Source organism: Equus caballus, chromosome 14 (assembly GCF_041296265.1).
Source record: "Equus caballus isolate H_3958 breed thoroughbred chromosome 14, TB-T2T, whole genome shotgun sequence".
Taxonomy (NCBI): domain Eukaryota; kingdom Metazoa; phylum Chordata; class Mammalia; order Perissodactyla; family Equidae; genus Equus; species Equus caballus.
This window is the reverse complement of record NC_091697.1, coordinates 58760007-59018911: the sequence shown is the minus strand read 5'-3', so window position 1 is coordinate 59018911 and position 258905 is coordinate 58760007. Positions and strand designations below refer to the sequence as shown.

Here is a 258905-nt window from a genome sequence, read left to right as displayed (position 1 = left end):
GAAATAGGGCCTCCCAGGTAGTCTGGTTTTACAGCCTGGTGCAGAACCCAGGGGAAGGGAAAGAGAATCTGGCAGAATCCCCAGGAGGCTGCAGGCCCAAACCTGGACAGGGCCAAGTGGGTCCCCAGGGAGTGCCCCCCACAAAATCCCTGAGTCCATTTGGTGCATGCAAAAGATGAGGCAAGCCCCATAGAATGGTTACAAGTTGTCTCCCAGTGGCCTCCCCCCATGGAACCCTGCAGCCCAAGACAGCAGAGCCAGCACAAGCTGGGCTGTCATTACAGGGTGGAGAGAGGCAACCCAGGGTCTTTGGGAGCTGTAATTACCCAGCAGGTGCAAGGCAGGCCCTCATGGTAGAGACAGCAGGCTTAGATTTTGGCTTCTCTCCTCACTGCACCCTCCCTACTTCCATCTTGGGCAAGAAGCTTCCAGACTGATGCAAATGCCCAGAGGGCCAGGAGTTAGCTAGGTAAGGTACTTACAAATCTTGATGTTTTGATGCATACAGTGCAAAGCACACTTCTTTAAATTATTATTATTACAACACAGAAGCTTCCCCCTCCCCCAGGCTTGAGCCCAAATTGGGGCTGGGGGAGGATTAGGGATGGATGAGGATGAGGTAAGGGTTGGGGATAGCTACTGCACATCTGACTTAGCTACTGCTTAAAAGGCTGAAAGTTCGGTGGTTTTAGTATTTTTTTCAGGCCTTGTCAAAATGTTGGGAAGCTAGTAGAGCAGAGGGTAGGGAAGAAATGAGAGGTGAGGCTGCAGAGGTCCCAGAGACCTCAGGGGCCACCAAAAAGGGTTTGGGTGTGATGCTGAAGACAGGTAGCAGCCACCCCCGAGTGAAGGCCAGGGATGTGCAGGATCTGATTTGGGATTTAGGAAAAGCACCCTGTCTGTCTACTGTATGGGAGGCAGGGAAGGAGGAGCAGAGCCTGGAGATGACTGGGGACGGGGCTGGTGCAGAGTCTAGATGACAGCTGATGGTGACCTGAACTGGGGAATGGCAATGCATATAGAGAGAAGTGGCTAGATTTAGGAATTAATAAAGAGGTAAAATAGGAAGGGCTAATTTCATTCACCTATTCATTTATTCAACAAGTATTTATTGAATACTCTGCTCTCCATTCTGAACTCCTCTTCGGGATGAGTCCTACTTTTCTTATCCAGAACAAGGTCTTTTCACCCTTGGCTCCCTCAGCCTGTTGCCCCAGAGCAGGCCCTGCTAAAGGAAATCAGTGTCAGCCCCCAGACAACACAAGAATAGGGAGCGAGTTGGTTACCCACAGAGAACACACAAGCATCCTTTGAGCTTTCAGACTGACATGGAATTCTAATCACAGCGTCTGGTTTCCTCAATCATAAGACTCCTTCCACTATAAGGTAACCACCCATTTAATGATGGTTTCAGCACTAACTCACTAACGCCACCCTTCCTTTCCCTGTGCCTCATTTCCCCCTCCTATTTTTAAATGAATGCACTTTTTTTTTCCTTGAGGAAGATTAGCCCTGAGCTAACTACTGCCAGTCCTCCTCTTTTTGCTGAGGAAGACTGGCCCCGAGCTAACATCCGTGCCCATCTTCCTCTACTTTGTATGTGGGACTCCTACCACAGAATGGCGTGCCAAGTGGTGCCATGTCTGCACCCAGGATCTGAACCGGCAAACCCCAGGCCGCCGAAAAGCTGAACATGCAAACTTAACCGCTGCGCCACCGGGCCGGCCCCTAAATGAATACGCTTCATCTTACTATAGTGATCCAGATTGTAAGGCACCTTATGTCCTTTTTGGAGTAAGAGGGGTGTCAGTCAATCTATCTGTGAGTGACTCTATCCAATCAAGTTATGCAAATTCTTTTCTGTGCAAGCCTGGGGTTCCATTTACATCACAGACAATGTAGATTTGCATATTCATTACAACGACTTTCCAGTGGGTGGAAATAAAGTGAGTTAAAAAAGGGGTATCATCTATGATTTTGTACATTTACCTCCACATGATCACAGGAGCCTGAGTCACCCATGTGGCTGAGGCCTACCTCAAGGACCCCAATCCCTCCTGGGGACTCTCCCCCAGCCTGAACTGTCCGCCCTGTATCAGCTCTGGTTTTGGCTCTGACTCTCCCCCAGTCTCTTGAGTAGACACCATCATCCAAACTTGCTGGTAAGCCCTGTGCTCTGCCCTTGTGAGACACTGCCCAGGACTCTGACCCACCACAGGGAGGCCAGGGCACTCATTCTTCTAGAGGCCCTGACTACTTCACCCCATATCAAACATATGCCAATGTACCCAAATCCCACATAAGCACATTTTATACTTGCCCAATAAGAACATGCCTGAGCTACAATTGACTAGGTTCCATGAAATAATGTTACATTTGCTAGCATTTAGTATTTATATTTTCTTTTTTGTCATTTTCTACATTTGCATGAGCCCGTGAGAAGCTTGATGATTCCTGTGCCTCTAGTGCCTGAAAGACAGAAGTGCTTTGCCACAGCCTTTAGTGGGAGGGTCCTTAGCAACTCGACACACAAACACACACACACATGTACGCAGGGATGTGAGTGCATGCACAAACTTATGAGACTTGACCTCTTACATGAGGAGGAGGCAGTTATGTGCTCTGTATTCTAGCTCTGCCCTTAACCTTGACTCTGACTCAGAACCTGATGTTGACTTTGAACCAGAATCCGACCTTATCCCTGACCCTGTACCAGCCGGTTGAGGCTTGGAATCAGGAAGATGTCCACCCGCATCATCTGCAGGAATAAGAGCCCCCAGGGAAGCAGGGATAGCTTGGCCAGGGAGTCTCTCTGGCTGAAGAGTAAATAATTCAGGTGGTGAAGGTGGACAGGTGGCATTCTTATAGTGGCTGGGCCACTGTAGGACAGTAGTACAGACACTATCATGTGTCAGCAGTTTTGGGAGCAAGCAATGCTCTCTCACCCAACAGTCACCCAACAGCTCTAGGTCAGGCTGACCTCCTGCCCTCATTAAAACCAGAGATTCTCCTACACACTATGCTGGGACAGCAGCAGTTATCATGTCACTGGGTAAAGACCTATGGGGCCTCAGAACCCTCTGGGAGCATTCTGCTGCTTCTGTCCAGCCCAAAGAGCTGCATCTGCAAAAATGAGGATGGCCAGCAGAGGGTGCATGGAGTCTACCACGGAACACCAGTTTAAGACACAGCCCCAGTCTTGCTCAAAAAGCCTCTCAGCCTGAAACCATGCCCTACCCCTCCAACCTTCCAAGGTTTAGCTGGGACCCTTGCCTGGAGCTGTGTCAGCATGAGCAACTGGGGCAGACAGAGATGTTTTCCAGGTCATAGGGAATGACTCCAATGCTGGGACCTCTGGTGGTGGGGAAGTCAGGGAAGATGTTGGGTGGGGTCCCAAACCCCTTACTCAGCCATGGGCGACCAGGACACTTCACAGCTAGCTAAGTTGACTTGCAGCCTTGGGGAGCCTGAGGCCATAGGAGCCAGTAGGCCTAAAGAAAAAACAAAGGCTAGAAGTGCAGTGAAATTAGGTAAGGAGGTGAGAGGCCATTGACAGGACTCACATAAATAAATATCCTGGCTCCTGTTGAGATGAGCCCCTTGAGGAGAGGGGCCAGAAGAGCAGGAATGGGCCATCCTCATCTGGGTTCCTCTGATGCTCTGAACTGCTTCTGTGGTTGGGCAGCTAATATACGGAGCACTCTCCCTCTACCAAGTGTAACCTAACACTTGACAGACATCATCAATGTCAGAAGGTATCTGCTTGCCCCTTCAGAGCCTCTCCTCTCTCTCCCCATTCCCCCTGTTCTGTGCCTCTGGCTGCTGACCTGTATAGATGACATCAACAGGTTTTCCTGCCCTGTGACTTCTGATTGGGTTCAACCAATGGAAAGTACCAAGAAAAGATCAGCCAGAAGGAGGAAATGGACTTTGGGGAGGTTGCCTGCAGCCAACACTTGAGGGCCTGGCTCACCGACCTATCTAGCCTCAGGACTGTCTTTGAGCTGCTCTGGCCATGCTGAGGGGCAGCCAGGCCCATCTGCTCTAGAAGGTCCTCCACACTAGATCATTCAGCCGGAGCCTCAGGAGCCCTCTACACCTTCAGTTGCCCGTGTTCAACCAGTCAATAAACATTCACTGACACCCACTCTGTGCCTAGTCCTGGGTGCCCAGGGACACAGACACAGAGATGAGTCTGACAAAAGCTCCTCCCCCACGGAGCTTATGGGTTTGGTTTGGTTTGAGGGGGAAAAGGGAAGGCAGGGACACAAATGAGGAAACTGACAGTGAATCCCAGGAACTGTGATTCTGCAGAAGGGGCATCTCACTTGCTGAGTAGTCAGGTGAAGAGGATGGGGTGCGGGTCTCCATGAGTAGTCAGCCGGGGGGCGGGTTGGGAGTCTGTGAGACAGAAGGAGCAAAGGCTGGGATGAGGGGATAGCTAATTCACATGGAGGCCTGTGGTAGCCAAGCAAGGCCTCATTCCATCCACTGGAAAGCTAATATCTCCTACTTGAACTTCACAGACCCCCACCAGCAGGGGTGGAATGGCATGAATAGCTAGTGCCATTTTAAACTTTTGTTTAAAAACTTAGTTATTAAGATATAATTAGCATTCAGTAAACTACACATACCCTAATATATAGCTCAATGTGTTCTGCGTACATATAAATTCATGCAACTACTACCTAGATCAAGATATAGACTATTTCCACAATACCAGAAGGCTCCCTTGTGCTCCATCATAGTCAATAAACCTTCCCCAAATTGACCACTATTCTTTCTTCTATCATCTTTGGTTATTTTTGTCAGATTTTTGAACTTTATAAAAGTGGAATTATACAACATTCTTCTGTGTCTTCTTCTTATACTCAACATTGTGGTTGTGATAGCCATCCATCTTGCTGTTTGTGATAGTACATCATTCTACTTTGTGGCTGTATAGTAGTCCATAATTTGAGTATACCACAATTAACCCACACTATTGTTGGTGGACATTTAGGTTGTTCACAGTTTTGAGTTATTTTAAAAATAAAGCTGTGGGCTGCCCCATGGCCGAGTGGTTAAAAGTTCGTGCGCTCCATTTCAGTGGCCCAGGGTTTCGCCAATTTGGATCCTGGGCATGGACATGGCACCACTCATCAGGCCATGTTGAGGCAGCATCCCACATGCTACAACTAGAACGACCCACAACTAAAATATGCAACTATGTGCTGGGGGGCTTTGGGGAGAAGAAGGAAAAATAAAACAAAATAGAATAAAATAAAACAAAATTAAATTAAATTAAATAAAGCTGCTTTGTATATGTTTGCACATGTCTTTTAGTGGAAATAAACATTTATGTAGAGTATAATCCCAGGAGTGGAATTGCTAGATCATAGGATATGCATATATTTAGCTATATTAGTTACTTCCAACCATTTTTCTAGATGGTTGCACAAAATCACACTTCCAGCAGCAGTAGATGAGAGTTCTAATTGCTCTATAACTTTGCCAATATTTGGTATTGTTAGCCTTTTCAGTTTGGGTCATTCTGTTGAGTGTGTAGAGATAGCTCATTGTAGTTTTAAATAATATTTCCCTGATGACTAATTATGTTGAGCACCTTTTCATATGTATATTGGTTATTTCTTATGACATGTCTGTTCAAGTCTTGGTCCATTTTTCTTTCTTTCTTTCTTTTTTTCTTTTTGGAGGAAGACTAGCCCTGAGCTAACATCTGCCAATCTTCCTCTTGTTGCTGAGGAAGACTGGCCCTGAGCTAACATCCATGCCTATCTTCCTCTATTTTACATATGGGATGCCCATCACAGCATGGCGTGCCAAGTGGTGCCATGTTCAAACCCGGTATCCGAACCGGCAAACCCTGGGCCGCCAAGAAGTGGAACATGCGAACTTAACTGCCGCATCACCGAGCCGGCCCCTCTTTGTCCATTTTTCTTTTGAGTTTTCTGCATTTTCTTACTGATTTGCAGGAATCTACATATATTCTGGATACAAGACCTTTGTTGGATATATATATTGCAAATATTCCCTCTCAGTTTGTGACTAGATTTTTCATCCCCTCAGTAGTGTCTTTTGATGAACAAAAGTTCTAAACTTTTATAAATCCAATTTACCAATCTTTTGTTTTTTGGTTAATGCTTTCTGTGTTCCATTTAAGAAATCTTTGCCTATGCAAACGTCATGAAAATATGCTCAAATGTTTTTTTTAGAAGTTAGATTGTTTTAGCTTTCATAGTTAGGTCTATGACCCATCTTGAATTAATTTTTGTGTGTGGTGTAATGAGGAATCAAGGTTCAGGTGGATACCCAATTGACCCAGAGCTATTTATTGGGAAGACCATCCTTACCTCACTGAAATGTAGTGGTGTCTTTGTTTTAAATCAGGGGACTGCATATACATGAGTTTGTTCTGTCATTTTCTCCTCTATTAACTTTTTATTTAGGCATTCTTTTTTATCCATCTAGAAGTTTCCCTAGAGATCTCAATATGTAAAGTTAACTTATTACAGTCTATGTTAAATTAGAACTTTCATAATTGCCTGGACAACGCAAGAAACTTTCCACAGAGAAACTCCACTTAGCCCTCTTCCACCCTTTGTGCTATTGTCTTCATATATTTTAATTCTACATATGCCATAAACTCCTTAATGTATTACTGTAAAATGATACATTGTCATTTTATAAAGTCAATATTCATTTATTTTACCCACATAGTTGCCCTTTCTGATGTTATTCATTTCTTCCTATAATTTCATCTTTCTATATGGGATTATTTTCCTTTAGTATTTCTTATAGTGAAGTTCTACTGGTGACAAATTCAGCCTTGGTTTTGCCAAAAATGCCCTTATTTTCCCTTCATTTGGAAAGATATTTTTACTGGGTAAAGAATTCTGTGTTGGTAGGTTTTTTCTTTCTACAACTTAAAGATGTCATTCCACTGTCCACAAATTCCACCATTTCTGTTGATAAGAGAGTTGACAGTCTTATAACAATTTCATTGAAAGTGCTATGCCTATTTATCCCCTTTTAACTACTTTTAAGCTTTTTTCTTTGTTTTTCAAAAGTTTGACTATGATGTGCCTATGTGTAGCTCTCTTTGTATTTTCCCTACTTGGGATTTTCTTTTTTTTGGCCTTTTGAATCTGTGAGCTGATATCTTTTATTGGTTTTGGAAAATTCTTCGCTATTATGTCTTCTAATATTGCCTTGTTTCTTTGTATCATCTCTTTCTGGGATGCCAATTAAGCATACATTAGTATGTTTGACAACGTCCCACACATGTCTCATTCTCTCCTCTGTTTTTTCTTTTCTTTTGTTTTCCTCTGTGTGCTTCAGTTTGGATATTTTGTAGTTCACTTATCCTATCTTCTGCTATGTCCAGTCTGCTATTAAACCTATATTATGTGCTCTTAATTTCAGATCTTATATTTTTTTCAGTTCTATATGTCCATTTGATTCTTTTTTATGTATTGCAATTCTATTTTTAAGTTCTCCAACTTTTCGTTTACTTTAGCTTTTTCCTCTGTCTTCTTGAATATTTTAATTATAATTATATGAAGTCCCTCATTCCTGAAACACCTGCGGGTCTATTTTCATTGTTTGCTTTTTCTCTTGATTTTCAGTCATTTGGTCCTATTTTTTAGAATGTCTCATAATTTTATATTGGATGAAATGCATTTTGATGAAAATTGGAAAGGCTCTGGGTAATGTTATCTTCATACAGAAAAAGAGGATTAAGTTGTTATCCGGCAAGCAGGATGCTGATAGATCACCTTAATCCTGTCAAGTCTTGGTTTTGTGCTGTGTATTGCCTAGTGTAGTTCACTTTTTTTGTCCTAGTGCAGAATTCTTACTCCTAGGATGTGGCCCTCTCTCCTAAGGCATGACTCTTTTAGGACCTAGCTGAAAACCTGGGTGTCTACCAAGGTGTCTCCACCTCCACAGGACCTGAATTCCTATTTGTGTCCCTAGCACTTTGTAGCTGCTAAAATTTCCACTCCATTCTTTAGCTTCCAAGCTGCTGTTTAGAACTAGGCCAATAAATTCAGAGGAATTTGTATGAACTTATTGGGTTCCTTCTCAGTTTCCTCCTTTCTATAATCCATCCTCCCTCCAAGTTCCAGCCTCTTTGGCATCCCTGAACTCCAACCCCTGTATCTTCTGTCTGGCACGACTGTTGCCTTCTGCTTGGTCCTTTTTGCTCCTTGCAGTGACATGGGAAATGCCCCCAGGGAAAAAGCCACAGTAAATGTGGAACTCGCTACACAGTATTCCCTTTTCTCAAGGATTATAATTCTTCCATTCTTACCTATAGTTGTTGTTCTTCAATACCCTCAAATAGTTGTTTTATATATTTGTCCAATTTTTATAGTTTTTGGCTGAAAGTTTATTGTGATACAACCTACCATCATGGCCAGAACTGGAAGTTTTATTCAGTCCAATCTGATGCCAGATTAAAAAGAACTGGAGAGGGGTAGGAGCCACTGGCCCAGATGTTAAATCTTAGATTTTTAGGCACATGTGGCATCAGATCCACATCCTGCATTAGGGCTCCCTATTTTCCTTTCCTTTCCTTTCTTCTTTTAAACTTTGATTGGATTCCAACCATGACTAAGTAATTGGTAATAAACTTACTTCCCTACTATAAACAACAATAAAACATTTATAGCAACTGATTACAGGCATTGGACATCAAATAGCCTTCATCCTTGAGAGAAGGGAAACACACAAGGTGAATTCCATATTCACTAAAGTTCTTTGCCTGGGGCACTTCCCAAACTAAGGTAGAGAGAAGTGGAGTCCAGACAGAGCAATGGTCTCACCGGGTGGAGGATGCAGAGGTTAGAGACAGAGGATGTTGAGATGGCTGAATTTGTGGGGCAGAGTATCAAAGAGGAGGGAGCTGCATAGAGAAGGAGCTCTAGAAATCTGCATAGATGTCCCCTGAGATTTTGTCTACACTGCACACGTGCAGGGCAAGAATCCATGAGGCCTGTGAACTAAATGGGGATTCCAGAGGTCACACATTGCTGAGACCTGTTCTGGCCAGCCAGAGCGGAAAGAACTTGCTGAACACCATGAGCATTAAAATAAAATCTAAAAAGTCTATACTTTATGAATAGGGCTGCTCTAGCTCTACAGTATGCTCTGCTTTACACCTGCCCTAACAAAGCCTAAAATCAAGCCTCAACAGGATAAAATCAAACCTCTAGTAAATTTATTGCCTAACAAGACAAACTCAACATTCTGTAAAGGAGACAGCATAATCCAAACTCTCAACAATGTGCCCTCCACAATTCCCAACATACAATCAAATATTACCACAAATATGAAGAAGTAGGAAAATAATATTCATAACCAGGAGAAAAAATAATGAATAGAAATAGATTCAGAGATAACACAGATATTGGAATTAGCAGATGAGGACTTTAAAACAGCTATTATAAGTATGTTCAAGAATTTTAATGGTAAGATGGACATAATAAATGTACAGATGAACCACCTCAGCCAAGAAATAACTATAGAAAAGAACTAAATGGAAATTCTAGAACTGAAAAATATAATATACAAAATGAAAATTTTACGTGGTGGACCTAAGAGCAGACACTGCAGAAGAAAAGTTCAGGAACTTGAAGTCAAGTCAATAGAAGCTATCTAAATGGAAACATAGAAAGAAAAAGAACTGAAAAAAACAAACAAAACGAACAGAGCATCAGTGAAGTGACCTTGAAACAATATCAAGCAACCTAATACACATAAGGAGGAAAGAAAGGGGAGAGAGAGATTAAGGCAAGTTTTTTTTAAAAAAATAGAGACTAAAATTCTAAATTTGATTTTTAAAAATTATTAACTCACCATCCCAAGAAACTTAAGATTATAAAACCCCAAGAAAGATAAATACAAAGGAAACCACATCCAGGCACATCACAGTCAAATATTTTAAAATCAAAGAGAACACCTTAAAAACAATGAAAGAACACAAATATGTTACATTAAGAGGAACAATGATAAGAATTACCATTTACCTCTCATCAGACGTAATGCAAGCCAGGAAACACAGAAACACGGAATGATACATTACATATTAAATATCCTATGAGAAAAAATATCAAACTAGAATTCTATATTCAGAGAAATTGCCTTTTAAGAAGGGAATGAGAAATAAAGATATTTTTGGATTAAAAAAAAAAGTTGAGCAAATTCATCACCAGTGGACCTGTGCTACCGGAAATGTTAAAGGAAGTTCTTAAGGCTAAAGGGAAATGATACTTGATGGAAATTCAGCTAAACAAAGGAAGAGAGACTATCAGTAAATTTAATAAGTAAATAGAAAATATGTTTTCTTGCTTCTTAAATTATTTAAAAGACAACTGACTGTTTAAAGCAAAAATCATAACTATTGTTTTGGAGTTTACGACATTTCAAGAAGTAAATGTACAACAACACTAGTACAAAGGAAGGGAGGGGTAGGGGTAAATGGAAGTACGTTATTACAAAGTTCTTATATAAGAAGCAGTATTTATCCTTTTCTTCTGGTCTTTATTTTCCATTTTATTATCTTCTTTTTTCTAGTTCTGAATACAATACAAATTTATTTATATAAAATTAAAATAGTGTAGAAATACATAACCTAGAAAATGTAAAGTTCCCAAAATACTATCACCAGCAATAACAATTATAAACAGTTTACAATACATTTCTCCATTTTTTCTGTATGTAACAGAAAAATATATTTAAAGTATCTTGATGAAAAAGACGTTTATTACAAAAAAATTTTTTTTGGAGGAAGATTAGCCCTGAGCTAACATCTGCTGCCCATCCTCCTCTTTTTTCTGAGGAAAACTGGCCCTGAGCTAACATCTGTGCCCATCTTTCTCTACTTTATACGTGGGACACCTACCACAGCACAGCTTACCAAGAAGTGCCATGTCCACACCCTGGATCCAAACCAGGCTGCTGAAGCAGAACGTGCGAACTTCACCACTGCTCCACCGGGCCAGCCCTCTCTCTCTATATTTTCTACCAGCCCTTTTTTGAGTTTAAGTATATGAATAGTTTATGAAAACACTCACATTGGAAAAACTGAAACAGATCAAGAATCAATTTGGAATTCATTTATAGTGTGGAGTAGTATATGGTATATAGGATTATAACCATATTTTTTTGTATAGATGAGAAATGGCCTCAGCACGATTTATTGAATAATCTGCTCTTTATCCTCTGAATGAAGATATTTCTTTTATCACATGCTACAAACTCTCTTTTGTTCCATTGATATATTTGTCTTTTCCTGTGCTGCCACTACACACTTAATTACTTTAGCTTTATTGCATACTCTGAGGACAATAGGGCAAATCTCACCTTATTAGTCTTTTGATCTGATTTTGGGGTTTTTTTTGTCCTTATTTACTCTTTCCATTGATCCCTAGAATCATCTTGCTGATTCCCCTACCCAAATGAATTTTGACTGAATTGCATTGAATTTATCAATTAATAAATTTAAGATATTGAGTTTTCCAGGAACACGACATATGCCTCTATTTATTTTGGATTATTTTATATGTATCCTAGAGCAAAGTTTATATGCCTTCCATGTGCTGAGTGAGTTTCCAGATATTTCTCATGTGTCACTGTTATTGTGAATGGTAAATTGTTTTCATTACATTTTCTAATTAGTTGTGACAGCACTTTTAAAAGCCATTCAAATCTATATACATATACGTATTTATCTTATTCTGCTCCTTCTAACTGGATCTCCTTACTAGTCATAATAATTTTTCAATTGATTCTTCTGGATTTTATGGAGGCGTGGTCATAATATCATCTGCTAATAATGATCATTTTGACTCTTTCTATTTATTATTTATTTCTTTTACTTATTTTTATTTCTTTTTTTCACCTTATTGTCCTAGTCAGGACTGCCAGAGAAGCCCTGCACAATGGCAGCGAAAGGGACGCTAATGGGAATTTTAGAGTATTAAGTCCAATATTGGCTTTTGGTGAATACATGTTGTTTAAAATGTTAAGAATTTTTCCTTCTCTTCATGTTTTCCAACTTTTTGCTGTGAATGGCTGTTGAATTTTATCAAATGCCTTTTGAGATGACTACAGGGTTCCTTTTTTCCTTTTAATCTTTCAATCAATAGATTTTATAATGTTAAGTCAATCTTGTAATCCTAGAAAAATCCCCGCATTGGTAACTGTTTTAACCTGCTATGGAAGCCAACTTGCTGTATTCACAAATTAGACAGATCTACCACTTTATTTGCAGGGGCTGTCTTGTGTTAGGATAATAAATAGATCTTCACAAGGATTGTGGAAGCTCTCCATCTGTCTCTGGCTCTGGAACACCATGGTTCTCTGAGAGAGAATGCTTATGCTCCTTCTCTGGGCCAACAAAGCTTCATGCTTGAACACCCAATGTCACAGCCCTTTGTGGTCAGCTTGTCTTAATCCTAGACACAGCTACTTCTCAGGGCCTGCTGGTCCCAGAGTTCTGAGCAGGGCCCATTCCAACACTCAGTGCATCTCCAGTCCAGACCCACCATTTTCCTTACCTCTTCCCTGAGACGAGACAGTTCTTGTTTAACTCTCAGCACATGGAAGTTCTCATTATACATTCTCTTGGAACAATCCTAGTTTCTCATGTGGGAGAGACACATCCCCCCTGTTCCATAGCAAGTCTACCTTCCCATAAATATGGTGATCTCACAGGCAGCAAACAATCTAATCAGGCGTCCTCTCAGTGAGGGTCAAGTCACATGTATGCTCTTGCCATTATGGGTGGGTATGAGAGATGGGGGGTGTGAGGAGTTCAGCCCCCACCACTGAGGGCTCTGTCTCCCACTCCCCAGTGTTGAGCCTAGGTATGCATAGCTATGGACCTCACCTTGGGAGGAAAAGCAAGTGGGAAATGGTTTTTGAAGGTTCTTCGGTGCCAGGAAAATAGCCACCCAGGACATGTGGCTGACTCACAGGTCCTGCTCCAGCCCATTCTCCACATGGACCTGAAGCAGGCTCAGCCCAGCTTCATACTCGCAGGCTCTTCTTGCTGGCTCTTCTTGCTCTAATCCCCATGGCCCCCTGCACCTGGACTCCCAGACTCCAGGGCCAGCCTGCAGCAGCTGCACTCTGGTGGCATGGCTCTGCCCCACTCTCCCAGCAACACGGGCGGCCAGGCTCACACCAGGTGGCCACAGCTGGAGTGTTCTATGGCCAGGCCCGGAGGTGAGGTCAGCCTAAACAGTCCCCGCCAGCCTGTGACTCAGCCACAAGAGGCATCACTGGGCAGTGCTGGGCACCATTGGGCAGGGCACTTCACCAAGACCAATCAGTGACCAAAGGAGCTGGCACTGCAGGGGAGAGGACGGCCATAAGAGACAGGAAGGACAGGCTGGAGACCAGCCTATGTTAGCTGGACTCTTGAGGAAGCCTTCACTGCCTCCCCCAATTTCATCGTGGTCTCCAGGGTCCCTGGGAGCAGGGGACAGAGGCTTAATCTATACGAGTGAGAAAATCATGGAGGGTGGGGGCTGTGGAGGTCCACCCTCAGGAGAAGGGCCAGGAAGCCTGGCACTTAAATCTTTGAAGTTATCTCCAGATGAGGCTATCCATTTTGTACGTATGCTACAAACATTTAAGTGTTCAATACTTAGGCCTAAAACAGTGCCTGACACATAGGAGCATCTCAAAAATATTTGTTGAATAAATGAACAAAGCATAAATAACATATGCCATAATTCTTAAAAGACTATTTTCACATTTCTTCCATTTTTATTTTACAGAAAGCCAAGAAATATGGAATTGGCCTGGACCTCTCCAGTACTCCAAGTGGCCCTGGATGTCAGCTCTAGTGGTCAGGAAGAGGAGGAAGCTCCTCAGCCAGGAGACCAGAGTGCCCTGGCCAGGACACTGCCAAATGTGAGTGTCTGTGGATGTGTGGACTGGGGCAGGGCTAAGCTGTGCCAGGGGACCAGGTCCAGGCAGCAAGTCCCAAGTGACAGATGAGTGGCAGTGTGTGTCTGAGGAGCCCCAGTAACTGGATCTCTGAGCTGCATCCCATGCTCGTTTCCTCTTTGTCATCCCTGCACTTTTGGTAGAGCCTTACCTGCACCCGATAGTCATGTCTGTCTCCCTTGGCTGAGAAGGAAAGGGTCCTACACCTCTGCCAGTGGCAGAGCATGGTAATATTGTCAGGCCAAGGCCAAGAGTGTCCAGGGCACAGAATGAGCACACAGTCCAGTTGCTCCCCAATCCCTCTGCTGCTCCACCTGGAGGAGCTGATTTGTAAAAGAGGGCACCTTTTCTGTGCATGGACCCCAGCACGGCTGGTTGACAGAAGTCTTCAACTGTTAGGGGAAGCTGGAAACCTGAGAACCCCTGGGTTGGGCTTCTATTTTGGAGCTACAGGTTGAATTGAGGCTTTTGGTACTAGGGGAGGCTGGGTGATCTAGGGCAGGCTGCCTACACCCTCTGGCCTGAATGAGAAGTGGGAGGGAGGGTAAGGATGGGGGTATCCTTGAAGCAGGAGCAAAATCACAGTGCCTTTGTAAGCTGCCTCTTTGAGGCCCCAGTTGCACAACATTCAATCACATGGGCCTCACCGCTACCTCAGACAGCCTGTTCTGTCACTTTCCTGCCTGGGCTGGGCTGAGCTGCCTCTGGGTCTCCCACCTGTGTCTGCTGCCTCCCTCCTTGTGTGAGATGCCTCTCCTCCCAACACCCTCCACTCCCAGGCCTCAGGGCCAGGCCTCCCTGGGCCCAGCTGGGTAAACCTGCCCCCACCCTGCTGCCTGGCAGCCCCTTTGTTGGATCCCAGAGCAGATGGGTTTTCTCTGTGGAAAGAGAGACAAAGCAGGTCTGACAGGAGTGCTGCTGGGAATTGCAGGTATGACTGAGACGTGTCTAGTCTCTGGTGCAAGGCGCAGGGCATAAAGTCACCAAGGCAGGGTCTAAACCCCAGATCAACTGCTTAGAAGCTATGTGAGCTTGGCGTGGTCACTCACCCTCCCCCAGGCTCAGTTTCCTGACAAGAATTGGTTCTGCTTTTCTGGATGCCCTGGAATCTGGCTCAGGGCCAGGAACTAGGTTCCAATTGTCAGAATCAGCTTTGTCCCTGTTTGGACCCTCAGAGACTGGCTCCTCTAGAGCCTCTAGCCTCTCAGTCCCCAAAGGAGGCGTGGCAGCGTGGGGAGTCCCCACCACACCTCTAGTCTAGTTGATCAGGTCTAGGCTAGACACACAGCAAGCATTCAATAAGTGTTTGTCGAGGGATCGAATGGCACAAAACTAGAGCTGGGAAACTCCCTTTGCCAGAGGCACGTCCTCCCCTTGTGTGCTGCTGCACCAAGCACAGCTCAAAGGCCAGCTTTGTTGCCTCCAGTCCTGTTGTCCCAGGTATGTCGGGGGCATCAACTCTCAACCCGCCTCACAGGCTACACCACTCTAGACTCTTCTTTTGGTTGTTGCCTGATCCCCATGCCCCTGGCTGTCTCCACCTGTTTCAGAGCCCCTCAAACCCTGCCTTGGCTTCCTCTAACTGTAGGGCCAAGTTCTAGCCCTGGAGAGGCCTGCACAGTCCTGCCCCTCCAGCCCTCCCGCAGATTGCTGTTCTCTCCATCCTGTAGACTCACAGGCTCCTAGCCTTGACCAGCAGGCCTCTTGGACAGTAGACCCCTGGGTGGCCAAAGGCATGGGACCTGGAGCTAGTTCAGGCAGGCCACACTGAAATGAAGTCTTCTCATGTTCTTCTTTGGCTGCCCTCTGGAGCCCTGGAGTGGTCAGTACTGTGGACTAGGCATCCCATGAAGAGGGAACACCCCATCAAGGATTCAGATCCCGTTGAAATCCAGGATATTGACTGGGGCGAGGGAGCTGGGCCTTCAAGGAGGGATGTATTGGCCCTCAGGAGCTGAGCCTGAATGGGGCAGACTCTACCCAGAAACCTGTGGCCACTGAGCCAGGGTGAGGCAGGTCAGGGTCTGAGCTCCCTGGCTAGCCCCTAGCACCTCACAGGAAGGTATCCTCAAGGACCGCTCCTTCAGCTTCACTCCACCCCCTACTCAGGGCTGAGTCCACCTCTGGGCAGTACCCTGGGTTGGCCTTGCCCTTAGCCTGAGGTTGTTCCTATCCCAGCCCTCCCCTCCCCCTCCCCCTAGGCTCAGCCCCAAGGGCATCTCCCAAGGGCATCTGCTCCTGCTGGAGCCTGCCAGCCCATTGAGGAAAAAGTACTGTGGTTTCTCCTGACCTTGGACAGACTTGGCTTTACACAGAGGGCCTGGGCATAGTGCCCTGATCAACTTGGGGCTCCCCTGAAGGACAGGGCCACTGGGTGTGGCCTCCAACGCAGCAGGAGCAGAAGTCTTCCCCCTCCTAGGCTCCCTCATGCCCTTTCTGCTTCTCTCTGGGCCGTGGCCGAAGGGCAAGCTGAAATAACAATTCCCATAACAGTGATAATGTTGTTAAAAGCAAATGTTTTCAAACATCCTCTGTGTGCCAGGATCTCTGCTGGGTGCTGGAGAAACATAAATAAATAAGATAGACATAGTCCCTGCCCCCATGGATGCCTTGACCCCAGCTCTGGGCAGGCGTAGGCCGTGGCATATGGAAAGCACTCAATACATATTTTTTGAATGAATAAAGAATGCATGAAATGAGCAATCTGGTTATACCCAGCAGCATAGATGCCTGGTGGGGTGTGCAGTGAGCAAGTGAAGGCCACTAAGGCAGAGGTGAGGCATGACCCAACTGCCACCCATCTCCACCTTGGAGAGGACTCCTAGACCCCATGGACATCTTGGTGCTCCAGCATGACAGGAATTCAGCAAGACAGCAATCCCCCAGGAACAAGGCCATTAAGAGTGAAAAGGAAATTCTGAGGGCTTTCTGGAGGAAATATTGGGGACGGGTTGGAAACAGCTTGTCTGACCTGTTGCTCAGGATGCAGGGTACTTCAGGAGTGAGCCCACAGTGTAGCCCCTAAGATGGGCTGCCCCTAGTCTCCAGGAGCACAGCCCCATCCAGGCCTGTGTCCTGTGGAAGGGCACTGTCAAAAGTGGACCTCTGATTTCCTCTCAAGTCAGCGGTGTCATCAAGGACCCACTGTGGGCATGACTGGCATGGACCCTGGAACTGCCCCAGAGACTGCACAATGAAATGGGAAAGTTATGTACCAAATTCTACAGGAGCCACTCCCTACTCCACTCCACCCTCCATCTTCAACCCTGTGAGGAAAGCCTTCAGAGACGGATTACACTGCCCAGATGCTGAAGGGTTAGGAAAGTCATACTCAGGAGGACTACTTCTGGAAGGGAGTAATATGCTCCCCCCAAATGGAAGTAAACAGGAAGGCAATGAAGGGATTTCAGTATTGGGGATGGAGAGGGGATTTTGGCAGTCCCTGGGGGTGTGTAAGTTGGAAGAAGAAAGAAATGTTGAAGGAAGAGCTTCAGGAATCCGCTAAGGGATACCTTTGGTGGGAACCTCCGCACTTTTGAGGCCCCCCTCCTCCCAGCAAAGCTCTGCACCATTTACATTCACTACGGCTCTTGGAGTCCAGATGAAGCATCTCTGAGCCTCCAGCTATGCTGTGCACCTGACTTTCAGACACTCAGCGATAGGCAACGGTTGCCCTCATTCTCTACGCCCCTCAGTGGGGTCCAAGTCCTGGGGAGCTTCTGACCTAAGGGCCTCTGAGAGACCATCCAGAGTCCACTTCTCCTGCTGGCCCTTCCACTCTGTCCATGTAGGGCCTGTCTGTGCGGGGCTGAGCAGAAAACTCCTCCATCTCATAGTATTGAGAGCCCAGTGACTGGCACTCCATGGATATGGACACCCCCCTCCCCACATACACACCACTCATGTTTCTCTGCCAGCTGAACAGACAGCGGCTCTCTGCCTCCCAGAGAGGCACCCATGTTCCACCCTGAGGGCTACTCCCCTTCCTCGGACTACCCTAGGTTTGTGCCTCTCAAGAGGCCCTCTTCCTTGGGGGTGTTAGAGACCCCATGGACACATCTCACCTCATAGCCTTAGCCCTCTGAGGGCAGGGCCCCTACCAGAACTTGGCCAACAGGGCACACAGGGCTGTCAAGAATGGCTAAATCTGGGGCCTCCTCAGGGCTGGTAGAAGCAAACAGTGATGCCCTGATGTAGCCAATCGCAAAGTGTCCAGGAGAGCCAGAGGGTGGTGGGTGGGGCCCTGGCCAAGCCACGGTACCTGCAAAGGTAGTTCAAGGATGATCCTGGAGGACAATTTTGAGAGTGGCGAGAAAACCAGGAAGGGCCCCAAGTGAAGGGCTGCCCGCAGTTCCATCCCCCTCAGGTACGTCACTCCCCTCTAGCTGGCACAGCCACCCTAGCTGCTCCTTTTCCAGGGGACCTGGGGAAACAAAGCTCCTTGCAAAGGAGGAAGGGAGGAGTCTGTGCAGACAGGGAGAAGGCCTGGGAGGAGAGGGCAGCCGGAGAGCGCCTGAGTGTCCTGAAGAAGCAGTGACACCTGGAAGGACAAGACAAGGCACCTTGCTTCTAGATTCAAGTCAGTGGTCACCTCTTCCAGACAGCTTTCCTGGCCTCCCAGAACAAGGCTGGGTATCTTTCTGTTCCTATTCCCATACTTGGTGCTGCCTGCTGTCATTCTGGGTCTGTGTCCCTGGCCCAGGCCTGCTCAGGCCCAGGGCACCCCATCAGTTCTCGCTGTTCACACGACTCCCCGAACCAAGGGGTGGGGCCGCAGGTTTGCCGCCAGGACCTTGAGGAGGTTTCTGAGCAAGGCGCGGCCCCATCCCCCATCTGGACCGCCCCCCCCCCCCTCCCCCGGGCTGGGGCGCCGCCTCGTAGAAGCGACTTCAAAGCGCCTGTGCCAGAGTTTCCGCAGAGCAGAGGCCGGGCAGGATCCGGGCCGTCGGGGCCATCCCAGGCCGGGGGTCTCCGAGAACCCGGTGGGGGTGCCAGGCTGCAGGCGGCGGGGGGCTGAGGGGCGGGTCCTCAGAGCCCCCCGAAGTGGGAGGGTCGGGCCGGCCGCGGGGCCAATCCGGGAGCGCGGGGCGCGGGGGCGGGGGCCGGGCGGAGGGGGGTACGGGGGCGGGCGGCCGGGGGCGGGGCGCGGCGTCCAGGCGGCGGCGGCGGCGACGGCGGCGGCTCCTCAGTGTCCGGCTCAGGCTCCGGCTGCGGCTCCGGCCCGCGATGCCCCACTCCGTGACCCTGCGTGGCCCTTCGCCCTGGGGCTTCCGCCTGGTGGGTGGCCGGGACTTCAGCGCACCCCTCACCATCTCGCGGGTGAGTCCGGCGGCCACGGGGCGGTGGGGAGGTCCTGGATCTGAGACCCAGTCCTCCCGGTCCACCCGGGACCGGGATCCCCGACGTCTCTGAGGTTCAGAGGCCAAGGGTTGGCTTAGGTGACCCACAGGCTGTAGAGGAGGCTTCCAGGCAGGGGAGCGCCGCCCCAGCTCCCTCTCCTCCCTCCCCCTGGGCCTGCCTCCCCTATCTCTTAGAGGATCCCCCAAGAATTCACACACCAGTCTCCCTGCTGGCCTTATTTTGGGGGAGGTCACTGCAGGCCAGAGAAAGACTGCAGTCATGGGCCAGGGGTCTGGACAGATCTACAGAAGCCCAGAAACACCGCTTAGACTGAACCTGTCTGAAGATTTGGGGCAAAATGACTGAGAGCCCCTTCCCCTATCAAGGGTCCCTGCCAGCAGGGCTGAGTGTTCCCAGGGATCAGGTCTGGGGTGTTCTCTGAATCTGAAAAAGAGATCCATACACTTCCCCACTGTAGTTTTGGTCAGTCTCTCATCCATGACCTCAGTCGTCCTAAGGGGAAGTGACTAGGAGGAGTTTTTGGCTTCTAGGGCGAGAGAAGACTTGACTGTGAGGTGGGAGACCCATCCCCACAAGACAACACAAGGCCAGGGGCCAGGATAGCCTAGACCCAGTTTCTCAAGGTTCCAGCACCATACGCTACCCCAGGCTAGGACAGAGGAGGAAGAGGAGGGGGCATAACCCTGGGCCGTGGCTAATGTGAGCGGGACGGGAGCAGAGGAGAGGACTCAGGCCCTGTCAGAGGGGGTATCCAGTCTGGGGGAGACAGGATCCTGGCCAAGCCTTGGGATCCAGAAGAGGAGACTCAGACTCTGCCCCTGGGTGTCCCAGCCTAGGGGACAGAAGAGGAGAGAATCCAGGCCCTGCCATTGGGGGCTCCCAGTTTGGAGGGAAGAGAGGAGGGGTCCTTGGGCCATCTAAGGGCCATCCCTTGCCCCCACACAGACTGCTCTGGTCTTGTGTCAGGGGAACTGAGAACCCCCTTCCCCCACCCTACCATCACCTCTCACCATAGGGGCTGGACCAAGCTGGCTGGGCTTTCAGAGACTTCTTTCCAGTTTTGGGGAGGGGGGTGGGCACCCAGTGGAGCGTGGAATCATGGAATCCTGTTTCTGGGGGCCAGGGTGATAGGCAGGCCCAGCTGTCTTGGGAAGCTTCCCACATCTGCCCTCGTCTCCCAGCCACCAGGTCCCTGGAGCTGAGTGAGGTGGGCCTTCAACACATCCGGCAGCCTTTCATCTCCCACTTCCCTGAGGGAGTCTTGCTGGGTGTGTGTGTGTGAGCATCTGTTTCTGCCTCTGTGTGTCATGCTGTGTGTCCACCCCGGCGGGCTGGTGGGGGTGCTAGGCCAGCCGGCGGGCCAGGCACCCTGGGTGTGAGGCCGCTGACAGGCTCAGTGGCGGCGGCTGGGCTGACGGCCGCAGGCGGCAGGGAGCAGAGACATCTGTTGCCCACGCGGCTGCCTGTACGCGGAGGAAAGGCCTCTACACGTCACAGCGGCAGCAGCAGCAGCCTTGTTTGGAACTGATCGCGACGCAGGCCCCTGGCAGGCAGGCAGGCTGGGAGAGAGTTTGCCAAGAAGAAGCCCCCTTGTCTCCCAAAGTCACACGGCAGCAGCTTAGGCCAGAGGAGCCAGGATGGCTGAGCCAGGGTTTGGGTGGGATCTGGGGAGATTTATGGGACTAGGGAGACACAGGCCACAGCTTGCCCAGCAGGTGCCTCAAGGGTAGGTCTACACTTACTGATAATATGTGGGAGTGTCCTCATCAAGGGGGCTCAAGACCAGCCCCTCCCCTTCTAGGGCCTCCCCTACCCACTGGGGACAGCCCCACTGAGACAGGGAGGAGGCTGACTGCCTGGCAGAGGGGGGCCTTGCAACTTTGGCCCCTGAAGCTCAGGGAGCCCCCCAAAAACATTGTCTAGGGCTCCTTCCACACAAACAATTGTGATTGCTGGCCTTGGCTGAGCATGTGTAGCGTTCCAGGCCCCACCCTAATGGGTGTTGGTACCTGCTCCCCAGCAACTGGTGCCTGGAATAAGCACCACCTCCAGTGGGGGCTTTTTTCCCTGATTGTCTCAGGTAGTCCTCAGAAGTAAGTAAGTAACAGCCCTTAGTAAGAAGTAAGTAAGTAAGTAAGTAACAGCCCTTAGAAGTAAGAACTCCCTCTGGCCTCACTCTATAGGTGAAGACACTGAGGATCAGAAAGGCTAAGGTAATGTATCCAGAGAAGCAGAATGGGGACAGGAATCCAGGCCTGTCTGGAGCTTGCTGTGACTGTACAGGATGATATGGCACCCGACTCTGTGGCTCCTAGTCCACCACAGTGTCTAGGCCGGGCGGTGTGGAGCAGGGGCTGGGAATGTAGTTGCTACAGGTAAGGGGGCTGGTTTATGCCCCAGCCTCCTAGCTGACCTCACTATTTCCCTCTCCCTTCCTTCTGTCTGTTTATCCTGCACTCAGCAGCCAGAGGGATTGGCCTGAATTCAACTCTGTCCTGTGACTTCTCTGCTTAGAATCCTTTATGGTTCCCAACCACCCAGGAGAAATGCCAGCTTCTCACCTGGGCCTACCAGGGCTGCAGGTCTGGTCCCTGCTTCTTCTCTGACTTCATCTTTTGCACTCTCTCCTCGCTAATAATGCTTCAGCCCCAGGAGCCTGCTTTTACTCTCTCTCCCAAATGAGCCATTGTACATGCTGATCCTTCTACGTGGGACACTCTCTCTCCCCTCGCTCCCTTTTGGCAGGAAAGCACACAGTGGTTAAGAGCATAGTACTTGGAACCAGTTATCTTAGATGGAAATCCTAACTCTGCCCTTTGTCAATCGAGTGTCCTTCTGCACTTCTCTGGACCTCGGTTTCCCCCTCTAGGAAATGGGCTTGCCTTGAGGATTAATGAGATAATACATGTAAAAACGGTTGGGAGAGTCACGGTTTCCTGGCCTCATGCCTTCTCTGACCAGAACTCCCGGAGCCAGCAGAGCTGGCAGAGTCCCAGCCACCCCTGCTTTCGAGAACTTCCTCCACCCACCGGGGCCTGAATGCACCCCTTGTGCTGGCTGAGTCATCCTGCAGCTAGCCACTCTCCTGAGGAAGATTTTTCTCCAATTTGGGGACTGGGGCAAGATACCCCTTCCCCCAAGCCTTTTTTTCTTCATTTGTAAATAGGGATGAGAACAACCTCTGTCTCATGGGGTGGTTGAGAGGTCGCCGTGAGCTAGTTATGGGTAAAGTGCTGAGCCAAGGCAGTGTCACAGAGCAGGTTTCCATGAAGGAGAGGGTGCCTGCAGCAGGGCCTTGAGGGGAGGGTGGGATGGTGCTAAGTGGGTGCCTCTCCCAGGAGGGCAGGCAGGTGCCCAGGCCCCATGAGTGAATGTTAGTGGTGGGCTGGTTGGCTGAGGGTGTCATGCTCCAGAAGAACATTCCTTGGGGCAGCCTATTTTAGGACAGGTCAACTCGGGCAGTACCCACACCAGGACTGAAGCCAAGGAGCTGCCAGCACCTTAGCTTTCTCCACTCACTACAGAGAACTGGCTAAGTTGAGCCTGGCCGGGCTTCCAGGAGCCCCCACACCCACCAATAGGAACAAGATCACTGGCAGTTCTTGAGCTGGGTACTGCTGGAGAGGATGAGTAAGAATGAGGGTGCCTAAAGTCTATTTCCAAAGGCTGTGCTGGGACTGGGGAGGGGGTGAAGGGTGCACTGTTGCCTGAATTCCCCTGGGCTGCTTACTCAGGTCTCCCTGTGAGCCTATCCCCAACGTCATGCATGGGACCCTCATTGGGGGACCAGCATTGTAAGAGGCTCCAGATTTGGACATTGGTTGACCCTCTGGGGACAATAGTGGCCGTGTGGTGGCCTGAGTGAGTGCCTGTCCTGCAGAGGAAATACAAGTGAAATTGTGACCCAAGTGTGCAGGCTGGCAGCCGGAAGTAGGTGGCCTTGGACTTGCCTGGGGAGATGCAGACCTAGAATGTTAGGGGAGCAAAGCAGTAAAGAGGATGCACCGGGTGCTGTGAGAGTCCAGAGGAGAGACTCCTAGGGGAAATGGCCTCTCTGCTGAGGCCTGAAGCATGAGGAGGAATAAGCTGGTAATTAGGGTTTGGGGTGAAAGGAAAGAATGTTCCAGGTAGGGGGAACAGCATATGCAGAAGCATGGAGGTGAGAGATTATCTGGTGTCTGTGAGTACCCCCTGGACAGTCATATGGTCTGGATAGAGTGTGGGTGGGTGGAGGTGAATGTGAGGGGTGGGGTTGAGGGGAAACAGGTAGAGAGACCAGGTCACTAAGGGTTTGAAGGCCTTGTCAGGTCAAGACTGCTGTGCAGTCTGGCTGCATGGGGCAATATCAGCAATGTCTATGTAGGGTATTTGTGACATGTCCATGCTTTGTATGTATCTGGAACATATATGTCCCTGTGTGTCCCTTCCATGTCCTTGGGCACATATGTAGGCTGCAAGAGTGACATCCCACTTGTCCCAGCCCAGATGAACCCCCTCTCATATGCCCTCGCATCCCACCAGGCCTCCAGGTACTAGAGTCGGTGGTGTGTAGAGCTGAGGCTGCAACAAGGACACATGGGGACTCAGCCAGTCTCTTGGCTTGCCTACGAACAGGTCACATTGACAGCAGGGCCACACTGGCCAGGTTCTGAGGTTGGAGGGGGTCTAGAGCAAAGCCTGCAGCAGGGCCACACAATGACCAATGCCCAGCCATCTGGCTTGTTCACTCACAGGTCCATGCTGGCAGCAAGGCCGCACTGGCTGCCCTATGCCCTGGAGACCTGATCCAGGCCATCAATGGCGAGAGCACAGAGCTCATGACACACCTGGAGGCGCAGAACCGCATCAAGGGCTGCCACGACCACCTCACGCTCTCCGTGAGCAGGTACGCATAGAGTAGGCTGGGCCAAAACAATGAGGGGGAATGAAGGGGAGGATAAGTTATGGGTAGCCAGCATCTTGGGTAAGCTGGGCCTCGCACAACCTCTCTGCCTGGCATCCCAGTCCTAAGGAGTAGTGGTTTCATGGGGCTTGGCAGGCACTGTTTGGAGATGGGCTTAAGAAGGGAACAAGCCCTCTTCTAACTCAGGTCTGGAAGTGTGTGGGGTGATTTATGGCAGGGGGTAGGCAGCCCCAAATCAGGGCTGAAATAAGACCTTGGGTAGCATCTGGGGAGTGACTTCAGTCCTTTCCCCACCCATGATGACCAGCTTGATGACCATTTCAAAGAAGTTACTTGTCCAACACCTCTTTTAACCCTCATACCAACTTGATAAGGTAAAACTTAATATAGTCCCCACTTTACAGATGAGAAAACTGAGGCTCAGAAAGGTTAGAAGGTGCTTAAAGTCACACAGTTAGGGAGTGGGAAGCAAAATTTGACCTCAGGTCACTCCCGAAGACTCCACTCCTTCTTCTTGGCTGCTGACCACTCCTGCCAGCCCCACAGCTTCCCTGCCTCAGCTGTCCCTACCATGGCCCATGCCTCTGCCCTGGTTAAATCTGGATGCTATGAACTGTGTAATGCTATACAGCCCATCCTGATAGGGAGGATTGGGGGTCACCAAGCCACATCTGTGCTCTATACATGGTCAAGGATAGAAGTCTACCTGGGGCATCCCCGGCCTTGCTCAGGCCCTGGGTCATTGTTCAGCTCTGATGGCAGTTGGCCAGGTCCTGGCTGAGTGGGATCTCCCTGCGCTCTGTGTTGTCTTGATCCAGTGAAGTCAGACATAACTGTTCAGCTCTGCTACATTCACTGCTAACAGGGACTTTCCATGACCCGCTGTGGATGTGTGTGGGCGAAGCTTCCTCAAACCACAATACAGCTAACCATGCCTTAAAGCTAGCAGGGCAGGGGGTGATCCAATGGCTCAGAGCCATTAGATGAGGTGGGAAGGCTTCTGGAGTAGCCCCAGTTTGTGTCTGTTCCAGGTCTGGGTCCAGGTTGGGGTCAGAACTCCTGACTGTGCTCTCGGCACTGAGTGAGCCCAGCTGCAAGTCCAGGGCTTTATACACTCCACCTGGCCCACAATGAGGAGGCCCTGGCCTGGGAGTTCAGTAGAGTTGGTCCTCATCCAGACTCTGTGGGAGCTTAGAAACACCAGATGACCTCTGTGAGCCTGGGTTTCCTTCTCCATGAAGCAGGATCACACTCATCACCCTCTCCCAGACTGAGGTACAGTCTGGCTGGGGGAAACGTCAGCACTGCTCTGCCCATGAGTGGCCTCTGAGGCTACCCTGCTTGGCTGGGTTCCTAGACCCTGACTCACATCTGGCATTGACTCTGCAAGGCTTAACAAGGGAAGCCCTGGTAGTAGTGGGGCAGGGGGCAGGGGAAACTCACAAGGAGCCTGAATCAGGAGGTTCCCAGAGGGAATGATGTCAGGGGAGGGTGGCGGGGTGGGGGCAGGGCAGAGGGCCCCCTTCCTTCCTTCCTTCCTTCCTTCCCTAGTCATTTGTTCCAAGCCAGGCATGGATGGAGCCAGGGGTCCACTGACCTGTTCCACTGTGGGTGTTTCAGCCCCTAAATGCTGCCTGGCCAAGGAGCATATTCTGTACTATCACTGATCTGGGTTCCAGTACCAGCTCTGCACTTGAGAACTGTGTTGTCCTCTGGCAAGTGATTTAATCTCAGAGCCCTTAGCTTCCTCAGCTCTGAGATGGGGATTGTCTTGTGATCTGGGGATTGAGTGATGCTGACGTACCAGGTCTGCTCAGTCAGGGTGAAAACTGGGGGTCCTGTCTTCCAGCCCCCATCCCTTCTCACACATGCAGATTCTGGGGGATGAGGACATGGGGACCACCTTGACCCTCTAGGCCAGCATCTCTCCTCCTGGGTACCTTCTCACCTGCAAGGCCTCTGACCCTGCTCTTTATCCTGCCTGCTATACCAGGACCTATACCTGGGCCCCAAAGACCCTCCAACATGGGCTCTGTGGAGGATCAGCCTTATGAGCTGGCTGGAGGGAGCTACTCTGTCCCCACACCCCCAGAGCTCCATCCAGACCAGCTTCCCTACCTGCCTTATTGTGTCCAGAGGGCTCTAATCTCCACAGACTTCTCCAGAGGATGAAAAGTGAAGTAAAGGCCCAGCTTCCCTGCTATGCTTATTTTGTCTGGAACTCAAAGCCTGGTATCCAGCAATCGCAGCTAACCTACATTTTCTGGGCATTTTCTGTAGGTCCAGGACCTTCCTGGCATCAGCTCCAACCCTGGGGCCTCTGTTGCCATTATGTGTGGTACAAGATGCATTTGCACAGCCCACTCATCGATTGTCATTTTGCGTAAAGATAGCAGATGGAGCCACCTGCCCAGTTTGAAGTGGAGGCCTGGGGATGGAGGTTGACCCATGAATAAGCCGTTCATTCTGATCTGATGTCTTGGGCCACCCTCATGGCTCTGGGTACTTTGTGCCTTCTGACCTTCACATCTCAGGCTTGTACTTCTCTTCTGGGCAGAACTTCAGGGAAGTACAAGGCCAAATGGCCACGCAAGATGTCCTAGCTTAGCCCAGCAGACTTCAGAGTCAGTGGAGGCCTGTTAGAGCTGTGAGTTAAGGCAGTCACTTGGGGACCTGGCTGAGGGGGCTGGATCCAGATGCCAGTAGGGGTGGTGGTGTCCTGGGGCAGCAGAGCCTTGGTGTCACAGGCCTCTGAAGGCTGTGGAGGAGAGGAGGTGGCCTACAGGGGGCCAAGGAGTGGGCGAAGGTGAGGAAGTACAGAGTGAGTGTAAACTACAGGTTTAGACAGATTGTTAAAACCCTCCACTGAGTAAGAGAGAGAGGCAGGGCTGAGCTGCTGGCCCAGTAGTGAGACTTCAAGAAGCCCTAGGAGGGCTTTTGGGGTGAAGTGGGGATGTTATTCCCCTTTGGCCTAACCAGCCTCACTACACACCCGCCTCCCAGCCTAGGGTCCAGCACCCTCTTGGCCTGCCTTCTCACAGGGCTACTGACTGGCAGGACTGGGCCCCAGGTCTGTAGCCTCTCGGCCACGCCTGCCCCGCTTATGGCAGGTTTATGATGTTTTTCTCCCTCCTGAGTGGTGTTTGGCTTTTGGTTTCTATGGCGAAGCAGGAATTTCCTAATGGCCTGTTTCCCATCTGGGCTGGGCAGACACTGGTGATGACTCTGCCGGCAGCAGCAGGCGGGGAGGCGCACCCTTTAGAGCCTCGATTCCACTTCCCCAAGAGCCCATGGATGCCTGACCCCCAGACCCAGCCAGAGGCTGTGGATAGAAGAGAGCTGAGTGGATGGGCTCCCAGCTGATCAGTGTGTGAGGCCTGGCTCACCCTGCTGTGACCTGGCCCTCTTTTTGCTGAGCTACCATAGGCCACAGAGAGGGTGGAAGAGTGAGGAAGCTGCAGGGCTTCTGCTGCATCCTCTCTAGGAACCAGACCAGAGAGGGGTGGAAGAGCTGGTCGGGGAGGGACACATAGCCCCGCCCCAGGCTAGTGGCAGATCTAGAGTTGTGTTTCCTTGCCACAGTGGCCACCATTCTGATGCAAGGGAAACTACTGTGGTGGTATCCTTCTTGGTGCAGGGTGCCAGGCCTGGTCCTGGGTGACTCTGGGCCCAGAGCCCAGCCCCTCTAGGTCCTGGTTCCCAGGCATGGTGGGCATAATAAGTAGACCTATCTGACCATCCTAATTCTTGCCACAGGCCTGAAGGCAGGAACTGGCCCAGTACCCCAGAGGACAGCAGGGCTCAGGCACACAGGATCCACATTGACCCTGAGGCCCAGGTATGTACAGACACTGCCTGGCCTGGGCAGGGGGGAGCCCAGGGTAGAGGGTCCAGGCCTCGTCCACAGGTTTAACTGCACTAGATATCCTCACCATGGCTCTCAGATGCCCAGGCCAGAGACTGAAGCATGCCCGTGCCCCATCCCATGCTTCTCAAGTGATGGGCACCTGCTGGGGGCTCTGTACTCCAGGCAATCCTATATTCTGGGACAGAGGTGCCTGTAGTGGGTAAGGACTGGGCCAGGCCTTGGCTCAGAGCTACCACCTGCCCAACTGAGTTCACTCTGGTGCCCAGTGATACCGGACCAGGAGGAAGTCACCAGGCTTGGGGGTAGAGTAGGGGGCAACCTGAGGCTGTGGAGTGACCTCAGGCTATGGGGCACTCTCATCCTAGCCTTGGGCACCCACCTGGCAGAAGCCAACCTCAGGCCACAGGGCTCACCTTAGAATATAAGGCACTTCCTTGCCCTATCCAAGGCTGAAGTTTTCTCCTGGCCATCCTGTGATTGCACCTAGCAGACCTCAGGCTGCAGACTTGTCTGCTTAGTCACCTTTCCCTATATGACAGGAGTCACAGTTATGGTACTAGCTTCAAGGAGAGCAATGGGGGCCAGGCTGCTTTAGGGGTTCATTTTGCCGTAGGCTTGAGCAGTAGTCAAGTGGGCAGACTGAGATATCCAGAGGGCAGCTTGGCATCTCTGAGTCACAGGGACTGGGCAAGGTGGAGACTGGACTAGTCTGTGATGGATCCAGAATCATGGGACCCAACATGTGGGGCTATGGCCTCCTGGGCCTGCTTGTGTCCACTCTCACCATGGAGCCTTCGCTGTACCAGAGAAAAGGATCTGCTATGGCCTCTCCCTCACCATCTTCCCAGTCAGCATCTTGCTCTGACATTTGTTCCCTACTTAGCCTTTGCTGGCATCCTTGAGGCCAGATGATTACCATATGCTAGGGAGTGCCTGTTCTGGAAGGGGAAAGGGACTTAGCAGTTCTGGAATGGTGGAAGCCAGGGGCCCAGGGAGTCCAGAGTAGCCATATGACCCAAGCAAGAGGTCAGAGAGGGCTTCCTGGAGGAGGGGGTATCGAAGGCAAGACCTGAAGGCCTATGAAGAATAAGGCAGGCAAAGGGGCGTGGAGAGAGGAAGTGTGCTGGGAAGCACATACAAAGGCCCAGAGGTGAGATTGTACACCATAGGTTCAGAGAAAAGTCCCAGCGGGTGGGACGGCAGAGGTGAGGGATGAGGTCATGGGGCAGGGCCACAAAGAGGCTCTTGATTTCCTTTCTCTAGGACCTCAGCTGTTCTTGCAGAGATTCATAGCCACACCTGTGTCTCAGAAGCTTGCTCTGGTAGTCCCATGGACCCAAGGCCCATGGTAGGGGGGAGGTGGCATCGACAAATCGGCCAGACTTGACATGGGCCAGGCAGAAGGGAGCAGTATAGTGCAGGCCCCCAGCTCACATGTGAGGGCCAGCTTTCATGTGTGAGTGCCAGGATAGATAGGACAAGGGGGCCTGAGCTTTGGAATTCAAAGCTCAGCTCTGTTCAGTCCTCCAGGAGAGGCTCAAGGCCAGTAGGCCTGGGGGGCTCGGGCTGGAAAGCAACTCCCCATGCCACCACACTTTCCCTCACTGACCTCCTCAAGGACCAGGCTGCCAGTGGCTCAGGCTGGAGGCAGAGGGATTTTCCACAAGAACAGGGCAGCCCTCAGCTGCTGCCCTCCTTTTGTACTTAAAAGGTCATGAGCTCCATGGGTGGTGACAGAAACACCCCCACCCAGCCCCTGCAGGGCTGTGTCCTCAGTAACACAGACACTGGGCCCATTGTCCCCATACTGTTCCCCCACTCTGCCTACAGTGGGTAGGGGGTGGGCCCAGCTGGAGCCATCAGAGGAGGAGAAAACCACAGCTGGCCTTAAAACTAACACAAGGTACTCTGGCATGCACCCCAAGTGGGATGGGACAGGGCCAACTAGGGCTTCAGGCCCACCTTCCATTTAGGGTCATAGGAGACCCTCCTTCTCAGGCTTCGTATGGGAACACAGAAGGCACTTGGCCCAGCCCAGGATAGAGGAAGGATGGTGGTAAGGAAAGATTTCCTGGAGAGGGTGGCATTTAGGCTGAGAACCAGCTGATGGGTTAAGGCAAGCCAGGTGAAGCAGGCAGCCCTCGCACACCCAGCCTGTCCTCTCCAGACCAGCAGAGAGCTGGAGCTGGGCCTCTGGGAGGTGCCACCTGCTCATCTGGACTCAGCGCCCACCTCCATCCAAGTTGAGTGTCCCAGATTCTGACCACCTCCTGTGGAAGCTGATGAGCAAGCAGGCAGTTACCCCCATTCTGCTGACTAACCCACTGAGGCTTCAACAACCAAATCAGCAGCCAGTGGGTAGTCAGAGAGAGAGGGAGCACATGGTACCAGGTGGACCACCCTACAGAGAGGGGGAATCCAGGAACAAGGGCTCAGGAATGCCCATGACAGCCCTTCATCCAACAAGCATTTGTTGTGTGCCAGGCACTATGCTAAGTGCTTTGTATACAACTGTCTCATTTTATCCCCACAAGGAACTTATGATATAGACACCATCAAATTCTCCATTTCACAGATGAAGAAACTGAGGTTCAGAGGGGTGAAGTGACTTGCTAAGTTAGTGAGTGATAGAGCTGGGACTCAAACCAAGACTGAGGTCACCATGTGTGTCCTAACCACTGAGTTCAAAGCTAGAGAGGTGGCTGCATGGGTGGCCGTGGGAGGGGCAGTGGCTCTGATGACCCTGCAATAGAGTCCCACACCCTGCTGGGTGGGGGTGAGTGAGAGCTTCTTTCCTCCAGGTGCCTCCAACTCCCACTTCCTGTTGCAGCCTCCTCTGTACCAGGCCCAGCCCTGCCCCCACAGCCCATGGCCCATCTGGTCCCCATTAGAGGCCAGGCCAGCCTTGCCTGCCTGCCCTGCAGACACATGTGCAAGAGTGCTCAGGTTTTTTAGGGGCTTTTGTTGAACCCAGTGGGATGAGGTTTTCCTGCTGCTGTTGCCTCGTTGATGGGGGCCCAGCTGGGCAGTGAGAAAGCCTCTCCTTTGTCTGTTGGGGGAGGGATAGTGGGGTGCCTCCCTGACTCAGCTGCGGTCCACCCATTCCCCAAGCTCCTACCCACCTCAGAGCCTGCAGAAAGCAAGGGCAGTCGGGGCAAAGCCCTGCAGGCTCGACTGTGCCCCAGTGCCGGAGGCTGCCTGAGTCCAAGCCAGGCTCTTTCCTTCTAGGGTATGCATCCTTTCCTCCCCACCTGCAGAACAGTCCATACTGTAGAGCAGAGGGGAAATTTGTATGTCACCTCCCAGGCTGAGGCTGAGACACACCTTCATGGCCTGGACTCTTGGGCCCCACCATAATGTCAGGCTGCTCTGGCCACCAACCTCATCCCAGGCATGGAGGCCACCATGGTCATCCCCAGCGTGACCAGCACTGGCTCTGAGTATATGTGATTGTGTATGTGTAATTAGGTATATGTAGGTGGACTGGCTGGTGTGTATGTTGTCTTCGTGCATGTGTATGTCTGTAAACACATTTGTGATAGTGCGCCTGCCTATGTTCACATTGCTGTGGGCATGCCTGTATGTGCCTGCAAGCTGGGGACAGCACAGCCGTGGACTCTGCAGCAACAAAGCTCCCCAGTTCCCATTCAGACCCACACCCACAGAGATACTACCTTCTCATAGGCCAGTGAAATATGTTCAGGGAACTTCTCCAAACGTTACAGCCATGGGCATCAGGCTGGCCATGGAGTAAATAGAGGTGGGAAGCCTTGAGCCCTGGCCCAGCCTCTGCCCCTCATCTGCTATGCCTACAGAAGGTTACCCATTTTAGCCTGGGAAGCAGGAAATGGGGGGAAGATTCAGGCCTGGAGGTGGGTGACCTCATAAGGCACCTGGAACCTCAACCTGCCCTCACCAAAGGGCCTTGGGCACACAGTGATTGATGACCCTTCCTGGCTGCACGACAAGAGTTCCTTTTTGTGTTCTAGCCATGGGCCCATCCAGTACCAAAGTACAGTTCTGGCAGATAGGAAGGTTTGGTACCAGGACCACTTCTGCAAGGAGGCCACACACTTTTCTCCAGCTACTCTGGCCTTAAAAGGCTTCTTGGGATGGTTCTGCCACAACACCATCCCTCATGGGCACTGGTGGTCAGAACCACCATAGCACTCATGAGCCAAGGTTGAGTCCCAGGCACTCAGGTTTTTGTGTCTGACTTTTCCACAGGCATTTCTCATTTCTGCAGGGGCTGAATCAGGCCTGAGGCTCAGCCTTTCCCCCATAGACCCCCTTCCCTGGCTGGGCACCATAGCCCAGAGATGCCAGAGCAGGGGAAACCAGCCAACATCCAAGAAGGTCTGGCATAGTAGGGTAGGGGTGGGGTGTACAAGGAATGGCCAGAGGCCCTACCTCAGGGGGTCTCTCAGTGCCTCAGGCGCCTCTCTCTTGTAGGATGGCAGTCCAGTGACTAGCAGGCGGCCCTCAGCCACCGGGATTGGGCCAGAAGATGGCAAGCCAGGCCTGGGATCTCCTTATGGGCAGCCACCTCGCCTCCCAGTTCCTCACAATGGCAGCAGCAGTGAGGCTGCCATACTGGCCCAGATGAGCACCCTGCAAGTGTCTCCACCCCTCAGGTAGTACAGAGACACCTCTGAAGCCACTCAGATTCCATCCTCATCCCTGATGCCTCAAATCTCACCAGGTCCCATCCTGACCCCTGACACTTGATCCTTGGGTCTCAGCTGGTTGCATTCTAACTCATGAAACCTCACTAGACCCCTGAGCTGGCAGAGCGAAGGCTAGTACTGCAACCCTGTCCCTTCTTGCGTCTCTTTCGCCCAGCACTGACCCAGCCAGAGGCCTGTCGCGGAGCCGCGACTGCGGAGTCGACCTGGGCTCAGAGGTGTACAGGATGCTACGGGAGCCGGCTGAGCCTACGGCTGCGGAGCCCAAGCAGTCAGGCTCCTTCCGCTACTTGCAGGGCATGCTAGAGGCCGGCGAGGGCGGTAAGCCTCCCGCCACCTTACCCCGCCTGCCTTCCCATTCCCTGAGGTGCCGGGAAGCCCGCCATACCCCACCCCCCGCGCCCCTTCTCCCAGTCTGGTCCTTGCAACCCCACGGCCCGCTCCTCCCCTGTCTCCTCCGCGCGGTCCAGACCCCTTGCTGCGCCTGCTGGTTCTGATTCCCACTCCGCTCCATCGCGGTCCCTTGCCCCTGGTCCTCCAACTCCCCTCCCCAGTCTCTGTGCCAGTGGCCCCGGAAGCAGGGCCCAGCCCCACGTCCCACAGAAGTGCAGTTTTTCCCTCTTCTGACCTCCTCACCCGGCTCATGCCACCCGCGCTGCGGCTTTCAGGGGAGCGGCCCGGGCCTGGCGGCCCCCGGAACCTCAAGCCCACGACCAGCAAGCTGGGCGCTCCACTGAGTGGCCTCCAGGGGCTGCCCGAGTGCACGCGCTGCGGCCACGGCATCGTGTGAGTACCCTCCCCTGCCTTCCCGCCCGGACCTCTCCCCTTATCCCCGAGGCCCTGGATGGGGGCGCATTCCGAATCTGTCAGTCTCCCGACGCTGTCCTCTCCCGATCTCCCCATCAGGGGCACCATCGTCAAGGCGCGGGACAAGCTCTACCACCCCGAGTGCTTCATGTGCAGCGACTGCGGCCTCAACCTGAAGCAGCGCGGTTACTTCTTTCTGGACGAGCGGCTCTACTGCGAGAGCCATGCCAAGGCGCGCGTCAAGCCGCCCGAGGGCTACGATGTGGTGGCAGTGTACCCCAATGCCAAGGTGGAACTCGTCTGAGCCGTCCCTGGAACCTCCAGTCCTCTCCTCTGCTTCTTTTAATGTCCCCGCGTGGCCCGTGTAAATATGAGTTTGCCTCCTGCCTCTCTAATAAACTCCCTGTGCTCTGCCTCGACCTTGTCAGTGCCCTGGCTTGCCTGTCTCCAGCGCAGTCCATGGCTCCCGAGGGCTACATCTGTTCAGGTGCCAAGCATGTCTTAGGCACTGTGTGCACTGGTGAGCAAGACAGGTGCTGTGCTGTCCTTAAGGAGGCCACAGCTGGGGTGAATGGCAGACGAATCACAAGGGGCAGTTCTACTAATGGGAAGGCGAGGTCTGGGGTGGTATAAGGTGACGACAGGCCAATGGATCTGACCTAGGTAGAGTCAGGGAAGGTGTCAGCTGAGAACTTAAGGGATGAGGAGGGAAGAGCTCTACAAGGTGAGGAGCTGTGTGTGCAAAGGTATGGCAAAGGTGAGCAGAGACAGAAAAGGCCCCGTCTGGCCACCAGCACGAGCTTGGGCGGCCCCTAGCAGCCGTAGGCGGGATTGCCCCGCGGGGAAATAGGGCTGGGGTGATCACCGGGATGGCTGTGGGCGGTATCCGCCTCTGGGCGTTCTCTGGCATTCTCTCTTCCGAGTTTCTCCCTCTCTCTCCCCTCCTGTCGCCACTTATCCTTTCTGTGACCCCTTTTTCTTTCCCTTTCCCCTCTCTCCCCACCGAGGGGGGTGCTGTGTGCGTGTGTGAGAAGGGGAGGGGCGGAGAGAGAGCGAAGGAAGATTTTAGAAAGAAAGGTACAGTTGTCTAGGGCCGCAGCCTCCACGATGCTCCTATCTCCAAAGCCGAGGATTAAACTCCACGCCTCGGAGGCCAGGCGGTTACAGCATGACGGGGCGGCCCGGAGACTTTCACGGCTTGATTGCACACACCGGTACAGACTCGCAGTTTTTAAAGATATGGATAGTATCAGAGTAGGTGAATTGTGGCTATTCACACCCGACGACGCGTCTTTGGACTCCGGGTCACGTGGATCTACCCTCTCGTTAGCTTGCTGCGGACAAGAAGCAGCTTCCTTTATTTAGTGCCGGTTTATTTAGTGAGCCCCAAGTAATGTACGTTTGTGCTGTTTTCAATTTTGTGCTATCACAAACCACAAAAGACTGCTATCAGTTTACACTCGCACCATCAGCACACGACAGTACCCATTTCCTCAAGCTCTTGCCTACACAGGGTATTGTCCATTTTTTTTTCACTTTTGCCAATCTGATAAGTAAAACGCGATATGGAGTTGATTTAATTTGCATTTCTTTGATTACCAGTGATGACCATTGATTCAACAAGTATTTATTGTTTGCTGTTGGGCGATGAGTGACTAATGGGGAATAGAATGGTCTTCTTCCCCCAAGAGTTGTTCTTGTGTGAATTGCCCTAAACCCTTAACTCATTTTTCCATTTATTTGACTTCTTAATAACAGGCAGAAACTTTTCATATTTTTGTAGGAATCTTTGTTACTGGACTCTGTTCCACTGACTTATTTTCCTATTCCTGTGACAATATCACATTTATTTAATTAGTACCGTTTGAGTTTAATATCCCAGTCTCTCCTCCTTGTTCTTCGTTAACAAATGTCAAGGCTATTCTCACACATTTCCAATTATCACAGGTTTAGACCAAGTATGTCAGGCTCTGGAAAAACTGACAAATCTTCGTGAACCGTGACTTGGGTTGCCCTGAATCTAGAGACTCACTTGACGAGAGATGACGTAGAGTCCTTTCCTCCTGGAGAATACTGTGATCTGTGCTTCCTCTGCGTTTATTCAGGCGTTTTGTACGTATTCTCGTACATTTTTATTTCCGTTTTCTTCTCGAGATCTTGTGTTCCTGCTTTAATTAGTTCCTAGGGATTCCTTCCAAAGGCTCCTTGCGCTGCTCCCTCCCCTCCCTGAGGGGAGCCAGGCCAGGGCAGTGGACAGGTGCTCCGTGAGAAGTGAGGCGAGAAGAGGAGGCTAGAGCCCTGGGCCCTGGTTCTGCGGGTGACCCTGCGCCCTTTGTCCCCTTCTGTTTCGCGAGGGGTCAGACGCTAAGCAGGAAGGCCCCGCCTAGAGCGGACGGAGTGCGTCCGCCGCGGCGCCGCGCTTGCACAAATACTCACTTGCTCGCTCATTCACGCCCCCAGCGGCCGTACCCGAGCAGGGTGCGGCGGTGGACAAGTCTGCCCTTCCCTCCCCGCCCAGCTTGCCGGCAGACAAGGTCCTGGCCCCACCGGGTCACAGGCTGGAGCAGAGAGGATGACGGGCAGCCAGAGAAGCCACGAGGCGTAGGAGTGGGTGGAAAAATACCAGAGCCACGGGCACCAGCCCCACCCTTCTCCCAGACCCACACCGCCAGAGACTCGGCTCCCCCACTCCCATCCCCTCGCTGCAGATCTACCAACTGCAGATGCTCGCTTTAATCCCAGGACACACCATCACCCCTTCTCCCCACAAGGACTACCCACCCAAACTGAGGGGTCCTTGAGCCGCCTTGGCAGCATCAGCGCCCCCCAAGACCAACAGCTCCGCCGTCACAGGGCTGCAGCGACCACAGCAGCCCCTGCCTAGGTAGGCACCCTAGTGGACCGTGGGAGGGACAGGAGCTAAGAAGAGTGATGCCCAGAGCTGCCAGACTGATTTGTCCTCTCCCTGCTTCGAGGCCCAGGCTCTGCCCAGTCCCCCAGCCACCTTCTCTGCCCAGGGGCCCTGAGCGAGCCTAAATGTGATGGATCATGAAAAGGCTAAGATAGGGTCCCTGTGGACAAGGTCTCTGTGGCCCAGGATCCCAGTCCTGAGACAGGGGGCAGCTAAGTCTCTCTCCAAGAGGAGGTGCCAGATTCAGAATCCCCACTCAGAGTCCCCTAGCCAACATGGCCCAGACCAAGCTCTCAGTATTGTCCCCAAACCTGCCTGTCTCTCAGGTCCTCACCTCAGGGGACTTCACACTAGAGACTTGGACATCATCTTCTACACGCTAACCCCAGCCATCCCATTCTACCCAGCACTGTGTCTGGGGTTCTGCCTGCTAAGCATTTCTGGGACCCAGCTCAGGCGGCTGGAGGATTCTCTCACTCCTTTGCTTCCACTACCCCTCCATGGCTCCCAGGACCCTCAGGATGGAGTCCCTGATCCATCCATTGTAGGCCTAGCATTTAAAGCCTCTCTGACCTCAGGTTGCTGACTACTTGGTCTCACTTCCTCTGCTACCCCAGACAGTTCCCCATTCTCTGAACCATCTTGCCTTTTCTTACCCCTCAGACCTTCTTTCAAGCTCAAAATGCTTTTATTCTTTCTTCTCCATCCAGCAAACTCCTACTCACTCTTCAAGGCCCAGCTCCACTGTCCCCTCCCCTAGAGCAAAGTCTTTGCCTGCCCATCCCCAGGCAGAGTCAGTAGTTCCCATCCACATGCCCTCCACCCTGCCCCTTCCATTCCTGCCTGGTGCTTGTAGCATAACTTGTTATCTCCTTGGTCACAGCCTGGCCCAGACCTACCTCCATCCTGCACAGACCCCAGGCCAGGCACAGAGAGGTGCAGGAGCCCTGGGGCCAGCACCCACTCTCTCTCTCTCTCTCTCTCTCTCTCTCTCACACACACACACACACACACCCAGGGCCTCCCTGCCTCCCCACCTTCCTCCTCACATTGCTCTCCTGGTTTCTGTTGGCATAATGCCTAAGCCCTCAAGGAGGGTAAAGCCTGGAGGACAACTGCCTCCATCCTGCATCCGCAGCCTCAACTCATTCATTTAATTAATTATTGATTAAGAATCTACTGTGTTCCACACAGGATGCTGCATACTAGGAAAACATTTTGAGCAAACATATAAAATAGTACAGATTATAAGCAGTGCCATAAAGGAAATAAGTAGGAGATTACAGTAGAGAATAAATGATCCCTTCATATAAAGAATTTTTAAAGACCTCACAGATAAGCTGACATTTGAGCAGAAACTTGAGGGTGAAGGAGCATCTATGTGAGTGTCTAGGGAAATTGCCTTCCAGGCAGCGGGAGCAGGGATCACAAACACCCTGGACGGGGCTGGGGGAAGAGGCGTGTGCTTGCTGAGTTCTTAGAACAGTGAAGAAATGGCTGGAATAGTGTAAGTTTTGTGGCTCAGAGCAGTAGATGAGGTCAGAGAGATGTGGGGGCAGGAAGGCTGCCCATGCTGACCTTGTAAGACACAGGAAGGACTTTGGCTTTTCCTCTGAGATGAGAAGCCAGAGGAGTGGTGTGGCCCAAACTTTAATGGTTTAACCAGGATCACTCTGGCCGCTGCGTGGAGAATAGACGGTAAGGGGCAAAGGTGGAAGCAGGGAGACCAGTTAGTAGGCATGACTGCATTCATCCCTAATTAGTCCCTAACTAGCCCACTGGCCCCTGCGTCCATAGCTGCAGCCCCAGTCGAGACCCCCACATTCTTCTGCCTGTCCTTCCTGTCTCTGCCTGACCCCTCAATCCTTTCTCCACACAACAGCCAAGGGAGCTTTTTAAACTGCAATTCGGATTATGTCAGTCCTGTCTGTTAAAGCTTCCATGGCTCCCCGTTGCTCTTAGGGCAAAGTCTAAACTCCCAACCCCAGTCCACAAGGCCCCATGAGGCGCAGCCCCTGCTGGCCTCTGCTGACAGCCCTGCTCTGTAAGTTCAGCTTCATCAAGCTCTCCTCCAGACTCTTGCAGCCTTCCTTGATCCTCCAAGGAGCTTGAAACGAAAACTGAGTCCTTCCTTCTAGTTGTCTGAGTGACAAGCTTTTTTCCCCCACCTTCCTCCTTGAGAGCCAAGGAAAGGGGTGAGGGCGTGAGAAGCTCAGATGCTGCTTCAGGCCAGCACTCCCTTCCTGGCCCCTCTGTGGGGCACCGTAGCCTGGCTCTGGGCTCACAGCCCATGAACAGCTGAGTTGCGGGGGTGTTATGACCTGCACTGATGACCAGGCTATGGGCCTGGAGAGTCCCTCTGCCCACCTAGGGAGTGTCCTGCCCCCTCCTCCACTCCAGGTCTCCCTGCCCAGCTTGTCTGCACTCTGGTTCCATCCTGGACAGCTCGTGCTTACCCTGGGTAACAGCTTCTTGTTCTTGGGCCTCAGGCCAGCCTCTGACTTGCTCTTCACAACTCTGGGTAATTTCCTGGTCTATCATTTTCCCACACAATATTCAATATTTTCCCACACAACATTCCTCAGCATCTCTGAATGGAGGTGGAAGTCCAAAAAGGATTGAAGGTAATAAAGTAGTCTCTCTAAAAAGCAAGGACTGTCCTCCTGTGCCCCCCCTACCACAAGTGACAAACTCTATTTGGGTCCCCAAAGAAGCCGTATTTTGTCTTTGCTCCTGTCTAACGTGGACCATTTGTGGTTGGAAGCAGAGGCTAGACATCCCAGGAGAGGCTACCAGTGGCCTCACTTGTTCCTACAGGGTCTGAGGTTGGCCCCAGCCATGCAGGCTCAGAAACTCAATTGACCAGCCCTGTGAGTGAGTCTGTCTCCCAGTCAGACCTGGTTAGCTAGGCTCAGAGACTGAAGCACCACACCACACACCAGCTTCTTCACCGACAAAGGCAGCAGTAGGACACTCGGCCACTCTTCAGGGCATTCTTGGCCTAAAGGCACGTCTACATGGGAAGCCAGAGCACAACCACAGACTTAGAGGAAGGGATGCAAGTTAGTAATAACTAGAGCAGGAGATAATGTGTTTCAAGCCTTCATCTCCAAGTCCTCAGTGAATTCATATTAGTCTTCTTTAATCCTTACATCAACTCAAAAGGAAGTACAGTTATTATCCCCATTTTGTGAACAAGCTCAGAAAGGTTGAGAAACTTGCCAATGTCACTTTCTAGCTAGCCAGTCTTGGTGACAAGGGCAGCCAGGGCAACTGCAAGTACTCATCTTCCTTGGGGAACATTGCCTGCCCTACCAATGGTCTGGTGACTCTGACTAGTCCTCTTCTGAAGAGAGCTAACCTGTCTCTGTTTGACAAGGTTCCCAGAACAGCCCAGAGTGCAGGCTACAGACTCACCAACTTCTTGCACAGGGCTGGACTCCCAGTTCTCCATGGGGCATGCAATGGTGGAAGCTGGGCTGAGCCAAGATGACCCCTGAAGCTTTGGATCTGAGTATAGACAAGGCTGGTGCCCACAGCATCTGATCATAAACTCTGGCATGCATGAACCCACCCTCGGGTCTGCTTGACTTGTTTCTGAGGTCAGGTCATGATCCCTGCTAAAAGGCTGTTCTGGCTGCTCACCAGCTCCTCAGTGGTTCCCGGAGCTGCTGAGAGAGCCTGGGGTGACCCCTTCCCAGCCCCCATGGCTTTCTCTCTGATTGCAGGAGTTTGCCTCATCTCTCAGAGAAAGATTCCTGGGTGGGGCAGTCTCTTACCCCTCGGCCCTGTGCTTTCTCATGCTGTGCTTTCTCAGCCCGTGTTTCTGTCTACTCTTCTGCCTGTCACTGAGGCCTCCTCAAGGCTCTGGCCTAGCTTTGCCTTTCTTCTCCAAACACTCATTCGCTAGAGTGGCTTGGGTTGTCTGGGCCATCTAATGGTTAGATCCCTTCCAAACTGCCCCAGCCCTCCTTTTGCAGTCTCACCCAGTCCCACTGGATTTGGTCTTGGAGGACAGAGATCAGAGGCCCTTCTAGCCTAGCCCAGGGGTGGTTCTGCCTCTACAGGCTTGATCTTAAGGAGACCGTCCTGCTAGGACTCTGCTGTGATTTGTCTACTTCTCAGCACCCAGAGCTGCCTCCCCAGCAGATTTCTGCTTATCCCTGCTGGTTGTCCAGCTTTTCCATCAACTCTCTGAGCCTGCTTGCAACTAGAAACTCTGAACTAGTTCTGCTCCCTGATGACCTCATCTATGCCCAAGGCCTCAGGAACTCCGCAGTCGTGACTCCCAAATATATATCTCTAGCCCAGATCTCTAATTGGCTGTATGTCTCTACCTGGATGTCCCAAAGACATCTCAAACTCAAAACATCCCAAACCCACCTCATCATCTTCTTTCCAACCTACTCTTATTCCTATGCTTCTATCTCAGACAGACACCATTATCCACCCACCCATTCAGTCCCTCAAATTAGGTGTCTTCCCTACCTCTTTCCCCTCCATGACACCCACATCCAGTTGGCCATCAAGACCTGTCCTTGCCACTTCCTTAACAGCTCTAGAATTCACTTCTTTCTTGGCCACCCCCAGCATCACTCTCTTGGATGCCTACAACAGTCTCCTACCTGGTGTCTCTGCTTCCACTCTGGCTCCCTTCCTTAAATTCTCAACTTGGCCACCAGAGGGACCTTTCTATCTCATCAGGTTTTGCTGTGACTTCCACTGGCCTCAGAATTCAAACTAAATCCGTGTAACAATTAAGAAGTTTTAGGGTCAATCATGGTCTAGCCTCTGCCAACCTTTCCAACCTCATCCCTCTGCCTTCCCCCACCACTGGTTTAGCGCTAACATGGGCAAGTATCTGGGCTGGATCAGATTGTTCAGGTGCCAGGAGGTGACCTGCACCTGACTTCAGGCCCTCATGGCCAGAAAGAGCAGAGGTAGAAGTTCAACCTATGAATGAGGCTGCCAGGGTCCTGCCTTCCTCGTGCTCCTGGGCAGCATCCAGTGAGGGAAAGCACAGGCCACATCCTCCCCAGTCACATATGAGCAGGATGACTGAATTTGACTCCTTGTTCTCATGGCTTCAGATCCTCCGGGCCTACTGTTTACTCCAGCCACTGATGTTGCAACCAGCTTCTCTGAGGTGGCCCAATCTCAGTGGCACTGCTTAACTCTCACTTTCTGCTCCAGGAATCCTCTGACACTGAGGCATGGAACACATACAGAAACGTGCTCAACACTCACACATGTGTAATCTGGAAATGTGGGGAAGTTAACCCCCAATGGAGCACACTTGAGCCAATAAGGAATAGAAACCTATGGATAAATGTTGCCTACTTCTACTTCTGAACTTTAGACAGACATTTCTGAGACACATTCCCCCAATTTCCCATAACTGTAAACAACTCTACGCTCTACCCTTTCATTTGCTTTTCTTCTCTGTTTCACTCTCCACAGTCCCTTACTCCTGTTCCCTTAGATCCACTGCCAAATAGAAGGCAGTCTAGAAGGCAGATTTACAAGGAAGGGATTCTAGAACTGGAATATTCACCTTTCAAACAGAGATAAGGACCCCATTGCTGTTAGTGAGTAGGATGGTAATAACCCCTGGCATGCAGTAGCATCACTTACCAGAGTTCTTATCCATGGTAGATTAGAATGGGATGCAAGGAGAAAGTGAAACATTGGCTTCCAGTAGTGTTTTTTAGCCAGGGGCAATTTTACCCTCCAGGGGACATTTAGCAATGTCTGGAGACATTTTTTATCACAACTAAGGGAGAATGCTACTGACATCTAGTAGGTCAGGCCAGGGATACTGCTAAACATCCTAAAATGCATAGGACAGCCCTCTACAACAAAGAATTATCTGGCACAAAACTTCAAGAGTGCCAAGGTCGAGAAACTCCCCGTTTTGGCACTTAGAACGTATGAAGACAGTGGTGATTATAAGGACCGTGGAGTTGACTGGCTTTTGTTAAGTGCTTTAGAAGCCTTGAAAAAAGAAAATGATAATCCCAGGTCAGCCAACTATAAACTCAAAGCACACTGTGTAAGCCAGGAGGCCTCCATGGCAGCTTCTGGAGAGACCCTCTTCTCCTGCAGCCACAGGGCAGATTGTGCTGGAAATCAAGCCCAGGACTTAATTGATTTAACCAAAAGGGTAGGAGAGTCACACACACAAAAAGGCTGCATGCCCAGCTTTGTTGGGTCTCCTATGACAAAGTGATAGCCCTGATAGGAAATGTGTAGGACACTGGAACACAGAATAGGGACATTTAGGTAGATTAATGTGAAAATTCCCCTAAAACATCAAGGCCAGCAGCAGCAGCTCTCCTTGCTTGCTACAGTTCTCCTCCCCTTGCTATAGGAGAGCAGCCTCTCCTTGCCTGGAATCCCTGCCTAGGATCCTCCTGAGGCAAGTGGCTCCAAAGACGATGCTTATCCTCCTCAAGATCTTTCCCTACTTCCCCTCATTGCCTCCAGACCAATAACTAGGGTTAGTTCTCAGCAAAGCCTAAGTGGGGAAATTCAGGCCCTGATCCACAAGGGAACAGCATACAAATTAGAAAAATGACACACCCATGTTCTGGTAGGAACAGGGATAACGTGTGGGAATTTATTAACCTGGGAGCACTCTCTCATTATTCTAGGTTTAACATCCAAGCAAGGATACATAAAACCATCTTCATATGCTTCTGGGATGGCTCTTTGAAACTTCAATACAATTAAGGTCTATAGAAATGAGGTGGAAATGCCATAACTTTCTTGACAGAGTATCAAAGGAGTCAGAAGGCTCAGGAGAGTGGGAATGTTACATTTTATTTATCATGCAAGACCAGAGAACCTGTTGCCAGATTACATTCCCCAGACAAGTCCAGAAGACACTCCCTTCACTAAGGCAATACAAAATGCACAGGTGAGGATCCCTAGTGTCAGTGGGGGTGATAGGATTCTAGAATAGCAGATGCCAGTTGGTGGCACTTAATCAACACACAGGCAGGGTAGATGTAATTGCAAGACCAAAACGGTAGCCAGAGGGTTTCCACCCATGGAGGCTATGGAGATGGCTAATAGACTATGGTGTTCCTAGGAGTTAAATAAATGAGCAGATGACTAGGTCTTACCTGACTTGTATAATAACCTCATCTCCCAAATCAGGAGCTAGTGAGCAGAAGGCTGATGACAGTTGCCACAATGGAACATGGTATTTCCTCACAAACTTCCCAAATCCAGGCCAGTTCACAGGCTTAGAGCCTATGGATTGAAAAGGAGGCCAAGTCTCCTTTAGGAAAAACCCTCCTATACTGCCAAAAGTATATGTAATGATTATTTCCCCAAGCTTTTCCCACAAGGGATCTGTGGCTAGCCTGCTCAAGTTAATATAACAAAGTACCACAGACTGGGTGGCTTAAACAACAGAAATTTATTTCTCACAGTTCTGGAAGCTGGAAAGTTCAAGATCAAAGTGCTGGCTGATTCAGTTCTTGGTGACAATCTTCTTCCTGGCTTGTAGATGACCACCTTCTTGTGAGCTTTCTGATGTCTCTTCTTATAAGGGCACTAATCCCATCATGAGGGCCCTCCCTTATGATTTTATCTAAAACTAATTATTTCCTAAAGGCCCCATCTCCAAAGACTTCACATTGAGGATTAGGGCTTCAACATACAAATTTGGAAGAGACACAACTCAGTCCATAGCAATGGCCTTTTACCAGAGTGACTCTGGCTTGGGAAAGGGAAATACCCAGACCTTTCAAGGCCTGTTGGATTCAGCGTATGAGCTGGCACTGATGCCAGAGGATGGGAAACACCATTGTGGTCTTCCAGTTAGATGAGAGGCTCACGAAAGCCAGGTAGTAAATGGAGTTCTCATGCAAGCAGTTCTAACATGTCTAAAGATCAACACTGTAGTTCCCTGGTCCTTAAATGCATAACTGGGATAGATACACCTAGCAGCTAACAAGACCCTAACGGTTATTCCCTGTTCTACTAAATAAGAGCCATGATCGTAGGAAGAGGCAAATGGAAGCCTCTAACACCCCCACATTTTTGACCAACTTATTAAATCAGAAGCGAAACCACATCCTGGGAGGAATTGCAGAGATTAGCAGCAACATCAAAGATTTTCTTCTCAATTTCCTTCAGTAAGGAGGATCAAAAGCTGTTTGCTTTTATGTGGGATGAATAGCAGTACGTATTCACCTCTTGCCCCTGGATTATGTTAATTCTCCTGCTCTCTGTCCCAATATAGTATTTAGTGACTTTGATTGTTTTTGATATTCCAAAGAATGTCATGATGGTCCACTGTACAGTATTGATGACATAATGCTAATTTGACCTAGTGAGCAAAAATAAACACGTACTCTAGATGTCCTAGGAAGACACATGCATGCCAGAAGATGGGATTCCTTCATACTGGTGAAGTTTTTTTCTTACCTTTTTGTTGTGGAATGAGTTAAATGTATATAAAGATAGACAAACTAGTAAAATGAACTTCTAGAAATGCTATCATGGCCAATCTTATTTCATCTGTATCCTCATTCACTTCTTCTATCCCATATTATTTTGAAACAAATCGGTGAAGTGAAGTTAGTAGAGATCTAGTAGTCTGGAGCATACCAGATCATCCCCTGTAGGTTAAAGGCAAGTTGTTGTACCCTGTACTTGCCACCACTAATAAAAAGGCATAGTGCCTAGTGGAAATACTACTCTGACCCATTTATTGGGTGACTTGAAAGGTTCACAATTTTGAGTGAAGCCCGGAGCAAAAGAGAGCTCTACAGTGTGTCCAATTATAGTACAAGGTTCCCTGCCCTATGATCCATACGACCCAGCAGAATAAATGGTGCTAGATGTGTTCATGGTGATAAGGATACTGGGTGGTGTCTCTGATAAACTCTAATAAAAGAGTTTCAGTACAGATCTCTAGAGTTCCAAAGCAAGGTCATGTCTTCTTCAGCAGAGAACAGCTATTTGGCCACAGTAAAAACTGAGTGCCTGGCAATGGGACATCAAGGATCTATGCAACTAGAGATATCTAGTATGAGCTGGGTATTGTCAGAGTCTATCAAGTCATAAGATTAAGCAAGCACATCAGCAATCCATCATATAATAGAAATGGTAGAGGCAGGATCAGGACTGAGCAGGTCCATATGACGTATGTAAGTTAATGAATAAGTGGTTCAGACTCCTATGACACCTACCTTAGCTAACCAACACTTCTCCCTCAACTCAAAGCTATGGTCTTATGGGGGCGGTTCTCTACAACCAACTGATAGAGGGGGAAAAAATATTCCACCCTGACTCACAGATGGGTTAGCTTGATACTAGCCCCAAAATGGATTATTACTGCAACACAGCCCCACTTAGGAGTGCCCCTAAAGGACAGTGGTGAAAGGAAATCCTCCCAACGGGTCCAACTATGAGCAGTGCACTTGGGTATTCATTTTGTACGGAGGGTGGAAGGATGAAATCCATGTTAAGTAAGACAATGACCACATAAAATATTGTTCAAAGGAGGATACTTTTGAAAGTAAAAGGAAGCACTATTAATAATTTCACTGGACTAGTTGGCATAAATTAGAGGTGTCCTGGCACATCAGGATATATGGTCTTATTATAGATAAGGAAACAGGTTCCAAGGGGGTGGAAACAGCCTAAGAGGAGGGGTCAGACTGGAGACTACAAAAAATGGGGCAGAAATGTCCCTCAGCCTCTTATCAGGTCCTGGAGGAGCAAACACACTTGTACTAAATCTCCTGTCAGTCTCGTTGGCCTGCCTCCTGAACCCAGGACTCAGAAGGCACCCTGCCCGACCCACCCCCACCCCGGTAGCTCACACAACAGGGCAGGTGCCTTAGGACTCGGCACTGAGCAGAATGTGGTCCCTGCTCTGGTTACCTGCCAAATCTGGGCGCCAGACTGGGCCTTCTCTTCCTCCCTCCCTCTGTTCTTGGACTGGGGTCAGTCCCTTCTTCTAACCCGAGGCCTTCCTGTCCGAGAAGGCTCTGGCAGCCAGCCCAGGTAAAGAGCGTGGGGAGAATGAAGAGATCAAAATCAGAAGCCAGGAGTGGTGACAGCAGCGCCTCCATTACTGCGCTCCGTGTGGAAGCCTTCTCTAGAGGCCCCAGCAGGATGCTGGGAGGACCTGGTAACTCCTGCCTCCCACCTCCCTTCGTCTGAGCTATCTCTGACGCAGTGTGACCTCGCTCATCCCTTCCGGGCTCTGGACTTATTTCCCCTTTTTCAAGGTGAGACTCCTGGGTGTCCCGAAGACGCTTCTCCGGGCGCCGCCGGCTGGTGACTGAATGCAGCCCTCCCAGGACTGGCGGGGAGTGAGCGCCCTGTCAGCTGGTGCCGGCCACGTGCGCGGCGTGCGTGCCAGAGAAGGGCGCGCCCCGGTGACCCTGCGCCCGCCCGCAGAGGTTTCCCGGAGCAGCAACTCCGCTACCTCGCTGGTCCGCGCCCCGCCCAAGGCCGCAAGAACTCAAACTCGGATTGGAAGGGACAGCAGAGAGACCCCTGCCTCAGGCAAGGCCTGGAGCGACGCCGCTGCAGAGGGCCAGGGCCAACCTCTCAAAGACTTTGCTCTCCGGCCTCGGCTCCTCCCTCTCCCACTCCCCACTGTGGGGCCCAATACCGCGGCCCGGGGTGGGAGCTGAGCACGTCGGGGTCGCGGGGGACGCGGGGTGCGCCGGAGCCGAGCTTCCTTCCCCACAGGCAGGCTGCACCGCTGAGCTCCAAGCTCCTGCGGCGTCTACAGCCAGGTCGCCGGGGGCAACAGGGGCGGAGCACGAGGCGGAGCAGCCCGGGAGCCCCACCCTGGCCGCCCGGCCGCTTTCCCCTCCGCTGCCCCAGCCGGGATGGAGGTGTGGTCTCGAGTTTCTACGGTGACTTCCAGCTTTGCGTCCACCGGAACGTTCCCACCCCTGCGGCCTGTCTCCTGGGAACGGTCCCCGAGTGTGCGACCCAGCTGCCCGCGGCCTGGCTGGTCTCCGAGAACGTTCTGACACCCTCTGGGGGACGCCCTCAACCGCGCGACACTGTCCGGGGAACGTTCTTCTCATCCCTTGTTGCAAGCTAAGAGCAGTGGCGGGAAGCATGCGGGACTACGACGAAGTGACCGCCTTCCTGGGCGAGTGGGGGCCCTTCCAGCGCCTCATTTTTTTCCTGCTCAGCGCCAGCATCATCCCCAACGGCTTCAATGGTATGTCAATCGTGTTCCTGGGGGGGACCCCGGAGCACCGCTGCCGGGTGCCGGACACCGCGAACCTGAGCAGCGCGTGGCGCAACCACAGTATCCCGCTGCGGCTGCAGGACGGCCGCGAGGTGCCGCACAGCTGCCGCCGCTACCGGCTCCAGGCGATCTCCAACTTCTCGGCGCTCGGGCTGGAGCCGGGGCGCGATGTGGACCTGGAGCAGCTGGAGCAGGAGAGCTGCCTGGATGGCTGGGAGTTCAGCCAGGACATCTACCTGTCCACCATCGTGACCGAGGTGGGTGTGTGAGCGACCGCCATCTGCGTCAGTCCTGGGTCTGCGTCCTCCACTCCCGGTCAAACCTGGCTGGCATGCAACTAACTAGGTTATGCTTCTAACACAAGTGTGCAGCCCAGGAGAGCAGGACTCACCTGAGGCTCACTCCTGGCCGTTTCTGTCCAGTATGGAGGGTGTGGAGAAGGGAGTGTTGTTACCAACCGTCTTTTCCTTTCCGAGTTTCACAACAGATGAAAATGTTTCCTAACAGCCTAGAGGCTGCCCAGATGTACAGCCTGAGTCAAGTTCCTGCCACAGGCATGAGGAGGAGTGCAGGGATTACTGCTGAGCCCAAGTGCAAACACAGAGAACAGCCTTTCTGCTGGGCAAGGCATAGGAAGTTCTGCCCTGTTCCCTAGCCACAGACTTCTGGAAGCATCATGGGGTCTGCTGCTCTGCCGTACACCTATGGTGAGGCTTGGGGTCCTGTCCTGAGGCTCCAATTTCTCTGAAAAGGAGCAGAGGGCCTCTTGATGCTGGCTGAGTGTAGGGAACCAGAGGAGGCATATCTCTGGCCTGAAGGTACTCAGGGAGAGACAAACTCACAGAGACTCCTCTGAGCGTAGGGCCCAGCAGTAGACAGTGGCTCCAGCTTATGCCATTCGCCCCTTAGCATCCTAAGTGGTTTGGTAGCAAGTTTTCTAAGTTCCAAGAGTTAGGCCACCCACATACTACTTCACCCACTGCGTTTCCTGCTTCGCATCTGGTAAGAGACAGCAGATGGTGGGTCAGGGCATATCTCCTTCTCAGGAAGGTATCCTCACAGACTAGTTTCCTACTGTTGACCAGGCAGGTAGGATTTCCCAGCTTCTAGCCCTTCCTCTGCTCTATGTTCTTCCCAAGAAAAACTTGAGGGTGGCCTCTGAAAGTCATTAATCCCCTTCCCTCAGCACAACTTGGCAATCATCAGACACCATGTCTGGCCTTGTGCTGGGCACTAGGCTGTAGACATCTGAGGTGTAGGGCCTGCCCTCAAAGCTCAGATGCCCATGGGGCACACTGGCCCTGTTCCAGAGAGGGCTAATATCAACCCTAGTTAGTAATAGGGTTCTGGAGCCTGAATTCAAATCCTGGCTGGCTTGCCGTGTGACCTGGAGCAAATATATTACCCTTTCTGTGGGCATAACAGGGTGAGGAAATACTCCAAGAAGAGTTGATAAAATTTGAGCTGAGTCTAGAAATATGAGTAGGATTTACCCCAGCAAAGAACACAGCAGCTTCTGTAGATGGAATTCCTGTAGATCAGGGCAGCTGGAGCTTGGGATGGCAGATGAGGCTAGAAATGCCTGCAGGGATCAGTTCACAGTGGGCATTGTAGGTGTGTTGAGGAGTTGATTTTATTCTGAGGACAGCGAGGAAATAGCAAGGGTTCTAAGCAGGGGGGAACATGGTCAGATTTGTGTTTTTAGAAAGAGCTCAGTCTAGCTGCTATGAAAAACAAGAAGACCAATGAGGAAGCTGTGGGAGTTGCCTTGGCAAGAGACTGGTGGCCAGCTAGGAGTGGTGGCAGCAGAATCTATAGGACCAGTGGAAAGTGGACTCAGCCCATGTGATTGCCCACCTCTTGCCCACAGCCTGGTCCTGAGGCATCTAAGACTGGGGGTCAGCTCACCCCACCTCAATTCCTGGAAGTGTCATCAGCACCTGAGCTGGAGCTGGCCCCACTAGCTACAGCCCTTCTTGACAGCTGGGTTGACCTGCCTCTTTCTTCTTCCTCTCTGGTTTTGTTTACTTCAGGGTGTGAGGGGTGGGTAGCTGCTGGCCTCCAAGTCCATAGCTACCCCTGTTGGGCCCTATTCACAGGGGCCTGTGGGCACATCTGGGGACGCACATCATCACACGCTCATACACATGCACCAGGATTTGCCTTTTTCAGCAGCCCTTCCCTTCCTTGCTTCCTTTTTGGGCAGTTGGAGTAAAATCAAAGGCAAGTGGTCCTGATGGTTGGGAGGAAGGACGGGAGAAGCACCAGGGTGAGCAGGGTGGGGTGGCTCTCCGCAGAAATGTGTGGCACAAGGAGGAGTTCTGGAGTCAGACTGGAGGGTCAGTTCTGTCCCCATCCCTAACCTCTTGGCTGACTTCAGCAGGTTACATCACTGCTCAAGGCCTCAATTTCCTTATCTTTAAAAGGAGATACAAGCACATGAAAAGGTGCTCAACATCGCTAATCATCAAGGAAATGTAAATCAAAACCACCATGAGATCCCACCTCACACCCACGAGGATGGCCGCTTCAAAAATACAGACAATAACAAGTCTTGGCAAAGATCTGAAGAAATTGCAATCCTTGTGCACTGTTGGTGGGAATGTAAATTGGTACAGCCACTATGAAAAACAGTATGGCAGTTCCTCAAAAAATTAAAAATAAAATTATCATATGATCCAGCAGTATCACTTCTCAATATATACCAAAAATAATTCAAAGCAGGGTCTCAAAGAAATATTTGTGTGCCCATGTTTAGAGCAGCATTATTCACAATAGCCAAAAAGTGAAAGCAACCCAGATGTCCATTAACAGATGAATGGATAAAGGAAATGTGGTTTATACATACAATGGAATATTATTCAGCCTTAAAAAGGAAAGGAATTCTGACACATGCTACAACACAGATGAACCTTGTGGACGTTATGCTAGGTGAAATAAGCCAGTCACAAAAAGACAAAAACTGTATGATTTCATTTATATGAGATAAGAAGAGTAGTCAAACTCATGGAAACAGAAAGCAGAATGGTAGTCTCCAGGGCCTAGGTGGAGGGGGAAATGGGGAGATATTCAATGGGTGTAGAGTTTTAGTTTTTTTAGTTTAGTTCTGGAGACTGATTTTACAACAATGTGAATATATTTAACTCTTCTGAACTGTACACTTAAAAATCGTTAAGATGGTAAATCTTATGTGTATTTTATTACAATTTTTTTAAAATGAGGCTCATAAGAGTGCCCCACTTGTATGAGTTATTGAGAGGACTCAGTGCGATTGTGAGCTGTGCTACATCCCCCAGCACCAGCAAATGGACATCATAGGTGGGGACTGAGGAGAGGTAAGGGCAGGACCTCATCACCTCTGGCTAGGCACCATGGGCATAGTGGGAGCTATCCTAAGGTCCAGGTTGCAGCCAGTATAGTGGGTGATGAGACTTGCTGGAGGATGAGTCCCTTTCCCCATGGTGGAAGTTCGAGGGCCCAAAGAATACAACAGAGGTCCAAACCCACACTGACTTGGCCAGTGCCAGTAGGAGAATGGCCCCAGCTCTCCCACAGGGTCAAGCTCAGGAGCCCTGAGCAGGTTCTCTGCATCCCAGCTGGTACAATACAGGTAGAGGGACTGTCCTCAGATTGTCTCTCGCTTACACTTCTGTGCAGGATCTCCCAATGGGCTTACCCTTTGGGATACCTGAATCGACCCCCTCACCCCTCACAGGGATGATAAGATCAGCCAGAAACCCAAGGACGGCATGTTCTGTTGTGGAAATGCCTTTCATAGAATCCTAGGAGGCAGGAATCTGGTGTCTAAGTTGGGACTTGCATGAGTACATCTGTCTGTATATATATATGCATAAGGTGGTTTCCTTCCTTGGGGGCTTTTTGTGAAGTCCAATTTATTCATCCTGGGCAGTTACTAAGAATCACATTCTTTAAAACTTTATTTTGAAATAATTTTTGATTTAGAGAAAAGTTGTGAAAATAGTACAGAGATTTCACTTATACCCTTCCCCCAGCTTCCCCTAATGTTAACAATTTACATAACCATAATTCATTTGTCAAAACTGGAAATTAATGTTGCTTACAATATTATTAACTAAACAACAGATCTTGTTTGAATTTTGCCAGTTTTTCCACTAAGGTCCTTTTTCTGTTTTCTGGTCCAATCCAGAATTCCACATTGTATTTAGTTGTCATGTCTCCTTAGTCTCTTCCAATCTGTGACAGTTCTTCAGTCTTTCCTCATCTTTCATGACCTTACGCTTTTTATGAGTCTATCAGTTATTTTGATGAATCCTTCAATTTGGGTTTGTGTAATTTCTCTCATGGTAAGATTGAGTTTGTGTAGTTTTTGGTAAGAATCCCATAGAAGCAATGTGTACTCAGGGCATCATACCAGTGGGTACATAATGTCGATGTGGCTTATTATGGTGATGTTAACCTTGATCTCCTGGTTAGGTTGGTGTCTGCTGGGTTTCTCCACCATAGAGTTACTATTCTTTCCCCTTCATAATTAGTATCTTGGGGAAGATACCTTAAGACTATAAAATATCCTATTTCTCCTCCAACTTTTACCCATGATTTTAGCATCCATCACAGGACCTTAACTGAAACAACCATTACGGTGGTATTTGCCTAGTGGTGATTTTGCATCTCCCACATTCCTTATACGTTCCTTTCAATTTCTTAATTGGAATTCTTCTGTAAAGAAGAGCATCCCCTTCACTCCCATTTATTTATGTATGCAATTATTACTTTATATAAGTATAGATTCATGCATATTTATTTTATTCCATGAGTTATAATCTAATACTATCCTTATTTATTTTGTTGCTCCAGTTGTTCCAGTTTGAACCAAGTTATTTTTCACTTTAGGGCTAAAGAATGTAAGGGCCTTCATCTGTCTCTACAGTCAGGGCTGGAGAAGCCTGTGTTCGCCCCTAGGGATGCCAGGAATGCCAGTTACCTCTTAGCTAAGTTGTCCATTGGTGGCAGTGCAAGAACAGGAGCGGGGAGTGGTGTTCTGGCCCAGTGGGTTGGGACTGAAGCTTCTGTTGGGAAGGAAGGGATGCCAAGTATCCCAAACAGTCTGTCTGATGATAGAGTTCTTGTCACTGAGATCTACTGTGGTGGCTCGGCATCGTCCTCCATTTAGCCCATCAGTGCCGTGGCCTCCCACAGAGCAAAGGCCTTATGTATGAGGAAGCTCAGAGACCTCCTGCCCTGAGGCTGTAGGAGCAGGAAGGATAGCAAATGCCCTGCTCTCCATGGAGCCGAGAGTTATCAGCAGGGCCACAGGGCAAGCAGTAGGGGTGAGCCTGGCTCCTGGCCAGGGTCTAAGTATGGGCTGGCCTTGGCCTCAAATATGTCCTCTTTTCCCGTGGAACAACATTAGGTAGACTTGACCCTGTTTAGTCCACGGGCTGGGAAAACTAGGCAGTCATCTCTGAGGTGAGCACTGCTTCTCCTAGGCCCCATGCTCTAGAGGCCCTGAGCGAACCTTGTTTGGTAAGGACCAGCTTTCTGTGGCAGGCCACCAGTGGCCTGAGGTAGGGCTGCTTCTCCACCATATGGACTTCTTTCCTCTCCTACAGCTGACTGCATCCTCTAGGAACCAGTGGGTGAAGTTGCTGGTGGCTGTGCCCTTAAGCATGATAGAGCCTCTAGCAAAGAGCCTGGACCTCTGGAGGCACAAGCCTTGTACTGTCTTTCTTGGGACTTGGGGTCACAACATAGACAATAGGACACACTGATTCTCTACTCACAGCCCAAAGGTATGAAGTAGGAACATGGAAGCCTCATCCTCTGCTCACAGGGCACTTATGGGAGGCATTGGGAGCAGCAAGGGAGGGAACTATGAGACAGAACGAGCCTGGATCTGGCTGGCAGCTACATGGGACTCCATATGGCAGTTCATAGGGATGTGCCTCCTTTGGGGCCTGGGTAGGCTCTGGCAAAGGTGAAGACTTTGGGCAGTAGGTAGGTTTAGGCTGTTTTCTTTCTATCAGGCCTGCAGGCTGCCCTGTAAGTGTGGGAACTGGAAGCTTGGCTGTCAGGACAGCCTGAATATTAACCAAATTCATACTCAGACCTGCCCTCTGGCAGATTCCAAAGGGGCTATGTTGTGGGGACCTCTGCCTCTAGCCAACACCAGGGAGACTTTTATTTCCAGTTAATGCTTCAGGAAGATCTTGCCGCAGAACAAATAAAGGAGACTCGGGGGCCTTTCCTAGCTCTGGCCTGAATCTACTTTCCTGTTTGTTTATCAGCTGCCTCACCCCCAAAACAGTTTGCCTGTTGCCTCTCAGCTATCTTCCTCTGACAATGAGCATCCAGATCTCAGAATGTGCTTTTGTCTAGAGGCTGCTTCACTCGCACCTCCTGCCAAGTTTCTGGATAAACAGACTTTGTCCATCCCTCTGGTAGGCAACAGAACCCTCACACAGAGTCCAAAAGGTAGGGTGGTGTATTAAGAAAAACAAGGCTTTGGCAGGGCTGGTCAGAGGAGCTTTAGGTGCCTCAGGCCTCTGAAAGGACTGTAATTTCTCCCTTGTGACAGGCTAAATTCAATTTGTGTTCAAAGCTAATGCAGGCCTGCCTTGTTATCTGAAACCTTGGTATAATTTGAAGCATGTCTCTGGAGCCCAAAAGAAAAGCACCGATTTCCATTTGGAGCAGAGATGGTGCAGAGAGGATGGAGGCTCTGGGGAAGGGCTGGGTTGACTCACATGCACTAGCAATTGACACAGACAACCCAAGGCTGGCGGCTCCTGCTCTGTGTTCACAGCACTGGAGGGCAGGGTCACAGTGGCACCTTCCAGAGATTCTCCTTGGTGCTAGGTGGCTGGCATCATCCCATTAGCTTACATTCCCAGAGTGGAGCCTGGCAGTGCTGTGGCAGACCCACTACCAGGATGTAAGGGGGGAAAGCCAGGTCCCTGAGCACCCCTTCTCCTTCTCTCAGGCCCCTCCACTCCCATCCCTACCATCCCACTCAAACTCCTTGAGTCTTTTGCTTTGGTTCAGCCTCTGATGATCAGAACTCTTCACTGAGGCCGCTCCACCTGTAGTTGCTTTTTCTTTGCCTATAATACGAAGAAATAAAGATACTGAGAACATTTTAAGAGGACATTAGCCCCATCTCTAGCCCCTGAGCTCCAAATTCCAGAGGCTTAATTCCTGGGGAGTGAGCCAGGAGATTGGGCGATCCCATCCTCCACTCAGCCAGTAGTCATAAGTGGCAGCTCCACCCCAAGTTCCACAGGCCGAGAATATTGGGGCCCTGGTTGCCCTAGTCCCAGCTTGTTTGTAGGATAGAGATTCCATGCCAGGAGAGGCAAGGCAAAAAAGACAGAGGCTACCACACCCATCCAGCGTTCAACTCATAAAGTGGGGATGTCACTCTGAGGGCTGCTTTCCCTGCCTCCAACTCTGGAGCAGGGGCTCAGAGATTTTGCCCAGGAGAAATAGTCCAGAAGAACAGAGAGCTCTGAATATGTACCCACAGGAAATACTTTCATTTGAAACAGAGTATAGAGAAGTTGAAGACTAAGAGTGCTCTTGAAAACAGTGGAGACTGTGGTGGTAAACAATTAAGAGGAGACTGGTAGCTCCATTAGAGCAACAAGCTAACCCATAGGGCAACTACTTCACCAGAAAAAGAGACAATTCAGAGCAGCCCTCCTGGAGTCAGAACAAACCTCAAAGACTTACCTGAAAAACTACTCCAGCAAAGGGCGGCCCCATGGCATAGCGGTTAAGTTCACACATTCCGCTTTGGCGGCCCGGGGTTCACCGGTTCAGATCCTGGGTGCAGACATGGCACCACTTGGCAAAAGCCATGCTGTGGTAGGCATCCCACATACAAAGTAGAGGAAGATGGGCATGGATGTTAGCTCAGGGCCAGTCTTCTTCAGCAAAAAGAGGAGAATTGGCAGTAGTTAGCTAAGGGCTAATCTTCCTCAAAAAAAAAAAAATTTCCTTAATTGAACTAGACTGTAGGATGATTTATGCTCCAGGGCCTTGTTGGGAAATAATAAAGCAACCAGCCAGCAATTAGTGGAGCCTAACAGCTGGGTGTGATATCAGCTGAGGCAGACAAGTTAATAGACGAATCAGGGAAAGACACAATCAAAGAGAGTCCTGCTAAAACCATTGTCCCAGAGTGACCATTCCTGTGCCCAAGGCTGTGCCCTCTAAAGAGTGGCATGAGAAGCTTCACACAGCAGGGGAAATAGACTTCACTAAGAGTCTGGCCAAGTCACTAAACAATAAACAAACAAACAAAAACAAGTCACTTCAGGGTGGGCGGTTGCAATGCTCAGAGTTTCTGCAATATATTTCCTAAAATGTCCAGTTTTTAACAAAAAATTAAAAGACAAGCAGAGAAACAGGATAATATGATTAATATGCAGGGAAAACAGCAGGCAACAGAAACTGCCTGAAAGGACCCAGGTGTCAGATTTAACAAAGACTTCAAGGCAGCCATTCTGAATATGTTCAAAGAACTAAAGGAAGTCATGCTTTAAAAAGTAAAAGAAGGTATGATGACAATGTCTCATCAAATACAGAATATCGATTAAGAGATAAAAATTAAAATTTTATAAAGAAGAATCAAATAGAAGTTCTTGAGTTGAAATGTACAGTAACTGACATAAAAAATTCACTGGAGAGACTTAATAGTAGATTTGAACAGGCAGAAGAAAGAATCAGCAAACTTGAAGATAGAGCAATGGAAATTATGCAATCCAAAAAACAGAGAGAGAAAAGGAATGAAGAAAAATGAACAGGCCTTAAAGAAATGTGGAACACCAGTAAGCACACCAACATATGCATAATGGGAATAGTAGGAGGGGACAGAAAGGAGCAGAAAAAAATAATCAAAGAAATAATGCCTGAAAACTTCCCAAATTTGGTGAAAAACGTTAATCTACACAGCTCAGAAGCTCAATGAGCTCCAAGTAGAAGAAACAAAAAGAGTTCTACACACAGACACATCATGGTAAACTGCTGAAAGCCAGAGACAAAGGGAAGAATTTGGAAATAGCAAGAAGCATATGACTTGCCACATACATGAGAACCCCAATAAGATTTACATTTGATTTCTCATCAAAAACAATGGAGGCCAGGAAGCAGTGGGATAAGATATTCAAAGTGTTGAAAGAACCAAGAATCTTATATCTAGGAAAACTATCTTTCAAAAATGAAATAAAGACATTCCCAGATACAAAAAAACTGAGAGAATTTTTTTGGTAGCAATGCTGCCTTCCAAGAAATACTAAAGGAAGTTCTTAAGGATTATTTTCAAATCTACAAATTATACTCTGAAAACTACAAAACATCATTGAAAGAAATTAAAGAAGGCCTAAATAAATGGAACAACATCTCATGTACTGTTCATGAAGCAAAAGACTTAATTTTGTTAAGACGGCAAAACTTCCCAAATTGATTTACAGATTCAACACAAAAGATGTTCAATATCATTAGTCATTAGGGAAATGCAAATGAAAACCACAATGAGATACTTACCCACTAGGATGGTTAAAATTAAAGACATACAATAACAAGTCTTGGTAGGAATATGGAGAAATTGATACTCTTGTTGATTGTTGTTGGGATTGTAAAATGGTGCAGCCACTTTAGAAAACAGTTTAGGAGTTCCTCAAAAGGTTAAGCATAGATTTACCATACGCCTCAGCAATTCCACTCCTACATATATACCTAAGAGAAATGAAAACATATGTGCAGGCAAAATCTTGTACCCAAAAGTTCATCGCAGCGTTATTTATAACAGCCAAAAAGTGAAAAGAACTCAAATGTCTATCAACTGACAAACGGCTAAGTAAAATGTGGTATACCCATATAATGGTATATTATCCAACCATAAAAAGGAAAGAAGTGTTGATACTTGCTACAACAACGTGGACGAACCTTGAAAACATTATGCTAAGTAAAAAAAGCCAGTCACAGAGACTACACGTTGTACAATTCCACTTACACTAAATATCCAGAATAGGCAAATACATAGAGACAGAAAGTATATTAGTCATTGACAGGGGCTGCGGGAAGAGAATGGGAAGTGACTGCTAATGGGTATGGGGTTTTTTTCAGGGGTGATGAAGATGTTCTAAAATTAGGTGGTGCTGATGATTGCACAATTCTGTGAATATACTGAAAATCACTGAATTGTACACACTAAAAGAGTGAATGTTATGGTATGTAAATTATATCTCAATAAAACTGTTTTAAACAAAAAGAATTAAATTTCCAGCTTTTTTTCCCCCAATGGTCAGAAATTTCCAGCTTTAAGTCACAGTTAAGTTATAAAGCAGAAATCGGGGTGGATGTGTATTCTATTATTAACTATCTACCACATCCTCCCCCCACCCCACCCAGAATGAAAAATAACTATAAAAGGACACAATAGAAACCCATTTTTCATTCTTAAATGGATTATTACTAATTTTTCATTCACAGTCATCTCTGAGATTGAAGTCCATTTATAAAGGGATTTTACACCTTGTGAGAAGCTTTTCTGGTTTTTAGTCATTGAATAGAAAGTTTTTCTTTCTAAGAATCTCTTTTGTCTAGTCAGGCTTAAGTGTAACCTGCTTTGCTTTTTCATTCATGCTGTTTGTTCTAAGTCATGGTTTTACTTAGGACAAAGGCGTGAGGTTAGTAGAAAGGGAACTACCATTTAATGAGGCCTGTAACTGTCAGACACTGTGTCAGATACTCTCCTTACGGTTCCTGTCCAATGCTCACAACCCCAGGAGGGAGTGTTATTGTCACCTCTTTGAAGACGAAAAGCAGGCTGACAGAGGTGAACGAGTGGCCCAAAGTAACAGAGAGATGTGGCACAGAAATGGCAGAACCCAAGAGAGCCCTACTCTTTGCTCAACATCAGGCTGCTTCTGGAGTTCTCAGTTCTGTGCAGATCAGAGGGCTACACTTATCTTTATGATCCTTTATGGCTTTGGTAAAGGCTAAAACTGTTGGACTTTGGCTACTTGGAGAGTTCAAGGTTGAGGGTGATTCTCAAAGGACAGTGTGTGATACCACACATTTTCCAAACTCATTTTCCATTACTCCTAATTGTTCAACATTCATTCATCAACAATTCGCAAGCATCCACCATGTGCCTAGCCTTGTGCAAGCATTAGTTATCTAAAATGATTATACAAATGAGTTCAGGTTTTAGCACTCTGTCCATCTGGAGGAGGATGAGGAGGGGGTGCCTCTTTTCCTCTCTAGCCAGAGAGCAAGGGCACAGTGGCCCAGAACAGAGCCCGCCCTGCCCAGGCCTGCTGGGCTGATGTATGCACATGTGCACACCTGACCTGTCCTGGAAAGTATGCTTGACCTCGAGCTTTGTGGAGGCAGTGCCTATGTCTGTTTTGTGCACCACACAGAGTCTGGCCCAAATCAGGTGCTCAATGACAGTTGAATAAATGACTAAGCAATTCCTTTTATCAATCCACTAGAACTTGGACTGGTTACTTCATTGCTCTATGCCTTCGTTTCCTGATTTGTAAAACAGGGATAAAGAGAGTACCCATTTCACATGGCAACTCTGAGATCTCATGAGACAATACAAGGCATACAGTGAGCACCCAATACACTGTAGTTGTCACTCCTGTTGTTATTACTGTTGGGAAGGATGAGAGGCACATCCTTCTATGCCGAGAGTGACCTCCCGTCCTCTTTTACCTTGTGACCTGGATTTTTGTTTCTTAAAGCAGAGCTGAAATCTAGATGGCCCAGCCACATGGAGCTCTCTCTGCTCTGTTAGAGGACATTGGTCTAAGACCCTGAGGATGAGAAGGACAGAGTAACCCTGGGAGGATACACCCAGTGCCCCTACTCTGCACAGCTTGGGCCATTGGGTTCCCACACTCCATTTTCTGTCCAAGGTGTGTGGGGGGGGGCAGGGGACAGGGGAGTTATGTTTCAGAAGTGTTAGTGTTTGACCTAAAAGCACAGCTCTAGAGCAATGCCAACCAGCTCCTCATCAGGCCATCCACCATTAGCCTCTGAGCTGGCTGTGTGTGTGTATGTTTGTGTGTGCATGGGTGTACACACATGTGCAGAGACCTAAGGGACTGTTCTGTCCCATCAAGAAAAAAACTCTCCCGCTGGGCCTATCATGTCACTGTTAATCACTGGGTCCTGGCTAGTGGGGGTCCAAGACTTACCCCTCAAACCCAAAGGGGCTGGAGGAAGGCAGGGCCCAGCCTCCCCAAGAATAGCCCTGTGAAGAAAAGGGCTTCTCTTCAGGCTGGCCACTGATTTACTAGACTCTAACCCCATGAGCCCCAGCTGGAACTTTGTCTGCCAATCCTATTGTACCATTACCGGGCCCCTGCAGCTTTCCAAAAAGACTCCTTGGGCACAGTAACTTCCCAAGAGAAGGCCCAGCCCTGGAGCCAACCACAGGTGGCTGTGAGACCCAGCTGCTTGCCCTGCTGAATATGAGCAGGAGCTCCAAAGCCAGATGGCAGCCTGCATGGACACTGTGTGCACATGGCCTTTTCCTGTGTTGCATGATGCTGACAGGGCTTCTCGGGCCCCTCTTCAGGAAGAGAAGGGGGACCTAGAGCCTTGGCCAGATGACCCTCAGTAGGAGAGTGATGAGGAGCTGGCCCTCCTCTCACCCTTCCCAGCACCCCAATTCAGGACTCTTTTTCTTGCTTCATTCCCCAAAGAGACCAGGCTTGACCCACTACCAGGGCCAGCTTCATGGGGGCATACGACCTGTGCACTTACACAGCGTCCACACTTGATTTTAATGTTCTGATATTGATGCCTTGAAATTCTTAATCATTTTTGAACAAGGAGTCCTGCATTTTTAGTTTACACTGGGCCTTCAAGTTGGGCAGCCAATCCTGCCCACTACCTTTGCTCATGAAATGCCTGCTCCATGTCTGACAGGCTTCCTCTTTCCTTTCTATCTCTAAGGCCTATGTATCCTCCCCTAAAGCAAAGAAAAATATTTTAGAAACCACAAAGGAGAGCACATTAGCCTTGGAAGAGCTTTTCTGCTCCACAGCATATGAAGTGGTGATGGTTGATAACGGACATGTTAATACCCCTACCAAGCTTAAGATTTTCTTGGCTCTGTCTGAAACTGAAGGCTGTGGTGGAGGCCTTCTACCCCTAATCCTGGTGTCACATTCCTTAAGAAGTGTAGGGGACGATATTTACTAAGCTCCTTTTGTCTGGCCTTTGGAATTCATGTCTAAAGAAGGATATGGGTACAAAGTTGAGTTCTGAGGCCTCAGATGGTATCTAGCATGCCCATTTACCTGCTATGACTTCAGACACACCCGTCTCAGAGCCTCAGTTTACTCTTCTGCAAAATGGGTCACACTCCACTTCAGGAGGCTTTGGGGCCTCAATCGCTAATCTCTTTATGTGTTGGGGAAGATCCAGAGCTCTTTTCTGACACTTTAGCCAGTGGTTTTGGGAAGTGGGTAGCCATTAATTTGGGTACATGTCATATCTATGACCAATGGGCTGGCAGGGCACTTGAATCTGGCCATACAGGTTTGAAGGGTTTCTACCCTTTCCCCTGAAGCCCATTCAGGGACCCCAGGTGAAGCAGCCCTCCTCTGGATATGGGCTCAGATGTATCCTTGGATTGTGCTGAGGGGTAGAGAGCCAAGTTCCTGGCTCACATTTTTCTTTCGCAGAGCTGTGCTTGGGCATTTGCCTGTGGCCAGGCTTATGGACATGGTGAGAAGCAGCCTCATGAATCTTGCTATTGTCTCTAGGACTGGGGACATTATCCTCAACATCATAAAGTACCCCTTTGTGGAGGGAAGTATACAGAAGAGACTTCTCTCAGGTCTCAGTACTCAGAAACTCTGTATTAGGGCCAGCCCAGTGGCTCAGTGGTTAAGTGCGCACATTCTGCTTCGGTGGCCTGGGGTTCGCTGGTTGGGATCCCCGGTGCGGACATGGCACCAATTGGCAAGCCATGCTGTGGTAGGCGTCCCACATATAAAGTAGAGGAAGATGGGCACAGTTGTTAGCTCAGGGCCAGGCTTCCTCAGCAAAAAGAGGAGGATTGGCAGCAGATGTTAGCTCAGGGCTAATCTGCCTCAAAAAAAGAAAGAAAGAAAGAAAGAAACGCTGTACTTCTGCAGAATGAGATATCACTTTGCATACTGTGATCCTGAGAACCGAGCTGCTGGGATGCTCAAAGCCATGTCTGAAGCCCTCTCTGGCAAGCAGGCCTTGGCTTACCCATGACTTGGTTGTTTTGTAACAACTCTCCTCCCCTGTGCTTTCTATTTGCTCTGATTCTCTAGCTTTTTGTTTTACACTTTTCTCTTGTATGTGTCCTCATAAACACCTCTCTCTGCTGCAAAATGAGTTGTGATATAAATATGTGAATTCATTTTTAGATCTACTTCAGGGTAGTTGTGAGGTTTGAGAGCTGCATTGCTTTGTGAGTGTCACGGAAGCAGCAGCGCACCAGTGGAGCTGGGATGGAATGGCAGGCAGGGGGTCTTTCCTTTGGACTGGATCATCTTCTCACACACAGCAACCCCTGACCCACAGCCCCGAAATACTTATTGGCACCTGCTTGTTTCTTAAATAAATGAAAGCTCATTGAACACACTGTGAAATTTTGGCAACCTCCCCTGAGATTTTGCTGAATTGACTAGGTCAAGAGCTGGGGAATGAAACGGAAATCATTTTCTGGATCTACCAGCAGGGACAGCCCACAGACCCTGGGTAATGGGAGGGACCACACTTCTGGGAAGGCTGGGTGGGAAGGAGGGTGGAGGAGTGTACAGGGGAGATAAGGAGCACCAGAGAGGGGTGGCTAACCTCCACCCCCCTCCCCCCTACCCATAGAGTGGGGCCCTGGATCAGGCCCCAAGCTTGGCCTGTAGTGTGAGTGGACCAAGGAGCACAGGGTTCTTTGGAGGAGTTTGCTCAGAAAATATAATCACAGACCCCATGGGACCACTTGCACTTTTCAACAAGGTAGAGGAAACTTATGCCTGGACCAAGTGACCATGCCCCTTGCCCTTCCCCTCAGGGCAAACACCTTTCAAACACCTTCCCTCCATGCTGGGATGCCTTCTGAAGCAGAAATGCAAGCTTTGCTTCATGCCACTTTGCCAGCTTCTTGCTGTGTGATATGAGTAGAGTCTAAGGCATCAACCTCCCTTTCAGAAGAGGAAGGTGAGTCTCAGGGAGACCAGTAACTTGCCCCAGTAAATGATAGAGTCAAGAGTCAACCCCATAGCTGTAAGGTCTATGCCCTTTGCACAAAGGTGACAGCCTGGAACAGAGTAGGAAAACCTGCCTGCCTGCCATGCTGACATTCTCTTCAAGCTGGGCTGGAGCTGGGCCTGCTGGAGGGTTGGGCTCACACCTCATGTTGTCTTCCCTGGCAGTGGAGTCTGGTGTGTGAGGATGACTGGAAGACGCCCCTCACCACCTCCCTGTTCTTCGTAGGCGTGCTCCTCGGCTCGTTTGTGTGTGGGCAGCTATCAGACAGGTAAGGACGCTAGGAGGGAGGAAAGGTGGGATAGGGCTCCTTGTCAATTCATTGTCTGTCTTGGGTTGACTGAACTCAGAGTATTTCCACCAAGAGAAAAGGAGGCCCTCAGGCCACCAAGTCAGTAATAGGAAGAGCCAGGGAGTTTCCTCTTCTTCCTGCCCTCAGTCCCTTGCCAGGAACCACTGGAAAGTAGAGTCCCTGTATCACCAAAACTCAAAAAAAGACACTACTGCCTTATCACTGCCTCCCTAACTGACCTCTATCTTGGTCCACAAACAGCCATCAGCCAGAGTCAGGGCCAGACAGTGAGCACTGAGTTGCTAACGGTACACCCACCTCTGCTTTGGGTCAGGCCCCTGGCCAGGCACTGGGGCCACAGAGCTGACCCAGGCTGGTTCTGGGCCTCCTAGAGGTCACAGTCTGAAGGAGATAGCATCACAGCTCTGGAAGAAGTGCCCCCACTGACCTCTGAATGTTCTGTGGGGACCAGAGCAGGAAGGTAGGAGTGCTAAATGGCAGTGTTGGGGAAGGCTTCCCAGAGGCATGGCTGTCCTTCCCCAGTTACAAAGCCCAGTGGGACCCCAAACCCAACAGCCTGAGACCTGAATTTGGAAAATCGGACAGGAGACTGTTCTGTTTACACCTGTGCTCCACTGTACCCTTTGGGCACTATCAGAATGTGAAATTAACACTTATGCCAACTACAGTGTCACTAACAGACATTGCTAGAAGCTACACTTCCCATAGAGCAGTGGTTCACAATTTTGGTTGCATATTAGACTCACTTGGGAAATTTTTTTAAATCTCAATACCCAAACTGCATCCTATGCATTAAGAATCTCGAGAGGTGGGGTACTGGCACCAGTACTTTCTGAAGCTCTCCTGGTGATTCCAAGTGCAGCCAAGGTTGAAGACCACTGCCATAGAGGGATTCTTGCTTCTAGATTTACAGAATTCCCATGTTGCTGATATTAGATGTATCTTCAATCTGTACTGTACCTGCCTTCCAGAAATGTTGTGGCAGCTTCTAATTGTGGCTTGTTCGAAAGAGCAGATTTCCATGTGGAATTTCCATGTGCATGAACTGCTCTGCTCTTTTGAGATACAGTATCTCCAAAGGAGGCTTAGAATCTTGAAAGGTACCTGCAGGACAGATGCATACCTGAGGCCTCACCAAAGAGGAACTTGGGAGGATGTGACAGGGTGAAAAGTCTGTCATAGCCCTGAAAAAACAAAAATCTGCAGTGATACCTGACTCAGGACTTGCCACATGCCCTGGGTGACAGCACTGCTGCGACTTGCACAGGCCATGTTTTGTGCTGTGCTGCACTCTACAGGTTTGGAAGGAAGAACACCCTTTTTGCAACCATGGCCGTGCAGACTGGCTTCAGCTTCCTGCAGATTTTCTCCGTCAACTGGGAGATGTTCACCGTGTTATTTGTCATCGTCGGCATGGGCCAGATCTCCAACTATGTGGTGGCCTTCATACTAGGTAGGAATGGCTTGTGACTCACAGGGCTTCTCTTTCCAACCCTCTGAGAGACCCAGGAAGGGGGGCCACTGAAGAGGGCACAGGGAGTGCTCTCAGCACAGAAGGAAGCACCACAACCTACAGGCTCTGTTTCCAAAACATGATCAGCCTCGGATATATGTGTGTTGGGGAGAGGGCTGTAGCCATAGGTTCTTTAATCTGGTTGTGGGCAAGGCAGGCACTCACTCTGTGCTGGGCCCTGAAGTGTGGTGGTGAATAAGAGCTGGAGCTGGTGGACACCAGCCACACGGTTATTGAGACACGTTTCAGGAACACAGGGCTTGGGAAAGGCACAGAGAAGGGGTCTTGTGGGGAGGGATGGCCTAGAGATGTCTTTGATTTGCACTGTGAAAGCTTGAGATTTCTGCCTGGGCCAGGGCAAAAGGGTATTCCTGGCAGCTGTGCATGACCCATGGAGGGACTTAGGATAGTTGGTGTGGCCAGTACACAGGTGGAGGAGGCACGTGCCAGACAGGAGTTCAGTGGCAGTCCGTTGGGCAGATCTGGTCTCATCCTGAGTCAGAGTCCAACCCCAGAGCGTATCAGCTGTGTGCAGGACGAGCCTCACTGCACTGATAGCAGTCCTGTCTCCTAGCAGCAGCCTTGCTTCTGGAAGATCAGACTGCATGATGGGGACTCACAAGCTAAAGGTCATGAGGCCTCAGGGCCCTCACCACCTTTTCCTGGGAAGAAGTGAGGTGAGCTGCAGGCAGGTTGATCAGGGTCTTCTGCAGAAGTGAGAGTCCCCAACATGCTCTCTGAGCCCCCTTGCTTTCTGAGCAGGTGAGAGAAGTGGAGATGAGGGGAACCTCTGGAAGAGTACACACGGATGTCCATAATCTCTCGTGTGATAATATATCCCTGTTGGCTCAGCACTGTCCCAGTTATCCCTATTGTCACAGTGTAATTATTAATAGTGCCCCTTTAATGTTAAGTCTAATGATTCTCCTCGTCTCAAAAGTCTGAATCTGGTAAGATAATTCTGATCACTTTTAAGAGTCTGGGTGACTCCTTGGCTTTGGAGATGCTGTGTTCTCTTAGTTGAGGATGTGTACACCCTCTGTCAGGTTGCCAAGATGGAATTGTTCAAATTCCACTCCTTTAATCATTTGTGAAGAGCCCTTGCCCCAGGCCCAGCCTCAGTGTCTGCAGAGAGGAGGAGGGGAGAGCGTGCTGAAGCCACATGGTCCTGATGGTCCTGGGAGGCAGCACCCTCTTCAGCAGTTCCCAGCAGGAGGGTGGCCTCTCTCCTCCCTGTAGGGGGAAGGAGGGAAGCAAAATTTTCTTAAAGAAGGTCATTTGTATAGAGGACGCAGAGAGCTTCAGGCTAGTGGTGCTGGAAACTGGAGACTGGAGGAACTTAGGACAGAAATTGCAACCTCCTGATGCACAATGGCCCCAAGGACACAAGGCTCTTGGGGGTAGCAAAGCCTATTGTTCTCATATTCTAAATCTCCCAGAATCCATCTTCCTTGTGATGACCCTCCCTATACCTGAAAAGCCCAATGTGTGGCTTTGCTTGGGCCAGACACATACTAGAGACTAAACAGGCCTCCCCAAAACAGAGGACACTACCCAAGGCTAGCAGACCCCTTTAGGAAGACCTAAAGGGCCCTCTGAAATGGAAGGGCAAGAAGTTGTGATGAAGCCAAAGAAGCCCTGTCACTGGGATTGGGAGCCAGGTGGGGTTTGTGCCAGACGCAGAATTCCCAGCTTCCACTAAATGACCGGCATTGAGGCCTGCCTTTTCAGTGGCAATGGAGCCTCCTCTGTGTGAGTGTGTGAGGCCTGGAGAGCCCACCCCAGGCCTCCTGTAGCAAAGGCCTTCCCAGTTGGCCCTGACACTATAACCTACTCCCCTTCTTACTTTCCATGCTGAGAAGAGTGAGAGGGCTACAGGGAAAGTAAGATCCTGTAGGATCAGTCAAAGCCTAGATGTATCAAGCCAGCCATCAGTGGGCAGTATGCTGGGTGCAGCGGGCTCCCATCAGCCTAGGTCCAGGGCTGTTGTAAGCTGCTCTGGGAGCCTCCCTGGCTGTAGTTTACTCCACTGTGCTCCACAGGAAATTGCTGACTTTTGTGTCCAGATATAAGACTGTTTGTGTTGGGTTCTCAGATCTGAATGTTTAAGAGTATCATTGAAAACCAACCTGCCCCTTGAGCAGCCAGACTCCCTCCTTGGCGCCTAGGGTGGGGGTGGGAGGGATACAGTTGCAAGGGAGTGGTGGCAGCTGGCCTCCCCCACAGCACAGCAGCGCTCTCTGCTGTTTCAGGGCTAAAACAGTCAAATTTCAGGTTTATTTGACAAGAGGAAACCTAAGCTTGGGATTTGGGCTGAGAAATTCTATCTGGGGCTTCACTTTTGCCCTCTGGCTCTAGAGAAGGGTTGGCAAGACTCTGCAATGATAATCTCCAGTTTTAAGAGTCTTCACATTAATTTGGGAAGTTGAATTACTCCCACTCTCAAAGCAGTCCAGAAATGGATCCTCTTCTTATTCTGGTTTTTAAAAATTATAAAGCCTGTCAAAGTCGTAGGAGACAAGAAAAGGGAAGGAAGGAACAGTGCTACCCAAAGGAACATCAAGTGGATACACCTGGAAATGAGGGTGCTGCCAGATGATGCTGGTTTAGGAGGAAAGGACCACTCAAGACGAAGGACACTGACCCTCCCCACACGCCAGCTCCTCCCTACTGTTTCCCAGAAATAACGGCTTCAGCCTGTTTACAGCCTTCTGGATAAAATGCCAGCAGCATCCTCCTTTATCTCTCTTAATGAGCTGCTTGAATTTATTTTGCACAGTTAACTGCCTCCTGTCTTGACTGATCCATTAATTCAGTATTTTCCCAGTACTCCTAACATCAACCTCCTATGCAATATTTGTTTCAACATGTTGGACTATTTAAAGCTCTACTTTCTCTGATGTCTAGATGTGTTCTTCCTTTTGGTAAGTAATAGATGGCATCTTCCTTTATAACTCTGGCTGCCAGAAAGCACAGGCAAAATTGAAATTAAGTATATCAATTATGTAGCCTTTATCAACCACGTATTTTTAAATTGGGATATAATTTGCATACCATAATATTCACTCTTCGAAAATGTATAATTTAGTGGTTATGAGTATAGTCACAAAGTTGTACAACCATCAACTCTATCTAACTCCAGAGCATATTCATCACTCCCCAAGGAAACCCTGTACTCATGAGCAGTCTCTCCCCATTCCCCTTTCCCCAGCCCCTGGCAACCACTAACCTACTTTGTCTGTGGGGATTAGTTTATTCTGAACATTTCAGATAAATGGAATCATACAACATGTGGCCTTTACGACTGACTTCCTTCACTTACTGTTGTCAAGGTTGATCCACGTTGTAGCATGAATCAGTATTCCCTTGTATGGATGTACCACATCTTGTTCATCCGTTCATCACTTGACTGACATCTGGCTTGTTTCCACTTTATGACCACAAGGAATAATGCTGCTATGAACATTGAGTACAAGTTTTTTATGGATATAGTTTTCAGTTCCCTTGGGTATGTACCTAGGAGTGGAACTGCTGAGTCATGTGGTAATTCTACCTCTAACTGTCTGAGGAACTGCCAGACTGTTTTCCAAAGTGATCAGCTGCATATTTTCATTCTTTTCCCCAAGGCCTAACTTTTTACTTTTCTTTATATTTTACTTTAATGCTACTATTATTTTATTGTATTCAAATTATTAGCTACCTCAAAACCTTCAAGGGATGAGATGGGGTATAAATGCATTAAAAAGATGCAGAAATTTGCTGGCACCACTTGTCTGCACTGCACTGTGAGGGAAGAACTGGGGGGACCCAGGGAGGACTCACTCCTGTCTGTTCTCAGGGAGCTCACATCTGGTTGGCAGAGCCAGCCAAGGCAGTTGTTACTGGGGTCATGGGTTATGGGTGGGGTGGGAGGGGGGAGGGGGCAGATAACTTTTCTGGGTACCTGCAGAGATAGGAAAGATTACTTTTGGCTAGAACCATCTGTGAAGGTTTATTGAGGGGAGAGAGGAAGCCCTGAGGGAGGGAATATCTGTTAATTTCAAGAGAATCCTAAGTATTTTCCAGGGAGCAAAGAGAGGTTCTGCTGTCTTCCATTGGGTTTCTTGGTCAAAGGCGCCATACTTTCCATCATTCCCCCAACATCCAGCACATTTCAACTGTGTGACCAGGATAAAGGAATTAATTATTCCTGAGCACCTACCACATGCCAGACACTCTACTAGGCACTTTATGTACAATATCTCCGTCCTCATCATAATAACTCCATCAAGTAGGACTTATCAAAGTCACTCTAATAGCAAATTAGCATCAAAGAGCCCAGACTCTCTGCAGGTGCCTGATGGAGGACACTCCCAGCCCAGGGGCCCATGGGTCCTACCCTGTATCCTGACAACTGGACCACAGTTTTGTTTCTTGAGCAGGGGTCTGCTGCAGTCCTCTGTTGGTCATTCACGGAGGGGCGTGTCCTGCCTCCATTATGGAATAGATCCAGTGGTTCCTGGGGCTCACTACCACAGAAGGGCCCTGATCAATGTGGAAGTGAGCCTAGCTCTCTCTGCCTCACTCCCTCTTGGAGAGCATGCTCAGATTCAGGTGGTAGTGACAGGTAGTGGGAACACATGCCTGGCTAGGACATGCCCCTTTGGCTTAAATGTCAGAGTTTCACTCCCAAGAGACGCTCAGAGGCCCAACCAGACCAAGACCAACTGAGCTTTGCCCTAGGAACAAAAACCTAGTGGGTAGAGGAGACCGGAACAGGGATCCCCAGTCATCACAGCCAGAAGTCACCACTGTCACTGTCTCACTGCCAGCTGAGCACATGGAAAGTTTGTGGCAGCTGCAGGCCATGAAAAGTCTACAGGAATCAGGACTTCTGTCCTAATGTTCCTCAGAGGGGGCTGGTTCAAAGACCAGCCCAGGCAGGGAAAATATAAATCCTAACATCTGAAAGGGAGATGTGGCCTCACCCATCTCCGATGCATGTCTCCACTAGGATCTCAGTTGAAGGACTACTTGATAGCGCCAAGGCTTTGCCTCAAGGTGACTTTTTTCTGGACAGATCCACAGATCAAAGAGATTAGGCTTAAATCCTGGCTGGCCCACTTATAACATATGTGTGAATTTAGGGAATTTGCTTCAGTTCTTTAAGTTTCAGCTGATTATGTGTAAAATAAAGTAATACTGGTTCTTATATAATTGTTGTGAGGATTCAAAGAGATAATATATGTAAACACTTAGTCTAGAACCTGGCTCAAAGTGCCTACTCAAAAAAAATGCCAGCTATGAAGAAGATGATGATGATGATGTTTAAGGAAGGATGATTGTCTAAAAGTCAGAGAGCAGGAAGTCATGCTAACAAGGAACTATTCAAGTTCTTGACATCCATGTTGCTTCCCCTGTGGGGAAGGAAGAAATTTTTCTCTATCCTTTTAGGTTCTTCTGGCTGGTCTAAGAATTAAATTGACACAGATTAATAGAACAAAATCAAATTTAATTGCAAACCCCACATACATGAGAGGTTCAGAGACAAAAAGGTAAAATGAGGTATATATGCCATCTTGAGCCAAGGAATGGGATAGGGGCCTGAGGCTTCAGAGGGGAGAAGGGTAATTCACAGGACAATAAGAAAAGCAGATGTTCAATAATTAGAGGTTCGCCCTGCCATACAGATAGCTCATAAAAATTTATTTCTGGTAATGACTCTGATTATGGGTAAAGCCCCAATTCAATTCTTTAAAGGAGAGAAAAAAGTTTCTCGAGCCCACAGGGTCTTGATTGCCTTTAGCTCAAAATATTCCACATGTCAAAGTGGCACATCCTGGGGGGGCCTGTCCTGAAGCCCCTCACCCCTATGAGTACTCTGCAAAGTTAGAACAACTCTGTTCTGGTCTGAGACCCAAGCTTAGAGAGGGAGATTATCCAAGAATCCAGTGGTGTAACTTCTCTCTCTTCTCTTATCAGGGTCATGGAAGTATGAGGGAGCTCCCTTGGCCTCACGATTCTACAAGAGTCTTACTTGATCCTGTTCACTTTCTCTTTTCCACAATCAAATCCTCTGCTGCTTCACTTCTGAATCTCTGCTTAGGAATAAAGCACCCCCTATTCATATCATTCCCATTTCATGATAGTCACAGCCAAATTGTTTAGAAACCATGGCATGGTGAGTCTTCCTATGGAGTGGTGGGAAGGTCATTAATGAGGTAAGAAAAGATCTGGAAATAACACTTATGATCCTCAAAGAAATCAGGCCCTATCCTAGGAAATGAGTTTAGAGGCTGAGAAATGCCCTGGTGGTTTGGGCTGTCTTCTGAAGGCTGGGATGTGAGAGGCACACAGTACTGGTCGTTTCTACCAGTCTGGCTTTTACAAATGACTGTTCAAGAGGGAACCACTGAGGCACATCTCTCAGTTATGCTGAGCGAGGAAGAAGTGGGTGGGGATAGGAACAGGTAGGTGCTAAGAATGGGAAACCAGCCAAAGTAGTAATTTTACTGTTTCTTTTGAATTAGCCCTTAATTCCTTAGCCTGTGCTCAGGACTCATAAAACATGATTAAGAAAATCTCCTTGAAAGCCAAGTCTGAACAACCTTTGCATGGTCTGTTTTATGTTTTCTGGGCTACTTCTCTGTAGTGGTAGACAGATCTCAAACAAAAGGCAGAGCCATTGCCATTGGCCAGATCCCTGCCCCTGGGGCAGAGGACCAAGAGTGGACTTTGGAAAGGGCCTGGAGCTCCGTGACAACAGAATGAACTTGTTCTTGGACTCCCTCACCTCAAGCCAAGAGCTCCAAGGGGCAGGCAACGTCCTTGGAAGTACTGGTGCTGAGTGATCCACTATGGTGCTGAACAGAGCAGGAGCCTATAGCCACCTGTGTGTCCTTCCCAAAACAGGGCCCAACACTATGCAGTCTTGGGCCTTTGTGGTGTTCTGGGAAAGCTCCGTGGAGTTCCTTGGGTGTGTGCCAGCTCCAGGGCTGCCACCTACCAGACCAGCAGACCAGCTCCTTCTTTTCTTTCCTTGGTCTGAATGGACTATGTCTGCCTTGGACTGATCTCTGGGCACAATGTGGCTGCAGGGGAATTCAGCCCTGGGTGCTGGGGAGTCTGGTCTGTGTACCTCCAGACCAGTTAGATCTAATTTATCATTTCTCAGGGCCCAAGGGTGGCTAAGGGTGTCCTAACACCACTCAGTAACTGTGAACTCTCCACTGTTTCCCAAGAGGCCAATGTCTGTTTATTTACAGTGGAGGATTGTGGGAAAAGCCAAGTGCACCATGATCTCACACAGCCCCTGAGAAGAGCCCCCATTGCCTCCTGGAACACCCTCTCTGCTCCTCACCCTGGGGCCCTTATTTTGGAAAGGTGGCGTTCTCTTGGGACTGGGCATAGTTCTATGACGTGAAATAAGCTTTCAAAATATAAATCTACGACTCCTTTAAAATCTCATGAAAACTCATCCTTCCATAAGCTTTGGGTGATAAGTCCTGGGTCACTTCCCACCTTCTTCCATCCTGACCACTCCTGCTCTGGGCCAGGAGACAAACAGCTTTTCCCTTTTCCGAGTGGTTATGGTTTGAACTCTCACTGCCGGGTAATGATGTAAACAGTAAATATTAAAGTGAGTTAAAATGCTAACACTCCTCCCTTGTTTTGAACAGGAACAGAAATTCTTGGCAAGTCAGTTCGTATTATATTCTCTACGTTAGGAGTGTGCACATTTTTTGCAGTCGGCTACATGCTGCTGCCACTGTTTGCTTACTTCATCAGAGACTGGCGGATGCTGCTGCTGGCGCTGACGGTGCCGGGGGTGCTGTGCTTCCCGCTGTGGTGGTGAGTGTGGCTGGGTCCCAGACAGCCCCCTGCTGGGGGCCTGCATGCCTGGAGCCGAGAGCCTGGCGCTGACCCGAGTGTGGGCTTGCATGATCTCACTGGAGCTGGCTGAGGCTGGGGCCTAGAAGCCCAGAGAGTGTTTGCCTCATTGTGGGTGGGTCTGTGTGCTGGGGTCTGACGTTCCACTGTCCCACAAAGCACCGTTCTCAGGAAATCCAGCCCCTACCTAGGCTTTCCCCATTCTTGTCTGTTGTTGGTAGTAATAATTGTTTGCAGAGATGATGCTGTTGGGATTTGTTGTTTTTAACTCTATCCCCCTGCTCTTTTGACACTTTTCTCTCTCTGGGAAATCTCTTTCTCCTTATGGATTCAACTAATATAATTTCCTCAGCTTCCCTATCACATAATTAGCATCTAAGGTGTGCCTGTTTGTCTGCTTTGTCTGGAAGGGTGAGAGAATTAATTCTGTTTAATGAGTCGTTAGAGATATGTTCTCTGCTCTCCTCCCACAACCCTCCAACCCAATTTTGATACATCAGAAAGGGAACAAAAATACTCACCCCAGTTTCACCCAACATGATTATGTGAGAGATTTCAAGTGAGAGAACAGATTAAGAATGATGGAATTAAGTCCCAGCCATGCCCTCTATTTGGTATTCCCCATGTCTTTGGTTTTTTCATATTTAAGCAAGCGGAAGGGAGATTTCTTCCGTTGGTGGGTCTGGCACTCTCTCTCTCCTTAATTCTTCTTGGTTTGGTTTCATGATATCAAAATCAAATCTCCTAGCAGTGACTGGTTTTACTAAACTGCAGATCTCTACCTACTTATAGATAACAGAAATTCCTTTGATGATTTTTTGGAACTCACAGTTCAGACTAGCCCTCATGGCTACCCTGTCCTTTGGACACTACCTAGGAAGTTGCCTAGATGGTCCTTTATCTTGCCAGAAAGCCTGACAAGTAGCACATCTTGGCCTTGTTGGACCAGATGACTCAAATTGGACACTCCAAGCTACTGTCTTTTTGTGACCACTGAGACTGCTATGGTTTACCAGTGTAAATTCTGAGCATGGCTATGTATGAGGAGAGAGAGGACTTTTTTTTCTCACTTCCTTGGAATTTGAGAGACAGTCTGTTTAATGTTAGATACTATTCTGTCTTGGAGGTTTCCTCTGGAATCCAGTCTGAGGGTCAGGAAAGCTTATAGTAAATTAGGGCAGGCCATTATCTACACAGCCCTGCCTCTAAGGAAAGCACTGCAGATTTACAAGAGCAGGGTAAGTTTCTGGAATGAGAGTCATTATCATCACCATCATCATCATCATCATATCACCACCATCACACCCTCTGTCCCTCTCTCCACAATCCCCTGATAACTGAATTTATTATAAAAGATGTTGGTGACCAGAGGTCCTCTCAAGACACAAGACAAGATTATTCAAAAGTTATTCTCTGCCTCTTCAGATGAATTATTTTAATAATCTATGTTCCCTGGCTCTAGACATTTTGGCGTAAGAGACCAGCACTTTTAAAATATGTTATAATCAACTTATTACTATATAATTCTATCAGAGAGAGAGAGAGAGAGAATAAAAATAGAAGGGCCCTGATTGACCATAAGAGATTAGTAGGGATTTTAATTTGTGGGGCTTAGATCTTTCCTCAGGACCAAATATCACAACAAGGAGCAGTTCCGGTAGGTCAGCCCCTTTAGTCTCCAGCAGAGAAGGCCTGTCCCACGAGGAGGTGCCTCACTCTTGCCCTAAGGAGAGTTCTTTCTTCTGTTGCCCATGGGCTGATCCAAGAGTGCTCCTGGCTATGGGCACACCTGCTTGTCCTAAAAGGCTAACAACAACAGTCTTATCATTTTCCTATAAAAACAAAATAGCTTTCTTCTGAACATCTTATCCTTGAGGGCGGAACTTCCTGAAGCAATGCTCGTCAGTCCAGGTGGGCTGGGATGATGTGGGCGATGCTTCAGGCGGCTGCGCTCCCTGCTGCCTGCTCGGTGTGTGATGCAGGCTCCCAGCAACATGCCCTGTTCAGTCTGAATGAAATCTACAGAGAGGCTCTCGTGTACACTCTCATTTGGCACTCCACTAACTTTTGAAATGATCAGCTAAGCTTGCTACTTCACGCACAAGAATACCATGGCAGTACAAAAGTAGAGACTGCAGCAACCCTGAGGACAGTGGGCTGGAAATGGGAGGGGAACCTACAGAGAGCCGCTGCTGGTGATTTGGGTATTTCTTACGTCCTAAGTTCTCTTTAAAAGGCTTGGCAGGAAGTGACCACAGGTACGAATGGAGGATATGTGTAGCGGGTGGGGAAGGAGCCCGTGGATGCAACATGGGGAAAGCTTTGCGGTTTCTAGCTGAGGAACCTGAGCCCAATAGTAGCCCTCAGAGCCTGTTTCTAAGAACAACCGGGTTGGGGAAAGATGCTGCTCAGAAGTAGAAGTGCCCATGAAGTATACAGTAGCTGTGTGGTAAGGCCTCTAATCTGCACTAATACAGTAGCCACTAGCCACATGCAGCTGTTTAAATTAAAATTAATTAATAGTAAATAAAATTAAAAATTCATTTCCTCAGTCACATTAGTCACACCAAGCATAGGAGGCACATGTGGTTGGTAGCTACTGTATTGAACAGCACAGTTACAGAACACTGCAGAGAGCTCTGGTATACAGCACAGCTCTAATTACTGAAGCTCAGTGACCTAATGTCATCACAGTTGCTACAGGGACCAACTAAGGGCATATTCCGAAAAATGCAAATGGGGTTCATTTTTCAAACCCTGTGCTGGTAGGCTGGGGAAGGGAGCTGGGGGTTGGCCATTTGATACAATGTGTTTTGTTCTGAGATCATTCCTGCTGAGGCTTTGGAGGAGCCCATTAATTATAAGAGAGCTCTGTATCTGGTACATGTCATTTATTTTCAAGGATAATGAAGTATGACAAATAAGTAAGGAAAACAAGAGCTGGCAGAAGAAGGGCTAAGAAATTCTGAGAAATAAAAATTAGGAAAGAATAGAAGATATAAATAAATATTCATATGATAAAAATAAATATGGTAAATAAGTAGAAAAATAGGAAAATTAGGAAAGAATAGAAGTCAACTGTGTTTGAGCATCAGGTAAAAATGTGAATAGGTTACGTAATAAAAAATTAAGTTTCTAGACATTAAAAAGAAAAAAAGACAGTGTTGGCTGTCACCCAAAAACTGATTTGAATACTCACTGACCTGAGAGTCTGTTGAAACCAACAGGGACAGCCCAGGAGGGTGTCTGTGCACTCACCTTCTCCTCTGACTACAGGAAAAGCTCAAGGAGCACAGATGCCCTGGCCATCCTTTACCTGATAAACTTGGGATCATCACCACCTGGGGCACCAGGAATCCTCCTAGGGGTGGATGCTCTGAAAAGACACTATCCTGTGTTTCTTTTATGAGCCACACTGGCTATTAAGTTTTGCATGGTCTTCTCCAGCTGCCCTGGCTTAAACACACCCACAGCTAATGTTACCCCTTCTAGTCTGGTCCTGGCTTTAAGTATAACTGATGATCGGTCTTGTGATTTGATCAGAACTTTGAAACACCTGAAGGTGTTTTTATTTGTTCCTGTAATTAATGGAAATCTTATGAGACCTCCCTCCTGATTGTCTTTAAAAGGACAAACTAGAATTTTACAGAATTAAAATTATTTGGGAGTAACTTACAGCTAATAGTATCAAACACCGCTATTGTGAAAAATTATAAACCATTAAAAATGAATTCTAGGTTTATTCCTGAATCTCCTCGGTGGCTGATATCCCAGAGAAGATTTAGAGAGGCTGAAGATATCATCCAAAAAGCTGCAAAAATGAACAACGTACCTACCCCAGGGGTGATTTTTGATCCTGTGGAGGTAAGCGTCTGTGGATGTCTCCTCTTGAGATCAGCTATGCAGTCTTGATTTCATGAAATTTAATTTAGTTCAGTAAGTTTTGAGTGTCCACTATGTACCAGGCTCTATACAAGTCCTTAGAGACACATTGATGATTAAGTTCTGAGATCAAACCCACCTCAAAGGGCTGTGTACGAATTAAGTGAAATAATATATGTAAACTGCTTAGCATAGAGCAAGTGTTTATTAACTATTACTTCCCTTCCCTTTTGCAAGTTCATCTACAACTTTTTATCAGTATTGCTCCATATCATTGATGCAGCTACCTACCGGTGATTTTTGAATGACCAGATTAAGTGGAAAAATGTGTTTGAGGGTATTCAAATGAGTTCCCCCACTGTATTCCGAATCTTTCCAAAGCCTTCTGAGGAAGCTGTGCATGTCTTTAGTCTTGCTATGTTGTATCTAGAACCTTAACACCTGAGAGCACAGGCTGGATGATTCATCCCTGAAGGCAGGAAGCCACAAGAAAAAGCTGCTGTTCTCTGTGAGCAGCCACACTCCTGACAGTCATGAGAACTTGCAATGTTCTTGGCCATGCCCTTTGCTGGCTCCTGGAGTAAACAAGAAAAATTAGACACAGTTCCTATGCTTAAGGAGCATAGAATGTGACTAATAGTGTCAAGAAGATTAGATGAAAAATAAATGATGACGTGAGAGAGGAAATGCTAAGTACCCGAGGAGTGGACACTGTGTGCCCGCAGAGAAAGAGAGCAGAGTGACTCAGGGCTGAAGAGGCAGGTCCAAACCAGGGAGGACAATTACATAAATGGAGAGGCTGGGGTAGGGCATTCCTGGCTAGGAGAAGGGTAGGGGACTGCTCAGGACACCCCAGGAAGACTAGTTTGGCTACAGTGACAGTATGCATGCCCCACGCTCAAGTCTGCACGACTGGCTACCCTAGAAAGCAGGACTGTGTGGAGGGTGGTGGGTAGGCGAGTGCTCCACTCCGAGGCCTTCCCCCATCCCTGACCTTTGGGACCTTTGACAGAAGCAGAAACCCTGGCGATGGTGGGAGGATTAATTACAGTGGCTGTGAAGCCAAACTCTCAGATGGCTTCCAGGACAAACATCTCTTAATCCTTTGCTCTTCAGATCAAGAATTCCATTTACAGCCATAGTCAGTTTAACTGAATGCAAAAACGATATTGAGAGTGTCTAACACTTCTGCATTTCGGAGTCGTGCTGGATGTTTATTGATATTTATTGCATACGTGATCTGATTCCTTGCTTTAAGGAATTTACAGCCTTACAGTAGAGATTAGACCTTCATGGATGAAAGCAATCATAAAACATATCAGAGATATAGGGTTATAGACAAATGAGAATAAAGTTCAGTGTCAAAACACATGCTTCTGACAGTGCCTCGTTTCTTCTTGCCATGAGGCACATGCAGCCTGACCCAGACAAGCCCACCAAGGGAAAGGGAACTTGTGCTTTCCCGAGCCCAGTCATCTCCCCTGCTCATCTCTCAGGTAGGGTCCTCTTTAAGAGGATCTGCAGAGTCCTGTGTCGGCAAATGCAACCTACTCAGAATGATAATGGGAGCCCACCAGATGCCAGGCACAATGTTCAGCTCATTTGATGCTCATGCTAGCCTTAGCAAATAGGTACTACTGTAGGCCCATTTTTCAGGAGAGGATACTGAGGTACAGAGAAGTTAAGTAATTTGCCCAAGATGACACAACCAGAAGTGTCACTAGGTCTCTCTTGGTGCCAAAGTGCGTGCTCTTAACAACTGCGCTTTCTTACTTCATGCTAGGGGCGGTAGCATTAATGTGGACAGGAAAAAATATAGAGTAGTATCATTTTGGAAAGTGGTCTTAGGCTTCTCTGGCTTCCCTTCTGAAGCACCTTCAACCTGCTCATGGTGCCTGGTCCAAAGGCATTTTAGTGGCTCCACACAGGCCAGGGACAAAGCACTGGATTCAAGTATGTTGTCCTTGGGTTTCCAAACCTGGCTGCTTATCACATTCATCCAAGGAACTTTAAAAATACAGATTCCCAGGCCACTGGGCCCCAGGAGAGATTCAGAGTAAGCAAGCCCAGGGTGGGACCTGGCAATCTGTATTTTCACAAGGGCCCTGTGGAAGCACCAAGTGTTAGCACGGGCCTGATCCACAGGTCCTATCTGTGCATGGCACCACTCCCAGACCCTCCAGGAGGACTTCTAGTTCCCACTAGTTTATGCAGGGGCTTTGCTTTGTTGTAATAACAGGATTATATTGATGGGACATGTTTTAGAGCTGTACGCTCCAAATAGTGTAAGAAAAAAAGGTAATATGGCTGTGAGCTGTGTGAGGAGGTGTCTGATTATTCTTAGAAAGAAGGATGCTAATATCTGGGACCACCAGCTACAAAGGCAGGGCTGGCACTCTCACTTCATAATAGTATCTGCTTTCTTGGCCTCTCATTGTACACACACCGTAGGGCCACAAAATCCTTGTACTTGATCCCAAAGAGATTCCTCACCTCAGAGCCTTGGAACTTTCTAGTTTCAATTCTAATAAGCTAGGTTATCTAGGTTCCTAACACATGGCAAGTTAACTTCAGTAAAGGAAAAGTAGAGAAACCCTTTGACAGCTGTATGTAGTTGCCACTATCCACTGACAGCTGGCATCTTTTTCTCAATGGTGCAGTAATAATAATAATAGTTAAAATGTATTGGGCACTTACCGTGGTTCAAGTACAATGCTAAGCTTTATATATATAATCTCATTTAATCTTTGCAACTCCCAATTATTATGCCCATTTTACGGAGAAGTAAACTGAGCCTCAGAGAGGATAACAGTAACTTGCTCTAGGTCCCCCAGTTAACCCAAGTCTGTTCTGACACTGAGACAACAACAAGAAAAGTATAAACGCAGACATGGACCTCAAGGCAGTTTGGGGCTATATGGCCTGACCCACTCAACTGGCCCTAAGGATTACAGCTTAGTGTGATTAAGGTCACCCATGGTGACCCTGAGTCAGAAAAGACTATGTTAGCAGTCAGGCTTTATATAAAGAGACGGTGGAGCCAATGTTATATATTTAAAGAGCCTCTGCCTAGGGCCAGCCTTATGGCTTAGTGGTTAAGTCCGGTGCGCTCTGCCTCAGCGGCCCAAGTTCGCATACGCAGATCCTGGGTGCGGACCTACACCACTCATCAAGCCATGTTGTGGCGGCAACCCACATACAAAATAGAGAAAGATTGTCACAGATGTTAGCTCAGGGTTGATCTTCCTCAAGCAAAGAAAGAGGAAGATTGGCAATGGATGTTAGCTCAGAGAAAATCTTCCTCACTGGAAAAAAAAAAAAAAAGCCTCTGTCTAAAATGGGCCACAAACATTTGTTAGACTGTTAGTTCTAAAGTGTTAGAATAAGCATCATGTGTGTAGATGCCCTTATTCCCCACAAATTCTAGACTTCTAAGCATATTCAAGGTGAAGTGAGAGTTAGATGCATAAAGTTTTTCCCATGCTGTCAAGGCCCAAGATACTTCCTCACCACCTCTTAATCTCTTGGTTATTTGCATTATTTTAGCTACTGGAGCTAACATCCCTGAAGCAGCAGAAAGCTATCATTCTGGACCTGTTCAGGACTCAGAATATTGCCACAATAACCATTATGTCTTTGCTGCTATGGTGAGTAATAAGTGATCTGGAAATGCGACATACAGCACATAAGTAACAACTGATTTTCTTTAATTCAGGGAAACATCAGGGCAAGGCCTGGGTCTTCCTGAGAAAAAATTAAAATTATAGAATTCTAAGTTATTTGGAAATGCCTCAATTCAACTCATGGAACTGGATCCTGAAAAGAAAGTCACAGGAACAATATTTAAGTCTGCAGTACGGTGGCTCACAGGGAAAGAGTCCCTCCCCTCCTAAAGTTATTGGGATTAAGATTAATGATGTCCCAGGGCTGGCCCTGTGGCCGAGTGGTTAAGTTTGCGGGCTCCGCTGCAGGTGGCCCAGTGTTTCGTTGGTTCGAATCCTGGGCACGGACACAGCACTGCTCATCAAACCACGCTGAGGCAGCGTCCCACATGCCACAACTAGAAGGACCCACAAAGAAGAATATACAACTATGTACCGGGGGGCTTTGGGGAGAAAAAGGAAAAAAATAAAATCTTAAAAAAAAAAAAAAAAGATTAATGATGTCCCGGGTACCTGAAGCTGAGATGCTAATTCAGCTCCTGCTTCCTGAAGCTGTACTGGCAATTTGAAGAGTGAGGTTAGAATAACCTGAGTCCCCACTGTGTGGACTGGAGTTTTGACAAGCTTTTTACACTTGCTAATAGCAAACTACCAAGTGATTTTAAAGCATTAAAATAATTGACTTTGTAGACAAGATTTAATAATGTTTCTGCCAGGAAATGAGGAAGAAGAAAAAAGGAACACGCCTACCTCATGATGGCAGCACACACACAAAAATGATCATCAGAACTAGTAGGTTCTGACTGCAGCTTGTCTATTTTTAGGGTCACCCTGTTTGCAATTAGAAGAAATCAGTGACAGAGCTTATGCCTCTGAATGAAGCAAGTGTGTCCTAGGCACATGGCTTTCCTTGCTGCAGACCTCCTTTGTTCTTGCATCTCAGCATAAATCATTGATGCACATGTATCTTGAGCAGTAGCGCTACTGAGCCAATAATAAACTAGTCATCAGTTTTTTTCTAAGCTGCTCTTATTACCAAATACAAAAATCATTAAGATTTCTAGGGCAATCAAGTTTCATTTTTCGTTTTGTTTTGGATTAGCCTTTGTGCTACCTAACCTCCTAGACACTGTATAAAAAGATTCAACAGTGTTCCTGAAAACATGTTTCAGATGGCCTCTGCTTTCCAGGCATGATAATAATGAGCAGATGTCTGCACAGGGCAGTCTGCATAGTGCAGTTGTCTTTCCACAGAGAAGCTGGTACGTGGAAGTTAACTGTCATGACGGAATGTGCAGTGTGCGCCCTAGGTGATACTTTGAAGCATTATGGGACTTTCATTCTTTTCCCTAAAGTGAGTTTTACTAAATCAATTGGAATTTACTCTAAGTGGGTCTCACAGTATTAGTTACATATCTTTTCTCTGTTTTTTTTTTTTTGGTGAGAATGAAATCTGGATTTTATGTTCACTGACTGACATTCTTTCTTCAAATAATAGATCTAAGGGAATGAGGATGTACAAACTGTGCCAGAAATATTGAAATTTGAAATTCACTAGACTAGGAGAGGTACTGGTGCATTGGTGTATCGACACTAGTGCTCTCCAACAGAACTTTCTGCAGTGATGAAAATGTTTTATATCTGTGTTGTCCATTATAGTAGCCACTAGCCACATGTGGCTATTAAGCAATTGAAGTGTGACTAGTGCAACTGAGCAACTGAATTTTTTTTTTTTTAAGATTGGCACCTGAGCTAACATCTGTTGCCAATCTTCTTTTGTGTTTTTTTTCCTTCTTCTCCCCAAAGGCCCCCAGCACATAGTTGTATATCCTAGTTGTGAGTGCCTCTGGTTGTGCTATGTGGGACGCCACCTCAGCATGGCCTGATGAGCGGCGCCGTGTCCACACCCAGGATCCGAACTGGCAAAACCCTGGGCCACTGAAGCAGAGCATGCGAACTTAACCACTAGGCCACCAGGCCAGCCCCCTGAATTTTTAATTTTATTTAATTTTAATTTATTTACTCTTAAATAGCCCTATGTGGCTGATGGCTACTTGTAGGACAGCAAGATCTAGACAATTTCTTGACCATCTGGAATTTTAGAGTGATTCAGGCCATCCTTTTGCCATTCTTTTTTCTTTTGTTTTTCAGGATGCTCACCTCGGTGGGTTACTTTGCCCTGTCTCTGAACACCCCTAATTTGCATGGAGATGCTTACCTGAACTGTTTCCTCTCTGCCTTGATTGAGGTTCCGGCTTACATTACAGCCTGGCTGCTCCTGCGAACCCTGCCCAGGCGTTTTATCATAGCTGGAGTACTGTTCCTGGGGGGAGGTGTGCTTCTCTTAATTCAAGGGGTACCTGCAGGTAAGAAGTAAACCAATATTAACAGCTTACCAGAAAAGATCCACATCTTGACTAGGCTAATTCTTTTTTTTTTTTTTTCCTGTTTTATCTCCCCAAACTCCCCGTACACAGTTGTCTATCTTAGTTGCATGTCCTTCTAGTTGTGGGATAGGCTAATTCTTAATCACTGCTCCCTGTTTATGTCACTTTTACATCATAACCCATACATAAGTCAATTAGATTGGTGATTGCTAACTATGCAATTTCCCGTGTTCAGAACAACTCCCTTCAACCAGAAGATCAGCCTTGGAGAATAGGAAATCACTGCCTGGAGAGGGAGAGTCACGCTCCCAGTCATCCCCTTCGTAGAAATATTCACCTAAACCCTTAAACCTCTTTTTCTGAGTCACAACCCTGATTCCCATTTCTTGGTACTTTCACACCTTTTCTCTGAGGTGTGTATTCAAGTGCTAGAGTTGGTAGTATGTACCAGTTCCAGGATAAAGTCAGTGATTTTTATGGTCTGTAATCTTTTCAGTCATTAAAAAGCTCACAAAGGGACAAATGCTTCCTTTTTTGCCTTATGTCTAACTTTCTCATATTATTAAGATGTTAATTCAATAGATTGTTGAGATGTAGTATTATACATAGAAATATAATTTCTTAATAATAATAAACAGGATAGAAAGGAATTGTCCCTCTCTTTGAAGATACCTTAAATATATTAACATGCTAACAACTTACCAGGAAATTGCTGTAACAAATAAAAGTGGACAAAGGTCACTGAGTGCATCAATGATCTAGAATAACAGTAGAGAAAGCACGAAGCAGCCCCTCACTCTCCATCTTTGTCCATGTCTGATTTTTAAGGCATTTGAAGAGAAGATGCTATTTGGGGAATATCTTTATATTATAAATACATTCCCATACAAGCAAAAAGGACAATAAAAGCAACTGAGTTAAGAAAGTATCCCTTCTAGAAGCACCTCTGTTTACACTGGGTCTCTTTTCCAGATTACAACTTCCTGTCGATTGGTCTGGTGATGTTAGGAAAATTCGGGATCACCTCTGCTTTCTCCATGCTGTATGTCTTCACTGCAGAGCTCTATCCAACCCTGGTCAGGAACATGGCTGTGGGGGTCACATCCATGGCCTCCAGAGTGGGCAGCATCATTGCTCCCTACTTTGTTTACCTTGGTGAGATTTTATCAGTGCATTTTATCAGTTTGTTCTTTTTTTAAATATAATTAATAGATTTTCATTGTGAAAAATTCAAACAGCATAGATAGTACTGGAAAAAGTACATGTTTACCTCTTCTCTCTCAGTTCCCCAAATCATAGCTCTAGAAGTAACTAATATTAACAGTTTGGTGAGTAGCCCTTCAGACATTTTGTTTTGCACAACATATAGATTTTTTTTCACACACAAAATCATATTATATACATTGTTTCACAACTTCCTTTAAATGTAGCATAATATCAGAATATCTTTCCATATTGGTATATATAGCTCTTTTACCTTCTTTTTCGTTAGTACATAATCTTCCAATGTACATATCTACATAGTTTATTTAACTCGGCTCAATGGATGAACATTTAGGCCATTTCCAGGTTTTTGTTACTACAGATAACACTGTAATGAACAGTCTCCTACTCCCTACACCCTTTGTTAGTTTATTTACAATATTTGGATTCATGGAAAGAGTTATAGAAGTAAAATTGCTGGAGCAATTTAAAAATTTCATAGATAGTGCCAAATTGACCTCTAAATATTGTGCCAAATTTACAGTCCAGCTGTCAAAATACAAGACTGCCTGTTTCTCTATATCCCCACCAACAAGGGAGATTACCTAATTTTTTTAATCATTGATAATCTCTTATGTGAAAAAATGGATATCATTGTTGCTTTCCTTTCCATTTCTTTAATTATGAATGAGGTTGAGCATTTTTTCATATATTTATTGACATTCTATTTATTTTTCAGTGACCTGACTATTCATGTCTTTTGCCCATCTTTCTTTTTTTTAATTCATTCTTTTTTTAATTTAATATTTTTCAGTTTTATGGAGATATAATTGACATATAACATTGTGTAATTTTAGGGTGTGCATGTGATGATTTGATATACATGTGTACTGGAAAATGATTATTACAATAAGGTTAGTTAACACATTCATCACTTCACATAGCTACAATTTTTTGTGTGTGGTGAAAACTTTTAAGATCTGTTAGCAACTTTCAAACATACAATACAGTATTGTTAACTAGAGTCATCACGCTGTCCATCACATCCCAGACCTTATTCATGTTATAACTGGAAGTTTGTACTCTTCCATCACCTTCACTCATTTCCCACACCCGCCCTCTGTCCCTGGCAACCACTAATCTCCCCTCTGTTTCTATGAGTTTGTTATTTTCAGATTCTCATATAAATGAGATCACATATATTTGTCTTTCTCCATCTGACTCATTTCACTCAGCGTAATGCTCTCCAGGTTCATCTATGTTGTCGCAAATGGGAGGATTTTCTTCTTGCTTATGGCTGAACAATATTCCATTGCGCATATATATACACCATACTTTCTTTCTTCATTCATTCGTGGATGTACACTTAGGTTGTTTCCATGTGTGGGCTATTATAAGTAATGCTGTAATAAACATGGAAGTCCAAGTATCTCTTTGAGATAGTGATTTCATTTCCTTCAGACTTATACCCACAAGTGGGATTGCTGGATCACATGGTAGCTCTATTCTTAATTTTTTAAGGAGCCTCCGTACTGTTTTCCTTAGTGGCTGTACCAATTTACATTCACACCAACAGTGTACAGAGTTCTGTTTTCTCCACACCCTTACCAGCATTTTCCATCTTTTGCTTTTTTTGATAATAGACATTCTAACAGGTATGAGATAATGTCTCATTCTGGTTTCAATTTTCATTTTCTTGATGATTACTGATGTTGAGCACCTTTTCACATAACTGTTGGTTTCGTGTGTCTTTGCCTGTTTTTTAATCAAATTATTTGTGTGTCATTTGGGTTTTTTTTTTTCCTTGCTATTGAGTTTGAGTTCCTTATATATTTGGATTTTAACCATTATCAGATATGTGGTTTGCAAATATTTTTCTCCTATTCCATAGGTTGCCTTTTCATTTTGTTGATGGTTTCTTTTGCTGTGCAGAATCTTTTTAGTTCAAGGTAGTGACACTTTGTATTTATGCTTTATTGCTTTGGGTCTCATATATAAAAAAATATTGCCAAGGCCAATGTCAAGAAGCTTTTTCCCTGTGTTTTCTTCTTCTAGGAGTCTTATAGTTTCACTTAAATCTTTAATCTATTTTGAGTTATGTTTTGTGAGTGAGGTAAGACAGGCATCTAGTTTTGTTTTTTTTTTTAATTTTTATTGAGTTAATGATAGGTTACAAGCTTGTGAAATTTCAGTTGTACATTGTTGTTTGTCAGTCGTGTTGTAGGTGCACCACTTCACCCTTTGTGCCCACGCCCCACCCCATCTTTCCCCTGGTAGCCACTAATCTGTTCTCTTTGTCCACATGTTTAAATTCCTCATATAAGTGGAATCATACAGAGATTGTCCTTCTCTATCTGGCTTATTTCACTTAACATAATGCCCTCAAGGTCCATCCATGTTGTTGCAAATGGGACGATTTTGTTCTGTTTTACAGCTGAGTAGTATTCCATTGTATATATGTACCACATCTTCTTTATCCAATCATCTGTTGATGGGCACTTAGGTTGCTTTCATGTCTTGGCTATTGTAAATAATGCTGCAATAAACATTGGGGTGCATAGGACTTCTGGAATTGCTGACTTCAAGCTGTTTGGATAGATACCCAGTAGTGGGATAGCTGGGTCATATGGTAGTTCTATTTTTAATTTTTTGAGGAATCTCCATACTGTTTTCCATAGTGGCTGCACCAGTTTGCATTCCCATCAGCAGTGTATGAGGGTTCCCTTTTCTCCACAACCTCTCCAACATTTGTTACTATTAGTTTTAGATATTTTTGAATTCTAATGGGTGTAAGGTGATATCTTAGTGTAGTTTTGATTTGCATTTCCCTGATGATCAGCGATGATGAGCATCTTTTCATGTGCCTATTGGCCATCTGTATATCTTCTTTGGAGAAATGTCTGTTCATGTCTCCAGCCCATTTTTTGATTGGGTTGTTTGATGTTTTGTTGTTGAGTTGTGAGAGTTCTTTATATATTACGAATATTAAGCCTTTGTCAGATACATGACTTGCAAATATTTTTTCCCAGTTAGTGGGTTGTTTTTTTGTTTCAATCCTGTTTTCATTTGCCTTGAAGAAGCTCTTTAGTCTGATGAAGTCCCATTTGTTTATTCTTTCTATTGTTTCCCTTCTCTGAGAAGACATGGTGTCCAAAAATATCCTTTTAATACTGATGTCAAAGAGTGTACTGACTACATTTTCTTCTAGAAGCCTTATGGTTTCAGGTCTCAGCTTTAGGTCTTTGATCCATTTTGAGTTTATTTTGGTGAATGGTGAGAAAGAATGGTCAATTTTCATTCTTTTACATGTGGCTTTCCAGTTTTCCCAGCATCGTTTGTTGAAAAGACTTTCTTTTCTCCATTGTATGCCCTCAGCTCCTTTGTCGAAGATAAGCTGTCCATAGATGTGTGGTTTTATTTCTGGGCTTTCAATTTGTTCCATTGATCTGTGCACCTGTTTTTGTACCAGTACCATGCTGTTTTGATTACTGTAGCTTTGTAGTATGTTTTGAAGTCAGGGATTGTGATGCCTCCCGTTTTGTTCTTTTTTCTCAGGATTGCTTTTGTTGCCCCATATGAATTTTAGGATTCTTTGTTCTAATTCTGTAAAGAATGTCATTTGGATTCTGATTGGGATAGCGTTGAATCTGTAGATTGCTTTAGGTAGAATGGACATTTTAACTATGTTTATTCTTCCAATCCATGTGCATGGAATGTCTTTCCATCTCTTTATGTCGTCATCCAATTCTTTCAGAAAGGCCTTGTAATTTTCATTGTATAGGTCTTTCACTTCCTTAGTTAAGTTCACCCCGAGGTATTTTATTCTTTTTGTAGTGATTGTGAATGGTATTGTGTTCTTGAGTTCTTTTTCTGTTAGTTCGTTATTAGAATATAGAAATGCTACTGATTTATGCAAATTGATTTTGTACCCTGCAACTTTGCTGTAGTTGTTGATTATTTCTAGTATTTTCCCAATGGCTTCTTTGGGGTTTTCTATATATAAGATCATGTCATCTGCAAACAGCGAGAGTTTCACTTCTTCCCTCCCTATTTGGATTCCTTTTATTCCTTTTTCTTGCCTGATTGCTCTGGCCAGGACCTCCAGTACTATGTTAAATAAAAGTGGTGATAGAGGGCATCCTTGTCTCGTTCCTGTTTTCAGGGGGATGGTGCTCAGTTTTTGCCCATTGAGTATGATGTTAGCTGTGGGTTTGTCATATATGGCCTTTATTATGTTGAGGTAGTTCCCTCCTATGCCCATTTTGTTCAGAGTTTTTATCATAAATGGCTGTTGGATCTTGTCAAATGCTTTCTCTGCATCTATTGAGATGATTATGTGGTCTTTATTCCTCAGTTTGTTGATGTGGTGTATCATGTTGATTGATTTGCGGATGTTGAACCATGCCCGTGTCCCTGGTATGAATCCCACTTGATCATGATGTATGATCCTTTTATGAATTGCTGAATTCTGGTTGCCAAAATTTTGTTTAGAATTTTTGCATCTATGTTCATCAGTGATATTGGCCTGTAGTTCTCTTTTTTCGTGCTGTCCTTGTCAGGCTTTGGTATCAGCGTGATGTTGGCCTCGTAGAATGTGTTAGGAAGTGTTCCATCCTCCCTAATTTTTTGGAATAGCTTGCAAAGGATAGGTATTAAATCCTCTCTGAAAGTTTGGTAGAATTCCCCAGGATAGCCATCTGGTCCTGGGGTTTTATTCTTTGGGATGTTTTTGATTGCTGTTTCAATCTCTTTCCTTGTGATTGGTGTGTTCAAATTGTCTGCCTCTTCTTGAGTGAGCTTTGGGAGATTGTAGGAGTCCAAGAATTTATCCATTTCCTCTAGGTTGTCCATTTTGTTGGCATATAGTTTTTCATAGTATTCTCTTATAATCCATTGTATTTCTGCAGAGTCTGTTGTTATTTCTCCTCTTTCATTTCTGATTTTGTTTATTTGAGCTTTCTCCCTTTTTTTCTTTGTAAGTCTGGCTAGGGGTTTGTCAATTTTATTTATCTTCCCAAAGAACCAGCTCTTTGTTTCATTGATCCTTTCTACTGCCTTTTTCATTTCAATAACATTTATTTGTGCTCTGATTTTTATTATTTCTCTCCTTCTGCTGACTTTGGGCTTTGTTTGTTCTTCTTTCTCTAATTCGCTTAGGTATAGTTTAAGATAGCTTATTTGGGATTTTTCTTGTTTGTTAAGATGTGCCTGTGTTGCGATGAATTTTCCTCTTAATACAGCTTTTGCTGTATCCCATATGAGTTGGTATGGCATGTTATCATTTTCATTTGTCTCCAGGTATTTTTTTATTTCTTCTTTAATTTCTTCAATGGTCCATTGTTTGTTCAATAGGATATTGTTTAGTCTCCATATCCTTGTGCCTTTCTCAGCTTTTTTCTTGTAATTAATTTCTAGCCTTATAGCATTATGATCGGAGAAGATGCTTGTTATTATTTCAATTTTTTTAAATTTGTAGAGGCTTGCCTTGTTTCCCAACATATCATCTATCCTTGAGAATGTTCCATGCACACTTCAGAAGAATGTATATTTTGCTGTTTTTGGATGAAGTGTTCTATATATGTCTATTAAGTCCAATTGTTTTAGCTTTTCGTTTAGCTCCACTATTCCTTGTTGATTTTCCGTCTGGATCATCTGTCCATTGATGTGAGTGGGGTGTTGAGGTCCCCTACTATTATCATGTTGTTTTTAACATCTTCCTTTAGGTCTGTTAATAGTTGCTTTATGAACTTTGGTGCACCTGTGTTGGGTGCATAGATATTTATAAGCATTATTTCTTCTTGATGAAGTGTCCCTTTGATCATTATATATTGTCCCTCTGTGTCTCTCTTTACCTGCCTTATTTTGAAATCCGTTTTTTCTGATATAAGTATTGCGACACCTGCTTTCTTTTGCTTGCTATTAGCTTGAAGCAATAGCAAGCTTGTCTTCCACCCCTTCACTCTGAGCCTGTGTTTGTCCTTGGGGCTCAGGTGTGTTTCCTGGAGGCAACAAATTGTTGGATCTTGTTCTTTAATCCATTTTGCCACCCTGTGTCTTTTTATTGGAGAGTTCAATCCGTTTACATTGAGGGTGATTATTGATGTATGAGGGCTTAATGCTGTCATTCTGTCACTCATTATCTGGTTTTCCTGAGTTACCTTTGTTTCTCGTCCTGTGTGTTTTAGCCTACCCATTTACTTCTGCAATTTCTTATGCTGGGTTTCTTAGATTTTTCCTTATTATTGTTTTGTGTCTCTGTTCTGTTTTTCAGTTTAGTGGCTACCCTGAAGTTTGTATTTAGAATCTCGTGTATAATATAGTCCATTCTCTGGTGGTCTCTTACTTACTTGGCCTAGACTGATTTAGTCCCTTTCCTCTTCCCCTCCTAAATTATTATTTTCATCTCTTATTCCAACTCGTGTTATGAGTTTGTGGTTAGAGTGATAAGATTGTCTTTGCTTTGGTGGTTTCCTTACCTTTATCCTAATGCTATAGTTGAATATTTGCTATCCTATTCTAGTTCTATCTATTTGTCTCTCTACTGTGTGGTTTGTGACCCCTTTCTCCCTTTTCTTCTTTTTTCAGGTATGAGAGCCTTCTTGAGGATTTCTTGTAGTGGAGGACTTTTGGTTACAAATTCCCTTAACTTTTGTTTGTCTGGAAAATATTTAATTTCTCCCTCATATCTGAAGGATATTTTTGCTGGATAGAGTATTCTTGGCTGAAGATTTTTATCTTTTAAGGGTTTGAATATGTCATTCCATTCTCTCCTAGCTTGTAAGGTTTCTGTAGAGAAATCCGCTGAAAGTCTGATGGGAGTTCCTTTGTAGCTTATTTTCTTCTGTCTTGCTTCCCTGAGTATTCTTTCTTTGTCTTTCATTTTTGCCATTTTTACTACTATATGCCTTGCAGTAGGTCTTTTTACATTCACAATCTAGGAGATCTGAAAGCTTCCTCCACACACATTTCTTCCTCAATCCCTAGATTTGGGAAGTTCTCTTCTATAATTTCAGTAAGCACACTTTCTGCTCTGTTTTCATTTTCCACACCCTCAGGAATTCCAATGATTCTTAAATTGGTTCTCCTCATTGAATCCACTATTTCTCTGAGATTTTCCTCATTCTTTTAAATTCCTAGTTCTCTTTCTTCCTCTGTCTGGAGCCATTCAGCCTGTCTATCTTTGATTATGCTAATTTGCTCCTCTATGGTGTGTACATGGGCATTCAGGGAATCTGTATTCTGTTTTATCTGATCCATTGTATTTTTCATCTCTAGTATTTCTGATTGATTCTTCTTTATAGCTTCAATCTCTTTTGTGAAGTAATTCCAGAATTCATTGACTTGTTTCTCTATATTTCCCTTTACCTCATTGAGTTTTTTGATGATAGCTACTCTGAACTCATTTTCACTTAGTTTACCTATTTCCAAGTCATCAGGACTTAATTCTGTGTTTTTATTGTTTTCCTTCTGGTCTGGAGCTTTTATAAATTGCTGAATGGTAGAGGAGCGGTTTTTGCGCATGATGGTAGTAATCGGTTGCAGTTACAGCCTGTTGCCACTAGATGGGGGTCGAGAGCCATGCGTTCTGAGTCCTCCACCTTCAGCCGCCATGGCAGGCGCACACTGCAGGTTGGGGGAGGTGGGCCACTTTCTCTCCTGCCGACCTGGATTCCAATCAGCTCTTGCTCTTTGGTCTCCTCGGGCCCTGGCTTGATGAAGTCCCTGCATGTGGAAGCTTTCCCCCCGTCAGCGGGTTTCCACTGCACCAGAGGTGGGAGTCCTGGGCGATCCCTGGATGCGTGGCCCCTCCCCCACTCCTTCCCTCACCCGCGGCAGCGATCCCAGTCTCTAGGGGAGGGAGCAAAGTTCTCTCTTACCCGGTTCCAGCTCCTCTGAGGCTGGCTGCAGCCTCTCCATCCTCTGTCGTCTTGCTGCTGTCGGTCTCTGACTATCTCTGTATTAGAGTTATTGGTTGAAATTCAGTTGTTCTGGTTTTTTTGGTTGTAGTTTGAAGGGGAGAGAGTCCCAGGTCAGCTCACCCCACCATTTTGCTGACATCACCCTTTTGCCCATCTTTCTAAAGGCTTATTCAGCTTTTTAGTTTTGAGTTTTGAGAGCTCTTTGCAATTGAAAGAAATTAGCCCTTTGTATATATGTTGTAAATATTATTTCCTAGTTTATCATTTACATTGTGACTTTATGATATTTTTGCAATGCATGAAATTTTAGTTTTTATATAATCAAATTTATCAATGTAGAATAACACCACAGAGGGGCTTCAGTGGGATGTTCAGTGGATATAGGGTCTGGTACTCCAAGCCCAATCCTCATTAGGGGCTCTACTGGTGAGATGTAGACACACTTCCTTATTCTTCCTAGTCATCCATTGGTTACCTACTGGTTCAAACACACACACACGTACACATCCCCAAAGGCTATATGAATTCTCAGAAAAGGTACACTCTAAATCCTTATAGAGAAAGGGAAACATTTTCCTATCTTAAATATACTCTGCACAGCTGTCTTGAACAACACCTGAGAAAACACATTATTAGTGTAGAGTGATGTCATTTCCTCTTTGTTCTTGCCCATACTTTCAAACTATGCTCATATGGTCTAACGGTAGCCCATTGGTACAAAAGAAATGGAGGCATCTGAGACAGAGCTTTCTATTCCACAATAGATACTCTTGTTGGTGACACAGATGCATCAGACAAGCTTCAAGATTAATGTCTTTGTCAAATAAAATTCTTGGGCTTGTTGTTCTGCTATAATCTCTGAATGCAGAAGGGAAGCAACATGAGGATCTATTATTCTCCTGTTGTAACTGTGGGCCCTCCAGGATCAGTTCAACTGACTCCATCTTATCCACAGAGTAATTAAGAAATTGTCTGTCAGAAAATTTGCAAAGTCACATAGCCAGAGCATGTGCAGAAGAAATCTTGACCTGAAATAACCACAGAACCAAAGATTCTCCTCCCCGTGGAACTAAAGGACCAGGACATGACTGGACCTTAAAAGTTGAACTCTTGGAGCTGGCCTGATGGCATAGTTGTTAAGTTCGAACGTTCCACCTCGGTGGCCCAGGGTTCGCTGGTTTGGATCCTGGGCATGGACCTATGCACCACTTATCAAGCCATGCTGTGGTAGGCGTCCCACATATAAAGTAGAGGAAGAGAGGCAAGGATGTTAGTTCAGGGCCAATCTTCCTCAGCAAAAAGAGAAGGGTTGACAGTGGATGTTAGCTCAGGGCTAATCTTCCTCAAAAAAAAAAAAAGTTGGAATCTTATCAGAAGCGAGGGGTCCATCATTCAGGAAGACCTGGTATTAAAATTTCTTCCTCACCTTACCATAAATATTTAGAATCCCATCATAAATGTAAAACCTTACTGTAAATGCTTGAAACCCACCAAGCAAACCCACCAGGGACCTGTCCCCACACGCCAGCCTGTTCTCCCTAACCTCTTAAATTTCACCCCAAATCCTAAATCAGGGAGACAGATCTGAGGGCACATGCCCCCTGTCTCCCTGCAGATCGATTTTGCAGAATAAAGTTGATTTATTTTCCCAAAAGCTGTTGCCGTAATTAATTGGCTTTTTTATGCTCATCAAGCAAGAGAACCCCAATTTTGTGCAGTAATAGTTTTTGGCAACCACAAAGGGACAAGGTCCTGTGACCACCAGCCTGAGGCTCTGGAGCCCCCAGTGGAGTGCAGTGTCTTTTCACTGACCCCAAGTGGCTGCCTAGACAGTTTTTGTCTGGAGGCTTGGCTGATTGGATTCCCATTTCCTGCCATGGTACCCCAGGCCACCTTGACACTCTTTTTCCTTTTGAGAGAAGACACAGCTCCAGGAGCAGACATCTTTTGAGTGAGTGACCTTGTTAAAGCACACCTGTGCCTAAAATTGTCTAATATCTCATGAGGCTCATGGGTTAAGGCTCCCCACTGGTGATATTTTTGCTGGGTTAAAGTCTCAAGGCTAGAATTGTGGGTTCAAAGGGAATAATATAAAAGGGTTACAGTCACTGGGCACTCAAAGGATCGAGTTAAAATTCTGAACTCTAGGGTAGGGTCCCAGAGTGTTGGATTTCTGTGTCTGTTCATGTTTGTCTATGTTTGACTGTTTTATTTGTTAAAATTGGCTCTTTGGGGACTGAGTTTCTTGGTGACTATAATAAACTCTCTTTATAAATTACCTTGTTGTGGCAACCTTGGAAAGAGTCCTCTAAAATGGAAATAACTGTAAACAGCTGGCAAGATAACTCAAGATAATTTGAAATTACAGCAGCCACTTTGGGCTCCTTTTGAGCTTTTGAACTGAGAAACAAAGAAATCTTTAAAGAGTCAAGTGCTCCACCTTCTGGCACAGTTATTGAAAACCTAAAGTTTTCAGAAGTTGTAAATGTTTACAAAGAATTGCAGAATCTTACCAAGAAAGCTTGTTTCATGTCCTGAGGGCTTGGTTTAATAATTGTCAGGTTGGAGGTCCCATAAATATGGTGAGGTAAAAATGCAGTTGCACCCCATTTTTTTGGTCAAAGCTGGTCAAACAGAAATGCAGGTTATATTCCCTTTCTCAGCTAAGTATCCTGCCAAACTGCCATCGGCCTCAGGGGAATTACATTGGTCATTAGAAGGAATGTTTCTATTAGATAAGATTATTTAAAAGTGCACTTAAAATTAAAGACTTCATAGGATCAGCCCAGTGGCATCATGATTAAGTTTGTGCACTCCGTTTCAGCAACCCAGGGTTGGTGAGTTTGGATCCCGGGCATGGACCTACACACCACTCATCAAGCCATGCTGTGCTGTGTCCAACATATAAAACAGAAGAAGATTGGCACACATGTTAACTCAGGGACAATCTTCCTCAAGCAAAAAAAAGAAAAAACAAAAAGCAGACTTCAAAATTCCCAAATAACCCTTTTTTTTTTTTTTTGCAAAAAGCTAAAAGAAAATTAAGTTATAAAAGGTACCCAAAAGAAAAGCCTATTTTAGGTCATTGCTTTACAGAAATCCCATAATCTACTTTCTAAAGAGGGCCCAAAATGAGCCCCTCCCAGAGTTAATGAGACTCAGAGATTTCCTGGAAAACTGCTATGTTAAATATTACTAGAGTTGTTCAATACTGCCAGGTATAATTACTGCTCATCCTGGCTGAAACCTAAAGGATATTTGAAAGGAGTTAGCAACTTACAAACAGAAATTTGGCCAAACTGGAAGCTGATATTCGGAGTCTGATAGGAATTTTTTTCCTGGCCTTCTTCCCTAAATTAAAGATAAAATTAAGCACCCAGGCAGAAAGAAGCAAATTAGGGGATGATGTAGTTGGACAGGTAGATCAACCTATAATATAATTTAGTTACAACCCAATTTCTGAGGAATTAAGAGCAACTGTCCCTAAAAACATCCTGGCAGGGCCAGCCCAGTGGCACAGTGGTTAACTTTGCACGTTCCGCTTCGGTGGCCCAGGGTTCACTGGTTCAGATCCCAGGTGCGGACATGGCACCACTTGGCAAGCCATGCTGTGGTAGGCATCCCACATATAAAAAAAAGTAGAGGAAGATGGGCATGGATGTTAGCTCAGGGCCAGTCTTCCTCAGCAAAAAGAGGAGAATTGGCAGCAGTTAGCTCAGGGCTAATCCTCCTCAAAAAAAAAAAAAATCCTTGCAAGACTGGAAATGTAGCTCTAAAGGTAGTTCAGATTCCACCCATTTCCCTTATCTCAAAAAGCTTGCAAACTCTCCAGGAGCTATCTAGCTCTTTACCAATTCATAAGACTGAAGGGGGAAAAAGGGAAAAAGGGAAAAAGGAAAGAAAAACAGCTAGAAGAGCACTTCACCCAAAATCTAGCATCTTGGGTGTCTTCTCCACAAATACTAGTAAAAAAGCTTGAAACAAAATTTGGATTCAATTATTCTTTCATAACTAGTGACCCTTATGTTACTGTACCTGATTCCTTGCAGTAATTTTTAAACAATAGCTGTGGAATCTCTGTGTATGTGTGCCTATTTGTTTGTTATATATGTGTGATATCTTACCTTCAGATGGTGTAATTTCTAAAGAGTACTATTCAATTGGCTTAAAGTAAACACTTACATAAATTATTTCTAAATGTAATAGAAACTAACCCAAATGTCTTTCAAGTTAACCTGATATAAATTAATCTTTGATACATGAAAGCTTATTTAAGATTGTTGGTTTGATTAAAATGAACATGTCCTTAGAATTATCAGCAGTGGATATGATGCAGCTTTTATTCTACATTTATTGGTCAAATAAGCTGATGGTATCTCTGTTACAAAACTGGTTAGCAAAAATAATAACAGTGATAGCTAATTTTGCCTAATGTCTCATGAAGTTTTGGAAGCAATCTAAATAATTATTGGGAACAATAATTATTGGGAACAAGTAAACTAAATAGATGTGAAAAAGATAAAAGTGTTGGGTGAACTTTTTAACAATAATTCTGTGTTATGGCATGTATGTTTAAAATAACTTCCAAAATCTCTTTGGTAACTTGAAACTCTGAAGTTTTGCTAAGTGAAATTAAATGATGAAAAATTCATTCAATATCTAGGCCACTTTCAAACAAGACAAAAATACTGAAACTATTGCTAAACATGTCTAAGTTTATCTACTTTTGGCTTCTTATTATAGAGAAACTAAAAGATGTTTGGCTGTATTAGTAAATGTGTCTTGTTTTATTAAAAATTGTACTATGAAGTAGCATGTTTCTAGAAATTATGAAAAGTGTTTATAAACTTGTCAAGCCACAGAAGGCTAATGTAAAAGTTCATAATTGCTTACTTCTTAGTTTTCAGTAAAAATAAAGGTCTGTAAGGGTTAAGAATTCTAATTAATATATGGGATTAAAGCTACTAAAATTAATAAGGAAAACATCTTTGTATTCAAGGAAAGTAAGATGTGAGTTCTCAGTAAAGAAGGTATAAAGAATGGAAATATTTTTGTTTGTTTTGTTAAGAAAGATAAATTTGTCCTAAAGAAAGAAAGAAGGCATGGGACAAGTTCTGAATGTAAAAAGAAAGTTATAGAAGGTTTGTTGAAGAGAAACCCTGAGGAAAGAGTTTTATGCATGGTCAAGTTGGCTAAGATCAAAATGAATTTAATTAAGTACATGAGTTTTAATATAAAAGTAAGCTGGTGCAAAAATTAAAATTTAGTTTTCTCTCTTTCTTTTTTTTTTTTCACTGAGGAAGATTAGCCCTGAGATAACATCCATGCCAATCTTCCTCCACTTTATATGTGGGTCCTCACCACAACATGGCTGATGAGTGGCATAGGTCCATACCCAAGATCTGAGCCTGTGAACCCCAGGTCACCAAAGCAGAGCATGCTGAACTTAACCACTCTGCTACAGAGCCAGGTCCTGGTTTTCTCTCTTAAAAGGATAATTTTCTTAAACTTTTAGTCACCTCTTGATAAAGAGATTATGAAAGATATTTGTCTTTGAGTAGTTTACCAGAAGGGTAGGGATTTTATGTTTTATCAAAATTAATTTCCTGTATCGTTTTTTATCAGGACTTTAATCACAGGCACTAAAGTTTTTCTTATACCTATTTAATTTTCTGCATTTGCCTGAAAATCTTTCATTGTTACCATGGTTAAATGGATAACAAAGCATTGTTTCATAGGAACCTATGATATTATGTGAGTAAATGTTATCGATATGAGTGTTTTAAAAATTATATAACATTCCTAAAATTCTGATCTGTCCTGGTTGTCAGCCATAATTCTAGTTATTATCTTAAAGTGTTGTATGTCACAGAAATAACCAAGTTTCTTTGTCAATTGCCATTTTTAAGTCTTTTGTCATTTACAGACTGTTTTGTTTTACTCTGCTTTTACAAATGTCTTATCTTCAGAGAGATTTGTGGAAAGGACTTTGACACATACTCTAGAATACAGATTTCTGATAAACTTTCAGATTATAAAACTGACCTGGGTAAGAAATTACACAACTTTAACAGAGAAACTGATGGCCTCATAAAGCTGCTAACAGAAGATTAAGATCAAGAACTGATTACACAGGACTGAATTAATTGATGAGGATGATTATAATTTTTATGACTTTTCATTTGAGATATTACTGATTTTTAATGTTCTCTTTTTTCAGATTTAAGGAAACCTTTTTCCCTTTTCTTTTAAGCTAACTATGACTTATAGAAATTTGGTAAATTCTAACTTTGTAAGCATAATTGAAACATTTACCTTTTTCTCCCTACCTGATACCTCCAGAATTTGGAAACTCTTGATGAGTGAACATTCTTATTTTTCATGGCAATATTGTTATTTGCATAAGTTCAATAAGAATCTGATCTCCTTATAGCAGGACACAATTGGAAACATTGGTTATATTACCAAGGCCTTGGCTGGAATGTCATATTTGAGACAGCCATGCATGGACTCAGATATGACCAGATGGCTTTTGAGGAACAAAGATTGACTTCATGGAATAAAGCCACTTGGAAATATTGGCCTAGTACCTTGCTTACAGGTTCCCATTAACCTTACCAGGTGAGTAAAGAAGGTCATTTCCCCTGGTGGGTACAAAGAATCTCAGGATATTTTGGGGAACCTCAAAAGAAGAGAGGAATTCACCCAAATCTGTAGGTATTGCAAGCAGAGCCTGATGACAAGTCCTTGGCTTGGTTTTCCTGCCTTGAAAGGCCTTTACAGTTCAGTCTGAGATTTTTAAATGAAAATCAGATATAAAAGAGCCTATATGATCAATTGCTATTCTTGCTGTACTTATGTAAATAATTGGGCCAAGTTTATTGAAACTAGATTTATTTTGCCAACCAATGAGCCCTAGCTTGGCTATCTTTGGTAAAAATGCAGGCAACTTTAGAGAGAAAAACTGTGTTTCAATAGAAACTATAGTACACATTCATGGATATTAGATTCTAGTTCTGATAATCGTCTTTGAGGGTTTTTTTTTTTTAATATCTGTAAACTGAACTGGATCCTGAATTCTAGTCTCCTGAAATATCTGGCTACAAATCTCCAAACTAACATTTTCAGGGTTTTTTCATCATTTTCATTTGGAATCATTGAGAACTGAAACCATCCTTTTTACTGAAGCCCTGCAAACTGAAGCTGAACAACTTGCTATAAACTTAAGAGTGATTCATGCCTATTGCTGTGTAAGCCACTCAGAAAGATACTTGAACACCTGATGACATCATCAGAGACATTTCAAGCTGAAAAAGATGCTTTGATGCTGACATCTAGAAACGTTTTGACTGGCTTCCCCCTGGGCTCAGGAACTGGTTTATAATTTGCTCCAATCATTAACCTTGTTTTTATTTTTGTTTCTCTAGAAATGCTTCTTATTAAATACCTGGTTACTTTACACACTATAGGCTTAACTTTGGGAGCCCACCTGCATTCCTGTCTTACCAAGAGACTGGTTCAATGAGAGGGAACAACTGTCACCCCTTATCAGCAGGAAGAAGCTGAAGCAGTTGTCACCTATAGCCCTCAAGATTTAGGAATGAACAACAAAAAGGGGGGATTTATAACCATGGGCCCTCCAGGATTGGTTCAACTAACCCCATCTTATCAACAGAGGGATTAGGAAATTGTCTTTCAGAAAATTTGCAAAGTCACATAGCCAGAGCATGTGTAGAAGAAATTTTGACCTGAAATGACAACAGAACCAAAGATTCTCCTCACCCTGGAAGCAAAGGACTGGGACATGATCAGAACTTAAAAGCTGGACTTTATCAGAAGTGAGGGAACCATCATTCAGGAAGATCCAGTGTTAAAGTTTCTTCCCTACCTTACCATAAATGTTTAGAACCTTACCATAAATGCTTGAAGCTCACCAATCAAAACCTGCCCCACCAGCATTTCTGTGTGCCAGCCTCTTCTCCCTAACCTCTTAAATTTTGCACCAAATCCTGAATTGGCGAGAGAAATCTAAGAGCACATGCCCCCTGTCTCCCTGCAGATAGATCTTGCACAATAAAGCTGATTTCTTTTCCCAAAAGCTAATTCCGTAATTAATTGGCTTTTTTAATGCACATTGGGCAAGAGAACCCCAGTTTTGTGCAGTAACACTGTCTGAGTAACATCAAATAAAGAAGAGGTGGAGTGTTCTTCCAATCACATATAAAACCAAGACATATAAATGCTGCAAAAAGAAACCAAAGCTAGGCACAGTGCTTTTATGGTGCCCGACATTTATGGATTTAAATTGGATTGAACATATTACTTAGAATTTTTTAAGAGTCTCATGGCTCTGTGGACCTAGCTTTCCACTACGGCCTACTGATTTGGGCAAAAGCAAAGATCACACCAGTCAAAAGAGCCAATACCTGTCCCTGAAACATCCTAGTCAACCTCTTTCCCCTTGATATCCTCCCATCCCCCATCTCCAATTACCTCCACATAAGAGGAGAACTTTAGTAGGCCAAGATTTCTATCAAAGGAACATCTGTCACACGTGATTATGTAGTAGCTTAGAGGATACCAGTTGACATGAAAGACCTTAGGAAAATGCAAAATCAAGTAGACACATGATCTGCCAAAGGCAATGGCATCTGCCAAAAAGAAACTGTGATCTTTTGAATATTTTTCCTTCTGAAAATATTCAGATTTAAAACTTCTTTCAAATACTGTTTGCCATCTTTACAAAATGCTTCTCAAGAGCATCTGGAGAATCCCTATATCTAACTGATGTTTCCATGCCTTACAGGTGCTTACAACAGAGTTCTGCCCTACATCCTCATGGGCAGCCTGACTGTCCTGAACGGAATCATCACACTTTTTTTCCCTGAAAGTTTTGGAATGGCCCTACCAGAGACCTTAGAGCAGATGCAGAAAGTGAAAGGGTAAGTGGAACTTAAAAAAAAATACCAAAATTCCTCAAAAAGAATAAACCTGCAAGAATAGCTAGGAAGTTTCTGAAGAAGTGGAGAGTAGCTCTATCGGATAATAAAGCATATTATTAGGCAGTGGTAATTAAAACAGTGTGATAATGCTATAGGAATAGAAATCAATAGAATAAAGAGAGTTCAGAATTAAACCCAAGAAAATATGAGAGTTCAGTGTATTATAAAAAGAAGCAATTCAAAATAAGTGGGGAGAATTTAGATTATTCAGTAAAAGTTGTTAGAACATTCAGCTAACCTTTTTGGACAAATACAAAAACTTGAATCCTATTTCAAAATACATTAAGATAAATCCCAGAAAGATTAAAAATGTAAAATCACTGGGGCCAGCCCAGTGGCATAGTGGTTAAGTTGACGTGATTCACTTTGGAGGCCCGGGGTTCGCGGGTTCAGATCCCAGGCACAGACATACATACCACTTGTGAAGCCATGCTATGGTGGCATCCCACATACAAAATAGAGGAAGATTGGCAACAGATGTTAGCTCAAAGCCAATCTCCCTCACTAAAAACAAAAAGAAGAAATTGTTGGCACAGCAAAAAGAAACCATAAATAAAGACAAAGGTCAACAAGCTAGAGGAAAAATATTTGCAACACACGATACAGACTTAGGGCTAATACACCTAATATATAGGAAGCTCTTAGCAATCAGTCGGAAAATGACAAACAATAGTAAGGAAACTGACAAAGGACATGAACAAGCAGTTTCAGTGGCAGATGTATACATAAAAAAATATGATCTACATTAATAAAGAAATATAAAATAAAACAATTCAATATCATTTTTTTGGCCTATGAGTTTGTGTGAGGATATTCTTCTCCTGACACCAACTAATTCTAACACCAACTGAGTGTCCCATAATTTAATTCAATTCTAACACTAACTATCTGGAATCTACATCAGACTCCACAGGTTTAAGGGCTCAGTCCCACAAGACTGCCCTCACTTCAGATGCCAGTGTCAAGTAAGAGGTCCCCGGGTTATCCACTCTTCTGTCCAACTTGGCTACAAAATTGGGTGTTTCCACAACCCCCTTCCTCGAGTTCAGTAATTTTCTAGAATGACTCACAGTACTCAGGAATACACTCTCCTTACTATCACAAATTTATTATGAAGGATACAAATGAACAGCCAGATAAAGATGTACACAGGGTGAGATTCAGAGAAGTCCAGAACGTAGGCACTTCTGTCCCTCTGGAGTTGGGGAGCACAAGCATCCTGGCACAGGGATGTGTTCCCCAATTCAGAAGCTCTTTGAACCCCAGTGTTTAGGAGGTTTTATGGAGGTTTCATCACATAGGCATTATATATATTTTTTTCTGTTTTTTGCTGAGGAAGAATCACCCTGAGCTAACATCTGTTGCCAATCTTCCTCTTTTTTCTTTTTTTATGCGAGCCACCACCACAGCATGGCTGCTAACAGCCATGTGGTGTAGGTCCATGCTTGGGATCCAAACCTGGGCCACTGAAGCAGAGAGTGCTGAACTTAACCACTAGGCAACCGGGGCTGGCCTGAGAAATTAGTAATTTGATCTCCAGCTCCTCTCCCGTCTTCAGAGGTTAGGGGTGGGGCTGAAAGTTCCAGGCTTCTAATCAAGGCTTGGCTTTTCTGGCCACCAGTCCCCATCCTGAAGTTATATAGGGGCCCTGCTGAGAGTCTCTTCACTAGAATAAAAGACAAGACACTCCTATTACCCCTGTCACTCAGGAAAGTACACAGGAGTTAGGAGTTCTGTGCCAGGATTGGGGACAAAACAAATATCTTTCTATGATATCACAGATTGGCAAACATTTAAAACATTAGTTGTATGGTGGGAGGAGTTTAGATTCTAAAGTGAAACTGCCGGACTTTAAATCCCAAAACTATTGTATAAATTTGGGCAAATTACTTAATTTTCACTAAACCTCAGTATTCCCATCTATTTTAGTGGAGTAATTCATATGGCTATTGTGAGGTTATATGAGATAACATGTTTTTAGTGCCTGGCCATGATAAAGATAAGCCTATGTGTGAATGGAGTCTGGAGTCTGATCTCTGACAGAACAGGAACAGCAAAGGTGCCCACTTTTGATAAACTGTTTTCTTCTAATGACAGAATGACTTCAGTATCGACTTTAACTTGCCAGGAACTTCACGCTTACCCCTCTTATCTCTTCCTCAGGGAAACTGTGAAAAAATATAAATTCTGGGTTTTGTTTATGTTTAACTAAGATGGCTCCAGGGAGGCAGCCCCATGGCCGCATGGTTAAGTTCGTGCATTCCACTTCGGCAGCTAGGGGTTCGCCAATTTGGATCCTGGGCACAGACCTACACAACACTCATCAAGCCATGCTGTGGAGGCATCCCACAGAGCAGAACTAGAATGACCTACAACCAGGAGAGTTGCGCTATGTGCTGGGGCTTTGGGGGGAAAAAGAAAAAAAAAAGATGAAGATTGGCAACAGATGCTAGCTCAGGGCCAATCTTGGCCAAATTTTTTTTTCTTGGTGAGGAAGATTGGCCCTGAGGTAATACCTGTTGCCAATCTTCCTCACCAAAGGTGGGGGGCGGGGGGGGGGAGGGTACCTCCTTTAAAAAAAAAAAAAGAAAAAAAGAAAATGGCTCCAAATATTCAAAATCAGAAAATATTAGTTCTAGACTCATGAGGTTCTTATTGGAGTTAAAATAATTACTTGTTCATTAACTGGAGAAGTGTTTTCCAGTGTCAGTCTGGCATTTTGAGGAAGAGAATCCCGAATATTTAATTTTGTTTAGCACTATCTTATTTTCAGGTTCAGATCTGGGGGAAAAACAAAAGATTCCATGGACAAAGAAGAAAATCCCAAGATTCTAATAACTTCATTCTGATAAAATTTCCACCCCATTTGGTGAACTGAAAAACAGATACATAAGCCTCTGAAGAAACCAAAGCCTTTCCTGATGAAATGGACTGACTATAACGATTAACGCTAAAACAGACCTTGCTGTTGAGAAATGCTTGTCATATAGCAAACTCTGGACCACTCTTCCAGATAGCCTCCTTATTTTAAAAATGAACCATTTCTAGAGCATTCTCCTTAGTAAGGAATTTGATGAAATGGGTTTGCAAGATTTTTTGAAAATGTGTTGGTCAAGGATTGGTAAATCCATATAAAGATTAACACATTTCTAAACATACAAATACTATCCAAAGAAAAAGAATGTCACTATGTTAACACAACTATCAGGTGGCAACTGTGCATGTGTGTATGTGTAAGTGAACCAGCACATTCAAAATCACAGTAGCTTTTGAATTGAGCTCATTTACTGCCGTAACCAAATGATTATATGCAGCATTCCTATCCAGAAACTTTTATGTACTCCTCTGAGAGGAACTGATGGCAGTTATTAATAGTGTTACTAGTGAAATGCAGCAAGAGATCAAGTAGCCTGGCTCATATGGCATGTTGGCCTTTAAGAGGGGAACCGAGACAGTTCCTAGCTGTAATTCCAACAGCTACAGCTCACAGCCTATTGAATCATGCACAGTTGTTGTGCTCTCTTGGAGCATGTGACTAAGCCTTCTGTTTCCTAGGACTGGTTATTTTGCTGGTGAACAGAGAATCAGGAAAACTGCACAAACCAGTTGGATTGGTAGAGATGGCTTCTGTGCCCCACAGCCTAGAAGGGTCAGCACCCAGGACAAAGGCTGTCCACACCAACAATCTGGAGAGGCTTTTAAAACAGTTCTTTCCATCAATACTTACCTTCTAAGCACACTATGCAGCTGCATTCTCTTCAGCAGTCAGCAACAGTGGAACCTCAGTTCCACGAATGAGCAGCATAAAAGATAAAAGACTAATGGGATAATGTGTTCCTGTAAGCTCAGAAAATAAATGTCAGCTCTGTATCTCGCCATGGTTGAGGCATGCTGAGATGTTAACATAGCAAGAAGTTACTCCTGGAGACTCGGGGCAGCATGCTTTCATTGAAAGTGGCTTCTCTGAGAGCAGCACGGTGACAAGCTACTGACCCTTTAACGTATCCAGTGCCACGGTGCACTCGTAGGAATAGGCAGCCACTAGTTTTTGATGCTGCTTTGTGGCATCATCTCCTAAAAATAACTATCCCCAAATGCAGATTTTCACTATGGAAAAATTTTTCAAAGGAACCTTTGATATAACATCTTGATAAACTGTCCTTATATTAAGATCCTTATCTTGAACTTTCCCGGTTGACTCAGAATTTTTTCTCTATATTGCCATATTTCTTACACGTTTTATACCTGAAGCACTGACACACTGATCCTACCTTTTGATTGTTACTTTAAAATCCACTAGAATGTCTTCGAATAGTTTATGCTTTGTCACTGGGGACGCAGGTGCACAGCTTTAGCCACCCAGTGCTTTTCTCTCCCCCGTTGACGCAACCTTTCTGGAATGTCTTTCCGTCTCCCCCGCAGGGCACTGGGCCGCCTCTCCCACCGAGAGCGAGAGAGTCATGTTCCTTCTCTAGAAGCTCTCCTTGAACTTCCTTCCCACCAACAGTAACTGTGACTCCTCTGTGCTCTTGTGGTACTTGTTACCCTCACTCAATCTGCCTCTTGTCTTGTTGCCAGGGACTTCCTCTTGTTTATCTTTCTATCCTCCGTAGTGCAGCTTAGCATCGTGCTTTCTTGCATGTAACAGGCATTTGATAAATATTCATTTTAATTAAAGTACTTTGTAACTCTAGCTTGGTGAAAATATTATGTTTCGTACCTTGACATTTGAATTTTTAAATACCTAAATATTAAATGCTCTTAAAGCTTTTTCAAAATATAAAAAATAAGGATTGATAATTAACTTTTATTACTGTTTGTACAGGTGTTTTATATTTTGTAGTAGTAAGAGATGACTTTTTAAAAAATCTGTTTATATAAAGGCAACAAGTACACAAATGATTCTCTCTTTCGTAGTTCAAAGACAAAGTAGATGAACACATGCCAAAGTGGTATTTGATTAAATTCAAGATATATTCCTGATTTTTAAAAACTGCTTTTAAAATTAGTTCCACAAGGCAACTTCCTGAGCTTGCTTATGAATATCAATCTCAGACTGACAGCCAATATTACTCTGCATGTTAGAGTGAAATACTAGAGGCATCCCATTAACAGAAACTATATGGATACATGATTTAGCACCTTTTATTTTCAACATTTTTGGGCATATGTTAATAACTATAACCATAGTATATATTATAGATAAGAAGTAAAACTATTAGAAAATAGACAAAATTATCAATATTATGAGGAGCATATAATGATATTCTACTTTGAAAATCCAAGAGAATTAACTGAAAATTCTTACATTTAAGAGGTTCAGTTTAAGTGGAGGTATATAAGAAGTGTCCATAAATCAGCAAATTTTTATGTATTAGAAATAACCACCTGGAAAATACACTGGAAAAAAACAGGATCCATTCATAATAGTCATAAAAACATAAAATACAGAGAAATAATCTTAATAAGAAATGTATAAAACCTAAGTGAAAAAATTATTCCATTTAATTAAGACTTAAATGGAGACATGCCACGTTCCTGAATGAGTAGAATGAATGCTGTGAACCTGCCATTCTTACCAAATTAATTTACTACCATAACGTAATTAAAATTAGTATTTCAATGACATATTTTAGGAACTTAAAAGAGAATTCTAAAAGACATCCGAAAGAATAAGTATGCAAGATTGGCTACAAAATTTTTGAAAAAAAAAAAAAAAGAGTGGTAAGGTTAAATATTCCCTCACAGATTTAAAAACACAAGGAAAGATAAATCAGTGAAATAGGACAGGTAGCCCAGAAACAGACCGAAAATACTGCTAATGCTCCAGACAGCAGGAAGGTTAAGTGCACAGCCTCTGGAGACTAGTGCTCCTGGGCTTGATGCTGGCTCTGTCACTTATCAGCTGTGTGGCCTGGAGCAAGTTATAGTCATCCCAAACCTCAGCTTCTTAATTTGTAAAAAGAGGCTAATAGCAGTTTCATGGGGTGGCTATGGGGATTACATGAGATAATGCACATATTTAGCCCATGCCTGGCAGACTTAGATGTTTTCTCTCTCTCTCATCTCGCTAAATTCCATAGTTAATCATTATAATCAACTTCCTTGACCCTTTCTTAATCCACCTTACCCTTTGGGGCAAACTGCAATGCTGGTTAAATCCAACCCCCTTCCTACTTCCCACCGGCACCTGCACAGCTAAATGTAGCTGGAAAAAATATGCAAACATGCTGCCTGGCTTCACTTTAAATTAATCATCAGCCATTTCAAGAGGAACTTTATTGCTGACTGACAGTCATGCTCCATTTGGTGCATTCTCTGCCCTCAGTGACCTCTCTCTTCAGAACTCCAGCGTCTCCTCCCCATGCCTGCCCTCAGCTATGCCTTCGCTTTATATCTAGCTAGAAAATAGAAGTAATGGGCGAGAACTTCCATAAACTCTTACCACTGTAATCCATCAACCTAACTGCATCTGTACCCACACGGTCTGACTTTTCTCCTGTTACTTGAGATAAACGGTCTCTGCACCTAGCGCAGGCTTTCTCTCTCTCTCTCTTTCTCTCTCTCTCTCTCTCTCTCCTTATGCACTTGGTGCCCCTGCCCCCTTACTACTCAAGAACATTGCTCCAGCATTTCTCCCGACTCTCTGCCCCATCATTCACTCTTTTCCCTTCCTGCTGGATCTTTCTCATTCACCATGCAAATATGCTGTTATTTCTACAATGATGAAAAAGCTCTCTCTTGACCCCACTTCTGCCTTTGACTACTGCCCCATTTCACCTTGTCTCTTTATAGCAAAACTACTCAAAAGATGACTCTATACTTGCTACTTCTAATTTTCTTCTTCCAGTTATCTCTTGAACCCACCACAGTTAAGCTTTAGCCCCCACCTCTCCACCAGAACAGTTTTTCTCAAGGTCCTCAATGATCTGCATGTTTTTTAATCCAATGGTCAATTCATAGTCCTCGTATTACCAGCTCTCTCAAGGCATCAGACAAACTGATTTCTCTTTCCTTGAAATGCTTCCTAGGATACCACATTTGCTTGGTTTTCCTCGTACTTTGTTGGCTGCTTCTTCACAATCTCTTTTGCTGCTTCTTCCTCATCTCTTCCAATGCTCACCACTGGAGTGCCCAGAACTTAGTCTTTGGTCCTCTTCCTTTTTTGGAAAATCCAATGTCACGATTTTTAAATACCATCTCTACATTAACAACTACCAAATACATAGAGAGCTTAACTCCAGGCTCACTCACCAACTGCTTACTCAATATCCTCACTTGGATATCTAATGGCATCTCAAACCTAACATGTCCAAAGTTACTATGTGCTCTTGATTCCTCCCCAAATCTGCTCTTGCTGAAGTCTTCCCTACCTCAGTCAGTGGCGACTCCATTTTTCCAAATGCTCCTTCTCTCATACCCCATATCCAATGTGTCAATAAATCTTTGGCCATAATTTCAGCATACCTAGAATTTAGTTTCTTGACTGGATTCTGTTAGCTTCTTAACCAATCCCTCCTCCTTAATTCTTCTCCTGCCTTCCTTCAGTCTATTCTCAGCATAGCAGTCTGAATTGTCTAAATGAGATCATGTCACTTGTCTGCTCAAAACCTTCCAATAGCTTTCCATCTCAATCAGATTTTTAAAAAGCCAGTCTTAATAATAGTGTATAAATGGGATGATCACATGTCCCAGTTTTCCCAGGACAGTCACAGTTTCTATATATTAGCCTAGTGAAATTATTACTAACCCCTCCACCTTTCATTCTGGTGTCCCAATATGGATGATAAATTATATATGGTCACCCAACTTACAGGGCGCTATTCTATGTGCCTCCACCCTTTAGCTTTCTGACTTTGCCTCCTCACTCTCTCTCCATTGCTTTCTTCATTCAGGCTCCCCAGGCTGTGCTCTTCTTTGAACACTTTGAACTGCTAGACACGCTTCTGCATGTTCCCTCTTCCTGGGAATGCTCTTCCCAGGTATCTGCATGTCTTACTCCCTTATTTCCTTTGTCTTTGCTCAAATGTCACCTGCTTAATAAATACTTACCTGGACACCCTATTTTAAATTGCATCCTGTTCTCTCTCTGTCCTAACCTTACCTGTCCTTGCTTCATTTTTCTCCATAGTTCTTATCATGCTCTGGCATCCTAACTAGTTTACTTCTTTATTTTGTTTATTGTCCTTCTCCTTACTCATGAAGCCTATATTCCATGAAGAGCACTTCTGTATCCTCAGCAGTTAGAACAGTGCTTGGCACATCGTAGTGCTTAATAAATACTTGCCGAAAAAATGAATGAATGTATTATTATCATTATTATAGTTAAATGGGCAAAAGTAATTATTAGTTTTCAAATAAGAAAACATTGGCCAATAAATATAGAAAAAAAAGTGTTCTGCTTCACAAGTAATCAAAAGAATACTAATTGAAATGACAATGTGATGCCATTTTCCAACTAAAACATTGACAAAGATTACAAAATGACAGTAGTCAATATTGATGAGCATGTGATAAGATGCACCTTCAAATTCTTCTGGTGGGAATATAAATTGGTTTATTTTTTCTGGAAAATAAGTTGGCAAAGTGTTTCCATAGCCTTGAAATGCTTGGATTTTGGTGGTTTTTTTGTGTGTTTGTTTGTTTATGTATTAACTCCACAACTAGGAAACAGTCAGAGATATATGAAATATTTATGGAGATAGATATTTATCACAGCATTATTTGCAATCTTAAAAAACTAAATATGAGCTAACAAAGGAGGTGAAAGACTTGTACCCTGAAAATACAAAACATTGCTAAAAGAAATCAAAGATACAAATAAATGGAAGGACATCCTATGCCTATGGATAGGAAAATTCAAATATCATTAAAATGTCCATACTAACCAAAGTGAGCTACAGATTCAATGCAATCTCTATCAAAATCCCAATGGCATTTTGCAGAAGTAGGTAAAAATTCACATGGAATCTCAAGGGACTTCTAATAGCCAAAATAATCTTGAAAAAGAACAGAGTTGAAGGCCTCACACTTCCTGGTTTCAAAACATACTACAAAGCAACGATAATCAAGACAGTGTGGTACTGACATAAAGACAGATATACAGACCAATGGAACAGACTACACAGCCCAGAAATAAACTCTTACATATATGGTCAAATGATTTTCCACAAGAGTGCTAAGACTACACAATGGGGAAAGGATAGTCTCTTCAACCAATGATTTTGATAAAACTGAATAGTCACATGGAAAAGAATGAAGCTGGACCCATACCTTATACCATATACAAGAATTAACTAAAAATAGATTAATGACCTAAATGTAAGATCTAAAACTATAAAACTAAGAAAAAACCTTTGGGACATTGGATTTGGCAATAATTTCTTGGCTATGATACCAAAAGCACCATCAACAAAAGCAAAAATAGACAAATGGGACTACATCAAACTTAAAAACTTGTGAGTGTCAAAGGAAACAACAGAGTGAAAAGGTAACCTATGGAATGAGAGGAAATATTTGCAAATCATATATCTGAGACAGGGTTAATAGCCAGAGTGTAAAAGGAACTTCTACAACTCAACAATGAAAAAACAAATAACCTGTTTTAATAAAGTGGGCAAAGGATTTGAATAGCCATTTCTCCGAAGAGATACAAATAGCCGGCAAGCATATGAAACATGCTCAACATTACTAACCATTAGGGAAATGCAACTCAAAACCACAATGAGGTACCACCTCACAACCATTAGGATGGGTGCTGTCAAAAGAACAGATAACAAATGTTGGCAAAGATGTGGGGAAATTGGAATGCTTGTGCACTATTGGTAGGAATGTAAAATGGTGCATCCACTATAAAAAACACTATGGAATTTCCTCAAAAAATTAAGAATAGAATTGTCATATGATCCAACAATCCCACTTCTAGGTATATATTCAAAATAATTCAAAGCAGGATCTCAAAAAGCTATTTGCACACCTATGTTAATCACAGCATTATTCACAATAGCCAAAGCTGGAAGCAACTCAAATGTCTGTCAACAGATGCTGATGAATGGATAAGGAAAATGTGGTGTATACATACAATGGAATATTACGCAGCCTTAAAAAAAAGAAGGATATCCTGCTGCACACTGTAACACAGATGAAGCTCAAGGACATCATGCTAAGCAAAATAAGCCAGTCACACAAGGAGAAATACCATACGATTCCACTCGTATGAAGTATCTAAAATAGTCAAGATCATAAAAACAGAAAGTAGACAGCCAATTACCAAAGGCAGGGCAGGGAGGAGAGAGAGGAAGGGCAATTAACGTCCAGTAGGTCTCAGTTTTGCAAGATGAAAAAGTTCTAGAGATCTGTGCACAGCAATGTAAATACTCTTACTACTACTGAACTGTACACTTAAAAATGGTTAAGATGGTAAAATTTAATGTGATGTGGTTTCTTTGCCACAATAAAAAAAAACTAAGTATGGAAATAGTTAAATAAATAATGGTGTGTCCTTACAAAAGAATATTATTCGGCTATTATTAAGAATTACTTTTAATAACATGATAAAATGCTTGTGATGTAATGCAAATTTTAAAAAACAGTATACAACAGTATTAACCAAATAATGAATGCATGCATGAATAAATTATGTTTAAAAGGCATGAAAAAAAACTAGAAGGAAATACCTTACGTTATTAACAGTAGGTATGTTTACATGAGAGATTATAGATGACTTCCGTTTTAGTTTGTTTTCTGTAGTTTTCCTTACTTTATAAATGTTTTATAAATAACATATATTACTTTTATATTCATAAAGAAGTTAAAAAATAAAAACTTTTATTGAGTGTCAACTAAGTACGAAGTTTTGGGAAGCAAACATGAAGAACATTAAGAAAGCGAAATTCTTGTTCTCAGTGGGCTCAGTCTAGCCAGATTATGAACTCCTACCTTTGTGGCCTCAGCAACCAGCCGAGTGCCCTGAACTGGGGCTGGGTTCTATGGGGCAGAAACCCAGGTCAAAGTCACTTTCTCCCTTCCAGACGTGGGCATTTTCTTATCTCTCCTCCCACTCTGCTTGAGCAGCAGTCACCTTTACCCTGATTTAGACCAAGCCACACTTGTTCTGCTGAGGCAAATCACCTTATCACCAAAGCTATATTTAACAGATCATTGAATGGGTTGTGAAAAATTATAAGGATTTGAACTCTCACCCACTGCCCTTGTGTTGGCACAGAAGAGTCTGAAACCTGATTGTGAGAACCTTGAGACCTCTTTCTCCAACACTGCAAATTTAATTCTTCTTGTCAAATACTCTCATCCTAACTCCCATCTGTGCTCCCTGCCCCTGCACAGCCCACCATCTCACCCTCCCATGTTGCCTTCCCTGCTACTGCATCCTCTGAAACCCCCATTCCATTGGGGACAAACAACTCTCCTCCTTCAAGTATATCCCTGGTCACTCTCTCCACATCCTCACCTTGGCATAGACCTGCCTTCCCCTCTGAGCACTCCACCTCCCTCGTGGTCTTGTGTCTCAAATGGAGGCTGCTCATTTTCTACTTCCTATGAACTCCAGAGCCACGTAAGAGCTCAGCATCTTCTTCATACCCATTGCCATTTCCAAACTGTAACTCCTTCACCTTCACATATATGAAACGCCTCCTTCAAGGTTTGTGCTGTGTATTTCTGGTTGCTGTTACCAACAACCTGCCCCGTTGCTTATCCACATTCCGTGAGCTCTCTGGAACCCAGCCTGAGGTACTGATGACTTTTGTGCTCAGGAGGATGAGTAACCTTACATCTCAGCTTCATAACACTGACCCTTAACCTGTACTTCAGTCCCTCCCTGCCAAGGACACCTTTGGATCCCATCGTCAGTCACAATAACTCCATCTCATTCCAGGGCCTTTTGTTTTCCTCACAACCTTTCAGCTCTGACCTTGACATCATTTCCTTTCCGTTTTAGTTTATACCTCATGATCCCCTAATTCACTCATGCCACTACCCTGTTCTTTGGTTTACTCATCTTGTAAAATCTAAGCCTGAGATAAGTCAAACCATTTATTCTTTGCTCTCAATCCAAGCTGCTGAATTAAGATACAGGAGAGAAGGGGGATCATTGATGGGTTGGAGGAACATGTGGGTTGGGAGAGTGACAAGTGGGTTGAGGGTCCAGCTGTGACTGGAAATGTAAATTTGTAGAAATACCAATTCACATAGTTGTATGATTTTCTCCTATGTCCGAGGGTAGGAATGAAATGCACAAATGGCTGGATGTGAGGCTTTGCAGTACAGGTGAGCAGAATGACAAGACAATAGAGGAACTGAGATTGGCTGAAGCTAAGGACCATAGTATCTAGATTGAAGAAAAGAGGGAGTGAAAACAATAAAGACAACTTCTGTTGGTCCTAGTATGCTATGTCCATCTACCTTCTTCTTCTTTATTTGGGGTGTATAAGAACCTAGCACAGTGTTAAGATCCAGAGTGTTCAAAAGAAGAGACTGCAGGTCAGCCTAGGAGCACCATCTCTCTGGGACCATTCAACACCACAAAGACCTGACTGTGGTTACGTGAAACCTAAGGAGACCAAATGCTCTCTTTGGTAAGGGCTGAGGGCTAGATTTCATTTTTCAGGATAATGAGAGGTGGCATTAATAATTAAGAGTGTAGGCTTGGAGGCAGATCCACTGTGTTCTCATTTGGACCTGCTACATACTAACTATAACAACTATAAGCAAATTACTTAACTTCTCTTCAGTTTCTCTGAAAGTGAGAATAGAACAATAAAAATACCTATCTCATAGAGCTCTTGTGAGGATTAAATGATGTCATGGGCTATTGTTAGTGTTATTATTGTAATAATACAATAGCAGAGAGGATTGAAACTTGCCCAGAACTTTCTAATTTCCACCCTAACCTGGCATCTAGCTCAGAAAATTAAGATAGCCTATAATTTATATTATCCAAATTTAATTCAGTCAAAACCTCCTGATAGTTTCCAGTGGAATCTTGCTCCAGGATAACTGTATCCCATAAGGAGACCTATGTGTTCCTACATATCTTCTCTCGGGTGATCTCATCCAGACCCGTAGCTTTATACCATCCATATGTGGACAACTCCCTAGTTTATACCTCATTCTGACCTTACCTATGACCTTCAGACTCATATATCCAAAGGTCTCCAAACTTATATTTAAATATAAGTTTAAAATATTTATATATTTAAGGATAAATTTATTTTTATATTAAAAATAAAACCCTTGTACAGGCAAAAAATAGATAAATTAGACTACATCAAAACTTAAAAGTTCTGTGCATAAAAGGACACAATCGACAGAGTAAAAAGGCAACCATTCGGGATAAAATATTTCAAAATCATTTATCTGATAAGAGGTTAATATCCAGAATATATAAAGAACTCCTACAACTCAATAACAACGAAAAACAAACAACCTAATTTAAAAATGGACAAAGGACTTGAATAGACATTTCTCCAAAGAAAATATACAAATGGCCAATAATCACATGAAATGCTGCTCAACATCACTAATCATCAGGGAAATACAAACCAAAGCCACAATGAGATATCACCTCACACCCATTAGGATGGCTGCTATAAAAAAAAAAAAGAAAAGAAAAGAATAAGTGTTGTTGAAGATGCAGAGAAATTGGAACCCTTGTGCACTGTTAGTGGGAATGCAAGTTCGTGCAGTCCCTATGGAAAACAGTACGGTGGATCCTCAAAAATTAAAAATTGAATTACCATTGGATCCAGCAATTCCACTTCTGGGTATATACCCAAGAGAACTGAAAGCAGGGACTTGAAGAGAGATTTGTGCACCCATGTTCATAGCAACGTTATTCAAAATAGCCAAAAGATGGAAGCAACCCAAGTGTCCATTGACAGATGAATGGAAAAAACAAACTGTAGTATACATTGACAATGCAAATAAACAATAAGCAATCTGTACATTAGAAAGATGAGGTGAGATTTATCTGAGCCAAGCTAAGGACTAGCCTGGAAGTGTAATCTCCACCAGGGAAGAAAGCACCCTGGAGAAGTGTGGTTTACAGCATGGCTATACACCATTTCAGAACAAAGAACATACATCAAGCATGACAGGAATACATTTTTTTTTCTCAGTCACAAGGAGATGTTTTGCTGCAGGTTAGCATGCTCACAGCAGGTACTTGACCTTGTTTTTCTGGGGAAAAAAGCTTATCTTCAAAAAGTACTGATATTGGCATCAGAGAAAGGGAGACATTCATCCCTATCTTTAAAGAGTGCATTCTTTGCTTTGGGATAATGCTTGAAGCAGATGTACAATGCACGTTTGGTGGGCCATAAGTCAGACTGCTCTGGGAAAAACAAGTTTTAGGCCAAATCAGGTTTAAACCAGAATGGCTTCTCCATATATCTCAATATGTGAAACTTATTATTCTTATTATTTTCATCAATATATACAGTGGAATATTATTCAGCCTTAAAATGGGATATTATTCAGCCTGTGGCAGAGATGAACTTTGAGGATTTTATGCTTAGCGAAATAGTCAGTCACAAAAGGACAAATACTGTATGATTCCAATCACACGAGGAACCTAAAGTGGTCAAATTCATAGAGAAAGAAAGTAGAAGGGTGGTTGTTAGGGCCTGGGAGGAGGAGGGAATGGGGAGTTAGTTTTTAATGGGTACAGAGTTTCAGTTTTACGAGATGAAAAGAGTTCTAGAGATGGATGGTGGTGCTGGTTGTACAACAATGAGAATATACTTATTGCCACCAAACTGTACGCTTAAACAATGGTTAAGATGATAAATTTTATATTATGTGTATTTTACCACAATAAAATTTTTTTAAAGTAAAACTCTTAATTTCCCAAACTCCCATCCCACCCAATTTCCTCATTCCAAAAACTGGCACCAAGTTGCTCAGGTCAAAAATCCAGGAGTCACCTTTAATTTCCTTCCCTGGTGCCCATATCCAATAGTAAGTCATATTACCTTTTGCTTTTGTTGGGGCCCAAGGCAGGCCACCCCAAAATATCCTACAATAGCATATTGATTATTTTGAATTAAAGTTACTAGAGAAGCAAAAAAGGCATTCTGACCCTCCTGTCTCTGTTCCCCCTGAAAGCAGGAAATACATCTCCCATGTGAAGGGTACTCTGCCTGTGTCCTTATCAGCAGAGCTAGGGATTCAGGGCCGAGAAGCCTGCAGAAACAAACCTTGCTAATTTACCACCTCAAGCCTAAACTCTGCTTCAGTTCCTCCTTAATTAGGGACCTCAAATCTAAGGTTTTTTTGTCCTGTCATTCCTCACAAATTTATTGTTTCTTTGTGTAAAAGATATATGTACTGCCTGCTTTGTTAGCTTTCCAAGCATCATTTCTCTATGATCTCCAATACGTATGTATTAAACTGGGTTTTTCTCCTGTTAGTCTGGTCTTATGTAAATTTTACTATTAGTCCAGCCATAAGAACACAAAAAGGGCAGAAAGGGGTTTTCCCTGCCTGACACTTCCAAAATATATTCTGAATCCATCCATTCCATTTATCTCTTCCACAGATATTAGTCTACTTGCCTGTGATGCTGCAAAAGCTTCCTAACCAGTCGGCCTGTTTTCATGCTTGTTCTCCACAGTCAATTTCCCACAGAGCAGCCAGAGTGCTCTTTTTATGATAGAACTCACACCTTATCCTTTCTCTGCTTAAAAATACTCTGATAGTTTCTCGTTGCACCTAGAGTAAAATCCAAACTCCTTGCCACTGTCTACAAGGCTCTAGATGATCTGGTTTCCGTATATAACCTGGCCTCCGACCAACATCTCTGACCGTATGTCCCACCACTATCCTCCTTGGTCACTATGTTCCAGTCACGCTGGTCTTCCCTCTTGCTCAAACACACCAAGCGCATGCCCTTACCTCAAAGCCTTTGCACTTGCTGCTCCTCTGCTTGGTACACTCCCTTCTCAGATCTTCACATGACGGGTTCCTTCTCATTCCTTGCATTTCAGCTATCACCTTCTCAGAAAAGTATTCACTCACCTTTAAATCTAAAGTAGGCACTCACTGATTGTCACTCTTTATATCACCATCCTCTTTTGTCTCTTCTTGGCATTTACCACTATTTGAAATTCATATTTCTTTTCACAAGGTTATGGTCAGCTTCACCATCCCCCAACTAAAATGTAAGCTCAGTGAGAACAGGTATCTTGTTTCTTTCCCCAACTTCCAAAATCCAGAACAGTTTTGGGCACATAACGGCCATTTCAAATATTTGTTGAATGAATGAAGAAATAACATTAATGATCCAATTTTCCTTCTATGTCATGTATATACATAAAAGCCTTTTGGGGAAACTTGTATTTTTAACGTTAGCCATCACCAATATCTTTTCCATCTATTCTAGAAGGTAGTCACTAGTCTTTAAAATGAAAGTAGCATATTTCACATCTCATTTTATGCAGGTATACCCTGAAGGGAATGAGTTTACATTCCTATTGCTACTCAAGTTTGTGGCAGTACATAATTATACATCTGGACTTTTAAAACTGTCCTGTATCTCTTAAAGCCAAATTGTCAGTTTTCACTTTAGAAATTACACTCATTCAAAGAAAAAGTCTGGACATCCAAGTCCTTAAAAAATTGTTAACAGGATCTGATTATATAATTTTTCTAGTCTGCAGAATGCTTCAAGGCCTGTTCTCTTCATAGTTAGGTACCTATCAGTCCAGCCCAAAATAGACTGGGGTTAAAATGCAGGATCGTATAACAGTACAAATATGATTTCTCTGGCCCTTCCATTTGTGCAGCCCCTATCTCCTTCAAAGTGAAAACTCCAACCACAGTTGGGCTCATGAATGTACACTTCTCTGTCATTTCTTTTGAGATGTGTCTGCAGTGCACACCTGGAGAACAGCACAAAAGTGCTGCATACCCACTGACAACTGAAGTCCTGCTGTGCCAAGCTCAGCTGCAGCTGCTCTACTGTGCCCAAAGTGCTAATGTGCACGGGTGATGACATGCCACTTGGGATGCTGTCTGATGAGGTGGATAGACTCCTGTTCCTCCTCTCTTGCGTCATACTCTGATGTTCTGAGGCCAAGGCAAATATTGTCTCACAGAGATCTTGGCAAAAATAGCTATTTCAGATTTTACTCGAGGTGCTTTTCCCTAAAATCTGTACACAATCTGTGGGAATCAACAGCAGAGGCCGGACAGACCCTCTGAATCATCCTCCACTCTGACACTGAAGCTATTGTGTTGGACTAAGCCTGGACTCTACTCTTTTCCCAAAGGAGGAGCTCTTTCTTTGGAGGCTTCCCCCTCCTCAGGCAAGTCAGTGCTGACTGGTCCAGCCCACATAACCCACAGACATGTCCAAATCTATGGAGAACACAGGTGGTGCTCCCTCTGTATCGATAATCAAAATAAAACTAATAATTATAGCTAATATTTATTTTACACTTAATGTCTGCTAGACACTGAGCTAAGCACTGCCATCTGGGAGATGAAGGTTTGGAAAGCTTTAAATACTTGCCCAAGCTCACAAGCTAGGACTTGAAGGAGTCAGCAATTGAACACCGGTCTTTCCACCCTGACCGGAGGCTATGCTCTTAACCTGTATACTAATTGTCTCTTAGCATGGAAGTAATTATAAAGTTCATCCGTAAAATTCTATCCTGTTGAGTAGGGGTAAAATAAATCAAGGAGTTATAGATGTTTATTCTTCTTTAATTCAACATATTGCTTAATAATCTATGTATTAGTTATTTATTGCTGCATAGCAAGTTACTCCAAAATTTAGCATCTTAAAACAGCAAACATTTATTCTCTCTCACAGTTTGAGGGTCAGGAATCTGGGAGCCAGTTAGCTGGGTGGTTCTGGCTCAGGGTCTCTCACGAGGTTACAGTTAAGCTGTTGGCTGGGGCTGCAGTCCTCTAAACATGCAACTTATGCTAAGTTGCCGCTAAGTTCACTCACATGGCGGTCAGAGGGCCTCAGTTTCTCATTAGCTTTTGGCAGGAGTTTTCATTCCTTGCCACCTGGGCCTCTCAAAGGGCTGCTTACAACATGGTTGCTTGCTTCTCCCAAAGACAGAGAGAGGGAGGATATTCGAGATGGAAATCTTTTAAATGTAATCTCTGAGGTGATGAAACATCACTTCTGCTGTATGCTACTGGTCACACAGACCAATCTTGGTACATAGCAGGAGTGGCCTCCGCCAGGATACGAATACCAGAGGCAGGGATCAGTGGATGCTTTCTTAGAGACCAGCCGCCACATCTGCTAGCATATTAATCCATTTAATCTAGGATTCTATCCCTGAATCTGCTATCTGCCATATAAATCAGTTTTATTTTCTCTATTTATAAAATAGAAACATCCTAATTCAGAATCTTGAGGGTTAAAGGGCTTCAGGTAACTGATTCTCCCAGTTTCTGAGTTCAAGTGCTCTTTCAAAAGGTGCAATTTAAAAAATAGCTAACATTCAGATAGTCATCATTGCCTCACCTAAAACTGGAAGACACTGGCCCAGGTTGTTCTTTGCTTTGTGCACATGGACAAGCCAACTATGACTAAGGGTTTGTTTTCTTAAGATTTACAACTGCTGTGGTAGCCTATTCAAATCGTTCCAGGAGTGTTATCTGATGCCCAACTGATATTTCTTAAATTAAGACTTTTTCCCCTTATTTGGTCTAGACACAAGTCAGTATTCTTCTCATAGAAGCTTTCATTTATTTTGAAATATTAAAACAATTTTGATAATCAATACAAGAAACAAATTTATTTTCAAGAAGCTTGGTTTTCCTTTTCAGTTAGTTCCAGAAAAGGACTGTTACTTTAGAAAAGATGTTAGAGAGGATTAAGTACACTTCTGAAGGCATAGCCAGCCATGTCCAGGAGGCAGGAATATTGAACAGTAAGTATCAACAAAAGACTAATACCTGTGTTAACATTTTTATCTTAATTTTTAAAAAATTTACTGTGCTTTATGGAAACGTTTATATTTCCTGGAGTAAAACATGCTGGCAAGGTTAGCTGTCCCTTCTCTATTTTTATTTTCAATTTAGAATATAATCGCTATTAAATAGTGTTTATCCAACAGATAACATTTAAAAATGTACATGTAGTTCTCTTTCTATCACTAAGCCACTATTATTGTAAAAAGGAATATGCTGCAATGTTAATTTTAGCAGCCCTAATACTTAAAGGCCTTAGAACAGTGCTGTCGAACACCAGCTACATGTGGGTACTGTGTGCTTCAAGTGTGGCTAATCTGAATTGAAATGTGTTATAAAAGACACACTGGATTCTTAAGATTTAGTATGAAAATTTAAAAAGTGTAAGATCAATGCTTTTTCATATAAGAATGTAAAATCTCAATTTCTATATTGATTACATCATGAAATGATAATGATTTGGATACATCGGATTAAATAAACATATTATTATCGCTTCTCGGCCTTTTGGCTAAGATGAAGTGTAGTATCTGTTCTTATCAGTTTAAATAAGCATATTATTAAAATTAATTTCACTCATTTCTTTTTGTTTTTCAATGTTTTTAATATCTTCCTGCCAGATAAAATACAGGATGCCCAGTTACATTTGAATTTCCTATATTCCTGCATATGTTTTAATACTATAAAATTATTCATTGTTTATCTGAAATTCAAATTTTAACTAATTTAACTGGGTGTCCTAGATTTTTATTTGCTATATTTTTATTTTAAAATAGAAAATTTTAAATTACGAATGTAGCTACTTATTCGATACGACAGTGCAGGTTTAGAATCACCTACCTGCTTTTTTTTTTTTTTTACCAGTCAACTCTTGAGTTAAGGCTAAACAGAAATAACTAATCTGAGGGGAACGTTTAATCCGAGGCTGGGATCAACAATAATCTTGAAGTTAAATTTTTACATTTGTTTGAACAAGTTAAAGGACAACAAAAGGGCTTGGTAGAGGCCAAAATATAGAAAGGACATTTGGACTGGAATCAAAAATCATTGCTTTCTGCCTCTGCATTGGGGTAGTTAACGGGTTCCGGTTTCAAAATAATGCCTTCCACTCTTATAAGGGTGGGCGTATCAAGGGCCGCGAACTAGCAGTGAGACCCTGGGCTAGTCACTGTCGCCTGTAGGCCTCAGCAAAAAGCTGGGGGGCGGTATTTTCAGTACCTGAGCCTCGCTGCCCGCTGGCCCTCCCCTCCCGTCCCCTCCCCTCCCCCGGCTCCGCGCTGGGGCTACGAGCTCGGCCTCAGACGCCGAGGCCACGGGCCTCGCTGCCTTTCTAAGCCGCTGCATGGCTCTCTCGGCCGTACCCTCCACGCTGGGGCCGCCCAGCCCGGCACCGGGGCGAGCGGCGGCCCCAGGCCGGCCGCCCCCCGCCGTCACGTGCGGCCCAGCTCCGCCCCCGTCCGCGCCGCACTGCGAGCCGGCGGGGCGGGCCTTGCGGCTCAGGCCCAGAGCCCGTCCCGGCCTCGCGCCCTATGTAAGGCCGGTCGCTGCGGCAGCAGGAGGTCGCGAGCCTGCTCTGTCGGCAGGCCGTCCTCCGGGCCTCCCCTCGCCTGGCCCCTCGGTGGGGCCCGCGCGCACGCGCACTCGTCCGCCGCGCCCCACCCCCGCGCGCCGCCGCGTCCTCCGACCCCTGGCCGCGCGCCGCAGACAGCCGAGGGCGGCATGCGGGACTACGACGAGGTGACCGCCTTCCTGGGCGAGTGGGGGCCCTTCCAGCGCCTCATTTTTTTCCTGCTCAGCGCCAGCATCATCCCCAACGGCTTCAACGGCCTGTCGGCCGTGTTCCTGACGGCGGCCCCGGAGCACCGCTGCCGGGTGCCGGACACCGCGAACCTGAGCAGCGCGTGGCGCAACCACAGTATCCCGCTGCGGCTGCAGGACGGCCGCGAGGTGCCGCACAGCTGCCGCCGCTACCGGCTCCAGGCGATCGCCAACTTCTCGGCGCTCGGGCTGGAGCCGGGGCGCGATGTGGACCTGGAGCAGCTGGAGCAGGAGAGCTGCCTGGATGGCTGGGAGTTCAGCCAGGACATCTACCTGTCCACCATCGTGACCGAGGTGGGTACCAGCCCCGCGCCAGGACCGGGGACCGGGACATGGAGAGGACCTTTGCAGTCTTTGAGCTCGCGCGCTAACCACCCCGCCCCAAGGTGGGCGCTGGATGTTGTCACTCCCTTTCGCCCAACACACTACACACTGGTGATGGGCATCCTCCAGCCAGGTGGCTTGGGAACAGTTTGCAAGGTGACTTCCAGCCAGATCATGCTCCTCATGGCATGAGTGTCAGGCTGGCCGCCTGTCCTATGGCCACCTTGGAGAGGGAGCCAAGAAGACCCTAGCGGCCTCTGGTAGTGCTCTGAGTGGTCCAAGACTTCCACTAGATGGGGGTGGGAGTGTTGAGCAGAGCAAGAGCTTGGGGCAAGGAGCTGTCATCGTTTTTTTCCTGCAGCCTCTTGACATCTGTTCAGAGAGAGGAAACATTCCTCTTCTTTCTTGAATTTTTAAAGTTAAAGGAATCATGTGTATGAAACTGTCTCTTGCTTCTTTCTCCAGTTACTCCTTCCCCACCCACCCATGACAGTCTGGTCATGCCCTGTAAGGAATTGTTTACCTTTTGCTCATGGTCAGTTGTCAGCCTTTTAGGATCTGTGCATCTGAAGATCTGTTCAGGGTAACTTGTTGACCTGGATGTTTTAGAGTAATCTGAGGCAACGTTGTTGGCCAGATTTAGTTAAAGCATACAACCTTGGTTCATAGGGAGTGGCGGGAAAACTTTCTCATTCCCCAACCCCTTGGATTTTCCTTTTGGGTAGCTTTGTCTGTCTCCTGGTGACCCCGCAGTCATTAGGGCTGGATGTGTTACTTGATGTTAATGAATGGATGTGAATGTGCTTTGCAGCTTACTCAGTCCCTGGCACTCTTAACTCGCTGGAGTCTCAGCAGAACTGAGCAAGCAGGGCAATGAAAAGAGCCCTCCTTGATAGGCACCGGGTCACCCAGGTTCACCGAGTGTCAGGATCAGGGATTCGAAGATTAGGGAAGGCTTCCTGGAGGCCTCTCAGTAAGTCTGGAATGTTCATCTCAGCAGAATAGTGCGCTGAAGTTCCAGAGGCAAAGTTGGAATAGCAAGAATCAACGTAGCAGGAGTCCAGAGTTCACTGGGAGGAGGCTGTGGGGGAGGATGCACAGGTCCAGGTACAGCATCAAACCCTGCTGGATCCTCAAAGGGGCTTATGGGGGTTCTGGAAGCCCCGTGTCTGTTGCTTCTGGTGGTTGTCACCTGTCAAGGGAGTCTGAGAGCTGCCCCAAGAGACTCAGGTGTGTGTGTGTTCTCTATGTGTTTGGACATTTGATGTCCCCAGCATCTGCATCTGCACTCCACATATATGTACTAGGAGTGTGACCTGAGCCCCACTGGGATCTCTCAGCTAGTGACATCATTCCAGTGCCCTGAGGCATTGTTACTTGACAAAAGAGGCACTGAATGGAGGTGGCTGACTGTGCTTTGTGGCCCAAGAATCCACGGAGAATCAAAACTTTTAGTCATCACAAGTCCTCGGTCCTAGCTTCACAAGCAAGTCTGGAAGCCAGTGAGAGCTGTGAAAGCAGAGGTTGTCCCTCAGGTTGTAGTCAGAGGCCACAGAGGGGAAGTCATATTCCATGACACAGGAGTCCCTGCAAATTCTGCTTCTGGCTGCTGACAGAAAGGAGAGGCAGTGAAGTCAGAAGAAGCTCGTAGCATCTCTTTGGCTTTTACCTTGACCCCTGGGGTCCCTCGGCTTACTCTCCTCCTTTGCTCTTGCTTCACTGCCCCGACCCTGCCTTCGGCTGAGAGAGGTGGTAGCACTGATGGGCTGCTAAAGGCCGGCTGTGCCAGAAGTGTCCTTGAGCTATGTTGCTGCCAATGTCAGCCTTCCTTTCTTATAGTTAGCCTATTTACTGAGCTGTTTCAGCAGTTTTGTAAGAGTTGTGTGTCCTTTCACCTACTTACCGGTTGTTAGTCTGCCAGGAGGCAAGATTAATACATTACTTAGCCCTTTGTTTTGGGATGCTGGAATGCTTGACTTTAAATTCAAGGCTGCTTATTCCTCTCAGAGGAACAGTCACTGTTGGGAGCTGTTGCATTAACATTCTGATGGCCCCATTTTTCTAAGGCCCATTTTCTTTCAACCCAGACTTGGCTTGCTGACTACTGCAGCTAGTCCTGTGCCTGCTAAATATCTCCAAGCCTGGCTTCTGCCCCAAATCTTACATAGAGGTCTTTGTAAGTATACTGGTATTGAATTCCTATTCATGTTTTCCAGCAGAAGATGAAAACCTCAGGTCTCCTGTTTGATTGTTCTTCGTTGAAGTTAGAGGATGTACGTGCGGTACTAAACTTTGTGGTCGATTTACATCTTTGCCTCTCCTTCAAGTCCTGACATGATGCTGGATATAGAGGGAGATGCTCAGGAAAATTTTTGTTGAATGGATTAATGAATAATTTAAGAAATCTTCTCTAAAGTTTGAGAACTGAAGAAGAAAAGGACAGTTTAATTCATAGAAGGGAAACTTGGGGGTGGTCAAAAAGCATTGACTGAAATATGTTTTTGTTGTTTTTGGGGAAGACTGGCCCTGAGCTAACATCTGTTGCCAATCTTATTCTTTTTGCTGAGGAAGATTGGCCCTGAGCTAACATTCATGCCCATCTTCCTCTATTTTGTATGAGGGATGCCACCACAGTATGGTTTGATGAGTAGTGTGTAGGTCCACGCCCGGGATCCAAACCTGCAAACCCTAGGCTGCCGAAGCAGAGCGCATGAACTTAACCATTATGCCACTGGGCCAGCCCCTGACTGAAATATTTTAAAGAAAATGTAATCCCTCACCCCATGGACTGGAGCTTCCTCTATGTAGATGTGCAACAAGGCATTGGGAGTGGCAGAAAGAAGGGGACACTACGAGGTGAAAGAGGTTGTTCTCTCGTGTTTCAGTAATAGTTGGTGGTCCACATGCTTCTAGGCTGGTCTTTCTCTGGAAACCTGGGTGATTTCTCAGGCTGCCTGGGCCACCTGCTTTTTAGTGTCTCCATAGCCCAGCCTGCAGCCAGAAAGACTCCTTTAGAAATTCCTAGCTCTTCTGACACCCGTGAGTTGGGATCTCTTCAGCTAAGACCTGGCAGCCCTCTGCATCTCCTTGTTCCCTGCCTGTCTCTGCTTCCCAGAAGGCCCTTGCCCCAGCCCTTGGCAGTTCTGACTCACTCCCTGTTGTCCTGGGAAGCTTCTTTCTGTGGACTAGCTTTTCTATCAGCCTTATCTCATGCACAGATAGTCTTGGAAAATAGGAGAGCCCCCACTGTTATCCACGAGCAGAGCCCACTTGAAGGAAAAGCCACATCAGCCTAGGAGGTGGGGCCCCGGCTGACTCTGGAGTGGAGAGACCAGACAGACCTGGAACTTGTGCCTCACTGCTATGCCTTTACTGACTTCTCACACTCAGGGGAAGCTCAGACCTTTATCCCTGCCTTTGCAGCTCATGGCAAGCCAGAGAAGCCACTTGCTGGGGTCCCTGAGGGCGCCTGTGCATGCACAGTCATAGGCGACTCATCTGGCCATGAGTGGTCAGGGTAAGCCCCTCTCTAGCCAGCTGACAACTGACACCTTGGGTCAAAGTTCTGACAGGTGACACAAGGAAGGGGGTGAGAGTGAAGGAAATAGTCATTTCTAGAGACTGAAGTTCAGGGTTCATCTGGGCTTTGGGTGGCCAAGCCCACGGGTTACTGTGGTGGTAAAGGTGAACAGCCCTTTTATTCATCAACTCACTCACCTGTGTACCAAACAGCTGCCGAGCCTCTCTTTTGTAGGGCACTGCCAGCCATCTTAGAGGATTTGGTAGCAAATATTTCTCCTTTTCCTGACAGCCTTGGGGCGAGGATCTGCCAGTAATTGCAACAGGGGACAGGATGAACTGTGTGTAGGAATACATGGCATTCGGTAACAGGTTGTGCTTACCAGAGTGTTTGACCGTTGATGTGGTCAGGCTAGGTACATCTCTGGGAAGAGCTTCTGCCCTAAGGGCACAGACCCTGTCTCTTTTCCTTTCCAGCCAACTCGCAGGTAAGAACATTTAGTGCCAGGGAACCACATCATCTCTCTCCTTCCCATGACTGAGAAGCAGCACCAATTACATGGTGCATACAAGAGACACAATTCTCTCTCTCCTTAAAAATGTTTAGTAGTTTTACTGAGGTGTAAATGACATAAAATAAACTGCACGTAACTAAAGTGTGCAATTTGAAAAGCTTTTATGCATGTGTGTGTGTGTGTGTGTATATCCATGAAACCATCACCACTAGAAAGGCACACCTCTGACCAGGAAGGATGGCAAGTCTAGGCCCCTTGCCAGAGTTGCTCCCAGATTTTTCCAGGTTGCACCTGCTCTCATAGCTCACCCACCTGAGGGGTAATAATGCTGGTCGCATAACCTGAAGCTTAAACACACACATTTAGTTCCAACATTGATACCTGTTATCATCAGGCAGTATAGCCCATCCCACGTACAAAGTGGAGGCATCAGAGAGCTGGTCTGTGGCTGCGTTAGTCATGGCTGGGGAGCCAGGAGCTCAGTATAGGATTCTTTTGTAAACACAGCATGCCTGGGGTACATAGCCTGGACTCTATGGGCTTCTCATCCCACCCCTCCTAAGGAGGATTCAGACCAAGTCTTGGAGCCCACTGCCATCCATCTGGTGGTTGACAGGAAAGTGGATGGGCTGGCTTGGGAGGACCTAATCCGTGCATACCTTTGTGTTCATTTGTTGAGACCTATTACCTTTCCTGAGCCTACTCACAGGCCCTTATGGCCAGTAGGAAGGAAGTGTTAACCTATGTTTGCTTTTGGAGGACCCAGAGCCAGGCCCTGAGAATTGCTAAGAACTGGCAGTGGTGGATAGAAAGCCCAGAGGGAGCTATACACTTGCCCAGGGTAAGGACAGGCTGGATCAAGTGGCGGGGGTGAGGTGGTAGGAGCTAGAGAGACGCTCCAAGGCCTTATTTCAAGATGAGTGTTACAGTTACCTTATCGCCTGCAGAGCATACTCTGACCTGGTTTCAAGTAGCACCTGGCCTTACCAGCCCAGAATTCTCTAGAAGCCTATATTAGGAGAACTGATGGGGGGCGGGGGAGCTACAATCCCAGAACTCACTGCAGACACCCCTATGGATTTCTGGTCTAGCTCAGCTATATCAGTGCCCACCCCTTGAGAAAGACCTGTTGACATACAGCTACTGACCCCTTACTCATTTTTTCATCTCTCTTGTTACAAAAGTAGTGCATGCTAGCTGGGAATAGATCCCATCATATTCAAGAGCAGCAATAGCCATAATCTAGCCTCTGGAGCTCTGCCTAACACGCAGAGGCTGGCACCCCATCACTGAGTCCCTAAGCTGCAATTCCCCTGCCTCTCCCATACTGACTTCAGCAGCCATGTCTGGATTGGGGCTGCCCTGGGAGCACTCAGCCTCCTAGAAGAGAGAAGGTATCTGGATGCTAGCACCACCGAAGCTGCGGAGGTGGGAAGGGTGCTGTAGCCTGAGCTCAGACCTTGGTGCTCCGATATTCTTGCCTCCTGCTAGTCTGGACTTCCTCTAGATTTAGGAGTTAGAGACCCCCAACTCTTCCTTGGAGTGGGGATCATCAACCCATTCTCAGCCCATCCAAGGTGCCATGCTTATTCCAGAGTGGAGAGCCAGCTGTGTGACTGAGTGATCCTTATCAGCTGCAGGGGGGTTGTTCTTTAAGTCCCTCCTGAGGGCTGCCCTCTGACCCCTCTGAGGTGCCTGGAGGCTGTGTGCACACACTGCCTACCAGAGCAGAGAGGCAGACTTGTTTTTCCCTCTGTCACTGGCCTGGAAGAGATGCTTTGTTCTTGGAAGCAACACTCTCCCCCGCCTCTGTTTGTTACTGGGGAACCAGCAGGGCAGGCCAGCAGCCTGTAGCTATGGAGGGCAGGCCAGCAGCCTGGTGCCATGGAGAGCAGGCCAGCAGCCTGGAGCCGTGGAGGACAGGACAGGACAGCAGCCTGGAGCCATGGAGGGCAGGCCAGTAGCCTGTTGCCAGGCAAGCAAGGGTCTAAATTCCCTGGAGGGTGGCCTTCTTGGTTACCACAGAGCACCGTCTCTCTGTTCTGGGAAAACATTTTTCTGGGAACCACCAAACTTCCTGTTTTGGCTTTTCTTCCTTCTTTTGGCTCCTTGTTAGGCTGGGGCAATCTCACGTCTGAGTGCTCAGCTGCTTCCCCATGCCCACAGACCTCTTTTCATGGTAACTGTAGATGGAACCACCCATTGGGTACTGGGACACTCAAGCAGTGCAGCCTGTTCCCTACCCCAATCCCTGTTTTACAAATGGGGAAATTAAGGCACAATGGGAGGGGAGGAATCTTGTCTGAGGTTGGATAACCAGTTAACAGTAGAATTAGAAGCTAAAACCCTGGGGCTGGCCCCATGGCCAAGTGGTTAAGTTCGCGCGCTCTGCTTTGGTGGCCCAGGGTCTGCTGGTTCGGATCCTGGGTGCGGACCTACACACCGCTCATCAAGCCATGCTGTGGCAGCATCCCACACAGAAGAACTAGAGGCATCTACCACTAGGATATACAACTGTGTGCTGGGGCTTTGGGGCGGGGGGAAAAAAAGAGGAAGATTGGCAATAGATGTTAGCTCAGAGCCATTCTTTTTCGTCAAAAAAGCATACCTTAAAAAAAAGAAGAAAAAGAAACTAAAACCCAGTTTCTTGACTCCCAGCTCAGAGCTCTTGGCTGTAACTGGACCTAGTGTTGTTGGTACAGCATCAGGGATCCCAGCTCTAAATGTCACCGGAGGGGCCCAGGAGTCCTTGACTCAGGGTGGAGGCTTGAGCAGAGCTGAAGAACAGATCCAGATGGTGCATCCCAGGCCCTCTGGCCTCCGTCCTTTGCTGGAAGCCTTAACTCTGGGAGCCCCAGAGCTCTGCTTCAGAACCACTCCTCTGCCATCCCTGCCAATGGCTGAAACGCACTGAAAGGGTGCCCTACCGTGTCCACCGCCCTGGGCTCTGCTCAGATTCTTAGAAGCAGCCGTGAGAGGCCTTGCCTTCTGGGTTGGCACCTGGGCAGAGTACTTGCTGCCTGCCTGTCTCCCCTCCTCAAATTGGTAGCAAAGCAATAGTGCTGAAAGCTATGAAAAACAGGATGAGGGAGGGAGCCCACTCTCCTTGCGAGGGGAAGCTGCCCTCTGCCTCACTGCCCAGATGAGCCGTCGCCTGCCTAAATGAGCTCACACACTCATGCAGTAAGGCAACAGCTTGCAGGGGTGGAGGATGTTCTGATTTCATCTTCCAAGAAGCCTTAAATTTAAAACATTTAACAAAGAAGTGAGTGATACATCCCTTTGTTTCTCTTGCAGTGGAACCTGGTGTGTGAGGACGACTGGAAGGCCCCGCTCACCATCTCCTTGTTTTTCGTGGGTGTGCTGGTGGGCTCCTTCATTTCGGGACAGCTTTCAGACAGGTAAGGTGGGTGTCTATCTTCTGCAGCTTTAGGGGACCCCAGCACCATGCCAGCAGCATGTATGTGCCTGGTACTTGACTTTAGAAGGCGGTGTTCTCCCAGCGTAGAGTCTTGTGTTTTAAAAGAAGGGGAAGCCACATCTATAGTATAGACTCCATTCCAAGTAAAGAGAACCAACAACCTCCTCTCCCTAATTCTTCCTGAGCACAATACCCTGAGCTGAGTGTATCCATGATCCACTTGACCAGGAAATATGCCGTGAGTCACTTCTGCACCAGCCTGGCTGGCTTTCCTGGGTGAGCATGACTCTTTCATGTCCCTGAGCATGGAAGAGGTGGACACCACACACATGTACATAAACTGTATTGTAGATCTTTAGGCGGTACCATGGGTGCCTGCTGCTGTATTCCCAAAACCATTGCCCTCTCAGCAAGATGAGGAGATCTCACTGGTCAGTAGCGGTGTGATAGGCAGAACTCTTGTGTCTACAAGGCTGATGCCCCTTAGCTAAGAGGCCTATGGCTATGGCACTTACTTCACAACAAGCAGGAAGTTTGTTGTTTTGACCCATAAGCAGATTATTTGTGTAATTCCAAGGCTTTTAACTCAAGTCCATTCATGGCTAAGGAGTTTGTCAACTCTTGATGCAAATTATATGCGAAGTTTTAGAGATCGTATATGAGCATTTTTCTAGCGAAAGGTCCATAGTTTCCGTGAAGTTCTCAGAGGAGCTTCAGGGTCTGTGGAGAGGCTGGTGGAGAGAAGAGTGGCCTTGGCCACACTGGGTCACCCAGTGGAGAGAAGGCCCAGCATCCTCCCAGCTGCTTGGGGTCTCTAATAGAGAAGTTCAGGATAAGTATGTCATCCCACCTTAAGAACAAAGCCATTTCATCCTGTGGCATGAACTCGGGGTGATATTTTGGAATGTTTACATCTGTGGGGATTATTGTCTTTACCTGACAAGTCTTTCCTCATGAGAAATATGTGCATTTCTCAGTAGATTTGTCTTTTCCTGAGTGTCATCTAGCGATTAAAACAAGGGACAAATTCCTACGCAGTCACAGTGAGCATTAAAGAGCTAAGTAGGCCATGACCACTGATTGACAGCTCTAGATGAGCCTGAGAGACTTGCCCCTTTGCGGGAAAGGCCTTTGCTTCCCCAGATCCTTAATCTAGCAGCAAGCATCAGTTGATTACTTATGTATTTAACAAACACATAGAACCTAATATGTGCCAGACACTCTTATAAGCACTGTACAAATTTTTAAAAATAATAATAATAATTTAATCTTCATAACCCTAAGATTAGGAAGTATTATTATTCTCATTTTACAGATGGGGAAAATGAAACCCAGAGGAGTTAAATGACTTGCCCAGAGTCACACAGCTGGCAAGTGGCAGAGCTCAGATTTGGGCCCAGAGAGTCTTGTTCCTCTGTTTTGTGTGGACTACTGTTCTAGGGCCCTGCTCTTCTAGAACTTTTCTTCTAGCAAGGCAGATGTATTAAACAACTAATTGAGGGAAGTGCTTGTTATCTTTTGTGGTGATAAGTGATACAGAGGAGAAATGCAGGATGCTAACAGAGTTTGACAGAGGAGGCCAGGAGAGGCTACCCTGAGAGGTTGAAAGATGAGTAGAAATTAGCCAGCTAAAGGGGTAGGGAGGAAAGAGCATTCTGGGCAGAGAGAGCGGTATGTACTTAACCCTAGACTCAAGAAGAGGCATAGCACACTTTAGGAACTGGAAGAATGTCTTCTGTGGTAGAGGTGTGGAGAGTGGTATAGAGATGAAGCAGTGAGGCAGACAGAGACCCGAGCAGAAGAGCAGGCCGGGCTTAGCAGATGACAGGAGTTTGGACTTTAGTCACAGAGTAGTGGGGAGCTGTTGTGAGTTTTTTAGAGCAAGAGTGTGACACAATCGGATTTGCATTAAAAAAGATTATTTGATAACTTAATGGAGAAAGGATTGAAAGGAAGCAAGAGGGGCTATGGAGAGATCAGTTTAGTTATCACAAATGATGGTGGCTTGGACTACGCTGAGGGTGGTAGAAATGGGGAGGATTAGTAGGAAGTAAAAGCAACAGGACTTGGCCATGGTTGGGTGTGTGAACTGGGGAGGGGAAGATTTCTGGCCTGCAAAGCCGGGTAGATGACAACACCCTTCTCTAAGACAAAGAACTCTGGAGGAGGACTGTGGTTGTAGGAGATGTTGAGTTCAATTTGAACATACTAAATGTGGGGAGACTATGAGACTCCTCAGTGGAGAAATTGAGTATGTTGGATATATGAATATGCTGCTCCATGAGAGGTTTGGGTTGGAGAGACACATTTGGGAATTGTCAGTTCATAGAACCCTCATCAAACCCCCAAATGTGGATGAGATTGCCTGGGGAGAGTGTAGAGTGGGAAGAGGGAGTGCCCAGGACTTAGCTTAGAGGCCCCCTGAGGGATGGTGGGAAATCCCTTCTCATGGGGTTGAGTGGCAGCTGAGACTCAGAGGAATTACCTTGATATAAAGAACAAGGAGGAGGTACCCAAAGTTCAGAGTTGAAACTCAATGCGTTTTTCTGGGTCAGCTGTGCCATGGGTTAGGTAGATGTTTGTGGGCTAGCCTAAGAACCTGATTACCATGTAATGCTATGATTACCTGAAGAAAGTGTTTAAGTTCCAAAAGATCTGCTCTAAGGAAACAAAAGAAACAAAATTAATGAGTACGTTGAGGACTGAGTCTTCCAAAGGGCTTGTACAGTCTTTTTCAAACCTTTGAAAAAAATGTTGTTAGCAGACTTCTTCTTTTAAGTAGGATCATGTGAGTTCAGTAAATGAAATAGCTGAATGAGTGGCTATTCTGGCTACAGCCCCTGCCTTCAGCTCCCAACACCACCCTCAGGCTTGCCTGCACCCCCATGGGAGGCCCAGGGCTCTGTGGGATGGAGTTTCTGATCTCATTACTACTTCTAAGAAAGCCAGTTCGAAAACCTAAACCAAACAAATGACCTAAGAACAGTAAATTCATGCTCTCAAATTGCCTTGGATATTGACAGTAACTTTTTATATAGGACAGAGCTTTATGAGCCTTCTTTCTGGCATATGAGTAAGCCTGAAATTCAAGAGCAATTAATATAATCCTGGGTTGTCAAAGCATTTTATCTGACATTATTGAGTTACTTTTATGTGCATGAATTACAAGAGAGGCACAACCCTGGGAAGAAGTAGATTGAATTTTCTGGTTTTTGTAGGATGTGTGTGTTTGATATTTTGTTGACAGACTTTAAAAGTGAGTGTTTCTGGCCCCTGACCCTGGACTGCCGAGGACTGGTGCTATGTAAGAGTTCTTGGGTCTTTCTTGTCCCTGCCAACCCAGGGAGCCCTTGGGAAGGGAGAGGAGGGGTAGAGATTACACCTGTCTGCCTGTAGTAGTAAGGGGCCAGCTCTTGTTTGGCAGGTAGGGCGCTCTTGTTAGAGAACAATGCAGGGGGTGTCAGAGTCTCCTTCCAGACCGGGGTTTCTCAAGCTTGGCGCTCTTGACATTTTGAGCCAGAGAATTCTTTGTCGTAGGGGCCTATGCTGGGCGTTTTAGGATGCTTAGAACATCTCTGGCCTCTACCAACTAGATGCCAGTAGCACCAAAAAAAAAAAAAAAAAAAAGACTGTTGCAGTGAGAAGACACACCAGACTGTTTAACATGACTGCAAGGCCTTGTGAGTTTGGCTCCTGCCCACCTCTGTAATCTTTTATTGAACAGCTGATGCCAGCCACCTGGCCCCTTGTGTTCATCATGCCCCCTCCAGCCACAGATGTGTGTGCTCTTTTCAGAGTCTGGAGCATTCCTCATCCCATCTCCCCCGACCCCCATGGCCTTCCTTGACCGTGCAGGCTAACTTAGGGTCCCTGGTTTACATTACCTGGTTCCTTCACAGCACCTATCAGAAGTTGTTAAATAAGAGGTGTTATCATATGATTAATGATTAATGTTGGTCTCCTCCACTGTACTGTGAGTATCATTGAAAGCTTCGTTCTTATCCCATCCTACCCCTTGTCAGCAACTCCTTTTCCTTTGGGCCTCATCTCAGTGTCCCATCCTCAGGGAGACCTTCCCTGAATGCCCACGTCCCCAGTCCAGAGTAGGTTCCTTTGTTGTGTCCCTTGTGGACCTGGGTGCTGATCTTGCAGGGCACTTGTTGCAGTGTGTAATTGTACATGCAGTAGTCTGGTTGTTTGATTAACTGAGATTACCATCTGTCTCACCAACTATAGATCATAAGCTCCTTGAGGGCAGAAACAGTGTCTTTTTTATTCATATATATCCCTGGTGCCTAGTATATAATAGATGTTCAAATAAACATTCATTGAATGAAAATAGGAGTTAGCCAGCCCTGACTCAAGCTGAATCTGTTAGGTTGAATGAACTAGGTTGACTTGTTCCTCTCTGTTTGTGGTACTGTGTTTAAAACCAAACAAACCAAAAAAAGACCCAACATTTTTTAAAATTTTAAAATGAACACAGATACAGAAAACCACACAGAACAAATGTGTGACTTAATGAATTATCCTGAGGAAATAACCTTGTAACTACCACCAAGTCAAGAAATAGAACTTTGCTGGCCACCAGAAAGCCCCATCCGTGAGTCCCACCCCAAATACAACAGCCTCTCTCCCCCATAAGTAACACTAGCCTGACTTTCATAATAATCTCTTCTTTGTGGGTTTTTTGTAGTTTTATCATCCAAATGTGCATCCTTAAAAACAAATTTAGTCTTCTACACTTAAAAATTTGAGGTGTCTTTTAGTCTACTTTAATCTAGGGATTCTCTCTCCATCCCTTTCTTTACTTTATAGTTTATCTTTTGGAGAACCCTGGGCTGTTCCACCTGTAGAATTTCCCAGTCTCGACTTTGCTGATTGCATACTCGTGGTGCAGTTCAGCATATTCCTCCTTTCTCTGCATTTCTTGCAAATTAGCAGCTGGATCTAGAGACTTCATCAGATTTGAGTTCAGTCCCTTTGTCAAGACTGTAGGAGTCATGCAATGTTCAGTTGTCTCTTTTTATGGTGTTAGCAGTCATTGAAACATAATGTCCATATCTGTTCATTCGTTTGGGATTGTAAAATGGTGATGTTCTAATTTTATCATTTCTTTTTCATTTATTAGTTGGAATACTTTTATAAAATGATACTTCCCCTCATCTATTATTGGTTACTGTTCAAATAGTTTAATAGGAAAGTCAGGATAAATGTTTCTTTCCCTTTATTTACCAGTTTTCATTTATAATGAATTGTTTCTCCATCATCCTCCAAAGTAAAGTTTCTTTTTTAAAAATACTTTATGGAGGTACAGATTTAAGCATAATGAATGTGTTTCAATCCCTTGCAATTATTATCGTATTTCTGGCACTGCCTTTTGGGCAGTCCTGGTGCCAAAGCTGCACATTGATCCTGGGGAGTGGGATGGGGGAGTAACAACACAGAGAGTGGGAGACCAGGACTGTCTCTGCCCCACGTGCCCTGGCATTACTGTCCATGACCTCTCCCTGGGTGGTTCTGGGGAAAGCCCCTCTCAGTGGAGCCCATTCCTGCCACCTTCTCCCAGCTGGTTCTCTGTCACTCTCCTTTCCTTCCCAGGTTTGGTCGGAAGAACGTGCTATTTGTGACCATGGGCATGCAGACAGGCTTCAGCTTCCTGCAGGTCTTCTCAAAGAACTTCGAGATGTTCACTGTGCTGTTTGTCCTTGTAGGCATGGGCCAGATCTCCAACTATGTGGCAGCATTTGTCCTGGGTATGGCCTTCAAGTTGGAGTTGAGTACTTGATCCTATGTTTCACCGTCATCCCACCACCCACTTTCTGGAGACAGCTGTGCTGTCCCTCAAAGGGAAGTGGTCTCTGGCAACACCCACCAGGGCTTCTTGATGAACCCAACTTGTAGGCAGGGAAACGGAGCCCGCCCAGCCTTGGATCCCCAGCAGCACAATAGGCTGACTGCTGAATTCCAGTTCTATTCTGGCCTCTGAGGTGTGGCACCTTGGTCTCATTAGTACTTGATGGCCATTTTACTAGAACTCACCCAAAATCACCCATTAAAAGAAGGGCCTGCCACTGCCCAGGGCTGAGGTAGCTAAGGAGAGAGGGAGGCATGATGCAAAAAGCAAGGGCCATGATTGGCATGTTCACCAAGGAAGAAAACTGCCTCTTGTGCAAAGCATCGTGGCTAATGAAATTGACTGGCAGGAATGAATTGAGACGAGTGGGCTTTAGTCACGTGACCTTCTGGGTTTTAATTCAGAGTACACACTGCAGGGGTTTGGCCTGTTCTTACTGAAAAGTTGCCAGTCTCACAGTTTGGAGAAATCTAAATCTCTCTTATTGGTCTTTGGGTTCCTTGGGTTGTATTGTTGAAAGGATTATTTCTTTCTCTTCACATTTAATACAATATTTTTTCCTTAACGGGTAATAGTCAGCATGTGCGGCCTCAGTAATGGCTTCCCCTTTAATGAATTCTTCCTCATGTGAGGATTAAATGTGGGGGCCTAACAAGGCATCTTTAGCTTGCGATTTCAGGAAGTGATGAAATTTTCATGACAGAACTGTCGCCGAGGGGCCTGAGAGGCCACCATGAGGCACCCCCAGCAGATGGGCAGACTGGACTGAGTTCAGAATCCTGTCCCTCCCTAGGGCTTGGAAACTTAGACATAATTCTGGCAGTCTTCCTATCTGTGTATTGAAAATCATACAATAGAAGATTAATAAGGAAATAAAATGCTAACATGACTCCTCCCTTGTTTTGAACAGGAACAGAAATTCTTGGCAAGTCAGTTCGTATTATATTCTCTACATTAGGAGTGTGCATATTTTATGCATTTGGCTACATGCTGCTGCCACTGTTTGCTTACTTCATCAGAGACTGGCGGATGCTGCTGCTGGCGCTGACTGTGCCGGGGGTGCTGTGTGCCTTGCTCTGGTGGTGAGTGTGGCCCTGTGCCCCGTGGAGCCCACTGGCAGGATGTCTTCTGTCTGGTATTCACTAGGGGGCAGCAGCAACCCACAAATCCCTATCTGGGCTCCCAGAGACAGGAAGTATAGATTATTTATACGTTGTTTCAGAATGTTTTCTCTATACTCAGAAAATCCAAAAACAAAACAAAACATAACAAAATCCCAAGACATCAACAGACTTGTTCTCGGCCCTGTGCTAGGTTGATTGGAGTGTAGGGAAAGGAAGAAGCAGCAGCTGTGAGATGATAGGGTCCAGCATGACCTCCAGGAAGTCATCAGACTGCAGGACAAGACAGGACGTGGTTCTGGCTGTATGTTGCCAAGGCCTTGTGCCATGGGCACTGGATGAAGAGGGAGAACACTGAAAGTGAGAGTCCTCAGGGTGGCTGCATGGAGGAAGCCAGGCTCCATCTGAAACTCCAAGATAGAAGAGTTGGACAGGTAGAGAGGAGGTCATTCCATACCAAGAGCGGGAACACAGCAGAGGGGCTGAGGGAGGAATCGCCTCTTGCAGGTTGGAAGAATGAGATCACTGGCCCATGTGGAACTGAGAGCATTTCAGAGCTTAGATGGAGAGGATACAGAGCACAGCATGGGCCCTGATCATGACCGAAGGGCAGGGGCTGGCCGATGAGGCAGATCCACAAAGTATGAAAGTACCTAGGTGCCTTGATAACATAGATAGAGAGTCTGGCAAGTCAACTGGATGAATCAGGGGTGGAGAAGTGAGGAGAAAGTAGAGGCCAAGAGGCCAGTGCAGAAGCTTCTGTGGATGCTGGGGACGAGTAGGGGAGTACAGCAGGGCCAGAGTCTGGGCTGGGCTGAGCCCACCACCAAAGCCAGGCTTCGGAGCCCATCTTGCTCCGCTCTCCTTGGTGCCCAGCAGGTGGAACCACCACTCTTGCTGTTCAGAATTGGAGGCGGCCAGTCAGTGGAGCAATCCCATCCTGGTGGACAGGCCCCTCCAAATTTTGTGTACTTCATTGTACTCAAAAGCTCACATTTTAGATCATTACTGGGTGTGGTATGGACCATCTCTTTGCTTCTGGCTTAGAAACACCAAACATTCCCCAAACCTAGCTCTGGTATGAAACCCCATATCCCACTTCCACCTGCGCTACGTGTGGTCTACTGGGCAGCTGTTGGACAGGGAGGCCTCTGTGAGATTCCTCCTTGTACTTCCAGGTTCATCCCTGAGTCCCCCCGATGGCTCATCTCTCAGGGACGATTTAAAGAGGCAGAGGTGATCATCCACAGGGCTGCCAGAATCAATGGGATTGTTGCACCGTCAACCATCTTCGACCCAAGTGAGGTAAACAGTATGTGGGAGCTGGTGGGAGAGTCTCAGTGACCATGATTTTAGGGCAGCACCACATGGCCCTGAAGCCTTCCCTTCACACAGGGGCCCAGCCCTCTCGCTGCCCAAGCTGCAGCTTCCCCCAAGGCAGGCCCTGTTACAATTCAGAAGTTGAGAAGGTGCCACCTGCCTAGATCTCTTCAGCTTTCCCACGGATTTTAGGTTTTCATACTTTGCATACTTCTTTTCTAGGCAATTATATAGTTTAACCATTACTTTTAATAATAAACACTCTTTATGAGTAATAGGCCTTTCACAAAGTTGGCATTTTGGGGCATCATTGTTTCTTATACCTTAGGTAGTGTTTCATCTTAAAAAAATAATGCATTAAATAAAATATGAAGCAAAAATAGATTTGGAGTGAGAAGTGTTCATTCTCCTTCTGCCCCATGAGGGTTAGTTGTCGCCTGTCATCTTAGAGCTAGGTCCTTTTGGATATCCGCCCTTCCCCCTTCCCCACCCCTCGCTGCAAACCCTGTTCTCACAGCCATGAGTAATTTCCTGGCTCTGCCTGATTCCTAGGTCTTGTTTCTCCTTCCTGTTCCCTCTCCTTCCACGCTCTGCAGCAGGCAGTTTTCCTCAGTCCCGTGACTACAAGAAGAGGTTAAAAGTTGTAATTGCTGGCTGATGGGGTTCTGGACTGTGTCTCTGATCTGACGGGAAGACAAGGAACTGGCTGTGAGAACAGCCACCAGCAGTCCTGCTGAAGTGTGCGCGGAAGGCATGTTAGAGGTGCTCAGGACTCGAGATGCAGACTTGGGCTTGGAAAAGAGACACTGCTTATTATAAGCAGCAAAGAAGCCTCTGGGCATGGACAGCCCTGCTGGCCTCACAGTTAAGCGGTGGCCCAGCAATAACTCCCACTCAGCACATACTGGAAAGGCTCAGAGCGGGAGTAGATAGCAGGGGGGGCTTTTAAGTGAGGTAGCTTTGATGGCTTTTCAGGGAGGGGTCAGTCGGAGTGAACCCATAAGCCCTACTGGCATCTTTGAGGAAATGAGGCTATTTCAGGGGATCCATTAAGTTAAAAGTTGACCTTTTGTTGAACTGTTAACTCAGGAAAAACAAACTCCAAAGCTGGGTCTGCTTAAGAAAGCAACATCAGTGTGTTTAGACGTGTGGTTTATTAATGTCTTTGGCTGTGCCGAATTTCATAGGAAGTTTCTCTGGGTGAACCTGAGGTCAATTTTCCTGTTTTTCTATCTGAAATTTTTTTCCTTGGAAGTAGACCAGTAACTGCATGGTATGAGGACTCAAAACATTACTTCTTTTAAAATATCACATGAGTAAATTACACAGCCAGTTTCTCTCTCTGACCCAGAGGGCAGGGAGCCAGCCTTAGGAAGAAATGCTCAGAGGCCTCCCTGGAACTTGGCCACTGACCAAGGCTGAGAGTGGTGCCGTGAGGGAGTTGTCAGCCTGAGCCTCCGCCTTGGCTGCATCCCCTGAGGGACTGGTCACCTACTTTTCGTTCAGTAATTTGTTATCCACAAGGTCTGGGGAAGCCTCCGCAGCCCAAGATACAGTCACTGTATTTACTTTTCTTTTCAAGAAACAAACAGAAAGCTCCCCAACGTGGAGCTGCAGAAAGTTAAGATGCCAGGGTTTCGGGTATGTTATTGGATGTCTGAGTCTCTGATCTTCTCTCCCTCCCATACCCTTGTCATATCATTCCTGCAGCTACAAGACCTAAGTTCCAAGAAGCAGCAGTCCCACAGCATTCTTGATCTGATCCGAACCTGGAATATCCGAATGCTCACCATCATGTCTATAATTCTGTGGTGCGTAAGTGAGACCTATGTGAGGCTCCTGGACAAAGCCTATGGCAGTCGCTGTCAGGCCTCTTGTTTGCAGACATGTCTCAGACCAAAATTGAAAGCCTATGTCATCAGAAAGTGGAAAGTATGTGCCTTTCAATGAAAGAAATGGGTACATTACAATTCTTAACTTGATGGAATCTAAGGAAAGGAGAATGAGGGTCCAGCCCTGTGGCCGAGTGGTTAAAGTTCCATGCACTCCACTCGGCGGCCTGGGGTTCGCAGGGTCTGATCCCAGGTGCACACCTACTCCACTCGTCAGCCATGCTGTGGAGGCATCCCCCATACAAAGTAGAGGAAGATTGGCACAGATGTTAGCTCAGGGTGAATCTTCCTCACAAAAAAAAAAAGAAAGAAAAGGAGATTGAAAACTGTTGTGGGGGCTTTTTTGAGACATATGGGACCTTTGGGGATCCCTCCAGGTCCTGAGGTGAATCCTTGCTCACTTTGGGTCCTAGATTAGTTGTTCTTGTCCCCTGCGCCTTAGACAGTGACTGGGGAGGACAGGTGTGGCCTTTAAGAAGAATCTAAGTGAAGATGCCATGTGCTTTTGGTTACAGAGGCTGCTAAGTACTTTCTGGAAATTTGGAAGCAGGACCTTCTCCCTCTGGGATGTTCGGAGACTGTCCTGGAAGCAGGGCCATGACCTAGATGTCCTCGTCAGTTTCCTTCTAACGAGGCATGTCAGCAGGTGTGTCAGGAAGGGATTTGTGAGTTACCAGAGAAGGAACACATCTGAGTGCCTGGATAGTGTTTGCTCAGTGGCCAGACCCTTGGGATTAAGGCAACTACCTGAGGCTGCTGGGTAAGAAAGGCAGACTTCATCTCAGAGTCCTTACTGCTACAGTCAGCCAGCCTTGGGGCAGCCAACCATTTTGCTTGCTGGGGGTACTATGAGTCACCCATTTCCAAGGAATGGCCCAGGATCCCTCAGGGCAGTGCACTCCCCTGAGTTGGCCTCACACAGGACCAGCGTGCCGCCCGCGCCACAGACTTGCCAGCCTGCAATGAGTCACCCGTTTCATGGTTCACCCAGGTGCTCCTCCTGCTCTGGATTTCCCAGGGACTCTTGCACATGCCCTTTCCCCTGATTATACCAGCTGTGGTTTCAGCCTGCGGATGAGTCAACAACAGTCTAATCCATAAAAGCCCTGTTTGCCCAAGAGCATTGCTCATCAACAGAGAGTGTGCCTGCTGGGGACAGGGTCCAGACCAGGGATACTGGGGTGCGTGCAGATGAGAGATGATGTATCCCTGCCATTGGGAGCTCCCTTTCCTCTCCCTGAGCACAGCGGGGTTGGGGTCAGCTGCCTCTGGCCAGCCTCTTCCTGGCTGGACACCACAGAGGGTCTGCTAGGGGGCTTTCTCCAAATGCTTGATATAATGACTGTTCCTTATTTTATCTTATCCCTCCAGTCCTATCACAGCCCACTTGATACCTGCCTCCTTACTCATTCCCCAGCTCCTTCTGCAATTGCTGGATTTGGGGAGGTTCAGAGAGTAGGAAAGTAGGCGTTTGTAAGTGTTTCAGGTTAGGATTTTTAAAGCTGAAAGGCAGGTTAGAGTTGTGGTGGTGGTGGTTTTTTTCCAACAAAGTCTATCTGAATTATATAAGCCTTTTTGCTGGGACTCTTTCTGTTTGAAATGCTTTGAAAGTGCTCCAGCCCAGAGTTTACAGTGGGCTGGGGGAGGTTCTCTTTTGTTCTAAGAAGTAAGACTCAGGGTTAAATCTGCTGCCCTCCTGGGAAGGATAGTTCTGAATTTCCTGCAACAGTTGTATTTTAAAAGTTGTCCAGGTTGGGAGGCACGTGGATGCTGCTTCTCCAGCTTTCCCCCGCATTCTCTTTCAGGCTGACCATATCCGTGGGCTATTTCGGGCTTTCCCTTGACACTCCTAACTTGCATGGGGACGTCTACGTGAACTGCTTCCTTTCGGCAGTGGTCGAAGTCCCAGCGTATGTGTTGGCCTGGCTGCTGCTGCGGTATCTGCCCCGGCGCTATTCCATGGCCACTGCCCTCTTCTTGGGCGGCGGCGTTCTTCTCTTCGTGCAGCTGGTACCCCCAGGTAGGGACCATGTGCATCTGCAGTCTGGGGTCTTCGTTGAGTCACTCAGTCTCCTCCAGGCTCTCTCCCCCAGTTAAGAGAGAGAATAAAATCACACCATCACAGTTCACCTGCACATCTCTATTTTTGGCCAAAAAATCAAGAGCAAGTGTTTTCTGGGACCAGATCTCATCATGGCCTGGGGCTTTGAGGGTCTGGGGAGAGCAATTATAAGGAGGAGGAAAGAGAGCCAGCCCTATTACTTTTTAACCTGGCCCTGTCTTAGTCATTTGCTTATTCAACAAGTAGCTACGCTGTGCCTGCTGTGGGCTCAGCACTGTGCTTGGGGCTAATGAGGCAGAAGTAAAGGAGTCAGGCAGGCCCCAGCCCTCCTGGAGCTCACACTCTAGTTGAAAAGACAGACAACAAACAAGTAAATAAAACATTCAATATAGTCCAAACATTCATTATACCTTTTATAATGACCATAAAAGACAGTGGAGAGCTAGTTTAGAGAGTGGTCACGGACAGTGTACCTGAAGGGGGCAGTTGAGCAGAAATGTAGTTGAAATGATGGAGAAAGCCATGAAGAAGTCTAGGAGCAGAACACTTCAGGCTGAAGAAACCAAAGGCAACGACCTTGAGGAGGGAATGAGCCTGGCACGTTTGAGGGGAAAGAGGGAGCTGGTAAGAGATGAAGACAGGGAGAAGGGAGGGGCCAGGTCACAGAGTGGGTCTCATGGGCCATTAGCAGGATTTTATCTTTAAAATCTCTTGGTATCCCACACATGGGTGGAAGGCAGCCCTTTTGGACAATTCATGGAACAGTTTATGGACCTTCATGTGTCCATCATGGTACCCAGAGTTGTCTGTGTGCCCCTGGATTTGGGGGCTTCTGGTGATCATTTGTGGGCTCTTGAGACTGGCAACACTGCACAGGAATAGCCCCCACTGCGGCATGGCAGGGGAGCCCAGGAATGTATTCAGAGGTTCACACTAGTGCTCAGGATGATCCACAGGCCATTCATAGCATCTCTTCATGGGCACAGCAAGCAGGAAAGATCAGAGGATCGGTCCTGAGCATCTGCGGTCTGTGAATAGTGGAGGTCTGAATAGAATGAAAGCATGAAATGAGTTAGAACTGAACTCCCCACTCATCCGCAAGTCATTAGTTGATTCCACAGTGCCTACAACATGAGGTTCTCGGGTGCCCGCTGACCCCTTGACAGACATATGTATAATGACTTCTAGACTGGAAAGCAGGTTTATTTGGGCTATTGAGGGGCTCACTCTGCTGGTCTTTAGGCTGACGAGAAGAGCGTGTTCTCACACAGCTGCAGGTCCCAACCTCCTCTCAGTAATCAACTTGGAGGGACATGTTGGCCATGGCCCCTTATCTCACAGTAGGAACTTATAGAAACTGCCCTCCTCCCTCCCCAAAAAGAAGAGAGTAGGATTGTTTCAGGCAAAAAAGAAACAGAACTCTCATCAGCAGAGTACCTTGGGTTGGTGCCTTCTCCTACTGTCTTCCCTTTGCCTCTCCAGAGTTGTATTATTTGGCTACGGTCCTCGTGATGGTGGGCAAGTTTGGAATCACTGCTGCCTTTTCCATGGTCTACGTGTACACAGCTGAGCTGTACCCCACAGTGGTCAGAAACATGGGTGTGGGAGTCAGCTCCATGGCGTCCCGCCTGGGCAGCATCCTGTCTCCCTACTTCGTTTACCTTGGTAAGTCCCGTGGCTGAGGGCATGCAGGAGTGATGGGTGGAAGCGCTGATTGGCTTTAATGTGAGCTGGGGATGGCTTGTTAACAGGAAAACAAGCACACACAGCAAATGGTGATCCATCCAGTACTGGATCTATGCCTGGAGAACGATCTTGTCCAGGTGCACTGTGGGGGAGGCACACTTATAAACGGAAAACAACCTGTGCACTCTCTAGAAATTGATGAGGAGAGTAGACAGATTTGTTTCTGTTTTAGCTATGCCAGGCCTTCCATCAGAGAAATCAATTCCCTTATCCTAAGAAACTGCAGAGTGGTTTAGGGAGCCAATGTACTTAATTGGAGAAGTTTCTTCTTGGAATTAGAGTTTAAAAGGAACATGAAGGGAAAGATGTCCATTGAAGAGGTCTGATGAACTGAGAATGATTGTAACTGGGAGCACTTTACGCAGTGGATCTGCCTTGTGCCCTTTTATGTAACAGGGCACGAATTTTCTCTTCCCCAAAATATTTCCTCATGGCAGCTGCTGTTCCCCTGCACATCTCTAGCCAGCACATCTTGGGGGAGGGGTGACACACACCTTGAGAGTACCCAGAGTGCTTTGCAAACATGCTATACACATCTGATAAGCAGAAACACCTTCTTATCTGGCCTTCAAGTGGGCAAATCGAGCAGGTTCTGACACATCTGGAGAGGCAGAGGAGTTATTTCTGTTCCTGGATGACTACCTTGAGTTCCCTGGAAACCCAGCACTGGAAAATAGGAATAGTAATCATGGCTCAGCCCCTCCTCCCCATCAGCACACCTCCCCTGCACTGGGTGGCACTGCTGGACCTCTTGGCATGTCTGTGCCAACTCTGGGTTCTGAGACCTGTCTAGGTGCCAGATTCCAATCTGGCAGCTTATTAGACTGGGAGATTCTGGGGCCAAGGAGGCAGGTGATCCCCTTGAGAGTCCTGGAGCACAAAGGGAGGGAGGGAGACCAAGTCTAACTGCATCCCCAGCTTGGGACTCTGTCTGCTTCACTCTAGGTGCCTATGACCGCTTCCTACCCTACATTCTCATGGGAAGTCTGACCATCCTGACAGCCATTCTCACCTTGTTCCTCCCAGAGAGCTTCGGCACCCCGCTCCCAGACACCATCGACCAGATGCTAAGGGTCAAAGGGTAAGGAGGCCTCCTTCTGCACAGTGTTGATGCACTGGGTCTGGGCCTCGCAGAGAGTTCCCCAGAAACTGTGAAACACCATGGACTAGTTTATCCATCAGAGGGTTAGAAATGGCAAGGTGCTTACAGCCAATCCTCTCTGGTCCGGCCCAGACCATGTCACCATGCAGATCTCCATAGCAGTGGCAGTTCTGGAATAGTGCAGAGACTAAGAGAAACCTTGTAGAGTCTGCTCTATGATTTTTTTCCCCTTCGTGAGATATCCCCAGTTCTGGGTTTTGTTTGTTTGTTTTGAGACTGGTAGACATCTTTTTATGATTTATTACTAACATTTGTTTTTCTTGTTTTTATAGAATGAAATATAGGCAAACTCCAAGCCACACGAGGATGTTAAAAGATGGTGAAGAAAGCCCCACAATCCTTAAAAGCACAGCCTTCTAATAGAACCTCTAGTAAGTGAGAAAGTGAAGAGGAAAGACTGCATCTTGTCGGAAACGGCTTGTACAGACATTGAGTCCCTCAGTGGCAAAGGTCTTTGCTGTTCATTCTTCTTGACTCCATGTCTGACTTGCTCGTGGATGGACACCCGACTCAGAGGCAGCATATGATCCTAGAGTGCCACCCTCCCTCCAGGGACACCGTGACTACCGACAGACAACTTTAGATAAGTCCTAACTATTGCAGTGATGGACTTGGCGCGTCCTTAGAAGTTAACTATTTACTAGAACCAGTGGGATTTAGAAGAATATGAGAGGCATCTGCTAAATTTACATTTTAATTTCAGACTGCCTGAAAAGGCCCCTGATGAAACTGGATCTAATCCCCCCACCCCAAATTTTTTCCCCATTTCCCTCTAATGGTGCACTTTAGAGGAAAAGAAATAATTTCACAGGGAGTCTGATTTCTTACACTTTCTCAGTTACAAAGGATATTAGCTGGGATTGTTGCTTCCCCAGGGCAGGAGAGCACAGGTCTGGGGAAACCACTAAAGGTCATTGATAGGGAGGAGACTGAGGAGATACAGAACACTGGCAAGTGCATTGATTTGTGAGCTTTTGGACGCTCAGTATGACTACTGGGTAGACTTGTTTACATCTGTTCAAAGCTTTGGGTTTGTCCAGACCCATAAGAGATGCATAATGGAATCTACTATTCTTGTTTTCCACTGCTGTGTAAATCAAACCTCCTAGCTACTATGGTTTCTGATGTATGGTTTGCAGGAAATGTGTCCGTGAGAAGGAGATAAGCAAACTTGTCTCTTCTCTCAAAACTATAATAGGGATTTTGTTTGTCTGTTTGTTGTGTCTTTTTCTCCCTAAGTTATTTGCCCTTCAGAATAGACTTAGGAAAGGCTGGTTCCTTAGCTTCCTGGTTTGTGTCTTTTTTTTTTTTTCCAACCCAGAATCACTCTGGCAATGGTCTGTAGTTGCCACTTGTGCAAGGCCTTAGCCACTAGCACTTCTCTGGGTGCCAAAAATGATGTCATTGTGTGTGTTCCTTTGTGATACCTAATCATGAGAAAAAATTACAAAGAAGAAAAATTGTGTTCAGAGTCTTTCAGAGTTGCTCACTTCAGTTGTGTAACCTTGGGAGATAATTTCTGTTCAGTGTAATTGTCTTCTCTTTTCTGATTATGTTACCATGGAACTTCTAAAGCATATGTTTCACCTGGTTAAAAACCATATTTCTGTGAAAGCTACTGAAGTGCCTTGGGAAATGAAGATGTTTTAATAAATAAAATGATTTTTTTTAATAATAGCAACTGCCCACAACCTTTATTTCTACAATTTGGTAAGCCATGTCACACCAGCACCGACTTTTCACTGTCAACTTGGGCTAATGCTAGCAGTGGTTTGTGATTAGCCTCTAAGGCAAAGCTCTAATCCCTGTGTGCTAGAACCTTCACTCTATTAGTTGACTGTGGACTGAGCCAGCCTTCTGGCTCAGGGCCTGGGTTGCCCTGGAAGCAGAGCCTGAGACCAGCGCTTCTGTGCAGTTAGGTAGTTTCTTTGGGAACAACATTCCAGGGAGCAGGAGTAAAGGATAGAGGGAGGAAACAGGGAAGGGGGGAGACCCAATACAAGGATGCATTATCAGGTTGGCCACTGCCAAGGGCACTGCTCCATCAGCCAGAACCTCTGAGGAAGCTTATGAAATGTATCTCAAAACCATCTGCACCATGGATAAAAGGAGGAGGCATTTATCTGTTGGCCCCCATTCCCCATTCCCCATTCATCAAAGGCAGCCCTGCAATTTGGCAGCTCCCCACATTTCTAGGTTGCACATGCATGAGTCCCAAATAGGTTCTGTTCCTTGGGTAGAAAGCAGGAGATAATACATTGTAGGCCCGGGCTGAGGCACTGTCAGGCTGCACTTCAGTAAAGCTGGGCAAAGCCTGTGTGAACTGGTCATAGCAACAGTGGCTGGAGTAAGTGGTGGGGTTGAGAGGATTGGGAATTGCACATGGTGCACAGACATATAGATATAGAGAGAGAGAGAGAGAGAGAAAGATGTATATACATATATATATATAATGTGTCACAAGGCAGTTTGAGCTAGGACATGTGGATAGACCTGAGTAAAAAGCTCAGTGTTGGATAGATAACTCAAAAGGCATGTTGCATAACAACACAAGCATGTGGGAAGGAAGGAAGCTCATCTTTTTTTTAACACTGTTGGCTTCTCCACTCTCCTCAAACCTGTTTCTGTGCTGGGTTCCTGATTAACTGACTTCATGGTGGCTCCAGAATATGAATTACTGTCCTACCTGCCCTTTTTCTCTTGTTGCATAAATGAACAGTTTCTGAGTTTTTCTCTCTTATTCTCAGTGCCACTGATTTCAGTCATTTGTGGCCTTCTGGGAGCAAAAGTCATAATTACCTGAATGTCCAGAGCTCTTCCTCTGGTGGAGCAATAGCCTAAGTCACTGCTCCTGGGGCTGAGCCAAGTATCTGAAACCCCAAGCCCTCTGTCTGGGCCTGCTAGACTTTTATATGGCTTGTTTCCATCAGAGCCATGACTTTGGAAAGACTGACCAAGTTATCCTGACCAGGGATTTCCTCTTAGGGAGAGAGGCGTACATAACCTGTAGTCACAGGGACATTTTTGTGAGTGATGAAGTACCTAGTTAATACCCACAAGAATTAGAAACAGGGATACTGATAGAAATATGAAGGACAAAGCAGAGGAGGTAGAGGAACAATTCAGACTAAGAAAAAAAAAGTTCTCTGCCACTGACTCAAGAAGAAATAGAAAATTTGAACAGACTTGGAACTAGCAAAGAGACTAAATAATAATCAAAAACCTCCCAACATGGGGCTGGCCCTGTGGCCTAGTGGTTAAGTCTGACATGCTCTGCTTTGGTGGCCCAGGTTCAGTTGCCGGGCGTGGACCTACACCACTCATCATCAGCCGTGTTGTGGCAGTGACCCATATACAAAATAGAGGAAGACTGGCATAGAGGTTAGCTCAGGGAGAATCTTCCTCAGGGAAAAAACAAAACAAAACAAAACCTCCCAACAAAGAGAAACCCAAAAGGTGAATTCTATCAAAAATGTAAAGAAGAATTAACAATCCTTCTCAAATTCTTCCCAAAAAAGAACAGCAGAAAGTACTTCCTAACTCATTCTATCAGGCCAGCATTACCCTATGTCAGCATAATCCAGACAAAGACATCAAAAGAAAAGGAAACTATAGATCAATATCTCTTATGAAAATAGATGCAAAATACTCAACAAAATAGTAACAAACCAAATCCAGCAGCATATTAAAAGGGTTATATATCATGACCAAGTAAGATTTATCCCAAGAATACAAGGGTAGCTCAATGTACAAACATTAATCAATGTAATATTCATTAATAGAATGAATGTTTTAAAAAAGGATCATATCAATTGATGTAGAAAATCATTTGACAATACCCAACACCATTTCATGATAAAAAACCCTCAACAAGCTAGACATAGAAGGGAACTTCCTCAACATGATAAATGGCATCTATGAAAACCCCACAGCTAACATTATACTCAATGGTGAAACTGAAAGCTCGCCCCCTAAGATCAACAAAGATATTCATCTCACCACTTATATTTAACATTGTATTGGAAGTTCTAGCCATAGTAATTAGGCAAGAAAAAGAAATAAAAGCTATTCAAATTGATAAGAAGTAAAGCTACAGTAATCAAAACAGGTGGTACTGGGGTCAGCCTGGTGACGTAGTGGTTAAGTTCACATGCTCCACTTCGGTGGCCTGGGATTTGCAGGTTCTGGTGCCTGGCCTGGGTGCAGACCTAGCACTGCTCGTCAAGCCATGCTTTGGCAGCATCCCACAAAAAATAGAGGAAGAATGGCATAGATGTTAGCTTAGCAACAATCTTCCTCAAGCAAAAAGAGGAAGATTGGCAACAGATGTTAGCTCAGGACCAATCTTCCTCACACACACACACAAAAACAGGTGGTACTGGCAGAAAGACAGACATATAGACCAATAAAATAGAATAGAGAGCCCAGAAATAAACCTTCACACATATCGTCAAATGACTTCAAAAAGGTTCCAAGACCATTCAAGGGGGAAAGACTAGTCTTTTCATCAGTGGTGCTTGGAAAACTGGATATCTACATCCAGAAGAATAAAGTTAGACACTTACCTTACACCGTATGCAAAAATTCATTCATAATGTATCAAAGACCTAAACATAAGAGCTAAAACCCTAAGACTTTTTAGAAGAAAACATAGGAGGAAAGCTTCATGACATGGAATTTAGCAATGATTTCTTGGATATGACACCAAAAACACAGGCAACAAAAGAAAAAAAATGGATAAATTGGACTTCATCAAGATTTAAAACTTTTGTTACATGTCAGTTATATCTCGATAAAACTGGGGGAAATATTAAAAACTTTTGCACATCAAAGGACACTATCCTTTGTGAAAAGGCAGCCCACAGAATGGGAGAAAATGTTTGCAAATCATATATCTATAAGGGGTTAATATCCAAACTATATAAAGAACTCCTACAACTCAACAATAAAAAAATATTTTTTTTAATGGGCAAAGGACTTGAGTAGACATTTTTCCAAAGAAGACATACAAATGGCCAATAAGCACATGAAAAGATGCTTAACATCACTAATCATTAGGGAAATGTGAATCAAAACCACAATACGATACCACTTCACAGCAATTAGAATGGCTGTTATTAAAAACAAAAACAGAACATAACAGGTATTGGTAAAGAAACTTGCAGAGAAATCGGAACTCTTGTGCATTGCTGGTGGGAACCTAATGATGTAGCTGCTGTGGAAAACAGTATGGTGGTTCCTCGAAAAATTCTAAGCATAGGGGCCAGCCCGGTGGTGCAGCAGTTAAGTTCACAAGTTCCACTTTGGTAGCCTGGGTTTCGCCAGTTCGGATTCCAGGTGCAGACCTACACACCACTTGTCAAGCCATGCTGTGGCAGGCATCCCACATGTAAAGTAGAGATGTTAGCTCAGGGCCAGTCTTCCTCAGCAAAAAGAGGAGGATTGGCAACAGATGTTAGCTCAGGGCTAATCTTCCTCAAAAAAAAAAAAAGAAAAGAAAAAGAAAAAAGAATTCTAAGCATAGAATTACCATATGATTCAGCAATTCCACTTCTAGATATATATTCAAACAAATTGAAAGCAGGAACTAGAACAGATATTTGTACACCTATGTTCATAGCAACATTATTTACAATAGTCAAAAGGTGGAAACAACCCAAGTGTCCATCAACAGATGAGTGGATAAACAAGCTCTAATATGCATACAATGGAATACTATTCAGCCTTAAAAAGGAATGAAACTCTGATACATGCTACAACATGGATAAAAACATTATGAATCTTGAAAACATTATGCTAAGTAAAATGAGACAGACACAAAAGTACAAATATTGTGTGGTTTCATTTATCTTAGGTACCTAGAATAGTAAAATTAGCAAGAGACAGAAAGTAGAATAATGGTTACCAGGGGTTGGGGGAAGAGGTAATGGGAGTTACTGTTTAATGGGTACAGAGTTTCAGTTTGAGAGGATGAAAAAGTTCTGGAGATGGATGTTGGTGTTGACTGCATAACAATTTGAATGTACTTAATGGCTGGATTGTACACCTAGAAACGGTTAAAATGGCAAGTTTTGTGTTATGTATATTACACAATAATTAATTTTTTAAAAGAATTGTTCAAGTATAATGGCAATAAACATTCTTAAATATTAAATTCAAGCAATAATTTTTGAAAGATGCTATTTAAAAATAAAATCCAGCCAATTAATAAAGCAGTTTGCAACCCATATAACGAAGAGCTAATTCAATATAAAAAGATCTCCTACAAATAAACATGAAAAAATCAACCTCAATAGAAAATTGAGCAAGAGATATAAACAATACACAGAAATTGAGTACAGATGACTTTTAAACATATGACAAGATTCTGTACCTCATTCTTAATAAGAGAGATACAAATGAAAATTATATTGAGGTATCATTTTTCACCTATTCTTCTTTCTTTATAAATGCAAAGAAAAATGTATCTAACAATATTTTCCTAATATTAATAGTAATAACTTTTGGATGGTAAGATTTGGGGGAGTTTTTAAAGCATTCGTTGTTGTGCTTTTTATAGTGTTTGTATTCCTCATAGTGAGCATGTATGATTTTGAAGTGGTTTTTAGTTAAAAAATAAAACAACGTAAATATGCAAGATGAGAACAAGGATGAATTATTTTCTTCCATGTACTTCACAGTATTTTTTAAAACTTCTTCAACCTCCTCCCAAACTTTCACATATTTTTAATGCATTTCAACTCCTGATATGACGTACTTCCAGTTTTATATTTCTCCTTGACACTCCTGCCTCCATCCACACATTGTCCTCCCCCATCATGATGATCCCAACAATTACCCCTTTGATTATCCCAATTCTACCCATGTTCAAGGTTCACCTCAAGTACATCCTCCTCCTGAGAAACACTACAGCTTATTGGCTAAGTGCCCAGACCCAGAACAGAAAGATTATGTGGTCCAAAAGTAGGCTTCTCCGCTTACTGGCTCTATAACTTTGAGCAAATCGCTTAACCTTTCTAGGACTCAGTTTCCTCATCTGTAAAAGAGATGAATTATCTCAGTGGGTTTTTGTAAGGATTAAATGAGATCATGCAAGTAAAGTGCTTAGCAGTACTAAATTTGTGTTGACAGTAATAATATTGGCATTCCTCCTGACATCCCTGATTTAATTATTGACTCTACAAATAATTAGTCCTTATCGTATTCTGGTTGGTTTCACAAGGGAACTTATGACTACTTTTGGGGAAAATGACAGGTCTTCCCTCCTTAAGGTACTTAAATAATACATTCACTTTACATTTGATAGTTTTTAAAAAATTTAACAAACAGCTTTACGCATTCGTTCCTAGTGAGAGACACAGCCCTCAGGAAAACACATTTCATGATGCCCACACCTACTTCTCTCTCTTTTAGTCCAAGTAGCCTAATGTACCTAGGCTTCCTGAAAACATGGTAATGAAGCTGTGAACTCCCCTGCTGTCAGCCTCCACACTTCACTGTGAGACGGGTACCGGCTGTCCGGGGTCTGCGATTAGTGAAGGAAACGTTTGAACTATGAGAGAGCTCAGTGTTCAAATACTCACGCAGGAGTCATGATTTGTGTTTAAGCCTGCTTGAGTAGGATGAACCGGTGTTGGACCCGAACAGCTCTGCCCTCTCACAGGTGACTCACTCAGGCTGCTGGTGACTACAGTCTCCATGACAGCGTCATCCCAGGCCACCCAGCTCTCCAAGGGCACGTTGCTCAGGGAGACAGACGTCAGAGCGAGAGTACCTTTTGGAGTGCTAGCTTCTTTTTCCCGCAGAAAGGCAGGGGTTTCCATTTGTGTTGCCAAATATGTAAGTCTTTTCCTGCAGGAACACTTTAAAAGACTACTCCTTTTTGCCAGAAAACCAGGGCCCCCTACAGCAAAATTATTTACCTTTGATTGTTTAGGAACAATTGCTCACTCCCTTTCTATTTTTGACTTCGCTTCCTCCTCAAGAAAGTTAAAGGATATTTTTGCTATTGGTAGGTCATATTTTTCTAGAGGCAAGCTGTTCTAGTATTGATTTCTAAACTGAGGTTAGGAGATTATCTGTGGAACAAGCACATTTTTACACAGAAGGCCAGACACAAGGTCACACAGAGGACAGAGTTGATAGTTTAGCAGCAAAGTACAAACATATCTTCTGAGTGGGAAAGTGGATATGGAGTTTCCCTGCTCACCTGACACCTCACTCGACACGTGCAGATCGAAGCCCTCCAAAACTTGGTCCTTTTCCAAGACTCTGCAGCTCAGGGAAAGGCATCATGATGTTGGTCCAGGTCCTCCTAGAAAAGATGCCAAGATGGAATTAAACATGCAAGAGTTTATTGGGGAAAACGCTCATGAAGGGTAAAGAGGAGAGAGAGTGGGAGTAGGCAGAGAGAGACTCAGACTGTGATGCAGGTCTGTCCCCTGTGAAAGGGGAGAGGGAAGGAAGGAGGATTAGGGAGGAAGAGCCTCAGACTTCAGAGCACTCTGAGAAAGTGTTGGCCACACTGATGGGAAGCCCTGTTGGAGGAGTCCCACCTTGGGGCGAAATGGCCTGGATCTGGTACCCACACTGTGCTCATTCTTTGGCTGGGAGCCGCCAGAGAGTATGTGGCCTTGTGTGAACACTGCAGCAGATCTGAAGGTGTGGCAGCTGGAGGCTGTCAGCTATGTTCTTTGTAGAAGGTTCTCTTGAGGGGAAATCTGAGTACCTACATGGCTGCCACAATCATTTATTCAATTATGCAGCCTTGGAGTCATGCTTGATATTTCCTTCTCCCTTATCTCTAAGAACCAACCCATTGCCAAGTTCCTGACCATTTTACCTCCTAAATATCTCACCTCCATCCATCTCTCTATATCTTCTCCACCACTACCACCATCATCTTGCTCCCAACTGGTGATATCTTTCAATCTATTTGCCACATAGCAGACAGAGCAGTCTTTCAAATCTGACTTTTCACAAGTCAGATGATATGATTCCCTACATAAACAACGTCAGTGCTCATTGGATAGAGACTTAAGTCCTTAGCATGACCTTCAAGGCCCTACCTGTTATAGCTTTTGCCTTACTCTCCAGTCTCTTGTGAACTTGGGTTCGTCCTACTCTCTCTACTCCATTGACCCTTTGGGCATCAGATAGTTCAAATGGTTCAAAGCCAGCCTGCTTCCAGTTCCCCAAATGCTCTAAGTTCTTTCCTGCCTCAAGACCTTTGCACATGCTGTTCCCTCCACCAATTAGGTCTTCTCCAACTCCATGCCCCTTTACCCAGTTAACTAATCCTCATTCCTTAGCTCCCAATTCAAACATCACTTCTTCAGGGAAGCCTTCTCTGACCCCCAGACAAGTTCAAATCCTTTGTTATTCCCTCTCATAGAATCAAATTTTCTTTGTAGCATTTAGGATGGTATTCTGTATTTGACTGATTATCTGGTTGTCTGACTGTCTCACCAAAGTGTGATTCCTGAGGGCAGATACCAAGTCTAATTTTCTCATTTATTGAATCCCCAGCATTAGCAGAGTGGCTGCATTTTTGTAGTCACCACAAAACATTTGCTGAATGAATGAATGAAGTATCTAAAAGGGTTATTTGATTTTTTTTTCCTTTTTGTTTGAATCACACAGCAAGTGTTTTCTAACCAGTGAATTCTATGTTTCTCTGTATTTATATTGTTCTCCAGCTGTGCTGCATGCTCTCCCCCACCCCACGCCCACACTCTGCCAGTGGTAAAGTCTTTGAGGGCTGGCCTTGGACTCGGATTTTGGGTCTTCATTGAAGAGCACTGCAGGCCTGGATAAAGTGCTTGTTGCAGAACTTGCTATTGCACAAGATTTTATCCTAGAGTTAGAGGGTCAAGGAGGGTAGGAAGGAAGAGCAAGCGAGTTTCCTCAAAGAGTTGGGATACAAAATTAGTCTTTGAAAGTTAAATTATAAATCAAGGGGCCGGCCAGGTGGCGCAGCGGTTAAGTGCGCACGTTCTACTTCTCGGCGGCCTGGGGTTTGCCGGTTTGGATCCTGGGTGTGGACATGGCACCGCTTGGCACACCACGCTGTGGTAGGCATCCCACATATAAAGTGGAGAAGGATGGGCATGGATGTTAGCTCAGGGCCAGTCTTCCTTGGAAAAAAGAAGATTGGCAGCAGTTAGCTCAGCACTAAACGTCCTCCAAAAAAATAAATAAATAAATCAAGCACATCAGAGCAAAGATATAAAAAATGCCTCCCTTAAGAGAAATAAGGATTCCAGGACCTGGAAAGCCTAACAGTACTGTTACTCAGTAAGGCCTTGCTCTATCTAAAAAAGAAATGTGTCCATCGAGGAGACGCAGCCGGAGCAGCATAATAAATAGCACCTCAGCAACTCAGATGGACGGTCCACCAGCCACCCTCCCAAAGAGAAGAGCCATAGGCCAGCAGGAATGAGTGATCAGTCCTCCCAGCAGGTTATGTGACCTTTGGTGTGGAGAAAGACACACCATGATGCCCATGATGCCCAAAGCTGATACCACTAAACATTTAAGTCAGGCAATTCACTCTTCTGATTCCGATTTCAAGCTCACCAAGCCACCTTCTGACAATTAGGCTCCAAACTGCACAGTTACAAGAAGAGAGTTCACTCTCCAGGCAACCTCTGGTCTTCCTGACAGTTTGGCTTGTAACGGGAATGGTTAAGTTCTAGGTTTTGGAACCAGATGGCCTTTATTTGAACCCTGACTCTACCACTCACATACATACTAACTGTGTGACCTTGGGGATTATTCCTCACCTTTTTTCCCCCAAGTGAAAAGAAGATCACAATACACTACATCATCATAGGGAGAATTAAATGAAGCAATGTATGTAATGCGCTTAGCATAGAGTCTAGCAAATAGTTAATGAAATAAGTTGGCATTCTGATTTTACACAACACTGATTTTTAATCAACACTAAAACACTGAAAAGATGAAATTTTTTACCCCACAAGGTCAAGAACCAAATGTGGACCTGGAGAAATCATCAAGATGATAGACTCCAGGCTAGCCTTCACCCCCTGGCACCTCTCTGCTCACATGTGTGACATCTGTAAAAGGTAACCAGGATTTGGCTTTATCTTCTTGGGTCTCTACCTCTCTTTTCCTGACCCTCATCTCCCAGACATACTTTTTTTTTTTTTTTGATTTTTTTTATTGAGTTATTGATAGGTTACAATCTTGTGAAATTTCAGTTGTACATTAATGTTTGTCAGTCATGTTGTAGGTGCACCATTTCACCCTTTGTGCCCACCCCCCACCCCATCTTTCCCCTGGTATCCACTAAACTGTTCTTAGTCCATAATTTTAAATTCCTTATATGAGTGGAGTCATACACAGATTGTCCTTCTCTCGCTGGCGTATTTCACTTAACATAATTCTCTCAAGGTCCATCCATGTTGTTGCAAATGGAATGATTTTGTTCTGTTTTGCAGCTGAGTAGTATTCCATTGTATATATGTACCACATCTTCTTTATCCATTCGTCTGTTGCTGGACACTTAGGTTGTTTCCACGTCTTGGCTATTGTAAACAGTGCTGCAATAAACATTGGGGTGCATAGGACTTTTGGGATTGCTGACTTCAAGCTCTTTGGATAAATACCCAGTAGTGGGATGGCTGGATCGTATGGTAGTTCTATTTTTAATTTTTTGAGGAATCTCCATACTGTTTTCCATAGTGGCTGCACCAGTTTGCATTCCCACCAGCAGTGTATGAGGGTTCCTTTTTCTCCGCAACCTCTCCAACATTTGTTGCTATTAGTTTTAGATATTTTTGTCATTCTAACGGGTGTAAGGTGATATCTTAGTGTAGTTTTGATTTGCATTTCCCTGATGATCAGCGATGATGAGCATCTTTTCATGTGCCTATTGGCCATCCGTATATCTTCTTTGGAGAAATGTCTGTTCATGTCTCCAGCCCATTTTTTGATTGGGTTGTTTGATGTTTTGTTGTTGAGTTGTGAGAGTTCTTTATATATTATGGATATTAAGCCTTTGTCAGATATATGATTTGCAAATATTTTTTCCCAGTTAGTGGGTTGTTTTTTTGTTTTAATCCTGTTTTCATTTGCCTTGAAGAAGCTCTTTAATCTGATGAAGTCCCATTTGTTTATTCTTTCTATTGTTTCCCTTCTCTGAGAAGGCATGGTGTCCGAAAAGATCCTTTTAATACTGATGTCAAAGAGTGTACTGCCTACGTTTTCTTCTAGAAGCATTATGGTTTCAGGTCTCAGCTTTAGGTCTTTGATCCATTTTGAGTTTATTTTGGTGAATGGTGAGAAAGAATGGTCAATTTTCATTCTTTTACATGTGGCTTTCCAGTTTTCCCAGCACCATTTGTTGAAAAGACTTTCTTTTCTCCATTGTATGCCCTCAGCTCCTTTGTCAAAGATAAGCTGTCCATAGATGTGTGGTTTTTATTTCTGGGCTTTCAATTCTGTTCCATTGATCTGTGCACCTGCTTTTGTACCAGTACCATGCTGTTTTGATTACTGTAGCTTTGTAGTATGTTTTGAAGTCAGGGATTGTGATGCCTCCCGTTTTGTTCTTTTTTTCTCAGGATTGCTTTAGAAATTCGGGGTCTTTTGTTGCCCCATGTGAATTTTAGGATTCTTTGTTCTAATTCTGTAAAGAATGTCATTGGGATTCTGATTGGGATGGCGTTGAATCTGTAGATTGCTTTAGGTAGAACGGACATTTTAACTATGTTTATTCTTCCAATCCATGTACATGGAATGTCTTTCCATCTCCTTATGTCATCATCCAATTCTCTCACAAAGGCCTTGTAATTTTCATTATATAGGTCCTTCACTTCTTTGGTTAAATTTACCCCAAGGTATTTTATTCTTTTTGTTGCGATTGTGAATGGTATTGTATTCTTGAGTTCTTTTTCTGTTGGTTCATTACTGGAGTATAGAAATGCTACTGATTTATGCAAATTGATTTTATACCCTGCAACTTTGCTGTAGTTGTTGATTACTTCTAACAGTTTTCCAATGGATTCTTCGGGGGTTTCTATATATAAGATCATGTCATCTCCCAGACATACTTTTTATGTAGAAGCCAATATAGCTCTACGTTGCTCTCATGGAGTCAAGAATTATTGTCCTGTGACAAGGAAGAGGTTCCAAGGCTTGCCTTGACTTTTTCTCTTTTTCCTTCATACTACAGACCAAAAGCATCATCTCCTGCAGGGGAAACATGGGCTGTTCTTCTTCTATCATCATTTGGCCTGCCCCACTTCCCCACCTGCTCTCAAGGGAAATACTGCAAAGACACATAGAAAGCCACAACATTAGTCATAGATCAAGGCCTTTATCATACAAGGAGTGTCCCCAAATCACAAACAGGCAAACCAAAGTGACTCTGGCAAATTATGCAGTTTATTTTGTTTTTCTGTGCCAGTTATCAGACTGCTCTATGATGAAAATGAACAAACACAGGGCAAATTCTGTCTGGGGTATGGAGTCTTGCCAATGTTTTCCAAGTAGAAACCCTTACAAATTCAGATCTCCGGGGCCCAGGCTGGACAGAGCTGTAAGCCCTTCCATCAAACTTTGATTGTAGCAGTGCTCTTCTCTAACAACAACTCGGTCCAGTGGCATAATTATAGAGGGTAATTGTCAGGCTTAAGTGTGAGGTGCCTTCCAAAAAGACAGCAGTGTCCCCTCAGTCCTTCTATGTCCAAACTTTGAAGACTATCCTAGTCACAGAGCCCTCCAGTTTTCTCAGCTGACCATGAGAGAATGTCTATCAAGCATCCAGAAAAACAATGACTTGGTCACTGCTCTCAAAGAACCTACCTAGAGCCTAAGAGAAAATACTAAGTATTTTCTCCCTTCTATTATTTCACTTAATTACAGCAACTCTGAGGTAGGCATGGTTATTAGCTCCATCCTACAGGGGAATAAACTAAGCCTGAGGGAGTAAATATTTTGCCCGAAATCACACAGCCAATAGGTGAGAGAGCCGGAGCTTGAACCCCGGAATCTCCAAGTCCTTGGGTATTGATGGGCACCCTTTAGACCAGGGAGTCCATCCTTAAGCTTGCTGTTCCAGTTTTTTAATCAAATGAAGGGTCCCCCATTTCACCGACTTCACTGACTTTCGATTTCTCTGCTGACCCAGGATGAAGGGTTTGGGACCTCACGGTCAGGACCAGGCTGTTAGAAGTGATGGTGCCACCAGCTGGGCTTGGGAGACAGGCCGACCCATGGGGTCTGCCAGCAAAACCTATACCGGTTCGCTCAGCGCCTGCGACTGGGACCCCTCCGAGGCCGCCCCGGCCAGCACCCGCCTCCGCCGGCCAGAAATCCCGACACGCCGCCAGCACAGGCCGGCGCGGGCTGCAGGGCAGACGGGGGAGGCGGCCCGCGGGGCCGGGCGAGGGGGCGCGGGGGGCCCGTCCGCTGGCGGCCGCGCGCAGACCCCGGCCCAGGCCCGCGCCCCGCGTTCGCCGCGCGCTCGCGGCCGGGCCCGCCTCTCGGCCGTTTTCGCTTTCGCTTTCCTGCCGCTCTCGATGAGGAAAATGAAAGTGGCCGTGGCCAGCACCGGGAAGCCGCCGGCTGGGCGAGGGGCGCAGAGCGCGGCGGCGGCCGGCCCGAAGCCGCGGAGCCGAGCAGCCGAGGAGCCGGGAGCCGGGAGCCGGGCCGCAGCCCGCGCCCGGCGAGGTAGGTAAACGCCGGCCGCCTCGCGGGCTCCTCCTTGCGGAACGGGCGGGCGGGACGCCAGGCGGCCATTGGACGCTGGCCGCCCGGCCGGGGTTCCAGCGCGGGGCTGGGAGGGCCTCGGCGCGGCGCCCCTGGGGCTTGTGTTGCTCTGAAGCTGCAGGCCCGGCTGAAGACCTGGGGGAGGTCAGACACAAGTGCCAAGGATCTGGCAGCTTGAGGTCGAGGTGGGACCGTGGCAAGTCAGGCCACCGCTCCCAGCACACGTCTCCTTTAGGTAGAACATCGACTCCCCCCTAGCCCGTGTTTCGGTAAACATCAAAGTGGGGGGATGTATGTAAAATGCCTAGCAGAGGGCCTCGCCTGAGCTCAGCAGGGAGCAGCTCGGGACTTACCCCTCCTTACCGATCAGACTCTCCTTCCCCACTCAGCACCGTCGCTCGTGTAGTGTGACTTTCTAACGTTTTCAGATCTGGTGCGCCTGGGCGCAACTGGCTGCCTCCCAAGCGTCTGGCAGCTCTCCTCGGTGGTCGTAGGCATGGAGAGCAGCTAGGCCAGGATGCCGCTCCCTCCCCACCGCCCTGCTCTTGTGAAGACAGGAACTCACTCTGCAGGAGCCCCAGCCCCCAGGCTGGCACAAATGGTCAGGGATGGGTGCACTCAGGGACCAAGTCCTTCCCAGACCAGGAAACTTTCTGTCCCCTGCGCCCTACAGCAGAAGAGTGAAAGATGAGTGCCCTGGTCTTTGCCCTTGGTCAAGTATGCCCAGCTCATTCGTTGTAGCGAGAATTGGACTCCACCTAAAGGCTGTGGAGACAGCCTCTGTCCTTGGGGTGTTTCCCATGCCCTGGCAAGAGAAAATGGATATGCACGTTGCCCACAGGGCCAGTTGTGTGAGACAAGCATACATGGGAGAAGACACTGAGTGTTGGAAAGTAAAGTGGCTGAATCTGCTGGCACTTGACTTAGGACGTTTGAGTGATGGCAGTTTTCATAGCCTGCACCCGCCTTTTACCCAATTTTTGTCTCAATAAAAATAAATTCAGCCTAGTCACATGGATCTGTTCATAAGGCCCATTACTAAAACAAAAGTTGAATGATCTTAACTTTGAAAATAGAGGTCTGAATTTGACAAAAGATGGCCCAAGGTCCTAATTTTTAAAACATGGGGTTCCCCCCCATGTGGAGTATTCATTGCTTTTATTTTATTTTATTTTTAAGATTGCCACCTGAGCTAACATCTGGTGCCAGTCTTTTTTTTTCTTTCTCCCCCAAACCCCCCAATACATAGTTGTATGTTCCAGTTGTAGGTCCTTCTGGTTGTGCCATGTGGGACACTGCCTCAGCATGGCTTGATGAGCGGTGCCATGTCCACTCCCAGGATAGGAACCCGGAAACCCTGGGCCGCCAAAGTGGAGTGCTCAAACTTAACCTATCGGCCATGGGGCCGGCCCCTGCTCTTAGAAAATACTGCCTTTATCATGAGCCGGAAAATCAGATTCTTTGATTTTGTCACTTACCTTCAATGAGCTATTCTTTTTCTTCTGCATTCCCTAATGTCCCTCTCTTCTCTCTCCCTCCTGTTACCTGAATTTAAACTGTACTAGGTGGTTCTCTCCCTTTCCTCTCATCTTCTGTCTGCGGGTGGCGGGGAGGGGTGGTGTGGTAGCCCCCATCCACCGCATTTTCACCACCCCAGGTTCTTGCTTCCATGTTGCTGAAAACTGAATGACTCAGCTAAAGACCAAGCGAGCCACTGTCTTCCCCACTACCTTCTTTTCTCCTTAGCTTTATCATTCGTTGTTTTAGCCACCAGCATGTGATGCACTTTATTACATTTTTTGCTAGGAAAGTAATGCATGGGACTTTATTTTTCTTAGGATCTCAGGCCTACAGAATTGAATTGCTCATACTCCACAGTTCGTGGCACACTATAATCCTTGGTCCATTTAAAGTTTCTCTTTCGTTCTGTTTTATTTTATTATTTCCTCCTTTTATCCTCCATTTCTCTCTCAACACCTCCCGCCCCACCCGGCCCAGACTTAAGCAGCAGCGCTGGTATATTTGTTTGTTTTTCCAAACTACCTTTCATTATATCTTCTTAGAAAATATGTGTCTTTAAAAGATAGGTCATGTTTTGCTTTTGTTGCACTTACTTAAATAAATACCATTGTGCTGTAAATCTCATGCTGTTTCTTTTTCTCCCCTCAGCATTATGTTTTTGAATCAGACCATGTTGCTGTAGGTGAGTCTAGTTCATTACTCCTGGCTGTTGCATAGTTTTCTTTCAAAAGCGTATCCTACAAGTATTTAACCAATCTCCTGGGACTAGACATTGGGTGGGTGGCCTCCAACTCCTTCTTTCTACAAACGGTGCTGTCTCCATGTGGTCTTGTGCTAGAGTTTCTCTGAGATAGATGACAGATAGATATGAGATTGCTGGTTCTAGGAAACTTGCATGATGTCTCTTGCTAAAAATGCTACCTTGTGCTGCAGAATGGCTGCATCAGTTTCCTCCCACCAGGAGTGCATGAAGTGCCTTTTTCAACATCTGTCAACACTATTATCTAATTTACTGTTTTTTGTCAAACTGGTAGGTTAAAGCAGTACTCCAGTTCTGTTTTAATTGAGCATCTCATCTTATTGTTTTGCCATTTGTGAAGTGCCTGTCTGTTTCATTTGCCCTTCTTTTCTTTGAGTTTCTGATATTTTTCTATCTGGTTTGCATTTTGTTCCTTATTTATTGATATCCTTCCATATTACGATGTTAATCCTTTGTCAAAGGTAGATATTGTAACTCTTTCCCTAGTCTTGTCACCCATCTGTTAACCTCATTTACGGTCTCCTTTTTATTATTAACAGCTTTATTGAGACATAATTTACATACCATAAAATTCACCTGTTTAAAGTAGAAAATTCAGTGATTTGTAGAGTATTTACAGAGTGTATAACTGTCACCATAATCTAATTTTAGAACATTTTTATTATTCCATTAGCAGTCACTCTCCAATATCCTTAATATGCCCCTCCCCAGCCATAGGCAAGCACTAATTTTACTTTCTGTCTCTCTATACTTGCCTTTTTCTGGACATTGCATGTGAATGAGATTATGCAATCTGTGGTTTGTTGTGACTGGCTTCTTTCACTTAGCATAACATTCTGGAGGTTTATCCACGTTATAGCACGTTCAGTAGTTTGTTCCTTTTTATGGCCCAATAATATTCTGTCATATGGATGTACTGCATTTTGTTTATCCATTCATCAGTTGATAGGCATTTAGGTTGTTTCTACTTTTTGGCTATTATGAATAATGTTTCTGTGAACATGCATGTCTACATTTTTGTGTGAACATATATTTTCATTTCTCTTGGGTATATACCTAGAAGTGGAATTGAATTGCTGGATCAGATAGTATCTCTATGTTTAAACTTTTGAGGAACTTCCAGACTGTTTTCCAAAACATTTTATAATCCTACGAGGAGTGCATGAGGGTTCCAGTTTCTCCACATCCTCACCAACAGTTGTTGTCTGTCTGTCTTTTTGATTATAGCCATCCTAGCAGGTGTGAAGTTGTAGCTCATTGTGGTTTTCCCTGATGATTAACAATGTTGAGGATCTTTTCATGCACCTATTAACCATTTGTATATCTTCTTTGGAGAAATGTCTATTCAGATCTACTTTTTAAATTGGATTATTTGTCTTTCATTATTGAGTTGTAAGAGTTCTTTATATATTCTGGATATATGTCCTTTATGAGATATATGAGTTGCCAATAGTTTCTCCCATTCTGTGAGTTGTCTTTTCACTTTTTTGGTGGTGTTCTTTGAAGCAAAAAAATTTCAGGTTTGTTGAGATCCCGCTGATCAATCTTCTCTTTTATTTCTTGTGATTTTGGTGTCATATCTAAGAAATCATTGCTTAACCCAAGGTCATGAAGAGTTACTACTGTGTTTTCAGCTAAGAGCCTGAAAGTTTTAACTCTTACATTTAGGTCTATAGTCTACTGTTTTTTAACATAAATTTTTTAACTTTATGTAGTCGTATCCATAATTTTTCTCCTTTTAGTTTGTGTTACTTGTGTCTTAAGAAATCCTTGCCTACCTGAAGATCATAAAAATTTTTTTCTATGTTTTCTCCTACTAACTTTATTGTTTCCTCTTCTGCATTTACATCTTTAATCCAATTGGATTTTGTCTTTATTACTATGGCTTTGTAATATGTCTTAGTACCTACCTTTTTGCTTTTCTTTTTCAAACTTTTCTTAGGTTGTCATGGACTTGTTCTTCCATAAACATTTTAAAATCTGTTTGGAAGGTTCACAAAAAGTCCTCCTGAAATTTTTATTGGAATTTAGTTGAAATCATAGATCGATCTGGGAACAATTGATACTTTTCAATGTCAAGTCATCTCACCCGTGAATATGGTCTATCTCTCCATTTGTTCATGCTTTCTTTTATGTACTTTAATAGAATTTTGAAATTTTCTCCGCAAGGCTCTTATGCATTCTTTATTAAGATAACCCCTAGATTCAGTAATATTGCTATTATAAGTGGTATTTTATTTTGTTACGTTATTGCCTGTAATACTGTTACGTATTTTCTCTCTCTCATTTTTTTTGGGTGGGGGAGTTGGTTGCTAGTGGTGTGGAGAAATGCAATCAATTGCTTTTAGGTTGGCCTCGTATCCAGCTATCTTTCTGAACTCCTATTCATTCCAATGGTTTTTCTGTGGATTCTCTTGTGAGTTCTATGTAAATAACTATACCAGTTGCAGACACTGACAACTTTTATCTCTTTCCTTCCAATTTTATACTTTTCTTCCTTTTTATTATCGCCTCATAGAGGCTACTGCCTCTACAATTCTATTACATGGTGGTGGTGATGGCAGGCATCTTTGTCTTCTTCCATTCATTAAAGGAAATATAGTTTCTCTATTAAATGTGATGTCAGCTATAGGTTTGTGGATGATCATCTTTAACAAGTAAAGGAGGTCCCTCTCCTTGGGATCTGAGATACCAAGGAAAATAAATAAAATCTCATGCATTACTTTCTAATGAAAAAATTAATAATGAAATGTATCACATGTGGTGGCTAAACCAATGAATAATCAAGCTATGAAGAAAAACAGGTGATGAGAAGGACAGAGGCTTGTTCTCATAATCCTCCTTTTCTAAGAGTTTTTTTAAAAATCACCAATTAGTACTGAACTTTGTCAAAAGCTCTTTCTCCATCTAGTGAGATGATGATGTGGTTCCCTCCTCACTCCTATTTCCATGTGTTATTAGGGTATATAATGTTAGCTATTGTAACTACTCCAACACTTCAGTGGCTTAAAGCAATAAAGCTATTTATCGCCCCTGACACAGTCCAAGGGTGCTGGCAAGGTAGTGGGCTCTTCTTCACTTAGTTGTCAGAAAGCCAGGCTCTTTCTAGGCAGTTGCTTTCCCATCTAGGCATAAAGGATCAGTGGGTCCTTTATGTTGTCCAGAGATGACATATATCACTTCTACTCACATTCCTTTGGCAAGGACTAGTCACATGGTCCCACCTGGTTGTAAGGTGGTTGGGAAGTATAATGGTGTTCCTAGGAGGAAGTGGAGGACAGAGAGATGGTGAGCAGTAGTAACCTCATCCACAACCCATTAATGTAGTGAATAACATTGAAAGCTTTTCTGACTTTGAACTGTTTATTATTTTATCATGATATATTCTTAATATGCTTTTGGATTTGATTAGATAATATTTTATTTAGATGTTTAGCATCCATATTTATAAGTAGACCTGGCCTGCATTTTTCTTTTTTCAACAGTCCATATTCCAGATTTCAAAATTATAGTAACCTTAAGTTGGCAGTGTTTCTTCTTTTTTCTGTTTTCTGAAGCAATGCATTTAAGATAGAGATCATTTGTTCCTTGGAAGTTTGTAGAATACACTTGTAAATCTTCTGGGCCCAAGCCTTTATGGGGAAGAGATTTTTAAAATCATTTCAATTTCTTAAATGGCTGTTCACATTTTCTATCATTTTTATGCTAATTTTGGCAATTTTTCTAGAAATTTATTCGTTTTCAAAATGTTTTGTCATATAGTTACTTATATTATTCTTTTATAAGTTTTTAAATGTCTGCTGTATTTGTAATTTCCTCTCTTTTTCTGTAGTCTTTCTTTTTTTCTATCTTCTGTCAGTTATTCTTGGTAAGTTTTCCTAGAGGCTTGTCTATTTTCAAAGAAATACTTTGGATTTTATTAACCTCCTTTATTTTTTTTCCTGTATATCCTCTATTTCATTGATTCTGTCCTTATACTTATTATTTCATTTCTTCTTGTTTCTATGGTTACATCCTATTTGTAATAGATTCAACTAATATAGACACTCATAAAGTGAGATAGGAAAGTCCACTCCTGTCTCCTGCCATCCCATTATTTATAGGCAGCCACAGTTACCAAATTTGTGTATTTTTCTGGACCCTTTTCTCTGCTTATACATTTTTCTACAAGTTTCTAAACTATATAAGTTATGGGCCTCTTTCTGTGGTATACACACATACACACACACACACATATCCATTAAAATGGAATATCATAATTTATTTATCCATTTTCCATTAATGGGTATTTAGGTTGAAAGTATTGGTTTTTTAGTAGTGGAATTTAATTCATTCATATTTATTTTCATCACTGATAAGCGTGACCTTATTTCTTTTCTTTTTTTTTTTTTGAGGAAGATTAGCCCTAAGCTAACATGTGCCACCAATTCTCCTCTTTTTGCTGAGGAACACTGTCCCTGAGCTAACATTCATGCCCATCTTCCTCCTCTTTATATGTGGGATGCCTGCCACAGCATGGCTTGACAGGTGGTGCCTTGTCCACACCTGGGATCCAAACTGGTGAACCCCGGGCCGCCAAAGTAGACTGTGCGAACTTAACCGCTGTGCCACTGGGCTGGCCCTGTGACCTTATTTCTGACATCTTGTTTTGTCATATAGTTATCATGAGTTCTTCCTTTTTTTTTTCTTGTGACTTCTTCTGGATTCATCAAAGTGTCTTTGTCCCCATTCCTACCTTCTTTTTATTTAGTGACTTGGAATTCTGTATCTTACTAGGAGCCTTCATTAAGTTCTTAAGTGTAGATAAACTATTTCCCTATAAATGTCAAAAATTAATCAGAATCTCTAAGCTCCTTCCAAACATAAGAAACTTTTTAGCATGTTTTTAATTCTCTTCTCCTTCCCCACTTTTCCCCCACAGGCCCACACGCTAATGAGTGTCTGCCCAGGAATTATTGAAATAATCTGGAAGCTTCCTATTATTAACTTTCCATGCTTGCTTCAAAATACACTTTCCTTTTTCTATTTTAGAAATATTTTCTTAACAGTTGCATTGATCTGTAGCCTATTTGTGCAATTGCCTATCACGCCAGGATAGGAAGGCTTCACCGTGTGTTTCTTTTAGTTTTCATTGATTTGCTGAAAATTTATAGTGAGTTGTGTCTCATGAGTAGTGCTTCTCTGGGTCTCTTATTTCTCAAAAGCGTACTTTGGAATCCATGCTATTCTGATCCTCATTTGACCTTTGCTGGCAAAGAAACATTCTGAAATATTTGCAAATGCTAAAGTCACTTCCTCATGTTTTGCTGAGTTTACTTTAGCTTGGTTAAACCAAGCGCAATATCACTTTGTTTAAACTTACCACTAGCTGAAGGTTCATGTAATGGCCTTGCCCCAGGGTCAGAGACTGGCAGGAGTATGAAAATAGCTTTGGAAATTCAGCTGCTGAATAGTTTACACTAAAAAGCTTAACATTTTAGTTTATAACTCTCAGTATTGAGGGTGAAGTACAGTGGGCACTCTCATAGTAAAACTATGGTAAAACTAACTTGGATGGTGTTTAGCAAAATCTTCTTAAAGTGTCCAAAACTTTTATCCCAATAATTCTACTTTCAGGACTATATCCTAAGACGTGTTTCCCACGTGAGGTTATTACAGGTGGCACAGGGTAATTCTAGGTGAAGCACATTTGCAGCATCGTCTGACACTGACTCACGCAGTGAGAAAGTTATTGCCCTGCTCAATTCCTTGTCCATCTTTTGATCGTGGGAAGAAGAAAAATCTTAGCGTGGTGCTAGTATGTCTTGAACATTTCTCTAAGCTTTTCTAATCTCCTTTTTGATATAAAACAATAAGCAAAGGGGCAGCAGTATCTAACCTATATTTTCGCTATGCTGTTTTGTTTTCCATTGTGTTTATTTTTACTGTTGCTTTCATTGAGCACATAGGATGCTAGTTTCCCATTTGCGATAGTGAGTAAGGTTGGTTTTTAAAATACATTTATTTAAGGACAAAAATGAGTTGATTTACAGAGACATGGTAAATACGGATGTATTTAATAACGGTGAATTAGTAATGGTGATGTATGAATGACTGAAATGTGCGAAACGTGACCCTAAGGAATAATCAAGCTTTAGACACAGATGTTAAATGGGGGTGTTCTTTATGGGGTTGTTCCTCCCAGTGTGACTTCTGTTATCAGAAAGTTAGAAACCACTCAGTTTTCCAGCAATAAGGGATTGGTTCAGTGATTTTGATACCTTCCTATGATGGAATACTGCCAACTATTTAAAAAGTATATTTAATGACATGGAAAAATTATATACTATTAAATAAAACAAAACTGGTTGCAAAAGGAAAATATACACAAGAAAGAAAGTTAAGAAGAAAGTATATATATCTATATAGCTACATATTTATACACTCTATATACTGAAGTTATTGGAAAAAAGATTAGAAGAAAGTATTTCCAAATAAGTTATCTCTGGATGGTTGGGACTACAGGAGATTTTTGTGTTCTCTAATAATAAACATATGTCACTTTTGTCACCAGAAAAACAATACATACATATGTCTATTTTTTAATTAACCTGTTCCAGCCGTAACAGGGCTGCCTGGTATTTTGCATCTGCAGCTCCTTACATGCTCCTAGAATCCAGTTAGGTCCCGGTGGCCCGCTGCAAAGCCATGGGGGATGGTGCCCTTTATAATTCCCTGTCACCCCTCAGTACACTCCAAGGTATTTGGTCTTGGTGGGTGTATAGTTATACTTTTGGAGTAAAATAGGGTCAATATATCTAAAATTCTTTGAAATAATTTTTGTTGCCTTTTCTTCTCAACAGCCCTATTAGGCAGGACCAAATTAAGATTCCACTTTTTCAGTAGATCTGAATCATTAAATAGAAATAGAGTAGATGCTAAGAGAGGGTCTCCTAGTTTCTCATTTGTTCTCTTTCTTTAATTTCTGCAGTATTCTAGTGACCATGAGATTTCATGTTGTATATAATCGTGGTTCTGCATCACCTAGGCTGGAGATGTGCAGATTTAAATTTGGATGCCTCCTTTCCAGCATTACAAAATCTCTCTTTTAGGAAGAAAAAAATGTTCACTGCAAGGCCTAATGCTTGGAAAAAATAATTGCTACCTTTTGCCTAATATAAATTCCCAGGATGTTACTTCTTAGAGCTTGTTCCTGGAAACCCTGGGCTCCTTTGTGTGAATGGGGTTGGCAGGTCCCTGGTAAGTGAGTAAATGGTGTCTCTCTCTGGGAGTGGTCTTACAGCCCTGGTGTGAGCTTACTTCTCCTGCAAAGGATGCTGGGCTCTGCCCAGGGTGAGCTAGCCAGGTCCTGAGCCTGAGAGAGTCCTGCTGTGGCATTCCAGCAATATCCACCAGGTTGCAGCAAGACATTTGACTGGCCGACTCCTCCCCTCGTGGGGTCCTTCAACTCCTCTCCACCCCCACTGCCACCATTGTGGTTCAAGCTCTCACATCTCTTGCCTGGGTAACATGGTGACCTCCAGCTGGTCCCTGCCGACCCTTCCCCTTACCTCTAGTCTGTTTTTCCACAGAAGCCAGTGTGTATTAGTCGCCTATTACTGCTGTAACCAATCACCACAAAATTAGTGGCTTGAAACAACACAAGTTTATTATTTTACAGTTCTGAAGGTCAGAAGTCCTAAAATCAAGATTTCAGCAAGTCTGTGTTCTTCTGGAGGCTCTGGAAGAAAATCATTTCATTGCTTTTTCCAGCTTCTAGAGGCTTCCTGCATTTCTTGGCACACGGCCCTTTCCTCCATCTTTAAAACCAACAAGTGTTTCTCATGCTGCATCCGTCTGACACTCCTCTTCTGTAGTCAGATCTCCCTCTGCCTCCCTCTTATCAGGACCCTTGTGATTACATTGGGCCCACCTGGATAATCCAGGATACTCTCCCCATCCCAAGGTTCTTAACTTAATCACATCGACAATATCCCTTCCATGTAAGGGAACATATTCACAGCTTCTGGGAACTCAGACATCAACATCTTTGTCAGGGCCATTATTCAGCCTGCCACATAGTGTAATCTTTTCAAAACACACGCATCCGGGGCCAGCCCTGCGGCCAAGTGGTTAAGTTCGCATGCTCTAGTTCAGATCCTGGGTGTGGACCTCCTCACTGTTCATCAAGCCATGCTGTGGCAGCATCCCACATAGAAGAACTAGAATGGCTTACAACTAGGATATACAACTATGTACTGGGGCTTTGGGGAGGAAAAAAAAAAAAGAAGATTGGCAACAGATGTTAGCTCAGGGCCAATCTTGCTCACCAAAAAAAAAAAAGGTTGCCTTAAAAAAAACACACACACACTGACACACATCCAACCACATTACTCCTTTGCCTAAGACCCTGTGTGATGCTCTAGTTCTCAGAGGATAAAGACCTCTTGTGGCTGGGAGTGCCATGAAAGGGCTGCTCACTCCCGTTCTCCACCTCCCCCTGCCTCCTTTCTCCCCATTCCACCTCTGGCTTGCTGTCCACAATCCAGCCTGTGCACGTGGTGTGCTTTTTACCAAGGATGCTCTTCCTCCCCATGCTTCATCCCAGTCCTTCCTGAGGCTCCAGACAAGGTCAGAGACCTGTGCCATTCTGCTATCATACTTACCACAGGTTAACATCTTTGCATTTATTCAGGTGACCATTTGATTAATATATGCTTCTCCTATGTAAGTATTCCATATGGGCAGGGACCATGTCTATTTTTGCCCGTTTTGCACAGGGCCTGGCTTGTGGTAGATGCTTAGTAAGTACTTGGGAAAGAAAGAAAGAATGAATATTAATAGCATTGTCGTCACTCCCTGTCCCCTTCACCCTGCTTTTTCTTCTGCACAGCATTTATCACCTCTTCCATTATCACCTCCCTCCAACAGAACGGAAGCTCCACGAGAACAGGGGCTTTGTCTTTTGGGTTCACGCCTCTCTTCCCAGGTCTTAGAGCGTCTGGTGCCTAACGGGCACTTATAAATATTTGGGGAATGAATGGTCTGCAGGATGCTCAGAATCTCTCATGGAGTTTTCATATCTTACCCCTCTTTGAAATCAAATATTGTCAAGTTCTTCATTTTAATTATTCAGCCTAACTCAATAATCAGGCAAATTGGCAGAGACCTTCTAAAATAGTCACCTGTTTTTGTGAGGACTAATGAGTTAGTAAATGTAAATCATTTAGAGCAGTGTCTGGCACATGGTGAGCCCTGTGTAAGAGTTTGCTGTTGTTGTTAAGAAATGCTTGAGCCCTTGATAGTTTAGAATTTTTGCTGACTACGTCTGCTGCAGCTCTGTGGTAGGATCCCAAGCACAGAACTGAGTGAGTTCTCCTGGCTCTCGCACCAGGACGGGACTGAGGTCTTCCAGCTGCCTGATGACAGGCCCAGGCTCCCGGCTTCAGGTGAGTGATTTGGGCCATAGCTTGTACTTTTTCTTGTTTTGCCTGCAGGTGGCAGCACCTCCTGGGCTTCTCTGAACTCCAGGCAGTCCTGAGGCTGGACTGCAGAGAATGGAGAAAATGGTCTCCCTTCTGGAGACGTGAAACTCAGCCACCAGCCATGGGTGAGTTTAGAGCTTGACCAGAGTTTTCCTCTTATTTGTTCTACATTATTTGTTTTTTCAGTATAGGAATCGGTGTAAATCACATGTATTTGATTTTGAGGTGGTTTGTTGATTTTTACAGTTTTGTTTACAAAAATAAAAAACAACAGCAGTGGGGCTGGCCCGTGACCGAGTGGTTAAGTTCACGTGCTCTGCTTCGGCGGCCCAGGGTTTCTCGGGTTCAGATCCTGGGCGCGGACATGGCACTGCTCATCCAGCCACACTGAGGCAGCGTCCCACATGCCACAACTAGAAGGACCCACAACTGAAAATACACAACTATATACCAGGGGGCTTTGGGGAGAAAAAGGAAAAATTAAAAAAAAAATCTAAAAAAACCCACAGAACAATAGCAGTGAAGCCAGAAGTATTACTAGAATGTTGCAGAGGGAATGAGGGGCAAGGGAGCAACCTCTGTGCTGTGAGTGTGGTGTCCTTCCCGTCTACACCTGGGGCCCATCCCCTTTGCCATCCAGGGAGGCGGTACCCACCCAGAACAGTTCCCTTTAATTCAACAAGTGTGTGGGGAGCCGGAAGTGTAAGGTGTTCTCTGCATGGGCCTTGTGGTCTTTCTTCCAGTTGCTCACAAGGTGGGCTGTTCACGTACCACCAGAGAGCCAGCCCTGGCCTGGCAGAACTCAGGGTTTCCTTCTGCTCACCTAGACCTCACAGCCGTCTTGGTGGGCTTCTCCCTCTGACCCTCCCCTCCTCCCACAGCTGGTCATTTCACAGCCTAGCTTATTGATCCTGAGACCCTATTTGTGCTGCAATCTGAGCAGTTGAGTGGGGATTGTTTCTCTTCTATTTTGACCCAATTTGTTAGCTTTGCCCTCAACAGACAATAATTCTAAGTTTCATGTTTGGGAATAAGGGTACTGTCTGTCCTTAATGCTAAGGGCAACCACACAACTTCTTGGTGTTCTAACGAGGAATCTTGCAAAGATCCTCCCTGATTTTCAGCACCTGCTGGGCTTGGCGATGTCCTTCCCTTAGCTGTAGCCCCTTTAGGATTCTGTGACATCTTCCCTCAGCGTCACGAGTCTTTCTTTGCAGGGAGCTTGATGACCCCCTGTCCTTCACCACAACCTGTGCCAGCTTTGCCCCGAGCCTCTGTGTGTCAGGCACTTTCTCCACAGTTTACATCTCATTCAATCCCCACAAAAACCTGTCCAATAGGTGATATTATTCCTTTGTTACAAATATGGAAACCAAGGCGCAGAGATTCAGTTACTTACAGAGCTAAATGTAGGAAGCCAGGGTGGCAGCCCAAGGTCTCTGTAGCTCTTGCCTCTTATCAGAAAGTGAGGCTGGCCACCTCTGGGTAGAAGATGAATCACATTTGTTCTTGTAGACCTGGAAAGGGAACAAAGTGAAATTAGTGGAAACAAAATTATAATCCCCAAACAACTACTATTTCTAAATTTACTATCCTAACTTTACACAGTACTATTTTTTTTCTTATTTCATTTAACCTGACTCCTGGGTACGCACTAGTAAAATATTCCTTTATAGCTGTTTGCCTTATGTGCATCACTATGTGTACCAGTTAATGCAAGGCAGTTTTGTTGTTCATTTGAAGGACCTGTAACCTCCATAAATTAGAAAAGTTTTATTTGAAAAATTTGAAAAGTCTCCCTCTGAGCCCAGAAGATTCGGTGACCTGTTCGAGGACACGCACACTGATGAACCCTGAGCTCCCTGAGCGTGACGCTGTCTCACCCCAGTTCTGATAGCTGATGCAACCAAAGTCTAAATTGTTGTCAACGTCCATTATTTTATAAACCAGGTCACCCATGAGTGCCTGCTGATATCTGAACGTTTTAAAATATTATCGTTAAAACTGTGGTCAGTGAAAGAAAAGCTATCCTTTATCCTGGGGACACCTTCCTGAGCTCTGTTTTGGGGCACTTCCTCTCTGGCCACTCAGGACAAATTGCCTCAAGGACACGTTAACTGTGGATGTCACAGACTGATAGACTCACACGATAGTCACTCTCACAAACAGGTCACTAACTTGTGATTGTGGGGTATTATTTTCTTATCCTTTTTTTTTTAACAATCTTATTGAGACATAATTCTCATACCATACAATTCACCCATTTAAAATGTACGATTCAGTGATTTCTAGTGTATTCACAGAATTGTGTATCCATTACCACAGTCAATTTTAGAAGATTTTCATTACCCCCAAAAGAAACTCTGTACCCCTAAATTATCACCGCCTCCCCAACCTCCCCATTTTCCCCAGCCCCTGGCCACCACTCATCTACTTTCTGTCTCTGGATTTGCCTATCCTGGATATCATATAAATAGACCATACAGTATGTGGTCTTTTGTATCTGGCTTCTTTCGCTTAGCATGGTGTTTTCAAGGTTTGGCCATGTTGTAGCATGTGTCAGTACCCCATTCCTTTTCATTGCTGAATAATATTCCATTGTATGGGCATACCACATTTTGTTTATTCATTCATCATTTGATGGACATTTGGGTTGTTTACATGTTTTGACTATTGTGAATAATGCTGCCATGAACATTTTTGTGTACAGGTTTTTGTGTAGACTCTGATTGTGTTTTGTGACCTTGTAAGCTGTAATGAGCAAGTCTTGTTTTTAAAAATCCAAGAGAGGAAGAGGACTAAGTTGATGTTGTTTGAAATTTAAAGGGAAAATTTACTTGTTTGTGTAGATGTGGAATTGTATTCAAAAAGATTGTCTAACGTGAGGTTAAAATCAAAAGATAGTAGATCGAATCTTCTCCATATCACTTGAGTTTTCTAAATTCTGCCTTTTAATATTCTTGTTTAAAAAACATAAGAAAGAGGGGGCCGGCCCCATGGCCAAGTGGTTAAGTTTGCGTGCTCCACTTTGGCGGCCTGGGGTTTCCACGGTTCGGATCCGGGGCATGGACATGGCACCGCTTATCAAGCCACGCTGAGGTGGTATCCCCCATGCCACAACCAGAAGGACCCACAACTAAAAATATACAACTATGCACCCGGGGGCTTTGGGAGGAAAAGGAAAAAATAAAATCTTTAAAAAAAAAAAAATAAGAAAGAAATATGTGTTGGTCCTGAGGTCTCACTTGAAATAATGTGGAATTAGTTTGGGTGAAGGGTTGTACAAGACTTTCTTCCAGATGTATTTAGCAGGCGGGTGGGGGAAGCAGAGGCATGGACCAGAGAGAGGAATAAGGCAGGAGGAGAATGTGGGTGGTGTGGACACCCATCTGCTGTTGGTTCAGCTTCTCTATGGCCCACGCTCATGGCCACAGGGCACTGGCTGGTAATACCTAGTGTGGCTGTTGCTCGCTATCTGGGTGATGTTCGTCACGGCTGAGTACCTCTGTGTCCAGTTTCACTCTGCGTCTGACTCATAAAGTTCTGGTGTTGGGCTGTTGGTTTTTAGTAAAAGCAGGTGTTAGGAAGAATGTGTTGAAGGATGAATCAGCGCCTAAGGGACTTTGATAGACATAGTCCTAAAAACATTTCCGGGCTGTTTGTTGTGTTTTTTTTTAAAATATCAGTTAACAGTTTTCAGTTTAACTGTGTTTTCCTTCCTGAAATTTTTAAGTGAGGCTAGTCCTTGTGATTTATTCTATGTATTGTTTTTAGGGAGTTCCTCTACTCATCAAGTCTGGGTTGGAGATAGAGATGATTTTTTTTTCCACACAGACCAGGCACACAGAAATAGGAGTGATTTGAGTTTGTCTTCAATTTAATTTATTTCTATATCTTCATTTTCCTTCCCTTGGGAAGTAGAGGAAGTATTTGGGGGCATTTTAGCTGAATTCTAACTTCAGGTGAATCAGTCAGCAGGAATTTTTATGTATTATTTAATGCTTAGTGTGGGGAGACATCATAAGAGAAGAAACAGTTGCCCTCAAGGATCCCACGTTCTGGTTGGAGAGTCAAAACTTTGCTCCTGCCTATTAACACACACCATTTACACCACTGAGTGTCCAGTGTGAGGGCCCAGAAAAGCCCGAGTCAGGGAGGACTCTGTGAGGCCTGCCTTTAGGGCTGTAGTAAGCTGGGGTGGAAGAAAAGAAGGCAGTGATGGTTCCGGGCACAGGGGTGTGAGAAGGAGCAGGAGTGTGGGGAGGAGTCCGGAGGGATCACAAGGGGTCGGTGGGGTTTTTGATTTGGGTGCTAGTGGGATTGAACTATCAAGTCAAGGAGTTTGACTTTAACACCATAAAGATTAGGAAATAAAGACTTTTGAACAAGAGGTCAAGCTTCCTGTTTAAAGTAGAGTCTTTTATTTCCATTTTACACCTGAGAAAAGCAGTGCTTTTCAAATATTATCTTTTCCAGTAATTCTCCAAGGTCACATGTCTGGTGGAGGTTGGCTCTGCCAGACCTCGGAGTCCACACACACGCTCTCCCCTGCCCTGGCCTGTGTTATCTGCAGAGCACAGGTTGGTCTTTGGATCACCAAGGCTTCACCCAGCTCTGACCTCGTGTGACCCTGTGGGTCTATACATGACTGAGCAACTGTTTGTCAGTGTCACTCCCTGGGCTGAACCGGTTAGGAGGGGAACAGGGACTTTGGTTAGTCACTTCTCAACCTATCTGGGGCTTAGGGAAAGCAGGGGCAGGAACCTGACCAGGCCTCCATGGTCTGCACGGCAACAGTCCAGACAAGGTCTAAGAGCTCCAGGGTCTGTCAGGGGAGTTTTAGAGCTGTAGGTCCCTGGACAAGTCTTCCCTCCAAAGTGGGAGCCGCAGGGCTGATCGCAATCGGGGCAGGGTTGACAGCACAGCCGCAGCCGTGGCACAAGTTGACTCTTGTTCCTGCCCTAATCCTCCAGTGCAGCTGGAGAACGTGAGGACTCGGTGTGTACTGGAGTTTTCCATTTGTTCCTTCGTTCATTCCTTCACAGAGTATTCAGCAAATAGTGAAGCTCCTAAAATGTACCAGGCCCTGCTCTGGGCCATGCGCTTACAGCAACAAACAAAACAACCCAAGTTCCTGCCCTCATGGAGCTTACGGTCCCGTCTGGGAGATAGAAAATGCTCAGTACGATGTCAGGGAGCAGTAGGTGCTATGAGGAAGACTGAAGCAGGGGGAGAGGATAGAGTGGCAGGGCAGTCCAGGAAGACTTCTCTGAGGAGGGCGTATTCGATCAGAAACCTGGGCGAAGCCAGGAAGCAAGCAGTGTGAATGTGATCAGGCAGAGGGAACAGCAAGTTCACAGCGAGAAGGGGTTGTTTGGGGAGGGCAAGGAGGCCAGCACCTCAGGGAGCCAGGAGGAGAGTGGGAGGAGCAGAGGCTGCAGGGGAGGAGGGGCTGGCGGCGCAGCCTTGATGGCTGCCATAGGAAGATAGGACTTTGTTCTTGGCCTGGCCCTAAGGTGTGCTTGAGGCATTGTTCCTGGCTGGTTGGCCTGTAAATCTGTGGCCCTCCCAGAAAGTCTTGATCTACTCAGTTTCCATCTATCTAGTCCCTTTTCCGGCAGTGTTAAGCACCATTAGTTCTGTTGTCTGCCACTCTCAGCCCTGTCTGATACAGAGCTTTGTGAGGAGAGAGGGAGGACCAACTACATTTAGAACTGAATATCGTCCCACTTTGTCATGAAATAAAATGTTTTTAAGGTTAGGAAAGATGTACTTGGATATTACGTTAAAATGTTCAAATTTTGGTTGGAGGGGCTCTGCCCTGACACAAGTGGGCCTTTTATCATCACTGCCCCCCTTACCTCCCCCCTCCAGGAGCCAGGAGGCCGGTTCTGTCTCCCTCCTCACCTGCCAGCTGAGGGCCTACGATAGTCACCCTTGCTTGACCTCTCTGGTCTTACATGTAGAATTTGGCTAGTCATAGCATTCCTGCCCAAAGGAAAGGAGGGAGAAAGGGAAAAAATGACATACTGAGGGTCTTTCCCATCTTGGAGGTCTCTGATTCTTTGAACAGTTTCCACAGAATGTTCTTAAAGGGATTAGGAATGTTCCTTAAGTCATGTCCAGGGGGTCGAGGTTTATATTTGTATTATTCAACCCTCCCCCCCCTGCTTTTTTTTGCTTTCAAAACACTTCTACATCTGTCCTTGATCTTTATAAAATAGCTCCGTATGTCACAGTGGTTAAGAGCTTGGAAAAACAGACAGGGTACTGAGAGCCAGGTCCACCTTTATTAACTGTGTGACTGTGGGCAGGTCCCCTAATTTCCCTGTTCGTTCACAGTTTCCTCATCTGAAAATAGGACTGAAAATGATACCTACCTACCTCAACGGGCACTCTGAGAATCAATGTGATGATGCATCCTGCGTAGGGCCCGGCTCAGAGTGGAACCTCGGTGAACGTCAGCTGCGGTGGTGAGTATGTGTAATTATTCCCATTTAACAGGAAGGAAAGCCTAGACCAGGGAGGTTAAGTGACTTGCTTAAGGTCATGTGGAGAGTTAGAGGCAAAGCCTGGAATGGGAGCCAGGGCTCATGGAGTCCCAGGCCAGTGCTCTCTCCCCAGGATTCCTTTTGGTCTCTGGGAGAAAATGTTAATATACACGGAGGATTGTGTCAGAGCATAGCCCTTTGGCAGCTGGATCTGGCTTTTGTAGGGGATTGGGGGATAGGGCTCCTCAACACACAGGACCCTCAATCCTAGGCATTAAGAGGCCCTCAGGGAGGGGCATCCCTCTTTGTTTTTGAGAGGTAGAGGGGCCTGAGGGTGGTGTGCTTCCAGTCCTCCTTTCCCCAACCCACGCCTGGTGCTGGCCAGGTCCTGCGGTCCACCCCTGGGGTATCTCAGGAACCTGGCCTGGAGTGGGGAGGGGGCTGAGACAAGCATGCACGTGGCAGGTGGGTACTCTAGAACTCTCCATCCTGAGCAAAGCTGGGCCCTCACTCCTGTGGCAGGACTCTGTGGCTCAGGCCTGGGACCTGCGTGTGGGAGGAGTCTCCCTAAGCCCATTTAGAAAAAGAAACCTGACTTTTGCCCTCTGGGGCAGGGGTGGCTGATGCCCTTTCCAGCTGCCCTGGTCACCCTGTCACCTGAGGACAGTTGCCACTGGTCTTAGATACACAGTGATGGCCCTTGCTTCTGGCAAAGTAGATTTAAAGACTTCCCATGTGGGAAGTCTTTCCCAGGAAATGGACAGCACTTAGAATTTTGCTTCAGTGATATAGCACGGTAGAGAAGTCCACAGTCAGTTAAGCCTGGGTTTGAATCCCGGCTCTGCTTCTTTGTGTGTGTGTATGTATGTGTTGGGGTGGGGTGGAGTGGGTAGGGGGTGCTCATGAAATTATTGAGCCTCTTCAACTCTCAGTTTCTATATCTGTAAAATGGGAACAACTATACCTACCTCACAGATTTACAGTATGAATTAAACAAAATAACCTGTGTGAACCCCTTAGCATGTGCATGGCCCATGGTAGCTATTTTTGTCATCCTTGTCATTGTTATTAAGCATGTCAGTGGGCTCCACCACTCTGTGGGTGGAAACAGCTTTCATGTGTGGCTCAGCCTCATGCAGGCTGTGCATCTGCCGTGACTCAGGAGCCTAGAAGGATTGAGCCAGAGAGCTCAAACCTCTCTTTGCTATATTGCTATTTGCAGTCATTTGTGTTATCCAGGATAGAGAATTAAGTTTCTGCTGATGTGTAACGCCATTCCATTTATTTCCATTTCTTTTCTGTTTAGTTCGGTGTTCTTGAAAGAAAAAATAGTTAAATAGATAAAATGTATTGCGGGTTTGCTATACTAAAAGTTGTACACATATTCTCCAGTTTAATTCACATAACAACCAAATGAAGAAACGCAGAAGCTAAACGATACCTAAGGCTACACTGCTTTCCTGCTGCAGACCCGGCCTTCACAGGTCCAGTCCAGAGCCCAAACTCAGCCCCCTGCTGCCTCCTTAAACAGGGCAGTGGGTGACCTTGGCGGCCCTGAGAGGTCAGGTAATCTAGTTTATCCCGTAACCCCCTTTCTGGACTGAGCTGTGTGTCCCTGAGGGGAAAGTCTGTCCTACTTTAGGAACTTTCCTAAGAACATTGCGGATCTTCCTTTGGTAGCCATTTCAGGGTCTGCAGGAACAGTGACTTCTTCCTTAGTCCCCTTGCAGTGTCCCCTTAAGGCCATCTGTCCATCCTTCGAGAGTGGTTCGGAACCCGGTTTGAGAGTATGCTCAGTCCTCAAGTAGACACGCGGACAGTGAGGGCGATGTTGCACTGGCATGCGGGTGGGGCCTTCTGCCATTCTGACTGTGGTGTGTGGCATCCAGTGCAGGTGCAGCCAGATACCATCCCCGCCTGCTCTCCACCCAAGCTGCCTGACCACAGCAGGCTCCTTCCTCACAGGTCTGCACCCACCTGGCCCAGGAGCAGGGGAATTGGTCTGTGGGCCAGCTGGATCACTTGAGGAGCTGAGTGGCCATGTTCAGCCTGGCCTGCAGTCCCAGGGGTGACTGGGGTGATGGGGAGGGATAGATCTGCTCCAGCCATGAGCAGCCACTGAGTGGTTATCTAGGGACCTTGAAGCCTGACTAACATACCCCCTGGGGTTGCCTTCATTCAACAAGCTTTTATTTAGCACCTACTGTGTGCCTCAAAAAGCCAGGTGAAAGAGATCTCAGACATGAGCTGATGTAGAGCTGCCTCCAGCCCAGCAGGCAGGGCCACCAGTGGCCACCAGGGAGCTCCACTGCTCTCAGAAGGATTCAAGGCTGGCAGAGGAGCCAGCTTGGCTGAGTTGCTGTTTATCTGGACAGCTTCCATGACAACCAGGAGATAAATACCTGAGGTCAAGCAAAGCTTGGAGCAAGATTAGGTGCCTGGATAGGGTGGGGCCTATACGGTGATTTGGAGAACTTTAAGTGACCAGGATCTTCTGGGTGGCCTATTCAATATGCTTAATTAGTTTGTTAATTAATTAATGTCCCACCCTATTCCAGAAAGGATTCAAAGTGGCTTCATTCAGCAGGTGTCTTAGAGGGAAGAAGGTGTCCTAAACTTGCTCTGAGTGAACTGTTGGGGATTAGGCCCTACTTGGGTCATTTACCAGCTGCCAGCTGAGCTTCGTGCTCCCAGGGCTGGTTCCCTGGAAAGCACAGCCTTTGCTGCTGAAGCTGGTTTGCAGCGTTTCTGTGATCACCTCGGGGTCCCTTTGCAACAAGTGGCCCCTGAACCTTCCTGCCTTGAGGCAAATCATATGACTTAAGAGAAGCAAATCTGACCTCAGTTACCAGGTGCAAATATCAGTAACTGGGAGTAACCAGGAGGCCAGCGTCCCTGGTTGTTTCAGCATCTGTTGTTAAATATTAAGAGTGCACTGTTCAGGGCGTGATAAAGGCTGTCTCTCACAGGTTTATGATTTCCAGTAAACTAGAGGACTTCAAGGAAGGGCCAGGGCTGGTGAGAGACTTCAGGCCTGCTCCTCCACTGGGCTGGCAGAGCAATTTCTACAGACCTGGGAGGGGCAGGAGCGAGGCCACACCTTCTCAAGGCTAGCCCTGTTCCACAGCAGAGCCAGAGAGCCATGCTGCCCAGCTATGTGGGGCAGGGCCAGTTTCTGGACCCGGCTGGGCAGCTACGTGCAGTCTCGGGGTGGTGATATGGGGAAAGGAAGACCTCTCTCCTCAGTGTGCTGGCCACTGTGCCTGCTTCCTGCTGGGTGTCACGCCAGCTAGGAGCCCTGGCACTTTTCCTCTGTCATTCTGGGCAATGGGCAGCTACAGCTGCTCTCACAGAAAGCTGGAGGAGCATTTCCAGCATCTGGGAACTGCAGACACATGAGCTGAGATTCCTCAGTGCCTGGCCTCAAGGGAGCTGTAGGCAGGCAGCATACCCCACCTTGGCCTAGGAAGGGAACTGAGGTCGCCCTCCTACTTTCCAATGCCATGAGGGAGACCCTTCTGAGTTTCTCTGGAGTACCTAATCCAACGGCAAAGACAGAAGACATACATCAAATTAGAATGCAGTAACAATAGCATGGATTCATTTAACAAATATTTAATAAACACTTTGCTGTGTGGCACACTCTGTGCTAGGTGCAGGGCATACAACCGTGAACAGACAAGGTCCCTGCTCACATGGAGCCTACAGTCTAGTGGTGGAGAGAAAAAATAATTAAACAAACACAGAGAGAAAATGTTAACACTAGCAATAAGTGCTGTGTAGCAAATTAAAATACACTGATGTATAATCAAGTGACTGAGGTCACTTTGGATTGGGTGGTCAGGGAAAGCGTCTGAGGAAGTGGCAGTAAGAGCATACCTGAAAAAAAAGAAGATTGACGAAAGAGCACGTAAACAGTCATAAGGTTACCTGTCCTGACTGCTGTTGGGGCAGGAGAGCCAGGGTGACAGGAGGAGAGGAAGAATGTTCTAGAACATATAGCTTGGTTGATGCCTTGGGATTTCTGACGCTTCTTTTCTTATTTTCTGAATCATGCCCTAAAGGTTCATTCAGTAAACCTTTATTGACCTCTGTGTGCCAGGCACTCTCCTGGATAGTGGTGAAACCAAGATGAATATGTCAAGGTACCTTCTCAAGAGGTGTTCAGTCTGTTGGGAGAGTTAGGACAGGTAACCAAGACAGGACAAATGCTGTGGGTGAGAGAATCAAAGAGCGCTATTGGGAGGATGCAGAGGGGCTTCCCAATGCCCGTGGACATGGAGGGGAGGAGACACTGTCGAATGAGGCCCCTTGGAGGAGATGACACCTGAGGAGTCTTGAAGGATCAGGTGAGGTTAGCCAGGTGAAAAAGACAGAGTATATGTTCCAGGCAGAGAGAGTGGCCTGTGCAAAGGCCTGGAGGGGAGGGTGAGTGAATGCAAGAAGGAATCTGGAGGCTGAACAGGTAGCTGAGAATGCTGTGCTCTGGAACCTGTACCAGACACTCGAGAATAGCTTATGGAGTTAAGACAGATTCCTAAGGGGCCAAGTTAGCAGCAGGCAAAGGCTTGAGGAAAGGATGCTGAGGTTCACGAGTTCAGACCACTCTCTGGACCTCACTTCTCACTGGGAGTCATCCCATGGGAGGACCAGCTCGCTCCACGCAGCCATTTCCCAAATCAGAATAGAAGATTCACCTGAACTGGCACCTGGACGGGAGCATGCAAGTATTTGAATATCCATGTGAACTCGTTTGACTACTTGCTTTTTGGAGGGAAGGGAGCACTGAGGTAAAACCTATTATTCTGGAAGTGAGAACAAGGTTTTGTGTTTAAGGCAGGAAGACCTTTACAAGTCTCGCTAGGCTGTAAAATTACAAAGACACTGTTATCACGTCCCAGTAAATGCATAATTTGATCATAAAGTAAGATAATCCTGTGTCCATTCCAGCCTGATAGGGAACAGACATCTTTCTCCCATCCTTTCCTCTTACTTTCTCCCTTCTTTTGTTTCCCTCTCTTTTCCTCAGCCCCCTGGTTATCTTTTTTACATGCTCGTTACTCCCACAAGTCCCTCCAGTATAGCTAACAACCTTAATTACTTGGAAGTCACCTCAGCCATTCGCGTGACCGGTTGAAAACCAGGAAGTAAGCAGTAAGCAAAAAAGACAGCAAGAAAGAGTGAGAGAAAGGGAGAGAGAAGAGCAAAGTCCAAAATTAATTAACATTTATTGAGGACTTGTGGACTTACTATGTCCAAGGCACTGTGCTAAGCTCATCACTTTCTCTCTTTTGTTCAGTTTTCCCAAAAGCTCTTCCATTGGCCCCTCTAGATCTACTCTCTACCCTCTCATCTGCTCTGTGCCCTGAGGCTGAACCGTACGCACTGTATCACCATCTACCTTGCCTCTGGCTTCTGGCTAGGTTTGGCCGATGGGGAGTACTGGCAGCAGAGCAGGAGACACAGGAAAATTAGATCAAGAATTTATTCCGCTGGGTCCCCATTGGGTCACTATAGGCCAACTGCACCCTCTACTAGAGGCCACAGCTCCTGCCAGACACCCATTCCAACAGCTGCCTTCACTGGGTTTCCATACCTCTTCCCTTCCTTCACACCTTCAGGCTAGAGGTGGGAACAGCTCCCCGCTGTTGCTAGGCCTAAAGTGCTCCACTATCCCTTGTTGATTTCCTTAAACCCTTCCAGTTTGAGGATGCTTCTGTTTCCTACAGGACCCTGACAGTAGGATAAACTTTATGACATAAGCACTATACTATCCCCATTGTAACACAAGGCACGTGAGGCTCAGAGAAGTGTAATCGCTTGTCCAAGGACACACAGCTGGTAAATGGTAGAAGTAGGACTCAAATCCAGGTGTTCCTGATACATGCGACAGAGCATGTGTATGTTTAGTCATTATATTATGTTGCTTCCCATGCACTAAAGACCACCTCCCCGAGACTCCACTAAATATCTTTTTGCTCTTGTATTTTGTTTCCCAATCCATAACTGTTTAAAAATAACAAAAATTAGAAGTGGATGCTAAAAGCTGGCTTTCAAGTAAATTGTGAGAAGTGACTGGTGACAGTCTGAGATGGAGAAAAGGCATAGTAACTATTAAAAATAGGCCTAAGAACTTCAGAAAACTTCAGAGTCCACACCTGTCGTGTCTTCTGTGCCTTCTGAGGGATGGCAGCATTGACATGACAGTCCTCTGGAGCCTGAAGTAAGGTTCTGAAATTGCCAAAAGAGTTAACGAGATTGCCTAATTCTTCCTGACACTGGTCCTTATTTTAGTGGCCAGTTTTCCTGCTCAGTTTGTGACACCCCAACCCAGGGCAGAGGTTCTTTCTAGTTCTGAAACTGCTGATTCAGTTTGTATGAGGATATTACTTTTTAAGGAACTTTCAAAAAAACACCTAAAATTTAATTGTAGCCATAGTTTAGTTAGAGAAGCCCTGGGTGCAGAATTTTCTCCACTTCCCAGTGTTTACAGGGTCTGACGTCACTTGGAATTGGAGGGAGACTCTGGGGAGAAGGGCCAGGAGCTGTTCAGCAGGTGTCAAGGGCCCTCACCCTGGGACTCTATCTGTGGGCAGCTGTGTGGAGGGTGTTAAGACAATTAGTGCCTGACTGTCCTCTTGACGGCTTGTCTGGCTAGCCTTTAAAGATCTTAGCTGAGGAGACTATATAAGAGGGCTCTTTTACAGTTATTTGATTATTAGTAAGGTTGACCCATTTAAAATCTTTTACATTTGTATTGTTTTGATGATTCTGTTCACATGTATGTTAGAAACTGCTAGTTGCTTTCCAATATCTGTTCCCCACCCCTTTCTTAGTAACAAAATCAATTTTTTAGCTGAGCCCTTTGCCACCCAACTAAAAGTCTATGTTTCCCAGGTTCTCTTGCAGCTAAGTATGGCCATGTGACTGAGTTCTGACCAATGAGATGTAAGTGAAAGTATCATGTGGGACTGCCAAGAAGTTTCCTTAAAGGGAGGGGGGTGTGCCCTTCTACCCACCCTCCCTTTCTCCATCCTTATTCCTTAAATGAGGGCACGATGACTAGAGCTCTAGCAACAAACATGGACCATGAGAGCTGTACCCTAGGGCTGGGGTAGAATGAGGTAGAAAACGCCTAGGTCCCTAATGACTCCTGGAGCTACCATACCAGCCCTGGACTGACAACTTCTGGACATTTTTTTTTTTTAATGTGAGAGAGAAATAAACTTCCATCTTGTTTAAACCACTGTTGTTTTCTGTTATATGTAACTGAACCAAATTCTAACTAATACAAAATGCTCTGTTTTTCTTCTGCAGTATTTTTTTCCATCATCAATCTGATTTTTACATATGAAGGATATTTCCTCTCTGTAAATATTGTGAAGATTCTCCCCATTTTTGCTTGCCTTTTGATTTTGTTTATGAAGTTTGTTTTTAAAGGATAGGTGTTTATTTATTTATTTATTGATGAAGAGTAGCCCTGAGCTAACATCTGTTGCCAATCCTCCTCTTTTTACTGAGGAAGACTGGCCCTGAGCTAACATCCATGCCCATCTTCCTCCACTTTATATGTGGGACGCCTACCACAGCATGGCTTACCAAGCGGTGCCATGTCTGCACCCGGGATCTGAACTGGTGAACCCTGGGCCGCCGAAGTGGAACATGCGAACTTAACCGCTGTGCCACCAGGCCAGCCCCCAAAGGATAGGTGTTTATTTTTAATGTTAAAATTTTCAGACTATTAAATACTATTTGCTCTCATATTTAAAGTTTTTCCCATTCAAATTGAATAAATATTCACCAATATTTTTCTAGAGTTTTTTTTTTTTTTTTATGATTTCACTGTTTCCATTGGTGAGTGCTGTTGGTGGGTTTCGAATCTTCTGTAGGTCATGAGTTTCTAGCCCCAGCTACTCTCCTGAGCTGTGGGACAGGAGCCAGCATCACCTCTCATTAACACCACCTGTCCTGGCCTGAGCCTCCTGAAGGCCAGCACACTCAGCACATACCCCTCCTGCTCCTTCCCCCACCCTCTCCTCCTCTGTAGGTCATCTACCGGCTACCCAGGATAGCACTCTGGGCTTCTTCTGGAACTTTTGTCTTCACTACCCTGTGTTCAGCTCTATTCCAGCTTATCTTTAATTCCTGTTTACCTAGACTAGGCCATTGACAGACTTCTTGACTATCCCAGGAGCTTTTTGTTATTTTTTTTTTCTGGAAAGGTGATATGAAGAATTTTTAAATTTTCCTCAAGTAGACATGGAGCTTTTTAAATTAAAATTTTGTTTTCTGATAAGAGAAATGAACCATGTTCATCATCTAAAATATTGGAAAATACAGAAAAATACCAAAAAAAAAAGCCAGAATCTCTCCATTACTACTGTAAAAACACATAAAGTAAAAAATGAAAGCCCTACCACCCCAAGAAGTAACCTCTGTCAACAGTTGATGTATCTCCTTCCAGACTTATTTATACAAAAAATGTAAAAGATATACATATGCACAATTTTGTTGCTGAAAATTGGATCATGCTGTATACTTTTTCAACAACTGGTTTTTTACAAATAGTGATATGTTGTGTACCTCTTTCTAAGACAGTACAAAGAGACCTACTGGATTCTTTTTAGAGGCTGTGTGATGTGATTCCACTGCACGGCTGTACCATTTTTTTGTCTTTCTTCCTACAGGTGAATGTGCCAGTGCCATGCTAATATATATGAGGCTACTGTTAACATCCTCATCGTAATACTTTTATGCATTTGTGCCAGTGTGTCTATAGGATTTCTAAAATTGGGATCATTGAGCTAAAGAGTACGTACATAGTAAATTATACATGCTGCCAGTTGCCTCTTGTCAAAACCTTGTACCAATAAATGCAGTGTCCTTTTAAATGGTCCTTTCACCACTCCTTTTCTCCCCACTGGTTCATTCCTTCCTTTGCTGCTGGATTACTTTCACAAAATTCAGATCTGATCGTGGCTTCCCCTGTTTAAAGACCTCAGTGGTTCCTCACTGCCAACAGGACAGAGTCCAGACACTGAGCATTCATCCAGGATCCTTCTCAGTTTGGGTCCTCTGGGAGGCAGATACCAAGACGGAATTCAAAGTGCAGGAGATTTATTGGGGGGTAATACCTGTGAAAGATAAAGGGAAGGGAGCAGGAGTAGGCAGGGAGAAGGCAGCCTTCAGACTGCAACTGAGGTCTAACTCCTGGGAAAGGAGAAGGGGCAGGAAGGAGGATTGGGTAGGAAGATCCTCTGACTGTGGTGCAGATTTGAGAACATCGCAACCAGCCCAATGGGGAGCTCCAGCACAGAGATTGCCCGTTAGAAGAGTCCCACTGTGGGCAGAAATGGACAGGCCCTAGCACCCGGCCATAGTCTGCCATTGGCTGGGAGCTTCCCAGGAGGCGATGTGGCCTTGACTTGAATGGTACAGCAGATCCTGTCACTCTGTGCAGCATGTTCTCTGAATGGCACTTGTCCATGGCTGTTGTAAACTGCGGGCTGCCTTTTATTTCCCCTTTTCCTGCTCCCAGACACCATGCTCTGGTGCCAGTGGCCTGACTACATGCCACACCCCACATGACCAACTGTCCATACCACCCCCAACCCTGACCCAGTTTTTTCTGCCTGGAATGCCACTCCTTCCCAGCTCTACCCATCAAACTCCTAATACATTTTCAAAGCCCAACTTAAATGTCACCTCTCTGGGTCACCTTCCCTGATCCTACCGTGCAGAATTAATCGCTCCTTGCACCTGAGGTGTTATTTGTGAATTAGTACTTCCCAGGTTGGAGTATTCTTAGCTGCTCTTTTCTCAGATTCTTGTCCCCTCAAACCTCAAAACCTAGCACCATGTAAGTTTAGTAGTCCCCCCTTATCTGTGGGGGGTACATTCCAAGACTCCTGGTGGATGCCTGAATCGTGGGTAGTACCGAACCCTACATATGCTATGTTTTTTCCTATACATACATACATATGATAAAGTTTGATTTATATACTAGACATAGTAAGAGATTAGCAACAATACCTAATAATAAAATAGAATAATTATAACAATATACTATAATGAAAGTTACCATAGATCTTAGGAACCTCAGCCTATGATTTTTTTTCTTTCCTTATTAAGTTGCGATCCTTCAGCTTTTCACTTAAAGGAAGTACTTTATGGCTTCTCTTTGGTATATCTGAATTGCCAGCATCACTACTCTTGCACTTTGGGACCATTATTAAGTAAAATAAGGGTTACTTGAACACAAGCACTGCGGTACCCACAGTCATCTGATGACAGAGAAGGCTACTCAGTGACTAACCTGCGGGTAGTGGGTACAGGCATATAGAGTAGATACACTGAACAAAAGGATGATTCATGCCCCCTTCGGGACAGAGCAGGACAACGCGAGATTTGATCACGCTACTCAGAGTGGCATGCAATTTAGAACTTATGAATTGTTTATTTCTGGAGTTTTCCACTTAATATTTTCGGACCGAGGTGACCGTGGATAACTGGAACTTGGGAAAGTGGAACAGCAGATAAGGGAGTCTACTGTACACAGTAAGCGTTGACTGAACTGTTTCCCTGCTTCTCTAAAAGCACCTCGACGTTGCAGAGCTCCAGTTCATAGAATGGTTGGATGCACACAGTCAGTGGTCAATAAAAGTTTGTTGAATTGTCTGGGACCTCATATGGGCGGGGCAAGGTGGGCAGAGGGTGCTGGGAAGAAGGTGTTTACTGTTGTTGGGAATCACCTAGTTTGGTACCAACTCGGAGTTTTAAGACTAGGGCATGTCTTCCTCTGTTTATATTTTCCTCCATGATGTGGAAAGACCCCAAAGGTTTTTTTAAGTCATTATTTTATTGCCTCTGGTCAACAGATGGGAACTTTTGGGGAGCTTCCCTTTTTCAACCACATTTTTATGAGTTGGGATTTTGCTTTTCTTCATCATTCGTTCTCCTTATGGGTGTAAGAAGAGCCATTATGATACCTGGGATGACATCTCCAGGTCGGTTGAGTAATCATTTTCTAATTGGGTGTTCATGGAGTGGAGGGAGTTGGGAGGGATGGAAATATTTTTCCTCTTCCTCTTTCTCACACCCCCCAGTTAAAGAACTTCCCTGGGAGGGGACCTGTGGGACGTCACCGAGGGTTTCCGGGGTGGGCATAGTAGAGCTAACATTAGGGCTTGGTGGGGATGAGGGTGGGTGAAGAGAACAGAGCAGAAGAACTGCTGGCCCAGACTCTCCACCCTCCTTTAGATGTCCCTTGGCTGCTGTCCCTCAGCCGAAAGAGGGTAGGGCTGGGGTGGCCACACCCTCCACTATTCCCTCAACCCCTCTAAGCTGTTGAGCCCTCAGGGGAAACCCTAGAGTTTTCTCATCAATGTGTGAAGGCCATGTGACTCTATCTTCTCTGTTAGGGTGTTCAGTGCAAGGGGAAGCAAGGAGGTTCTCAGCTGAGGCCTTGGCTGTTGGTGCTGGTTTGGCAGTCGTTAGGAATTCTTAGAGGCTTTGTAGTGTCAGGAAGCCCATCGTAGGCCTGAGTTCTTATCTCTGGGTCCACAGGCTCATCTTCAGGAGCTGTGAACTCACCCTCCTCCTTCAAGTGGCATCAAATTGTGCATTTGGTGGAGGCATAGTTCTCATCAGATTCTTTGTTACCAGAAAAGTCTGTGATCAAAACCACTGTTTTAACCCAAAGAAGAATGGCCCTTCTAATAAAAAAGAGGATGTTTTCCTACAAGAGCTGGATTCTAGTTGGATTGCTGGCACTGAGTATTGGAGACCTCAGGGTGATTCTAGAAAGACACCCAGATCATCACCTTCACACTGTGATTGCTTCCCAGGACCTTTGCATTCCCCTGCAATCAGAATTTATGGGTTAGGGACCATATGGATTCAGTTGGCACAGATCCAGAGAGCTGAACCCCTTAGAGTTGGACCTTGTGGTCTGACACCCACCTCCAAGGAGGACGACAGAAGAGAAAGAACAGACCCCGCAGGTATGTGGAGGGGGAGAAGGGAGCCATGTTACCCTGTAAGCATGGAATATCTATGAGCATGGTTCCTAGGCTTTTAAGTGAATCCCAGCATAGTCATTCTAAAAACCCCTAACAACCTGAGTTCTGGGCAGATTCTGGTCTCCATTTCAGGGCGACAGTTCTGATATTCCCAGAAAACATCAAGAGTATATGGTGCATAACAGTGAACAACAAAGGAAAGGAAAACTAGAAAAGGGAGAAAGTGCATAAGAAGAAGCTTCTCAAATTAGAGTAAAATATTGAACTTGGTTACGAAAGCACAGAACCTTAACGTGACAGCCTCTCCGATTTTGACAACCCCTCTACTTTAGTTTTTTAAGTCCTGGCCACAATTTAAATAGGGAACCATATCTGTTGAGACTTCCCAAGGGTTACGTAAACAGTTTGGATGGTTACATTTTTTTAAACAACAGTTTCTGAAAACACTGAAAAAAATCCCACTTATTTAACCATCTGATGCCTGAGCCAGCCCTGGGAGTCCCTAGGAGGCCTTGCAGAATCACTTCCTCCTGACGGGGGGTTGGGGGGTGGGGGAGGCAGGGCCCTGGCTTGGTCAGGAATCTGGGAAAGAGAGCAGAGGAGGAAGAGCCTGGTGCAGTGGGAGGAAAAAGGAGGCCTCAGATTGCTCCCCATAAGGGCAATTGTGTATCACCAGCAAGAGCAGGGACCCAGGATACAGCAGATATAGGTCTTCTGGGGGTTTGGCCCTTAAAGGAGGGAGAATATGATCAGTTACAGTCTTCCCATTTGAGATCTGATATGATGGTAGGAACAAGGTTCCGGGGCCCCTAAGTCATGGTGGAAATCTTCCCTTCTTTCTTAAAGTCTTAGCAGCCTCAGTGGCCTTGAGGGTTTCTTAAACCTGTGGGGCTGGGCTTTATCTGAGAAGTGCCCATGTCTCTTTTGAGACATCCTAGTTGCCAACTCCCGTCCCCACTCCAGTAGCCTCCGAAAAGCCGTCTACACAGAAAAACTGGTCTTATGCACCAGTGGGCATAGCTTAAAGGATAGCAAGAAGGCCTTTCTGCTTTAACGTCATCCTCTCCCCTCAGGTTTTAACTGTATCTCAATTTTGCCATTAGGAATATATTTTTAGTTAAGCATTCTCCTTCCCCAGATGATATTTTGGAAGTGCAGTTAGCTAAAGATGCATAACTCATTAGTGTAAATTAACTTTATCAAACTGGTGCACTCTATTTAAAGAGGGCCTGGTCTAGTCGTTCTTAGCCTTTTTGAGGTCATATACCCCTTCCAGAATCCAAGGAAATAGATGGGCCCTTTCCCCAGAAAAATGTACAAGCATCCAAAATTTTGCATACCATTTGTGGATTTCAAGGACCCCGTGGACCCTGCCCTGGAGTTGTGAGTTCTTATGAGAGGATGGTAAATGGGAAGAGGTAGCGGTGAGGGGTGGGCAACAGTTCAAACCGAGAACCTGGGTGCTACTAGAGATCACTTTGTGGTTTTCCCCAAGAGCAGTAATGTGAACTTATCAGAAATGAATGTCTGTCACCTGGCTGTGGTTACTGCCCTGCCCTAGAGAGAAGGTGTGCTTCTGTCAGCAGTCATGTTGGGAACTTGTGCACCACATCGCTGAGCTCCCAAGACCATGTGCAGTGTATTTCCATGAAGCTGTATGGGGAGAAAACTGTCCCGTGGACACTGGAGCTGGCTTTCTGCTGGAGGAGGCAGAAGACAACTTGTGTCCATCTGGTGGGTTGGAGTCCTCTTGACAAGGTGACAGGGGCCATCAGCCTGCTACCACCACCCCCCAGCATAAAAGGTGGGGGTTTAGTCACTCCGGACTGTATACTCGTAACTTTGAGCCTGAGATCTCTTTTATTTTCTTTGGGGAAGTCAATTTTACAAGGCACCTTGTGATTCCCTGGGTGTTGTTCTGTTCACACTGGGGGAAACATGGGGAAAGTTTTTGGATCTAGGCTTCATCTGAAAGCATCGCAGGGGATTTTGGAAGTGAGGCAGCATAGTGAAACAAGCGTTGTGATCATCTGTAGTCCCGTGCTTGTTATGTGAAGCTCCTCCTGTCTGTGGTGACTCAAGGAGGGGAGAATTTCCCCTTCTTGAGCCAGCTGGACAAGTGTCAACACTGCTCTCTTTGTAGGCTCTGGCACAGAGGAGGAGGAGCAGAGCCTGGACTAGGGGGCGTCTTCAGGGTCTTCAGGACTGGACCCACTTTAACACACATGAAAAGGGGTGGTCCTTCTCTTCAGCCACCATGCCCCTGCCCCCACAGAGCCATCCCTAGCACCTGGCACAGCACCTTATTCTAACTGGGCACAGCACACCCTTGTTGAATTGGTCAGAAGCTCACCTCTCACCCACATCATGTCATAAAGCCAAGCCCAGGCTCATCAAGTGGGCACACCCTCATGATCAGAGGCTGTCCTCTCACACGCACCATCTAACTTTCTCCTTCACTTTTTGGGTTTTTTAATATTTGTAATTTTTGTTATTATTTCTATGTTCACTAGATTTCTTGATAGTAAAATAAAGATTTCTTAAACAGGATACAAAAAGCACTAGTCGTAGATGAAAAGATAGATAAATTGAACTTGCATGAACTTTTGTTCATCAAAAGTTACTATTAAAGGAGTGAAAAAGTAAGCCACAGACTGAGATCTTCGGTAACATACCCGATAGAGGACTTGTATCCAGAATGTACAAAGGACTCCTGCAAGTCAGTATGAAAAAGACAGACAAAATAGGCAAGAGTCTTGAACAGGAATATCTCAAAAGTAGATATCTAAATAGCCAATAAGCAAATTAAAACTAATAAGATACCCTTATATACTCATCCAAAGGACCAAAAGTTAAAAGATTGATAATACCAAATAGTGGCAAACCCTCATTCATTGCTGGCAGGAGTGTAAATTGGTATAATCACTTTGGAAACTGTTTAGCAATATCTACTAAAGCCAAGATTAGACCTGTCCCATAAACCATCAGTTCCACTTCTGGGTATACACTCAAGAGGAATGAGTACATGTATCCACCAGTGTTTGTAGTATCTTTATCCATAGACATCCCAAACTGGAAACAACCCAAATATCCATCCACAATAGAATGGACAAATAAATTGTATCATAGCCATACAATGGAAAACACCACAGCAATTTTAAAAAGGAACAAACTATGGCGACACATAACAACATAGATGAATCTCACAGACTTGTAGAGTGAAAGAAACCAGACACCAAAAAAGTACATATTTTATGATTCTGTGTTGCTGGAGGATAGGATCATACCTTTCATCTCTGAAGCCCCAGTGCCTAGCACAGGTCCTGCCACATATAGCAGCCCTGAGTAGATGTTTGTTGACAGAGTGAGTGAAGTAAGACATGGCCTTTACTCCCCAAGGTGTTTCCAGAGTAACGTTTGTGTGTGTGTTAGAGTGGAATCAGTCTGGGAGGCAGTTAACAAATGCTCACAGTTCTCTAAAATGAAGCAGAAAACACGTGCTGCAAAGAGAAGCAGAAATGAAGCCCTTTCACCCGAATGGGGAGGGGGATGGCAAAGGGGCTGTGGGTTCCACGAAGAGGCCTTCGCAGGTGCGCAGAGGACTAGGAGAGCTTCCTGAAATGACTGGTATTGAGCTGAACTTTGAAAGGTGGTTTGAGAAGACAATAGCGTGAAAAGGCCTGACAAGGGCAGCCCAGGCTCAGGGAATGGCATAACCAGGTGGTTCTCAAGCTATAGCGCATGTCAGACTCACCTGGAGGACTTGTGAAAACACGATGGCTAGGGCCCAGCCCAGAGGTCCTAATTCAGTAGGTCTGGGGCAGGGCCTGAGAATCTGCATTTCTGACAAGACCCAAGTACTACTGATGCTGCTGGTCTGGGAACCATACTTTGAGAACCACTGGCTTAGGCCAAAGTCAGCTGGTTCAGGCAATTGCATCTCTCTTGAGCCACAGTGTTAGGTAAGCCAAGTGCAAGATGATGAGGGGTGTGGACAGGTGGAGTGGGCCTGGAAGCCTTTGGCTGCTGTCTGAGAAGTTTAGACGTAATTCTATAGACTTAATTTAGGGCTACATGGATGGACATGTGTGATAACTGGTCTCCAGGGTATCCTACTCCAGGGTCTGGGTACCCTCAGCCAGAAGCTTAAAGCTATACAGATGTGCAGGTGATAAACACATACTAAGTTTGGCTTTGCAGAGACAAGGCTGGCTCATAGCACACCTGCCTAGGGAGGCACAGTTTACACTGATAGACAAACAAGAAGGAGTTATTTTAAATATATGACATCAGGAATATTTGTAGCCATGCAGTACATGTCTGCTGTGAGGATGGCAGGTGGAAGAAGAATCTGCTGATCTGACCATTCAGGCAAAAGCGGCAGATTTACTCTTAATAAAGAGGGAATTGCTCTGAATTTTTCTTTTTCTTGGCTCACAGACCTCCCAGATTCCCAAGGAAAAAGATGTTACACCGCACACCCAGTCTATTTCTATCACCAGGGAGACACCTAAATCTAGGAGGTTTCCCCTAAATGGTCTCTCATTGGCTAAGGAAGGGAGAGTTAGTTGCCTGGGTGGGGTTTGGGGAGGAGGGCACGTTCTGTGAATGCGCCAGGTGAAGAGTCCCTCCCCCTTCCCAAGGCCATCCTGGTCAGGACACTAGACCAGCAGGACTGGACTACCCCTTTCCCAGATGACCCAGGCTTGAAAAGCAGAGGCCATCTGTCATCCTATGTACTGGCTTCCAGTTACACCTCCAATAAACTACACTTACTGAGTATTAATTTTCTGCAAAGTAATCTACTGGGTGTGGTAGAGACACAGATGAATCAGCCATGGACCTGCCCTCCAGAAACATAAAATGTAATGCGGGGAGAGGAGATAGAGGCCATTCTTGGTCATTGAAAACCCTCCTACCTGGTGCCTTGTTTCCTCCCTCTGTGTCCCTTGCTTAGGTCTAGTTGCCTTCTGTCCCTCACTCCCTAGTGCTGGGGGCAGGAGTTCTCACTCATTCAGCAGGATACTGGGATCATAGAGATGAGTAAATCAAGATGCTTGTGATCTGGTGGGGAGCACTTCCTGCCCTGTAGCTGGAGATAGGCCAGTCCTGAGCAGGTGCCCTGCAGCCACTACTCCTGCTGCTGGGGCCATGGCCATTAACTCTGGGCTGAGGAAACCCGATTCCCCTTGCTGGCTGGGCTCCACATTGATAGAGGCAGCCTGGGGATCCCCACCTTTGCATCCGCCTGTCCCAGACCAGCCAGACCACAAGCCTCTGGGGGTTGCAGCTGCTGCATGCGTGATGATCCACGGGAAGATGATGTGGGGGTCAGGTGACTACCAGTGCCCCACCGACTCCCTGATGACTTCCTTCCTCTTGGAGTTCTGCCTGCCTTTTCCCTCAGGGATGTGGGAACTGGCTTGCTTCCTCCTCACTCCTGAATCCCATTTGCAAGAGAATCACCTAGAAGAGAGCAGGGGCCCAGAAAACAGAAAGAGGTTTAGATCTTGCTCTCCCACTCCTCAGCTGTGTGACTAGGGTAAGGCACCTAACCATTCTGAGCCTCAGTTTCCTTATCTGTAGAGTGGAGATAATGACCTTGCTTACTTCATAGTGTTGTTCAGAGGCACAGAGGATAGAGAGGCAAAAGTCTTGTCCTTAAGCTGCTCTGAAGCCTAACAGAGGAGTTGGACAAGCACACACACAGAGTGATGTGTACCACACCCAAGGCATGTTTGGGGTGCAATGGTGAGCAGAGTGGAGGCAAACTACTTCTGTCTAACAAGGGGAAACTGCAGAGCTTCCTGTCCCTGCCATGGGGTGTGGGGCATGGGGGAAGCAACTCTCCAAGGCTTTGGAGTCTAGGGTTTGTTGAACACCAGACACTGTGTTAAGTATTTTACCCATGTTTTATTTAGTCCTCACAATAAGCCTGTGACATAGGTGTTATTATCCCCATTTTACAGACAAGCCAACTGAGGCTCAGAAAGGCTCATGCATTGACCTGGCATAGCATTTATTGAGCCCCTACTACGTGCTAAATGTTACAAATATAACACTAAACAAAACGGATCCAAGTCCCTCCCTCCTGGAGCTTACATTCCACAGGCGAAGGCATTTGCTCAAGATGAGGCTGGAAGGTGCCAGAGCCAGGTGGCCTCCTGGGCTTGTGCTTCTTTCACCTCACCCCAGAACTAACTGCCCCTCAGGACACTCCTCTCACGGGGAGCGTAGACTGTCCCTGCCAGTCCCTCTGGAGAATTCAAGGATTCAGGAGCAAGGCTGGGTCAGAGATAAGAGAGGAGCTGCTGTTTCTGTAGAACCCTCTGCTTCCTGAGGACTCCCCAGCAGCCTTGTCCCAAAGAGGCTAAATGCCTGACCACTGGGCTATTTCCCCAGGGAAGGATGGAGGGAGGAGCTTCCCTAAGGGGTTTTCAAGGGCGGATGGGGGTGCTCTCTGTGGTTGGGTCAGAGAGTGGCACCCTCTTCCTAGCTGAGGTGGGGACTCCCTTTGGATTTCACTGGGTTTATGGGAGGGACCTATTTTTTTCCTACTGCTCAGGCCCTCAAGGGAGGAAAACTCCAGGACCAGGGTATGTCAGAGGATTGAATCAGCTTCTGGCATCTGAGTGAACTCGGGGCTTCTTGGGTTCACGGCTCAGCCCTGCCCTTCCACTGCCCTCAGCCTCAGGCTGCCTCCTGATGCCGTGAGACCTGTGGCACTCCCGTTGGGCAGTGGCACTTTGTTTTAACACAAGGAAACAATCAGCCTCCTTCACTAAGAAAAAAATATACAAGATTGCTCATTATAGCATTTACTCATAGTAGCAGTCACTTGGAAACAATCAAAATGGCGAATGTTTATGGATTAAATAAAATATAGTGAAAGTTTGCATTCAATGGAATACTGTGCAGCCATTAAAAATCATCATGCAGAAGAAAATTAAATGAGAAGAGTCCTAATAGATTTAGTCAAAATTCTTGACTGAAACAACGTACACAAAACAGAATTTACAACATGATCTCATTTTTTAAAAATATGTCCATATATGCATAGAAGAATGTCTAGAAAGATGCATATCAAATATCAACAGTAGTTATCTCTGGGCAGTGGAATTGTAAGTGACTTGTTTTCTTCTGTTTTCAGTATTTTCTAATTCCTTCAGTGAAAATGCATGTCTTTTGTAATCGTGAAGAAAAATTGCCCGCAATATACATTAGAGAGAGAAGAGAAGGAGAGTGTCTCCTTCTGGCCCTGTACTTAGATGGCCCCAGGCCCCACCCAGCCTCGGGAGACTCCAAAGCCTGAGAGTAGTGGGGTAGGAGCTAGCTTGAGGAGAATTAGCCAGGTGTCATCGTCCAGGTCCCATCTTAAATGCCATCTCCAGAGAGGCCAGCTGACCACCCGCCCTAGCTGAAGAAGGCCCCTCCCACATTTTCTCCCTCTTTCACCCCATTTTTTCATCTTCCTTGCACTTGTCTGCATCTGAAGTGACCTGCCTGCTCATCTATTTCCTTGGTGATTGTCTCCTCCACCAGAAGACAAGCTCCCTGAGAACAGGGCCCCTGCCTGCCTTGCTCCCTCTGCCTTCTCCTCGGGAGAAGGGGCCCAGGTGGGATCTTGGTTTGTAAGGAATGGAGGACTTGCTCAGCAGTCCCAAGCTTTGGGTATGGATCCTAAGGCTACACGTGACAGTGAGAACACAAGACCAATCTCACGGGAGTCTAGAAACAGGCAGATAGCCAGCTCATGGGGCCAGAATTGGATGAAGCCCAGCAACCTGGAGAACCTGGTCCAGCTTGGTGACAATGGCTGCCATTTACAGGTGTTATGGAAGTGCCAGCTTTGTGCTTTACATTTTGTGAACGAGTGAAGTGAAGGTAGAAGCAGTTTATCTTCAGCCCCTACCCCTTCGCTCCCAACGCTCCTGCTGCTGCAGCCCCCTGTCCCCCAGCTCACGACTTCAGCTCTTCTCTTTGGAACCCATTCCAATCAGCTTCTCATCCCAGCCACCCCACTGAATCTGCCCTTAACCAAGATCACCTGTGACTCCAAGATGCTAAATCCAATTAGTAATTTTCTGTCCTCATATGACTTGACCTGTCACAGCGGATTGCTCCATCCTCCTTGAAACCCTTTCTCCTGGTTTCCCTCTTACTGTACTTGCTACTCCTTTTCAGTCTCTTTTGCTAAGCAATTGAATGGGGCTCAGTCCTTGGACAGCTTCTCAGTTGACAATCACCCCCTTAGTGATCTAATCCTATGTCATGGCTTTAAAGAGCTACATGCTGAGCACTGGCAAGTCTTTATTTCCAGCCTGGATGTCTCCCCTGAACTCCAGACTCATCTATCCACCTGCCTACAGGCCTCTGTACTTGAGTATCTAAAAGGCATCTCAAACTTAAAATGTCCAAAACTGAGTTCCTTCTCTTACCCCAGACATGCTCCATTAGCAGGCTTCTGCAATCAGATAAAGACAATGCTGTCCTCCAATTTGCTCCCACTTCCAATCCATCAGCAAATCCTGTTGGCTCTACTTTCTAGAATCCAACCATATCGCAAAACCTCCATGCTATCTCTCTAGACAAGTGACCATTGTCTCTTTCTGGGATTTCTGCAGTAGCCTCCTGCCTGGTTCTACCTATGCTCCCCAATTTATTCTCAATACACATCCAGAAGTGACACATCATATCACTTCTCTTTGTAGAATTCTCCAGTGGCTCCCATTTGAGTCAAAGCTCAAGTTCATACAAGGGCCCTCCTTTAATGCTCTGCGCACTCTGGAACCTCTCACTGCCTCTCTGATCCCCTCTCTTACTTCCCCTTCACTCATTCTACTGATCTCCCCACTGATCTTTACCATGTCAGGCAGACTCTCACCTCCGAACCTTTGCACATGCTGTTCTCTCCACCTAGAAAGCTTCTTCCCCATTAATTCTCAGGGTTCATGTCCTCATTTCTTTCAGATCTTTGTTCACAATTCACCTTCTCAGATGTGTGGACTTCCCTGGCCATGCTATTTAGCATTTCAGCACTGCTTCCCACCTCTTGCTCCAACACTCTCTTCCCCTATTCCTGCTGTATTTTTCCTCCAGAGCACTGACATCTTCTGACTACTGTATATTTTATTCCTTTCTTTCTTTGGTTGTTGCAAAGCTGCTCCATGAGGCAAGGGTTTTGTCTGTTTTGTCTACTGCTGTATCGCCAAGAACCCAAGGTCAGTGCCTGGCATGTAGTAGCTGCTCCATAAATATCCAGTGAATGGATGTCTGAATAAAAACATATGAAAAGACCACTTACTGTTTATACAAGGCCTTGAGGCAAGGTGGAAAGAGCACTGGGGTTTCTGCCAGCATAGGAGCATTAACAGGCCAAGTGAGAAAGTAATGCCCCGAGTAGAGAGTGCCCCTGTGCGGAGGTCACAGTCCCTGTGTCTGCCCTGGACCTGCCTGCAGTCAACTCTCACCTCTCTGGCTTCTGAAGAACTCGCAGTCGATGAGCACTTGTCACTCACTCTCCAGCCAGGCTTGCTTTGCCCGAAGGCCCACCCTCCATGCTCTGCCTCAGTCATTTACTTTCCTTCTTTTCTCCAGGTGCCAGCGTTTGCAACCTGTTGGAGGAAAACAACATCAAGGTAAGAAAACAATAAGACTGTGTCTAGTTTGGGACTTCTCAACTTAAAAAGCCTTGGGAGGTATTCCGGGAAGCCAGAGTACTGAAAGCGTTGGCAACTGGATAACATGAAGGTCCGGGGGACTCGTGTTGGCTTCCTGGATGGAGTGTGGGCACTGGCGGCGGTGAGGACAGCTCAGTATCAAGGAGTGGATCATCAGAGGTGGGGTGAGGTCCTCAGAGCGAGGGAGACAGTGCTTCCCTTGGGAAAACATGGCAAACTCCCCCCAGCCCACAGCCTGGCCCTCCTGCCCTGTCTTCCTTGCCTCCTTGCAGGCCTCTCCCCTTCCTCGCTCCCTCTGGAGGTTCTGCCCAGCCTGCTGTGGTCGGGCCAGGCCTCAGCAGGGTCTCTAGGTCTTTTTTTATATTTAGGCAAGGATGGTTTGGTTCTAGATCTAGAAGAATATACCAGATCTTCCAGCATGGGGGTTCTCTGATTCTGTGTTAAATTGCAGTCCAAATTTTAAAAACTGAAAATACTCAGTAAGTAATGGATGTGAGGGAATGTGCAGCCGGGTGTACTCCTGATGTGACTGGAAGAGGGGCAGCTTTTAGAAATGTGTGTAGCCTTTGACCAAGCAATTCCACTTTCCAGAATTTATCCTAGGAAAATAATCACATTTGTGCAAAGGTGTATGTACAAAGATGTTTATAACTGCATTGTTTATAATAGAAAAAAAGGAAATATTGGAAAACCCAACAAAAAGGAATTGGTCATTTAAAACCTGGCGCATCCCTCAAGGGCATGTCATGCAGCACAATGACCTAGGTGTATGTTGACAAGAAAGATGTTTGCATATATTGCTAAGCAAAAAAAAGAAAGAAAGAAATGGGAAAAGCTTACAAAACTTGCAAGGAAAGCAGCTTTAGGCTCAGCCTGGAGGGTTGAAATCCAGATCAGCCTCTTAACTGGTATGGGAACTCAGGCAAGTGATGTCATCATCTCCCTAAGCCTCTGCTTCCTGCCTGTAAAATGGGCATGATAACACCTGCCTCACAGAGCAGTGAGGGTTTCGGGGGATTTATACATCTAAAGGCCCCAGCACAGGCTCTGGTATATGGTGAGTGCCTAGCAGATGGGTACCAAGGTGAGATGTGGGCTAATGGTATTTTTACCTGTGTATAAGCCTGGAAACATTCTGGACATTCATAGACAAATAGTGGTTTTACTTTTGGTAGAATTATGGGTGATTTTCAATATTTTCTTATTTTTCTACAAGGAATACGTGTTACATATATAATGCTGATGTAATTAAAAAAGAAAAAAAAGGACATAACAATTGAAAAGGTTTAAAAAAAGAAACTGCAGTCCATTTGGCAGGCAGGCCTGCTGAGCGGCCCCCAGGCAGAGCTCTGGAGGGCTGAGGTGGAGGCAGGGAGGAGGGGGAAGAGGAAGGGCGGTAGGGGAAGGAAAAGAGAGAAAAGGACCGTTGGGTGTGAGGGCTGGTGTCCAAGGAGATGTACCTCAGAGGTAAGGCTCAAGCCCCTGCAGGCATGTTCCCCACTTTGGCCCCTCTCTAGGGAGCCCCTGGTAGGAGATATGGGGACTCAAGGTCTATCTGTCCTTTCAGATGACAATGAGTGTGTGCAGCCACCTTCAGCTGCTGAGAAAACCTGACTCTGGCACATCTGGGGAGGGGCCCTGTGGCTCCAGCCCTGGGGCAGCTCCTCCCCCACCTTCAGAAACCCAGCATCTTGTCTGTGTCCAGATAGCAAAGGCAGGGAATCCTAGTGAATTCCCAGAAGTCACCCTAAAGGATGACTAGCTTCTCTCTTCTTTGCCAGCCTTTTAGGATTCGTCCTCAAGAGCAGAGTCTCCCAAGCAAATGCGACCTTCTGGGAAAGGGAGCTGGTGACCACCCAAGGGCTGCTGTGCCTGCTCCCCCTCCCCACCCCCACCCCACCAACTGCCTTTCCCGCCAGTGATGTCAGGAGAAACTCTTCCACATTAAGAAGGTTTATGTGCCCCCCTGCCAATTTATTGAGCATTCTTGGGGCTTGGCTTGTCCGCATAAGTGAATTTTTCAAAGAGTTAGATTTAATCCCATCACATAATTTTTTTGTTGTACTCATTTTTAATTAATTTTTATTTTATCAAATTTATCAAAATAATGCGTGGTTTAAATATCAATAGTACAGAGAAGCTCGTAGTAAAAATCCCCTCCTCACCTTTCTCAGTCCCACTTTCTCTAGAGGTTGCCTCTTTCAACTCTTTCATTAGTTTCTATTTCTGTTTATATTGTTGTTTCTTGACTTACCAATTTTAGACATCTGTTAACTTCTTGTGGTAGATGAGAATTGAGCTTTCCTGCAAAAGCACCACCAGCTCTCCTCCCTCCATCCTCCCAAGGAAAGTATAACACGACTTGTGGTTCTCTCAGTAGTGAATGTGGACATATTCTCCTCTGCAGAGCTAAGTAGTGATACGTGTCCTTGAGTTCTGGGGAAAATTGTATACTATTTCTGCGATAATTTTCTCCCCTCTGTTTTATCTGTTGGAACTACTAGATTAATCTTCTGATTTTCTTATATTTTCTCTCTTGTTTCCCCTCCTTTTGTGTTTCGGGTCTACTTTCTTGGGAAACCTTCTGTGACTTTATCCTTTAACCCTTCTGTTGATTTTTTTAATTGTGGCTTTAATATTTTTAATATACAAGTAATCGTTCTTGTTTTCTGATTGTTCCTTTTTCATAATATCACGTTCTTGTTTTACGGATATACTCTGTCTCTGAAGGTATTACTTATTTTTCGTTTGTCTATTTGTTTTAATATTCTTCTATTCTCCATATTGTCTTCATTCCCAGCTGGCTTCTTTCTGTTTGTTTCCTCTCTCCTTGGTGTTGGAGGCTTTCCTTGAATGTCAAATGTCCTGGCTGTCTGTTGCTACTTATGAATGAAGCAGTAAAAAGCTGCATTAGACTGTGTATTTGGGGAGAACTTATCAACTGAGGCTTCACTATAGGAAGCAAGCCAGTCTTTTCATTAACAAGCCTCTAAAGGTCAGATTCTTTTCTTTGGAGCTAGGGTTCTCAACTTTGGTGCTATTGACACTTTGGGCCGAATAATTTCTTATTATCGGGGGCTCTTGTGCAATGTAGAATGGTTAGCAGCATCAGTGAACTATACACACCAGGTGTCAGGAGTAACCCCCCTCCTAGAATTGTGATAACCAAAAATGTCTATAAACGTTGCCGAATGTCCCCTGAGGGCAAAATCACCCTTCTGAGAACCACTACTCTAGAGCCATTCAGCTTCTCAAGAGAAGCATTCTAACTCCTTGTTCCTGTTGTCTATTACTGCATGACAAACCACCCCAAAACTTAGCATAAACAACAATTTTTTTATGCTGCAAGTCAGGAATTCAGAAAAGACACAGCTCTGCTCTGCTCCACAATGTCTGGGGCCTAGATTGGGATGGCTGGAATGACTGAGGGTGGCTCACATGGCTAGGAGTTGGAACAGCTGGGGACGAACTATTTACTTCCAAGATGGGTCTTCACTTGGCAGGGATGGCTGGCAGACTGGGCTCAGCTGGGACTGGTGACCAGAGAGACTACACATGGCCTCTCCAGCGCGGTGGCCTGGTAGTTGGACCTCTTGTGTGGTAGCTCAGGGCTCCAATGTGAATGTTCCACCGGGCAATATGGAAGCTGCATGGCCTTTTATGGCCTGGCCTTGGAAATCACATGACATCACTTCCACTGTAGTCGCAAAACCATCCAAATTTAGGGAAGGAGACAGAGACCCATCTCTCAATGGAAGAAGTGTGAAAAAAATGTGCAGCCATTTTGTACACTTACTGCATTCCAGTACGAGGTGATATATGCCTGGGGCAGGATGGGGTGTGAAGAGGGGGGACATTGAGTCCCACTGTTCTGTCTTCAGATTTTGCTCTCATCCCCCTATTTTCATCCTTGTGTTCATCTGCCCCCTCTTCTCCCTGAGTCTCTCCTATTCAGTGTCTTCAGTCTCTTGCTGTGTGGGGCAGTGTAGGGTGGGATCTGGGATAATTCCTACCAATTTCCCTGGTTCCTTACCCTGCCCCCTCCTATACCTCAGCCCCCACCACCATAATATCTGGTCTCCCCAAGATCTGAGCTCCAGGGTTCTGTGGGGGAAGTGGCTGACCTCCTGTCTATATTCCCCTCTGCAGGCGCTTAGGAGACTAACTTCCTCCATGTCAGCCATCATTCTTCCATCTGCTTTCCAGCTTCCCAGAGTTTGCTGAGCTCTCTCATCCATTGATGTGTCCTTTACCATTCATTTTACTCTTGAGAGTTTATATCATTTTATTTCGTGAAGGGCATTTTAGTAGCTCTTCAGGAGAGAAAGGAGATTGGAACATGTGAATAACCTAACATGTTTAACTGGAAACCCTGTTGTCCTTCTTTTGGATGGATATATCTCTAAATTGTGTTATAATCTTCCCTGCCCTGTTAAGGCTCTGTTATGTAGTACAGTGACCACATTTAACCTTTTGTTGATAATTCAGAGTCATCTTTATGAACATATATGTTTACGTTGGAATTACTAAGTAGAGCTGTCTCTCCATGATGGGCACCCGGATCACTGTACTAAAACTCCTTAAACGTTTTTTCCTGGCCATCTCTGTCTCTGGCTGCTTCTTGTCCCTTTTATTTGTGGTGAGGGTGCCACATTACAGCACGTTAACTTCTGATTTACTCCTTTTAAATGGCTAAACTGGATGACTTCGCAGGGCATCCCCCCCACACACACACCCGTTTGCCGCCCTTCCCCACACCTCCCAGCATTTGACCTTTGTGGTTTGCGTCAACCAGCCTCCATGTTCTCATGTTCCAATTGGGTTTGGCCAATTGAAGACCCCGCAGGAGATTGGAGAGTGATGTTGAGGCGCTGTAGGATGCTTTTTCCCCCCACCTCCCTCCTTTGCCAGGCCTCAGGTCAGTAGGGTGAGTGTTCTTCATCTTAAAGCCACAGTTCCTAGAGCTCTCTCTTGCTCTGTAACCACTCCCTCCTCCTCCTCCCTTCAGGCCACGGTAACAGCTCCAACTGTTGCTGGCTCCAGGGTGTGTCTCCTGCCTTTGTTGTTTCCCTTCGTCCTTCCCCCCACCTCTTGTGAACAGTCCTTCCTAAGCTCTCCTCTGTTACCCGGGGAATGTGCATTTGTTTCCGACGGGACTCTGACCATTCAGAAACTTTTTCTGATTTGTATCTAAAACAAGAATAGTCCCTGAGGGAGCCCTGAGTGATCCTCCTAGAAGTCCTGTGTCTGAGCTTTGTGATATCTCTGGGCTACTGTGTGGCTTTTTAAAATTCATTTCCTAGTTTTTAATTATATACATTAATAGAGGGTGCTGGATTAGTGACTTCTCCATACAGGGAAATACTACTTATTGGAGTGTTTTGAGAAGGAAAATAAGCATGTAAATAAAAGGAAACTAGGATAGGGAAATTATGATGACTTTCAGAAATTATGTAACAGACTGGAAAATATCAACAGTTTCAGAAAAGGATTAAGTACCTCCCTGGATAACAGATCCTTGCTGGGTCTTAAGGTAAAGTGGATGCTTGGGGGACATCCAGGCTGTGTGTGGGTGAGATTCCCCAATGTGACATTGGGAGTCCCTCGGGTAGACCTGCCAGGCCTGTGTCCTTCCAGGTCAGCAGCTTCTTTGAGGCTTTTGCTCTGAGGAGTACCACGTCTTGTACTTGTCTATCCACTGCAATGAGGATATACTGGAACCCAGAGAGGCCACAGCCTTGCCCGCCATTCACACTTCACGCCCCAAGGAGCACCGGGAGCCCAGTTGTCCTGCAGCCACCTCTGAGGTCAGCCTGCACCGCAGGACTCTCCTGCTGGAACGCTCCCGGGATTCTCTTGCCTCCTCACCCTGCCACCCTGGTCAGCCCTCAGTTTTGTTTGATTTGTGCACCGCTTTGAAACACATGTACCTCTGGGAAAAAGTAGAATCAAGAACTCTTCCTGACCACCCATTTCCTGAAGCACGAAAAGGAAACATTTCATAAATGCTTTTTAAAGCAGACAACAGGAAGGGGTAGTGCCACTCTGGCTGGCAGGGGTCACCACTGTGGTATTTCACAGACAGGGAGGTGAGGTGGCACATGGGGGCTGAGGTCCCAGCCAGGGCAGCAGAGGCACAGCCCTAGGGGCCTAGGCCTCCCCTGGCCCCCTTCAGCAGAGCCACGGGCCCTCAGCCCTCCTGGGCAGGAGGAAAAGGCCTGGGGACATCACCCCCCTTGCACAGGGAGGGGTCTGAAGCCAGGGAAGTGGAGAGGCGCCACTTCAGTGGAGAGACGCTCTTACACTCTGGCTTCCTTCTTCATTCCTGATTCTTTTACCTCCAGGGATTTTTTTTTTCTTAATTTAGGGAGTGGGGTCTGGGCAGTTGGAGACAGGTCTGTTTGTCTTTAATGTCGCTAGACTTGAGTAATGTAGCCTTTATCAGTTTAGCTTGTCCTCTTCCAGCCCACGCCACTCTTGTCCCTTGGCCCAGTGAGCCCAGCGAAGCCCCTCAGCGTCCCACCAAGGGGAGGTGCAAGTGGCCCCAGGTCCCTTCCTGTTCCCTCTTGCTCTGTAGAAGCAACGCTGGGAGGCAGACATGCAGGGACACTGCCAGAAAAGCCAGCCCATGGCTTGATAGTGGAGGGCCCTGGAGGGCTGGGGGAAGCTTCTGAGGCCTCTCTGCACAGCTCCTCCCACAGCAGAAGGTTCACGGTCCATGCACTTCTGGGAGTGTAGATGGGGCCCAGGTGGGCAGAACACCTGTGTAGTATTTAGGCCCAAGTCCTTTCTTGTCCTGTCTGAGCTGCCTGTAGTTTGACCAGAGTATGCTGGAGGTAGGCCATTGCTAACTAGTGTGGCTGCCACTAACCACATAGAGAGGAAGGAAAATTCTCAGCTCGAGCACTTGAGCCAAGCCCGCTGCGGTCCTCAGCAAGATGTTGCAAGTTCCTAATCTGGCCCCAGAGGACAGGGAGTTTGGGCATCATCTGGAAACCGGAGTTGGCTGTTACCCACAAACAGACACCCTGAATGGGACATATACCCCCCAATATACAGGGCATCAGCGCCTCAACAGTGCCTCTGGCCTGGGTAGCAGTCCCTGGGAAGTCCAGCTGCCATCTCTCTATAAATGGCCGTGCAGCAGCTGTGCTGAGTGAGCCACTTCCTTGGGGCGGGGTTAGGGCCCACCTTGTTTCCATTACAAACTGATGCAACCAACTTTCAACAGACACTGCCAGAGAAGAAACACATTACAACAGCATGCTGCAATACTTCCTCTGCAGGAGGCTTACTCACATCAGCAAAGATAGACCTCTTCCCACTCCAGTATCTCACTCCACTGAGCTGGACGTGCCTTTTCCTCAGACCATTTGAGGCCTTTGAGTGGATCTGCTTTTCCTAAGAAATTAAACCAGTGGCTCTCAATCCTGGCTGCACATTACAATCATCTAGGATATTAAAAAATACTGATGCCTGGACCTTACTCTCACCCCAAAGATACTGACTAAATTGATCTGAGTTAAAAAAAAATTTAGGTTTTTATTGAAGGATAACGTACATGCAAAAACAAACAAAAAAAAGCAGAAACCATAAGTACAAAGCTCAGTGAATTTTCACAAAGTGAACTTACCCCGAGTAACCAGCATCCAGGTCAAGAAATGACATTACCAACATCCCTGGGTGCCCCAAAAGGTAACCACCATTCTCACTTCTAATGGTGTACATTAGTTTTACCTGTTTTCAAGCTTTATATTATATAAATGGAATCATACAGTATATATTTCTTTTGTGTCTGGCTTCTTCCACTCAATCTTGTGTTTGTGAGGTTCATTCAAGCCGTTGCTTGTCGTCGTTGTAGCTCATTCACTCTCATTCTACCATATGGATGTTCCTCAATTTGTCCATTCTACTGCTGATGGCTACTTGGGTATTTGGATTGTCGTTTGCAGCCTGGGGTTATTATGACTACTACTGCTATGAGCATTCTAGTGGTGTCTTTTGGAGCACATTTATATGCATTTCTGTTGGGTATGTTTTTAGAAGTGGAATTGCTGGGCAAGTACAGATGTGAGTGTGTTCAGCTTTAGTACCTTATACCAAATAGTTTCCCAAAGTGACTGTGCCAATTACACTCCCTCCAGCAATGTATGAGAGCTTTTATCGCTTCGCATCTCTGCCAACAATTGGTACTGTCTGCCTTATTCACGTTACCCATTCTGGTGGGTATGTAATGGTGTCACAATGTGGTTTTAATTTGCATTTCCCTGATGACTAACACAGTTGAGCACTTTTTCATGTTTATTAGCCATTTAGACCCTTCTTTGCAAAGTGCCTGTTGAAGAATTTAGACATGAGTGTTTTTAAGAAGCTCCTCAGGTGGCTCTAATGTGCAGCCAAGGTTGAAAACCATTGAACTAAACCACAAGTTAGCATCTGCTGCTCTGTTTCTCGATGTCCTGCCCTTGAACTTAAGAGTATTTGGGATCTGAGGGGACTTCGTGGACCTGGGGAAAGATAACCTTCACCCTCTACACCAAACGAGCCTGCTAGGAAGAAGAAAGAGATTGGAACTGGAGCTTAGGCCGTTGAGAATCTTTGGGAATGTGGCCTCCACTTAAGAAGGGTCTGGGGAGGGCCTGTGGTGTCCACAGCTGCCACAGACATTTCCTGACCACAAAAATGACCCCTTACTGGTTCTCCTGGAGCCCCAGGCAATCATGTGGAGAAAGTGGAGGGGCCTCATGCCAGGTACTTCCCAGTTTCTGGGCCAGCATGAATGGGACACAGCTCATATAGGGGTTGTGGTCAGGCTGGGGACAGTGGAGCATGTGTTCTGGGGACCTGTGTGGTGCTGAGGGAGGCATGCTTTCTGTGGCCTTTCTCCTGCATGAAAGACAGCCAGTGGGGCTCTCCCACATGGGTCCAGGTCTGGCCAGCTCTTGAGTTCTGTGGGTTTGCATATAGGTCCCAGTTGTTGTTTCCCTTACCTGTAATGATCTCCTCTATCTTCTGCTCCCCACTATGGGGGCCCTGCTTCAGGACCTTCCCTGGCCACCTGACCTCTACCTGATCCCCTCACTCTTCTGAGCTCCTGCAGCACTGAGAGTGAGAGCATACAGTGTGGCTCCTGATTATACACTGCCTTGTACTGAGTCCCCATTGTGTCATCTGTGCTCATCTCATCCCTGCCTCTGGACTGCAACCTCATCCTAGGGACTACTGGGCACTTCTCTGTGCTCCCTCACAGTGAGTAAAGTGTCATTTGGTAACTCAGTGACAACATCCTCCAACTTGAGAAGGAAGATGCAATAAAAATACAGACCACACTCAGAGTCAGCATTTTCCTTCCCTCAGACTTGAACTGTGCAGGTGTCAAGCAGAGCTGCCCTATATGGGCACTGTTTTGGCACATGTGCCACATGTCTGGTGGCATGGAGCTCTGTTCAGGGAGTCTAGAGTTGGACCACCAGCAGGGGGCTAGGATGTTGGTGCCTGACTGGCTGTGCATAAAGGCCCCTGAGGCACAGGGGCTCTGAACACCCTGATGGAGTTCACTGCAGTGCCCAGAGCTCAGTGAAGGGGGGGAGCACCTCGTCAGTGCCCATCCCATGTGCTCTTTGAAAAGAGCAGGGTCCACCTTCTGTTGACTGAAGTCCTGCCAACTGTGTGACGTGAGATGAAGGGCAAGGATGCATGCGGGCAATGTTGACATTTTGGAGGCTGGTGAGCACAGAGCCAACTCTGGGCTCTCAGTTGTGCCATGTCCTGTGGATTCAGACCCATCTTGGAAATCATCCTGGATACAGAGCATTTCATGTCTGATAGTCCAAGTGTGGATGCTGGGGTCCCCTTGATTGGCCCAAAGGGTAGCCTGAACCAGCAGCCAGCCACCAGAGTGCTATCTGAAGCCTGGGATAATGACAGGAAGAACACTCTCTGCGGCAGTATATGGGAGTTCCAGTTGCTTCACGCTTTTGCCAATGACTGATAGTCTCCGTCCTTTTCATGTTGGCTACCTGAGTCTCATAAAAAGAAAGACCCCTTTCCTTCTACTGAGTCTGCATCCCAGCCTCTCCCCTTTCTCCAGGGCCCCTACACAGCAATCATGCCCTTCAGTTCTCTCTTTCTGTCGTGCAGCGTTTGGCATGCTTCTGCCTCCATCGTCTGTGTAATGCTTTCCTCCACACCCTTCCCCGTGGAGAACAGCCATGCTGTCTGCCTCTCACAGCCAAGATTCTGGAAGGAGATGTCTGCTCTCCTCTTCCTCCTCAACCACTCATTTATTCAGCAAGTATTTATTTTACACCAGCCTGTGCTGGGGATTCCATGGTGAACAAGACCCCCTGGCCCTGCTCTCATGAGGCTTATAATCGGGTAGGGAAGACAGACATAAATTATTAACACATGCTTGTGTAATGGCAGTTGCGATAAGTGCTGCCACAGCCCAACAGCACAGGCCAGTTCTGTTCTGCACTGGTGCACCTGCAAACTTATTCGTCCTTCGAGGCTCAGCTCACATGCCACCTCATCTGTACCACCTTCTCAACACTGCACCGGTACGACAGGGTGGCCCTCTAGGCTCACAACAGCCTTGAGTATAACTGCTCCCCACAGAGGTTGCAACCTGAGGGTAGAGACCAGATCACACTCATCTCAGAGCCTCCAGAGCCCATTGTGTCAGAGGTGCTCAGTAACGAGTGCCAGTCCCTACCAAGTCTGAGCCAAAGTGGATGCACGTCTCCAGGCCCTGCCAATCCGCTGCTTTCTTTTTTCCTTTTTTTTTTAAATAGCTTTTTGCTTCTTTTTATCATTATAAAAATAACTTGGGTTAGAAACAACAATGCGAATTACTTATCAGTACTGAATTGTACCCTTACAAATGGTTAAGATGGTAAATTATATGTTATGTGTGTTTTACCATAATTTAAAAAAATAATAATGCAAAGAATAAGTCCATAAAAGGAGAAAAAGGGAGAAAGGTCCATATTATCTAGAAATAAAGGACAGAGGACTTGATTTAGGCAGAATTAGATTAAAAAATAAGATGTTTGGGGGCCGCCCATGGCTGAGTGGTTAAGTTCGAGCTCTCTGCTTCGGCGGCCCAGGGTTTTGCTGGTTCAAATCCTGGGCGTGGACATGGTACCGCTCATCAAGCCATGCTGAGGCGGCGTCCCCCGTGCCCCAACTAGAAGGACCCACAACTAAAGATACACGACTATGTACCAGGGGGCTTTGGGGAGAAAAAGGAAAAATAAAATCTTTAAATAATAATGATAATAAGATGGTTGTATTAGGGAAATGCAACTCAAAACCACAATGAGGGAGCTGGCCCAGTGGCGCAGTGGTTAAGTGCACACATTCCGCTTCAGTGGCCCAGGGTTCTGCGGTTCGGATCCCGGGTATGGAAATGGCACTGCTTGGCAAGCCACACTGTGGTAGGCATCCCACATATAAAATAGAGGAAGATGGGCACGGTTGTTAGCTCAGGGCCAGTCTTCCTCAGCAAAAAAGAGGAGGATTGGCAGCAGATGTTAGCTCAGGGCTAATCTTCCTCAAAAACAAAACAAAAAAAACACAATGAGATACTACTTCACACCCTTTAGGATGGCTATCATAAAAAAAATAGAAAATAGCAAGTGTTGATGAGGATGTGGAGAAATTAGAACTCTTGTGCTTTGCTGGGGGGAATGTAAAATGGTGTTGTTGCTGTGTGAAATGGTGCGGTGTTTCCTCAAAAAATTAAACATAGAATTACCATATGATGCAGCAATTCCAATTCTGGGTATACACCCAAAAGAACTGAAAACAAGGACTCAAAGAGATATTTGTACACCCATGTTCATATCAGCGTTATTCACAATAGCCAAAAGGTAACAATCCAAGTAAATGTTCATTGACAGATGAATGAATAAACAAAATGTAATATATACACACAATGGAATATTATTCAGCTTAAAATGGAATGAAATTCTGCCACATGTTGCAACACGGATGAACTTTGAAAACATTATGCTAAGAAGTGAAACAAGGCACACACGAAAGGACAAATATTGTATGATTCCACTTATATAAGGTACCTGAAGTCGTCAAATTCATAGAGACAGAAAGCAGACTGGTGATTGCCAGTGGCTGGCAGTAGAGGGGAATGGGGCATTAGCTTAATGAGTTTGGAGTTTATGTTGAAGAGGATGAAAAAATTCTGGAGCTGGGTGATAGTGATAGCTGCACAACAGTGTGACTGTACTTAATGCCATTGAATTGCACACTTAAAAATGGTAAAAATGGTAAATTTTATATTATGTATATTTTACCATGATAAAAAAAAGTAATTTGGGTGTATTATGGACATTTTGGAAACTATTGGTAAGCACAAGGGGAAAAAATTTAAATCATTCATAATCTTACCAGCTAGAGAGAGCTGCTGTTAAACTTTGTGTGTATCTTTCATTCCCTTCTTGTTCTCTCTCTTAAAAAAAAAAAAAATATATATATATATATATGTATACATCTATCTTTAGAGACCACATTGGACCCATTGGAAGTCTCCTCCTCACATCTCTCTCTCTCCCCTGTTCTCAGTGATGCTGCTTCCTCCCTTTGAGCCACTCAGAATAAGTCTGTCACTGTTCTGGACATCATTTCTTTGAACAATTTCTCACACCTAATTTCAACTCCCCTGCACCTCCAGGCTTTCACTTCTCTCAAAATGCCCATTTCTTCCGTGTGTCTGAAAACATGGTAGCACAGCAGTCCCAGTAATGAGTCAGAAGGGGCTGGAGAAAAGAATGAGTGCCTCTCCCAGCTTCTCAGAGGCTGAACATCTTAGAAATGTCCATGTGAGCGTGTCGGCTCTCTTGGATAATACAGTCATTGTTGTGGTTCCTGCGGAGGTTACTGACAACTAAACCCCTAAGTCTGTGGGTCCAGGCTGTGCTTTGACCAGGTTCCCGTGCCCTGCCTGGGGGCCCTTGCTTCTTGGACCTGGTGCTGGACCTCGCATTATCCCTGTTGATTCTAGCTCCTAGATCTGGCTTCTACAGCCTGTCAGGAGCCTGTGACCTCATGGCCCAAAGAGCAGATCCACCCTGTCCTCTTTGAGGGAGCTTGGAAAGGAGTGAGGGTTCCATGGCCTCTGATCCCTGCTGGGCCTTGGGGAGGAGCAGCTGCTTCCTCTCTTCCCTTCATGAGAAGTGGGCCTCTCCTTCATCTCAGGCACCAATCTGCCATGCACAGCGGTAAGTCAGCAGGAATGAGCTAAGCTATCAGAGATAGGGACTCCCTCCAGTATATGGGTCCTGGGGGCCCAGGGGGCTGCCCTGTGTCCACTGCCATCAGGCCTGACCCCAGAGCCACACCACAGCTGTCACACCTGTGGAGGTGCCCCCGGACCCCCACATTCCGGCCCGACTACAACCTCTTTCCCCAGCTTTGCCACGTGGTCCAGGAGTCAGAGCATAGGCAGCTTCATCAGCAGCTGGAGGTAAAGCAAGAAGCCACAGCCACTCAGGTGACTGAAGTCCATTTCTGTGCCCACTGATTAGAGATGAATGGTGCCTTCATTTGCCTCCAGATCCAGCTACAGACACAAGACCGCTCTCTCTCGGTTTTGAGGTCTCCACAGAAGGGTTTATTCAAGGTTTCAGCCAGGACCTTTACAGCCCAGTCCTGAGAGGATTAGGTTTTTATTGCAACTTTCCATTAATGATTGATCTAAAACTGATACTAGAAACACTGAAGAACAAATTTGCCCTAGAGATTAGGAAAGGTCTACATCTGCCAGGCTTGGGGACCTGCCCACCTGCCCCCTCCAAGGTCAAACCAGGGCAAGGGTACATTGGAAGACCCACCTCACACACAGTCACACACACACACACACACACACACAGAGGCTCGCACGCACTGCGGGGGTGGGGGGGGTGGGGGGGGCGGGACCAGATATAAATGCCCTTAAATCCTTTTTGGAATTAGGCTATAAATTACAAATAAATGGAGCAAAGGACAGAGCAATAGGACCTGAGGGCTCGTAATAGAATTTTTCTTTCTTGTTTTGTTTCTATTAATGCCTACTACAAATTAGCATCTTAAAGGGAAATTTGGAATGTGATGAAGAGAGGGGCTTGTGTGAAGGCCACAGCCTGGGCTTCCTACAGGTCCCAAAGAACTGACCCCTGAAGTGCGTCCAACACCAGCTGGGTAAGGGGCAGGGGATGCTGAACAAAATTTCACAAACACTTGTGGGAAGAGCCTTGGCAAGGCCTTGTGCTGTGCCTCTGGCTGTTTTGATGGCCTCTGAGGCTGTGACTGAGATAGTGGTGTCCACAGCCTGCATCAGAAGCACTGAAGGGCCCAAACCTACCACCTCAAGGACTGGGGAGCCAGGAATCTGCATTTTAGCAACCTCCCCCACGGAGAGTTCAGCCAGTCCCCACCCCTGAGAGCCGCAGGGAGCAGGGTGCTGGCAGCAACACTCTTCTCTTACTTCTCAGCTCCCTGCTCTGGGGCACGGGGAGTGGAGCGCTGGCAGAGATGCTTCTAAATGGAAACTGGAAAACGAAACTGGAAATCACAGCCTCGCAAACCCAAAAGCTGGTGTTTCTTTTCCACAGGGAGAGTCCCCAAGGGAGGAAGAAGCCAAGGAGCAGGGAGAAGCATGTTTAGTAAAGGCAGCGAGGGTGTTCCAAAAGCAGCCTAGCCCTGGGCACACCGAGCAGGGCTGCACCGGTAGCCTGTGGGCTGGGGAGGCGCCAGTGAGGAGGGCCACAGCCCTGCACCGGCTTCCTCTAAGGCTGGCCGGCTTGCTGTCAGCCCTGGGTGGGTTTCCTCTCTAGGAAAAGCTAATTTCACGCTGGATGAAAAACTCTTTTCAGAGGTGCTTTAGGAAGGGCCGTGGCTCTTGGTTAATCTGAAAATATTTACTTCTGAAAATGTTTCTCAGAAGTAAGCATTTCATACTAGCAGCTTCTTGCCCCACCAGCTGCCTTCACCTCCTTGGCCTGCCGGGCTCTCCCACAGGCCCACTTGGAACTTTGATGAGGAATGGAGTTGCTCGAGTTTAGCTGAGGATCAAAGATCAAAAACCCTAGTCACCCCTCCTCTCTGGTCTCCCCCCTACAGGAGTTTGTACTCGCCCAGGCACAAACACTAAAAGCAGCTGCCAGCAAAGGCACCGCTTGGGGGCAACTCTGACGAAACCAGCAGAGCAGCTTTCATGGAAGCAGATTTCCTGAAGGGCCTGGAATGTGGAGGAGAGGAGGGCTGTGGGACAGGGGCCAAGAACTGTCCCCGCTAACTCCACACCATCCCTCCATCCCTCCACATGCCTGAAATGTCTCTTCCTCGAGGGAATGGCCACCCTAACTAGCACACTCTGTCTTAGATTAGGACCCCTCAGTTGCACCCTCTCATGGTACCCTGTGTTTTCCAGCTATCTGTGTGATTATTTGCTTCATGTCTGTCTCCCTCACTGGAACTAAATTCTGCAAGGCCTGGAACCTGGTCTGAGTTGTTCACTGTTGTGCCCTTGGTGCTTGGAATAGTGCACAAAAAAAGTGTGTATTCAGTGAGTGAGGGCGGCCTGAAGAACCCAAGAGAAGGCCAGCACTCCAGCAAGGGATCTACACCGGCCTTCTCAGTGCCCAGCCCCGGCCCCAGCCCCTCAGAGCACCTTCTGTTGAGGATGCTGCAGACAGACCCCCAGCTCTGCCACCAGCAGTCCCAGGGCCCCAGCCTGCGGAATGCTCTGACTGGCCCCGGTGTGCAGGTGGTTTCTGAGGACCGCGGGCTTAGCAAGGGGATGTGGGGTGTGTGTGTTGGGTTTCCTGTGGCACATCCTCCATGGCCCTGGCTTTGCCCCCACCTTATCTGACAGATGGGCTCTCATACCCTTTTCCAGACAGGTAGGGAGACTTGGCTCCTTGGGCTACCTGGAAAAGAAAGGCCACTTTTAGCCTGTAGGTCAGGAGGAGACAAGCTGGGGTGGGCAGGGACGTGACAGTGATAAAAAGGGGGGCGCAGATGAAGGATGCCAGTAAACGGTGTCTTCTCAGCCTCACTTTCTCATTGGTAAATGGGATTTGTTCTTGTGCATGTGCCTTTAAAGACAATGTAACAGGAGACAATAGGGCAGACTTTGGAATTGGGCTATCTGGGATAAAAATCTCAGCCCTGTCATTCCCAGACTATGTGACTTTGAGCCAATTACTGAATTTCTCTTTGCCTCGTTTTGGTCTTCTGTAAAATGGGAACAATTAGAGTGGATTCCGTGAGTTAGTTCACATTCCTGACACTTGGTGAGGGCTCAGTCACCATCGTCTGTTATTACTTTAACCACGCTTGTGAGGATCCAACAAGATGGCAAATGTGAGCACGGTTCCCAGCCTCGAAGGTGCTGCACAAAGAGTGATTATTATTTTGGAAATATCGAAGGCACAGCTTCCTTCCCACATTTGTCTGGGGTGGGGCAACAATTTTACATATTTAATGTTAAGCTAGAATATGCACCAAAGGGAGGTGAAAAACTGAAACCACCGACCGTTTGAGCTGTAGGCTGCACCGAAGCAGTGTGGCCGCTGCAGATGGTGAGGGCCCGGCTGGCCCACTTCCTCCCTGCGTGCCGCGGGTCTTCCTCATACCAGCCACTTCCCAAGGCTGCAGGAAGTGAGGCCAGGAATACTTCAGGGTGTGTGTGGGGAGGTCTGGGCAGGGGTCGGCAGCTGCCAGGGTGAGAACAGAAGCCTTGAGGTCCTTGCTGGGTCCTGAGGCCACCTGTGCAGTAGACCCTGCCCTCTCCCTGCCCGGGCCTGCCCAGGATGGGTTTGCAGCAGCCTCCCCACCCAGGCTCTTCTCTCCTGAGGTTGCAAGCTATTGTACAAAAGGCATCCAGCCCTAGAGAGGCAGGCTGGAGAGGAGCGCCAAATCTTTTCTCAAAGGAAATGCAGTTGTGGTTTTGAGACGTTCATTTCACATCTGTGGTTGGCGTTTCCCAGGGTTCTCAGAGGTGAATGCAGGGTCAGCCTGATGTCGCCAAATAAGGTTCACCAGTGACCTTAGCAACAGGCTTCGCTGCCCATTGGCTGCCACTGCTGCCGCCTGCCAATGCGGTCTCCGGAGGCGAGCGCTGAAGCTGGGCTGAAGCTTCCACATGTGCAGGGATCCAGCTGCTCCCTGTCAGAAACCACTGCCCTTTGAAGCAGCCACAGATCGGTAGAGAGCTCTGGGCATAGGGGCCGGGGGGCAGGACTGCCCGGATGCCCATGTTTCATAGTCTACTGGGGCAGCACTCCACTGACTGAGTCCTCACACAGCGCTGAATCAGCTCCCTCAGCTTAGTGGCCTGGTCCCAGCTTGCCAAGATGAGTTGCCTGTCCCCCTATGTCTTGACTGTCTACCTTGGAACTCCATAGCTCCATTTCATAGTTCTGCTCATTCCTGCTTTGTGCCAGGCACTCTGCTAAGCTGCTTCTACACATTATCTCTTTTAACTCTCTCAACGACGCTGTGAGTCACTTAGCCCCATTTTACAGATGAGAAACTAAGGCTAAATGAAGTCAGGTAACTGGCCCAAGGTTACACAGTAAGTTGGGAAAGCCACAATTTAAATCCTATTTATTTATTTACTTACTTACTTATTTAATTTGCTGAGGAAGATTCACCCTGAGCTAACATCTGTTGCCAATCCTCCTCTACTTTGTATGTGGGTCACCACCACAGCATGGCCACCGACGAGTGGTCCGCCTGTGGGATCTGAACCCGTGAACCTGGGCCGCCAAAGCAGAACACACCAAACTTAACCACTAGGCCACAGAGCTGGCCCCTAAACCCAATTTAAACAGGTCCAGAGCTCACACTATTGACTGTTGTACTATATTGCCAGTCACTCAATGTCTCTGTGCCTCAGTGTCTTCATCTGTGACATGGGGATAATAACACCTACCTCACAAGATGGAGTGAGGATGGCACGGAGTGACTTATGTACAGGAACCCACTGCAAAGTGGTGGGTTGTCCAGTAGCACGCCTTGGCACCAGTGGGCTTTGTGCCTGCTGGGCGTGCTCCACAGGCAGCTTGCACGTTCTTCTCCCAGCGAGTGTGCTGCTGAAACATTGAGGTTTGTGCACCGGACTTCTCTGTGGCCCTCATATTTGGTTTCCACTTCCTCATTCTCAGCCTGCTTCCACCTCCGCCCAACTGCATCACTGAGGCGGGGAGACCAGAGAGGAGCCTGCTGCCAAGGGGCTCCAGCCTCTGGGTGCCAGAGGAAACAAGGTGTCTGGGCTGGAGGGGACGAGGTTCTGAGGACAGAAGGCGGGCCGGTCAAACTGCAAGGGCAGGCATACCTCATTTCCTCTACCCCAAACAATGCTAGGGTGTTAAAGCACTGTTTCCCTGAGAAACATTTTCAGAATTAAAAAGTACATAAGTGATCTAGTAAAGAGGAAAGTACATATGCCCTATAACCCAGCAGCCCGACTCCTCAGAATCTTCTCTAACCAAACTCTTACCCATGTGCACCAGAATATCCACACAGCACCAGGAAGAGTCCAAGTGCCCATCAACACCAAAGAATACAAATAAATTGTGCAACATTCCTACAGTGGAAATGAATGAACTATAGTGACTTGTAATACTGTAATGTTGGATAATACTCTAATAGTGGATGGCTCTCATCAACAGAATGTTAAATGAAACACAAAAGATTATGTACAGTATAATTTCTTTTGTGAAAAGTTTAACAACTAGCAAAACTGGACGGTATTGTTTAAGCATACATGCAGGGGAGGTAAAACTATAAAAAGCACAGAAATTATTGTCACAAAAGTCGATTTCATTATGACCACAGGGGAGGGTTGGGAGTGTGATTAGGACGGGCACACAGGGGTCTTTGAGGGTGATTGACATTGTTTTATCTCTTGACCTGGTGGTGGTTATACAAATATTTGCTTTATATTTTATACTTAAAACTGAACATATGTTTTGTGCATTTTTCTGCATAATTATTGTTTCACAATAAAAAATAAAAGTGTATGTATGTCAATTCCAGCACTGAATGGTGTGGTGAATGGACAGGGCAACAGAATGAGCTCTACTCCACGTGGACATCTTTGGAATAGCACACAAGAGTGCCACACTGGTTGCTGAACCACAGCTGTGACTGCAGACTGAGGAGCCGGGGAGGGAATGGAAGATAAAGACTGGTATGCAGTTTAGAAGTGGAGGACATCCTTTGACATGGCACTACAGCCAGGGAAGATCAACCACTGGTCGTGGCAACAGGGGCTGGAAGACACCACGGTCAAGGCTTGTCTGGACCTGAGGACATCTGAGGGGACAGAAGGACAAATGCAAATGACCATGCATGGGACTCAGCCCCATAGGGCGCTGGAGTTTCCGTCCCAGGATCCCCTCTTCAGGGATGCCTGTGTTTGTTGATTATCTGCCGTATGCCTGGCCGCTTCAGAATACAAGGAATAAAATGGCCTTTAGCAGTGGCTGAGACAGGACCCTGTGGGATGTACAATAAGGAGTCTAAGGCCACAGGATGAGGCTTTCCTGACTCTGTCCCCTAGAGGGCTGGCGTTTTCTAAGGTTGCAAGCCTGTTTTATTCATCCTGATTTCCCTAGCCTGGAATAGGCCGTGGATGACAGTTAATAAACGTTTGTTGTGTGAGCAAGTGTGTAGAGTCTATGCTGGAGAGAATAAGGGCTCTTTAGGTCCCAGAGGCAGCCCACCAGGCTCCCTGCTTCTCTGGTCCATCTCCAGACAGCCCAGCCAGCTAGAGCGGGCTTCCTCAGTGGGTAGCCAGGGCTCTTGCCCACTGGCAGCCCATCGCCTGTTAAAGACAACCCTCCTTTTTCTTCTCCAAGCTAAATATCACCAGTTTCCACAACTCTTTGTTTTATAGCCCTCAGCATTCTGGTTATCCACTCTGGAGAGGCAACAGAAGTATCCAGATGCAGTCTGAACAGGCAGAACCATGGATGCAGATGGAAAATCCAGGTTTGTGTGCTTCGGCAGTCTGTGTATTCAAACCGTGATTGTGACAGCTGCTGACATGGCCTCAGACACGCAGGAAGGTTTGGGTTTGCTGCTGATCATCTTTCTTTGGTGTTTTCACAGCCTTTACATAGACACTTTTTTGATGTAAAACCCCACGCTGCAGTCCTTGTCATCAGTGTTATATTTCTCCTCAACTCTCCTGGAGACTTCCTGAGAGCTGGCTTGTGGTAGGCACTCCACAGATGTTAGCTCATATTATTTGCTTAATTGTTTTATTATTTGAATGAACAATCATGAATTCAGTGTCCTTTATTTAGCAGGTACTGTGTTTCTGGCACTGCTGGGTGCCAGAATTTAGCAATGAAGAGAATCGGCCTGGCCCTGGCCCCCAGAGCCCACAGACACTCTGGGAAGACCTGTTGATTGAATGATAAACCCTGGTTGAACTTATTGTGATCAGCTCCCCCACCACCAGACATTTATTGGGTGCTTTCTTTGTGTTCAACTTGGAACACACCCTCCCTGCCCTCCAGTGCTGGGATGTGGGAGTTGTTGAGGACGACACCACTGAGGGTGAAAAAACACTGGACTTGGAACCAACTGACTCGAGATCAGGTCCTAGCACTGCCACAAACCCACTGTGTGGCCGTGGATGAGTTCACTTGACCTCTCTGAGCCTCAGTTATCTTATCAGTGAAATGGGGATAACAATACATCCTACAGGGGCAAGAGAGGATCAAATAGGGTGACCACACAGCACAACTCCACCTGTTAGTCTATGCAGCTGCTGGTGACCTGGGATTAACTGAGAGCACTTTTGCTTTGTGGCCTGAAGTTAACAGTCACTAAATGGTAGCTGTTGTTATGCACAAATTAGAGGGAAGCAGGGGTTACTTCAGGCCAGCACGCTGCACAGGATTTGGCCAGGCTTTGTTCTTCAAGGAAGGGCAGGGTTCTGAGAAGTGCAGATTGTGATGTAGGCAAATCCCAGGAGGCTGGGACTCCCAGGGCAGGTCTAGGGGAAGAAAACCTGGTGAGGGAGGGGGGTCTCAACCTCAAAGCCTGAATAAGGAGTTCTCTAGGAACAGAGAAGCCACTGGAAGCTGGATGTGGAGCAAGGATGGGTGAGACGAAGGTGAGTATTTTAATTATTGAGATGCAAAGGATCCTAGAGAGCATCTTGTCTGACCAGGCCATCAGAGGCCAGGGAGGGAAAGTAGTGAGTCTCCAAGGTCCCACAGCAAGGACCAGGGCCAAGCCTCCCACCTGTGCAGAACCCAGCTCAAATGACTCCTCAAGCCCAGTTGTGGCCCCACAAAAGGAAGTCCCTAGCACTTTTCATATATACATGTATATAATTGTTTTCTGACTGTAAAATTATGAGTCATTGTAGAGCAGTTTTAAGTTATAGAAATATAAACAAGAAAATATCACCTATAATCCCACCACCCAAAGATAATCACCATTAGTATTCTGATGCATTTCTCCCAGTAGGTATTCCACATAAAGCCATACATTAAGGGCTGGCCCCATGGCCGAGTGGTTAAGTTTGCGTGCCCTGCTTCGGCGGCCCAGGGTTTCACTGGTTCGGATCCTGGGTGTGGACATGACACCGCTCATCAGGCCACGCTGAGGCGGCATCCTGCATGCCACAACTAGAAGGATCCACAACTAAAAATACACAACTATGTACTAGGGGGCTTTGGGGAGAAAAAGGAAAAACAAAATCATATATTATATATTCATTAGATTGGAATTGTATTGTGTATAGTTCCATGTTCCACCTTTTTTGTGTGAAATTGTAAGTGTTTTGTGAGAAGGAGGGACTGTTTTTAATGCAAAAGAAACTCTAGAAAACTTTTTCCTTAGGAAAAAAAAAAGCACAAAGCCCAGTCTGTGGTGGTTGGGAGGACATCCTGAGGGCTGCCGGTCCGTCCGTCCGGTGTGAGCTCCAAGGCTGTGGCTCAGAGAAAGACAAGCCTTTCTCGCCTCTCCTGGCCAGGCTGCAGCGTCCTGCCTGTGGGCAAGACCGAGTTGCTGAGTCTGCACTCACCCTTCCTTCCTCAGCACAGGATGTGTGATCATCCACTCCATCCAAAGGCAGATGGGGTTGTGGTCGTTATTGTTTATTAATAACAAGGGCATCTCAGTCTGTGCAGCACAGTGTTTTCTCATGTGTTATCTCAACTGAGACTCACGCTGTGAGGCAGATAAGACAAGAGCTGTTACACCCATTGTTCAGATACAGAAACAAAGGCTACAAGAAATCTAGTGGCTAATTTGAGGCCACAAAGCTAGTAAGTAGCAGAGCAGGGATTGTATGCGTATCTGGCTGACATCCACTTTAGAGATTTTTGTCTCTAAACTTTTTTCCCTCTAGTCCTAGCTTTTCCTGAGCCAAACTGCATCCACTTAGTGAGATGAAGGACTGAGAGTGCTGTGAATATTATAGGTATGTGGAAAGGACACAGAACCCCGCTGTGGGACTTTTAAACCACGACTGCAGGCTCTGGCTGGATGTGCTGGGTGGCCTGACCTTAGGGCAGCTCCTCCAGGACAACTCGGAGCCAGCAGCTTCAGAGTTTTGAGGAGTGGGTTCAGGAGGCAGCTGTTTCCTGTAGACATGACCAGCAGGGGCACTATTCCTCAGGCATCCTTCTTGACCCATCCAAGCTATGGAGGCCCATTCCCTGCCCAGGGCATGGGCCCAGAACAGAATAGGGTCTTTCACAGAGGGACTGTGGAACTCTGTGAGACTGACTCTAACCAAGGGATTTTGGGCAGCTGCATCCCCCAGATGATTTCCCAGTATTGCTACTGTAACAAATTACTATAAATTAAGTGGCTTAAAATAACATAAATTTATTATCTTACAGTTTTGTAGGTCAGAAGTCCAAAATGAGCCTTACTGGACTAAACTCAAGATGTCAGCATAGCTGCATTCCTTCCTGGGGGCTCTAGTAGAAAATCTGTTTCCTTGCCCTTTCCAGCTTTTAGAGGCCACCTGCATTCCTTGGGTTGTGGCCCCTTCCTCCACCTTCAAAGCCAGCAATGGCTGCTCAAGTCTTTCATATAATGCCATCCTTCTGGTTCTGACTCTTCTGCCTCCTTCTTCCCTGTTTAAGGACCTTTGTGATTACATTGGACCCATCTAGATAATCCAGGATAATCTATTTTAGAGTGAGCTGATTAGCAACCTTAATGGCATCTGCAACCTTAATTCCCCATTGCCATGTAACATAACATATTCACAGATTCCATGCATTAGGATGTGGATATCTTTAGGCCACTGTGGACCATTATTCTGCCTACTCCTCTGGGTTCCTCAGGCATAGACAGCAGCCCTGGCCAGAGCACAGTCAGGATGTGCTGCCACTGTCAGAGAGGTCCTATTTGCCCAGGTCCCCTCCCACCTACCTGATTCAGCTCAACCAGTCCTGGACTTCTCTTCTCCCATCCTCTGCTCTCAGTCTTAGGTGGAGAAGAGCTGGGCAGCAAGTGCCAGGAAGCATGGACACAAGGAAGAGGGAGATGCAAGGCTGGATGCACCAGGGCTGTGGGAGGCGCCTGGGGCCTGCACAGAGACCCTGCACTTTCCAAGGACTGGGGCCAGAGCTAGGAGGACTCAGACACTGAGGTCTAAAGGTAGCTCCAGGGCTGGAGGGGCAGGAGGCCAAGAGTTGGAGCCCCTCCACCTCTGCACCCCTGGCTGCCCTTGACAGCCAGAGTTCACCTGGTGCCTTTCCTCAGGTGGCAACTGCCTGTCTGCCTTTACTCATTCCCTTTCCCCTCTCCTTCCCTGGGCCTCAGGCTGAAACCTTTGTGGGGCCAGAGGGAACAGGAGGCCCCTGCCGAGGCTTTGTCCTGGGCTGCTTAATGAGGACCTGGGGGATCTATGGCCCAGCAGGAGGGCCTGTGGGCAGTGTAGGGAGGGGCTGGACAAAGCCTTTGTCCCTCTAAGTAGGGTGACCAATTCACCCCAGTTTGACCAGGCCTTTCTCAGTTTTGGCACTACCCACATCCCTGGAAACTCTTCAGTCCTGAGCAAACTGGGACAGTCTGTCACCCAACCGCCAAGGCCCTTTGCACCTCCTAATGTATTCTAGATTACCTTTGCGGCCTGGACAGCTGGCCCTTTGGACTCTTGGCTCTTGGATGCCAATCTCTGCACGTTATCTGTGTGCAGAGAGACCTGGGGGCTGAGGAAGGGCCCCAGGCCAGTGCTGGGGAAGCACAGACTGCTGCTTGCAGCATTCCCAGCAAGAGCATCACTTGAGACCATGCCTGGGTCTGCATGGGACAGAGCTCCTACATATGCACCAGGGAGTGAGAAATTGTGTTTGCACTCAAGTGTCTAAAAATTTAACAGCCTGATTACTTCTGGGTGGTATACTGCAGGTGGCTTTAATTAATGATTTTATTTACTCATCTGTATTTCTTACTCTGTACAATTAAACCATGTTCCTTTTACTTGTGTACATTTTTAATAAAAGAAAGTAATTAATGACTCAGCCTTCCATCTCCAGCAGTCCTGCTGAGGAACACTGATGGGCTGTGCTACACGTTGTGGGACACAGAGGCCCTTGTTCTGAAGCCTTTGGCCTGGCTGCTGGTTGGTTGTGGCCCATTCTGCCCAAGGCTTTAATGCAGGGGCAGAGCCAGTTGCAACTCTGTGCCCTCCTTGCCTCTAATCCTGCTCCCCTGCACCCTTGGCTTGTCCCCCAGGGAAGGACTCAGAGAAGCCATGTGGGCAGTAGGCAGAGCAGGTGAGCAGATGCTGACTACAGGGTTTTGCTGACCCAGAGTTTTGCAAGAGATGCTCTCTAGTGCCGATCCTGCCTGAGCACTGTGAGAGTATGGAAGAGATAAGCTGCTTGCTTGCCCCTGAGGAGCTTCCAATCTGGTTGGAGAGATTGGGCACCCCACAGACAGCATGGGCAGTGGCAGACTGGAGGGGGACAGGCACTGGATGGTGAACTTTGCCTGCATGGGCCATCAGATAAAGGAGGGTCCAAGGACCACATTGCACATGTCTTAGTATGGCCGGAGGCCAAAAATGGTGTCCTCCCATGTGACTGGAGGCAGGGTCCCCAAGTGGAGGAGATAGTCTTCTGGTCCAAGAACTCTGGCTGCTTGCCGTCCATGCTGGAAGGGTGGTGAGAATGGTTACCAGGCTGTTTCGAATCTTGGAAAGTTGGACACCCCTTCAGACCCTCCTGTCTGCCCCATGACCACAACCCCCGCAACACCTATATGGGAATGCTAGACTCCCATACCTAAGGACCGAGCCCTCCCCATGGCTCTCAGCATCCTGACATTCTGCTCTTCTGTCCATCCTGGAAAGCCCAAAAGGGGCATGTAGAGGGGAACCCTGGGTCCCCAGCAGAGTCAGCTACCCTTTACCTCCCACAGGCAAGGTCAGCAGCCCCCACCCCAGTCCACCATTGCCCTGGTGTGGCCGACATGACAGGACTTCTTGACTTGTTCTTAGTTTTAGAAAAGTAATAACTGTTCCGGCGTGACTCCCTCCTTATCCACCCCAGATCCCCAAACACCAACTCCATGTCCACAGAACTCCCTTGTTCCATGAAGTCAGCTTTCTCAGAGAAGCCTGGCACACAGTCCTCCCACCCCACCCCAGGGCTCATGTGGCTTGGGCTACTTACTTTGCTCCTGAACTCAGATCCTGGGCATATCTCTTCACCTCTCTGAGCAAAGGTGTGGTTGAGTATTTTTAACTGCTGTGGAAGAACCCACTGTGCCTGCCCTAATTCTGGGCTGATTCAGGATGGACAGTGGAAGGTAGCAGAACTGGACACCCCAACATCTGCCTGGCTGTTAAGGGAAAGGGGAGGGCGGAAACAGAGAAAGAGACCCAAGCCGATCCAAGGCATTTGGCCAGAAATGGAAGCAAGGGCCCGACCCAGGCTGTGTCTCAGCTGGGTCTGCAGGACATGGAAGGGCCTTCCCATGAAGGAAGTCTGTGAGTGAGTCTGAGAGCCCTGCTGATGGGGGGCATCAACCAGCCAGCTGCCAAGAGTGCTAGGTTTTCTCAGGGACCAAGAAGCTGGGGTTAGACTCCTGACAGCCATCAGGTGACTCCAGTCTTGTGACTGGGAGTTAGGATGCACCCCCGAGTGGTCTTGACTTGTACAATCACCCAGAGTCCAGACCTCTTAGGACCCCAGGACCCAAGAAAGGGTCTGATTGAGAGCAGGAGAACAAGAGAGTTCAGGTTGCCTTGCTCAGACAGAAACGTGGCTGGAAAGTCCTCTTTGACCCCTAGAGCTGAGATAAGGCCCAGCAGGACAGAGTCCCCTGGAGCTGGGAGCAGGTTCACATACAGACTTGTGTGGTTGAGCTGCCCCCTCCGCTGAGGCCAAGTTACAGGCCTGTGTCCCACCCCCCTCGTGCCCCACCCCTCGAAACTGCAGGTGGCCTCCAGGGCATAGGTGGGGCATTGCTCCCCTTGAGGACCAAGCCAAACCCCACCCCACTGGGGCCCTGGGGCCTGTAGCAGCAGAACCACGTTGCCTGGGGTGGGGGCAGGGGAACAGAAGACAGTGTGGGGTCCCACACAGTGTCCAGAGCAGCTGCAGCTTTTCCTGCCTTCCCTCAGTGTCTCCAAATGCCTTCTTGGCATGAGGTGCTAGTGCCCTGCCCTGGGCCAGCTCTCCCAAACTTCCTCCCCAGGCTTCAGTTTCCTCCTCTGCAGGCAGCCTGGTATTGTGGGTTCTGGGCATAGACAGATGTGAGTTGGAATCCAGGCTCCATACTGATTAGCTGAGTCACCCTGAGCAAGCACCTTCTGCTGGTTGAGCTTTGGTTTCCTGGTCTGTGAACAGTGGGCTGTGGTGGGGTGCCAGTGCCATGGTACACATGGGGTTCTTGGCACAACACCTGGTGCAAAGTGAGCACTTGAGGCCTAGGTTGTCATCACCAATCCAGACTTTGAGGTCCTTTCCAGTTCTACCCATTTCTGAGCTCGAAGAGCTGGATGAAAGATGGCGGGCTGGATGTCTGCCTCTCCTCTCGCACCAGTCCCCATGTCCTTGTCTCATTGTCTCCAGTATCTCCCCAAGTAAAATTAAGCTCCTAGCATAGACTCCCTAGGCCTGCCTCACCACTGAGGCTGCAGAAGTGGGGGCTTCTTCTACAACTCTCCACCCCAAGAAAATCAGCAGAAATGAGTCTCTTGGGAGCTGCCTAGAGCTAAGAAAACCTCGTGGCCAGCTAGCTGTGCCCCTGTGCTGCCTTAGACTTGGCCTCACAAGGGAGCTCTGGCCAACAAAGACAAGTCTCATTCTGTCCAGTACTTTCCCTCCTGGAAAAGGGAGTGCACCGGCTCCCCATTCTCCCTCCCCAGGCCTTCTGCCCCTGTGACCACTGGCAAAAGTAGGGAAAGGTAAGTGCAGAGTTCTGATGAATTTCACGCATCCTCACAATGGAGGGTTAGTCGTGCCCAAGTGAAGAAAGGGCATTACATCTAACAGAAACAAAGGCTTCTGGGGTGCTCCAATAGGACTGCTGAGGAAACCTGTACCCCACTAATACAAAGATTTTTGGATCTGTGCAAACAGTGTGAAAGAAGACCAAATGGTCCCAGAGAATGACAGCCTGGGTGTGACAGAGCCCCACTAGCCAGAGGGCATCACTCTCAGAGGAAAGGACTCCACCTCTGGCCAGGCGCAGGACTTTCCCCAGAACTTCAGCTCTGTCTTTGACAGTCCCCACCTGAGACTTCCAGAGAGGTCTGAGAAAGCTCTTATCTTGCACACAGTGCCCTGAGAGATGTTGAAAACTGATATACCAAAAGAGATTATTTGCATGTCTTCCCTAAAGATCTTCTGCTTCATCAACCTCTGTATGGGCAGCCAGCTTATTAGCGTCTAGCTTTCTTCCTCTTGCCAGGTGAGCTGAATGAATAAACTAGCCCAATTAAAGTGACACCTTTGGAGAAAGGCAAGGAAACCCCTATGACTAACCAGAAATGCCCTTAAACATCTGTAGACTTGGCAGGAGTTCTAGCTGGTGTGGCTGAGCCCCACTTTACCAGTTTACCCCTTTGAAAATGGCCCTTGATAACAATGTCATCGCAATCCCAACAAACAGATCTTTCAGTGACCTCCCAGCTCCCTCAGCCAAGAGCTTCCACCATTAGTGCTTAGACTGAAATTCTTGGGAATGACCCACAAAGCATTGGCAAGTCCTTAGAATGATCTTAAATTATTATGCCCAAATTTGGCTCAGATTATACTGATGTTGCTGCATTTCAGGCATTCTTTGGCTAATGAGTTAGTGTCAGCTGCTATCGCCCTTAGGTGAGTGGTCAGACCTTACTATTCTTCTGTCAGGCCTGGGCTGAGGTCTATGGTGGGGTATGAAGAGACAGCTCACCATCCTAGAAGGTCTAGCACTATCCCACACTCCTCTTCCAGTCCTGGTCCCTAGGACCCAGCTACCTTGTGATGGGGGGTGGGGGGGTAGAGTTCTGGGAGTCCCTCCCTGGACATTCCAAGGAGTTGGTCCTAATTGTTTAGGATTCCTGGGGTAAGAAGAGCTGGAGGAGGTCAGGACTCCTGGAGTTTGGGACGTGACAAATGGAATTCCTCTCCCATTTCGGTAACATAAATGATGAATTTTGTGTATCACAACTTGAAATATTTCCACGACTGCCTGGGACTTCCACATACCCACTGCCTACTCTGTCAGGGATTAGGTTGAAAGACAAAAGAAGAGTAGGTAAGTCAGAGCAGTTCCTGCTGTTTGCCCTGAGTTGCATCCATTCCCTCCCATCCCGCCTCAGTCCACTCTACATGGCTTCACACCACCCCCGGCCATCCTTAGCTGGAAAAAACACCCACTAGAAGACCTTGCCAAGCCCCTATTTACAAGCTACAGGAGGCTAGCCACCTCAATCCAATTCTTCTCAGTAAGGCCTGGGCCCTGGAGGAGCTGGGAAAGGCCATCTTATCCATCCCTCTGCCCCTACATGAGACTGCTCTTGAAAAATTCAGGTGGACCTTTCGATGGGCAGGGTTTGAGATCGGGGTCTATCCAGGCGTCCACATGCAGAATGCCCTCTCACAGCATGTCCGAGATCAGGGAACGATATTTCCTGAGCTTGGCAGAAAATGTCAGACTGACCTTTGCCTTTTTCCCAGGTTTTTCATCACTTTCTCACTCAGCCTTCCCTCCTCCACCAAGGCCCCACACTCCTTCAAGAGGGCTGGGCCCAATGAGAGGGTCACAGTCCAAGTGGTCTCTGGAACTAAGAATATGGAAGATGTGTCCACTGGGCTTGGTTTCCCTGAGCAACCCCCTTGCTGCCATGGCCTCAGTCCCTAGATGATGCTAGTGATGCCAGCTGGCTTCCTTTGGCCAGACTGCCTACTGCTGGGTGCTGTTTACATCTCAGGGGAGGGAGATGAGAAAAGCCCATATCCAGACCTCTCACCCTCAGACATTCCTCACTGGGGCCTTATCTGAAGGGGGCATTGCCATGTCAGTGGTTCTCAACCTGTGGTTTTCAGAAACACTGTTCTGATCAAATATACCCTTTCACAGAGATTCTGTGTGCATTAGCCCAGCTGGAATCCTGAAAAGACGTGGAAGAATGAAACCTGCTTGGTATGAGGTCATCCAAGGTTTTCCTAACACATTTGTGCATGGACCTGTTCCACAGTACACTGCAGGGCTGGTATTCAGCACCAATACAGTTATTGTTGGGTGTCAAAATAGTATTCTTGAACTGGCAGGTAAAGAGCCCCAAGCCTGTCCCCAGAGTCCTCCAGCCACCCCCGCCCCTCTCCCTCAGTTCTGCCCCCAATCCAGTATCTACCTGTCCTGTCCAATATGGTAGCCACTGGCCACAGGTGGCTATTTAAATTTTAACTACTTAAGTAAAATTTAAAATTCAGTTCCTCCATTGCACTGGCCACATTTCAAGTGCTCAGTTGGCACATGTGACTGTGCCGCTGCCTACTGTATTGGACAGCAACAGAGAGGGAACATTTCCATCACCACAGAAACTGGACAGCAACTAATGCCTAGCACAGCAGGCCTTGGGGACCTGTTTTGGGCTATGTCTGTGCTGTCTGTGACTGTGCTGTGCCACCTGTTAACTTCTTGGCACAGCACCTGAGTACACATGCACATGAGTTCAGGAGGACATATGGTCTATGGCACATTCCTTAGAAGAACTCACAACCTAACACACCCCAGGCCCCAGAAGCCCAAATTCAACTCACAGCCCTGACTATAAAACCAAGGGCAAGTGTCTCTATTTACATAGGCATGTCCCTGTGCGATTGACTGTCCCCTCGTCCTGTCATCTTCTCCATGAACATAATTGAAAGGATTCTGCAACAGGTGCATGTCACTGCTCACCCCAAAATCAAGCTCAGGCAGGATGCCAAGAATGAGTCCATTAGAATGTCTCTACAAAAAGTAAAACCATCTGCAATTTATCTCTAAAGAAAAGGTCACACCCCTTATAAACAATTAACTTTTTATAAAAAGACAAATGTACAAATTTACAGACATGTACATATGTGATCACACATGACTTAGTGGTCAGATGGCGTTTTCCAATTTTAAAAATTTTCCAAGGCGCTCACACTTCCCTCCCTGGGCCTCCTGAGGGCTGCTGGGGCCTGCCTGAGGGGGCAGGTGGGCGCAGGGCAAGGCACTGTATAAATAAATGCAAAGTCCAAGAGCTTAGCGGAGACGTTAGTGTACACCTCTGATCAGAAATGTGGCAAGTTCCACAAGAAAAAGTGCCATGTTTTTTCCCGAGCCCCTCAGCCCGAGCAGGGAGCAGGGCAGAGCTCCTCCGAGGCTGAGGGAGTACTGTCCCGCAGGACCCCACTTTTCCTTCACATTTCACTGGCTTTGGAACAGTCCCCAGGGCTCAGCTGGGAAGGGAGGTGGTTCTTTGGGAACAGGATTCACTTAGTGCAATTGTCTCTTAGTGCAGAGCCAGCCCTGGGGTCGGTGCTGTGCTTTTCTGAGGTCACTGGTCCATTCCCTTGGGCCAGCTCAGTGACAGTGAGACCCTCTCCAGGCAGCTGGGCATAGAGGGGAAAGCTGGAGGCTGACTCCTTTCTGAGACTTCCACCTGACACACCAATCTCAGAACCCCATCTTCCGAGGAGGCAGGGCCAGCATTACCCCCACAAGATGAGCCCAGACCTTGGCCTGGCAGGCCCCAAGAGGCCACCGTCCCAAGGAGGGAGGCCCCATCCCCACTCGGCAGTGGGGTCACGCTTTGCCATGTCAAAAGGGCCCACAGGAGTCCTGCTTCTCTGCACCACAGTCACCATGATGCCAGGTCCTGCTCACCTAGGGGAGTAAAAGGGGGCCAGGGGCCCAGCTATGGAGCACAAGGAATGGCCTGGATGGAGGGCAGCCTGACTGGGGTCAACAGGCTGTCCAGCCAGCTGGTGTCCATGTTCTTCAGATCTGAAGATATCAGCCCAATATACCCTAGAAGATGTGAAGAAGATTGTGTGAGGATGAGGGTGGGGGCAAGTGTGTTCCTCCTCGACCCCCCAACCCTATCCCTGAAGGCCACAGACACAGCAGCCTCTGCTCTCCACCCCATACAGCGAGCCGCCGTCATCTTTAGGTAAACTGAGGGCACGGGAGCAGCAGCGAATTCACAAGCTGTCTGTACCCAGATGAGTTTAAGAAGGATGCTTTACTTCTGCTGCTCCCTGGCTCTGCCCCCAAGCCTTCCCCACCTCCCACATGGATCCTGGGGTTTCTTACCCCCATGGCTGTCGACTTCTGTCTCCTCCTTGCAGCTGAAGTCTCCATAGACAGAGGGGGGCTGGGCCCCAGGTTCATTGAGCAGGTATCCCTTGCCATCCACGTTTGTCGGCTGCCACCCCGACTGCTCCAAGAACTGGAGACAGAGGAACAAGAAGCCATCAGCTCACTTCCAGTACAGACTCGCCCTGTGGCCCCACCCTTAGTGAGCCAAAGCTTCCCAGCCAGGATCATACCCTGGCCATTTTCACATTCTCAGATGGAAGCAGACGTGGAGTGCAGTTAGGACAGGGGCCTGGGAGGTGAGGGTCTGCCCTACACACACACTCCTCATCCAGCCTCTGGCACAGAATATCCGAGACTTCCCTTTCAACTGGGTAGGGACAGACCAACTGGGAGTCTGGCTTAAAGCAATGGTTAGCATAGTAAGTCAAGAAAAGATGACTAGAAAAGCTAGAGATAGGAACCATACTCATGTCTCAATTTTCTGTGCTGATGGAACAGAGTCTGGGTACAACTACTGCAAAAACTTTTGTATATTCACTTTTTTTTTTTTGAGGAAGATTAGCCCTGAGCTAACATCTGCTGCCAATCCTCCTCTTTTTTTTTTGCTGAGGAAGACTGGCCCTGAGCTAACATCCATGCCCATCTTCCTCTACTTTATATGTGGGACGCCTGCCACAACATGGCTTGCCAAGCGGTGCCATGACCGCACCTGGGATCCGAACTGGCGAACCCCAGGCTACTGAAGCGGAACATGCGAACCGAACCACTGTGCCACCCAGCCAGCCCCAATATATTCACTTTTAAAACAGAAGCAGAAAAAAACCCTGGAGGATAATTTGGTAAAAAAAACAAAACAAAAAAACAAACAAAAACAAAAGCCATCATATTACAGATCCCAAGGCTGATTATTGAAACCTGATGTGCATTTCCCAAACTAGCAGGGCTGGGGCACGCTGGGGTGGAGGACACTCACCAGCCACCCAGCGTTGATGGCGGCTGACTCAGAGTGTCTGAGGCCCTGAGGCCTGCACCAGAACAGCCTGTTGGAAATTAGGCCTCCTACCTGTCCTCACTTCCACACTATTTTTCCCATTCAGCCAAGGAGGGCAGTGGTCCCCAGGCACATGGATATGGTGGCACTTGTAGGACTATGCAAGCAGCCAGGTCACAGCAGCAGCTGCCTACCCTCCAATCTGGAAGCTCTCACTGGGTCTCTCTCCTCACTGAGAGGCAGCTACTTCAAAAGAGTGCCCAGGGAGAAAGGGGCTTACCTTCATGATGTCGTCAGTTAATTTCCCTTCCTCGTCCTCGTCTGTTGCAGCTGTGGATGGGGAAGGGCAGAGAGGTTGGCTGGCAGTCACCTAGGCTCATCCTGCAGTTCCAGCCCCACTAGATCCCCCTGCCCCTTCACATGCACACACACACTGGCCTCCCAGCGGACATCTGCCTGCCATAGAGATTCCAGAACAGGACACTGTCGTGGTGACTCAGCCTCCCCAACCTTGAAGCCACACCTCTTCCTACCCCTTGCTTCCTTCCTTACTCTCAGAGACTGAGCTGCAGAGGGGGCAGGAGAACCAGCAACCTTAGACCAAAATGCAGCCCCTGGCCCCCTTCCTCCTTCTCTCCACCACAGTCAGCTCAGTGCCAGCTGGAGTTCTGAGCATCTTTTCTTCCTCAGGAAATCCCTCCCAGGACCCAGTCAGGCAGGCAGGCCAGGCCCCAGAAGCACGAACCTTCAGAGGTGGAGGGCATAGGCGACACTTGGAAGCTGTACAGGTCACTGGTGCTGTCCGGCACAATTTCCCCTGGCATGTGCCAGTCGGGGAGAGTGCTACTTACAGCACATGATGACAGCACTGAAGGACAACAGAAACCACAGGTCAGAGCTGTGTGCTTTCTTAGTTTGCAAGACATCCAGCATCCCCTACCCTGCAGCCTGCTCCAACAGGCCACCATCCACAGACATAAAGCCTCCTATACCCAAGCAAAAGAGACATCCCACCGACCTGGGTGTTCCCCTGCCAGACTTGGAGTAAGGGCCCCACCTCACCTGGAGTAAGGGCCCGTTCAATCTCCAAGTCCTGCCCCATGTAGCTCTGAGCTGTGTAGCTGCTGTGGTCATCAGGCAGGGTGGAGCTGCTGAGTCCATCAGAGAAGGTATCAGGGCTGGAGTCCCCACATGACTACAGAAGGACAAAGAAGCTTAGGCCCAGGCTTGCTGTGGCACTTCTTCCACTGCCCACCCTGACTCACAGGTGACCAAAGGCCAGCTGCTTAGGAACACACTCACCTTCCTCTTGGCCTTGCTCTTAGCATCTCGGCTAGACTTGGACTTTCTCTCTGTGGGACAGATAGGCTGTCAGCCTTGGTACAGGCATGCCAGCCCCAGCTGCCCTTCCTCCTCCCTCCTTCCCTCCCTGAGGGCTTCCCGAGGACCCAGAGCCCTTGGATACCTTTCCTCTGGTTCTTGGTCAGGGGTGGAAGCATCCGGTACACCCGCACAGCTGAGCTGCCCTTGTTCCTGCTCTGGTCCTTCACCTCCTCAATGTCTGGCAGGGAGTTCATGGCGCAGCGAAAGTTGGCCTTCCATGTCTTGGGATCTGGCTCCTTTTCCCCTGCTTTGTATCGGCCTAATGGGCAGGAGAGTGAAGAGGATCGTCAGGGCCATGGGTGGGGATCCTCGGCTGCCCCCTGGCCGGGGAGGAGGAAGGCAAGAGTACCCCTAAATTCTCATGCTGCCAGAGATCCACACTGGTCAAACCAGCAGGTATTCCTGGGTGACACTCTGCAGGCCCTGGGCCCTGGGGCTTCTTAAATGCCCAGACTTGGCTCAAACACATCAAGCAGGCCTCACTGAAGGGGCCAGCCAGAAGCACTAGAGGGCCCATACACCCAAAAGTGCTATCTTTGTCCCGGACCATGCCCAGTCTCCTTGCTTGGGCTATCAGCAGCTAGAGGATAGGGACTGGGGCTTATCTGATATTTCCAAACATGGTAGTAGACACAGAGTAGGCATCAAAGAACAGTTACTGATAGGTGGACTGACTGGTCTGAGATGGGCCAAGAGCCCCATCCCTCAAGAATAAAAGGAGGCTGCCAATCAGATGGACCTTGGGCCAAGGACTTTGGTCAACATCAAGAAAAAGGAAGGCCTGGGTCTCTTTTAGTGTCCTGGCTCATAGCTGCTTTTGCCAGGGAGAACCTTAATCCAGCCACAACCTGAAACCACACTTTCTAAGATTTTCACAGATCTTCACAGATTCCTTTGTTGAAATGATGGACCCTCTCCCCAGAAACATAGGTCTGCCCTGTCCACCCCCTGAATTCTATACACCTTCTTAGGGAGCTCAGAGACGCCAATGAAGAGCCTTTCTATTAACAGAAGTGCCTCCTCTTGTCCTTCCCTGGCCCCTGGGACTCCTGGGCTGAAGTCCAAGGCACACACCTGTGTGAATGGCCCAGCTCCGGAACAGACAGGCATCCTTGTTGATGTCCCAGCCATGCTTGGCAGCGTGCTTCCATGGGATCTGGAAGATCATCTCCTCCTGAACAGCACACACGCATACACATAAGGCTGTGTCAGCTGAGACCACAGGTTTTTGGCCTGAGTCTGCCCTGCCCAGCCCCCCAGGTCTGGGAAAAGGCTGACTTCCCCTTTTCACCCTGACATCTGGCTTGGGTTGACCCATCCTGAGATTGGCTTAAATCAGCTGCTCCATCACTCTGGATCTCTCAGAAGTGGCCCTGGGTTCTGATGAGCTGTGCCACCCTCAGCTCAGCAAAGACCTCCCTCTGCCTGTTACAGATGTGCTAGGACCCATACAGAGCACCCTGGGATGCTTCTCTCTGGCTTGTCAGCACCAACATGGAAGTGAGAACTCCATCAATTAGATGGGGCTGCTCTACAGCCATACACTTGAGGGAGCCTTGGGCCAGACTTGGATGCTGACTACCTGTGTGACCCTGGCACTGTCACTGTTCCTCTTTGTCCCTCACTGTTTTCTCTGCTGTGAAATGACAAAACACAGTGACAAATATAAAGACTGAGGTCTCACTGTTATTACTGGTGGTTAACAGTATGGATTTTTGAGTCAGACTGCTCAGGTTCAAATCTTGGCTTTATCACTTTTTATGTGATCTCATTATCTACCTCTCATAGCCTCAGTTTCCTTATCTGAAAATGGAGATATTAACCGGATCTACCTCAAAGGGCTATTTTGAAGATTAAATGACACAACGTAAGTAACATATTTAGCATCGTACCATGCTTCTAGTGAGTGTACAGTAAGCATTAGCTATTATTATGAATACTATTATTACTATTAAGTTTGCAGGGTCTATATTGCCCTTTGTGCACCAGCAAGAGGCTTCTTGGGCCTGGGCAACTGGTGCAAGGTTAATTCTTGGGCTCCCTGCTGAGTCAGCCACCTTCCTGCCAGCAGTGCCCACTTCTCTGTCTCCCATCTGTCTGACTGGAGCCCTGTAGATGCTGTGTGTATTTGTAGGAGTCTCCCTCAGGAGAGACGAGAACTCCAGCTCTGCAGATTCTGGGAGAGTCCTGCTGCTGGGAACTGTCAGTGCCCTCAGGTGGGTGCCCTGTCCATACCTTGAGAAGGGAGGAAAGCAGAAGTCGGGCAAGTGGGGCGCAGGGTTGGGCCTCCTACACCCCTTGCATGCAGGAGCCACTGGGAAACACATCTGCCTGCTCCCTATCACTTCCCTTTTCTAGCTGCATCTGAAGCTTTGGTCCCCCAAAGAAAATGGGTTAAAATAGTGGCAGAAAAACCCAAAGAGTTACACTCACTTTATTAATCCAGATCAGCCCTGGGATTTGGTTGGAATTAATCTGCATCTCTAGCCAGGGTCTCATGCGCATCCGAGTGATGGGCATGTTGGCTGTAAAGAGAAGACAGAAGGCTCCTGTTTGGAATCTATTGAGCAGCCACTGGGCACTACCCTGCCCCACCCCAGGTCATTCAGATACCCTCCCCTACCTTCAGCCAGGTCCCAGGTACTCCACGAGGGAGGGACTTTCACTGGAATAAAACTGCCCTCCAAATATTTTCAGCATCTTGGGCAAAAACACTTCTGCCCCTTCCTTCACCCCCTCCTAGACAGTCTTGGGAGAAGACAGGCTTGCCAGTGATAGTTTCAGGATTTACGTGCAGGAAAAAGAGACAAAATACACAGATACCAGAACTTTTCTCCCCAAATTCGAATCCTTTGGGAAGGAAGGGGATTCTTTTGCTTGATGCCAAGAAATTTCCCTACTAGAGTTGTTGCCACTAACTGTGTGCCTTCCTCGAAGGGCAAGCAATCACCCTGCACCCTGGACGTCCTCTCCCCACCGCCACCCCCATCTGTTCTACGCCTTCCTGACAGCCGCGGTGCACAGGCCAGGACGCTAACCCTTCCTGCCTGGCTCCCCTCCTAGGGCGAAGTGGCCCAAGGAACACCTGTGGCGCCTCCTCCCGCAGCTCCAGCAGGTCCTCCAGCCACCCAGGGCAGCAAGCCTCAGCCCCCTCCCCTTGCACAGACAGCTTGAAACCTGGGCCCTGGCGCGGAGCTGGGACCGCCGAAAGCCGACGTCGGGAGCTTGGAGCGCCCACGCACGGACGCACACTCGAGTTCCCGGCACGGCTTGTAGACGCGCGCAACCAACATACCGAGCCAACCAGAGACCCCCGGCGGCTTCGCGCACACAGATCTGCGACAACGGCCAGACGCCAGCAACCTCGGCCGGCTGGGCGGGCCAAGCCGCGGCCCGCCCTCCCCGCGCTGCCGCTCGCCGCTCCTCCAGCGCCCTCCTGAGCCCGCTCGGGGACCCAGGCAACGCCGCGCGCCCGAGACTCTCCCGGCTGGGGTTTTCGGCCCCCACTTCCTGGTGCCCGGCGCCCCTTTGTTCGACGCCACCGGTCCCCACCGCAGCGAAGGCGGCTCACCTCTGCAGCGGCGCGATCCGGCAGCGGCGCCTGAGGGTCCCGGCGCGGCGGGGGCTGCTGTGCCGGCGCGGGGAGCGCGATTCCGGGTGGGAGCGGGGAGAAGGCAGAGGATGCCTGGGTCGCGGGGCTGCTGGGCACGCTGGTCTGGGCTTGGCACGGCTCCTGCTGGCCTCTGCTCCGCGCGACTGGGGCGCACGTCCTGCCTCGACGAAGGAGTGGCGCGCTCTGCCGGGGCAGCGGCGTCGGCGAGAAATCTAAACACTTAGCGGGATTCCCCCAACCCAGGCCGGGCCCCGCCTCTAAAGAGCCGCGAGGACGCCTATTGGCCCGCGCCGCCACATCATTTCGGAGAAATCAGGCTGTTGTAGAGCTAGCGGCGAAGGGGAAGTACAGGGCGGCTGCTCCTCCCCACCCCCTCCGGCCCGGCGCCACCGCCCCGGGACAACCGCGGGCCCGCCCCGCCCGCTCCCACTCCGCCCGCACAGGAGCTAGCCCGGGAGAAAAGCTGTCCTGGAAAGCCGAACGCCCTCGGCCCGCAGTTACTTCCCTCACTCCGCATTCTCCCAGCCTGCTAGCTCCTGGGACCACCTCTTCACCCTCCTCTCCGGGGGGTGGGGACATCAATCTCCCGAATGCAGGTGAGGGGCTTACCAGGCACCTGCCGCCCTCTTCAGAGTGAACACCGGGATGGAACCCCTGAAAAGCAGCCTGGTTCCTCAAGCCCGCTAATGGGGTGTCAAGAAGGGAGGATTTTGACCCTCACGTTGCCCCCCTCTTGAGGGATGACACACCTCCAGATCACTCACCTGCCCTGGGGAAGTAAAGGAAAGCCTACGCTGCCTGGGATGCTGCCTTGGGGCTGCCGGAAAAGAGGAAATCCCAAGCTTGCTGCTGCTGGCGCAGCGCGCCTGCCAAGGGACTCGGGACCTCAGTTTCGTCAACTACAAAATAGTAATAGCCCTACCTTGCTGGTCCAGTGACAGAGAGAGATGGTGTCTGTAAAGCACCATGCCCCACTTAGGCAGCAGATGCTGCATGGTTTGCGAAGTCCCTGCTGGGAGTATAATAGAGACCCGGGAGACACCTCTCCCCCTTGCCGTCTACATCCTTGGGACTGCCCCACGGCTGGCTGGCGTTAGGGAAAGGGAGGAGAAGGGTTTCAGAGAATCCAGGACTGCTGAGTTGGGGTGGGGCAGCTTGGTCCCTCCTAGCACTCCTGCCTTAGTCCACCCTCCACATCCTCACATGGCGTTTGCAAGGGAGCTTCTCAGTGGCAGCCTTGGTGTTGCTTCTGGGTCCTCAGAGGTTGGCCCAGAGAGGTTCTTGGCAGTGTGAGGTTATTGCTTAGGGCTGGCCAAGGCCACGGGTCTAGCCAAAGGGTTGGGAGCCCAGGTCACAGGCCACTTGGGAAGGGCAGCTGCTTAACTCACGCTTACAACTAGACCTTGCTCCCCTTTGTACTTCTAGAGGCTGGCCTGTGTTCATTTTCCATCTATAACTGGCCCAGCAGGCTCCTTCCTTCACCGACCCCCGACCCCCAAAGGTGCTGACTCAGAAGTTAATTGCTCTTCCAAGCAGGGCTGATTGTGTCACTCCCTGCACCTCAGCTCTCCTTCCACAGCAGCACCCAGTTGCAACCATGCAGGCTATAAATAGACACATTGATGCAGTATTCCACCTGTCAGTCATTCTACTGCCTCCCTCCCACAGAGGAAATGGATGGGTTAATCCAATTCTGCTGCACCAGAATCTGATGCTGTCAATAATGCCAAGCTTGGTTCCCAGGAGACCAACACGAATGGGTCAGAGCCATCTCCAGACAGCAGTGGGTGCAGGAGCTGGGAGAGGCAGAGGCAGGAGGAACTGCGAGGAATGAGCCTAGCTGGGTGGTAAGCAAAATTGAAGGTGCTGGGGCCCTGGAAGGCGGAGAAGGGTTGGAGTGCTTTAGGTGACAGATGGGAGCAGGAACCCACTACAGAGACTGAGACCATCTGAGCAAGAAGAGCAGAAAACAAGTGGTTTCTGAGTTGTTAAGTCTGTTCTCTGTGCAGCAAATGGATGCTTGTCGTCTCTAAGAACCTGTCACAGCCACTGGAAAATTCAGAATGAGATTAGGGGGAGGAAGTTTGCATCCGTGTGGCCTGAGAAATTGATCAAAATGACCCTATGAAGGCAACAGGAGTCTGTAAAAAGTGCTTTAAAACAAGAACTTTATTTTAATTCACAGATAATCATCTGTATGTGCATCTGTATATATAATGAGCATCTTTCCATGTCATGAAATCTACTTCTGCAATATCATTTGTAATGGGTATATATTATTCCATCATAAGGATAAATAAAAATTTACCCAATTAATCCCCTATTGTAGGACATTTAGGTTATTTCCATTTTTTCATAATACAACACTGTGTAGCTAAATCTTTGAACACATCATTAATTTTTTGCTTAGGAAAAATTCCCCAATGTTAGGATTTACCAAAGAAATTGTCATTTACATCTTTGAAATGTTCTTTGACTTTTTTTTTTTCACTTTTAACTTTAGGGATTCTTATTTTATTTTGAAGTCTATAAGAATCTGCTTATCATGATTGGGGGTGTCCAAATCAGCAAAATAAAGCCAACCCCTATGTAAGCTCCTCAAATTTTTATTGGAACTGGTCTTGATGAGTGCCATTCTAAGATGTAGCACACATTCCCTGTGATCCTAAGCAGAATGGTCTTCCCTAGGTTGTTCTTAGTAATTCAGGGTGGGCCCTTCCCCCTCTCTGACTCAAAACACTCATCTTCTGTAATCCCAGCCATCCCCTCTGGGCAGGTGACCTCCAAACCCAAGCTCTAGCTGCCTTCTGTACATTCCCTACAACCCTATCCACAGAGTCACACACACAAGCAGAACTCTTGGTCTCCCCTTTCCACACTGCTCCCAGCAGCTTTCTCTCTTGCAAATTCCAGCTCCCTCCCTGGTGAAGTCTTTCCCAAGCTCCTCCCCTCTTTGCCTCACCTGACCCTTGTGGGGGGGGTCTTCCCTCCTTGCATAATTCCTGTCTTCACATTCCAGGACCTGACTGTTGTGGCCGGTCTTCTCTTGGGCCTCCCTCCTCATCAGGCCTGCCCCTCCCGGTACCTCTGCACTAGGATGATCTTCCTAACTTTAATGATCTCCCTAACATTGAGGTCCACCAAGGAGCGTTCTGAGTTCTCCCAGACTCCTTAGCCCCATATTCAAATCACTGCTCACTCTAGTCCCAGGGGTCCCATTCCAACCTTCTCTTCCACAGCTCCTCTACCCTTGGCAGTAACTAAAGGGCAGTGGAAAAAGAACACAGGATTTGAGTCTGAAAACCTGGGTTCTTGTGCTTTTGCTACTTGCTGTGTGACCTTAGACAAGTTCCTGTCCCCCTCTGGGTGTCAGTTTTCTCATCTGTAAAATAGAGATACTCTCTGCACATCTCTCCTAATTGTTGTGGAGATGAAATTAGATAGACTATCAAACTCCTTTCGAAACTGTAAATCATTAGTCAAATGACATGTGTTAACAGTAATGCATGAACCTTTCAATGCATTTCCATTCTCTGAACAGACTTTTTGTTTCTCCTCATGTCTTTGTTCCTTCCATCTGCTCCTCATCCCTGACTTCCTGGGATACTTATCAACACTCACCTCTCTCTCCTTCTCTCTGTCTCTGTTCTCCCCCTCTCACCCCTACCCCCACCCCCACCCCCTCAAACACACACTTCAATTTCAGTCTTTGTTTTAAGGCCCAGAGCAAATGCCTGGTCTTCTAGTACCCCCAAGGCAGCCAACTAGAAGTCCTTCCCCTCCTCAGAAACCCTGGCCCTTAGCTTTCATGTTGCCTTTTCTCCACTTATCACTTTCTGGGTAGTGACCTTGTGGGGAACAAAGTCTGCATTTTTCTGCAAGAGACCTGAGCCAGGGTCCTCACACCTGCAGCTGGAGTTGGCTGGGAGTCAGCTTTGGAGCCAATCTCACTCACAGGATGCCTCCCATCTACACTGTCACTCAATAAGGGTAAATATATTGTGCACTTTCTCCCTATTAGGCCCTGGGGTTTCTAGGCTGGCAGGAGGGGCGGACTGGCCGGCAGAGCCTCCTTTGAGATGATTTCTGCCATCAGGATGCCGGAGGCAAGATCACCCCTGTGGAAGCCTCTTCCCTGATGGACCAGACCTTGTCCCCAGTCCCCTCCCTAGGCTCTCAGAACACACTGTGCACCCCCTATGTGGGCTCCAGTTAGTCCTGAAGTGCAGGACCCAGCGAGGCTTTAACTAGGTTTTTGAGAGTAGGGGGCCTGCTTCCCAGAGAAGAGGCCACAATCTCCAAAGTAGATGAACCCCCAGCAGGTGTGACAGCCTTCCAGGTTCAGAGGGGGGGTTCTTTTAGATGCTCAAAGTCCCTCCCAGCCATCATCTCTATTTTCACAGCAAACCTGGGAAGCAGGCAGTCCTAAACTATAAAGTATGCAGCACCAGTCAGGCATAAAATCATCCGAAAACTTGAACATAGAATCCAGGCATAATCACCCTGCCTGAAAGGAGCCCAGTCGGAGAGAAAGACAGTCGTTTCTTAATTCATTCAAAAATAGGAATCGCACTCCTGCTCTGGGTCAGCTCCAGGTTTGGCCCTGGGGATATGCTGGGGCACGAGACTGGCCCCTCCCCTCTCACAGCTCTGGCAAAATGCTGTATGACACAGCAGAATAAACGTTGTGCTGTTATAAAAGCCCTAAACGCAGAGTGGGAGGCTGCTGATGGCTGGAAAAGCACTAGGGGGTCTTGCGATGTTAGAGTGGGCTGAGGAATTGCTCCAGCGCTCTGGGCTGTTCCGGAACCCCGGAGGTGGAGCGGGGCGTCAATGTGGGCTGCCGCTGATGCCCTGTGCAGTTTCATTTCTTATAAACACTGCTTTGGGAGGAAAGAGGCCTCAGCTTCCCATCCGCCCCGTGGGGCCCCGAGGAGGCGGGGAGGGGGGGGGCGCGGCTCTGGGGCCAGGCCCGGCGGCCTCGACCTGGAGTGGGACTGGAGCAGCACCCTCCTCCTCCGCGTGAATGGGTCCCACAGCGCGGCCTCCGCCCACTGTCGTCAGCCCGGAGCGCCGATGGCAGCTTCCTGGCCTTTATGGGGGCAGCAGCACCCCTACTTCTGCTTGGGGGATCCGAGTTCTGGTTTGGAGCCCCTCGCCCCCAGGTGACCCACGATTGCGCTACCTGGGCCTAAGCTGGATGTGTTTTTGGAGGGGAGGGGGCACAAGTCTTTTGAGGCAACTTCCACATTCCTGCCGGCCCCGGGCTGGGGGTGAGTCGGGGTGAGCGGCGGCTCCGCGCTGGCCGGCTTCCTGGAAAGGGAGGGAGAGACGGAGAAAAGCAAAGCCTCCCAGCCGTGCTGCCCTGGTGGTTGCTGGGACCGCCCCTCCCCCTCCCCAGCTGGCTGCCGCGCCCGTGCCAGGCAGCTCACCTGCCCGCGGCCCAGGGCACTTCCTCCTCCTTCCCCGCCCAGCCTCTCGCTGCGGGTCCTGGTTTTGCAGCCAGCTTCGCAGCTGCAGGCTGTGTGCAACCTTGGGCGAGTTGTTAAACTTCTCTGTGCCCACTATACTCTCCCCTACGCACCGCTCCCCCCATGAAGCTAGCAACACTCAGGGTGCAGAGCTCTTTGTAAATGCCCCTGCCCTTCCTTCTTAGCCAACCCTTTGCCCCTTCCCCCAGCCTCCCGGGTTTGGCGGACACACAGTAGGCGCACAGAGATGGCGCCCACCTCTATGTTGCCGCGGGGAAAAGCCGCGTTGCGTCCCCACGCTGGGGCCCTCCGCCATCCGCTGCAGCCAGGACGACTCGGGTTAGACTCGAGGCTTTCCGATGGGAGGCAAGGTTGTGCTGAGCCACAGGGCGGACGATGCCCACCGGGGGTCAGCGCCGTGCCGAGCGCAGGCACTCAGAGGGCCCCCCAGCCCTGCGCCTGGGCACTGCGGCCGGGGGAGGCGCGGGGACACGGGTCGTGCCGGCCGCACGGGTCTGCTTGGCCCCCGCCCCCGCGCGGGGATCCGCGGGGCCGCGCTGGAGGGGCGGGGACTGGGTTTCGGTTTCTTGCAAACGCAGCGGCGACAGGGAAATCGAGGAGTTTCCGGGAACCGCGCCGGGAGCGCTGATGTTCGCGCGGCGGCAGGGGGGCGGGGAACAGGCAGGCGTCCGGTGTCGCGGGCCAGTGGCCCTCTGGAAGTTCCAGCGGGAGCAGGGGAAAACCGGCCCCGGAAAAGCCCCACCTGAATGCACCTGCTCCCAGCCTCCTCCCGAGTAGTGTTCCCACAGAAAGGGGAGTGCGGGGCGGGGGAGTTGAGGGGGCTTGTATACGCAGGAGAGGAGCGGACTGTGTGCAGGCAGGTGGAGTCTGAGGAATGGGGAGGGCCCCCTCAGACGCTGAGGTCCCCAGATGTACCAGTCACTGTCACATCCCTTTTTACTGTCTTCATAGCTCTTATCCTTGTTGAAATTAACCCTTTTGTGGACTTTATTTGTTGGAGGATTCCTCCTACATGACTTGGAGCCCCTTGAGGGTGCAGCCCTGTCTGCCTAGTCCAGCCTGCTGGGTCCCCAGGGCCTAGAAGGCGGCTAACCACAAAGAGGGTCTCAGTGAGTGCCTATTGAAGAAGTGAAGAAATGGAGTGAGTTAGAGGCATCTAGGGTGGACCTTCTGGCCTTCTGACCTGCTCCCAGGGGACCTCTGAACCGAGCTCTCCTAGCCCCCTAGCCCAGTCAGGTCCTGCTGATCCTCCCAGCTGGAGGCCCCACTCTGTAGGCGAGGCCTTAGCCCCTTTGTGGGGAGTCTCCCGTGGCTCCATGAGAACTGCCCTCCAGATGGGTTGGTGGGGCAGTGAGCAGACTATAGTCATCACAGAGGAATGCTGGCTGTGGGGGTCAGCCACTTCCTTCCCTCCCCAGGGCTTGCAGCTCAGGCCAGGGATGATTGTGGGTTGGGCCACGATCTGAGCCAAGGAGGCTGGGAGTTTGGAATGGTGAGGCAGAGTCCAGAACCCTCCTTGACCTCTTCAGACCAAAGCAATACCTGAGGTCAAGGTGGGTAGTGTCACCTGGAAGCCCATATCTCCTAAATTCTTGCTTTCGAGCCCCCAAGTCTGCATTAGGGGTCTCCTTCCTTATATCCCTGAGACAATGGCTCTTGGGAAAACAAATCAAATGAGTAGAACTCCCTCACTCCAGAAGAGCTGGGAGTGAGGCAGGTAGCAGTGGTGGCCACTCTGGCGGCAGCCAGCTAGCCAGGGGAGGGACAGGCAGATAGACCCTCAAGCATCCCTTGTCTAGGCCAGCATTGACTCCCTCTGGCCCAGGCTCAGGATGAGGCTGGCTGGCCTGGGAGAGGGCCAGGGAAACTCCAAATGCTGCAAGAGTGGAGCTTGTGCTGTGAGCACAGCCCCTGCTGACTCTGGTGACTCAGCCTGGGAATCCCTACTCCAGGGGCTGCCCTGGCAATAAGGCTCAGGACAGTGAGGGCGTCCCCTTAAGGGGACCAGTGACTATGGCAGCAGTTTAGTGAGGCCCCAGACCAGTAGTTCATTGTCCCCTCCTTCTCCTGTGGCCCAAGGCTGGACCCACTGATGCTGGTCCTTTGCCTAGTCCAAATAATATCTTTGAGGCAGGGAGCCCAACCCTGATCCTAGCCCATAAATTTGTCTTGGGAGAGGACCTGGCCTTAAGAATGTCCGTGTTGGGCTCCATTTGAGGTCATGTTTTAGAAACAGTAGATGTAGCTTAAGCTAGAACATATCAACAAGAATGTGTCTTTGTAACTTGGCCTCAGCAAGTGCCGAGTTATGGTTCATTCGTGGAAGGAAAGCAGGGCAAGAGGCAGGAGAAGAACAGGGAGGCCTGGTCGGTGCTCTGTTCTGTTCACTGCCATAGCCCTAGATCTAGCCTTAGCTGAACACAGCAGGTGCCCTATGAACCAGTGTGGCATGGATGGGGATGGATGGGTGGATGGATGATTCAGATTGTCTCAGCAGCGTGCACATCTTCCCTGAGGGTGTTGGCAACAAGAGAGTTTCCACAGAAACTCGTGGATGTCCCAAAGGAAGGCAGAGAGGGAGGGACTTGGCTTCCCTGAGCAGCACTATGGTAATTTCTGTCTGGTTCTGTCCCTCCAAGGGAACCTCTGCTCCCTTTCCCATAACGCTGTTCACATATGTGGCCCCTCTAAGTCCTGCAGAGAGACTGGGAGTTCAGTGACAAGGGCCAGCCAGGCACAGAACAAGGGGAAGGGGCTGTTACCATCAGGTGGGTGCTCTCTGCCTCTCCTGGAAGGTAGGTCCACAGAGGGGCTCCACTTAGATAGGACCTCAGCCAGATGTGAGAAGTTCCGGTCCATTGTCTGCATGAGTAAGTCCTCAGGAAAACATCTGTTGACTGACTGACCAACTGACTGGCAGGAAGGGTGAAGGATCAGCAGAGACCCACCTGCCTGGATGGTCCAGGAGAAAGCATGACTGTCTGCTCTCCAGCTTGGCAGGTGACAAACCACAGTGAGTGTGTCACCGTGTGAGATAGCCAATGTGAAATGCTGCTTTGGGAGTATTTCAGAGGACTGAGTTCGTATTGGGGGGCAAAACGGGCCAGGGTGTGCTGGGAGAAGGAGCTCTGAGCCAGGAGGCCTCTGGTGACTGGTCACCCTTAGGAAACAAAAGCCATTCTCCCTTCCTCAGGAACCCTCAAGAATGTTAGAGAGGACTTCCCACCACCTCATGGGCTGGAGCACACATATATTACTTTGCTTGTAGTGGAGTGGTGACTCCAGAAGGCTGAAGACTTGGGGGGCATCTGATGGTCATGGAATGTTGCTCAGCCCTGTGCCTGTGCCAGCCGTGTAGGGGACTTAGAAGTGAGCAGCCAAGGTCCCGACTGCTAACCTGGATGTGAGCTCTCCGAAAGCAGAGGATGTGGATGTTCTGGTCAGAGGCAACTCCCTGGCACCCAGCACACTCCTCGCAAACAATAGGTACTTAGTAAGTGTGCTGTGTTTGCAGAATGAAAGATGTATGTCATGCCTGGAGGGTGAGGCAGAGTTGCTGGGGTGTGGGGATAGGAGCCTAGCCAGTGTTCACAGATGGCTACCCTGAGGAGCTGGCATTCAGCAGGGCCTTGAAGGATGAGTCAAAGTTTAATAGGCCAGCAGTGGGAAAGCGTGCAGGAACAGCCCAAGGAAGAGCCTGGAAGCTCAAAAGTGCAGGACAGATCCTGCTTGCTGCTCGCGATATAGACATATGTGGCTGGCCCAGGAGCTGAGGCTGGAGCAGTCAAGGGGGGCCACCCTGTGAAGAAGCTCGAATGCTGTACTTAGGTGTCTAGATTTTATCCTGTCATTCAGGGGCCTCTTTGGGGCAGGACCCATGGCTCCTCCTCTTCTGGAGAACCAGGGTCTATTATCAGATGTTTGTTGAAGTAAATTCGAGGGCAGGCCTGTGAGGGTAACCGGGAGTCTGACCTGTGCTTTAGAAAACTTTCTGTGGCTGCCATGGCCACATGCCAAAAGCCATATGCCAACATGTGGCACACCAGGGCAGGACTAGGGAGGCAAACAGCTTCCTAGGCCACAAAACTTAAGGAGGCACCCACTCTTAGGGGCCAACTCTGTACTTGCATGACCCCGAGAGGGAGTGCCTGCTCAAATTTTTAAACTGAGGCACCTACCTCCCTCACCCTAGTCTGGGACCCTACTGCATACTGGAGCAGGGTGATGGACAAGGGGCAGCTCAAGTGATCCAGGTAGATTAAGATTGTGGCCCTAGGGGATGGAGAGAATTGGACCTACTTGAGAGCAAGATCAGAGGACAGAATTTGAAGATGACCAGGATGTGGAATGTGTTGGAGCAGGACCCTTCGGAGGCCCTCCCTAGGTTCTTCATCCTGGGAGAAATGTAGGGAGACCCCCACTCTGCCGAAGGGGCATGTATGCCTGCAGCCAGGGCCAAGGCACGATTCTGGGCCTGGGCTTCTGTCCTAGGTTATGAGTCAGGGGGGCCGAGGGCACTGAGCTAAAGAGAATAGGGAAAGAGGTTAAAAAATAAAAAAAAAGTAACAGCCTGCCCCAGGAATGCCCAGGTCACTGGCGTCCATAGCTAGAACCTGAAATGATACACCAACACTGCTTGTCCCTGCCCTTTGGATACTGGGTGTGTGGGCACAACAGTCGGGAAAGGCAGGATAAGGGTGCCCCCACTGCTGGGTGGGGTGTGTGTATCAGTCCATCGCTCCTCTGCTCGTCAGCCGGACCAGAGTTCATCTCCGGGTCCACCTCTGTACCCAGAGAATTAGCAGTTTTGCTCTCCCAGCCCGAGACCAGTGGAAGCTCTGACCCTGTGGCAGCAGTGCCCCCTGCTGGCTAACATAGAGACTCTCCCCCTTCTCCTCCTTTAGGGGAAGGGATATAGGGATGGATCTACGGGAGAGAGAAGAGTACAGGGACAATGCTGGCTCAAAGGGCCGGGGCTGGAATTGAGGATGGACTTTGGCTAAGGCAGATAGGCAGGTGCCTCCTGGTAAACAGAGCACCTGCTTCCTGGTCAGTAGCCTTTGAGCAGGCACCAGAGAGCAGGGACTCAAGCGAAGGCAGAGATAGGATTTTCTAAGGTGACTGCTGAGGGAGGCCAGAGAACAAGAACCCTGTCTTCTCCTCCTAGGTGTCATGGCCTAGGAAGACCTGCATCCTAGGCTGAGCACACGTCTCCTCAGGTGGGTTCAGGTGCCGCCTCAGATTCCCTCAGAGCAAATCCCCTGAGCCCCATAGAGGATTTGGCTTGGGACTGGGGTCCAAGGGACAGGCCTGTGAGAGGGCAGTGCCCTAGGCACTCCAAAAAGAGGGAGAGGCATTCCCACACAGAATTCCTGCCCCGACTATCCAACTGAAGCTGAGAATGGAGGCAAGGACACGTCAGCAGAACAAAATCAGAGAGTCTCTGAGCAGCTACCTGGCTCCTCATATTCAAACCTTATCTGGACTCACTCCCCTCCTGAGTCAGGCCTCAGTGCCTAGGGGCACAGGGACCGATTTGGAGTGCTGGATGAGATGCCCAGTGGACAGAGGAGTGAGAGGACGCCATGTGAGCTGCCTCAGTCCCCTTACCTCTGAGCCAGGAAGTCTAGAAACGGAGCCACACCCTGGGCAACCACTTCCCAGAAGTTTCTGCCACAAAAAGAGGGTGGCTTTCTGCGATGAGCTCTGCCCGCCCGTGGCCCTGCCATCTGGAGTACCCAGCTCAGATAAGAAGCTTCTGGGAGTTTGTTTACATTATGACTCTCGGTTGCAGTGAAGGCTGAGGCCTCACCTGGCTCCTGGGAGCCCAGACAGGGGCCTTGTTTGCAGGGAAACATCTCTCCCAGGCCAAGACAGTGTGGGTGGCCACTGTTCTCTTTAGAACTCAGAGAGGGCCTACTGCTCAAGGAAGCAGCTCCTCACCATGCCTTAGCAGCCATCTTGACTCACCAGGACCGTGTAAGCTCCTCACAGAGACTCCTCAGACTGCTCACCTCCCAGGCTCTCAGGGAGAGATGAGACCTGCGAGAGAGTCCGTGAAGAGAAGAAACTGGTGCTATGTGTTAAAAATGCCCATGCACCCTAGGAGCCAGGCTCAGTCAGTAGGCCTGGTGCCACATGGCCTGAGAGAGGGTGGGAGCCAAGGGAGCCATGAGCTGTCACCAGTTTGTGGGAGGGCTGACCCACCGAGCTGAGGATTGTGGGATGGGAAAACCGACTTGCAGACAGCAGGAAGCAGAGGAGCACAGTAAAGAGCAGATGAGGTTAAAAGAGTCTGATTTCCTTTGACAGGCAGGCCTTGTGAAGGCTTTGGGGCTGTGCCTGCCGACTGCACCATTGCCTTGTCTGCATCCTGTGTGGGCCTGACAGCCCCAGCAACCAAGATAAGACTCTGCCTTGGGTGGGAGCCTATGCCAGAACCGGACACAGGGCAACTCTGTCACAAAGCTCCCAAAACACTTCTGGAGGAATTGATCTTCTCTTTCAGGCTCCTCTGCAAATTTTCTCTTGTCATTTTTCTGCCTGTGTGTCTTTTCTCTCCCTCTTCTAGCCCAGGAATGCTTTCTGACCATTGTGTCATGGGGATGGATTACTTGGCAAATTCAGACAGCAAATGTTTACTGTGTGGCCAGGTGCCAGGCACAGAGGTAGGTGCTTTGGGCACAGACATTCAGGAAGAATTTATTGAACCTGTTCTATGAGCCAGGCACGGCTCTAGACACTAGAGATATAGAAATGAACAAGACAAAGTCCCTGCTCTCACGAAACTCATATTCTAGTGGAGGCAGGCAATAAACAATGGTTGTATTGTGATAACTATTCTGCAGAGAAATAGAATAGCATGATGTCATAGAGAGTATGGAAGTAACCACTTTAGATTTGGTGTTCAAGGAATGTCTGTATGAAGCAGTGAGATTTTAACTGTGCAGAGCAGGGCTGAGAGCACTCCAGGCAGAGGCAATAACCAGTGCAAAGGCCTCAGGAAGAGAACAGGCTCAGTGCATTTGAGGAAAAAGATCATGGTAGCTGCAGCACGGTGGTCAAGGGAGAGAATGATAGAAGATGAGACCAGTAAGATAGGCAGGGGTCAGAGAATGGGGGGCATTTGGGGCCCATTGTCAGGGGCTTGGGCTTTATGCCAAGGGAATGAAGAACCTTTGAAGCATGTTATGCATGGAGGTGAAATAATCCAGTGTGTATTTTTAAATGCTCGCTGACTGCTGTTTGCAGACTGGGCTGTAGCTAGTACAAATCTTTCTGCAAGTATGGAAGCAAGATGACCACGAGGGAGGCTGGAGTAGGAGGATGATCCAGGAGAGATGAACCAGGGTGATAGTGGCGTCAAGGGAAAGAACAGGGAATGCATCCAGGCAGAGGATGGAGGAGAAGCCAAACAGAGATGAATACAATGTGATGGCTGCACAATGGGAGAAAATATTTGCAACTCATGTATCTGATAAAGAACTTGTATATAGAATATATAAAGAATACTTATGGGGCCAGCCCCATGGCATAGTAGTTAAGTTCAGCACACTGCTTCGGTGGCCCAGGTTCACACGTTTTGATTCCGGGCGCAGACCTACATCACTTATCAGGTATGCTGTTGCAGCGACCTACATACAAAATAGAGGAGGATTGGCACAGATGTTAACTTAGGGTGAATGTTCCTCAGCAAAAAAATAAAATAAAAGTACCTATAACTCAATAATAAGAAGATAGCACAATTTTAAAAATGGCCTGAAGATTTGAATGGATTTTGCACAAAATAAGATAGACAGATGGCAAATAAGCACAAGAAAAGATTCTCAAAGTCAGTCATCATTAAGGACATGCAAATTAGAACCACAATGAAATACTATTACACATCCACTAGGAAGGCTAAATGAAAAAGACTGACTATGCTAAGTGTCGGCAATGATGTAGAACAACTGGAATGCTCCTAAGCTGCTGGCAGGAATGTAAAATGATACAACTACTTTGGAAAACATTTTGGCAGTTTCTAGAAAATATATACACCTACCATATAATGTAGCCTTTCCATTCCTAGGTATTTATCCAAAATAAATGAAAGTATGGGTCCACATAAAGACTTGTACTTGAATGTTCTTAGCAGTTTAATTTGTAATAAGCAAAAACTGGAAACAACAAAAATGACCATCAACAAGAGAATGGATAAATGGATTGTAGTGTGTTTATAGAATGGAATACCAGTTTGCAATAAAAAGGAATGCACTAGGTAACATGGAGTAAACGTACTCCACCCTGTCTCTCCCACTAAATGAAGCAATAAAATCTGGACAGAATGCATGGAGGACTCTGAAGAGCAAATAGTAGCAGGTGAATTGGGGAAGAAAATCAGAATTTGGAGTGCCATTGAACTGGGGGTGAGTTTCCCATTTTCCCTCTAGTGCTCCCTAGGCTGGACTCAAAGCAGCCTGAAACCTGAAGGTGGACAAAGGGGCACAGGCAGTGCAAACTCTAGGAGAAGTCTTCTAGTTCTGGGACGAAGAATGGGAAAGGAACTCCTAATGCTCAGAGAGAGTGAGGAAATAGCCCCTTTTAAAATTTTCTCCATTCTCTCATGCCCCAGCCCCCTAACATTCCTGCTGCAGTGACATCTGAGGCTTGCAGGCACCTAAAACTCTAAGGGAGTTAGAGATGATTGGAGGAGTCTCAAGTGATTGGGACAAATCCCATTGCTCTCTCTCTCTTTCTTTGTCCTTTTACCACTTGGCTCTGGTTGAGGGCACAGCTGTAGGAAGGACACAGCAAAGCAAAGTAACTAAAACTCCAGCTTTCTGGCTAGAGGACAAAAAAGAGGAGCCCCAGGGAACTCAAAGGGACCAGGGAGATCATGGAGAAAGAGGAACTCAGGAAACTGACTTATAACGTTGTTTATGAACTCCTAGGCTCATCTCCAAGATGAGTATGTGTGGATTTGAGCCTAAGCAGCATGCCAAAGACTTGAGAACTGAACTAAAAGATAAACCACCACCTTGTTCTCAGACTAACCACTGGAGGGTGCACATACAGGACAAATCTAAACAGTACTTCAAAGGCTTTGCAAATGGAACTAACATTGAAACCACAATCCACAGAGAGCTGGTCAGAACTTGCGGCCTGAACCCAATAGAGTCAATTGCCTGCTAAAATATAAATATCAACATTCTCCATAGTATTCAAACAAGACCCTGGATCTCATAACATTCAAAATGTCCAGGATTCAAAACAAAATTACTTGACATATGAAGATCCAGGAAAAAGATGATCAAAAGAGGCCAACAATGAGATGTTGGAATTAAGAAACAAAGATTTTAAAGTAGTATAATGAAAATGCTCCAAGAAATAAAAACAAACATTCTTGAAATGAATGGAAAGACAGAAAGTCTCAACAAAGAAATAGAAGATATAAAAAATAAAGAAATGAAAATTTAAAAATACAAGAACCAAAATTTAGATACTCACTAGATAAGCTCAAGAGCAGAATAGAGATGACAGAGGAAAAAGTCAGTAAGTAAGTAGACTTGTAGATGGGCCAATTAAACTATCCTATCTGAATAACAGTGAGAAAAAGATTTTTTAAAAAATGAATAGAGCCTGAAATACAATACCAGAAGGTCTAACAGTCACGTCATTGGAGCGTATTTCACTATATATTTCATAATATGTTATATATATTTATATTATAACATATAGTATGTCATATTTAATGTTATATATTAATTATACATTAAATATATAATATATAACCATAATATAACTATAATATATTAATACTAACATATAAATATGATATTTAATATATACAACATTTGCCAGAAAAAGTCCATTATTTATTGGATAACATACTTTTAAATGACTTCTGATTCTCATTAGCAGGACAGAAGGAAGTCTCATTAGGGAGATCAGAAGGAAGTGGAATCACATCTTTAAAGTGCTGGAGGAAAAGAACCATCAACCCACGATTCTATATCCAGTAAAATATCCTTCAGGAGTAAAGGTGAAATAAAGGCATTCTCAGATCAAGGAAAACTAGCAGAATTCCTTGACAGCAGGCCTGCTCTAAAATAATTGCTAAAAGAAGTTCTTCAGACAGAAGGGAAATGATACCAGCAGTTGACTTGGAATATCTGGAATGAAGGATGACCAAAAGAAATGGTAAAATCTGGGTTAATTTAATATTCTATTCTTTAGCTCTTGAGTTCTTTAAAATATGTCTTCTGGTTGAAACAAAAATTATAACATTTTCTGATGGTGTTTTCAATGTGTGAATATATAATACATAGGAAAACTACAACATAAAGAGGGGAGAGTAAGGGAACCTATGTGGTGGTAAGGTTTTACATTCCATTTAAAATGGTGAAAGATCTATTCTAAGCAGAACTGAAAAGGTAAGTCTGTCTATTGTAATCCCTAGAGTAACCAGTAAAAAAAGAGTGAGAGAGTTAAAAAACACAGTAGATGCATTTAAATGAAATGCTAAAAAAAGTTCGAATAACCCAAACATATGCAGGAAAAAGAAAACAGAGAGAGAGAAAACAGAGAAAACAAATAATAAAATGGTAGACATAAATCCAACCGTATCAATGATTACATTAAATGTCAGTGGTCTAGGAGTGGTGTCAGCGAAAATGGTGGAGTAGGGAACTCCCAAACCCATCCCTACACAAAAGCAGCAAATAAACTGGCAAAAACTGTCAGAATCAACTTTATTGGAACTCTGGAAACTAATCAAAAGTTTACAGTAACCAGGGAAGTGCTTAATCAAGAAAAAACAGCTGAATCTATCTGTTTAATAGAGATAGCTATATAGATGGAACAGAATTAAGAGTACCAAAATAAAACCTTACATTTATAGTCAATTCATTTTCAATAAAGGTGTCAAGGCAATTCAATTGTATTTTCAACAAATAGTGCTGGGGCAATTGAATATCCACATGCATAAAGAAGAATTTATACACTTACTTCACATTGCGCGTGAAAATTAACTCAAAATGGCTCATAGACCTAAACGTAAGAACTAAAGCTATAAAATGTTTAGAAGCAAACATAGGAAAATATCTTTGTGACCTTGGATTAAGCAAAGATTTCTTAGCTATGACATCAAAAGTGCGATCCATAAATGAAAAAATTGACAAAGCGGACTTCAAAATGTAAAACTTTTGCTTTTCAAAAGACATTATCAAGAAAATGGAAAGCTAAGCTGTTGACTTGAGAATATTTGCAAATCCTATATTGGATAAAGGGCTTATATCTAAAATATAAAGAATTCAGACAGTAGAAAAAAGAAACAACAAAATGAGAAATAAGAGAACAAAAAATAAAATGGCAGATTTAAGCAATAGTTTATCAATAATTATATTAAATGCAAATGTTTCCACATCACTAGCCACTAGGTAAATGCAAATTAACTCTATGATACCACTACATGTCTTAGAATGGTTGAATAAAAAATATTGGCAAGACCAAGTGTTGGTGAGCAGATGGAGCAATTGGAGTTCTCATACATTGCAGATGGAAATACAAAACAATGCAGCCACTTTGGAAAACAATTTGGCAATTTCCTATAAAGTTAAACATACACTTACTACATGATCCAGCAGTCCTACTCCCAGGTATTTATCCTAGAGAAATGAAGACTGATGTTCACACAAATAGCTGTACATGAATGCTTGTAGCAGCTCTATTCACAATTGACAAATACTGGAAGCAACTCAAATAGTCAGCAAGTGAATGGACAAACAAACTCATACATCAGTGCAATGAAATACTACTTAGCTAAAAAAAAATAAAAATAAAAAAGGAACAAACACACAATTTGGATGAATTTCTAAGTCATTTTGCTGAGTAAAAGAAGCCAGTCTCAAAAGGCTACATACTGCCTGATTCCATTAATATGACCTTCTCGAAAAGACAAAACTACGTTGATGGAGAACAGATCAGTAGTTCCCAGGGATTCAGAGTGGAGGGAGGTGGAAGTACAAAGGGATAGCACCAGGGAATTTTTGTTCTGTATGCTCATTGTGGTGTTGGTTGCACAAACCTATACCTGTGTTAAAATTCCTACTGCTGTTCATCAGAAAAGTTATTTTTACTGTACGTTAATTTAAAAATAAAATAAATCAAACAAGGAATAAACTATTGATACATGCAACAATATGGATCAATCTCAAAGTAATTTGCTTAGTCAAAGAAACCAGGCTGAGTATGGTCCCATTTTTATAAAATTCTAGAAAATGAAAACTAATCTGTAGTGACAGAAAACTGACCAGTGATTGCCTGGGAGTGGGGAGGTGAGGAGGAGTGGAGGAAGGGATGGTTAAGTGGCGCGAGGAAACTTTTGGAGGTGATTGATCACTACTATCTTGATTGTGGTGATGTTTCATCGTGTATGGTTGCATACAGATTCCAAACCTATTGCATTATACACTTTATCTAAGTCCAGTTTTTCCTACGTTAACTGTACCTCGGTAAAGCTGTAAAATAAAATACACTGGCCGCCCTCAAGAAGCACAGGATCCAGTGACGAGCAAATAGACAGTTTTGTAACCCAGAGCTACAGGAACAGAAGCTGTGGGAGCCCAAAGCTGGAACACCACCCACCCACCCGCCCCTACCCTTTTGCAACTCAGAAATCCTCCTGTGGCTGGTTACAGCTAGCATTGTTTAACTTTCGCATCCACAGCCTGAGTGACAGAAAACATAGGTCCAGCTCATGATAAAATGAGGAAATTTTTGCTCTTTTCAGAATGCTCTCCCAGCACTTAATCTTTTGTCCTCACCCTGTATCCCAGCCTACCATTCACAAGCTGCGTTACCTTGAGCAAGTTACTTGGCCTCTCTAATCCTCTCTAACCCCCACTTTCCTCATCTATGAAACATGGGTAATCCAAGTGCCCACCTGGCAGGGTTTGTGTGAGGAGTGAATGACATCAAGGCTATAAAGTAACAACATGTCCCCAACTGACAGGATACTTCTGGGAGGATTTTGTCTTATACCTCTAAGAATGTATATATATATATATATATATATATATATATATATATGTATTTTTTTTATATTATGCATGTAACACTTTTGATGCTGAAAGACAAAGAGAGAGAGAACTGCAACTCTGTGTCAGGACACCACAGTCCTAAGTAATGTTGGGTCCCTTCCCGTCCACTTCCTTCCTGGGGCCAAGAGTGAGTCCCATTCCAGTTTACAGATGGGGCCACAAGAGACTTAAAGGACTCATTGGTGGCAGAGCTGGGACTCCTGGCTCATAGCCCAGTGCTCTGACAACAAGCGCAGAGTTTTGGGGCCAAGGCCACTTGGGGGCAGGAGGCGGTAGGGTAGGGGATAGTTGAGTGGGAGATTATTTTAAGACCCATAGCGTGCTGCACTCCAGGGGCAAGATGAGAAGGTAGGAGGGAGTGAATTCTGCCAGCTCATTGCCAGCACTGTGTGCATCTAGGGGATGAGTACGACAAGAGCTAACGCTGATATGGGCCTATGGGATGAGGAGATTAAAAAAGTGATGTTTTGTTACAGTTCTGTCAGTGCATTTGGTCTCAACTCGTTAGCCAGAGTCACCCTTGTCCCCTGAGTTTGTTCTTGCTGCCCACTGGGCCAGTCTTTGGGGTTGGGGAGCAAGAAGCTGTGAGGCATGGAGTGGTCACGAGAAGGACTTAAGACCAAGGGTGAGTGATCTCTAGATGCTCTAGGCCGTCGAAGCTCAGGGTGCCAGCTGACCTCTTTCCTTGACTGGACTCAGGCCCCTGCTGAGAGTTAACTGAGTAGACCCCTAGAAATTTAGTGGCTCTTGTGCAGAGGACAGAACTCAGTCCAAGTGTGGCTCTGTCCACACTTGATGGTTGGGTCGTTGGGGGACCAGGTTGGGAAGGCTGGTGCTTCGCCTCTGAGGTAGGGCAGTCGCTTCTAGAATTAACACCTGTCAGCCACCAGAGGGCAGTGTTGGGGCATGTCAACACCCCAAAAAACTCTGCCTCAGCCAGGGAACAGTAAACAGTTTGGCTTCCTTCAGCTCTGGCTTGTGTGTCAGACAGGCTTCATTTGCTTTTCCCATATGTCTTTTCTTTTCTTTTCTTTTCTTTTTTTTTTAGCAAGATTAACCCTGAGCTGACATCTGTGCCCATCTTTCTCTACTTTATACATAGGATGCCTACCACGGCATGGCTTTATAAGCGGTGCGTATGTCTGCACCCGGGATCTAAACCAGTGAAACCTGGGCCGCTGAAGTGGAACGTGCGAACTTAACTGCTGCGCCGAGGGGCTGGCCCCTTCCCATACGTCTTGAGTACTTTAAACTCTTAGAACCACTGCGTGTGCAGGGGCTTCAATGGCAGCCTTGCTGCCCGTCCCAGAATCCCACAATGGCGGGAATTCTTGGGGAGATACCTGGATCAGTCAGTAGAGGCGGGTGGGGAGCTGAGATCTTGGGTCCACAAGTGACCAACAAGCTGAGGTCACAAAGGCTACAGAAATTGCTCTGTATTAGAAATGAACTGGAATCGGGTGAGAAGAGGAGCTGGCAAAATAGCACAAGGTTGGAGACAAGGGGAATGAAAACGGGGGTGGAGAAGAAGAAAACCCACCACAGTGGGATGGCCACTGGCTTCAAAGAACAAGAGCACCCGCACTCAGTTTGAGACTGCTTCTGCCACAGAGAGCCGGGTGGCTGGGCGGCTTTGCTGTGTGAACGGGATTCAATGGAAAGGGCTGCCTTCTGTCAGGGTGCAGAACGGGAGCAGCACTCCTGGAACGTCTGGGTGAACCACACAGAGAGCAAGAGCAGGGACCCAGCGGTGGTCGTGAGAACACAAGCCCCTCAGGTCTTATGGACACATGGGCAAAACTTTGGACTTCCATGTGGGCAGATGGGAGTTTGTGCCCACAAATCCAGGTCTCAGGAGCCTGGGAGAGGCCAGCGTATATCTGAGTTACACAAGAAGGCTCCAGGGCCATGAGGCTGCAGGTGAGGAGAAAGGAGCCAGTGATCCCAGGTCCAGGGCCCCCACCACCTGCAGAGAGAATAGAATTCAGAAGAGGAGAGGGCTTTCCCAGCAAAAAGTGGAATTCAGATCTGCATCCTGAGGGGAGAGAAGTAGCTGCAGGGGTGGGAGAAGACAGAGATCAGGTGCCACTACAAGCGCTGTGTGGTGGGATCCTGCCTCCTCCTCCAGCCCATCCTACACCACTCACCCCATATCACACGCAGACACAGGTTCAAGCCACCAACCCTAGAGCAATAGCCTCCTATCTCATTTCCCTGATTAAACATTAACACTCTTGTCTGTTTCTACACAGATGCAAGAGATCTTTTAAGAACATAAGTCTGATAACATCCCTCCTCTGCTTTAAACCTTCAGTGACATTCCATTGCTAGAAGAAACGCGAAGTCTTCTCTATGGCCTGCATGGGCCCTCTCTTCCCTCCCTAGCCTCATCTCCTACCCCACAACTAATGCGCTCCAGCCATCTGTCACCCTGGTGTTCCTCAACCGCGCCAAGTTCATTCCCACTTCGGGACTTTCCTACTTGCTATTCCTTCTGTTTAATAATCTCTTCCCCCAGACTTTGACATAGCTACCTCCTTTTCATCACTAAGCTTTCAAATGTCAACTCCTCAGAGGGGCCTCTCCTGACGTATAAGGTGGCCCTTGCTCCCCAGGACCTGCCTAACCTCCCTCCATCACATCAGTCCGCAGCCCTTGTCACTATCTGAAATGACCTTTGCTTCTCCGGTAACTCTTCCTGCACTGCGGTGTGAGCACCTCTGGGGCAAGGCCTTGCCTGTTGTCTTCACTACTAATCCCGAGTGCCTGGCACATAGAGGCGCTCGATAAATATTTTTTGAGATAACAAATATTCCGCCAACTCTATTCAGTAGGTTTGATTATAGAAAGGGAAACTGAGGCCTAGAACTTAATTAACTTACCTAACGTATGGGGGTAAAAACAGAATTTGAACTCAGGCAGCTTGACTTTCATGCTTAATGCTTGACATTGGGTTATTTTACCTCTTTTCCTGGATGGCACTTACCACAATTCGTAGTTGTTTTGTTTGTTTATTATCTGACCCCTCTGCTGGTATGATGCTGCTAGAGTAGGGCTGTGTCCTGCTGCCTGCTGTGTCACCAATGCTTAGAGCAGTGCCTGGCACGTCGTAGGTGCTTGGTGTTGGCTGAATGGATAAACAGCCAAGTGAACAGACAAATGAGGGATGAGTGTAGAGGAATTTGAGCGCACCAGTGGCGCAGACTTTCCCAGGCCCTGCTGGAGTCCAGTGCCCAGAGCCTGGGCAAGGGGTCTGCTGAGCAGTTGCCTCTTGCTATTGAGGAAGGCATCTTTTAAAGCAGATGACAGTGGTCTTGCTCATTCTTACAGCGAGAGTCATCTGCTCCATGAATCATCAAACTTGGCTCATTCCGAGACTAGGGCCTGGGTTTGGCCTTTGCTCTTGACCACGGCTGAGAGTCCACCCTGTCCACTGGGGTGATACCCAGGGTTCTGGGT

General features: G+C 46.5%; 4 protein-coding genes, 7 long non-coding RNA genes and 1 pseudogene across 30 annotated transcripts; 6 read left to right on the top strand and 6 right to left on the bottom strand.

Moving 5' to 3' along the window:
- Positions 1 to 18195: 18195 nt before the first annotated feature.
- Positions 18196 to 34005, top strand: PDLIM4 (PDZ and LIM domain 4). 4 transcript variants are annotated; one of them, XM_070233122.1, is made up of 7 exons: positions 18196 to 18328; positions 24057 to 24208; positions 27983 to 28064; positions 32547 to 32728; positions 32937 to 33100; positions 33448 to 33565; positions 33686 to 34005. In XM_070233122.1, exons 2-7 carry the CDS (start codon positions 24141 to 24143, stop codon positions 33888 to 33890), a joined length of 819 nt encoding a protein of 272 aa, XP_070089223.1. In that variant the 5' UTR covers positions 18196 to 18328; positions 24057 to 24140; the 3' UTR covers positions 33891 to 34005. The 4 variants fall into 4 exon arrangements, with proteins under 4 accessions (XP_070089223.1, XP_014586174.2, XP_070089225.1 ...); XM_014730688.3 differs by lacking the exon at positions 18196 to 18328 and adding an exon at positions 19094 to 19281; XM_070233123.1 differs by lacking the exon at positions 18196 to 18328 and adding an exon at positions 21418 to 21536.
- A 12575-nt stretch (positions 34006 to 46580) lies between these two features.
- On the top strand, positions 46581 to 105422 carry SLC22A4 (solute carrier family 22 member 4). 3 transcript variants are annotated; one of them, XM_001504449.7, is made up of 10 exons: positions 46581 to 47993; positions 63147 to 63250; positions 64591 to 64745; positions 72464 to 72635; positions 76412 to 76538; positions 80103 to 80203; positions 82370 to 82584; positions 83578 to 83760; positions 100534 to 100669; positions 103503 to 105422. In XM_001504449.7, exons 1-10 carry the CDS (start codon positions 47601 to 47603, stop codon positions 103576 to 103578), a joined length of 1662 nt encoding a protein of 553 aa, XP_001504499.3. In that variant the 5' UTR covers positions 46581 to 47600; the 3' UTR covers positions 103579 to 105422. The 3 variants fall into 3 exon arrangements, with proteins under 3 accessions (XP_001504499.3, XP_005599499.1, XP_070089220.1); XM_005599442.4 differs by having other exon boundaries at positions 46883 to 47993; positions 105152 to 105422; XM_070233119.1 differs by lacking the exon at positions 103503 to 105422 and adding an exon at positions 98161 to 98348 and having other exon boundaries at positions 46883 to 47993; positions 100534 to 100670.
- On the bottom strand, positions 51650 to 82548 carry LOC138917295 (uncharacterized). The gene is made up of 3 exons (XR_011425082.1): positions 82437 to 82548; positions 55447 to 55640; positions 51650 to 54818 (listed from the first exon to the last, which is right to left on the bottom strand). It is a non-coding gene; the product is annotated as an uncharacterized lncRNA (long non-coding RNA).
- A 14752-nt stretch (positions 105423 to 120174) lies between the features above and the next one.
- On the top strand, positions 120175 to 120264 carry LOC111767967 (U2 spliceosomal RNA; annotated as a pseudogene).
- An 861-nt stretch (positions 120265 to 121125) lies between these two features.
- Positions 121126 to 146117, top strand: SLC22A5 (solute carrier family 22 member 5). Its single transcript, XM_001917961.5, has 10 exons — positions 121126 to 121795; positions 129157 to 129260; positions 134882 to 135036; positions 136048 to 136219; positions 137437 to 137563; positions 139289 to 139389; positions 141276 to 141490; positions 143015 to 143197; positions 144224 to 144359; positions 144713 to 146117. Exons 1-10 carry the CDS (start codon positions 121403 to 121405, stop codon positions 144798 to 144800), a joined length of 1674 nt encoding a protein of 557 aa, XP_001917996.3. The 5' UTR covers positions 121126 to 121402; the 3' UTR covers positions 144801 to 146117.
- On the bottom strand, positions 141933 to 159897 carry LOC111767816 (uncharacterized). Of its 2 annotated transcripts, none has more exons than XR_002799661.2 (3): positions 159540 to 159897; positions 152650 to 152754; positions 141933 to 142577 (listed from the first exon to the last, which is right to left on the bottom strand). It is a non-coding gene; the product is annotated as an uncharacterized lncRNA (long non-coding RNA). The 2 variants fall into 2 exon arrangements; XR_002799660.2 differs by having other exon boundaries at positions 159530 to 159831.
- LOC138917296 (uncharacterized) lies at positions 157307 to 158707 on the bottom strand. The gene is made up of 2 exons (XR_011425083.1): positions 158573 to 158707; positions 157307 to 157734 (listed from the first exon to the last, which is right to left on the bottom strand). It is a non-coding gene; the product is annotated as an uncharacterized lncRNA (long non-coding RNA).
- Positions 158597 to 218780, top strand: LOC102147598 (uncharacterized). 12 transcript variants are annotated; one of them, XR_002799657.2, is made up of 5 exons: positions 158597 to 159137; positions 170934 to 171046; positions 177264 to 177394; positions 199030 to 199070; positions 218154 to 218780. It is a non-coding gene; the product is annotated as an uncharacterized lncRNA (long non-coding RNA). The 12 variants fall into 12 exon arrangements; XR_011425078.1 differs by lacking the exon at positions 218154 to 218780 and adding an exon at positions 200894 to 204919; XR_011425072.1 differs by lacking the exon at positions 170934 to 171046 and having other exon boundaries at positions 177283 to 177394.
- On the bottom strand, positions 192471 to 199046 carry LOC111767817 (uncharacterized). The gene is made up of 2 exons (XR_002799662.2): positions 198903 to 199046; positions 192471 to 194898 (listed from the first exon to the last, which is right to left on the bottom strand). It is a non-coding gene; the product is annotated as an uncharacterized lncRNA (long non-coding RNA).
- A 1655-nt stretch (positions 218781 to 220435) lies between the features above and the next one.
- LOC138917294 (uncharacterized) lies at positions 220436 to 223621 on the top strand. The gene is made up of 2 exons (XR_011425081.1): positions 220436 to 221562; positions 222581 to 223621. It is a non-coding gene; the product is annotated as an uncharacterized lncRNA (long non-coding RNA).
- Positions 223622 to 229603: 5982 nt separating this feature from the next.
- On the bottom strand, positions 229604 to 237215 carry IRF1 (interferon regulatory factor 1). 3 transcript variants are annotated; one of them, XM_001504445.5, is made up of 10 exons: positions 236834 to 237215; positions 235696 to 235787; positions 234337 to 234436; positions 233345 to 233521; positions 233182 to 233231; positions 232942 to 233074; positions 232625 to 232747; positions 232160 to 232209; positions 230883 to 231018; positions 229604 to 230597 (listed from the first exon to the last, which is right to left on the bottom strand). In XM_001504445.5, the coding sequence occupies exons 2-10, from the start codon at positions 235780 to 235782 to the stop codon at positions 230485 to 230487; spliced, it is 969 nt and encodes a 322-aa protein (XP_001504495.1). In that variant the 5' UTR covers positions 235783 to 235787; positions 236834 to 237215; the 3' UTR covers positions 229604 to 230484. The 3 variants fall into 3 exon arrangements, with proteins under 3 accessions (XP_001504495.1, XP_005599497.1, XP_005599496.1); XM_005599440.3 differs by having other exon boundaries at positions 236558 to 237057; XM_005599439.4 differs by lacking the exon at positions 236834 to 237215 and adding an exon at positions 235886 to 236316.
- A 4193-nt stretch (positions 237216 to 241408) lies between these two features.
- LOC138917293 (uncharacterized) lies at positions 241409 to 242870 on the bottom strand. Its single transcript, XR_011425071.1, has 2 exons — positions 242605 to 242870; positions 241409 to 242188 (listed from the first exon to the last, which is right to left on the bottom strand). It is a non-coding gene; the product is annotated as an uncharacterized lncRNA (long non-coding RNA).
- Positions 242871 to 258905: the final 16035 nt, after the last annotated feature.

Excerpts from the sequence above, each read along its gene's own strand:
- PDLIM4 (XM_014730688.3), top strand. The coding sequence starts at position 19,189 with ATGCCCCACTCCGTGACCCTGCGTGGCCCTTCGCCCTGGGGCTTCCGC. Across the intron at positions 28,065-32,546 it reads ACATTGACCCTGAGGCCCAG|GATGGCAGTCCAGTGACTAG; the intron begins GTATGTACAGAC and ends TCTCTCTTGTAG. Across the intron at positions 33,566-33,685 it reads CGCTGCGGCCACGGCATCGT|GGGCACCATCGTCAAGGCGC; the intron begins GTGAGTACCCTC and ends TCTCCCCATCAG.
- SLC22A4 (XM_005599442.4), top strand. The coding sequence starts at position 47,601 with ATGCGGGACTACGACGAAGTGACCGCCTTCCTGGGCGAGTGGGGGCCC. Across the intron at positions 80,204-82,369 it reads ATTATGTCTTTGCTGCTATG|GATGCTCACCTCGGTGGGTT; the intron begins GTGAGTAATAAG and ends TTTGTTTTTCAG. Across the intron at positions 82,585-83,577 it reads AATTCAAGGGGTACCTGCAG|ATTACAACTTCCTGTCGATT; the intron begins GTAAGAAGTAAA and ends TCTCTTTTCCAG.
- SLC22A5 (XM_001917961.5), top strand. The coding sequence starts at position 121,403 with ATGCGGGACTACGACGAGGTGACCGCCTTCCTGGGCGAGTGGGGGCCC. Across the intron at positions 129,261-134,881 it reads TCGGGACAGCTTTCAGACAG|GTTTGGTCGGAAGAACGTGC; the intron begins GTAAGGTGGGTG and ends TTTCCTTCCCAG. Across the intron at positions 136,220-137,436 it reads CTGTGTGCCTTGCTCTGGTG|GTTCATCCCTGAGTCCCCCC; the intron begins GTGAGTGTGGCC and ends TTGTACTTCCAG.
- IRF1 (XM_001504445.5), bottom strand. The coding sequence starts at position 235,782 with ATGCCCATCACTCGGATGCGCATGAGACCCTGGCTAGAGATGCAGATT. Across the intron at positions 233,522-234,336 it reads GAGCTGGGCCATTCACACAG|GCCGATACAAAGCAGGGGAA; the intron begins GTGTGTGCCTTG and ends CCTGCCCATTAG. Across the intron at positions 232,210-232,624 it reads TATGCCCTCCACCTCTGAAG|CTGCAACAGACGAGGACGAG; the intron begins GTTCGTGCTTCT and ends CCCCATCCACAG.